Below are 288358 nucleotides of genomic sequence, written 5' to 3' on the forward strand. Positions count from 1 at the left end.
AATGATGGAAGGTGTCATGATGGTGGAATGCATGCAGAAGGAAGAAAAAACATCTAGGAAAAGGAAGTCAAAGAGCAATTCGGGTGTCATGCTCACTTTTATAACAACTTGCTCTCATTGGAAATCCATAAGAGCTGCTTTATCCCCTTCCAAATTCAGAGCCCCCAGAGACATACCCCTCCCATTGAGCCATACCTTACACGTCCCATCAACTTCACATCACCACACCAGGACTACGTCTTGAACTCATAAACCTTCAGGGGACATCCCACATCCAAATCAAATTAGTATATAACCTCTTCTTTATAACTAAACAGATATTCACACACAGAAAAATGACTTTTTTGGATCAAAAATTTTTCCCCATTTTGGGTGTGCAATGTTATGCCACTTGACCAGTTTTCAACAGTTTCCTCATATATAATACATGCACATGGGTTATCTATGAATAAACAGTAAAATTCTAAATAAAAGCTAACTTGAAAACTTCAAAATTCAGGTAGTTTTTTCAGTAGGTACTGTTTATTTGTGGCATAACCTAAAGGCATGATTTGATGTTCAATAAACATAAGTCTCAGAATCAACTGCTGCTTGCACTGCTACCACCATTGCTACTGCCTCTGATTCTGTTATTGCTAGCCTGAGGTCACCTGGAGGTCTTTTTTCTAGATGCTGCTGCCACAGAAGAAATGGCTATCCTGGATGCAACTGAAGCCTACACTGATGCTGACCCCAGAGATCGTCCGGTGCAGTTGCAGCTACTGCTGCAGCCACTGCTACTGCTGACCTGCTGCCTGCTGCCTGCTGCCAACAACCACCACTACCGTTGCTACCATGGCATAGAGGACTGCTTCAGGGGAGACTCCAGGTTTGGTTGAACATGGCTGCACCCATTTGGGGACACCAGCCAGGGCTTGGGGCCCAGGTGCAGGCAGGTTTACCACCACAAGAGCCTCTGTCTAGGGACTCCAGCTGGGACCTCCACATCCAGTATAGGAGCCTGGGGTCTTCCTGCTGAGAGTGCTGATGGCCTTTGTCTTGCTGCTGCCTCTCGAGGTTGCTCCTTTGCATGAGTGTATCATTAGTGGTCTCTCTGCAAAGAGGAGCAGCATTGAGATCTTAGGACTGCAGTGTCATTGAGCCTGAGGTATCTGAAGCCTAGATCAGTGAGATAGAGTCTGGGTGTGCCAGGGGGTGATCTGGGTTTGATGATCCTGAGAGATGTCAGAGACAGGGCTGAGAAAATATTAAACACTGACAGAGAGAGTTTGACTTTTCTGCAAGATTTATTTTATTTTGTTTTATTTTTGGTTCACTAATCTCTCTACCATATTTGGAACAGAATGTTTTTTGATGCATCAGTGTGTGGAGGACAATGATATATGAATGGTGTTTTGCATTTTTGTTGTATTCTTATATTTTTAATTTTTTTCTCTTTGTATTCTTTCTCTCTCTTGTCTATTTTCTTGGATTTTCTCTCCAACTTTTCTCCAACTAACAGTCAATCTCTGTCAGCTCCTCTTCCACTCTTCCTGTGAATTTTTACTTCTAGGTTCTCTCTTCCTCCCTAGTGAATACTGCATACTATGCTTTTCTCTCATCCAGCATTTGAAATTGTAAATCATTTTAACAAATATTCTGTTTGCACTATAGATAGTTATTAAGCTCATCATTTTGGTTTAATGAGAGAGCAGTAGATGCCTTAGTGGGAGCTACTAGGTTTAAGGCTATATATTGTGTACACTGGGTACTGTTGATCGTGGTCTCACCAGAAAAGGCAAAGTGCTAGAAACCTTTAGGGACATTATAGGTCTACAGGGTAGAATTTATGCTGCCTTAAATCCATACTTTTAGATGAGAAAACACACCAACAACATGAAAAAAAAACAAGGAAATAAAGCACCCCCCCCAAAAAAAAGAAACCAAGATGCTTCAACCACAGAAGCCACTGATAACTCAGTAGAAGAAATTTCTAAGAAGGAGTTCAGATTGTATATAGTTAAATTGATCTGAGAAGTAAAGAATAGTATAAGAAGTGAAATCAAAGAAAAAAATACAAGAAGTGAAAGACCACTTTAATTAAGAGTTGGAGATCGTGAAAAAAAAAACAAGCAAAAATCCTCAAAATGAAGGAATCAGTAAACCAAATTATGAATTCAATAGAAAGCATCACTAACAGACTAGACCACTTGGAAGAGAGAACCTCAGACAATGAAGACAAAATATATAATCTTGAAAGTAGAATTGAACATATGGAGAAGATGATAAAAAACCATGAACAGAACATCCAAGAATTATGGGATAACATGAAAAGACCAAATTTAAGCATTATCAGAATAGATGAAGGAGCAGAGATACAAACTAAAGAAATAAAATAGAAAATTAAATACATGGGCTGAGGCTGGGGCTCAGTGGTGGAGTGCTCGCCCAGCATGCGTGAAGCCCTGGGTTTGATCCTCAACACCACATTAAAAATAAATAAATAAACAAATAAAATAAAGAAAAAGAATCAAATACAAGAGGCTTGCAGGACCCCAAATGCACAAAATTACAGCAAACCCACACCAAGCCACATTATAATGAGAATGACTAACAGAGAATAAAGATAAAATATAAAAGGCTGTGAGAGAAAAATCAAATTACCTATAGGGGGAAACCAGTTAGGTTCTCAACTGATTTCTCAATGCAGACCCTTAAAGCTAGGAGGTCCTGGAATAATATATTTCAAGCTCTAAAAGAAAACAGATGCCAATCAAGAATTCTATATCCAGCAAAATTAAGTTTCAGATTTAAAGATGAGATTAAAACATTCCATGATAAACAAAAATTAAAAGAATTCACAACTAGAAAGCCTACACTACACAGCATTTTCAACAAAATATTCCATGAGGATAAAGTTAAAAAAAAAATTGAAAACCAGAAAAGGGAAGATCTACACTAAAGGGACATTCAACCAAATGAGAAGCTAAGACAAATCAAAAACCAGAAAAATATCAAAATGACATCGAATACAAATCACATCTCAATAATAACCTTGAATATTAATGGCCTAAACTCACCAATCAAAAGACATAGACTGGCAGATTGGATTAAAAAGCAAGACCCAAGAATATGCTGTCTTCAAGAGACTCACCTGATGGGCAAAGACATTCACAGGCTGAAGGTGAAAGGATGGGGAAACACTTATCACTCATATGGATCGTGTAAACAAGCAGGGGTTTCCATTCTCATTTCAGATAAAGTAGACTTCAAACCAAAGTTAATCAGAAGAGACAAAGAAGGACATTTCATGCTTCTTAAGGGAAGTATATATAAGCAGAACATAACAAATATAAATATTTATGCCCCAAACAATGGAGCATTTATATACATCAAACAAACCCTTCTCAATTTCAAGAGTCGAATAGACCACAATACAATAATACTAGGTGACTTTAACACACCTCTCTCACTACTGGGCAGATCTTCTAAACAAAAATGAAATAAGGTAAATATAGAACTAAATAAAACAATCAATAATTTAGACTTTACAGACATATATAGAATATTTCATCCACCAATGAGCAAATACACTTTCTTTTCAGCAGCACATGGCTCCTTCTCTAAAATAGACCATTTATGCTACAAAGCAACTCTTAGTAACTACAAAAAAAAAAAAAACCAGAGATAATTCCCTGCATTCTATCAGACCACAATGGAATGAAATTAGAAATCAATGGTAAAATAAAAAATAGAAGCCACTGTAGCAAATGGAGACTAAATAATAGACAATTGAATGATGAATGGATAGTAGAAGAAATCAAGGATAAAATAAAAAAAATTCTTAGAGGTCAATGAAAACACTGATACAACATATCAAAATCTCTGGGACACTATGAAGGCAGTACTAAGAGGAAAGTTTATTGCATTAAGTTCACTCATTAAAAGAATAAAAAACAGATAAATGACCTAACACTACATCTCAAAGCCCTAGAAAAAGAAGAACAAAATAAACACCCAAAACAGTAGAAGACAGGAAATGATTAAAATCAGAATTGAAATCAATGAAACTAAAGCAAAATAAACAATTGAAAAAATTGGCAAAACAAAAAGTTTATTTATTGAAAAAAAATAAATAAGATAAACCCATGGCCATGATAATGAGGAAAAAAAGAGAAAAAACTCAAATTTTATTAAAATACTAATGAAGGAGGAAATATCACAACAGACATGTCTGAAATACAGAAGATAATTAGAAACTATTTTGAAAATTTATACTCTAATAAAATAGAAAATATTGAAGATATTGACAGATATATGACCTACCCAAACTGAATGAGAATGTCATACATGATTTAAACACATCAATTTCAAGTAATGAAATAGAAAATGCCATCAAAAGCCTACCAACCAAGAAAAGCCCAGGCCCAGATTGATTCTCGGCTAAGTTCTACAAGACTTTCAAAGAAGAATTAACACCAATACTCCTCAAAGTTTTTCATGAAATAGAAAAGGAAGGAACCCTTCCAAACTCATTCTATGAGGCCAATATCACCCTGATAACAAAACCAGACAAAGACACATCAAGGAAAGAAAACTTCATACCAAGATCTCAGATGAAAATAGATGTGAAAATTCTCAATCAAATTCTGGCAAATCACATAAAAACATATTTAAAAAATAGTGCACCATAATCAAGTGGGATTCATTCCAGGGACTCAGTGTTGGTTCAACATACGGAAATCAATGAACGTAATTCATCATATTAATAGACTTAAAAACAAGAATCTTATGATTATCTCAATAGATGCAGAAAAAGTATTTGACAAAATACAGCAAACCTTCATGTTCAAAACACTAGAAAAACTGGGGATAGTAGGAACATATCTCAACATTGTAAAAGCTATATATGCTAAACCCAAGGCCAGTATCATTCTAAATTGAGAAAAATTGGAAGCATTTCCCACTAAAAACTGGAACAAGACAAGGATGTCCTCTTTCACCACTTCTATTCAACATTATCCTTGAAACTCTATCCAGATCAATTAGAAAAAAGAAATAAATTAAAGGGATACAAATAGGTAAATAACTCAAGCTATCACTATTTGCTTATGACATGATTCTATACCTAGAAGATCCAAAAGATTCCACGAGAAAACTTCTAGAACTAATAAATGAATTCAGCAAAGTAGCAGGATATAAAATCAACACTCACAAATCAAATACATTCCTATACATCAACAGCAATGTGTCCACTGAAAGAGAAATGAGGAAAACTACTCTATTCACAATAGCCTCAGAATAATAAAATACCTGGGAATCGATCTAACAAAAGAGGTGAAAGACCTCTACAATAAAAACTACAGAACACTAAAGAAAGAAATTGAAGAAGACCTCAGAAGATGGAAAGATCTCCCATGCTCCTGGATAGGCAGAATTAACATTGTCAAAATGGCCATAATACCAAAAGCTTTATAGAGATTTAATGCAATTCCTATTAAAATCCCAATGACATTCTTTATAGAAATATAAAAAAGCAATCATGAAATTTATTTGGAAAAATAAGAGACCCTAAATAGCTAAAGCAATTCTTAGCAAGAAAAGTAAAGCAGGAGGCATCACACTAGCAGACCTTAAACTATACTACAGAGCAATAGTAACAAAAACAGCATGGTATTGGCACCAAAATAGACTTGTAGAGACAAACCCACATAAATATGGTTATCTTATACTAGACAAGGGTGCCAAAAACATTCACTGGAGAAAAGATAGGCTATTCAACAAACTGAAAATTCATATGTAGCAAAATGAAATTAAACTTCTATCTCTCACCCTGCACAAAAATCAAGTCAAAGTGGATCAAATACTTAGGCACTAGAACAGAGACCCTGAAGCTAATAGAAGAAAAAAGAGGCTTAAATCTTCACTATATCAGCCTAGGATATGACTTCCTTAACAAGACTCCTAAAGTGCAAGAAGTAAAATCAACAATCAATAAATGGCATGGATTCAAATTAAAAAGCTTCTTCTCAGCAAAGGAAACAATCAATAACGTGAGGAGAGAGCCTATAGATTGGAGGAAAATCTTTACCACATGCACCTCCAATAAAGCATTGATCTCTAGGATACATAAAAAACTCAAAAAACTTAACACCAAAAAAACGAAATAACCCAATCAATAAATGGGCTAAGGAACCGAACAGACACTTCACAGAAGAAGAAATACAATCAATCAACACATATTTTAAAAAGTTTTCAACATCTCTAGCAATTATAGAAATGCAAATCAAAACTACTCTAGGATTTCATCTCTCTCCTGTCAGAATGGCAATCATCAAGAATACAGGCAACAATAAATGTTGGCAAGAACATGGTAAAAAATGTACACTCATACATTGCTAGTGGGACTGCAAATTGGTCCAACCACTATGGAAAGCAGTATGGAGATTCCTCAGAAAGCCTGGAATAGAACCACCATTTGACCCAGGTCTCTGACTCCTTGGTTTATACCCAAAGGACTTAAAAATCAACATATTATTTTGAGGCAGCCACATCAATGTTTACAGCAGCTCAATTCACAACAGCTAGACTATGGAACCAACCTAGGTGTCCCTCAATAGATAAATGGATAAAGAAAATGTGATGTATACACTCCATGGAATATTACTCAGCTTTAAAGAAGAGTAAAATTAAGGCATTTGCCAGTAAATGTTTGGAGTTGGAGAATATGCTAAGCAAAATGAGCCAATCCACAAAACAAAAGACGGAATATTTTCTCTAATATGTGGATACTAATTCACAATAAGGTAGGGGGAACTAGGGAAGAATAGCGTTACCTTAGATTAGGTAGAGGGAAGTGTTTGATGGGAGGGAAGGAGAGGAGATGTGAGAACAGGAAAGACAGTAGAATGAAACAGACATTATTTCTTTATGTATATATGTGACTACATGACCAATATGATTCTGCCACATGTACACTCAGAAAAGTGAGAAATTATATTTCATCTATGTATGATATATCAAAGTGCATAAATGTATTCTACTGTCATGTATAACTAATTAAAAACAAATAAAAAATTTAAAAAATATATGTTTCCCTCCCCCCCCCACACAGCCTGGCAGTTTACCTTGAAATGACCATTGTTATCAGTACCCTGTTTGTCTTTGAAGATATTCTATGTATGTACAAGCATATCTGTAAGTAAGTTCTAATTATTAATTTAATTAAAAGATTTCTGGTTTCTACATGGAAATAAAACTCAAACATTTTCAATAGTTAATAGAACTTTTATTTAGAACTTCTAAAGTATTTTTTCCCTTTTTAATCAAGTACTATATAACATGCTACACGCTACATAATATGCTACCTAATTTTCTAATAGGGTTGATGACCACAAACAAGCTGGTTTGTGATCAATCAGGAAAATGTTTCCATAATTAGTGTTCTCCAAAACTTTTGACACATGCTAATGATTAACTCCAGAGATGCATCTATCTCTGTCAAACTGTACTGATAGTAAAAATGGTCAACACTTTCTTCCTTTTCCTCATTGGTGAATGTATGTAGTAACTACTCCAGGGATGAGAAACTACACACCCATGATGATGAGTGTAGGGAAAATTTTAAACCACATCTTTACATGGTCACCTAGACTAAAAGTCAACTTGTAGCCTTTAAAGGTGACTCAGGCTTCTATTGTTTTGATTTTATGTATTATTTTCCTGTATGGATAGAGTAAGCTTTGCATCTATGGTCACTGTCACAATGAACAGCTAAAATATATTAAGCCCCAATTGTGTGCAGGTTACTATACTAGCATCTTCAGTCAGAAAATTAATTATTCTGAGTTGGTAGGTGCGATTTGGTAAGATGAAAAATACATTGTTAGACTTTTTTCAATTTGTAAGTAAGCAAAAATCTACATTTTCTGCCTAGTAAGCTTAAAATATATAAATCCCAGCATAATCATAGTTAGGAATTTGTATTTAAGAAATCAGTATGGCTGGGCATGTTATTAAATACCTATGCTACAGATACTGAGGAGGCTGAGGCAGGAGGATTCCAAGTTTGAGGCCACTCTGGATATCTAGTGAAACCCTGTCTCAAAATAACAAATGAAAAGGATTGGGGATGGAGCTCAGTGGTAACATGCCTCTAATTGCAAAACCCAGTATAGAAGAAGGAGGAAGAGGAGGAGGAGGAGGAGGAGGAGGAGGAGGAGGAGGAGGAGGAGGAGGAAGAGGAGAAGGAAAAGGAGGAAGAGGAGGAGGAGGAGGAGGAGGAGGAAGAGGAGAAGAAGAAATAATAATAATCAATATTTACATGAAAATTTTCAGTGGTGGGGTGAGAACTTCCTATGTATACCCAATGCAGGTGGTATTAGTTTTCTATTGCTGATGCAACAAATAATCACAACTTTGGTGGCTTAAATAACACCAATTTATTGTATTATAGTTTTGTAGTTTAATCATCAGAGTTGCATTATTTTCTGGAGAAGAATTCATTTCTTTGCCCTTTTCAGTTTTTGGATGTAGCCATATTTCTTGGCTTGTGGCCCACTTCCTCCACCTTCTAAGTAAGCAATTTTGCATCTTCCTGATCCAACTTGTTTAGTCACTTCTTCCGACCATAGCCAGGAAGGACTTTTAAGAACTCTTGTGATTAGACTGGGTCCAGATGATTCAGAATAATACAGAGACTCCAGAATAATGTTCCTACCTTAAAGTTCTTAATTTAATCACATCTGAAATCTTCTTTTCCATGTAAAGTTACATAGTTGCAGGTTCTGGGGATTAGGTGATGGACATTTTAGAGGGTGCATTCATTATTCTGCCTACTACAGAAATCAAGAGAAAAGGATCCCAAGAGAAGTGGGATCCTTTTTTGCTATACTGTGTTAGAAAAATTATTGGGAGAATCCCCAAATGGAGCCTATCATTTCTGGCCCCAGCCAAGAAATAATTTTTTACTTCTTATAGAAACAACATGCTAGCATGTTGTGACCATCTTTCAGAAGAAAGGCAAGCTAGGGTTACTTAGTTTTTTCCTGTCTCACTGAGTAACATTTACTTACCCTTTTGCTTGTGTACTCAGAAAATAATAACTCTGATTTGAGGAAATCACCTCTGAGCCAAATATGAATAACCATAGCCCAGGAACACAGATGCAAATTACCTGGAACAACATGGTTCTTCCACGAAAGAAGTTGTATGAGATGTTATAATGGGTTATTGATTAGATAGACTACAAAGAGGTGGGTAAATCTCTTCTATAGCATCCAGAAGTTATTTTTAATGAGGTGAGGAAGTCTCTTACAGGATTCAGATGTTATCACATTTTTAGCTTTAGACTTGGTGGAAGCCAGAGATCTACCAAATTTAGAGGGCATTCCAAAAGTTGTATCTAGTAGTTTCAAGAATGCTAGATTAGATACAGAGGTTGATAGTAAATGGTTATTAAAGATAGACAAAGATAATTTTGACTCTTTTTAAAAAATTCTAATTTGTTATACATGACAGCAGAATGCATTTCAATTAATCATACACATATAGAGCCCAATTTTTCATTTCTCTGGTTGAGCACAAAGTAGAGTCACACCATTCATGTCTTCATACATGTACTTAGGGTAATGATGTCCATCTCATTTCACCATCTTTCCTACCCCCCCTACCCCTACCTTTCCCCTCCCTCCCCTTTGCCCTATCTAAAATTCCTCCATTTCTTTCATGCTTCCCCCCCTATTCCCTTTATGGAGCAGCATCCTCATATCAGAGAAAACATTTGGCATTTGGTTTTGGGGGATTGGCTTACTTCATTTAGCATAATATTCTCCAACTGTATTCATTTATCTGCAAATTCCATAATTTTATTCTCTTAATGCTAAGTAATATTCCACTGTGTATATATACCACAGTTTCTTTATCCATTCATCTACTGAAGGTAATCTAGGTTTTGCTATTGTGAATTGTGCTGCTGTAAACATTGATGTGGCTGTGTCCCTGTAATATGCTGTTTTTAAGTCCTTTGGGTATAAATCGAGGAGTGGGATAGCTGGGTCAAATGGTAGTTCCATTCTAAGTTTTCCAAGGAATATCCATACTGCTTTCCAGATTGTTTGCACCAATTTTCAGTCCAACCAGCAATGTATGAGTGTGAACTGGCTCTTTTTTATTGGTATATTATAATTATACATAATAGTGGGTGCTGGACGCCATCCATGAAATTTGCATGAACTCAGTCAGCATGGAAGCCAATGGGTAGGAAAGTCTGATGTCTGGGAACTCCCAGAAACACTCTTGCTGGTTTGAGACCACCCAATACATGTGAATACCCATCCAGCTCTCCCAAAGCTTCCACACAGCACTGAGATGTGGTGACTTGCTGGAGCCACATAGCTATACAGCCATTCAGAGATGGGTGTAGCTTGCCAAGATGCCAATCAACCTGTTGACTACAAGAAACCATAAAGCAAGACTCCTCTGCTGAAACCTTATCCCTGCTTTTTATGCACTCTCCCTTAAATAAAGAACCAGAGCCATTTTTTAGCTGTTGGGTTTTAGTTCTTACCAGGACTGGGGGACCTATCAGGAGCTCTGCTTTCTCTTTATCTAATTTCTGGCTCTGTCTCTTATTCTTATATTTTTTATTATTTAGTTGCTGATAGATCTTTTTTTTTTAATTTATATGTGGTGATGAGAATCGAACCCAGTGCCTCACACATGCTAGGCAAGTGCACTACCGTTGAGTCACAGCCACAGCCCCCTGTCTCTTCTTCTTCTTCTTTTTTTTTAATTTGCCATCTTTTAAAAAATATTTATTTCTTTTACCTGTACACCTTTGTTTTCACTTATTTGCTTTTACGTGGTCCTGAGGATTGAACTCAGGGCCTAAGAGGCGCTAGGTGAGCACTCTACTGCTGAGCCACAACCCCAGGCCTGTCTCTTATTCTTTGCTAATTATTTGAGACTTTAATTTTCTCAGGTGGCTCATCACCTCCTGTGCAAGAAACTGCCCTGGTGGGGTGCTGGTCGCCCTTCAATATGTGTGATTCATTTTGACATTTATTTTTTATTTAAAGCCTTTAGTTTGAGATATGATTGAAAGAGCTTACATGTACACATGGAAAAACACAGACATGATCATGATTGCGTGAAGACAATCTAATCAGTAAACTTCAATGCCTGATAGCTAATGCTGAAGCTGAAGTTCTAGGAGTATAACATACTACAGGGCTGAAAGGAACAGATAACTAGTATTCCTCTCCTTCTTCACCCTCTCCTACAACTGAATCCACACCAACTTCCTCATAATTTTTATCTAGGGAAGCCATATCCTCACAGGCCTCAGAAAACTCTCCTTCCTCCATCCCCTTACCCACAAACCAGTGAACAAAGGTGTGATTGGCATACATCAAGTCAAACTTGTAATCTCAGTAAGCCCAGGCCTCAGCAATGGTTGTAGTGTTACTCAACATGCACACAGCTTGCTGTAACTTGGCCAGTTCTTGGACCAATTCACAGTGCCAACCTTGAATCCAGCGGGGCACCAATTCACAAATTAGATGTTGCACTTGATTTTCATGGTGCCAATGGCAGCACTGACATCTTTGGGGACCATATCATCATGTACAACAGGCAGTAAGTCAGGTATTTGCCATGTGAGGGTCATATTTTACCATCTGGTTGGTTAGCTCAAGGCAAGCATTCGTGATTTCTGCTACAAAAAGCTGTTCATGGTAGACTTTCTCAGCAGAGATGACAGGGGCATATGTGGCCAGAGGGAAGTGGATGTGGGGATAGGGCACCAGATTGGCTTGGAATTCTGTTAGGTCAACATTCAGGGCCTCATCAAATCTGAGGGAAGCAGTGATAGATGATACAATCTGGCTAATAAGGTGGTTAAGGTTAGTGTGAGTTGGGCGCTCAATGTCAAGGTTTCTGCGACAGATGTCATAGATGGCCTCATTGTCTACCATGAAGCCATAATTAGAGTACTCCAGGATAGTGTAGGTGGTGAGAATGGAGCTTTAGGGCTCAACTAAAGCCTAGAGGGTTGGGTAAATGGAGAACTCCAGCTTAGACTTCTTGCTATAATCAAAAGAGAGACATTACATTAGCAGGGAGGTAAATCCAGAACCAGTTCCCCCACTAAAGCTCTGGAAAACCAAAGCCCTGAAGACCCTTGCACTGGTCAGTCAGTTTATGAATTTGGTCCAAGACAAGGTCAACAATCTCCTTGCCAATGGTGTAGTGGCCTCAGGCATAGTTTTTGACAACATCTTCCTTGCCTGTGATGAGCTGCTCAGGGTGGAAGAGCTGCTCAGGGTGGAAGAGCTGACTGATGATAGGTCCCGGTATGAATTTCATCAATGATCTTGGGTTCTAGGTCTACAAACACTGCCTTGGGCACATGCTTGCCAGTGCCCATCTTGCTAAAGAAGGTATTGAATGAATCATCACCTCCCCCAATGGTCTTGTATTTAGCATTTGGCCATCAAGCTGAGTGCCATGTTCCAGGCAGTAGAGCTCCCAGCAGGTGTTCCCAATCTGGACACCAGCCTGGCGTACATGTATGGAGATGCACTCATGCATGGTGGCTATGGCTTAGGAAGCAAAGACAACAGGAGCAGACACTGGGTCCTGGTTATTGTCCTCAGAAGCTAAGAGCCAAGGTAAGTAATACACTCTCCTCGTGACATTTTTGTACATGCACATAATTTGTTTAATCTCATTCTATAATCACAGAGAGACTTTATATCAGCAGGGAGGTAAACCCAGAATCTCTGCTGAGATCAAACAGTCTACAGGCTCTTGAGTATAAATGTGGTTTCTTTGGAGAACTTCTGTTCATAGCTGAAATCCCTTTATTCATGAAACCTGTTTTTAATTCAGGAACACTGGTAAAAATATTTTTTCTATATAAGGGAAAAACAAACTGTTTTTCCTCTTCCGTCTTTCACAACACTTTTGTGCACAAAAATTGTAGATTTTCCCCCTCATCCTATTTTAGTCAGTTTTCTGTCACTGTGACAGATACCTGATATAATCAACTTATAAGGAGGAAAGGTTTATTTTGGCTTAGTTTTGAAGCTTTCAGTTCATCTTGTCCCTGTTGCTTTGGACCTGTGTGACAGAGTGCATTATTGTGGAAGTTCAAGGTAGTAGAGGCCTGTTCACCTCATGGCAGCAAAAAGAGGAGGTGCTGGGATCCCATTGTCCCCACCCCAATGACCTAATTTCCTTCCACTAGGTCCCTCCTCCTAAAGGTTCCACTACCTCCCAATAGTACTACAAATTGGCAACCAAGCCTGTAACACATGGACTTCTAGGGGATGCTTGTCTAATACAAGAAATTCCCTCCTTCTTGGAAGACATCAAGTAGATATCTTACAATCTAACTCAATTCTAGCAATCTTTACCTGGAGATAACCTTTAATCCCAAGGTTAAGAGCTTAGACCTGCAGACTGCCCACACATCAGATGCTAATCACAAATCCAGGTTGTTACATATGCTTCTGACTGGCTGGCCATAAATCAGCAGTTCCCATACCTGCTTTTCAGGTTTGATAATTTGCTAAAGCACTCAGGGAGGGCTTTGCTCGCTATTACTCATTTGTTGCTCTTCAGGAACAGCCAGATGGAAGAGATGCATAGGGCAAGGTGTAGGGGAAGGAGTGTGGAGCTTCTGTGTCTTCTCCACAGCTTTCCTGCCAATACCTCTGTGTATTCAGCAACAAGGGAGCTCTTTGCACCTGTCCTTTGAATTTTTATGAAAATTTCATTACATTGACTGTTGATTATCTACTCAACCTTAAGCTTCTCTCTAGCAACAAAGGTGTGTGTGCAAAGGGTTGAAAGTTCCAACCCTCTAATCACCTAGTTGGTTTCCCTGGAAACTAGGACTCCTTAGTTGGTTACCAATCATCTCATTAGTACTCAAAAAGAAACATATCACTTCTGAGATTCCAAAAGGGTTAGGAGCTCTGTGGTGGGAAACTAGATGAAGCCCAAATATATATTTCTTGTTATATTAGAATATCACAATTACTTGTATTTTTCATACATTTCTTCATATTTTTACCAGTGTTCCTGAATTAAAGCTTGTTGAGTCAGCCTTCAGTAGGGTCAAGAGAAGACATACTGTTGAGAAATTACTGAGTTAGATCCTTTAGAAAACCGAAGATTCTCATTCATAGAAGGAAGGCTGAAAGCATTAAGACAATGCCTAGATATTTGGGGGACATTGTGTATATGATCATTTGTCTTAAAAAGAAAAAAATATCCAGCCTGGTTTATAGATAGGTTTGTACAATGCTGGTGCCATATTTCCTATTCGAGGAAGTCAGGGAAGGAGGTATTTAGATGGACTTCTCTGAATGAGCACAGGATTAGAAAATATATGTGTTCATATGAAAGTGCACTGAAGGGCATCCACGGCAGGAAGTTCTCAACAATCAGGTAGACAAAAGGATGCCCTCTGAGGTTGCTGGTCTTTCCCTAGCCACTTCAGTGATTGTTCAATGGACCCATGCATACCTGGTGTGTTTGTGGCAGGGATGGAGGTATACATAAGCTCAACAACAAAGACTTACTGTTACTAAGGCTGTCTCAGCTAATATTGCTGCTGAGTGCCTAATCTGCCAACATTAAGTTCCCTTGGGCAAGCTTCTGCAGTAAGTGACTATGTAGCCATGGTGCTAGTAGCTTGCACCCCATCAGGCAGCTTTATAATAAAATGTCTCCAGTGAGATACCTCCTGGTGAACAGCTGTCCCCTGCGCCCTAGCAGGTGAATCTCCAGAAATTTCCAGAGGACATTTTTTTCCAGCAAGTTCCATTGGCACAGCACCACAGCAACTTGTCTGCCAAACAGTGAATCATTAGTTGTGCTTCTCCAAGGTCTGAATCAGAAGAGACTTGGAGACTGATACAGATAGAGAACAAATAAGCCTGTTCATTGATTTGATTGTCATGTTGAAATTTCCATCCATTGTGATAAGAATCAATGTCTGGTCTAATCTTAAGAGGACAAAGTTATCCCCAAAGGTGAAATACATAAAGATAGAAAATAATGTTTTTTTTCAGGAATCCAGAAAAATTTACTTTTTATGTTAAAAACCCCAAACTGAATATACTAAGATAATTCTGGATAACTTTTCTTTATAGTTTGAAAAATCTAATTTTTTCATATTTGCATAAAATGTTATATTAAAAGTCACTGTCCAGGGGCTGGGGTTGTGACTCAGCAGTAGAGCACTCGCCTAGCATATTCGAGGCCCTGGGTTCAATCCTCAGCACCACATATAAGTAAATAAATAAATAAAGGTATTGTGTCCGCCTACAAGTAAAAAAAAAAAAATTTAAAAAGTCATTATCCACAAGATTGATTGTGACAGAAGAGATTAATGTGTAAATGAGACTTTCTAATACTTGCCTTTGGTTTCAGGTTAATGCAGTCCTTTGCTGTCTCTGTTCTGTAATTGTTTTAAAGCCTGAAAAACAAAGATTAACATTCATAAGTGCTTTATGATTTACAACCTGCTTTACATATTCTATAGTTTTAATTCCCTTAACAGCTTCCCGAGTTAATTATGACAATTTAGATAATGCAAATTTTTAATTTTTTCTTGTGAAAATATATGTTCATTGCAGAAAATTTAACATTGAGAAATAAAAATAAACTTTAAATGACCTATAATCCCACCATCAAATAATAACTATTTTTAAAATTTTACTTTTGTTTTTTCAATCTGTTTTTAAAGATTCATGCTTTTATAGCTGGGTGAGGTGGCACATGCCTGTAAACTCAGAGGCCTGGGAGGCTGAGGCAGGAGGATCTTGAGTTCAAGAAAAGCAAGTTCAACAAAAGCAAGGTGTTAAGCTACTCAGTGAAACTCTGTCTCTAAATAAGATAAAAAGTAGGGCTGGGATGTGGCTCAGTGGCCAAGTGCTCCTGAGTTCAATCCACCCCAACCCCATCATGCTTTTATAAAAACTGAATCATTTGCATGAGATCTGCTAATTTACCTAACAATATATCATTAATATGTTTTTATGGCATTTATGCATTCCTCTTAACAGTGTTCTCAATCTTTTTACATTAAGACCTCATAAAGAATCTTATGGGATGGGCATGGTGGTGCACACCTGTAATCCCAGCAACTCCGGAAGACAGATCAGAATAATTGCAAGTTCAAGTCCAGCCTGGATATTTTAGTTAGACCCTATTTCAAAAGAAAAAAATAAAAAAGGATTGGGGATTAGCTCAGTGGTAGAGTTCTACTGGGTTCAATTCTCCCAACAAATTCAAATAAACAAACAAAACTAATGAGCAGGGCATGGTGAGTATTCTTAGCTTTTTTGCTGCAGTGACTAAATGATCTCACCAGAAAAATGGTAGAGGAGGAAAATATTTATTTGAAGGCTCATGGTTTCAGAGGTCTTGGTCCATAGAAGGACAGCTCTATTCCTTGGGGCTCAAGGGCTGAAAATCATGCAGAAGAGTATGGAGAGGAAAGTGGCTTACATGGCACTCAGGAAGCAGAAAGAGAGAGGTCTCTACTTGCCAGATTCAAATATATACCCCAAAGCCATGCCCCCAATGAAGCACTTCCTCTAGCTACCACTCAGTTAATCCCATCAGAGATTAATGAACTGATTAGGTTAAGGATATAGCCCAATCATTTTTTCCTCCAAACCTTCTTGCATTGTCTAACATGTGAGATTTTGGGGGACACCTCACATCCAAACAATGACTTTTGTGTGCATGCTCAACTATTCCAAGACTGACACAGGAGGACCACTTGTGCTCATGATTCAGGACTAGCCTGGACAACATAGTGAGATCCTATAAAATAAAACAACAAAAACAAAAGTTTCTGATGAAAGCACCCTTCCCTATGCTCCAGAAGCAGCCTGGAGGCCAAATTTCTAAATGAGTGAATAGATGAGGATATAGTATTTGTTCGATTTGAAGCTTATATAATTTGGGAGGAGGGCCTCTTTTATTTATCATTTTCAATTTTTTTTGTTAAGTTGTATGCTAATTTTATGTATGTATGTATGGATGGATGGATGCATGCATGCATGCTGGGATTCAAATCCAGGGCCTTGTGCATGCTAGGCAAGTGCTCTGCCTCTGAGCTATATCCTCAACCCCTTAGGAACATTAAGAATGCAAAATATAGAAAAGTGGCAACACCTATCCAACACTTTGGCTCGAGGTGGTATTTTTCATAGAAGAGGGAATATTATTTTTTCCTCAGAGAATTCTGTTTATAAATGTATATGTTCATTGTATCAATTTCTTTTAAAACTACAAGTGGATCATACAATCAATAGAGTTCAGTACCTTGTGTTTTCTCAATGAATATTATACAGTGAATCATCCCCCCCCCCGTTATTTTGCTGCAGCCAGACTGTGGCAATGAGCTGGGTAGACTGATTTGTGGAATCCTAGTTTAACTAATATCATCATATGGTCAAACTCTGATTTCCATCAGATGATCTTTTTTATCTATATTTTTTATGCTCTCAGGAATTGAGCCTGTGGTCTCATGTACACTCCACTGAGCCACATCCCCCCAAAATTATACTTATATTTATAATAAGGGTGGTCAAATAAGTTGTTTAAAACAGTGGAAAGAGTGACCAACAGGGATTCATTCTATGTTTTATATGGTTCAAAGTGAGGAGATGATCTAAATGTAACTTTAGAAATCATAGTTTATTGCCACACAAGAAGGATTTTTTCCTTTTAGGTTAATATTGTTTAAAGAGGGGCAAAATCAGAACACACCTCACAGAGAATACGCTTGATATATAATATATATTAACCACATAATGAGTGAATTCCAAGTTATTAGAACTCAATCATTAATTGCTTAATTAGGATGGAAGTAGGCCTCTGTGGAAAGTAAAGTCAAATTAAAGAGTGAGGTGAGTCTTTGTAACAGTGTTCTGGGGGAGAGATGGCATTTATTATAGTGGGGAGGACTCCTTGCTTCTAGAGAATTGTGCTGGAGGGTGAGGCTTTAGGGGTTGGCTGGGAGGCTAACAGATAATGACCCCATCATAGCCTGAGCTAGTGTTTTTGGAGAAGTTGCTGAGAGTGTAAACTCTGCCTGAGCTCTTAACATGTCTGCCAAACTCTTGAGTTTATATGTATTTTGAATTTTAGTAGTTGAGGTCAGTAACTCATATGTGGGGCCTGATAAGGTGTGAAGTCATATTCTTCAGGGAAGGGGTGTTGTTCCAAGTTCTTATTGTAGCAAAACCTATCACTCACTAGCAAACTATGTGTTATAGAATCATTTCAAGGATAACACGATTCTGGGCTAGCCATGTGGGCTAATTTCCTGGGTTTGTATCCTGATCATCAAATCATATTAATAGTGCTTTGCTAAAGTGAAATTCAAATTATACAAACACAAACATCTACATTTCTGTCCTTCTATACTGCAGACTGATTCATTTAGAACATGTTCTTTAAATATTTCATGTATATTAAGTATATTTAATTTTTATAAAATGTTTAATAATCTTAGGTAATTAGGTGTTTTTAGATTAGATGGTTTGGGATGGTGTTTTGAATTTATTTTAAATACTGTAATGTACCTTTTGGTGCTCATAGTCAGGGAAACTAAACATTTACAAAATGGGTCTCTTGTTTATTTGAGTAAGGATATCTACCGATAACAAACTGAAAGAAGCACTCTTACACCTTAAATTACTTTTAAATCACCTTCACACCTGTTTAATTTAAACAAGAATGAAAAACAAAGCTCTCTCACAGCTGTTTCCTTTTCTACCTGTAATAATTTTACATTCCTTACCAGCTACCATGAATAGCAGTTAACATGATCTATGCACTCTAAAAAAAATTAATGTGTTTCTTTTTCTTTCTTTTCCTTCTTGCAGTATTAGGGATTGAACCCAGGTCCTCCATTATGCTAGGGAACTGTACAATTTAGATACATTCTAGCTCTTTTTAAATTTTGAGACAGCGTCTAGCTAAATTGCCCATGCTGGCCTACAGCATAGGATCCTTCTTGCAAGCCTCCTGCTTCAGCCTCAGAGTAGCTGGGATTACAGGGATGTGCCACCACACCCGGCCCTAAAAAGGTAAATGATGTCAGTAGTTACTAATAAGAAATTACAGTATATTTTAGTCAAAACACAATAATGTATCAGTAATTTATCTGACACACTACTGTGACTCAAATAATATTCTTTTCACTGGTTAACTTAGCAGTACCGTTTTCATGACTATAAGTAAGCACATTACAAACAAACAAAAAAAATCAGTATATTTTGTTCGCTGCAGCATTAAACATCTAATTATTGAGGTTTGGCTACAAGATGCAATTCCGTTGTTTTCTGGGAGCATAGGTGGCTAACTGAATATCCCTCCTCGTCTCTTACTATGGACTCTCCTGGGGTCAGAAAAGGTCTTATGCACTTTAACCACTGTCCCCAGGATCTGAAGACATTTGGGTATTGGGGCGGGTTGAGAACCATTTGTCAGTGCTGCTAAAGACTTCCTAAGAGAGTGGACAATTGATGGTAAAGAGGTGGGGGGGCAGGTTATTTCCGGGAAAAAGCCTGGTGGATTGTCCGGAAAGAAAGGGTGATTTGAAGAACATGGAGAGCCGCCAGCCGGTCTGTTCGGTTCGGTTGGGCGGTGGCCTGGCTCCGCGCGTGGCTGCAGGGAACAAAAACCGCTAGCTCGCCGCTCAACTCGCACCCATCCCTTCCCTCCTTCCAGCCGGGCGCGCTCCCGGACTCCCGCGGCCCCGCCCCTCCGTAGCCCGCCCATCCCGCTCACGCGCCCCGCCCGAGTTGGCTGGTCGGAGCGTCCGGTGGGCGGGGCGCCGCGCTGACGTTGCCCGGGATGCGGACAGGTTCCGCCGCCGCCTCCGCCGCCTCCGCCTCTTCTGCCACCGGGGTTTGTATGAAAACACCGGGCGGCGGGCGGCGAAGGATCCGCCGCGCGCCCAGCGAGCAGCCGCCGGTACTGACGGCGCGGAGCCGGGTGCCGAGCCTGGAGCGGCGGCTCTGCGCAGTCCCCGCCAGCGCCCCAGCTTGAGCCGGTGAGCGTCCCCGCCGCTGTCCGCTCCTCCGCAGTCTCCGGGCCGCGGGAGTGGCGGGCCGCGGCGTCCTGGGGTTTGGGGTGCGACTTCGAGTCCCTTAGCCCCTCACTTGACAGGTTGTGTAACGCGTGTCTTTCTTGCGGGGCGGGGAGTTGGACTAGATCTTCAGGGAAACCCTTGATGGGTTGGAGCTTTGCCTGGCGTTTGGAAAACGCTACGCCTTATCCCCGCCCCTTGGACACCCGGCCACCTTAGTCCTTATTCCCGGCATAGGGGTCCTCCTCTCTAGCCAAGCGCCGGTAGCCGCGTGGAGTGCCGTCGAAGGGCGGTGGGGCTGGCGGCTGGGGGCTTGTGGCTTGCGCCTTGTCTCGGGCCCGCGCCGGCGTGAGCCAGCCGCCTGTGCTTCGGAAACCCTACGGTACCCGGCGGAGAGCCAGCAAGGAGGGGTTTGTGCATTGGCGATGGTAGTGTTTGCTTCCACGAGCTGGATGGTTCGCGCTGAAGTGTATTCTGTGTTTACAACTTGTCCGCTTGTGGGGTTGATTGGAACCAGAATCAGATCACCTTAGATGACAGTGCAGAGTTGCAGATTCTCGGTTGTTGGTGTTCAAGGACTCCTGTACCCAAATGCAAAGGCTCCCTTGGCTTTACCTTTGTTTTTCTCACAAGCTTTTTATGAGCACCAGGACAGTTTGAATTGTGGGTTCCTTTTCTGGGCGTTTACCCACTGTAGAATGAGTTTTAACACATCATTGTGTAATCAATGTGAATGTTGATGATCTAAAATTCATTTCCCGTTTTAATATAGCCTGCTTAAGTGCGTGCCCAAAGATAACACTTAACGGAAATTTTCTTTGGCAACATGCTAGTAATTCTTTGTGGGTATTGAAAAAAACATCCACACAGAATTTTTTCTTAAGGTGCTCAAAATTGTATTGGTGTTTAATTCTAATGTATGACAGTTTTAGTTAGAAAGGACTTTCATAATGTTGATCACTCATTTTCACTTACTTTTTCTTTGTGTAAATCGAATTATCACTTTCTTTGTTACTGTCTGAATTATTCTTACAAATTCTTTTTTTTCTCAGAAAAACAGAAAGTTATTTTTATAATTGTGTTGTGGAATGTTTTCAGTTCAGCATACCAAAAAAGAAGTGATTTATTTAAGGCACTTTAAATGGTACATATTTTAAAACATGTGCCAAATGTTAAAACCAAACAGCTCTGGAACATAAGAATTTCCTATGTAGAATTACTGTTAGTTGGTGGTGTGTAATCAGCTCCCTGCTTCTCGTCCTGAAGTCTCAGTTCTGTGACTTGTTCAGTTTCCCATTCTACTTCTCTTGAGTCAAATTCTACAATAAATTTATTTATAATAGCCTCAATGTGCTGCCTTGAATTGGTTCATCACATGTTTAAAACTGCATTCTCACTTGAACTCTGAAATGAAGGGGGTAGGCTTAAAGCTGTTCTTATGTTTGGCCATGCAAAACATTAAATCTGTTATTATAATTTAAACTTGTAGAAGTAATTTTTATAAAGTTTCCTAATTGTCTTGAATCAAGGCTTTAATTCTTCTAAGTCTGGCTAGACTGCTATGAAGTAATGATTTACCTCCATTAGTGAAAGGAGGTCCAAGACTTGTGAAATTTTGTAGTTTATGTTCTATATTAAAACTCCTCCACAGTGTTCAACTTCAGAATCTCCTCTTGCTTGAAGTCCCCCAGTACCTGCATACTGAACAGTATACATGAATAATAATGGATAAACCTGTCTTCTGAAGTTAGGAGCTTTCATTAAGGAGGGGGTGTTAATGTAAACAACAAAAATTGTGTAGGGTGGGCACTGAATTTTAAACTTCACATGTTATTCTTGGTTACTGTGTTGTTCTGTAGTTTGGTGGCTAGGGATTTGGGCCTCTGCCAGTTTGGCTGGGTTTGAGTCCTGATTTTGCTTTAGGCAAGTTGTTTATCATTTTTGTGCTTCAATTTTCTCAACTCTGAAAGTGGGGATAGCAGTGATATATACCCTTAAATGATCTTGCATATTAAAAGTTAACACATGTAAAATGATTAGTCCACACAGTGCTGAATAATAATATTGTTACTGCTTTTCTCAGTCTTCCAAGAGATCTAGTAGACTGAAAAAAGATTTCAGGCTGGGCGCTGCACCCTGTAATCCCAGTGACTCAGGAGGCTGAGACTGGAGGACATTAGTTCAAAGCCAGCCTCAGCAATTTAGCCAGGCCCTAAGCAATTTAGTGAGACCCTGTGTCAAAGTGTAAAATAAGAAAGGGCTGGGAATGTGGCATGGTGGTTAAGCACCCCTGGGTTCAATTCCTGGTACTCCAAAAAAAAAAAAAAAAAAAAAAAGATTTCAGGCTGACAGGCAATATTAGTGCAGATTAATTCTGTTATGATCAATTTATTCCTTTTATTCCTTTGGGCTGAGAGCTTAGTCTCACTGTCCTGCCTTTGAAACATGTAAGTCAGTTTTAAATAAAACAGCTACAACAAGAGCGAGGTGTGATAGGATATTGCTGGAGAGTTTCTGAAATATCCTTGTCTGTTTCTTCTGACAGAACTTTGGATTGTCTCCCTCATGTTGGTGTTGGCTACTATTTTAATCACTTGTTTTTGAGCTGTTGTTGGTGTTTCTTTGACATGTGCTGTTATCAAAAGTACTATCAAAATTTTAATGTATATATGTGTTTATGTAATATACAAAATAACTTATCTAAATATTCTTCTTTTTATTTTCTTCTTTAATGATGTTGCATAGAGTGAAGTTTTGATTTGATATTATCTTCCTTTTCAACTTTCATGCAGTTTTCCTAGGAAGTTTTTCCTCTTGCTAATGATTTTACGTGCTAGTTCTTAGTTTGTGTGGATCTGATACAAATGGAGTGTCTCTTATTCACCATGATTGGGGCCAGATGTTTCAAAATTTTGTTTTGGATTTTGGAATATTTGCATATACTTAATGAGATATTTTTGGGATTATACCCAAATCTAATCAGGACATTCATTTATATTTCATATATACTTTATATACATATTCTGAAGATAATTTTAAATAATATTTTTAGTGTGCCTCATTTTGACTGCAATTTGTTAAATGGGGTCAGGTGTCAATTTTCCACTTGGGAGTTAAAATTATAAATTTTTATTTTTTGGATTAGGGGTACTCAACCTGTATTAATATTCTATTCTTACATGTTTTCAAACTTTTGGTTTTTGGACTCTCACATGCTTAAAAAGTTGCTGAGAAACCTCAGAAAGTTATCTGTGGATTACACCTCTACACAGTGTAAGAAGAGTGGTATTGTTTTACATTTTTGTAAATGTTTTGAGATTTTCTTTTCTTTTTGTAGTGCTAGGGAGTAAACCCAAGGCCTGTCATAAGCTAGGCAAGTTCTCTACCACTGAGCTACACCCCCAGCTTCATTTCTTATGAATTGTTAATATCTAGTTTAATGCAAGCAGCTCAATTATTGCATTTTTTCTGCATTTACTCTATTGCAGTATACTTTGTTTAGATTGATATACATGTATGTAGTGCTCCAGCCTCATATAGTTAATAGTTGGAAAGGGAGGAATATTTTAATTGTCTTTTCAGATAATTGTGGATAGTTTTGTTTGGCATTCCATGAAAACTCGACAAATGGCACTTTCTTAGGGTTGGTTGAAATGTGGAAGTTGAAGTCATATCATTAAATTTTTTCATACTCTGTTAGATTAAAATCCATTAATTTGAATTCTGAATTGACTAGTGCTTGAATTTATGCTTGAATTTATAACATCATTCCTTGACCATTTGTAAATATTGGTTCAGTGATTACCCATGCCTAACTTTGTAACATCATTCCTTGGTCATTTGTAAATAATGGTTCAGTGAGTTATACACATCTTCCAAATATTGATATATTTCATTATACAATACCAAAGAAAACTCACATTTGTAAATATCACTGTCATTTCATCAGAAACAGATTGCTGGGAAGCTGTCTACATTGAGATGTGATTGTGGGCATGAGTTTTCCCAAGTTCTGATTTTTTTCTAGAATGCTCAAGTTTTATCATTGGCAAGCAAGTATGATTTGCCATTTGTTTTCTTGAAGTGACAGTTTCACTTTATGTATGAGAAATCCTTTTCCAGAATACCCAAATTTTGGTAACAGTAACCTTTTAGTTTCCACATTTATTTATTGATGGCAATCATAATCTTTTAGAATTTTTTTTTCAAAATGGTGTTTCATGAAAAAAAAGTCTAAATTTAAACTTGCAATTCAGTTTTAGAACTGCATTGCCATGAAACATCCATTAACCATTATAATTATGAGGCAGAAATGTTTTGTGCATACTTCTTCTTTTAACATACAGAATAGTAAGAGTTGTACCTTCAAGGGCTTGGATTTAATAAAATTAACAATTTATTGATTATTCAAGAATATTCATAAGTGAAAGTAGATTTCTCTCTTCCTGTAAAAATATATCATATAAATATTTATTTTTTAGTTGTAATTGGACACAATATCTTTATTTATTTATTTTTATTTGGTGCTGAGAATCGAACCCAGGGCCTCCCATGTGCTAGGTGATTGCTCTATCGCTGAGCCACAATCCCATTCCATCTTCCTGGTGTTTGAGGGTGAAAAATATAATGATTAATATTATAGTTGGTGACACTCTAAGACTGTCAGGACATGGATGACCCTGCGGTTTAAATCATAATGAGGATTTCTGCAAAACTTTGATTAGGATGGGCAATTTCTGGTCTTTTTTTGCTTTAAGACTTTGAATCATGATAAACGCTTTATTAAGAAAAAACATTAAATAGAGTAAAGGGTTATTTACAGAAGGTTGAGAGGTTTCTAAATGGTTTTAGTCAGCTGTTGATGCAAAGGGATTATAGTTAGTTATCTGAAATGGCATTATCTAAAGACAAAAATTAGATTTGGTAGTACATTACTACCAAAATGTGATTTTAAATCACATCTTTTGGGGAGTTTAAGTATTTGTATTAAGTGTTTGTGAAGGCACAATGTAAAAAAGGTTGACTCATATTCACCTCATAAAGCTAAAGAAAGCTAGTTGGCTTCTCTTTAATGTCTGTTAATTTCTCACTTAATTCATGGTGAGGACAAACCATTCTAAAGAGTTGTGCCAGCACTTGCTCTCTTTGCCTTTTGTGTCTTTCCTTATGGGAAAAACGATTTAATATTATGAAAATTATAAGGTACAGATTACATTGGGAAGAAAAACTGTAATAAGGTCAGTAAAAGATGTTGGCATAAAATAACAACTCTGCTTTAAAGGAAGCAAAGAATAGTTTCTTCTGAGTCAAATATAAGTGATCATGGCCTGAGAACATGGATTCAAGTTACCCTGAATCTCGTGTTCCTCCATGAAAGAGGTTACATGAGTTATAGTCACAGAACAAAAGAAAGTCATAAATCAGTATATTTACGTTACATTTGGTGGGAGCATCAGGTAAGCAGACTACAGCAAGGTGGAGAAATTGCTTCTATAGGTTTCAGATTTATCTTAATACATTCTTAGCATTAGGTTTGGTGGAGGCTAGAGATCTTCTGCTAAGCTTAGTGATGCCTTCAGAGAAGTTTAGGTCACATACAAAAGTGAAGGTAATTGGCCAACTAAAATAAGATTTGTGACCTACAACATTCCATCTCTAAACAGTCAGGATGTTCTATCAGCCAAGGTCAACCAGTCTGCAGAATATTTAATATAGATAGCACTTCTTCAAAGAACTTCAGTTTTTAGAGAGTTATGGTAGTACAATGTTAAAAATCTGAACACTACATGTAATAGAGTTTAATGAACTAAAAAGAATATTGTTATTTTTTTGAGATGGGGGGTGGTGAGTCTCCTGATATCTCCCAGGCTGTCCTTGAACTTGATATCCTCCTGCTTCACCTTCCCAAGTAGTGAGGATTACAGGTGCCACTGTGGCCAGCCCAAAAGAATAAGTTTAAAGAGTTTTATTTTTGGCAGCAACTGTTTAAAGTTCTTAATTTACGGCAGGCATACTTTCTGGATTTGTTGCAGCCAGCACCACTATTTTTATCACCAGAACTTTTCTCATCTTCCTAAACTGAAACTGTACCCATTAAGTAATAACTCCCTCTTTCCCCCCATTTTTCATCCTCTGGCAAGCACCATTCTTCTGTCTCAATGAATTTGATAATACTTTGGTAATTAGTATCAGTGTAGTTATATAACATTTATCTTCTTGTGATTGGGTTGATTGGTTTAACACAATGTCTTCAAAGTTCATCCATGCTGTATTATCTGTTAGAAATTTCTTTCCTTTTTAAGGCTGAATAATATTCCATTGTATATTATAGGAACAGATACTTGGGTTTCTTCTACCATTTTCTAAGAACAAAGGTGTAAAAATATAATTTTGAGACCTTGCTTTCAGTTCTTTTGAATATATATATTCAGAAGTGGAATTTGGGTCATATGATAATTTTATTTTCAATTTTTTAAAGAGCTGCTCTACTGTTTTCCATATATGTCTACATTAACAATTATTACTTTCTGTTTTTTTTTCTCCTTCCTATTTTGGTAGTAGTTATCCTACTAGTGTGGAGTGATGTGTTATTGATTTTGATTTGATTTATTTTGTTGCATGGTTTGCTAGTCTTTTGTTGAGAATTTTTGCATCAGTAACATAAGGAATATTGGTTTGTGATTTTTCTTGTGATGTCTTTGTTTGACTTTGGTATTAGGGCAATATTGACTTTATACAATAAGTTAGGAAGTGTTCCTTCATTTTCACTTTTTTGGAAGTTATTGTGAAGAACTGATGTTCTTTAAATACTTGGTAGAATTTGCCAGTGAAGTCATCAGGTCCAGATCTTTGCTTTATCAGGAGATTTTTTCAGTCTTCTTAACTGGTTTGGAGTCTGTTCATATTTCTTTTTGTTTGTGACTGAATCTTGATAGGTTTTGTGTTTCTGGGATTTTGTTCATTTTCTTTAGGTTATCCAGTTTGTTGGCATACAATTATTCATAGTACTTTCTTATAAGAATTTTTTTTCTGTAGAATTCATAGTGCTATTTTCACCTACATTTCTGATTTTAATAATTTGAGTTTTTTCCCTTAATCTTGATAAGGATTTGCTGATTTATTAGTTGTTTTAAAGAACCAACTTTTGGTTGATTTTCTTTGTTATCATAGTCTGTCTTTATTTTTGCCCTAGTCTTTATTTCCTTTTGTTCCACTAGCTTTGGGTTTAGTTTTTTTCGCCTAGTTCTTAATATGTGAAATTAGGTTGTTGATTTGAGATCTTTCTTCTTTTTTAAGTAATTGTTTTTAGTTAGAAATATTCCCTCTGATTTTGCTGTTTTCTGTATTTTGGTATGTGATAATTTCTCTTACGTTCGTCTTTAAGTATTTTCTAATTTCCCATGTGATTTCTTCTGACCCAGTGGTTTAATTTCCACAAATTCATGAATTTTCTAGTTTTCTTTTTCTTATTGACTGCTTTTTGTTTTGGGGTCATAGAAGATTGTTTGTTTGTATGATAAATATTGTTGAATAATGCCTGTAGTCTAAAGGGAAGGGAAATAACATTGTCAGCAGTTAAATCTCTCAACCTTTTAAAATTTAAGATCTGTTTTCTCTGATACTAATACTGACATTCCTGCCCTCTTTTGATTACTATTCTCATTAATTTGGTTTTCTGTTTTACTTTAAACTCATTTGTATCTTAGGCTCTGAATTCAGTCTTTTGCAGACAGTATAAAGTTGGATCATTTAAAAATTATCTGTTCTGTCAATCTCTGTCTTGATTGGCAGATTTCATTTATACTTAAAGTAATTGATAAGGAGGGATTTATTTCTGTTGTTTTACTCCTTTTTCTCTACATACTTTATTGACTTCTTTTTCTTCTTGTTTTTCCTAGTATGCTGTATATTTTGATTTTTATTGGGATATTAATGAGAGCTGGCTTTAGGCTATGGTACTTAAAAAATTCATTCGTTTAAGATCACTGTCATATGTTAAAAGCAAAGAAAATGTTTGTTTCAAGATAAGAATTTTGATCTCATCTATCATCTATATATAGACTTAGAAAATTTGGCTTTTTAAGTCTAAAAATAGTTGAAATCTGGGTTGGGGGAAGAATTATTTTAAATAAATTATTTAACTAAATTGAGGAATAATTAGATTCTTATCCCTAAACAATAAGATCCTATTTTTAAAATTTTTTAAAATATTTTTTTTAGTTGCAGTTGGACACAATACCTTTATTTTATTTATTGTTATGTGGTGCTAAGAATCCAACCCAGAGTCTCGAACATGCTGGGCAAGTGCTGTAACTCTGAGCCACAACCTAAGCCCCAGATCCCATTTATTTGTAGTAAAATTATCATATGTCAAAATAAATTATATCTTTTATATATCTCTGCACATCTTTTTTTGTGGATTATTGTTTGAACTGTCTAGTCTTGTTTGGTTTTATTGAGGATGTATGATCATGAAAGGTGTAAGATGTAAGTTTTTTAATAGGTTTACTCTTTTTCATAAAATTAATGTCAGTAATATAGGTGAAGTTAATTTGCCTGTTTTCATACTGGGTCCAAGCATTCATAACATAATCATTGAGTGTTATAGGAGTAAGCTAACTAGATAAAAGTATACCTTAATATAATTTAGACAAGTTTAATATAAACCATCTCCAACTGGGTGTGGTTGCACATATCTGTAATCTCAGAGACTCTGGAGGTTGAGACAGGAGGATAGCAGGTTTGAGGCTAGCTTCAGCAACTTAGCAGGACCTAAGCAACTTAGTGACCCTGTCTGGAAAAAAAAATTAGGGGGTGCTGGTGCTCGGAGTGTGGCTCAGTAGTACTTGTGCCTGAGTTCAATCCGTAATACCCAAAACAAAACAAATGAAAACATAAGCTATCTCCAATATGTGTGTTTCAGACTTAATTTAGATGCTAGGCTGAGGTAGCAATTTGTCAGTTGCTGGGTATGTTATTCTTCCTTCTTTCCTTTAGATTACAGTTATTGTTTATTTTTCACAGTTTCTCACTTTTTCTTCAATGATGTTGCCAATGGTATGACATCTTCTTTGAGACATTTGTTATTAAGTAATTAGGATTTGCAGTTTTCTATTAAATTGACCTGGTCAGTGTGGAGGACTAGCAGCTCTCTTTGAATGTGATCTCCAAATAATTTCCTTCAAACATTTAGAGAAACTGACAAAAGATGTTTCCTTTTCAGTGTACTTTTTCTATCCTCCCTGGGTGGAACCAGCTACATAAATCCTTAACTACATTGTTTTCATCAGTTGACCACACTCACTTCAACAATAACCATTCTAATATTTAACTGTAAAGGTTATCATTGTATGTTAGAGTAATATTTCACAAAAGTTTTCAAACAGTGGAAACTTTTTGTCTTGACATCTTTCAGGGAGATCCATTTGTAAACAAAAGAGAGTAAAATAGTAGAGTTGTTCTGGTGGAATGCAAACTCGACCAAGTTGTGTAAGCAAGAAAAGTCAAAAGGGAATTATCTTTCCTGAGATTGTATTTAAAAGATTTAGATTGAATTTTCCAGTGTGAGCTGTGTGTATGTCTTTTTGTTTTTTCCCTTCCTTCCTTTTTTTCCCCCAGTAGTTTTCTGACTACTGAAAAAATTTAGAGCAGGCAGAATCCCTTGAACCCAGGAGTTCAAGGCCAACTGGGCAACATAACAAGACTTCATCTCTTAAAAAAAACAAAACAAAACATAACACCCACATATAGTCTAAAAGCATGCATATTTGAAGTATTTATATATTTAGAATGTACAACTTTAGCTTTATTTAAGGTGTCAGTTTATTTTCTGGCTTTTAAATCAGCAGAATGAAAATTAGGACCTCTTGAGTGAATGGAATTCTAATGGTGTGTGTGCATATGCACCTATTCTTTGGCTGATTAGCTTAATTTCAGAATTAAGGCAGTGAGGATAGCGTCAATTTTTAGATTCCTGTGTGCTCTTAAAATAATTCTCATTGAGACCAAAGATCAAAATAATCTCCAAAATTCAGAAGATCTAAAATTTATGCTATTTTTACGCTAGACTCATCAAAATTGCTTGCTTTTTCCTTAGATGTAGGCTAGCTAAAGCAGGTTGATATTGCTTTTGTGATTTTTTTGAAAAGGTCAAATTACCACATTTAATTCCAGTATATAAATTCCACCTTTAAGTATATAAAAGTCAACCCTACTCACTAGGAAAGTGTGTACTATGGGTCATTATGTGACGTTACCAATGTTTCAGTGCAGCTTTTTAACGTTGTTGGCTAAATAACTCAAGAATACATTTCTAAAAGCCCAGGTGACTGTGGTTTTTGCTTTTATGAAAGAGTATCTCCAATATGTGTGTTTCAGACTTAATTTAGATGCTAGGCTGAGGTAGTAATTTTAGAATTAGAATTCTAAATTCTAATTATTTATATAACACATAATTTATACGTAACCTTAGAATTCTAAGGTTACGTATAAATAATATGAACCAACCAATTAAAACAGGTACTGAGGTAGCATAAGTCCCTAACCTTAATATAGGGAAATAGGTACTGAGGTAGCATAAAGTCCCTAACCTTAATTTAGGAATGATTGAATTGTGAAAGTTTCTGTATACACTGTTTTGAAAAAAAGATTTCATTGAGTTTGACTTATATACCATATAATTTACCTGTACTAAATATGCTTTTAGTATATTCATAGAATTATGTGACCATCACCTCAGTCAAATTTAGGACTTTTTTATTACCCTGAAAATAAACCATGCACCTCTTAGGTCCTACCTTTCAATCTCCATGTCTCCCCTAGTCCTAGGCAACTACTCATTCTGTTTCTATAGATTTATCTATTCTAGATATTTCATATAAATTGAATAATGATATGACCTTTTGTGTCTTGCCTTTTCTTTAAAATATGTTTTGAAGTTTCCTTTAGGTAGTTTGTATCAATACTTCATTTATTTATATCACTTAATAATAATAGTATATGCCATGTTTTATTTATCCATTCATTGGTGGATGTACATTTGGATTGTTTCTTCTTTTTGGCTATTGTGAATAATGATATTATTAGCATTCAGATGTTTCTATGTGGACATAAGTTAAAAATTTTGGGGGATGTATACTTGGGATGAATAGCTGAGTCATATGATCACTGTATGTTTAGCTTTTTTTCAGGCACTGCTGGATTGTTTTCAAAGCAGCTATACTGTTTTACATTTCTGTTAGCAAAGTATAAGGGCTTGCTAACACTTGTTATTATCTGTTGTTTCTTATACAACTGTTCTAGTAGTTGTAAAGTGGTATCTGAACTTTTATCAGTGGAGGGTATTAGAAAAGAGAGGTTAGGTGTAACAGGAATGGTATTAAAGTATTTAAAAGGTTGACCTAAGGATATAACTGTTTGTGGTGTATCTTTGGCAGTGTGTGATTAATGTTACTTCATAAATTTTAAAAAAAGTCAATATCACAGCTTTATCTCATTTCTGAGGCTAGTGTTCTGCTACCCTCTACCCTCTTTCCAAATCTTTTATTTGAAAAGGAAACAGAAGATTCAGTTATAGAGAAAGAATTCACTCTACCTTCAAAACAGGATTTATAAAAGATTTAAAATCAGAATACTATAGAGATGTGGCCATATCAATGTTTATAACAGCACAATTCACAGTAGCCAAGCTTTGGAACCATCTGTGGTATGCCCTTCAGCAAACAAATAGATAATGAAACTGTGATATATATACACAATGGAGTATTACTCAGCCACAAAGAATGAAATTTTGTCATTTGTTGGTAAATAGATGGAGCTGGAAACTATCAGGCTAAATAAAATAAGTCAGACCCAGAAAGTCAAGAGGTTGAATGCTTTATTTGTAGAAGCTAGTCTAAAGTAAAGAAATTTAAAAAAGAAAAAAGAGAGAAAAGTAATGGGGGAAGGTATGGAATTCCATCAAAAGAGGAAAGATCACTGGAGTAGAGTAAGGGGATTGAGGGAGAGGGAGGAGGGATTGGTAAGGAAAAAAACGTTGGGTTCCGAATCTGACCTATGTATGTGTATATATGAAATATTACTACATTTAATTTGTAATATATATAAATATACTACAGTGAGTCCCACCATTATGTATATCCATAAGATAACTAATTTTTTAAAAACTAAGTAAACAACAGAAAGATCAGTAGAGAAGAGGAAGGGAACAGGAGGAAGGAAGAGGGAAGGGTAAGGGGACGTACTGGGATTGAATTAGAGCAAATTATATTCCATGCATTTAGCATTTATAATTATGTCAGAATGAATTCTAAGGTTATGTATAAATAATATGAACCAACCAGTTAAAATTCCTAGAGGAATTATGAATGGCTACTAAATAGTTTAAAACATTGTTAGGATGTACTAATCTGGCTTCAATCAGGGAGCAGAAGCCACACAGTAATTTAACAGGGAAATAATATAATGAATTATTGACTATAACAGGGGATTCGATAAAAGAGAGATGTATGAGTGACCAGTAAAGATAATTATAAAGGCTGTAGGAATAGCAGTTATAAGGAGCAGTGACATAATGACTCCCCCTCTCCCTCCCCAGCTTGAGGTAGGGTTCTTTTCTACTTGTAAGACCTAGTCTTCATTGGGAAGGGCCAAAATTGAGGCTAATAGCTATGGTGAGTTTCCAGTGGAATTTGTTATTTGCCCTTCAGGGTCCCAGGGAATGCTGTTCATGGGGCGGTGTCTTTTCAGAGGCACTCTGCTACAAAATGACTGGGTGAAGCTGTGTGTGCTGTAGGAGCCTGATGGTGGAGTGCCTTCCCAGGTGCAGAAATAGGCACCTGGAGAAGGCTTGCATGTTTGCAGCAGGAAGCAGGAAGTTAAATCCCTTTCCCTGCAATGTTTTTCTAGTGCCCTCTACTGAAAAACCTTAAGGTCCTGCTAGCTGGCAAAGAAAAAATATTTAAAGAGCACAAATCTATTTTTGCGGGGCTGACATAAAGGAATTATTTGGAGATGAATGGCAATAAGTCAATGTCTGGCACAGTTAATAAGTGGCTTATAGAATTATTGGAAGATTTGAAGAAAGAGATTCTATGTTGAACTTTAAGCATCGAATCCCAAAACCTTAGCATAGAATCAGGAAGCTAATGAAGCAACAACTTCTAGTTGTGAAATTGTGTGTAAAGCTTTTTTTTTTCCTTTTTCTGTAACTACACTGTTTTAAATTTAGGAAACTGTTGGGGTCAGGAGGCTATGGTGATTAGGAAGCTCTGATGTGGACCACATTGGATCAGTTATGGTCTACACCAGCTCTGCCTATTACTGGCTAGACCAGTCTCCTTTTGACTGGTAGAATCATGAAATAATGTGCTGGCCTCTTGTCTTTTTGGAATTGGCTGATCCTAATGGGTATGAGGTTATATCATGATAGTTTGCATTTCTCTGATAAGTGATGTTGAATACCATTTTAAAAAAACTTAAAAATTTTTGTAGTTGTAGATGGACAGACTGCCTTTATTTAACTTAGTTTATTTTTATGTGGTGCTGAGGGTTGATCCTAGTGTCTCATGCATGCTAGGCAAGTGCTTTGTCACTGAACTTAAAAAACTTTGAAAAAATATTTTTAGTTGCAGATGGACACATACCTTTATTTTATTTGTTTATTCTTCTGTGGTGCTAAGGATTGAAACCAGGTCTCATATGTGCCAGGCAAGCGCTCTACCACTAAGCTATGACCCCAGCCCTTGAAAAGTTTTTTATAAACCTGTTGAACATTTTCTGTCTTTGGAGAAGTGTCTATTCAGGTCTTGTGCCAATTTTTAAAAATTATGTTGTTACCTTTTTTTTTTTTGGCTGTTAAGTTGTGTGACTTCCTTATTTACTTTATGTATTTACCCTCTATGATTGGTAAGTATTTTCTCCCAATCTATAGATTGCCTTTTCATTTTTGATTGTTTACTTTGCTGTGTGCAAATTTTAAAATTTGATGTATACCAATTTATTTTCTTTTGTTACCTGTTTTTGGTATCCTATCTAGAAAATCATTGCTAAAACCTGTGTTGAGAAACTTTTTTCCTGTGTTTTCCTCTAGGAGTTTTGTGATTTCAGATCTTATTTGTAGATCTTTAATTTATTTAGCCTAATGTCTTCAAAATTCATCTGTGTTGTAGATGAACTTTAGGTCTTTTTAATGTTGAATGATATTCCATTCTAATTATATACCTTTTTTGTTTGTCGATTCATCTGTGCATCAGTTGTTGGACACTTGGGTTGTTTCTACCTTTTTGGTATTGTGTGTAATGTTGCTTTGAGCATTGGTGTAAGGTATCTGTTTTCATCCCTGTGTTCATTTACTTTCAGAATACTTAGGAGTAGAATTGCTGGGTGTAAAAACAATTCAATTTAAAAATGGGTAAAGAATTTGGACATTTCTTCAAAGATATACAAATGGCCAATAAGCACATGAAAAAATGCTTAACAGTATTTATTAGTCACTAGGGAAATGCAAATCAGAATCATATTGCCTCACATCTTCTAGAATGGGTAAAATCATAAAATAACTAGTGTTGATAATAAGTGGAGAAATTGGAATCCTTTTACTTTGCTGATGGAAGTGTAAAATGGATCAATCATGGTGAATGTGAACCCATTGATAAATAGTATACATGGTAAAAATGGACTTTTAAAAATGTGTCTTTTGTTGCACTGGTGCAGTGAAATGATTCACAAAATACAATTCTTCATGACCAGAATTGTCCGTTGGCTTTCTCCTCCAAAATTGCCACTTTGAATTATTGGGTATTGTAAAGTATTGATGTTAACATTTAAGATGTAAAGGCATAACAGGGCAGTGCAACTAAATGAGAATCATACACACATATACCCACACACAAAAGTTTGCATGATATAGTTCCTTGTACTTTTATTTGATTTTGGAATATTTGTATAGACATTATTTGTTGAACATAGATAATCTGAAAATTCAGAATTCTGCAATACCCCCAAATCTGAAATTCTGGTATTCAGAAAGTTTGGATTTTTGGATTTCAAATGTTCAACTTGTAGGAAAGCATGAGAATCAGACGGTAACAAGAGTTGCAAAGCATAAACATTTTTTTCATTAGAATTAAAATTTCCTCCAGTTTTCTGTTACAGTTGTAGAGTTTATTTGCTTTTTAAAAAAGCAGTTGGTATTGTATAAGGGAGGTCAAGGGAGGAAATTTGAGAGGGAGAGACTGTGATTCATCAGGCTACCATTGCCCTCCTATTACAATTAGCCTTGGTTTTTTTTGCTCAATTTTTGATAGAGATCAAGAAAAGGCAAAGTATAGCTCATTTTGGTGTTACCTGCTCATTGAAGATTCTTTTGCTAAGAGGCAAGCAACAACATTGAATAAGGCTTTTGTGGGACTTGTGTTCTAGCACAAGGAAGATAGGCAAGGGACAGCATTCCTAGACTGGTTCCCTAAGGTCATGATGAGTACAGCTTATGTATACAAAAAGGCAGGCTTATTCAAGTACACAGTCAGCTATCACACGATTCCAGGATTTCTGCACATCTTGTCAATTCTTTGTTCTCAGTCCTGGGGCTTGCATTTGACAGGTGGTCTGCTTTCTGTGCGTGACATACAAAAGATGGTAGAGGTGCTTACTCCTGCCACCCCAGAAAGGCTATATTTTCAGTCATATTCAGGCATATTGCACTTGCAGGGGTTTGCGGGAACACTTTGGGGAGTAGTTAGCAGCTGCTGAACCTGGTTGGTATAGAGGATGGTAGAAACAATTTTTGGAAGATGGCTTGTAAGGAACTCAGAGCCCTGCCTTTTCTGTCTCACTCCTATGCAATGCAACCTCCAGTTATGAAGCCTACCTTTTCCAGTGGGCATAGTCCTACTGTGCACTATTCCCTGTGGTTGGTTTCTAACAAAACTGTTACTTCCTGTGGATACTGCCATTGCTTGGTGCACAAAAATTAATTTTTTTCTTTTTTAAATGAAGATGCCAGCTAGGTTGAAAAACCTTAGACTAAACTCTAGGATTTCTGTATACACACACTGTTGTAGACAAATACACAAGACTACATATGTGTTTGCCAATGGAGTCAGGCAGCCTTTGTCTGACTTTCTGTCTTCTAAATCTCTCATAAATTGGTAGACTTAAATCATCTGAAACTGTATTGCACAGTTTCTGGCAAATGTCCCCCCCCACCTTTAATACTGGAAGATACTATATTAAGGTAGATATTGAATGCCAGTGTACCATATCAGCCATGTTATTTGATTTTAAAAGTGAAGATTTTCTTGATTTTTTTTTTTGTGTGAAAAAACTTTCTTAAAGGAAAACTTTAAAAGCATTTGTCATTCAAAAATTTAATTAGCACCTACAATATGTTGGCACTGTTCTAAGGCACTTGAGAGGAATTTAGTGAGCAAAAACAGATCTGTGCTCTAATATGGCTTAAATTCTGGGGAAGAGAGATAACAATATATATTGCTAAGTACTCTAGCTTACAGGATGATTAAAAAGAGTCAAGTAGTAATCAATGAACTACCAGATATTAAATCATATCTAGTATGGATATGATGGATATATCAAGATTTGGATTTCTACTACATTTTTCTTAAAATCTTCAGGAAATAAAGAAGTTGATTGTAGTTGTTTTTGTAGCCTTTGGGGGTGATAAACTGCTAAAGTTTCTGGGGTGAGTTAGATGACAAATTGATATATGTGGTATGATGGCAAGTATATTGTACATTGTAAATTTATAAAAAGAAATTGTTCTCTTAAAATTGGGTTTGACACATGTTCATATATAACCAGTCAATAATAACAATTTTACATATTGTTATTAAAATATGGAATATTTGGCTATTAAAACAAAATTCTATAAGGTAGCTTATAAACAAAATATTTTTTTTTTCCTGCCACAGTTCTGGAGGCTGGGTAGTCCATGATAAAGGCACTAATAGATTCTGTATCTGGTGGGGGTCTATTTCCTGCTTCATGGATTTCTCCCTCCCACTTTGTTCTCAAATGGTAGGTGGAAAGTGCAAGCAAGATCTCAGGAATTTGTTTTATAAGTACAATACCTTTTCTGAGAGCTGTACCCTGATGATCTAATTACCTCCCAAAGGCTCTTTTCCCTCATGCTTTTGGTTAAGATGTCAATATATGTATTTTGTTTTTGGAGGGGGGAGTGAGGACACTGGTATTCAGACCTTACCAAAAATTTTCAGCTAGTTTTGAATCTTCCCACACTAGAAGGCAATAACTTCTCTGGAAGAAGACAAAGTAGGCAAGAGATGATGGGTATATGAAAGTCTAGTGGTGGTTTACAATATTAAATAGGATGCTTTGGATAGGCCCTATTGAAAAGGTGATATTTGAGCAGGGAAGTGATAGGAGTTGGTCATTGGGCTGTCTGATAGAAGAACATTCCAGGCTAAAGGAATAGGTTGAGCAAAGGCACTAAGGTGAGAGTGAGTCTGGCATATTGGAGGAAAGCCAGGAAGCCTGTCCATAGAATGAATGAGTGGAGTTGTAGGAAGCATGAGGTCTGGGAGGTATGGGGTGCCCACTGAAATAGCATTATAGGGCTTTGAGCAGAGTAATGACAAGATTTCCACCTAAGAATTTTAAAAGGATCACATAGAATGTTTTGTTGAAAATAAACCATAGGGTACCAAAGGTAGAAGGGAGACTAATGAAAACTGTGGCGGGGCCGTGCTTGTATGTAGTGAGTGATCAGATTTTGGATATATGAAAGTAAAATGATCAAGACTTCATGATGGATTGGGTATGGGTTATAAAACAGGAGACAAGGATGAAGCCAAGGTTTTGAGCAGTTTAACAAATGCAGAATTGTCTTTTAATCAGATGAAGGAAGCTAGGGTATGGTACACTTTGAAGGGAATATTGAGATCAGTGATTTGTTATGTGTGTGATATTATTAGAGATCAAGTGCATATGTTTGAGAGCAGTCATAAAACTAGATGTGTAAGTAAGAGACTGTGATTAGAAGAGGTAAGATAGAACCGACTCCTGGTTTTTCTAGGAAAGGCAACTTATAAATTTCTAGTGAGGTAGGCAGAAAACAGTAAGGCCCAATGAAGAAAATATTTCAATGGAGAGGGCATGGTATCAAATGCTGCTGAAAGGATAGTAAGATGACTAGTAAATGACAGTTGGATTTAGTGACTATATATAGGTCATTGTTACTAATAAGAGCAGTGTTGATGAAGTGGAGAGGGGAAAGCCTGATTGAAATGTGTATAAGAGAGAACAAAAAGAGGAGGACTTGACAATGTGTAAAGAATTTGCTGCTTTCAGGAGGAAAGGGATAGTAGCTAGATTGAAGAATGGGAGCATGAGAGGTTTTCCCCCCATAATACCCAGAAATAACAGCATGATTTTATGATTATAGAAGTGACCCAATAAAGGGGAAAAGGTAGATTATACCTAAATTCCATTGTCAGTTATTATAATTACTCCTTGGCAAACACATTCAGCTTCTTTGCCCTTTCTCACTTTGTCATACTTGTTTGGCAAAGCTACAAACTTGGTGAAATCCAGCACTTATGTTTCTAAGTACCTGCTCTTTTTGTTACTCCATCCTGAAATTAACACAGACTTTCACAACAGAAAGTTTTTCTTTTCCTGAAGTGTTTTGGCTTCAGGCTTCAGCAATAAAAAGCAGAGTATAAGCACTACACTGGCTTTGTTCTAGGGTGTAAGGCTCAGTGCTGGCCTTTTCCTGTAATAATTTTAAGTTTCAGAAAACAGGATTCTTTAAGGTGATCAGTTCCAAGATTATTTGTCAGAGTCAGATGCCTGCTTATTGATCATTTTCCATGATGGTGGGGCATGGAGAGATTGAGGAGGTAGGATGATATTCTCAGCAGTCAGTTTTGGCATTTCTGAGTCTCCAGGTTCTTAGTTTCCTGGGTTCTTCTGGGCAGAGTTCTCATTACCCCTTTCCCCTTAGATTCCTTTCTTGTTGCTGTGGCCTTGAACATAACTTTTTTTCTTTACTATCTTTTTAATCCAATTTCAGGAAGGAGAGGAGAGTAATGCCCGTGGTTAAGCATTTTATTATGAACTGCAAGTTTGAATCATTTAACTGTTGAAATACAGTTGACTATGATAGAATTTAGAATTCTTGTATCTTCTCAATTTAGAGAATAATTTGAAATCTGATTTTTTGTTATGTTTTGTTTTCCTTTAAATGCAGCATTACTAAATATTGTATAAAAGTGATTAATTTATTAGATTCACAGTGATTTTTTTTCATTTTCTAGTAATGCCACAAAATTCTGCTTCAGTAAGCATTGGTGTATAAAATTAAACATTTAGGATATTTTAAGGTGAATAGTTGCAATGTAAATCTGAAAAGTTATAAAAATTGTGTGAATCAAGATATAAGATTATTTAAAGTCAATAATGAATGCTTGCCAAAGATGAAAACTATTGAAAATGTGCAGTAAGTATATTAAATAAGATAATATTAGAGAAGTTTTTTTACTCTGTCTAAACAAGTTATTATTAATTTAAAAAGTTTTCTTATAAAGAGATAACCACACATATTTACCAGCTTAGGGCTACTTTTTGAATAGTGGCCAATAAGTATACTAGTCATAGGATGCTGTGATTGGTTTGAGGACTTTAAGGAGGAATTTTGAAAGAATGATGATTTGAACTGTCTCAAAAGGAATCTTTAAAAAGAAGTAAGACAGAGGGAGGCAGGGGAAAAACAAAACAAACAAAAATAAACAACTATAGTGGAATATTACATCTCTTTGTAAATGATGTGTGCAGTTAAATGTGCTGGCATGGAATTTCATAATGGTGTCTACTTACATTGCTGCTGGGAAAAAATGTTTTTATTGTCACTACCAAAGTGGCATGAAATAACACATCCATTCTCTAAGTAATATCTCCTCCTTCTTATAATTTTACTGGGACATTGGAACTAGAATTAAAGCAACCCCCCCCCCCCAAAAAGGAATCTTTACACTGTGATCATAAACAGTTATGCTTGGTTTCTCCTTTCTTCTTTTTTTTTTTTTTGGTACTAGGGATTGAACCCAGGGATACTAAATCACTAAGCTATGTCCCCAGCTTAGTGTCTCCCTAAATTGGTGAGGCTGACCTTGAACTTGCAATCCTCCTGTCTTAGCTCCTGGGAGCCTACACCACTGCACCCAATGGTTTCTGCTTTTTTTGTGGCTCCATGATTTGGATTATGTTTTCCTCATTGATTTTTAGATATTTTAGTAGTCACACATTGTACCCTGAAGTGATCTGACCAGAATCACTCATTCTCTTTTGATTTTCAGTGTTAGATTGTCCATAGTGTAATTTTTCAGTTATATGGCTTTTATGACATCTAATGTATGGAAAACATATTTAATATCATTTAACATTTTTCTTGTAGATTATCTGCAATGGTGAAATGAAGTAACTCAAGATGAGCAAGTTGAAAGTGATACCCGAGAAAAGGTACTGTAGTTTTGAATCTTAGTATGTTTAAATTACAGAACTAATACACAACACAATTACTTGAAACCAAATACTTCATAAAATATTCAAGTAGTAGTATATTATTTTTGTATTTTATTGATATTCTTTAGTTGAAGTACGATTCAGCAAACAACCAATGGGTCAAATCTGGCCCACCTTCAGTTTTTGTATGGTCGATGGTCTAAGAATAGTTTTTACATTTTTAAATGGTTAAAAAATTAAAAAAAATAATAGTATTTTGGGACATGAAATTATAGGAAAATTGATTTTCAGTGTATATAAAGTTTTATTGGAACACAGCTCTACCCTTTTATTAACATTGTCTGCGGCTTCTTTTGTACTGTGATTGCCAAGTTGAGTAGTTTTGACATACTATAGCCCACAATGCCTAAAATATGTGCTGAGTGGCCCATTATAGAAAAAGTTTAACTGACCTCTGAGTTAAAGTACATTATATTCTTTCTGTTGGACATGTTTCTTTCAGTTAAAAGTTAGTGAAATGTGATTGATTCTGTATTGGAATTTTCTTAAAAAAATTTTTGTTTTTAGTTATAGATGGACACAATATCTTTGTTTATTTTTTATGTGGTGCTGAGGATTGAACCCAATGCCTCACGCCTGCAAGGCAAGCAATCAACCACTGAGCCACAACCCTAGCCCTGTATTGGAATTTTCTTATTATACAGTTTTGAATGGAATTGCTTACCTCTGTTATTGTCTTAGTTTTCTCTTCTGTGAAATTATTTTAATGATAATGCTATTTTTTAAAAGTACCTTTATTTATTTAATTTTATGTGGTGCTGAGGCTCAAACCCAGTGCCTCGAATATGCTAGGTGAGCGCTCTACCACTGAGCCCCAACCCCAGTCCCTGATAGTGCTATTTTAATTTTGTGAAGATTAACTAGTACCTGACTGGTTCAGTCAATTATGGTCTATTAATATTGATAATAAAATTTCCTGCTTTATTAGTAGTGTTGTATTTTATGTTTACATATCTGCAACTTTGCATTTATGGGTATTCTTTAATTCTGAGTAGTATACATGCAGTTTATTTAGATAAGTTATGTTCCTTAAATTGCTAGGTTTTCTATTTATTAACTATGTAAGATGTAAGATATCATAGCAAATTATGTTGTTCATATTCTTGTATAGTTTCTTGTATAATTTCTATAGGAAAGAAACTAGGCATTTTGTGTGTGGGGTGTGGGATGTGTGTGTGTGTGTGTGTGTGTGTGTGTGTTTTCAAAAGGAATACCAGCCTTTTTCAATTGGGTTAAATAAGTAAGATATTTCTACTGATAGCTAAACTATCTACTAGAACATAGTAAAAATGTAAAGTCACTTGAAAGTTTGAAAACCTCTGTCTCCTAAGTTCAGTTTTTCCCCCCTCATGAAATGATATTCACTGGATATTTATTGTTATTTTTGTTGTTGTTTTAGGCTGTCTAAATTGGGATCACTATAAATGATCTTCATCTAAAGGAAATTATAATTTCTGGTAATACTTGTCATATTGCTCTGTGAAGAAAGCTGAATGCAATAAGGTGAATTATAATAGAAAGGGGTCAAAATCTTTCTTCTCCCATTTTATAGTATAGTTGGCCCTCTGTAGCCACTATACTGCATCTGTATATTCAATTAACTGTGGATTAAAAATATTTGAAAAATAAATTGTGTCTGTACTGAACTTGTACAGACTTTTTTCTTGTTATTCCTCAAATAATACAGTTAAACAGCTATTTACATAGCATTTACATTGCATTAGGTATTATATGTAATCTAGAGATGATTTAAGATATACCAGAGGATGCAAATCTTGTGCAGTTTTACTTAAGACAGTTGAATATCCATGGGTCTTAGTATCTGCAGGGATCCTGGAACTCTCCCTCTCCTCCCTGCCCCCAGGCATGAGGGAGGATTGTATAGTATATTGAGACTATTTGAGGATTTATATAAATATCTTCCATAGCTCTGAATACAGGAATTGTTCTGAATTATTTTTCATTCATCAAACTTGATCAAAGCCATACCAGTTTCCACAGAAAATTTATTGTGTATATTTATTTCCATGTCTCCAGAGGCTTTCTATTGATACTTTCATTTTTCTTTTGTCCCTTTTTCAATCTATTTCTCCATCATGAGTTAGCTATTCAATACTTTTATCTAACTTGGTAATAAATCTGTGAGAGTAGAAAAGAAACACAAATGTAACGCTTAATACGATGCTTTGAAGAAAATGGAAGTTGAGTGTATTCTTAAAAAGATCCCTATTCTTTGTTTACACAAAGCTCATAAACTTATTAAAGAACAAATGCAGTATGGTGACTTATTCACTTCATGGTGAAGTATTAAATTATGAGGTACATAAAATTAGAAAATAAGGTACTCATAAGTAGGTGTTTATTGTGTAATACAGACTTAAAGAGGCAAGCCTGAGTTGAAACTTTCTTTATAGAAAATCTGGAGAAGTGGTGGAATATTCAGACTTGTTTAATTTAAACAAAGTTTGCTGTTGGATTCATTTGATTTGTAAATTTAAAGACCATATTGGCTGGGGGATGGGGTTGTAGAGGACGTGCCACGCCCTGGGTTTGATCCTCAGCACCAATAAAAATAAATAAATAAAGATACTGTGTCCAACTATAACTAAAAAATAAATATGTTTTTAAAAAAGACCATATTGGCTGGGTGTGGTGGCATGTACTTGTAATCCCAGTGGCTTTGGAGGATGAGACAGGAAGATTGCAAGTTCAAAGCCAGCCTCAGCAACTTAGGCCTGGAGCAACTTTGTGAGACCGTATCTCAATATAAAATACAAAAAAAGGTTTAGGATGTGGTTCAGTGGTTAAGTGCCTCTTGGTTCAATCCCTAGTACCGGGGGCGGGGAGCCATATTAGTAGTCGTTAATTTAAATTAAATAAGCAAAACTTGTAAAATACAAGAAGTACAGGTTTTCTGTACACACCAATCTTCATTGTCATGGTCATGCTTAAATCTTATCACCAGAAAAATCCTCATTCAGAATACTGATTCAGTTTCTTCCACAACTGCAATCTTTTATTTTTTCAGTTTCTCTGCTAAAATATCTATACTGCAGGATTTTCACCTATCTTAGAGCTGTAATCTGTGGATTTTATTTCTCTCATTCATCTCCTTCTGTCTTATCTGCTGTAGAATCTAATGTCCACTTTTACAGGTACCTGAAATGTTTCACCTCAGTTTGTATTTTTCCATTACCCTCACCTGACAAAGTCCTTACCCTGGATAACCTTAATTGAGCAGCCAAACGAAATTTGAGGATGAACAAGCTTTTTGGCAGGTATCATTAAAATTATTGATCAACTTGAACCAAGCCCTAATAGTCTTATTACTGTGCTTTGGAAAGTGTGTTTCCCCAGTTTTTGTACTAATTTATACTTTATATCCTTCAAACCTTTGAAATTCTCAAGTGTATCACATATATATCCTGAGCAAATGACCTTTTCTCATATATCCTAGAGATAATACAATGCTTTATCTTCACATTTCTTGCATTGTACTTATATACTTATTGTATTTATTTATATACTTGCATTGTATTTATTTGATCTCATTCTCTGCTTAATCCACCTGTTATTTACTATTCCAGAGAATGTGCCCCTTTTCTTGTTAAAAAGCAATACTGTTATCTGTGTTCTAACTCTTTTTACTTTTTCTTTTTGGTGTCAAAGATTGAACCTAGAGACAGTTTACCGTTGAACCACATCTCCAGCCCTTTTTATTTTATTTTTTAAAAATTTTGAGATGAGTGGCTGGAGTTGTGGCTCAGTGGTGGAGCGCTTGCTTAGCATGAGTGAGGCACTGGGTTCAGTCCTCAGCACCACATAAAAATAAATAAAGTAAAGGCATTGTGTTCATATGCAAGAAAAAAATATCTAAAAAAATTTTTTTAGATGATTTCACTAAGGGCCTTGCTAAGTTGCTGAGTTTTGCCTTGAACTTGTGATCCTCCTGCTTCAGCCTCCTGAATTGCTGGGATTATAGGCATGTGCCACCATGCCTGGCTTAAATCTGTTAACTCTTTTTTTTTTTTTTAAATGTAGTGCTGAGGATTGAGTCCAATGCCTCACACATGCTAGATAAGTGCTCTATCACTCAGCTACAGGCCCAGCTCCGAATCTGTTAACTCTTATTTCGTACCATTTTAACGTAATCTGGGCTTTGCAATATTTAGATTCTGTGCTTTTGTTACTATCTGATTTACCTGATTTCTTTAAAAGCCAGGAATTATGGGATAGTCTATAAATACAATCTAAATCTCCTTTAGTACTCCCCTAGACTCCTTTTTAGAGTTTACTCTGTTCACTTCACTGTTATTTCTTATTTGGCCATTTATAATTTCAAAAAGTTTTGTTGATGTATAATCAACATACTGCTGTATACATAAATTTAGTATATACAGTTTAATACATTTTATCTTTACACACTTTGACATATATTACATATGACCTATGTTATATACCTGTGAAACCATCTTCTCAATCAATATAATAATCAGCATATCCAGATGTTTTCTGGTGTTCTTTTGTATTCCTTCACTTTCAGCCTCTCTCTCACTCGAGGCAGTCACTCATCTGCTCTCTGTCACTACAGGGTTTTTGCTTTTCTAGAATTTTAATTTTTTTCCCCCTGGTTCTGAGGGTTGAACCCAGGGCCTTGTACTCTACCATTGAGCTATATTCCTAGTCCTACTTTTCTAGAATTTTAAATACACGAAGCCACACAGTATATCTTTTGTGGGGGTTGTTGGGTTAGAAGGTGGTAGTGTGAATCTGGCTTCTTTTACTTAGTACAATTGTAGTTCAGATTCATCTCTCTTTAGATTCATGTTGGTTGTAGTGTTTATCATTAATAGTTGTTTTGATTATTGAGTAGTGTTTCCATTGTATGATACACTCATTCATTTATTTAGTAACTGTGTTATTTCTATATTTTGGTTATCATAGATAAAGCCGTTATAAGTATTTATTTATGTATTTGTATGGATATATGCTTTCTTTTTTCTTGGATAAGTAATGGAATGGCTGAATCATATGGTAGGTCTGTACTTTATTTTTAGGAAACTGCCAAAACCTGTTTTCAGAAAGATTGTACAATATAATACTTCCTCCAGCAATAGATGAGAGTTTTAGATCCTCTGTTTTCTCACCAGCACGTAATTATGGTTGTTCTTTTTAGCTTGTACCTATTTTAATCCAGGTATGGAGATCTCACTGTGATTTTAATTTTCATTTCCCTAATGATTTATGATGTTGAACATCTTTTCATGCACTTATTTATATTTAATATATTTTGTTTTGTGACAAATATTTTGAAATCTTCCCATTAATTTTTTTTATTATAGAGTAAGTTCTTTATGTATTTGGGATACAAGTCCTCAGTCAGGTATTTGAATTGCAAACATTGTCATTCAATCTGTTGCTTATCTTTTTCGTATTGAAAACAGTATCTTAAAGATTCAAAGTTATTAGTTTAGATGATGTGCTTATTGTTTTTTTTCATGGACTTTGTATCTGGGAAATATTTGCTTAACCTATTCATACCAATGTTTTCTATTAACAATTAGTTTTAGGTTTACATTTAAGTCTATACAACCATCCTGATTTGGTTTTTATATATGGTATAAAGTATGGATAGAATTTTTTTTCTCCATATAGATATCCTATTGTTCCAGCACCATTTTTCAAAAGACTTTCTTTTCTCCACTGAATTGCCTCTGCACCTTTTTCAAAAATAAGTTTTTCATGTATATGTTAGGGCTCTTGTTTTGTCCCATTGATTTAGTTGTCAGTATTAGTGTCAGTATCACACAGCCTTAGTAACTGTAGTTTTAGAATGAATCTTGAAATCAGATGGTCTTGGTCTTTCATTATATTTTTTTTAAAGTTTGATGAAATGAAAGTTTTACATTTACATATGAATTTAGCATCAGTTTTTGACAGTTTCTGAAAAATCAGCATGCTGGGATTTTTACTGGGATTGCCTTGACTCTGTAGATTAGTTTGGGTAAAATTGACATTTTAATAATATTGAATCTTCTCACCCTGAGACATGGGATATCTTTTTATAATTTATGATCTTTTTTTGATTTTGGTAGTATAGTTTTCAGTGCACTTTCTTTCTTTCAGTTTGTCAAATTTATCCCTATTTCATTTTTTTCACGTTATTGTTAATCTTTGTTTCCAAATGTTATTTGTATATGGAAATATACTTGATCTCTGTGTGTTATTCTTGTGTACTACGACCTTGCTGTATGCTCTATTAATTCAGATATCTTTTTTTTTGGTGAATTTCTGGAGGTTGTAACAGTCATGCTATTTGTGAACAAAGTCTGTTTTATGTCATCCTTACCAACTTGAATGTCTGTTTTTTGTTTTTATTCTCTTATCACATTGACCAGATCCCTCAGTACAATATGGAATGGAAGTGGTGAAATTAGACATTCTTGTCTTCTCATCTTAGAAGAAAAAACATTCATTCTTTTTACCTTTAAGCATTATGTTAGCTTTAGGTTTCTGTAGAAGTTTTTTTTTTTTTTTTAATTAGTTGAAGTAATTCCCACCTATTTCTAGTTTGCTAAGCTTTTATCTAAAATCAATGTTGAATTTTGTGAAATGGTTTTTCATCTGTTGAGATTATTGTAAGGTTTTTCATTTTGTTAATAGGTAAATTATATTGAATATTTTCATGTTAAACCAACCTTTCATTCCTGTAATGTTCATAAACTTCCTTGTTATATTATTGTTCTTTTTCTATATCGTTATATTGTTTTGCTGAAAGGTTGTTTTTGAATGTTTGCATCTGTGTTCATGGAGCTTATTGATATGCTGATTTCTTGTAATATTTTTGTTTGATTTTTGTATTAGGGTGATGCTGGCCTCATAGAATATTAGAACAGTGAAATAAATATTCCTTCCTTTTCAATTTTTTTGGAAGAGTTGCATAAATTTGGTATTAATTTCTTGTTTAAAGTATTTGGTAATAATCATTAGTGAAGCCATCTTGGCTTGGAATTGTTTTTTGAAACAATTCACTTTCTCTTGCTCGTCTATTAATTTATATTTGACTAGTTAATGAATGGTGTTTTAAAAAATTTTATTTTATTTCCTTCATAGGTGTTATTAAGCTCCTTATTAGCTAGGACTCTGTTTTATGTTAGTGGTTTCTGTAGCATTTATACTATATAGCAAGTATACTTACCACATTATCTTTATTTGATATGTTACTTCCTGTGTAATATAAAAACCTTCTCTCTCCTCCTTCCTAACCTTTGGCACATTTTTATATATGCTTTTACATATGCTATGAACCCTCAAAATAACTTTGTTTACAGTCAGTTATGTTTTAAAGAAGTTTAATATGCCACTGTGTTTATCATTTTTTTTCTTAAGAGAATTTTATTATCTTTTTTTTTTGTCTTCTTCCTTCTCTCCTCCCCTTTAGTATCTTCAATTACTTATGTATTTGGTTCATTGAAAATATCCTAGAGCTTATTGGTCTTTTAATTTTTTCCCCCTGAATTCCCTTTGCACATGTTTTGGATAATTTATATTGCTGTGTCTTTAAGTTTACTTATCTTTTCTTCTGGAACTCATACAATGTATATTTCATTGTAATTTGAGTTGGGTCTTTTTTATATTTTCTGAGTGACTTTGTTGCACAGTTATAAAAGAGTTAAAACCCTTTTCAATATCCTTGTCTGTTAATTTTACTGTGTATGTCAGTTTTTTGTATATTTTGGTTGATTGTTCTTATTATAAATTGTACTTCCTGTTTCTGTGTATGCCTGGTAGTTTTTTATTGTGTATTTTACTTTGTGTCATCCTGAACATTTTTGTGTTCCTTAAATATTCTTGTACCATATTCTAGAATGTGGTTAAGTTACTTGGAAACCAGTCGGAATCTTTTTTTTTTTTTAAGTTTTTTTTTTTTTAGTTGTAGATGGACTCAATATCTTTAGTTTATTTATTTTTATGTGGTCCCGAGGATCAAACCCAGTGCCTCTTACATGCAAGGCAAGCGCTCTACCGCTGAGCCCCAGCCCCAGCCTCACCAGTTGGAATCTTTTGAGTCTTACTTTTAGTATTTGTTAGCTGTGACTAGAGCTATTCTCAGTCAATGACTAAATATTTACTCACTATTAAGACAAGATTCCTATGTGTACTCTACCCAGTGCCCTATTGATCATGAGATTTTCCATTTTGAGCATTGGGAACAGGCACAATTCCCTGTCTTGTGTAAGTACTTGGCAGCATTATCTCCAGTCCTTTCAGGTGTTTCTTTTTTTTTCTTTTCTTTCTTTTTTTTTTTTTTTTTTTTTTTTTTTAGCCTTGAGTAGTTTCCTCACACTTAGGTGCTTATCTGTACTCAGTTGTATATTTAAGGGAGGCCCTCTGCAGAACTCTGGAGTTTGTGTTCTGTGAATCTCACTCTTTCTCAAAAGTTTCTCTTTCAAATTTTAGACACCTTGATCTTCCTGGACTTTTAGCTTTGTCTTTTCAGTTCAAGGAGTCTTTGTTTTTTTTCTTTCAACATTGCCTGGAATACTCAAGGTTATACATTGGGGTAATTGTTTGGGTTCACTTCATTTATTTCTGTCTTTCCATCTTGACATATGGAGGTTTGAAGTTACCTTTAGTTGGTAATCCAATGGATTTCTTTTTGGGAGGCTTCTGCCTTATTTAACCTCTAAGGAGCACTTTGACATTTGTTTTGAATATTTTCCTCTTCTATTTGACATTCTTCAGTTGGTTTCTGTGGTACTAGTGTCTCTTGTGTTTCTTCTTACTTCATTTAGCCACTGCTTCTAAATCTATTTGTGGGACCTTTTTCTCTGTAGAAACTCTTTAAGTATTCCTGAGGGCTCAATCCTAAACTTCTTTTCAACCTATATACTTTTCTGAAGCAATTTCATCTGAATCCTGTTGATTTATATCTCACCTATTGTGGAGATCAACTCCTCTATGCCTGGATGTCTATTAAGCATTGGTACTTGGAAGTCTCACAGTGCTCTCCCAACATAGTGTGTTGCCCAGACTGAAACTTTGTACATCTTTTCATCTTTCAGTGTTAGTCTTTCTTGGTTAATGGTATTCCAGCTGTGCAAAAATGCAAGTGTCATACTTGGCATTCTTTGTTAGCACTCCACATTCAGGTTGTTCGTAAATCCTGTTGGTTTTATGCCTATCACTAAAAGTTTATCACTAATCTGTGTTTTTCTATATCCTCTGTCACTTCCTTGACCAGGCTTACCTTATTCCTTCCTTAATTTACCAAAATAGTCTCCTCACCTATTCCTTTGCTTCTACTTTGTCTCATCTGTTATCGTTTACATGACCTAGAAGACATTTAAAAATTGTATGTCTAAACTTCCTGTTTGAACATTACTGAACAATTGTGTTTTTTCCATCCCTTATTAGAAATTATAAAAAAATGCACAAACTCCAGGAGAACTAAATGACCCCATGCTTTTGAAATTTCAGTAATGGCAAAATTAGAGGGAACATTACTTGCAAACTCAGCAATATGTATAAAGGGCTGTGAAATGCAGCAGAAACGACTTGGAATAGAGTCTACACAGAGAGAGGAATCAGCGGGCTCAGAATAGCAGATCTCAGAAAGTTCCAGTAAAAATATACTTGTTGAAGGGTTAGGGTAGGCTCTGAATTGTTTTGTAATGGTTTTACAGTGCATTAGAGCTGGGTTGTATAGGGTTGAAAGCACAATCTTTCTTGGATCTGGATTGGTTCATAGAAGCAGATCAAACAGGTGATTTGTTATATAAGTAAATAGTATTTATCTAAGGCAGTCTGTCTCTGTGGTTTGTGGCAGCAAAGGACAGAGAGCCACTGAATTGTGAGACATAATTAGTCTGGGTTACTGCTCTTACCTTCCTCTACTTCCTTTTTGCAGGAATTTGTACGTTACTGATCAAGGAAACTTTGGTTCATTCAATGAGTAATCAAAATGTACCATTAAAAAAAGGGGGGAAAGTGGGAGGGTTAACATCTCACAGAGGGGTCCAAGTAACATTCTTATGAATCAGGTGAAAATTCTCATGGAATTATTCTACTGCAGATGAAAATAAAAACAAAATAACCCTGATGGTTCATTTCACTTTGTGATGAATTTCATGAAGCGGAGGAGAAACTGCGAGAGATAACATTAACATTCAGCAGGAAGAGATGAAATGTGAATAGGCAGTATAAGAAAAAAGATAAAATTATCACAGAAAGAATGGTTAAATTAGGAGAAGCACAAAGTTTAATATAAAAGCATAGCAAAAGACATTAGTAATGGAGAAAGTAAACACAATTTAATGGAGATCTAAAAAGAGATTAGAGAAAAAATGTTAGACATGGAAAACTGGCAAGAGAAATTCACTATATTTGTAATTGTAATTTCCAGTGAAGAAAACTGAAACAATAGAATAGGCTATGTATTGTTTTTGGAAACATTTCAATACTACTTTTGATTAGGTAGTGGGAAGGAGGGGAATAATGACTTGAAACACACAGGATTTGTCAGGAGAAACTGACTAGAGTAGTCAACACCAATACATATTCTAGAAAAGTTTGAACCTTAAAGATAGTCTTTTGGGAAGCAGAGTAAAAAGATCAAATCATTTGGGGCTGGAGTTGTAGCTCAGTGGTAGAGTGCTTGCCTAGCATGAGAGAGCCATTGGGTTCAATCCTCAGCACCACAAAATAAATAAATAAAATAAAGTTATTGTGTCCATCTACAACTGAAAAAAAAAGTCAGCTCAAAAGCTCATTATTAAAAAAACATCAAATTATTTATATGGTAGAAAAAGAATTAGACTGCTTCTAACAATAAAGCATGGCCACTTAAAAATTAGAACCTTCTTAAACAATATTAGTTGAAAAGGAAATAGAAATTGAAATTATCAAATATCTTGAATATGGTAGTGAAAGCATTGGACATCAATTTTTGGTAACAGATAAAGCACTTCCAAAAAGAGTTGACATTTTTTCCTTCCTTAATTGGCCTCTTGGTAAAGATAGATAAAAGGTAATAGTATGCCTTTCAGAATATGCCGATCACTGTTGTTCCAGTTTTAGGTGTATTTATAGTGTCAAAATGGAAAGTGGATTATCTTTTCCCTATTTGTAGAGTAATCTATTTCTATCTATTTTTTGTCAAATGCTCCAGTGTCTTTACATTGTGTTTTGTTAAGGGTGTTATCTTTTTAAAATTGTAATCATTTGCACATATTGTATAAATTAATGGGCTTCACTGTGTAATTTCCATTGCTACATGTTTCATGTTTTGATCTTGTCCCTCCTCTCTGCTACTCTAACCTTCCCTCCCCTCACTTTAAGGGTGTTGCCTTGATGTGTACTATTTTATTACTCTCACGATTATAGTTGATTTAATTATGTATCAACATTTACTTTGGTTCAGAGAAAAAAATGTAGTGTGTTTAATATAGGATTGTATTGGTTTAGGAATAGGCTAAGCTGGTATATTAGAGACCCTAGGATATAGTAGCTAAATTTATTCAAATTTATTGGTCTTATTTAACGTAGAGGTGGTGGTTGAAAAACTGGTACAGTGGCTTTGCTTTCCTCAATATGTGACTTCTGTCTCTGGGTCCAAGGCATTTTCTTTAGTTCTCACCATCTTATATCCAGTTGGATTGGGAAAAGGATTTACATCCTATTCTAAGGGGCAAAACCTGGAAAGCTGCATATCTCATATCTGCTTACATTACTGGTTAGAACTTTGATACTTGCCACACCTACTGTGCTAATATAGAGACTGGTCATAGGTATTCTAGTTCTCTTCCTTTTGGGCACATGAAGAATTGTATTTTCTTTGAGGTTCATTTGTGACTGTGTGACTTGCTTAGTTAGTGAGACAGAAGTTGAAGTGTTATTTTATAATTTCTTGATGAGAATTAAAAGAGTTAGTATACCACTTGACAATTCCCTCTGTTTTTCTGTTTCCCTCTATTTCTGTCTCTTTGACTGAACCTGTAATATGAGCAAGAATTACATTTTTGTTGTGTAGACTAAACCAAGTAGATTGTAGAGTTGTTTGTTTTGTCAGTGTGATGTAGGCCAAGGGTTCTGAAAATGTCCTTGTGGACATCAAGCATATGAGATCACACAGGTTTCATAATAATACTGAAAGTTTTTCTACTCTGAGACTCTCATGAGTATAAACTGGAGTTTTCCAGAGACTGCATTATGTGTGCTTTTCTATCAGATTGAGCACAGGAGTAGATAGGAGAATCTGTCTTCTCTTGAGTTCGACACTAAAAGGAGTTTGTGATACTGTAAAATAATGCTATTCTCTATAGTTTTTGTTTTGGGAAACATAGATCTTTCATAAAAATGTGTTATGTGATGAATTTATTATTTTAACTGAATTAATGAATAGCTATTAAAATTTTTATCAATTTTAATTTGTAATTTATACATACACACATATTCATATATATACACATATACATACACACATATTCATATATATACACACATATACATACACACATATAAAACTTACATAAGATGGAGGAAAAGTTGTGTGCTTGGTATTTGGAGAGAAACGGTAAAAATGCCATTAAAGCAAGAATAATAATTCTAAATGAGGAGCAAATGTTCCTGAAAAATAATGTGTAGTTTGAAAATAAAGTCATTAATTTCTATGACTCCTATTTAAGTCTAAAATTTAATATATTTTAATGGAGTTTTTTGCCATCATTTTTTAAATCTTGTTTGTCTTTATTACCTCTATTCATTTTACATTTACTCCTTTATCCCCATTGTACTGGGGATTGAACCCTGGTGTACTCTACCAATGAACTACACATCCCACTTTAAATTGTATAAAAAGGGTTTTGCCAAGTTGCTAAGGATGGCCTCAAATTTGGGATCCTTTTGCCTCCGCCTTCTAAGTATGTGGGATTACAGATGTCTGCCACCACACCTGGCTCATTATATATTTTAAGGTGATAAAGGTAATACAATTTATTTATAAAGTGAAGATGCATTTTATATCCCATGCCCTCTGCTTGGAAAATATTTATTGCAAAGATAATGTCTTTGGGACTTTAGTAATATCTGAGAGAATTTTTATTTTCAGGAAAATAGCTCTAAGACAATGTAAACTCAATGAGATCACTATGATGAAAAACATATTTAAGTGATAATGCCCCTAAATATTTGACGTTAACTTGATTTTATGTGTTTCACATTGTTCATTTTCAATTTCATGATTTTCTCTCTATACCATGAATAACATTGACGATTATAAATGAAACCTCCCAAAGTAACCATCAGCCTTATTTTGATTAATCTAAAAATAGTGTAAGGCAATCATAATGTTACTAATGTTAATAGGTAATGTTACTCAAATTTAAAATGTATCTGAAATTGCTCATTCTATACCTGTTTTTCTTCTATCTTGGTCTTACTGCTTTTAGATTTTCCAAAGCCTAACATCAGACAAGAGACAGAGCTGCCCTCTGGTGTTCACTCCCTGACTCTCAACTTTAGTGAAAACAGTCTTGAAATTTTAGAGATAAGTTGCGCGGGGGGGGGGGGGTATAGTTTGTTTAATTTTCATTTTATAGGTGAGAAAAATAGAAATAGAGTGGTAAAAGGATTTAGCTAGGTTCTTTTTCTATTTTTTGCCTACTTAAAAAAAAATCAGCCATAGCTGTGTGAGGTGCCACATGCCAATACCTCAGAAGGCTGAGGTAGGTGGATTTCAAGTTAAAAGCCAGCCTCAGCAACTTAGTGAGGCCCTAAGCAACATAGCGAGACCCTGCCTCAAAATAAACAAATATAAAGAATGGGGGATATACCTCAGTGGTGCTATATCCCTGGGTTCAATTCATGGTACCAAAAGAAAAAAAATTTCATCCATCCATCTTTCTGTCCATCATTTGGAAGAACATAATCCTCACAAAAGAATTGTTTACATGCAGATATTTTTTAATGGTGTAATTTATTTTAAACTTTTCAAGGATACTGACAGAACAAATTCTTAATTTGAAAAGGATTAAGACCTGTGTTATGTTCAGAATGTTTATGTAATTTATTTTAAACTTCTCAGGGATACTGACAGAACAAATTCTTAACTTGAAATGGATTAAGACCTATTTTATGTTCAGTTTTATGCTCAGTATGAATTGTTTTATTTTGAGTTTGAATAATAAATATTTTATTAGCTAGAAAAGTAATAACTGATGAACTTTTCAAAAAATAATTGGAGAAAACAAAATTTTGAGTTATCAATTTTCAGAATTTCTGTGAATGCATATTTTTCCCAACTCTGGGTTACAGAAATTTGTAAAAACAAAACAAAACAAAACAAAGAAAAAAGAGGAAAAAATTATTTGTTATGTATACACAAGTTTTGGTGTCTTAAATACCTTTTATCACCAAAACGAATTAGGGCTTTTTAGAGAAAGAATTGATTTTAGATCGGGAACACAAGATTTTCAAGATAATCCTAAAACAGACATTCTCAAACTTCTTGAGAATCCTTTTTTTTTAATTCTTAAACTAATGATGACTCTAAATCTTTGTTATATGTGAGTTATTTTACCATATTTCCAGTTAAAACTGATTAAGTTAAAATATTTATCAAGGAGCTAGGGTTATAGCTCAGTGGTACAGTGCTTGCCTAGCACGTGTGAGGCACTGGGTTGGATCCGTAACAGACAAACAAACAAATAAATAAATAAATGTGTTGCGTCCTGTGGGGAGCCATCTGTGAAATGTGTGTGAACTAAAATGATATGGAAGCCATTGGATAGGAAAGTCTGGTATCAGGAACTCCCAGCAGCAACCCTGCTGGTTTGAGAATGCCTAGTTCATGTGACTTCTTATCTAGCTCCAACACAAGTTCAGCACAGCACTGTAGGTGGACATGTCCCAAGAACAGAACAGTCTGCTTATCCTCACCCTGTCCTGTTTTTTTGTGAAGAAGCTCCTATTGATCCCTTTTGATCTGTACCGCTAAAAATAACACCCCTCTGGTCAGCTTAGCCTGTCGCTGCCCCCGCCTCTGAAAGCCTATTTCTGGGCTCTTGTGTGTATTTCATGGTACTATTTTCCTAGCTTTTATTTCACAACCAGCCCATTCTTTTGATGGCAACCTTAGGGTGTGAGGAAGAACTGCATCTGGAACAGGGACCTGTCCCAGCAATCCAAAAGAGGAAGAGTACAGGTGGGTACTTGGTTCCCTCTCCTTTCCCTCCAGTTCTCCCCTGTATCTCTCTCTGGATTAGCTTATTGAGAGAAAGAAGAGAAAGGAATCTTTTTTTATAGCATGATACATTAAGCTTGGGGAACTCTCTCTCTACAGAGAGGGAAATTTACTTAGCTATTCTCAAAACTATCATTAAGCAAAGGGGAAAATCTGTGAAGCAGCCCAACTTGCTCAGTTCCTAGAGGCGATCAGGGAAGGTTTCTGAGGAAGACTCGCTTGATTTACATACTGGGGAAAAACTTGTCAGGGAGCTGCAGGCTGGTTGTATTTCAGCTAATGTGCACAATTGAGAATGTAGAAAGAATTTGGACAGTAATACAATATTTTAGTCTGTTTATATTCAGACTAAAATATTGGACTGAGGTCCTTGGGAGATTTAATCACATTCCTTAGAAACACAGTTAAAAGTCTTAGACTTAGTGGACAGGCCTGCCGGAAGACAGAAGACCTAAGGGCAGAGCTAAAGCATGTTCCATTCATAGTGATGAAAGGCAGGGAAACAACCCAGAGGCAGAGTATGCTTTGTTAGATACAGATATAGGAATATGAGGGAGAGATTGCTCTGCAGCACTCTGATGGAGACTCTCAGTCTGAAGACGAGGATGAACTGGTAGCAGACCTCAGTAATTTATATTACAATGGTCCTGCTTCAATGATCCATCCTGTCCCTCCAGGAGGACTAAAAATTAAGGTCCCTGATGCTGCAGCAGGGCCTTTGCCAGAGTAGCTGGGGAGGATTTAACAGGATTCAAATTATATATAATTTTTGAGCAATTAGATCCGCAAAATCCAAACCAAAGTGTACGAATCCATGCATATATTCTTTTTAAACCATTTAAAGAATATAAATTTGCATGTTCTATGTATGGCCAGAACTTGCCTTTCCTTCCAAGCTTGATAGAATCAGTGTGTAATGAGGCCCTGCCGCTTAAGGATTGGATTACCCTTGCAAAAGCTTGGCTTTCAGGAGGTGAGTATTTGCTGTGGAAATCTAGATGGGTGGAATTTTGCACCAAGCAGGCAGAGACTAACAGAATGCATGGAATACATATCACATTAGAAATATTGACTGGAAGGAAGATGGCGGCGAAGGGAGTGCATCACCCCAGTGCGCCGCGTCACTGAGCGGGAGAAAGACGAGGTGAAACGGCTGAAGGCTATCTTGTTGAGAATTTCCAGTGAAATTGAGGTGCTCCAGAATCTAGTGGACGGATTTCCATCGCGCGTGGTTTGGCCACGGGAGCTCGGTCGCGGGCGATTTCTCCGCACGGAGGGTCACACTGCCTGATCGGCGGAACGCCTCGCAGCTGGAGTCTGCGGTGCGCTGGGAAGCTGCGAGGTGCCGGAGCGGGGGTGCAGCAATGCGGATTCTGGGGACTCCCGCCAGTGGTACAATGGCCGCGCTTAGTGCTGAATTCCGGCTTTGAGACAGAGGAGAGAAGCGGTCCAGTTCGGTTCCCAACACCGGTCGGACCACGGAGGAGGACAGCAGCCGCCATCTTGGAGAAATGATGTAATCATCCCTGTTTTCTACTCATCTCAGCTCATTCAGCTACGGAACAGGTGATTTCAGGCTGGTATTTGCCTGCGTCTCGCAGACAGATTTCTCAGGCTCTGGACTGGAGAACCTGTGGAGAATACTCCTGGGGGCTCATTCCTGGCAAGGCGTGCGCCCGGCTTTGAGCGGCCGGATTATGGTTCCTGGGGCTGCCTTGGCCCAGGGTTGGGGAACTTGCGGAGACTGCGTGTGGAGGCCAGCTCCAAGTGGAGCATGCGCTGAGCTCGGGGCGGCTGGGTTCTGACTCCCGGAATAGTTTTGGCCCGGGGCTGGGGAGCCTGTGGGGACTGCGTTTTTGAGCCTGCGCCCAGCGGAGCGTGCACCGAGTTCGGAGAGCTTGGAGCGGCCAGGCTCTGGCTCTCGGAGCTGCTTTGGCCTGGGGCTGGGGAACCCGCGGGGGTCACTCCTTGGAGCCAGCTCCCAGCTGAGCGTGCGTCGGGATCGGAGAGGCCGGGTTCTGGCTCCTGAAGCTGCTTTGGCCCAGGCCTGGGGAACCTGCAGTGACTGCTTCTCGGACCGGGCCCTGCTGGGTGCTGTGGAGGCCCGGGGGGGGGCAGTGTGGAGCTGCCGCCTGCGCTTAGTGCAGGCCAAGTGACCTGCTGGCGTGGTATCATGAAACCCCAACTGCAGCTGGGGCCGAAGAGAGAGTAGCCGCCCACGCCTAGAATAGGACCAGCGACCCGACAGCCCAGTAGCCAAGTAACTCCATTTGGAGTAGGGGCTGTGTAGAGCCGCCATCTGAGCCTGCAAGGTAGGCAGACCTGTGACCCACTGGCAGGATAGGCCTGGTAGCCTGCCAGCGTGGTGGACACGTAGCACCGAGGCAGTCACGTCACACTGGTTGGAGTGGGGGTGGAGCAGGGCCGCCGCCCGTGTCTGGAGGGGGCTCAGCGACCCGTTGGAGAGGCAGTCAGGTACCCCCATTGGTAGTGGGGGCTGTGCAGAACTGCTGCCCGAGCCCGCAGGGTGGGCAGACCTGCGACCCACCGGCGGAACAGGCCTAGAGGCCTGCCAGCGTGCTAGACACGTCACACCAATTGGAGTGGGGACCGAGCAGAGCTGCCGACCACATCCAGATCAGGACCAATGACCCGAGGGCATGGTAGTTACGTCACCAAAATTGGAGTGGGGGCAGAGCAGAGCCGCCACCCGCGCTCGCAGGGGGGGCATACCTGCGACCGACCAGCGTGATAGACAGACCACCCACATTAGAGGAGGAGCACAGCCACTACCTGCCCTGCAAGGGAGACTTCCCAACTATACAAGAGCAATATAAATAAATAGGGGGTAAATTTCAAAAACACAACAGTTTCACTAAGCAGAAATAAACGCGAGCAGTATGAAAAGACAAGGAAAGAAAGGACCACAAGCAATGCAGGTCAACTCAACTTTAGAAGAGGTAATAGTTGCAACAGATGGAATGTCAGATAAAGAGTTCAGGATATACATGCTTCAAATGATCTGGAGTCTCAAGGAAGACATGAGACAGCAAAATCAGACAATGAAAGATCACAATGACAAGGAACTACATAAACAAATCCAGGAAGTAAAAGATCAATTTCACAGGGAGATAGAGGTAATAAAAAACAAACAAATAGAAATCCTAGAAATGCGGGAAGCAATAAACCAACTTAAAAACTCAATTGAGAATACTACCAGCAGAGTAGATCACTTAGAAGATAGAACATCAGACAATGAAGACAAAGTATTTCAACTTGAAAAGAACATGGACAGCTCAGCAAGTCTGCTAAGAAACCATGAGCAGAACATCCAAGAATTATGGGATAATATTAAAAGACCAAACTTAAGAGTCATTGGGATACAGGAAGGCACAGAGCTCCAAACCAAAGGAATAAACAATCTATTCAGTGAAATCATACGAGAAAACTTCCTAGACGTGAAGAATGAGATAGAATCCCAAATCCTAGAAGCCTATAGGACGCCGAATGTTCAAAATCATAAGAGATCCACACCTAGACACATTATAATGAAGATATCCAACATACAGAATAAGGAGAGAATTTTAAGAGCTACAAGAGAAAGGAACCAGATTACATTTAGTGGTAAACCAATCAGGATAACAGCTGATCTCTCAACACAGACTCTGAAAGCTAGAAGATCCTGGAATAACATATTTCAAACACTGAAAGAAAATGGGTTCCAACCAAGAATCGTGTATCCGGTGAAATTAAGCTTCAGGATGGAAGATGAAATTAAAACCTTCCACGATAAACAAAAGTTAAAAGAATTCACAGCTAGAAAACCATCTCTTCAAAAAATCCTTGGCAAAACATTACAGGAAGAGGAAATGGAAAATAACATTGAAAACCAACAGTGGGAGGTAGGACAGTAAAGGGGGGAAAGTAATAAAAGAGGAAAACAAATCAGGTTTAGTAACATTGATAAACAAATATGGCTGGAAGAACAAACCATATCTCAATAATAACCCTAAATGTTAATGGCTTAAACTCACCAATTAAGAGACACAGGCTAGTTGAATGGATCACAAAACAGGACCCAACAATATGCTGCCTACAGGAGACACACCTGATAGGAAAAGATATGCATAGACTGAAGGTGAAAGGTTGGGAAAAATCATACCACTCACAAATGAGAAACAAGCAGGAGTGTCCATACTCATATCTAATAAAATAGATTTCAAGCCAAAGTTAATCAAAAGGGATAAAGAAGGACACTTCATACTGCTCAAGGGAACCATACACCAACAAGACATAACAGTCATAAATATATATGCCCCAAATAATGGTGCACCTATGTTCATCAAGCAAACTCTCTCAAGTTCAAGAGTCTAATAGACCACCATACAATAATCATGGGAGACTTCAACACACCTCTCTCACCACTGGACAGATCTTCCAAACAAAAGTTTAATAAGGAAACTTTAGAACTCAATAACACAATTAACAACCTAGACTTAATTGACATATATAGACTATACCACCCAACATCAAGTAGTTACACTTTCTTCTCAGCAGCACATGGAACCTTCTCAAAAATAGATCATATATTATGTCATAGGGCAACTCTTAGACAATATAAAGGGGTAGAGATAATACCATGCATCTTATCTGATCATAATGGAATGAAACTGAAAATCAATGATAAAAGAAGGAAGGAAAAATCATGCATCACTTGGAGAATGAACAATAGGTTACTGAATGATCAATAGGTTTTAGAAGACATCAAGGAGGAAATTAAAAACTTCTTAGAGTTAAATGAAAACACAGACACAACATATCAGAATCTATGGGACACATTGAAAGCAGTTCTAAGAGGAAAATTCATTGCTTGGAGTTCATTCCTTAAAAAAAGAAAAAACGAACAAATAAACGATCTCATACTTCATCTCAAAATCGTAGAAAAAGAAGAGCAAAACAACAGCAAAAGAAGTAGAAGGCAAGAAATAATTAAAATCAGAGCTGAAATTAATGAAATGGAAACAAAAGAAACAATTGAAAAAATTGACAAAACTAAAAGTTGGTTCTTTGAAGAAATAAATAAAATCGACAGACCCTTAGCCATGCTAACAAAGAGAAGAAGAGAGAGAACCCAAATTACTAGCATATGGGATGAAAAAGGCAATATCACAACAGACACTTCAGAAATACAGAAGATAATCAGAAATTATTTTGAATCCTTATACTCCAATAAAATAGAAGATAGTGAGGGCATAGATAAATTACTTAAGTCTTATGATCTGCCCAGATTGAGTCAGGAGGATATAGACAACCTAAACAGACCAGTAACAATAGAGGAAATAGAAGAAACCATCAAAAGACTACCAACTAAGAAAAGCCCAGGACCGGATGGGTATACAGCAGAGTTTTATAAAACCTTTAAAGAGGAACTAACACCAATACTTTTCAAGCTATTTCAGGAAATAGAAAAAGAGGGAGAACTTCCAAATTCATTCTATGAGGCCAACATCACCCTGATGCCTAAACCAGACAAAGACACTTCAAAGAAAGAAAACTACAGACCAATATCTCTAAAGAACCTAGATGCAAAAATCCTCAATAAAATTCTGGCGAATCAGATTCAAAAACATATCAAAAAAATTATACACCATGATCAAGTAGGATTCATCCCTGGGATGCAAGGCTGATTCAATATACGGAAATCAATAAATGTTATTCACCACATCAATAGACTTAAAAATAAGAACCATATGATCATCTCGATAGATGCAGAAAAAACATTCAAATAAGTACAGCATCCCTTTATGTTCAAAATTCTAGAAAAATTAGGGATAACAGGATCATACCTCAACATTGTAAAAGCAATCTATGATAAGCCACAGGCCAGCATCATTCTGAATGGAGAAAAATTGAAGGCATTCCCTCTAAGATCTGGTACAAGACAGGGATGCCCTCTCTCACCACTTCTGTTCAACATAGTCCTCGAAACACTGGCTAGAGCAATTAGACAGACGAAAGAAATTAAAGGCATAAAAATAGGAAAAGGAGAACTTAAATTATCACTATTTGCAGATGACATGATTCTATACCTAGCAGACCCAAAAGGGTCTACAAAGAAAGTATTAGAGCTAATAAATGAATTCAGCAAAGTGGCAGGATATAAGATCAACACGCATAAATCAAATGCATTCCTGTATATCAGTGACAAATCCTCTGAAACGGAAATGAGGACAACTACTCCATTCACAATATCCCCCCCAAAAATAAAATATTTGGGAAAAGTATTTCACAAAAGAGGTGAAAGACTTATACAATGAAAACTACAGAACCCTAAAGAGAGATATAGAAGAAGACCTTAGAAGATGGAAAAATATACCCCGTTCATGGATAGGCAGAACTAACATCATCAAAATGGTGATATTACCAAAAGTTCTCCATAAGTTCAATGCAATGCCAATTAAAATCCCAACAGCATTTCTTGTAGAAATAGATAAAACAATCATGAAATTCATATGGAATAATAAAAGACCCAGAATAAAAAAAAACAATCCTAAGCAGGAAGTGTGAATCAGTCGGTATAGTGATACCAGACTTCAAACTACACTAAAAGCAATAGTAACAAAAACAGCATGGTACTGGTACCAAAACAGGCAGGTGGACCAATGGTACAGAATAGAGGACACAGTAACCAATCCACAAAACTACAACTATCTTATATTTGATAAAGGGGCTAAAAGCATGCAATGGAGGAAGGATAGCATCTTCAACAAATGGTGCTGGGAAAACTGGAAATCCATTTGCATCAAAATGAATCTGAATCCCTTTCTCTTGCCATGCACAAAAGTTAACTCAAAATGGATCAAGGAGCTTGATATTAAATCAGAGACATGGCGTCTGATAGAAGAAAGTGTCGGCTATGATCTACATACTGTGGGGTCGGGCTCCAAATTCCTCAATAGGACACCCATAGCCCAAGAGTTAACAACTAGACTCAACAAATGGGACTTACTCAAACTAAAAAGTTTTTTGTCAGCAAAAGAAACAATAAGAGAGATAAACAGGGAGCCTACATCCTGGGAACAAATCTTTACTCCACACACTTCAGATAGAGCCCTAATATCCAGAGTATACAAAGAACTAAAAAAATTAGACAATAAGATAACAAATAACCCAATTAATAAATGGGCCAAGGACCTGAACAGAGACTTCTCAGAGGAGGACATACAATCAATCAATAAGTACATGAAAAAATTCTCACCATCGCTAGCAGTCAGAAATGCAAATCAAAACCACCCTAAGATACCATCTCACTCCAGTAAGATTGGCAGTCATCATGAAGTCCAACAACAACAAGTGCTGGAGAGGATGCGGGGAAAAGGGTACACTTGTTCGTTGTTGGTGGGACTGCAAACTGGTGCAGCCAATTTGGAAAGCAGTATGGAGATTTCTTGGAAAACTGGGAATGGAACCACCATTTGACCCAGCTATTCCCCTTCTTGATCTATTCCCTAAAGACCTAATAAGAGCATGCTATAGGGACACTGCTATATCAATGTTCATAGCAGCACAATTCATGATAGCAAGATTGTGGAACCAACCTAGATGCCCTTCAATAGATGAACGGATAAAAAAATGTGACATTTATACACAATGGAGTATTACTCTGCATTAAAAAATGACAAAATCATAGAATTTGGAGGGAAATGGATGGCATTAGAGCAGATTATGCTAAGTGAAGTTAGCCAATCTTTAAAAAACAAATGCCAAATAACTCCTTTGATATAAGGGGAGTAACCAAGGACAGGGTAGGGACGAAGAGCTTGAGAAGAAGATTAACATTAAACAGGGATGAGAGGTGGGAGGGAAAGGGAGTGAGAAGGGAAATCGCATGGAAATAGAAGGTGATCCTCAGGGTTATACAAAATTACATATAAGAGGAAAGGAGGGGTAAGACAAGATAATACAAATGATTTACAGTGGAGGGGGTAGAGAGAGAGGAGGGGAGGGGAGGGGAGGGGAGGGCGGATAGTAGAGAATAGGATAGAGAGCAGAATACATCAGACACTAGAATGGCAATATGTAAATCAATGGAAGGGTAACTGATGCGATACAGCAATCTGTATACGGGGTAAAATTGGGAGTTCATAACCCACTTGAATCAAACTGTGAAATATGATATATTAAGAACTGTGTAAGGTTTTGAACGACCAACAATAAAAAAAAAAAGAAATATTGACTGGGATGGGACCATTCACTGAGTTGGAGCAACAATTAAATTATGATTTACAAACTTATACTCAGATAAGTGTGTGTGCAAGAAGGACATCGAGAAAATTACCTACTAAGGGAGGGAAAACCTTAGATTTCAGCCAGATCTGGTAGGGATGGGAAGAGAATTACTCGGACTTTGTAACGCCTTTATATCAAGCTTTGAGCTGTATGATTGTTGATCCAGATGCCTCTGAGATCTTAGTTTAAAAACTGGTGTTTGAAAATGCTAATAAAGTTTGCTAATACTGCAAATAGGGAATGATATGAGATTATATCAGTCTCTATTAGTTTATCAACTGGCATGCATACTCCCAAGGCCTAACCATGGAGGTCACCTTGAAACAAGTTGTACAATTTCCTTTAAGGGAGGCTGTTTCTAAAATACAGTGCTTTAATTGTGGCAAAGTGGTACACATGGTTGAGATTGCAGATGATCCCAAGGACAAAGGAATGTACCAGGTGTTTGCCTGTAGTGCCAATAAGGTCATAGTTGGGTGCGGGAATGCCATGCCCAGAATGTCCTAAATAGAACCTCGATACTGCTGCTTATGCAGTAGGGGAACTGGAGGTGGGGCCAGTCCTGCCCTGCCAAATAATGAGGATATCACTGTTTGCTCTGGAGCAATTTTTTACTGTGGGTCAATAGTTGCTCACTGTAGCCCAGCCTCCTCCTATTCAGGCCCAGTCTCCTGATAACACTGGGACATTTTCTGCTTGGGAACAAGAAATCTGGGCCTCCGTCCCACCTCAAGATTCATACTCACTGCGGATATGGGTCTGCAAATGATTCCTATGTGAATTTATGGACCTCTACTGCCAAATACAATATGTTTAATATTGGGTAGAAGTATTTAACTCAAAAAGGAACTCAAGTACTACTGTTCTTGATATAAATTTTAATGGAGAAATTAAGGTTGTTGCTCAAATCCAGAGAACACCATAGTGGAATTGTTTTTTGCTTTGTCATTCTGTAGGGGAAGCTTTATTCGAGACCTTGGACTCTGTGAAGTTCATACTTCATAGTCCATAGATGGAGCATACTGGGCTCAGTTAATTAAGCAAGAGTGCCCTCTATTGGAGTGTAAAATTAATTACAAAATTTTCAAGGGCATTATAGATACTGGAACTGATGTTCTGTGAATTCCAGTAAATTCTGGCCTTGAGATTGAGCTTTAGACACAACATCTGCTGATTTAGAAGGCATTGTTGGACAGCGCTCTCAACTTGCTCAGAGTGCTCAACATCTCCTGTGGGAAGATAAAGATGGTGACTCTTTTTACCTTATGCCCTGGATACCTTGCAAGTAAATTAATTGGGACAAGATATTTTGAGGAGCTTTGGAGTTTTGTTAATAATTCTAATTCCATGGTGACATCTTAGATGCTTAATCAAGGATCTATCCCTACTAAAGGATTAGAAAGGAATCAACAAGAAAGATTTTCACCTATACCTTAGTTTTCTCAATAAAGACTATATGGATTACCTAATACATCTAGTCAGCCTTCTTAATGGGGGCATTGATCTGTTTCCTGTCCCAGAAAATGGCAGAAAAAATTAATTGGCTGTCTGATGATCCTGTCTGGGTTGATCAATGGCCCCTTACAGGGGAAAAGCTTCAAGTAGCCCACAATTTAGTTCAAGAACAGCTTCAAGCTGGGCATATTGAGCCTACTCCTAGCCCTTCAAACACTCCAATCTTTGTGGTAAGGAAAAAATCTGGCAAATTGAACTGTGGAACTAATGGGGGCTTTACAGTCTGAACTTCCTTTTCCTATAGCTATCTCGCTTGATGATCAATTAACAGTAATAGATTTAAAAGATTGTTTTTACACTATGCTGTTACATCCAAATGATTGTAAGAGATTTTCTTTTAGTATCATAGCTATAAATTTCAAATTTTCCGGAAGGTATTGCCTGAAGGTGTGGGCAATAGCCTCACGTTATGACAGACCTTTGTAGCTTAAGCCATTGCTCCAGTACAAGAACAATTCACTGATGCATATATAATCCATTATATGGATGATATTCTTTTGGCTCCTGGTAGTTCACATGTGCTTTGAAAAATTTTTGCTCAATAAGAAACTTCACTTATTGCAGGGGTTCATGCCTAGTACCTGAGAAGGTAGAAAAAGCTTATCCTTTTCAATATATAGGCAGTTTAATCGAAGGATGCATGATTCTTCCACAAAATCTACAGATCAGAGTTGATGGTTTACATACTCTTAGTGACTTTCAGAAATTACTGGGTGATATTAATAGGCTGCAGCCAAGTTTAAAATTTTCCACTGCAGATTTGAGTTTTTTATTTCAAATTTTACAGGGAAATCCTTCTCCTGCTTCTTAGCAACCTACAGCAGAGGCAGGGGCTGCCTTAACAAAGGTTGAAACTGCCATTGAGACTGCACAACTTACTAGAATTCATCCATGAGAATCTATTTGTTTATTAACATTTCCTACTATTCATACCCCTATAGGAATAATATGGCAGTCATTGGGAGTTATTGAATGGCTTCATCTAGCTCACTTGCCTCAAAAATCTTTGACTCCATTTCATAGTTTTATTGCTTAGTTATTAAAGGTAGAACATGAGTCTTAAAAATGATTGGATCAGAGCCTTCTATTAATGTAACCCCCTTTTCTACCTAATAGCATAATTGGCTCTGGCAGTCTCCCAATATTTGGCAAATAACTTTTTATTTTTTTTAATTTTTTTTAATTTTTGGTCGTTCAAAACCTTACACAGTTCTTAATACATCATATTTCACAGTTTGATTCAAGCGGGTTATGAACTCCCAACTTTACCCCGTATACAGATTGCTGTATCACATCAGTTACCCTTCCATTGATTGACATATTGCCTTTCTAGTGTCTGATGTATTCTGCTGTCAGTCCTATTCTCTACTATCCCCCCTCCCCTCCCCTCCCCTCCCCTTTTCTCTCTCTACCCCTTCTACTGTAAATCATTTCTTCCATTTGTATTATCTTGTCTTACCCCTCCATTACATAGTTCTTGATATATTTCACATTTTGATTCAAGTGGGTTATGCACTCCCATTTTACCCCTTATACAGCTTGCAGAATCACATCATTTACACTTCCATTGCTTTACATATTGCCATCCTAGTGTCTGTTGTATTCTGCTGCCTTTCCTATCCTCTACTATCCCCCCTCCCCTCCCCTCCCCTCTTCTCTCTCTTCCCCCCCTACTGTAATTCATTCCTCCCCCTTGTATTATTTTTCCCTTTCCCCTCACTTCCTCTTGTATGTAATTTTGTATAACCCTGAGGGTCTCGTTCCATTTCCATGCAATTTCCCTTCTCTCTCCCTTTCCCTCCCACCTCTCAACCCTGTTTAATGATGGTCTTCTTCTCGTGCTCTTCTTCCCTAGTCTGTTCTTAATTACTCTCCTTATATCAAAGAAGACATTTGGCATTTGTTTTTTAGGGCTTGGCTAGCTTCGCTTAGCATAATCTGCTCTAATGCCATCCATTTCCCTCCAAATTTTATGATTTTGTCATTTCTTAATGCAGAGTAATACTCCATTGTGTATAAATGCCACATTTTTTTTTATCCATTCGTCTATTGAAGGGCATCTAGGTTGGTTCCACAGTCTTGTTATTGTGAATTGTGCTGCTATGAACATCGATGTAGCAGTGTCCCTGTAGCATGCTCTTTTTAGGTCTTTAGGGAATAGACCGAGAAGGGGGATAGCTGGGTCAAATGGTGGTTCCATTCCCAGCTTTCCAAGAAATCTCCATACTGCTTTCCAAATTGGCTGCACCAATTTGCAGTCCCACCAACAATGTACAAGTGTACCCTTTTCCCCACATCCTCGCCAGCACTTATTGTTGTTTGACTTCGTAATGGCTGCCAATCTTACTGGAGTGAGATGGTATCTTAGGGTGGTTTTGATTTGCATTTCTCTGACTGCTAGAGATGGTGAGCATTTTTTCATGTACTTGTTGATTGATTGTATGTCCTCCTCTGAGAAGTGTCTGTTCAAGTCCTTGGCCCATTTGTTGATGGGATTATTTGTTATCTTATTGTCTAATTTTCTGAGTTCTTTATATACTCTGGATATTAGGGCTCTATCTGAAGTGTGAGGAGTAAAGATTTGTTCCCATGATGTAGGCTCCCTATTTACCTCTCTTATTGTTTCTTTTGCTGAGAAAAAACTTTTTAGTTTGAGTAAGTCCCATTTGTTGATTCTAGATGTTAACTCTTGTGCTATGGGTGTCCTATTGAGGAATTTGGAGCCCGACCCCACAGCATGTAGGTCGTAGCCAACTTTCTCTTCTATCAGATGCCGTGTCTCTGATTTGATATCAAGCTCCTTGATCCATTTTGAGTTAACTTTTGTGCATGGCGAGAGAAAGGGATTCAATTTCATTTTGTTGCATATGGATTTCCAGCTTTCCCAGCACCATTTGTTGAAGATGCTATCCTTCCTCCATTGCATGCTTTTACCCCCTTTATCAAATATAAGAAAGTTGTAGTTTTGTGGGTTGGTTTCTGTGTCCTCTATTCTGTACCATTGGTCCACCCGCCTGTTTTGGTACCAGTACCATGCTGTTTTTGTTACTATTGCTCTGTAGTATAGTTTGAAATCTGGAATCGCTATACCACCTGATTCACACTTCCTGCTTAGTATTGTTTTTGCTATTGTGGGTCTTTTATTCTTCCATATGAATTTCTTGATTGCTTTCTCTATTTCTACAAAAAACGCCGTTGGGATTTTGATTGGCATTGCATTAAACCTATAGAGAACTTTTGGTAATATCGCCATTTTGATGATGTTAGTTCTGCCTATCCATGAACAGGGTATATTTTTCCATCTTCTAAGGTCTTCTTCAATTTCTCTCTTTAGGGTTCTGTAATTTTCGTTGTATAAGTCTTTCACCTCTTTTGTTAGGTTGATTCCCAAGTATTTTATTCTTTTTGAGGATATTGTGAACGGAGTGGTTGTCCTTGTTTCCATTTCAGAGGATTTGTCGCTGATATACAGGAATGCCTTTGATTTATGCGTGTTGATTTTATAACCTGCCACTTTGCTGAATTCATTTATTAGCTCTAACAGTTTCTTTGTAGACCCTATTGGGTCTGTTAGGTATAGAATCATGCCATCTGCAAATAGTGATAATTTAAGTTCTTCTTTTCCTATTTTTATGCCTTTAATTTCTTTCGTCTGTCTAATTGCTCTGGCCTGTGTTTCGAGAACTATGTTGAACAGAAGTGGTGAGAGAGGGCATCCCTGTCTTGTTCCAGATTTTAGAGGGAATGCCTTCAATTTTTCTCCATTCAGAATGATGCTAGCCTGAGGCTTAGCATAAATTGCCTTTACAATGTTGAGGTATGTTCCTGTTATCCCTAGTTTTTTGAGAGTTTTGAACATAAACGGATGCTGTACTTTGTCGAATGCTTTTTCCGCATCTATCGAGATGATCATATGGTTCTTATTTTTAAGTCTGTTGATGTGGTGAATAACATTTATTGATTTCTGTATATTGAACCAGCCTTGCATACCAGGGATGAATCCTACTTGATCTTGGTGCACAATTTTTTTGATATGTTTTTGTATCCGATTTGCCAGAATTTTATTGAGGATTTTTGCATCTAGGTTCATTAGAGATATTGGTCTGTAGTTTTCTTTCTTTGAAGTGTCTTTGTCTGGTTTCGGAATCAGGGTGATGTTGGCCTCGTAGAATGAATTTGGAAGTTCTCCCTCTTTTTCTATTTCCTGAAATAGCTTGAAAAGTATTGGTATTAGTTCCTCTTTAAAGGTTTTGTAAAACTCTGCTGTATACCCATCCGGTCCTGGGCTTTTCTTAGATGGTAATCTTTTGATGGTTTCTTCTATTTCCTCAATTGATATTGGTCTGTTTAGGTTGTCTATATCCTCCTGACTCAATCTGGGCAGATTATATGACTTAAGAAATTTATCGATGCCTTCACTATCTTCTATTTTATTGGAGTATAAGGATTCAAAATAATTTCTGATTATCTTCTGTATTTCTGAAGTGTCTGTCGTGATCTTGCCTTTTTCATCCCTTATGCTATTAATTTGAGTTCTCTCTCTTCTTCTCTTCGCTAGCATGGCTAAGGGTCTGTCAATTTTATTTATCTTTTCAAAGAACCAACTTTTCGTTTTGTCAATTTTTTCAGTTGTTTCTTTTGTTTCGATTTCATTAATTTCAGCTCTGATTTTAATTATTTCTTGCTTTCTACTTCTTTTGCTGTTGTTTTGCTCTTCTTTTTCTAGGATTTTGAGATGAAGTATGAGATCATTTATTTGTTGGTTTTTTCTTTTTTTAAGGAATGAACTCCAAGCAATGAATTTTCCTCTTAGAACTGCTTTCAATGTGTCCCATAGATTCCGATATGTTGTGTCTGTGTTTTCATTAAACTCTAAGAATTTTTTAATTTCCTCCTTGATGTCTTCTAAAACCCATTGATCATTCAGTAACCTATTGTTCATTCTCCAAGTGATGCATGATTTTTCCTTGCTTCTTTTATCGTTGATTTTTAGTTTCATTCCATTATGATCAGATAAGATGCGTGGTATTATATCCGCTCCTTTATATTGTCTAAGAGTTGCCCTGTGACATAATATATGATCTATTTTTGAGAAGGATCCATGTGCTGCTGAGAAAAAAGTGTAGCTGCTTGATGTTGGGTGGTATATTCTATATATGTCAATTAAGTCTAGGTTGTTAATTGTGTTATTGAGTTCTATAGTTTCCTTATTAAACTTTTGTTTGGAAGATCTGTCCAGTGGTGAGAGAGGTGTGTTGAAGTCTCCCATGATTATTGTAGGGTGGTCTATTAGACTCTTGAACTTGAGAAGAGTTTGCTTGATGAACACAGCAGCACCGTTGTTTGGGGCATATATATTTATGACTGTTATGTCTCGTTTGTGTATGGTTCCCTTGAGCAGTATGTAGTGTCCTTCTTTATCCCTTTTGATTAACTTTGGTTTGAAATCTATTTTATTTGATATGAGTATGGGCACTCCTGCTTGTTTCCGCAGTCCATATGAGTGATATGATTTTTCCCAACCTTTCACCTTCAGTCTATGTATATCCTTTCCTATCAAATGCGTCTCCTGTAGGCAGCATATTGTTGGGTCTTGTTTTGTGATCCATTCAACTAGCCTGTGTCTCTTAATTGGTGAGTTTAAGCCATTAACATTTAGGGTTATTATTGAGATATGGTTTGTTCTTCCAGCCATATTTGTTTATTAATGCTGCTAAACCTGATTTATTTTCCTCTTTGATTATTTTCCCCCCTTTACTCTCCTACCTCCCACTGTTGGTTTTCATTGTTGTTTTCCATTTCCTCTTCCTGTAGTGTTTTTCCAAGGATTTTTTGAAGAGATTGTTTTCTAGCTGTGAATTCTTTTAACTTTTGTTTATCACGGAATGTTTTAATTTCATCTTCCATCCTGAAGCTTAATTTCGCCGGATACACGATTCTTGGTTGCAACCCATTTTCTTTTAGCGTTTGAAATATGTTATTCCAGGATCTTCTAGCTTTTAGAGTCTGTGTTGAGAGATCAGCTGTTATCCTGATTGGTTTACCCCTAAATGTAATCTGCTTCCTTTCTTTTGTAGCTTTTAAAATTCTCTCCTTATTCTGTATGTTGGACATATTCATTATAATGTGTCTAGGTGTGGATCTCTTATGATTTTGCACATTCGGCGTCCTGTAGGCTTCTAGGATTTGGGGTTCTGTCTCATTCTTCAAGTCTGGGAAGTTTTCTCATATGATTTCACTGAATAAATTATTTATTCCTTTGGTTTGGAGCTCTGTGCCTTCCTGTATCCCAATGACTCTTAAGTTTGGTCTTTTGATATTATCCCATATTTCTTGGATGTTCTGCTCATGTTTTCTTAGCAGACTTGCTGAGCTGTCTATGTTCTTTTCAAGTTGAAATACTCTGTCTTCATTGTCTGATGTTCTATCTTCTAAGTGATCCACTCTGCTGGTAGTATTCTCAATTGAGTTTTTAAGTTGGTTTATTGCTTCCCGCATTTCTAGGATTTCTATTTGTTTGTTTTTTATTACCTCTATCTCCCTGTGAAATTGATCTTTTACTTCCTGGATTTGTTTATGTAGTTCCTTGTCAATGTGATCTTTCATTGTCTGATTTTGCTGTCTCATGTCTTCCTTGAGACTCCAGATCATCTGAAGCCTGTATATCCTGACCTCTCTGTCTGACATTGCATCTGTTGCACCTATTACCTCTTCTAGAGTTGAGTTGACCTGCATTGCCTGTGGTCCTTTCTTTCCTTGTCTTTTCATAATGCTGGCGTTTCTTTCTGCTTGGTGAAACTGTTGTGTTTTTGAAATTTTCCCTCTATTTATATATATTGCTCTTATATAATTGAAAAGTGTCCCTTGCAGGACAGGTGGTGGCTGTGATCCTACACCAATTGGTGCTATCCGTCTACCACGCTGGCGGGCCCTAGGTCTGCTCTGCTGGCCGGTCCAAGGTCCGCCTACCCAGCAGGCGCAAGGGGCACCTCTGTCTCTCTGCAGGTTGCTGGGCCTATGGGTCCTCGGTATGCCTACCTTGCAGGCACTGGGGGTGGGGCCGGCTCCGGCCCGCAACAAGCCGCTGGGCCTGATCTGCCGGTGGTCACAGTCCCGCCTACCTTGCAGGCACTGGGGGAGGGGACGGGCCTGCCCCACAGAAGGCCACTGGTGGGTCGCAGGACCGCGTTCCCTGCAGGTGCGTGTGTCAGCTCTGTCTCTCCGCAGGTTGCTGGGCCTGACCTGCCCGTGGGTCGCCGGTTCTCCTACCTTGCAGGCACTGGGGGTGGGGCCGGCTCCGGCCCGCAACAAGCCGCTGGGCCTGATCCCCAGGTGGTCACAGTCCTGCCTACCTTGCAGGCACTGGGGGAGGGGATGGTCCTGCCCCTCAGCAGGCCTCTAGGCCTGATCTGCCGGTGGTCACAGTCCCGCCTGCCTTGCAGGCACTGGGGGAGGGGACGGGCCTGCCCCTCGCCAGGCCGCTGGACCTGTCTTGCTGGTGGGTCGCAGGACCGCATTCCCTGCAGGCTCGTGTGTCAGCTCTGTCTCTCGGCAGGTTGCTGTGCCTGACCTGCCCGTGGGTCGCCGGTTCTCCTACCTTGCAGGCACTGGGGGTGGGGCCGGCTCCGGCCCGCAACAAGCCGCTGGGCCTGATCTGCAGGTGGTCACAGTCCCGCCTACCTTGCAGGCACTGGGGGAGGGGACGGTCCTGCCCCTCAGCAGGCCTCTAGGCCTGATCTGCTGGTGGTCACAGTCCCGCCTACCTTGCAGGCACTGGGGGAGAGGACGGTCCTGCCCCTCAGCAGGCCGCTAGGCCTGATCTGCTGGTGGTCACAGTCCCGCCTACCTTGCAGGCACTGGGGGAGGGGACGGGCCTGCCCCACAGAAGGCCGCTGGTGGGTCGCAGGACCGCGTTCCCTGCAGGCGCGTGTGTCAGCTCTGTCTCTCCGCAGATTGCTGGGCCTGACCTGCCCGTGGGTCGCTGGTTCTCCTACCTTGCAGGCACTGGGGGTGGGGCCGGCTCCGGTCAACAAGCCGCTGGGCCTGATCTGCCTGTGGTCACCTGGCGAATAACTTTTGCTAATTTTCTTGGTTAAGTAGAAAGTCATTATTCTCATGATAAGGTTGTCAATTTGCTCTTGTAACTTCATTTATTCTTCCAAAAATTGTACATGCTCAACCAATTGCCAGAGCAATGACAGTATTTATTGTGATGGCTCAAGTTTAGGAAAAGCAAGTTTCTGTAGCCATGCTCATACTGAGATAATACAGACATCATATACTTACGTCCAGTGAGCAGAGCTGCAAGCTCTCATTTGTGCTTTACTTGACTTTACTAGTAAGCTAATTAATATTTATAGTGATAGTGCATACGTGGTTAGAGATGATAAATGTATTAAAACAGCTACTGTTGGAAATATACCATCAAAAGAGTTATTCCATTTGCTCCATACTTTATATAAGACAATTGAAACACATCAATGTCCTTGTTTCATTGGTCATATCAAAATACATTCTGATCTTCCATGTCCTTTGGCATCAGGTAATGATAAGATTGGTAAACTTTTTGCTTTGCTCATCAAATGTCTTTGTATGACTGTACATAAGCTTCACATTCTTTACATCATCAGAATGCTTCTAGTTTACATAAAAATTCATATTACTAGGGAACGAGCTCATCAAATTATTCGCCAATGTGCACAATATGTCATACATATTCCATCTTTACCAACTGAGGTTATTCCCTGTGGTTTATGACCAAAACTGTTATGGCAGGTGCACGTAATTCATATCCCTCAGTTTGGCAAAAATTATTTATTTTCATGATATGGTTGTTCAATTTGCTCTTGTAACTTCATTTATTCTTCTAAAAATTGTATATGCTCAACCAATTGACAGAGCAATGACAGTATTTACTGATGGCTCAAGTTTAGGAAAAGCAGGTTCCATGTTATTGTTGATACTTATTCTCAATTTATCCTTGCCACTGCCTCTGTAAAAGAGAATGCTCAACATGTTATTTCTCATGGCCTAGCTGTTTTTGCAGTATTAGGCTGTCCTTTAAAGATTAAGGCTGATAATGCTCCAGTTTATACTACTACTTCTTTTCAAGGGTTTTGCCACCAATTTTGTGTTGATCCTAAAAGAGGCATTCCTTGTAATCCTCAAGGTCAAGTCTTTATAGAATGAACTCATTTATCTATTAAGCTACATTTACAAAAACAAAAGGGGGAAATGAGACTCACAAAATAACCTTAATCATGCTTTGTTTGTTCTAAATTTTTAAAATTGTGATTCTGAAGGTCACACTGCTGCTGAGAGACACATGTCTTCCTCTGGTTAGGTCTGTTGGGCCTAGTTTGGTGGAAAGCTTTACAAACAGGACTGTGGAAAGGACCAGATCCAGTGATAATGTGGGGTACAGGTCATGCTTGTGCTTTCCCAGAAGGTGCATTTTGTCCTATTTGGGTCCCTGAATGTGCCATTAGACATGGAGGACCTGGAGCCAAAATTCAGACCACTAAAGATCGATCCAGAAATGACAGCTCTGACCCCAGCAGGAATAGGAAGCTATCAAGGAGGAATAGGACAAGGAAGGCCCTAAGGAATCAAAGGTCCAAACTGCCATGGTGAAAACAGTTGAAGAATGTGATGCAAGAGGCTGAACAGATGGTTCAACAAGGAGATATTAAGTCTCCAACCACAATGTTTGTTATCATGCAAGCTCTATTGAGCTGTCAGGTAAGTGGGGTCCATGAAGAAACTTACTGGACCCATTTCCAAAATCTATCTTTAGTGTATCCAGCTGTGAGGACTAGAGAATCCATTCCAGTATTTACTAATGATATTCATACGATGGGCAATTTTACAGATACTCATATTCCATCTATCTATGTAACTGGATTTAATTATACTGGCTATAGTGGGCAACCACCTATATGTTTGTCCCATGATAAACGAGGAAAATGCAGCATATGGGGCACCTAGATCAGCCAGTTTGTACTGGCCCATGGGACTTAAGATTGTATGTCTGGACAGTCATTTCCACAGAACATCCACCAGTATCTTACTGCCTTATCATTTTGCAATAGAATTTGGCACCTTTCCTAAATGGATGGAATATGCAAGTGTTTTGCAAGTACAACATAAAGTTTCTAGAAATAGTGGGTATATTTTGTATTGGTCTCCAAGAATTGATAAAAAGACAATGTAAGGGTGCCATGACGCCTGGAAGTTTCCTTGGTAATATTCTAACCTTCAGTGAAGGTGGTATCCAAAAAGATCTCTGGTGTTTAGTTGCAGCCTCAGATTTTTTACATTGTACAGATGACCTCTGCCTGACTTTGTAGGTAGGAATTGCAAAGAGAGTTCCTGCTTTGGCCTGTGAGCATGTGTTCAATCTCCTTCCTTATGCCTAAATTGCTAGAAATGTAAGAGTTAAGAAAAAAGGTGATAAATATTTTATAGCCTGTAAAAGATGTGATCTAACGATTTAATAGAGGGAGAGGAACGTTAATCCTTCAGCAACCCTCTTTGTCTTATTCCCAGCCAACATTTCAGAATCGTGGTACACTGATGCTGGTGTTCAAGTTTTACAACAAATACACACTCAGTTAACTGGACCAAGATGAGCTCTTGGTCTTATAATTCTTGGAGTGGCTGTTTTACTCTCCTTTATAGCCTCTATTGTAACAGCTTCGGTGGCTATATTTCAAAACATTCAACATGCATATTTTCTTAATAATTCGATTCAAGATATTTCCAAAGCCCTTCATAATCAGATAAATATTGATAAGAATATTGAAACTAAATTGAACACGTTGGAAGTTACTGTCATAAATATCGGTAATGAGCTTTCTGGTCTCAAGTTTAAACAAAGGCTTAAATGCCATGCTGACTCTAAATATATCTGTTACTGTGGCCAAATAATCTAATGCTTCCCAAAGGGATTGGGGAAGGTTAAATATCATCTGATGGATATTTGGCATATCAATAATAATAGCCTGGGTCTTTTGGAGTTACATCATCACATCCAGGATATTCAGAAAATCAAAATTGATCTTATGGACCCTGCATCAATAGTTGATCAAATACTTTATGAATTGAATGGCTTTAATCTGGAAATGTTGAAGCATTCTGCATGGTATATTATTGGAATGATGTTTGCTACTAATTCTTTTTTGTATCATGATAATAGGTTGTTGTATCTTCACAACTAGGGTCTGGGACACAAATTAGGAGCCATCCGTGAACTGTGCACAAACTAAAATGATGTGGAAGCCATTAGGCAGGAAAGTCTTGTATCAAAGTACTCCCAGCAGCAACCCTACTGGTTTGATAATGCCTGGTTCATGTGACTTCCTATCTAGCTTCATCACAAGTTTAGCACAACACTGGAGATAGGCATGATCCGTTAAGAACTAAACAACCTGCTTACCCCCACCCCTATCCTGTTTTTAGTGAAGAAGCTCTTATTGATCCCTTTTGATCTGTATTGCTATAAATAAAGGAGTCAGGGGCTCCTTTTGTTAAAGCTGTACCCCTCTGGTCTGCATAGCCTGCCCCCACTCTGAAAGCTTATTTATAGTCTCTAGTGTTTATTTCATGGTACTTTTTCCTAGCTTTTATTTTACAGCCAGCCCATCCCTTTTATGGGAACTCTTTCCCTCGCACACGTGGGATGTGAGAGTGTCTATCTACAACTAAAAAAAAAAAAAAAAAAGAAATTTATTAAGGAATCCAGCTCTTTCTTGTCTCATTGTAGAACTGCACAGCTGTCAATCTAGTTCAAACTTCTGGGGCAGCTGGTATGTACTAGGCTGATACTCGTCTGCCATCTACTTTTCCAATTAGTACAACCACCTTGGTAAGCAGTGTGGAGATTACTCAAAAGATTATCAATGAAAACACTGGATGACCTAGCTTTTCTACTCCTTGGTGTCTATCCAGAATATTTAAAATCAGATGATATAGTGATACATGCATACCAATGTTTATAGTAGCACAGTTCACAATTGACAAGTTATGGAACCAACCTAGGTTTCTGTCAACAGATGAATGGATAAAAATGTTGTGATATATCTGTCTATATTTATACATATATACATACACATAGTGGAGTTTTATCAGTTGTAAAGAAGAATGAAATTATGTCATTTGTTGGTAAGTGGATGGAAGTGGGGAAAATTGTGCCAAGTGAAATAAGGCAGACCCAGGAAGTCACAAGTTGAATATTTTATCTCATATGTGGAAGCTAGAGAGAAAGAAGGAATAAAAGGGGATCTCATGAAAATAGAAAGGGGAAGAATATAGTAAAGGAAGGGGACCCATGGGGAAAGGAGGAGGGACGAGAAAGGGAAGGAAATGTAGAATTGACCAAGTTATACTATGTACATATATGAATATATCACAGTAAATAAATCTTCTAATATAATACATCAATTAAAAAAGCAATAAATAGACGAATATAGGAAGGGGATTGGGGAAAGGATGATGAGAAGAAAAGGGGAATACTAGGGATTAAAATGGAGCAAATTATGTTGTATGCATTTATGAATAGGTCAAAATGAAACCCATTATTATGTATGACTGAAATATACTAATAAAACCAAAATAATTGATTCATTTAAAAACAACCACAATAACCTCATTATATAATATTTAACATTTTTATTAAAATAATCATTTTCCCAGATAAAAATATTTAGTAAGGGCTGGGGATGTGGCTCAAGCGGTAGCGCGCTCGTCTAGCATGCGTGCGGCCCGGGTTCGATCCTCAGCACCACATACCAACAAAGATGTTGTGTCCGCCGAGAACTAAAAAATAAATATTAAAAAAAAATATTTAGTAAGAAGAGTGCATACTTTATTTAACTTTTGCAAATCTCTTTAATAACTGGCTTAATGGAAGACAATTAAATTCTTTTTTCTGCTTCTGATCTCTGTTATGTCATACACAGAAGACAAGTTATACATATACATTGTGTATTTGCACATGGTATTCTTGATGATATGTGTGAAGAAAAAATATCTGCACTTAAATATATATGTAATTAGTAAAGGGAGGAGAGCTTTAATTAGCCTTTTCAGATTATTATTTATGGCAGAGGAAAATTCAATTGTGTGTTCAATATTTGGAGAAAGTAAAATGTGATTAAAACAAGACTAATAGTTACTAATAAGGAACAAATAGTTTTGAATATAATGACTTTGGAAATAAAGCCATATAGCCATATAGAAATGGAAATTGTATTAAAACTTATAATTAGTAGTTTTTAAAAGTTTAGTTTCAATATGGAATCTGAAATCACACTTGTCACCTTTTGTACTCTTTTAGATTAAAGCCCATTGGTCTTTTTTGCACTTTGAATGGTTTTTTTATTCACATCTGAAGTTGTAACATTCATTGATCATTTGGAACATACTGATTCAGTGAATTATGCAGATCTTATAAATGTTTTACATTTAAAAATATAATATTAAAAAATTGTTAGCATCATCATTGATTTTATCAGAAAATTCTTTAAATATTGGAAAGCTGTTGAGGTCATGATGGTAAACCAATATTTTCCAAACTTTTGATTTTTTTCTCAGTAAGGCAAGTTTTGTCATTTGCAACAAGCCTGTTGTTTACTTGACATATTAGACTTGCTTTGATTATTTTCACAAAAATGCCTGACATAAATATCTGTCTGAATAGTCATTGGTTGTCCACTGCTTTTTGAAGTAAAAATGATGTTTCTGTGAAAAAAGTGGCTAGTTCAAATTCCAGTATAATCGTACAAACGTTCTCTCCTAAGATATCCATCATTAATGTGCACCTGAAATGTTTTAAGCGTATCGAGAATATTTAGATGTATACTAATCGTTGGAACTGTCATTTTATTTTTTTTAGCTACAAGTGCATGGTGGTAAAGAATACAGTGATCATTAAGGAGTATAGTTTGGTGTCATTATCTTTATTTGTGCTGAAGTGTCAGCTTTTCATTCACCATTGCCTTTTTTACAATCACTACAAAGGTCAATTCAGTTCCAAAGTTAAGCAGTGCTGTAGAATTTTGTGACAATAAATATTGACCTGGTAGGTTTGTGAAAGGGTCTCAGGTACCCTTAGGTTTTTGTAAACCATTGTATGAGAAAGAATTTCTGAGCAATGTAGAACCTTGTCAGATGAGAAAGCCAGTATACTGTCAAATGATTATAATTGTATCAAAAGAACTTACCAGCCAATTTGAAGAGCTCCTATTGATCAAAGATGGGACTATTTGATCATTAGTAACTGTAGTGGACAAAATATGTCAAATATGTTTAAATCCATGAGTTCTTGTCATTACATAAACCAGAATACTTTATTGGTCACTTACGGAGGATTTTAGGACATGAACTCATTCTTCTGATATTGATAAATTTAAAAATTTGGCATTTATTTTGCTTTCATTTGATGAACTATACTTGTGGCTAACCAAATGTGGGACTGAATATTTATGAAATTGTTCATAATTCTCCTTATGGAATTACCCCAGTTAACAAATGAAGAAGGGAAGGAATGGAATGGTAGAATTATTTCTATTTTTCAGCCTTTAATTAAGTGATGGATCTCAGTAGTGGTGATCAGTTGCTGCTTATATTAACATAAGCAGACACTATTTGCCTCCATGAAAGGCTATGATACCATTTCTACATAGTTCTGGTTAGCTGTCGCGACCCCTTGCCCGCAAGGAAGACGCAACTCGGGAATCTTCTTTCAGCGGTTTATTCAGGCCCTTGATATTTCTTCTACTCCTCCCTCGGATGCCCCTCCCAGCCTTAATATAGCATCTCAAGCCCCAATGCGTAGCTGCCACGTGGAAATTTCTCATAGGGTGCTGAAAAGCCATGCACCAACTCTCCCAAATAAGGAGTTGTTTGTCACATACCACAGCGGAGCCAGCGCCATCTTGTAATGGCGACCATAATCTGCATAAGCGGCAGAGGCGGCTCACCACAGTTCCCCCTTTCTGTTTTCTTAAAACAATACAGGCGAGAGTAGAGGTCCTATCCCACTGTGCAGAATGGCTGCATAGTATGGCTCAGTCCTAAGGAGGGCCCTTCCCCAGATCTGACTCCATATCAGCCGACGCCTTTTTTCGTGGGGCGGGGCGTGGACGCGTCAAACCCGCACGCAATAGGACATGCTCTCCTTGAGGTCCCGGTCCACTGCAGGATCACTCAAGTGCAGTGCCTTGCCTCGCATCCTGTATCGTGACGATGGTGAACAAAAGGGGGTAGCTGGGACTACCTCTGTAGGACAACCACAATTAAGTTGGCGACACCCTGAGAGAAAGGCACGGGCTTTAAAGCCATAGCTAAAGACCAGTGTGGAAACCCTTCTGCGTGCAATGGCCTGCAGAGTGCAAGGGCTTTCCAGCACTAGAAGAAAGACAAAAGAAGGACATGTCGAACCCAGTGCAATGTTAGAATAACTTGGGGTGCAACGACCATATCAAAGACACTAGTGTGGAAACCCATCTGCGTGCAATGGTAGCAAGACCGGCAGAGTGCAAGGGCTTTCCAACACTAAAAGAATAACGAGGAAAGACATGTCAATCCTAGTGCAATGTTATAATAACTTGGGGTGCAATGACCATGTCAAAGATTTACTGTTTAAGATGCGCAAGCCAGACTTGAGGTGAGTTGCCATTTTCTAAAGCTGCAAGAGCTTGTATGATCATAGCCTTATCGTGAGCACTGCGGGCCTTGAGGCGACAGAGAAACCACAAACAGAGGAACATACCGAAGCAACACATTGCACCAAAAATGCCTACTCCCACCCACTCTTTAAAAAAGGAAAAGGCAGAAGATATCCAATCAGTGAATTGACCCAAAGTCACGGGATCAACACGGGTACTATTCAAGACAGCTATCTGAGTCAGTTGAGACTGGATCATGTCTTCCGCCGCCATGGACCAATTCCCGGCCAAATAGTCACCGATGATGGGGGAAGCATTCCTGGAATCATTAAATCATGAACCGGCATTGGCATTGGGCCATGCCCGTGCCACTGCCCACCATTGCATTGGTGTCGTCTGTGCCATCGGCACCAGCACCAGAGCCAGAGCACTTAGCAGAATGAAGATCCTCATCACAGGATTGCTGTGGTATCTCTTGTTGCTGGTTGGTTGATGTCAAGACTCTTCTTGTCAGGCGTTCAGGGACCCACAACGGTTCCGTGCGATCCTGGGGAAAAACACATACAGATCCTCGTGCCCATGTCAGCACGGGGTCAGGGCCGTTCCATTGGCCCGTAAGAACATCCTTCCACTTAACATCGCCAATCACAGAGGGCTGAGGGGACACATGTCTATCGGCCGCAGAGCGACCATGAATATCCAAATTCAAAAAATTAATGGTAAAGAGAGCTAAGGACAGGCGTTCTTTAGGAGTGTGCTCAGCTCCTATTCCCCCTTTTTGTTTTTGCAAAGTTTCCTTTAAGGTGCGATGAGCACGCTCAACAATGCCTTGTCCTTGAGGATTATAAGGTAGACCATGAGTAAGGTGTACTCCCATAGTAGAACAAAAAGATGTAAATTGCCTGCCAGTATAAGCAGGTCCATTATCAGTCTTAAGGGATGCAGGTGCACCCCATGCTGCCCATGCCTCTAGGCAATGAGTAACAGCATTCCGTGCCTTTTCTCCCGATAAAGCAGAAGCATAAATAATTCCAGAGCACGTATCAACAGAAACATGTACATACTTGAGGTTACCAAAGTCAGGTATGTGTGTCACATCCATTTGCCAGACAACCAATGGCTTTAACCCCTGTGGGTTCACTCCATAAGTAGGGGGATGAAGAAACGTGACACAATGGGGACATTGTAATACTATTTGACGAGCATCCGCTCTTGAAATGGAAAAACGCCTGTACAGCGTCAATGCATTAACATGGAAATTCTAGTGAAACAATTTAGCCCCCTCTAAGGAGGAGGCCAAGCAGATCAACTGACCTCTAGTGGCTGAGTCCACACAGGCATTACCCTGTGATAACGGACCAGGAAGAGAGGTGTAAGCCCGGATGTGCATTGGATAAAAAGGAACAGTGCGGCTACAGATAAGCTGTTGAAGCTGATCAAAGTAAGCAGATACATTATGGGCATCACTAATAGCTCCCACGGCCTCCAGGAGTTTTAGTGCTTGTACCACATAGATGGAGTCCGAAATGAGATTAAAAGGAAAAGAACACTGCTTAAAAACCTCAATAACAATTTGTAGTTCTACCCATTGTGGATTTCCAGGAGCAAATTGACGCTGGACAGGGGGAGAATCATTAATTACATAAGCTCCCATTCCAGACTTGGAACCATCAATAAAGATGTTAACAGCCCCCGGAATTGGACTGGATGAAGTTACTTTAGGGAAAATGATGGGATGTTCCTGAACAAAATGGAGTAATGGATGAGAAGGGTAATGATTATCAATATTTCCTTGAAACGAGCAACATAGAATAGCCCAGTTGTCTAGATTAGCATACAAAACATTAATTTGAGCTTTAGTGTAGGGTATAATAAGAGAAGAAGGTGATTTTCCGAAAAATTGAATGCTTTGTTGAATCCCTTTAAGTGCCAACACTGCAACAGCATCAGGATAATATTCTAAGGATTTTCCCGGGGATACATGTGGGTGGATCCATAGTAAAGGCCCATCTTGCCACAGTACTCCAGTAGGCTGCCGCATAGTGGCAAGTACACATAACTGGAAAGGTTTATCACTCTGGAGCCTGCATAGAGTAGCATGCTGTATGGCTTCTTCTACTTTTATAAGGGCCGCTCTAGCTTCTTTAGTGAGGCTACGAGGGGAAGCAAGATCTGGATCACGCTTAAGAGTAGTATACAAAGGCTGGAGCACAATATTAGGAATATGTAAATATCCTCTTATCCAATTAATATCTCCCAGCAGTTTTTGAAAATCATTTAGAGTGCGGAGATCCTGAGTTCTTATGGTGATTTTTTGTGGTTTTAATTTGTCATACCCAATTGTCGCTCCCAAATACTTAATAGAATCCCCCGTTTGAACCGTTTCAGGTGCAATATGCAGTCCATATTGAGCTAACAGCTTTACTAGTTCTTTATAGGCCTCATGAACTGTCTGCTCTAATTTAGCGGCCAATAATACATCATCCATATAATGAATGATCTTGATGGAGGAATACTTTTGTCTGAGAGGTGCAAGTGCCTTCCCCACGTACATCTGACACATCATAGGACTATTAGCCATTTTCTGTGGTAACACCACCCACTCAAACCTTTGATCTGGTTCCTCGTGGTTACACGAGGGAAGGGTGAAGGCAAAACGTTGTGAGTCTTTAGAATGCAAAGGAATAGAAAAGAAACAGTCTTTAATGTCAATAGCAATAATATGCCAGCCCTGAGGAACAGAGGAGAGCAGAGGCAGCCCTCTTTGAATGGGCCCCATAAGTTGCATTTGAGAATTAACTGCTCGTAGATCATGCAGTAGGCGCCACTTCTCTGATTTCTTCTTAATGACAAATATGGGAGTATTCCATGGAGAAGTAGAAGGTTGCATGTGACCCAAGTCAAGTTGTTCTTTAACTAAATCATGGGCTGCTGCCAATTTAGCCGAGGGAAGAGGCCACTGAGGCACCCAAACAGGCTCCTCGATGAGCCATGTTATAGGTATTTGAGCCCCAGTGGCCCCTAGGAAAAACCCAGACCAAATCTGTTAAGCTTTTGATGACCTTGCACAGAATGCCTACGCCCCTGTAGGTGTTTTCCTAGTCCTAGACCTGGCCTATACCCCATATTTTGCATAATTTGTTGAGACACTGGGGAATAGTCATTACTAAGAGTGAACCCCATGTCTTTCATCAAATCACGGCCCCATAAAGAAATAGGTAGATCAAGTACATAAGGCTGAAAGGTACCATTGTGTCCTTCCGGGTCCTTCCAAGAAAGATGTCTACAGCTGATTTGAGGAGCTTGGGCATATCCAAGTCCTCTTAGGGATTGATCAGAAGTCTGCACTGGCCATCCCTTAGACCAGTCCTTAAGGGCTATGATACTACGGTCTGCTCCTGTATCCAGCAATCCCACAATAGATTTACCTTCTATGCTTAATTCCAAAGTGGGGCGATTGCTCATATCCAGTGACAAATAGGCACAATTCCCTCCGGTGGTACCAATCTCACTTCCCGTCCGTGACCTTGAGTCAGCAGGGAAGTGGCTATGTAAACTAGGCAAAATTAGCAATTGAGCAATTCGATCCCCTGGGGAGATAGACACAATGCCCCTTGGAGCTTCCACCATAACCTTTACTGCCCCTACAGCATCAGGGCTTATGACTCTGGGGAAAACATGAAGACCTTGTAAGATAGAGGATGCACGTCCAATTAGCAAACCTACAGTGCCAGGTGGTAAAGGCCCTTTGAACTCAGTTTCCACCAATTGGACTCCCATCTTAGGTGTTAATACGAGTCTGGAGGTGGAACAGAGGTCCAATCCCGCGGCACCTGTAGTGGCTCTCCGCGTCTCATGGGATGGCGTAGAGATGGCCATGTCTCGGGTTCGGGTGTGACATTCTCCACTGCCCCATATATTTGTGGGCCCTGGGGTCGGGGGCCCCGTCGGCCGTTTTTTGGCCCAGCTGAAATAGGCTGTCCATGGATGTCCCTCACTGATCTACACTCTTTTGCCCAATGCTTCCCCTTTTTGCATTTTGGACACAGCCCCGGTTGACGAGGGCCATTGGAAGGGCCACCGTGAGGAGGTCCAGTAAAATTGCCTTTTTTGGGACATTCACGTTTGAAATGACCGGGTTGACCACAATGGAAGCATGTTCCAGCACCAGGACCGCCCCCTTTTGCAATCTGAAGGACAGCAGCTGCAAGATCTGCATTAGTTAAAGGTCCTCCAATCTCTCTACACACCTTCATCCATGCTTCTATGCCCTTGTTTTTATAAGGAGTGATTGCTGCTTTACATTCCTTGGTGCATTGCTCAAAGACCAATTGCTTGATAAGGGGCATGGCTCTATCAGGATCCCCAAAAATCTTTCCGGCGGCATCCACCATCCTTGCTACAAAATCTGAAAAGGGTTCTGTAGGGCCTTGTATAATCTTGGTCAAATTACCAGACACCTCTCCTCTATTTGGAAGTGACTTCCATGCCCGAATGCAAATATTATTGATCTGTTCATATACCTCAGGAGGATACCCCGTTTGTTGGTTAGCAAACCTGCCCTGCCCCAGAAGCATATCTTTGTCCCAGGCCGGACGGCCTGCTGCATGATTCTGGGCAGCTTGTTCTACAGCTCCCTCTAGCATAAATGCTCTCCAGTCCAAATATTTGCCTGGAGAAACACAAGCCCGAACAAGGCTAGCCCAATCAGAGGGAGTCATGCAGTATCTAGACAGACTCTCCACCTGAGTTAGTGTGAAGGCGGCATCCACCCCATAAGTGCGCACGGACTCCGCCAGGGTCTTCACAATTTTGAAATCTAAGGGTTCATGGAATCTTCCCCTATTGTCATCCTGAAAAACTGGATAAGCAAGACCCATCTCAGCGTTAACAGCCCTCCATATTTGGGCATGGAAAGCTCTCCCCGAAACACCCCCACCGTACGGCGGTGGATCCGGAGGATCATTTTTCCTGAGCCCCTGTTTATTTCTGTTCTCTTCTCCTATATCTACACTCTCTAGCTGACGAGACAGCCTCCCAAGCTCTTCCTCCTCATCCTCTTTTTCCTCTGACCCACTTTCGCATGGGGGTGTACGCAGCGTACTGAGATCTGGATACAATCGTCTCCTCCCCTGTTTCACGTCCCGCACTCTCCCATCCTCCTGAGATATCTCACTTTTTGTTGTTGCCGTTTCTGATTTCTCCTCATGTAATTGCTCTAGAACTTCCTGTCCTTTAGTAAGTGCTTCCTGACATCTGCCATCTGTAAGGCAATTACGGACCATCTTCCAAAGGGGTATCACCCCACCCTCTAATATGCCCTGCTCAGAAGCAAAGTCAAGATCTTTGCCTAATTTATCCCAACTAGGTATAGTAAGGCTGCCCGAAAATGCAAACCACGGTGCAGCAATATCTGCCTTCTGTAAAAATCTCTGTAAAGTACTACGCTTTACTTCTAGTCCCTTGGAACGTAACAGGCCATCTAGGGCCAGGAGAAGCGGACTTGAAGATGCAGCACCCATGACACAACAAAAGAAGCACAAAAAACAAACAAAAGAAGCACAAAAAACAAAAGCGAAAGTACACATTGCAGCTGCAATAAAATATAACGCTCTCTCTTTATTTGGAGAGGAGCAAATACCTTTTTCCCGCTCTCTTTCTTTACAGAGGAGCTGCCCCGCTTTGATCGCGGATCCCACTTACCTGAGACTAACTGGTGCACCACCCCTGACCTCTGAAAGTTCTGGTTCCCGGGTTTCGGCACCACTTGTCGCGACCCCTTGCTCGCAAGGAAGACGCAACTTGAGAATCTTCTTTCAGCGGTTTATTCAGGCCCTTGATATTTCTTCTACTCCTCCCTCGGATGCCCCTCCCAGCCTTAATATAGCATCTCAAGTCCCAATGCGAAGCTGCCACATGGGACTTTCTCATAGGGTGCTGAAAAGCCATGCACCAACTTTCCCAAATAAGGAGTTGTTTGTCACAAACCACAGCGGAGCCAGCGCCATCTTGTAATGGCGACCATAATCTGCATAAGCGGCAGAGGCGGCTCACCACAGTTAGCAAATATAAAGACCTGGAAGTTGAGGAAAATTTTGCTGTATTCAAGTAACTGATAGAAGCCCACTGTGACTGCATCCTAGGGAGAGAGGGGAATATTGTAGGGAATAAAGTCTGAGAGGTAGGTAGGGACCAAGTGTTACAGGGCCTGTGGGTCTTGAAGTCTGTTGGGAAGCCATTGAAAGATTTTTATTTGGAAAGAAATTTGATTATATTTGTATTTGCATAAATCTACGTGTGATAAAATGGCATAGAACTCCTGCCAATGTCAATTTTCTGATTCTGATACTGTCCTATAGTTATATATAATGTGATCATCGAGGAAACTGGGTAAATTATATAGATCAATTCTAGTAGTTTTGCAACTTCCATGAATCCAGTTATTTCAAAATAAAAAGTTAAAAATAATCACTGTTAAGAAATGGATTATTTGACATCAAGAAGGGAAGCTGACTAATTAGGGTGTTGTGAGAGATGACTATACATTAATAATTACATATATTTATATAGGGGGGTGGAGAGAGGGAGAAGTGAGTGGATTTTAGATCTTTTAGAGATAGAGCTTATATTGAGTTGGAGTAAGGAGAAAGGGAGTCTAGGTATTTATTACTTATTTAGGTAGGAGGAATTGAACTCAGGAGCACTTAACCACTGAGCCACACTCCCAGCCCTTTTTTGTATTTTATTTAGAGACAGGGTCTTGCTGAATTGCTTAGAACCTCGCTAAATTGCTGAGCCTGGCTTTGAATTCATGATCCTCTTGCCTTAGCCTCCAGAGCAGTTGGAATTAGAGGTGTGCGCCACCGCACCCTGCTAGATGTTTATTTTAAGCAACTGATGGTTGCATGTGCATTTAGAAAAGTTTAGAAGAGGAGAAGATTAGAAGAGGAAGGAGGAAAGAGTAGTTTTCCACCTAAATAGGAATGATTAGGTTGCATACACTCCGAGGTTGAGGCTGCAGTTGAATGCAGGAACCAATCAGCATATAGATGGTAATTATAGTTATGGCCTTAGATGAAGTCACTGAGAGCAAAAGTGTAGAGAGGGTAAATGAAAATGAGCTGGGGGCAGTGCTGTAGGGGGGGAGACTTCAATGTCTAGAGGTGCTGAGGAAAATTGAAAAGAAATTGTGATAGGAAGAAAATCAGGTAGAGGCAGGAGTCATTTAAGTCCAGAGAATGAAGTGTTTGACAGAAAGTGGGATATCTAGTCAGGGTGGTGCTGAGATATTGAATAGGATGAGGATGGAAGAGACCACAGGAGTCTTTTGGGAAACCTGGGAGTGCAGAAGGAAAACTAGTAGTTTGTAATGTGAACAAAATGAGAGGAAATGGAGAGAGTAAATACAGACATCTCTTTCAAGGAGTATCAGAAATGGAATAGCTAGCAGAAGCTCCTAGATCATATTTGTGTACTGATTGGTATGATCCAGTTGTAAGGGAGAGATAGATAATAATAATTGAAGGAGCAAATACTTGGAGAATTTGTTTTGAGAATTTGAAGAAGGCCTGGGTTTAAGTGTACAAAGCCAAAGACCTTTATAAGACCAAATGTTCACCCCCCAGCTCTGACTTAATCTCTCACTGCTGTTCTTCTTTAAGTCTGCTTCAGCAACACAGGCCACCTCATTATTCATTGAATATGTCAGTCATGTTCCTAACTGGGTCTTAGTGTTTGTGATTTCTTCTTTGTCTTGGTATGTCATGGCTGATGTTCTTTCTTCTTTCAGCCTTTCCTTAAATATTACTTTCCAAGTAAGGTCTTCCCAGACTACTGTGTTCAAAATTGGACCTCTCCCCCTGTGCCTTTTGTTCCCCTAAAACAAATTTTTCTCCAGAACACTTTCTAACACCTGAAATACTATGTAACTTAAAAATTTATTTATGTAACTTGCCTCTTTTTAAAAATAGTCTTTTCATTTTACATGGACACAATATCTTTATTTTGATTTTTATGTGGTGCTGAGGATTGAACCCAGTGCCTATATGTGGGAGGCAAGCACTCTTCCACTGAGCCACAACCCCAGCCCTATAACTTGTCTTTTATTATTAGAAAGTTCCTCTATAAGAGGCAGAAATTTTTATTATGTTGGCAACATTTTAGAACAGGACATTGTGTACAAATGTTTGCTTAATGAGTGGGAACAGAGAAGAATATAGGTAGAGAATTACATAGGTATAAGGATTTGGTGGTGAAAGATGAACATGTTTTTATTTGATTTTATAATAGGATGAAAGTAAAGTGGGGTGGGTGGAGGGATTCTGAGTTTTGAGAAGAGCAGAGAAAATATAGTAATTTTGGCAAGTGGAAAGGTGAACTTTTATTGTGTGATAAGATTCTTGGTCAGATTGAATGCACATTTGTGATTTGTAGATTTCTGAGGTAGAATTTTTCTCATTTAATTCAGAATTTTAACAATATTAAGATATGAGTAAGGAAATGTGACACGTAAATACTTAAAGTTTTTAGAACAGCTTTTTTAAAAAAAGAAACACCGATCTGTATAATGTTGAAATTACAGTTGATGTAGCTTATGCTTTAATGTAATATTCTTTTTAGCCTTACCAATAATTCTCGGATTGTGGGGCTCCTGGCTCAGCTGGAGAAAATCAATACTGAATCTACAGAATCAGATACTGCCAGATATGTTACATCAAAAATTCTTCATTTGGCTCAAAGTCAAGGTAAGACATAATTTTTTTTTGTTTTAGAATGCCATTTTAATTCTTTGAAACTAGATGCTAAGAGTATTCAAATTTCTAATAAATGAATGATTTAAAAAATGAACTATTTTTCTCAGATTGATTCAGAGTAGCAAACTGAAAAACTTTATAGGAAATTCATTTTCAACACATTGTTTCTAATAGTGATTACCATGGTACTTAGTTATGATTGTTGCTCTCTGCCCCCGTTTTCAGATAAATAGCACCAGCACTACTTGTAGAATATTGACCCTAAAAGATGTTAAGTAGCATAGGGTGTTGGTTATTTGTGTAGTCCCCATTTTCAACTTCAAGCTCTGCCATTCAGTGACTAAGATTCTTGAGGAAGTTGTTGAATCTCTAGGACTTTGTTTCACCAACTCTGAAATAGAGATAACAACTATCATGGGCTTGTCTTGAGACTTTTTTATGAGAAGCATCTAAAAAGAAATGTTCAGTAGGCATCACATTTATATTTATGAGGCAAATATTACTAAATTAATATAAAAATCTTGACAGAATACAAATGTTGATATTGTGCTTAGAAATAGGAAAAATTTCAAATAAAAACAGTAAATTAAGTGCATACATTTAAATAAGATTATCATTGTTAAGGAATATTATTTCAGTAATGTAAAATCACTTAATATTAATATTGGGAAATATCAACACAACATTATTTGAATCAGTCAAATAAAATCCATCTAATTGTTTATTTTATTTTATTTTACAAATTTTAAAATTGATTTTTAAAAAATAAATGATATTGGAATGCATTACAATTCTTATTATACATATATAACATAATTTTTCATATCTCTGGTTGTATATAAAGTATGTTCACACCAATTAGTGTCTTCATACATGTATTTTGGATAATGATGTCCATCACATTCCACTGTCCTTGCTAACCCCCTGCCCCCTCCCTTCCCCTTCCATCCCTCTGTCCTATCTAGGGTTCATCTATTCCTCCCATTGCTCCCCCTCCCTACCCCGCTATGAATCAGCCTCCTTATATCAGAGAAAACATTCGACATTTGTTTTTTTGGGATTGGCTAACTTCACTTAGCATTGTCTTCTCTAAAGCCATCCATTTACCTGCAAATGCCATGATTTTATTTTCTTTTATTGCTGAGTAATATTCTATTGTGTATGCCACATTTTTTTTTTATCCATTCATCTCCTGAAGTGCATCTAGGTTGGTTCCACAGTTTAGCTATTGTGAATTGTGCTGTTATAAACATTGATGGCTATGTCTCTGTAGTATGCTGGTCTTTCAGTATAGACCAAGGAGAGGGATAGCTGGGTCCAATGGTGGTTTCATTCCAAGTTTTCCAAGGAATCTCCATACTGCTTTCCATATTGGCTGCACCAATTTGCAGTCCCACTAGAATGTATGAATATACCTATTCCCACACATTCTCACCAACACTTATTGTTGTTTGTCTTCGTAATAGCTGCCATTCTGACTGGAGTGAGATGATATCTTAGAGTACTTTTGATTTGCATTTCTCTAATTGCTAGAGATGATAAACATTTTTTCATATATTTGTTGATTGATTATATATCCTACTCTGAGAAGTGTCTGTTCATTGGGTTATTTATTTATTTTTTGTGCTTAGCTTTTTGATTTTCTTATATACCCTAGAGATTAGTGCTCTATCTGATGTGTGAGGGATAAAAATTTGCTCCCAAGATATAGGCTCTCTATTCACCTCAAAGATTGTTTCTTTTGCTGAGAAGAAACTTTTTAGTTTGAGTGCAGCCCATTTATTGATTCTTGGTTTTAATTCTTGGGCTATAGGAATCTTATCATTGTTAAGTTAAATATTCTAGTCTATGAATTAAGAGTGGTATTGAAATCTCCATCTATTATTGTTGAACTGTGTAATTATCTTTTTTGTTCTGATGGTTTTTATTTATTCATTTGAAGGCTGTGTTGTGAGGTATATACACTTATGGTTGTTTATCTTCCTGATGCTTTGCCTTTTTTATAATATGAAACATTCCTTTTTGTTTTAAGTAATATTTAGTCTGTTTTGTCTGATAGTATAGCCACTCCTGCTGTCTTAAGATTAATCTTTTTATATTGTATTTTTATCCATTTCTTTTACTTTGAAATTGTGTTTTTTTTTTGATTTTTTCAATCATTAAAAAATGTGAAACTATTTTTATTTTTTATTTTTTTTTTTTCGAGAAAATCTTACAGTATTTAATATAATTGAATTGAATTTAATAAAATATATGATATTTCAGGTTACAGTGACTTAGAATGAATATGTTAAACTCAGCTAACATTGATGATTAACTGATATTTGGGAATTACAGAAATTTCTTTTTTTTTTTATTTTTTTTTATTTATTTTTATTTATTTTTTTATTGTTGGTCGTTCAAAACCTTACACAGTTCTTAATACATCATATTTCACAGTTTGATTCAAGCGGGTTATGAACTCCCAACTTTACCCCGTATACAGATTGCTGTATCACATCAGTTACCCTTCCATTGATTGACATATTGCCTTTCTAGTGTCTGATGTATTCTGCTGTCAGTCCTATTCTCTACTATCCCCCCTCCCCTCCCCTCCCCTCCCCTTTTCTCTCTACCCCTTCTACTGTAAATCATTTCTTCCATTTGTATTATCTTGTCTTACCCCTCCATTACATAGTTCTTGATATATCATATTTCACATTTTGATTCAAGTGGGTTATACACTCCCATATTGCCCCTTATACAGCTTGCAGAATCACATCAGTTTCACTTCCATTGCTTTACATATTGCCATCCTAGTGTCTGTTGTATTCTGCTGCCTTTCCTATCCTCTACTATCCCCCCTCCCCTCCCCTCCCTTCCCCTCCCCTCTTCTCTCTCTACCCCCACTACTGCAATTCATTCCTCCCCCTTGTATTATTTTTCCCTTTCCCCTCACTTCCTCTTGTATGTAATTTTGTATAAACCTAAGGGTCTCGTTCCATTTCCATGCTATTTCCCATCTCTCTCCCTTTCCCTCCCACCTCTCAACCCTGTTTAATGAAATTGTGTTTTTTAATCTTTTTTTTTTTTTTGGTGGTACTGAGGGGGGATTGAACCCAGGGCCTTGTGCATGCTAGGCAAGCACTTTACCAACTAAGCTATAACCCTGAATCTTTTTTTTTTTTTGCAATATTTATTTTTTAGTTGTAGTTGGATACAATATATTTATTTATTTTTATGTGGTATTGAGGATCGAACCCAGGGCCTCACCCATGCTAGGTGAGTGCTCTACCGCTGAGCTACAACCCCACCCCTGAATCTGTGTTTCTTGAAGATAACATATTGTATCTTGCTTTTTTCTTTTTTTAGTCTAGTCTGTTTAGTGCTTCCAATTTAATGTACTTTTTGATAAGATAGAATTTACATCTGACTTTTAAAATTTGTTTTCTAAATGTTTCATGTCTTTTACATCTGTTTTATTTTTTATGGCCTTCTTTTTTGTGTGTGTGCTTTGTCAACTTTTGACAATTTTAGTTTTCAGTGTTTCCTGTAGGGATTAAAATATAGGCATCTTTTAACATTGTAGTTTAGTGTATTTAATTCTAGGAAATTTACAACTTTCTTCCAATAAGACTCCATTTTTTTCTCATTTCTTTTTGCTATTATTGTTGTATGTGTTATATCTATACATGTTAGAAATCCAACAATATGATTGCTTACACAATCTTATGCTAAAAAGTTAGGAAAAGAAATTCTTCTGGCACTGTTTTTACTCTTATGTTGAAGTACAGAATGCAGTTTATAGGATTCATTTCTGCATGGGGGTTTGTGTGGGGCATGGGACACATGGAATCCAAGCTAGGTATGGAGCAGACTGATATTATGATTTCTTGATATATAAGTTGATGAACTTGAAGTTTGAATGAAGGTGACAGGGATTATATAATTGTTACAAAGAAAAGAGAAATTTGGCATGTTAGGAGGTTATAATCTGAAAGTGAGAGGTAACACATTAGTGGTGGAACATTTTGAGATCCTGAGAATGGCCATTGAGAGGTTTGGTAAGTTGGAGCACAGGGATGGATTTTTGTTGTTAAGAATTAGGATTTGAATGTATAATCCTTGTTAACATTGACATCTTCCAAGATCATAGTGGAGGAGTAGAGTAGAAAATTCTTAGAGTGAGACCTAGTTTTCATTTAGTGTGAAGCATAAGCAACAGTAATAACATAAGCAAAATTAATACCAGAGTTAGAGGCTTCATTGTGTTATTTTTAAAGGAAGTGAGCACTACACAGGGAAGGTGAACATGTAATGGCTTGTTTTTCATGGGCTCTCTATCCTCTGAATATTCTACATGATATTAGTATTTTAAAATAATTTAGCTTTATTAAATCAGTAGTCTTAATTTAAAATATTACTTACATCAAGGATACATTGGCTCTTTGAAACTATTTCTTTCGGAAGTTAAACTTTTTTTGTTAGAGGCAGCTGGAATGAGGAACGAGTGAAGGATAGATTAAGTTGACAGGATAGTGTAGTTTTTTTTTAAAAGGAGAAATTTAGTTAACATTAATGAGCTTTACTTCTTTTTATAGGTGAGAAAATTTGTCAGTCTTTTACACATCAGAAATATGGCAGTAGAGAGCAAAAATGAACAGTGTTTTTAGATCTTATCACTTATGAGAATTTCTAATTTGAAAGATGAAAGATTTCTATGAGTTCAACAAAGTGCACTTCCTGGACCTGAGATGATACATAAATATGACATTGAATTTCCAGCACATTTATTTTATGGGTAGTTATTAGTAGGTACAATAAGTAACAGTTTACCATAACCTCTAGGTAGTATGTTTCTCCCTCTTTTTAATAACTCCTAATTTAGAGTAATATAATTTTCAAATAGATATCTGACTTAAGAAATTGAACAGGATTTGCTCTTGGCAAACGTATGATGTCTAAGACTTATTAGTTTGAATTTGTCTCCCGCAACTATGTTGTTATTTCCTCTTATCTGAGCCTTGGTTCTCATTTTTCTGCTTTTAAACTCCCTAGACTACCGCCATGTGGAACATTGAATTTAGTCCTTTGAAGTTTATTGTGGAATGTGTACTATTGAGAGTGGATTGCTTGTTTTCTATTTAAAAAAAAAATTGTGTGTGTGTGTGTGTGTGTGTGTGTGTGTGTGTGTGTGTGTGTGTATGTGTATGTGTGTGTATTTGTATTTGGAGACAGTATCTTTATTTCATCCATTTTGTATGGTGTTGAGAATCAAACCCAGCGCCTCGCACATGCTAGGAAATCACTCTACCTCTGAGCCCCGGTCCTAGCCCCAGCCCCAAGTTTGTGTTCTATTTTTAAAATCTCAAAATACGAAGTGAATGGCAGTGGCCCATATATAAAAGAATTTCTGGCATTAGTATTCAGGTGTTAAAAATATTGGGGACTTGTTAAAAGAATGATTCCTGTGACTTAAATTGAGAAGCACATTAAATTGTGTTCAGAAACATCTGAGTCACTTCGTCTATTCACTAATTTGTTCATTTATTTTGTACATAATTGTTCTCTGTTCTCAAAGGAGAAATTTTTGGTCCACGAAAAGAGTAATTTGTCACCCCCAGGGAGTTAAAATGAGGCATGTAAGTGATAATGTGGGTAAAATACATGGAATAGTAAATGTTAGTTCCTTTCTTAAATGTTGGCCTGTGATTTACTGTCCTTCTCTTGTTAATCAAAGGAGAATTGAAAAGATCTAGGAACTTGTAAATAATAGAAATATTTACACATTTCCCCCGAATCCCAGAGAAAGGAAAGATGATTTGGGTGATTTCATCTCCAGATTCTTACAGGAGTTGTTCTTCCTTAATTTTGGTTATTTTTGTGTGATTCAAAATTTGAAACAGTATTAATACAATAAAAATATTTCAAAATGGTACTAGGTCTCTGAATTTTACTCATTTTGATTAATTATCTTCTAACTATCTTTTAATCTGTATTATGTTTCTGGCTTTTAAATTTTTCATGGATTGATAAGGACACTCTTAGAAAGATCATGGTAGTAACTGAAAAGAAATGAAGGGAAGGTCTTTTTTAACTGAAATCTTGAAGTCTCCACTGAGCAGAATTAGCAACTTCAGAGAGAGGAACATGTAGGAGCCAGTATAGAATGTTTACTGAACCAATGGAGGATTATTGATTCTATACTAGCTATATTAATAAAACTTTATATATTTAATTACCCATTCATATTAAAAACTTATTTTCTACTTTTTAGAAAAAACAAGGAGAGAAATGACAGCCAAAGGTTCTACAGGAATGGAAGTTCTGCTGTCAACATTAGAGGTAAATCACTAACAGCCTTTAATTGTACAATTACTTCTAAGAAACAATACTGAATGTAAAAGGCTACACACACACACACACACACACACACACACAGATATACAAATACTAATCATAAATGTTTTTCTGTCTTAAGAGAGCTGGGGGATGTGGTGCAGTGATAGAGCACTTGTCTAGAATGCTTTCACGCCTCACCAAATGAAACATTAGCTGGAAATGAAACTTCAGTTTAAAATAAATGATAAACATTGGAAAGTCTAATTTATTCCATTATTCTATTATTCTATTGCTATGCATTCATGATTTGTTTTACTCTTATTTATTGGTTGAGTAACTATGTTATATTTATGATACTTAAATTTCTATGCCAGCGTAAAATTTTTGGGTAAAATCAGAGAATGTATTCAGATCAGGATATTATATTTTATTCAGTACAGTGTTAAACACAAGAAATAAGTTTATGTTCTTCCATAGGAAATCTTAACCATACAAGAATATTGATTTTCCTTAAATTGATCTGCTAGTTTAGAGCAGTCTCATACGATTTTGTCCAAATGAGTTGGGGTCAAGAATAAGTAGAAATAGAAAGGCCATTCCTGGAAAGAAGAGAAATGAGAAAGGACTATTCCTACCAAATAAATATCAAAAAATATTATAAAGTTTAGTAACTAAAATAATTTAGGAATTCTATACAAGTACTAGGTAGGTAGCAGTGTAACAGAATAGAAAATCCAAAAATAAATTTAAAATGCTCATGAGAATTTAGTACTGTTTGATAAAGGTGGCATTTCAGATCACGGATGAATACAGGGGTTGCTTAACAAACAGAGCCTGGGGCAAATTTGATAGCCATCTGGGAAAGCATGATGTTGGATTCTTACTTCCACAAAGCAAAGATGTAGGCATTGAAAATAAAATCATATACTGGAGGAAGAAATGGGAGAAATTAAAAAGTATTCTTATAACAAGGAAGTTTTCTAAGTATAAAAAGTGGGAGTCATAAAAGAAAAGCTTGCTACATTAATTTAACTACATTAACAAGTGTATGAAAAAAACTCTATAATAGATAGTTGGAAAATACAGAAAAACTCGTTGAACTCATGTAATTTCTTCAACATAAGGAACTATAAATCAGTAAGGGAAAAAAGTTCATAACCAGTAGAAAATCATCTGAAGGTTATGATTGGATAGTTCTCAGAAAAAGAAAGATAAATGTCAGTAGAGATTAAGCATCACTTTTAATAAAAGTAACCAGAGTACCATGTTTAAGCATTTTTATTTATTAGATTGGTTGTCTGGGCTTTACAAAATAGTACTCTCCTTCTATATTGCTGATGAGAGTGTAAATTATTCCAAGGAGGGCAATTTGGTAATATCTTCGACTCAGAAATTCTAGAAATTTATTTCACATACAGAAATTTATTTTCATCACGTATAAACATATTTGCTTAGTTATTTGCTATAAATTTTAAATAGTAAAATACTAAAAACACCTGAGTAATGCAAAAAAAAGTACATGTATAATGGCATAATTTGGCTTGAACAACTTTATATGCAGAGTTCTGAAAAATTGTGCTGTAAATGGGTAATAATGAGTGTAATGCATTCCACTATTGTATGTAAAAAAATAAAAATAAAGGCCAGGAAAAAAAAATAAAAATACCTGAATATCCCATGGGTAGGTGACTGGTTACATAACAAATGGTATAACCATATAATGGAATTTATTGTTCAGCCTTTAAAAAGAAAAATGAAGAAGCTCTATTTATTGATATGAAAATTGCCAAGGTTCCAAATAATATCTATAGGACAATACCATTTGGAAAAATAAATATGTCTGCACATGTGTGCATACTTGAATCTCTTTTATGAGCATATTATTTTAGGGAGAACTCATAAGAAATTGATAATATTTATTTCTTAAGACAGGAGCTAGGTGACTGAGTAGTCATCATATATATATTATAATGCCTTTTTAATTTTAGTCCATTTTTTTTCTCCTTCTCTCCTTTTTTCCTCTTTCCCTTATTCTCTTCTTTCTTTCCTTCACTGGGGCAGAACCCAGATCCTTTCAGTTTTGAGGCAAAAACTGTACCATTGAGCTATATCTTAGCAGTTCTTTTACTTTTATTATCTGGTAGATCTGTTTTGGTAGAAATATAGGAATTTAAATTACAAATTAATTTCTTTTGTAATAATGTCGATACTAAGAAAATGATAGCTATAAATATATTTGTAAAAGTTCTGAGAGGCAAAAAGAAAACTGAATAAGAGAATAGTGGAAACCTGAATACATTTGTTCCTAGACAAATTGAGAAGGTCATTTATAAAATATAGATAGTTTCCAAGAGGTACGAGAAGTTTGAGCTTCACATATTTACCATGTTTAATATTATTTTTAGATGTTGATGGACCTTATTTTATTCATCTATTTATATGCAGTGCTGAGAATCAAACCCAGTGCCTCACACATGCTAGGCAAGCGCTCTACCACTGAGCCACAACCCCAGCCCCTGTTTACCATTTTTAATAAAGCCAATCAACTATCTATTTCAGAACACTAAAGATCTTCAAACTACGCTAAATATCTTGAGCATTCTTGTTGAGCTGGTTTCAGCTGGTAAGTTTTTGTTTCTTTGGTATTATTTCTGTTTGTAAATAGTGATCTGCCATGTATCATGTGTACTTTGAATTTTTTATACTCATATAGAAGGTATTCTAAGTATTGGGATTGGAAATTGAAATATCATACTCCTTTGCTGTTTTGTTTGGATATATTCAAATATCCCTCAAATTACTCCTGCAACAAAAGTTTAGAGTTTTAAACTTAGAATTTTGGTATTACTCGTGTTCACTCTTTGTGGGCTACTTTCTGATTAGATAAATGAGATAACACAAAATATGATTTTGATAGTATTTGCTTGATTTTAGGAATCAGCACTTTAATGTCTGCAATACTGACCAATTGTGATACATACTGGAGAAGATATGCTGTTAAAATATGCTGTTAAATTTTTTTTTTTTTAAATTTAGGTGGAGGTCGAAGAGCAAGTTTCTTAGTCACCAAAGGTGGTTCACAAATATTGTTACAATTACTTACAAATGCCAGCAAAGATTCTCCCCCACATGAGGAGTTAATGGTGCAGATTCATTCTGTTCTTGCAAAGATTGGACCAAAAGGTAAGGGTTTCCCTTGTATGATTACTGAGTCTAGAACTATCTTTGTATCATCAATTCTTTTTTTTTTTACATTTATTTTTTTAGTTATAGGTGGGCACAATATCTTTATATATATATTTTTTTATTTTTATGTGGGGCTGAGGATCGAACCCAGTGCCTCATGCATGCACTCTCCCTCTGAGCCACAATCCCAGCCCCATATCATCAATTCTTTATACCTGAAGTTGCTTAATTTTTTTTAAAATCTGTTTTATTAGTGCATCATAGTTTTATGTAATTTTCAAGTTCATTTTGACATATTTATAAATGCATATAAAATAGTTTGCCCCACTTCAGTCTCCTGACCTCCCTACCCTGTGACCTCCCCTCCCTCTGCCATCCCCTTTCTCTTGATACTCATATAGAGGGTATTTTGACTCTATTGGTTTTCTATTAATTTATTTTAATTGGTACATTATAGTTGTACATAAAAATGGAAATTATTGTGATATATTCATATAGGCACATAGTATAATCAGGTCAGTTTTAAACTCGGTTTCTCCCCTTTTCCATTCCTCCTCCCTCCATCTTGATTCCTTCCTCTACAGAGAGGTAAACAATCATTGCTTTTCATTCATGTCATAATTTTATTGCATTGTTAGAATTCTCCCCTTATAGAGACCAAAATAGACATGGAAAATTATGAGACCAATTATTACAATAGTAGGACATATCAATTTAAAAAAATATAGATTGATAAAAATGGATGTAGACAAAGAAGAAAATCAATTTAGGTTAGGTTAACAGAGGAAGGTGTTGTTTGAATAAAGGCTAAATTTATAGTTGTATATCTGCACAGAGATTAAAATGACTCCCTTAACTCTTCAATTGTGCTTTAAGAGTTTTGGCATTGCTTTTTGGCTTGCATATGGGTATTAAATTTCAAGTGTCTGGTTAAAAATGCTTGTCCCTGGGTTCAAAACCCAGTACCTGCCCCCCCCCCCAAATTATGTGTCTACATAGTTTATGTATTTATGTGTATTTCAAGTATATCTTTGTGTATTGTGCAAATGTTTAAATAGAACTTTAAGCATGTGTTGCTCTTAAAGAACTCAACCTTCAGGTGACTTTAATTCCTATGTATATTTTGGGACATTAGGACTCAAATATATGTTAAGTTTGTTAACAAATATGTTATTGGTATCTTTTTTTTAACCTGATTTTGAGTTTTAAGGACTCCCTTTTGGGATTTTTGTGTGAAGTAAAAATGGAAAATAAAATAAGAAAACCTGTTGATTGATGAATATTGTTGTTTCATGCATCATTTCTAATTATAAACAATTTATCTTTCTTATACTTTTTGTGAAATTTAAGTTATGTTTTTTTTTAAAAAGAGAGTGAGAGAGGGAGAGAGAAAGAGAGAGAATTTTAATATTTATTTTTTAGTTATCGGCGGACACAACATCTTTGTATGTGGTGTTGAGAATTGAACCCGGGCCGCACGCATGCCAGGCGAGCGCGCTACCGCTTGAGCCACATCCCCAGCCCCATGTTTTTTTTGTTTTTTTTAAATATACTGGGTTTTGAATTCAGGGGTTCTCAACCACTGAGCCATATCCCCAGCCCTATTTTGTATTTTATTTAGAGACAGGGTCTTACTGAGTAGCTTAGTGCCTTGCTTTTGCTGAGGCTGGCTTTGAACTCATGATCCCCCTGTCTCAACCTCCAGAGGTGCTGGGATTACAGGCATGTGCCATTGCATCTGGCTAAGTTAATGTCCCATTCAAATTGAAGGTCATCCTTATTTTTTCCTACATATTTTAAGTTTCCATTTTTCTTTATTTGTCTTAGTTTTCTAATTTTATGTTATTCAGAGATTTGTACAGTCATTTCTTGAGTGATTTTCATTTTTTTATTTCTTGTAAAATGAGAGTAATATTCCTTTAACAACGTTTAATTCTTTTAGACTTAAAATTTCTGCTGCTCACAGCATATCTCTTTTTCTTGGACCTTCTTGCTTCTTTTGTTTAAATCTTAATATTATTAAATTCTTGTTTTAAAATTTTTTAAAATACTTTTTTAGTTGTTGAAAGACCTTTATTTATTTATACATGGTGTTGAGAATTGAATCCAGTGCCTCACACACGCCAGGCAAGTGTGTAGTTACCGCTGAGCCACAGCCCCAGACCACGTGTTCTTTAAATTTTTAAAAATCTTTTTAATCTCTTGATGAAAATACTAATTAAGAACAGTGCTTTCCAAACACAAAGTAATGATAGGAGTTAGTAATGTTAACTATCCTGATTTGGTCAGTTTATAGTATATACTCGTATTTAAGTATCATACTATAACCCATAAATATGTACAATTATGTGCCAATCAAAAATTTTAAAAATGTTAAGAGATAGAAATTTTAACCACCATGGTTTGATCATTACATATTGATGCATGTATTGAATTATTAGTGTGCCTCATAAATTTGTACCACTAAAAATAATAATAAAAAAGAACTTCTCTTTGTTTTTTATGTTGAGTTATATTCCTTAGACATTGATTTGATAGTATTAGTTACATAAGCTATTCATTTTTCCCCTAATTTATATTCTTTCATAAGTAGGAAAAGGATACTGCCCATATTAAATTAGTAATATTGGAATGGACATTTAGATTCTCTATACTTCCTCTTAACTATGTGATGGTATTCTGATAAACTTGTTGAATTAGACCGACTTGCTTGTGTAAAGGGTCAGTTAGATTCTTTTTTGACAACCTAAGTGTTGGGCTATTCCAGCCTCTGTCCTTTTGCCCTATCTTTTGCTTGCCCCTCACATTCTTTTAAGCAAGCTTCAAAAGTATTTTAAAAATCATAGAGTATTTAAAAAATCATACAAGAAATGATTATGACTTTATAGGTCAACTTCATATTTGGTGATATGAATTCATAATTTAAATTAAAAATGTCATTGCTTTATGATTTCATTTTATTCAAAAGTAAATGTGAATAACTTTTTTTTAAACAGATAAAAAATTTGGAGTGAAAGCTAGAATTAATGGGGCTCTGAATATAACTCTGAGTTTGGTCAAACAGAATTTGCAGAATCATCGCTTGGTTCTACCTTGTCTTCAGCTTTTACGAGTGTATTCTGCCAATTGTGAGTATTTCAGAGTGACTTTTAGTTAACTCAGGTGTTGTGAAGTTAAACAAAATGAAAATGTTTTTATTTTTATTTTTATTATTGGTTGTTCAAAACATTACATAGCTCTTGACATATCATATTTCATACATTTGATTCAAGTGGGTTATGAACTCCCATTTTTACCCTGTATACAGATTGCAGATGTCTCAAATTCATGGGAAAGAGAAGATTTAATATCTTGTCTTGTTTTAGCTCTTTTAAGTTTAATTCAACAGAAGTATTTTGGGTTAAGAAGGCAAGTCTTGAGAATTCTCACTTACCCCCTTAATTTGTAAAGGACTAGAGGGTGGTGAATAGGTTGCTGTGGGAAAAGTTGTGGAAAAATATGAGGGTATTGCAGCTTGAAAAACCGTATACCTCTTGGGATTTTCACAGATGAGAAGAAAGCTGAAAGGAAAGGTGGGGTCACTTATCTTTAGTAGTAGGGAAGTGGCAGAACTGAAAAACCATAGTACTGGGGCCTCTGAAAAATATATTGAGGAGAGAGATCGACTCAGATAAAATGTTTCCCTAAGCACACATGCTCACTTAGGTATACGTGCATTTCCTTTTTATTCTCTGACTGTGAAATTGGAGTGTTTAGTGAAAGAACCTAAAATTTGAATTGTAGGGTATGTATTATTGCAGAATATCTTTGTAAAATAATGAGGAAGTGTGTGTGTGTGTGTGTGTGTGTGTGTGTGTGTGTGTGTGTACACATGTACATAAACTCATATAAACCTAAGTTAAGTGTGAGTATGTGTATATATCTGTGCTTTGACAATATGGTGTGCTTAAAGGAAAATATCTTTGAACACTTAAGTAATGAACACCTGTATAATTAAAAAGAACATAAGGAAGTGAATGAACTAGTTATCTAACTAGAGAAGAGCAGAGAAATAATATTGAGAGTAGAGGAATGAGATAGCAAAAAAAAAATAAAAGACAACATTAGAAAATAGAAAAATATTGATTTAAAAATGAAAATTGAATTAGATTAAAAACAAAATGGCTAAATCACCAAATATAATCAAGGAAATAGAAAGCACAACCATAAAATTAGAAAGGATAACGAAGTAACAAACTAAGAGGAAATTTTTATCATTTTACAAAATGTTAAGAGGTACATTTTTGGTGGTGTTTTATTGAATTAGCCGCTGACTAGCATAGTTCATCTAAAATTTTAAAAAATATATGTATTCAGAATTGAAAATGTTGAGCAGGGTGATGTAACCCAAATAGCTTATAACTCACAATTTAATTAAGTAGCTATTTGTTTATGGTTTCTCTCATTCTCCCAACACCATGCTTTGTCAAGGCAGAGACTATTTACTATTGTCTCTCAATCCCCATGTTGACCAAATTGATTGAAGAAACAAATAGAGCAACTGGAGTTTTTTTTTTTTTTATTGGTTGTTCAAAACCTTACAAAGCTCATGACATATCATCTTCCATACATTTGATTCAAGTGGGTTATGAACTCCCATTTTTTATCCCAAATACAAGTTGCAGATTTTTTTTTTTTTTTTTTTTTTTTTTTTTTTTTTTTTTTTGCTGAGGCTGGCTTTGAACTTGAGATTCTCCTGCCTTAGACTTGTGAGCTGCTGGGATTACATGCGTGTGCTACTGCATCCAGCTGGAGTCTTTTTTTTATAATATATATATATTTTTTGGTCTGTAATTTGTTTCAGAATTTCCTTGCAACTTCCCATAAAACAAAAGAGGGGAAAAAAAAGAACATCTTCCCTTAAGCATTTAATTAAGGTGGACTTAAACTAAGAGTGACTTGAGTTCACATTAATTAAACACTTTGTATATATATATTTTTGGCTATGTATCAGTAAGTGTACATATTTTCAGTTACTGAAGTTTTTAAATCATTTTGTATCTTTTTCTCTCCCTTTCAGCTGTGAATTCAGTATCTTTAGGGAAAAATGGAGTTGTGGAACTGATGTTCAAAATCATCGGACCATTTAGTAAGAAGAATTCAGGTCTTATGAAGTGAGTAAATGTTTTGAATGTAAACAGAGTTATATCCTTTGTTATTCTGGGCCTCATTATTTTGAAGTGTACAGGTTGAATTAAGTTATAATGTTTATAGAAATTTAGACTTTGAACAGTCTTAGTTTCTATAAGATGAAATAAGATAATTTATAGAATATTCATTCATTCAGAAACATTTATTGAGTGCCTACTATATTCCTCACCCAATTTTGCAGTCTTTTAATGACTAGTTCCTTAATTCTCATGAAAATCTGAATATTTCTTAAATTTATATATTTCTATTTCTCTTTTGTGTCGTTTTTGTGATATGTATCTTAAGATATATTTTATTTATGTGTTGTGTATATTTTTATTCACTTATCCTTTTAACCTCAGAAAATGAAAGCAATTTGCAATTATTTGTTTATATTTAGAATTTTCCTAAGCCTAGAGGTCATTCTTTAAAAACTTTTTTATTATGTAATTTTTCAAACATACATAACAGAGTTTTTACTATTAGACTAATTAAATTAATTACATTAATTACTTATTGTGTTCAGCAGTTATAAACATTGTACCATTTTTGTTTTGTTTGTTTCTTCTCCATACTTTTTGTTTGTTTTTCCTGGGGTACTTTTAAGCAAATTCTAGATATTTTCTCTGGGATGATTTTCTCTGAATATTATTGTTTTTCTCTTAAATACTTAAGTGTATAATTCTAAAAGAAGACTTAAAAATAGCTATTAATACTCTAATGACATTCAACAAAATTATTAAATCCTTCAAATAATTTGAAATCTAGCCTGTGTTCTTTAGTTATCTCAAAATTGCCCTTCCACAATTGGTTTATTGGAATCAGAATCCAAACAAGGTATACACATTATTACTTTTTGTATTTAGGAAGTTTCCAAGTTTATTCGAAAGTAGAGATAATAATATAATGAACTCTGCATGCACCTGTCACCAAATTTCCACAGCAATTAATATCCTGCCATTTGTATTTCTGTTTTATTTTTTTCTGCTCGTATTTTTTCCTGGAATATTTTAAAATAAATATCCACCATTACATTTCACCTGTAAATTCTTTAGTGTGATCATTATCAGATATAGACATTTTTTGTGTCTCACCAAAATGTCATTTGTGTACCTACCAAAATTAATAATACTTTCTTTGTATCATCTCATATTTTCTGATTATCAAAGGAATGCCCTTTTTACAGTTGGCTTGTTCAAATCAAGGTCCAGATGAGGTCTCTGATTGACATGTCTCATAAACTTTTAAAATCAGTAAAATTCCCCCCATTTTTTGATTCTATTTGTTGAAGGACTTGTGTGATATTTCTTTAGAATGTTCCACATTCTGGATTAGGGTGACTATGCTGGGGTCATTTAACAAACAGGTATGTTCCTTGAATTTTCTGTATACTGGCAGAGCTAGTAACATGATTGTATTTACTTTGGTTTTAATCAAAATATTTCAGAAGTGGTGCAGGGTACCTTGTTTTGTGTAATGTAAGGTAATTAGTTGGGGCAATCCATTCATTGGAATGTTCCCATATACTTGTCACTTAATAATTTTTCACTTATGCATTACCTGGATCTGTTATTTTATTAGGGGTTATAAAACATTGATTTTCTAATTTTCTCATTTTTCCTATATTTATTAACTGCAAATCTCTTATAAAGGAGAGCTTGTCCACATGAACTGTTTGGTTAAATTTTATTCTAAAACAAAGGGTTCAGGACATTTCTAGTTTTTTTTTTTAAAAAAACATTTTTTAATAAAGCTCAGCATATTTTAAAATATCTTGGATCCTTCTTTGCTCATAATAAATATTATTTGGTGGGGTGACTCAACATTACTTAGGCAAAGATTATACATAGTCCTGGAATATGTGATGAAATGTAACAAGATGAAATGTTTGTATCACAGTAAAAACCAATTTAGGATCAATGTAGTGTAGTAGTGACTTAAGAGTGGGCTCTGAGGGCAGGCAGACCTGGATTTTCATATAGCTCTCTCACTGGCTCCATGATGTGGTGTAAGTTACTTAACCTATGTATCCCCCTTTCTAGTCTGTGGAGTGGTAATAATATTAGTGATTAGGATTTAATGAGATGATTCTGATAACTAGCGTAGTGCTTATATTAATGTAATATATTTTAAGTACGCAATGTAGTAATGTGACTGAGAATGAGTCCTAACTAGTACTAAATATACATGTATTTGTATGTATGTTTGTGTGTGTATATATAGGAGCTACTGGGGGTTGAACCTAGGGCTTCATACATGCTAGTCAAGCATTCTGCCTACCATTGAGCTACATCTTCAGCCCTGTTTTTAATTCACATATATTCCTTAATCTGTAAATAATTTCATTTTAAAAAAGAAAAACTAATTTTAACTTTTTCTTCTAAAAGAATAAACAGTTTAGTGACCAAATATCTCCATCTTGATCTCTTTGTCATTTTTAGTAATTTGAGGGTCTCTTCCCTTAATTAACTTAGAAAACTCAGTAATTTAGAGCTTTCTATAGTGGTTCTTCCTCTGTTTAAATAGTACCCCATGCTAAAAGAAGATTTGAGAGATTTATGTTGGAAGGATGATGTTTTCCTTTAGGATTTCTTTCCTTTCTAATTTTAGGGTTCAGATTTAAAGCTGTTAATCCAAAATGAAGCTGTTAAGGAAGTTATTGTAACTCTGTCTTTTTTTTTTTTTTTTTTTTTAGTTTCTCCATCTTGATGGTCATTGTTAGGATTGATCCTCAAAGAAAAGTAGATTAACTTTAGTAACTGGATTTAAGCTTTTCTTTCTCCACTGCTCTTAAATGAATAAACCATAGACTATACTCTTCAAGTTATGTTTGATTGTGTTGTTCTTTCCCAAAAAGATTGGGAAAATTTATGAGGAAGTATAAATTGTTGAAACTGAGAAACTTTTATCAATTTAACATAATACATACTACATTTCAACAAATTAATATTTTAAAATTCTCTGGTAACTTTTATAAATTCATGCTGGCTTATAAATGTCAGAATTTCAGAAACTTTTTTGTATTGAAGTTTAATATATTTAAAATATTTTTGGGGGGTAAAAATTTAAAGATGAGTTTTCACCAGGCTTCATAAGTTTTTTTTTTTTTTAAATGTAATGGAATAGTTGAATAAGCTTGATGGGCTCTAGAGTCAGAAAAAACAGTTTATGTTTCAACTTGCCAGTGTGAGGAATGAACATCAAAAATTACCATGTTATAAGAATGTTTTAGGATTAAAAGCTATGAGAAATACTATTATTTGACTCAAGCATGTTGTAAACAACTGCCAGCCAACAGAAAGACTCTCTGAAAGTACTGTAATATTTTCATAGTTTTGAATAAAGAATTAGCCGTAGGTGGGAAAATCCTATGGGTTTATTGTAAGCAATTACATACAGCATAATGTTTTAGTTTCCTAGGGCTATTATATCAGAGTATCGCAAACTTGGTGGCTTAAAACTACAGAAATTTGTTGCCTAACCGTTTTAGAGGCGGTAGTTCAAAAGAAAATTCTCAGAAGGGTCATGCTTCTTCTGAAACCTATAGGGGAGAATCTTTACTAACTTCTTTCTTGCTTTTCTTTTCTTTTTGTATTTGTTGTACTGGAGATTGAACCTGGGGGTTCTCTACTACTGAGCTACACATCTCAGCCCTTTTTACTTTATTTTGAGACAGAGGCTGTCTCAGTTGCCCAGTTCTCAAACTTGAGAACTCAGCCTCCCCAGTAGCTGGGATCACAGGTGTGTGCCACCCCTCCATGCTCTTCCTACCTTTTGATGGTTTGCATTGATCTTTTGCATTCCTAGTAGGCAGTTGCAACATTTCAGTTTTTGCCGTCATCATTACATGCTGATGTTCTCCCTTTATGAATGTCTTCTCATTGTCTTCTCTCTTATTAGGACAGCATTAATGTTGTTTTAAAGGCCCACTTCCTCCAGTATAGCTTCATCTCCTCCAGTATGGCCTCATCCTAACTAATTCTATCTTCAGTGATGGTGTTTTCAAATAAGTTCCACCTATAGTAGTGACTAATTATTAGTTAATTGTAAATATTTAATGGTAGGTATTATTTCTGATCTTTCACTATGTTCTATGTTAACTATGTTTCTTCTACATAGTTCTCTAAAATGTCTTTCTCTTACTTTAGGTGGATTGGGATAGTCTGTGTTGTAAAACTGTTTGTTAAAAGACTGCTTATATTAAATGGCAAGAGATAAACAGTGATATCTGTTACTTACTGTAGAGAACACATGTGTAATTCAGTGAGCCTGAAGACTTTATAAATAGGATTAATCAGCAGATAGTTTAGTGCTTTGTGGAGTAAATGTTTTCTCTTGACTTTTTTACCTTTTTTTAATAAAAGGAATTTATATCATATATTAATTAAAGTGCCATAGGAAGAGAGATTTACTTAATTCTCATATTAGATCTGATTGTTGGAAATACCTTTCTTACATAAATTGTATATATTCATAGTATACAGTTGATAAGAATTGTCATATTTGGGGTTGACTAAGTCTTTAGGCTCAACAGGCAGTGCTGAGGGCCCTTGATACTTTAGGGGCCCATGAAGATGTTTTAATTTCTTTGAAGTCATAAGAAAAAAAGTGGACTTTTATACAGAAAATGATTTAATCTGTTATTACTAACACATCTTTATATCAACACAGTTTTAAAATATAAATTTTAAATATATATATATTTTATGGTGGAAGGGCCCATGAAAGCAAAGAAGTGACTAGAGCCCATAAAAATCATGATGTTGTCTCAAATATAACTAATTCCTTGAAGCTATCACCATAGTTGAAGATGTTCAACATAATGATTATCCATTGCTCCCTAAAGCTTTACTGTTCCTCTCAGTAATTGCTCTCATGCTCCTTCCTCTTGGCCTGGGTTTAACCAGAGGATGTTTTCTGTCACTAAAGATTAATTTGCATTTTCAGGGATTTTGTATACTTGATTTTTTTTGGGTGGAGGATTGGCTTCTTTAATGCATCACAATTGTATTTGCGTTTATATTGTTATATAACATTTATTCCTTTAAGTCATTGTGTAGTATTCATAGTTGTATAGATATATCATAATTTCTTTGTGTATTTGCCTCTTGATAGACGTTTGAGTTATTCAGATTTTCGACTTAATAGCCATGAATGTTTATTCACAAAACTTTGTATGGCCTTTTAAAAAATTTTTTTTCTTTTGGGTAAATCCTTAGGTGTAAGAGTGTCTGGATCAAATGGTAGCAGGATAAACTGTTTTTCCTCAGTTGACATGTTAAATTTTTTCTCTAGTTATTTGAACACATGGTGTGCAGTGATAGTAAGTATTTTGATATTTTTGCCCATTTATGTTAGTTATAGGTCAGTTTCATTTGGTTTATTTTTCTTTGTCATGGGTTTTAATTCCCTTCTTTTTTCGAGCCTTATCATTTTGAAAGGGGGCTAGACATTGTGAATTTCACCTTTCTGGGTGCTGAGTGTTTTCACATTTTTGTAAATAGTCTTCAGGTTTGTTCTTGGATGCAGTTAAGTTTCACAGGAAGAGTTTGATCTTTTGCTAGGTGGGGAGTGAGTACTATCGAGTCTAGGACTGGTTATTCTTCCCTAGTGAGGCAAACTCTTGAGTCTTATATCACATATCCTACAAATTATGAGAGCTTCCAGTCTGGTTATGGGAACAGGTGCTGTTCTAGTCCTGTGTGAATATTAGACACTGTTCTCCAGTCTTTTGGGATGGCCTTTTCCCCAGCTTTGTGGTTAATTCACACACATATACTGATCTTGTTGCTTTTCTAATATTCAAACAGAAATCTCTGAAAAATCTCTGGACTTCTCTTTCTGTTCAAGTTTCTTTTCCCCCATGATCTGCCCTGTGCACTGATTTAGTCTTCTAAGCTATGACTTTCGAATGTGGTGAGCTGGGGCAATTGTAGGACCTACCTCTTGTTTTTATCCCCTATGGATTTCTGTCCTTCATTGCTTGATGCTTGATATATTTTAAATAGTTCTTTTATTCTGTCCTTTTTAAAAAAGTCACATCTCAGATGAGAGGGTAGATTTGGCTCCTGTTATTCCATTTTATCTGGAAGTAAAAGTTCAAGCTGTTTTTTAACAAAATATTTTTTAGTTATCCATGGATACGGTATCTTTATTCTGTTTATTTACTTTTATGTGGTGCTGAGGATCCAACCCAGTGCCTCACAGATGGGGGACAAGTGCTCTACTGCTGAGCCACACCCTGTCGTCCTTTTTTTTAAAAAAATGATAATTATCAACACACATTAATCATATAAATTAATGGGTTTCATGCTAGTATTTCTACATGTGCATATATTATGTGTTAATCATGTCCATCCACTCTTCCCTGTGGCCCCTTCACAGTTTCTAATAATTCCCCTATCTTTTTTTTAATTTTCAGGTTGTCTGTATCTCTCATTGTTTCTACATATGAGAGAAAACATAACAATACTTGTCTATGTTTGGCTTATTTTGCTAAATATATTGTCCTCTGGTTCCATCCATTTTTCTGGGAATGATAGGATTTCATTCTTCTTCATGAGTTAGTAATACTCCACTGTGTATACATACCATATTTTCTTTATCCATTCATCTGTTGATAGGCAAGGCATCTTGGCTTTATTTCTCACCTGTTGTGAGAAGTGTTGTAAGAAACATGGGTATGGAGGTATCTCTTTTTGTATGCTGACCTTATTTCCTTTAGATGTAATACTCAGGAGTGTTATAGCTGAATCATATGGTGAGGTTTTTTTTGGTTGTTTTTTGTTTTTTTATGAACCTCTGTACTGTTTTACTTGGTGGCCATACTAGTTTAATTCTCACCAACTGTGTGCAAGATTTTATTTTTTTCCTATATTCTTGCTAGTTTTTTTTTCTTTTGGTAATAGCAACTCTAATTGGAATGAGATGGGATCTTATTGTACTTTTGATTTGCATTTTTCCTGATGGCTAATGATATTGAACATTTTTTCATATATTTATTGGCCATTTATATTTCTTCTTTGAAAAGTGTCCAGATTGCCATTTTTTTATTAGATTGCTTGGTTTTTTTTTGTTGGTCACTTTTTGTGTATTAAAATATATTTTGGATATTAATTCTTTGTCAGAAAAATAGCTGTCAGATTTTCTCCCAGTCTGTAGGTGTCTTTTCACTGTGTTGACTATTTCCTTAGCTATGTAGAAGCTTTTTAACTTGATGGAATCCCATTCGCCTTCTCTTTTTATCTTGTATTTTTGGAATTGTATTCAGGAAGTTATTGTCTGTGCTAGTATCTTGAGTTGTTTTTGCTGTTTTTCTCTAGTAGAGTTTTAAGTCCCACACTAAGGTCTTTGATCTACTTTGAGTTGATTTTTGTACAAGATGAGAGATATGGATCATGTTTCAGCTACATGGAGATATCCAGTTTTCCAGCACTATTTATGAAGCTGTCTTTTCTTCAGTAGGCTGTTTTTGGCACCTTTCTGAAGAATCAGTTAGCTAAAGACGTGTGGATTAATTTCTGGGCATTCTGTTTTGTTCCGTTGGCCTGTGGATCTGATTTTATGCCAGTTTTGTTATTATGGCTCTGAAGTATGCCTTGAAATCAGTTTGTCACTTTTCACTATGATGTTGGAGAGTGTGGTATTGAAGTCCCTGTTACTGTATTGAGTGGGGCCTTTCTCTTTCTTTATTTCTAGTAGTATTTGTTTTATAATATTGGGCTCTTAAACATTTAGAACATATAGATTTTAGTTTTTATATCTCAATCATCACGTTTATAGACCTTTTTTTTCCTGTGTGGTCTGTCCTGTGTTTGTGAAGTTCCGATATATGAAAAAAATTTCTTATCACACTTGTCACATTTGTAGGGCTTCTCAGCTATGTGGTTTTTATGATGCATTTGGTTCTGTTCTCTCAGAAAAAATCCCTACACAGAAAGCACTTGGAGGTCATTTTCCTATTGGTATCATGATTTGGAGGGATAATTTCCTTGCAACCACTATAGTTAGAGGATTCATAATATCTTATTTGGCCATTTTGGCAATCTATTTCATTCTTCCTCTAATGGACAAGTTTAAGGTCCAAACAAGAAACTTTGCTGCTTATCAGTCGATAGAAGGTTTCTTCTTGGATAATGTTCTTCATTCAGTGTTATTGTTGTTTATAAAGTGACATTTACTTTCACATAAATTCCATAACTTTAATATAGAACTTTTTTTTAGATCCTGATTGTCAACATTTCAGAGGGCTACCAATGTGCAAGCCTTTGTGTTTTTAAGTCCCTTGAATCTTCTTCTTGCAGAGTAATCTTGTACTTCTCACTTCTACAAAAAGGACTGCACAGTATGTCCCCAGTCTTTGAAGGTGAGATGGCACTGATTGGTTGTGAACCTGCACAGCTTCCCCTTGAGTCAGAATGTCATTCTGTCTTCTACACAACTGACAGGAAGCCTTTCTAGCAAGCACACTCTTTGTTTGGCTCCAGGTATGGCAAGGTATGCCTCTGGGAATTCCCCAGAGGTAGCACGCCAGTCTTCTTTTGATTCTGAAGAAGCAGTTCTCTTGTCTTCCAGATTGATGTGTCTCTTGGATTTGCAGGTTACAGTAACAGGAGTCAAAATCCACAAATCATTCCAGAAGAGGCAGAGGCAGGGTCCAGAGTGGCGGCAGGGCTGCAGAAGCCTTAAAACTCTAAGTGAAGCCCTAGCGCTTCTTATGGTCAAGTAATGGAGGTGTCCAGTGGCAGCTGCCTTCTATGCTGGGTGATGAGTCTTCCTCATCACCTGAATAGGTAGCTACTTCCAAGACAGAAGGTGCTCCCTCAGTGCCCTGGCTTGCCCTGGTAGGACCATAGCCTAGCCAACCATGATCATCACTGCCCTGTGTATGGGCCTTGGGCCCTTACCGTGGCCCCCAGGAGACTGTGTGAATCTGGGAAGCTGCCTGAAGGACCACAGGTGAAGTGGGTTGGAGGTGTGTGGAGTCCAGCCTTGTTCACTTTGTGGGTCTGGTTGCCTTAAAGGGAGGCCTTTCTGATTTTGTAATTCCTTTCTCAATAAATACCTTATAGTATTCAATTTCCATACCATTAAGTTTTTATTTGGCTCTAGGCATGTCATATTTTAATTTTTTTAAATTTTCCGTGTTCATTGTCAATTCTGTAGACCAGAACTGTTTGAAGAATTAAAGAACCTACAATGCTATCTGGCATTTTTCAGGTTTTACTGAATGTCATTTTCTTTTCCATTTTAGTTTTTATAAAGAACAGGTTCATTTCGAAGATCTATTTAGTTCTATATTTAATTTTGACTCATTTTAATATCACTCTCCATCCTTATTCTGATAGTTTTAAACACTCTTTTGTGCATTTTATTGCACAACTATAAAATATGACAGCTCCTTACTGATGATTTGTTCAATGCAATGAAAATTCAACACATAATTTCAGAATGTTCATTTACTTTTAACTCACCATTACCAACATTTCACATTGTTTTGAGAAAATTATAGGTATAAATTTATGATATTTTAAAAAATTTTTACTCTACAAATATTATTATAAATAAAGGTTCACGTTTGCTTTATTTGTGTCAAACTAAAGTGTAACTATTAAGAACTTCCTTTTACTGGTCTTTTGCTGAGTATTTACTTGGTATGTAGTCATGGATGATTGTTTCAGGTATTACTGTGAACCAATGTCCATCTTAAATCTTCTGATTCATTAGCTCTTTACCTTTTCCTGCATTTGGTCATGCTGCCTCTATTTTATCACTAACGTATGCAACTTTTACTTTATTGCCTCGTTTTTGGTTTTAATCTCCTGAGTAGTTTTTTAATAGGTACATATTTTATTACATTATGTAGATTGTAAAATTACCTGTTGAAGAGATGAGCTTGTTTTTAAATTTTATACCCATGAAGAACTTGGTACTGTGGGTGTCTAGTAGGCATTCAACAAATGCTTAATTGTGAGTGAAATGCTTAGTTAAGTTTGATAGCATACATATTTTTAATATAAATTAACTGTAGTTGTTGATTTCTCACTTAAAGGTACTATAGTTTATAGCCTTGCATTTTAAAAATTATTGAAATTGTCATTTTTTCAGTAATTTATTTTTAAAAAACAACTTGAATTACAGGTTTTCCACAGTGATATATATTTTTATAGCTGATTAATGGCAGCTGATTTCACTGTGAGTATTTATGTTCAAAAATATAATATATGTATATTCAATTTTTAGGACTATTCCTTTGTCTTCTCTGTGGATATAAGAATTTTTGAGATAATAGTTACTTTCTTTGGTGCCTCATGGCTGACAGACATTAAGGGCTCATTCTTCTTTTCCAAACTTCTCAGTTCCAAAATGTTTTACACTTGTTGTATTACTTAAATATGAGGATGATAGCTTGATAGAATTGAAACACTTTAATGTCAGAAAGTTAAGAAATTATCTATAGAATTTTGCAGTTATGAAATTAATCTGTTGAAACTTGTTTTTCTTTTACTACTTTTACAAGCCAGGGCCAATGATTCTTGATAGTATGGTTTCTTTGTGAATTTTCTCAGGGTCAGTGATACATATCATTCATGTAACTTCTGACATAAAGACTTAGACAATGTTAATTTTCTTCTTTTTCTTTCTTAAAAATTTTTGGTACTTTTACTGTTTCAGTCTTCTTCATATCTAATTTGAAGCGGAAGGGAAAATGAATATGGAGAAACACCATATGTAATTGATGCTCTTAACAAGAATAAGTTTGGAATAGATTAATAGAATTACTTATCTGAGAAGATTGTATGAATTTACTATTGTAGATTAATTTTACTAGTTTTGTTGTTGTTTGTGTTTTCTTGTTGTGTTGACAGGGTTGCTTTAGACACTCTTGCTGCATTGCTAAAATCAAGTAAGTTTTTAAATACTAGAAATACTAGATACTATTTTCCTGAGCATTCTATTTACTATGTTAAAGAAACTGGAAATGTAGATTTAGTTTAGTTTTAAAGCTGATTTTTAATATTCTATTGTTGAAATTGATTTCATCTTCTAGTGCAGTTGATATATATTACTAATGCTATATGTTTTTTGAGTTATAATTTGTTCAGTACATTTGTGTAATTAAGCACATTGATTTCCTATTTCTAAGGTATTTATATAAACATGAAGCTATATTAGTAGAGTAAAATAAATAAATATCATTTATCAAAAGAGTAAAACTAACATGATATTGAGAATTTTTATTATGAGAAATATAACTTTTACTATGAGTTGTACTCTTTATATAGCACATGATTTTAACCTAGAGCCTTTTAATACAAAATTTTATTTCTTGCACAAATTCAAATTGATAACATTTAAAAAGTGGCTGTTAATGTAGATGTATAGCCTAAAAAATTTATTTAGAAAATAAATTACTTTATCTTAACAATTAAGGCATTAGAGTAGAATGTGTCTTATGATGCTTTTGGAGAATAATCATTTTTCCCCCCTCTACATTTTTTTTCAGTATCTATTTTAAATTTCATATTCAGGGCTGGGGATATAGCCTGGTGGTAGAGCACTTTCCTGGCATGTACAAGACCCTGGGTTCAATCCCCAGTTCACTGCCCCCACCCCTCAAATCCCCCATTGTTAGTCTTATGGATGATTGATTGAATAAATTAACATTTGAGTCTTAACATTTAACCTGTTGATGGAGTTCCCTTCTCCCTCCTCCTAAGATAGGCATTTATTCAAGATCTTTCAAGGATGAGACCTACTTGCCCTTAAATCTGAATTGTTAGAATTGTTTTTTTAAATACTAGCAAATAATTATTTAAAATCTGATATTTAGTAAAGTAATGTCTTATTAAATTTCAGAAATCACCATAGTATTTATACACCTGAGTTTTCACTTAACAAATTTACTCTTGAAATGAAACACACGATACTCATGTAGGTTGACTCTGTAGCTTTATTTTCATGTGATATGGTAAACTTTAAACCAAGATCACATATATGAATTTACTGATTATTTGTCACCTTGCTTTGTTGTCTCTGATTTTGTAATTCAAATTGTATAAAGAGTAAATCTGATTTGAAATGGATTAGAATAGCTATTTAAAAGTTTATTAAAGCATACTAATTTTCTGAATCATTGATAACAGAGTTATTAATTCTGAGTCAGTGCAAACTAAAACTCTCAGAAGTTTCAAATATTTTGTAGAAATTGGTTAACCTAAGATGATTGAAGTCTGATGTTTTTCAGTTTTAAATAATAGTCTTCCTTTTATACCCTCTCTTCTTTTTAAAGAAGAATGCTGGGTAGACATACTTGTTTAGTCTATCAGGATAAAAAAAGTAATTGATAAGTGGTTTATATTTAATGTAGTTTGAAATTATATATGACATTAAATAAGATGAAATTTAATAATACAAAATAATATTTAGTAGCACATTACATTTATTTAAATGGACCATTGCATTTTGGAGCATTTTTACTTATTTATATTTTTAAAAATTCCTTTTTTTGTCTGTGGGGCAACAATAATTTACTTTAAAAGAATAAATTTGACTACTGAAATAAATGTGGATAGATAGTTCAGTTATCAGTGCTGGTAAACTTAAATTTTCTTTTAATTAGAGATGAGGAAATAGGCCAATAGTGAGTTGTGTGCCCTGAACACATGAATAAAAATCCCTGTATAATCTGTTTTAATTGTGCTCAGTGCAGACTGTAGGTGGCTCTGTTAATTTCCTTTAAGGATCACCTCAGTACATTTTTGAATTGTAGTTAAGTTTCTTATTTGATCTTTCATAAAGAATTTAAACATTTTTCATGAAGACCATTTGGACTATTGGGAATTCCCACAAAAACACATAGTTTGTAATAGTTACAGTGATCATAGTAGCTTTTAGCAAAATCGTGTTTACAGCTAGTAAAGGCTTGTAAATTTCAGTTGGTATAAACAAAGTATATATTCATTTAAATATATGAAATGTTTGTTGGTCAAAACAATTGAACTGCAGGCACAGTGGAGCATTCCTGTAATCCAAGCAGCTCAGGAGGCTGAGGCAGGAGAATCTCAAATTCAAGGACTGCCTCAGCAACTTATTGAGAGAGACCCTGAGCAGCAACTCTGTGAGACCCCATCTCTAAATAAAATACAAAATAGAGCTGGGGATGTGGCTCCGTGGTTGAGTGTCCCCGAGTTCAATCCCTGGTACCCAAAACAAAACAAAAATCCAATTGAATGGATTTTGTAAATAGCCACAGCCTTAGTAAATTAGCAATTTTTACAATAGGGATTTAAAAGCTTTCACATATGAAAGAGGTGTTTCTTCCCTTGATGAGTTTCTTCCTTCTTTAATAACAGAATGTAGTTCTGAAAGGGAATTAGTATGTTTATCTCAGTTTTGGCTTACTTGGACAATAGAAAATTCTTTCTGGCAACTCAAATCATTATCTTCTTCATGTCCAGGCCATAGATCAGAAGTCATTTTGTGGGTGAAATTGAGATTAAGAAGAGACTAGAGGGCTGGTGATTTAGCTTAGTGGTAGAGTGCTTACCTAGCATGCACTAGGCCCTGGGTTCAATCCCCAGCACTGCAAAAAAGAGAGGGGGGAAAAAAAAGAAATCAGAATTTCATTATAGTTAAACAACATGAGATGGAACAATATTCAAAGTTGTAACCTTTATTATCTACTCTCCAAAGTAACACTGGGTGGCTCAATATGTTGCTATGATATAATTTCTTTGCTTCTATCTTAGTAAAATGCACTCTTTTGGTTAATAATTTTAAATATTAATACTTTAAAAATAATAAAATTAGGTTGAATTTGTGGATTCATTTCTGTTAATTATATCCCAATCAAATTGATCATTTACAGAAAACCTTTAATGTAGTTCTCATTATATTCAAAATTTAATTCCTCGAATGACTATTTTCTAATCATGTAATGCTCCTTCCCTTTCATTTACTGCAAAGTTGTTTAAGTATTTTTAACTTAGTATTGTTATGGCATGGATGTTTATATAATTGTGGGATAACTAGAGCAATTAATTTCAGTGGAAACAAAGTTTGTATAGGAATTACATTTTAATGGTGGTAATTTCATTGGGAATACCAATTTTGTGACAGAAGTTAATAAAAGTGATAACAGCATTTAACAAAATAATATTCACAGCTAGTAAGTTAAAAGCTTATACATTTCATTTGGTTTATTGTCAGTATATTCATAAGTTTTAAAATATAGGAAGTTTTTTTGGTTTAAAAAGATGTAAACATAATTTAATGAAGAATTTTGGTATTTAGAAATCATTAAATAATATATGGGCAGGAAAATTTCTGGAAAACGTAATGCTTTCTGGAACTTGTCATATTTAATTTCTTAGAAAAACATATTTAAATATGTAGTTGCCTTTCATCACAGTTGAGGTTATACTTTTAATTTGATTTATTCCAGTACTTTCTCTTGTCATTTAAAAAATATTCTTTCTCAATTTCTTTTGTTAAAGAAACAAATGCCAGGAGAGCTGTAGACAGAGGATATGTCCAAGTGCTTTTAACAATTTATGTAGATTGGCATCGCCATGATAATCGGCATAGAAACATGCTCATTCGGAAAGGAATTTTACAGAGCTTAAAAAGTGTTACAAACATCAAGTTGGGAAGAAAAGCATTTATTGATGCCAATGGGATGAAAATTCTGTATAACACTTCACAAGTGAGTTATTTTCTTACTATTACTCTACTTATGTTCTAGTGATATGGTTTGGTTCTTAAGAAAATTAATTTGCAAATACTCAGAAAAGGTATATGATATATATTTATATTTAAAAAATATCAAAACCAAAAGGCACAATCATTTCTCACATATGAACTCAGACTGAATTTGAGAAGGTAGTCAGTGCACATCTCTGCAATGTGATATTTTGTCCCCAAAAGATTAAAGGAAGATGTATAAAACCACCTACTGGATTCCATATAACTTTCTAGAATGTGTAGTCAGCTGTAATAACTCAGTTTATGTAGATCCTATACAGCTCTTAGGGCAATTCTGTTGTTTTTGAGTATTCTGCTTATTTTCCTGCTGGGAAGTAAGAATAAGAATAAATAGAGAAGCTACTGTAGGGAAACCTGGAGTTCTAGTTCTGCCAGCCATCTTCAGCATTAAACATTTTTGATAGTATATTTAGTGAGATGTTTTCTAGCATCTGTAGAAGACTCAGGTATGGGCTATAGGAATGTTGTAATGCAACCCTCTTGTTTTTGGAAGTTCATAAATTTGTCCTTTAGAAAATGCCAGATAGTTATCCTGGTTGTGCTGTCTTGGCTTTTACTCATGATAAATCATCTTTCTACATGACAATAGTTAAAAATGTCCAAACACATGTTTTATGTTTACCCTTAGTATTTTTTAGAGCAATCATATATATATACCTGTTTTTACTCTTCCTAGTCCAGACTATGATGGATATTTGATATTATGAGGAAGAGTTAGGTGACTTAATATTTTTGGGCCTTAATTTCTCATTTGTTTTGACAGATCAAATGTGAAACTGTGTATTGAAAATTTTACTATGTATCAAAAGTGCCATCTGAATGTCAGCTGTTAACTAATAATAATATAATATGACATAATTGAAATCCCCTATGTCTTTACCCTTCTCAAAATTTAAGAGTGATTTTCTGGCAGCAAATCACTCTTAAATTTTTAAATTAGTATATTTAGGCTGTTCTTGCGTAAGCTGAATAGCCAACTTATGAGAGGTGCATTGTATGAAAATTGATATAGTTCTGAGAGCATTTCAGGCAAATGCATGTTTGCTTATATTTCTTACTTTCTTAATATTTTTCCCCCTTTTCATGTCCCCTAAATAATTTATTTATAGTACTATGGTGACTTTCAGTATCAAAAATGGTACTGACTTCTGCATAGTTAAGATGTTTAGGGAAAAGTTCTACTAAATTTGCCCTACGTGATATTCCTGTTTATAAATAGACACAGTAAACTGTGAACAGTAAAGCTGTTTTACAATTATCCTGTGTTGTAATATTGGTTTTTGTGATGTTTGTCTCTAGAAAATTTTTAACGTTAATTTTCTTTTTCTGGAATAAAGTACAATTGGTTTTGCTACTCACCAAAGATATATTGTCTTTTTTTTTTTTTAAACAGGAATGTTTGGCAGTCAGGACTCTTGATCCTCTTGTCAACACCTCCAGTCTTATAATGAGGAAGTGTTTCCCCAAAAATCGCCTGCCACTCCCAACGATTAAGAGTTCTTTCCATTTCCAGTTGCCAGTTATTCCTGTTACTGGACCTGTGGCACAGTTGTACAGTTTACCACCTGAAGGTAGGACCACAGGTCTCCCATTGGAGCGGTGTGTCTGTTGATAGTTTTTCTTTATTTGTGCCTAATTATTTGGCAAAGAGGGTTTTAATGAACCTGATAAACCTTTACATATTATTTTAGTTAATAAATATTTCTTTAATATGAGAAATTGAACTCTACTAATTTAGGGAAATAGCATAGGATGTTTTACATATATGTAAATGTCCATTATGGGAAACTTTAAATATCACTTAAGAACATTAGTTGATACTTTATATAAATTCTCAAAATATAAGTTAAGAACATTAAACGTTTTGGTAATTATGTTTAGGTTTACATTTGTTGCACATTAGTGAACTTTTTTTTTAAGTTAGAAAAAAACTGAATCCCCCAAATTGTTATAGTTTATGCTCAATGAAAACTTGCACATAACTTGTCTGCAAGAAAGTTTGACTCATTTCTTTCAATGTTACATTATAAGGATGTAGTATAATTTATCTAACTAGTTTCTTACTAAAAGATATTTGTTTCCTATATTTCACTTTTTCATATTAACAAGATACAGATATTTTAGAAGTGAGTAATCAGAATTTTGATGTATATTCCCTGGTTTTAATTTTTTGATTAAACTACAGTAATTAATGTTATTAATTATTGGTAATGCTATAAGAATTCCATTGCATGTTTGGAATAGAAGATCTCATGCACTCTAAGCTGTATGATATTTGATATTTCATATTTGGGTTATAAACCCAAAGGAAAATACTATATAAAGGAAATATTAGAAAAGTTTTGGATAAAAATTAAAAACATAATTTGTCTCAGAAGCTAAACTGTATTTTCCTTTCTCACTGTCCAAGAAATAATTTTTCCTGTTTACAGTAGGCTTTACTGAATTCAGTCCCGTAACTTTTTCCTAAGATGTTCTTTGTTCCCTCTCTTTCTCCAAATGTCAGTTCTTGTTTATTCATGATTGACTGTTGTTAGGGTATAGGTATAAATAGACCCAGGTTACCATATGCAATATAAATACACATTTTTTTGTTATTTCAGAAAAGAATTTGAGACAATTTGATACTGTTAAAGTAGCCCAATAGCATATTACACAAATAATTATCATAAAAATTTTTATAACACAGTCTTTGCCTGAAAGTTTACATATTAAGTCTTACAATACAAGAACATTGGGAGTCAGCATATTCGTTTTTTTTTTAGATGAGGAAACTAAGATACAAATAACTTATGTGACTGCTTAAGATCAAATAGCCAGTAAGTTGGGTAGCCAGGTTTTGAATACAGGAATTCTGTCCCCAGATCCCCTTTGCTATGCTACCTCAAGTTAGAAAGTTTTTTTTTTTTTCTCCTTCAAATGTGTATGAAGAAGATTGCCTATAACCTAGGCAGTAGACCTCTGTTGTACTAGGTCATCAAAGGATGTTTTTAATTATTTCCTATGGTGGTTTTCTCATGTGTATGTGGAAAATGGGAATGAAAAAAAAGAAGGGTGAGGACAATTTTCTTTTTAAAGAATAGGACCTGTGATTTGTATTTTTGCATCATTCACCCTTGGCCAAAAATCATTCATATGAATGACTGTAAATACTGCATTGGAGGCTGGAATCCCTGTTGCAGAGGTTCTGTTAGTAAAAGAAAGGAAAGGAGAGCAGATTCTAAAGGGATAGTGAATAATCTTTACTATATATAGCACATTGTAAATGGAAGTCAAAAGAATTTGGGGAGATATCTTTAAACAAATATTTTCTGTATTGTTTACAAGCACTGATGCTTACATGAGAAACCTCAAAGTACTCTTGCTGTTTTTCCCTTGTCTTCCCCACATCCATGGACCTTGTTTTTCTTTTTCTTTTTTTTACATTCTATTCTTTGAGTTCTTCTTTAATGTGTATTCTTCCTTCATTCCTATTATTGTTAATATTGTTTTAGTTAGGTTTTGTCTTCCCTTCTATTAATTGGCCTTGCTCCACTCATATGCTCCCTCTCTCACACCTTCCAGAATGATCATTTGAAAATGCAAGTTGAATTAAACCATTTTCCTCTTGAAAATCCTCAGTGCTTATATTTTGTAGGTTAAAAAAAATCTAAACTATGGTCTACATTATTATAATCTTCATTTTCTTATTCTTACTTGCCTTTTAGTACTTTCCTAATCAGATAGTGCATGCTAATCCTACTCGTTATATTCCAAAGATATCATCTTATTTCCTTATTCTAGAATTATTATTTCTTCTTCTTAAAACCATACATACCCACCTTTATATTTACTTAGAAATCTGTTATACTTACTTTGAGTTACTGCTTAAGTACCACCTGTTCTGTGAAGTGATCAATCCCTTAGCTTTAAGCAGTTTGCGGTTAGTTATTACATCTTTGTTTTCCCATAGAATTTTGAATTTTATGCCTTCAGTAACATTTTTCTTCTTTATTTATAATTACTTCTTTGCTCTTTCTGCTCTCAAGCCTCATGAGCTCCCTGAGGGTAGAGATTATATTAACACATCTCTAAAAATATTTCTTACATACAACATAGTATTTGGCACATAGTTATTGAAATAAACAGGAGGGTAATTATAAAAGGATGAAGTGTGTCATTGAAATTTATCCTAAATAGGAAACAGGATGTTTCATTCAGGATACTGTAAGATAAGACATTTACTATTTTTCTTTAAACTGAGAACATTAATAAAAAAACTAATTTATTCTTGTAATATTTGCTAAATTTAAAAGCACTTTCACATACTATCTCATAGGTTTTTTCAATAGTTGGTTGAGCCTTAGTGACTTTTTTAGTAAGAAATCTCATTTATTTTTATTATTGAAATACTTCATGTATATAACATTCTGCTTTGAATGTGCATATTGTAGAATGCTTACTTATAGCACATTTTGTATCACAGTGGATGACGTAGTAGATGAAAGTGATGACAACGATGATATTGATTTAGAAGCTGAAAGTGAGATGGAAAATGAAGATGACCTAGATCAAAATTTTAAGGTTAGTAAATTTTTATTAGTCACCTTTGTAAATTATATACTTTAGTTGTAAAACAAAGGTTTGGGAAAAACACACACACACACACACACACACACACACGCACACATAATGGTAGACCAATTTGTTTTAATCCATATTGTTTTGTTATAACTTATAATGAACACTAAGTAATTGAAAAACTAAGGCTGCTTTAAATCCACTGATCTGAAACAGACCCTAAAGAAAATTTTTTCACTGTTTTTGACCAGAAAGATTTTATTTAACCCTCTTACTTAGATTTTGAAACTTAAGGAAATCTAAGGAAAGGTTAAGATCTAAAGTTTGAGACTCTATTTTGCAAACTTATTTCAAAATGCATTACTCTTCATCAACAGTCTGGGATATAAAAATAGTAGGAAAGTATAATCTAAAACTGATGCATTTTTGTTAGAATTTGTGTTTACTTAACGATTCTTAGGTTTTAGTTAATTGCAAAAGATAGGAACTATTTCCTGAATTGAGAAAATGTGAAATTATTGTCATATTACAAGAGATGTAGGTAAAATAAGCAGGTGGGTATCAGAATTTTATGGCACTTCTGAAAGCTTAGAAACTGCTCTGTGTTATTTAATGGTAAAGAGGGCTACTATAACATCTGTAGAAAAATGGTCTCTTTAATTTTTAAACTGTTTGGCTTATTGCGTAGTATGATTTTCTGGCGAGGGAGGCTTAGACTCCTGCCTGCTTAGGCTTTTTCTTTTTAGATCTTGAAATATTGCATTAAAAATGGGGCATACTAAGTAAGTATTCGACACTCCTGAATTAAAGATACTGAAAATTTCTATTGTAATAGCAAATATAGAATATAGAACCAGTTTTATCAATTTCATTGTAGAACCAGATGTGATCACCAAGGCATGCTTTGGCAGAATTATCAAATTAGCCAAGTCAATGTCTGCATCTGACCTCAAGAAGGAAAATAGTTCAGGCTTTGATGGTCAAGGCATTTGGGGGAACCACATTTTTGGCTCTGAACCTGATATAAGAGAAAGAACTATTAGAATCCCAGTTAGAATTTAAATTCTCTCTATAAAAATGTGCCTTAGATAAGATGAGCTATATAAAATGTAATCTGGATTCTTTGGAAAGTGAGTATTTGGGGGAAGTAAAATTTCCTAGCTTAATACCACATTTTCCAGAATAACTTTTAAAATATTGCCTCTTAATAGGAGTCTTTCTTACATATTTTCACATCTATTAAAAACAAAATATGTTCAGTATAATTCATATTTCATGTCTCAGAGTTCTTATTTCAAATATCTGTTATCAGAGATATAAAGACAGAAATTGGTGAGGAATAAAACTCAATAGGAATTATAACAGCAACTGAGTTTGCTTCTGGAAAATTGTAGACATATACACACAAATAACACACTTAAAATATTTTTTTACTATTTGCGAGTATGTTGCATGTATCATTGATCTTGGTGTTTTTTTCATAAATACATCAATATAACCATATATAGTTAACAGATTCATAAGTTTACAGGGACACTTGTCTAATCTGTCATCTGTATTACATTTTGTCACTTGTCCTGTCTACTTAGTCACCTTTAATTTGCATAGATTTCTTTGCTTGTGACATTGATATTTTTGAAAACTAGAGTTGTTGACTTACAACTAGGGTGTCAGTGATTGGTAAAATTTTCCCTACTTTACCTTAACACACCAGTTATAATAAAAATAGTAGTAATATTTACTGAACACTCTACCCTTGCTAGTCAAAGGTCTTTACATATGTTAACCTTGAAATCCTCATAACAGTATAGAAAACAGAGGCCCTGAGACATTATCAGTCTAACTTCTAAGAGATAGAGCCAGGATTCAGAAAGTAGTCTGTGGAATGCTGGCTCTTTACTACTGCTGTATAAGTCTACTAAAATATTACTTTTCTTCAAGGGCTACAGAATTGTTGGCTTTTTGAGACTGCTGAGCTGTATTAATTTCCTTTCTTCCCTTTTCTTTTGCTGCCTTTTACTTTTTTGGCTGTTAACACTGGAAATTTCCTCATTTTTCCTATTTTTACCTGAATCTTATAACTTCTTTTGTGCTTCTGTTGAACTGCTACATTGTAGTGGTTATAATATTTATTTGTATTCTCTTGTGATTGTAGTCTCAGATTTCTTTCTTCATCATGATTCTATTTTGTTTGTCCCAGATTTTACAGTCTGGAGTGTTTATAGAAACCTGGAGATTCTAGAAGACATCTCCAGATAGGCACAGACTTCTTCAGTACATTCTTTGTTCCTTTCTTAACTTTGGAAAATTTTAAGGAGTAGTAGCAGGCCGGTTTGTTTTTGATGAGCCTATCAGTAGCTCTTCTGTTTTTTCCTCAAACTCAAATAGAAAATTTCCTGCTATTGAGCTTTCAGAGTAATAGTTTTCTTTCCTCACTATACTTATTTTATTATAGTAATTTTCATTTTTTATATTAGACAGCTACTATACAAAGGAAGGCTCTATTTTCACAAAATAACTTTAAATATTGAATGAGTGTGTTCAGAGAAAAACTACCTTTGTTAATTATTTTATTTTGGAATCATTATCTGTCTTATTAGATGTTAATCAAAGAAATAATTACATTATTGGTTCATAAATGCATAACAGATGAAATGACATTCATGTAGTAATAATTATACAGTGATGATATACTAACAATATTATTTAAATAAAATCAATTTTTATTATTTATGGCAATGAGAAAAATCTCATTCATTGTTATGTAAATAACCTCTAAATCCATGATATGAAATAACAAGAAATATACAGTATATTTTTCCTTTTAAATTACTAGTTATGTGTAAATATAGTCAGAAACGTATATAAGGATTGAAATGTATTAAATTAAGTTTATTGTAATACTAAAAAGTAATTTATTTTGGTACTAAGATAAATAGAAAATTAAAAATAGTATGAACTGAAAAGTAATACGTGGTCTTATTATATCTCTCTTTAGTGATCTGTGGAGGTAATGATGATTTTGTATTTGTAAGGGGTGAGTTGTTAGAAAATAGCTTTCTACCTTGAAAAACAGTGAATAGCAACACTGAGTTTTTCTAAGGGAACTTTATTTACCAGAGAGTTTTAAAGTGGGTGATAATTCTTAGTTGATATTGAGGCAGTACATCTTACTTACTTAGCTGTGTATGGTGTTTGTTTTCAGATCACTTTGACAAATTTTGCACTCTGGTTACCTCTTTGTAAGATGTGTAACTTTTAGCAAGCTCCTTAACTTTTCTTAATGTCATTTTCCTTCTCAGTTAAATGGAGCTAATGATACTACTTCATTAGTGTTTTTTATATATGTAGATTAAATTAGATAATATGTATAAAATACTTAGTGTAGTGCTTCATGTATTTTCAGTGTTTAATAAATGTTAGCTATTTTGATTATTGCCACCTTCATTATATATACATGTTTTTCAATTTCGTTTTCCTAAGTTTTTAAAAAATATTTTGTTAAATTTACTTTTTAGTGTAGAAGGACACAGTAACATTATTTATTTTTATGTGGTGCTGACGATTGAACCCAGTGCCACACATGTCTGAGGCAAGTGCTCTACCACTGAGCTGTAGCCCCAGCTCCTCATTTTCCTAAGTTTTATTAACCTTTAATAAGTCCAACATGAGGGCAGTTAGGGAGATTGAGGAGAACAAACTTAATCTTGGTCTTATTAACACAGGTATTTGTCTTGAGAAGTCCAAGTATCCTGTTATATTAGAATAACCATGACCAAAATTAAGCAAAATTCAACAATAAAAAAAGAGTAAGCAAATTTGAATTTGAGATAAAGTCAATACAATCTTTTTCAATGGTATTCTAAATTACATGTAATTAATAATTTGTAACATTTAAATCTGAAGTGTATTCTGTAATTTTTGTATTTTTTAAAACTGTTGACATGCTATTTTAATTATTTCAGAATGATGATATTGAAACAGATATCAACAAATTAAAACCCCAGCAAGTACCAGGACGAACAATAGAAGAACTAAAAATGTATGAACACCTCTTCCCTGAACTTGTTGATGATTTTCAGGTACAAACAGAAAATTTGAATGTTCATTGATTTTTAACAAAAAAATTTTTCCCCTCTTTCTCAGGCATATAGTCACTGTTTTTCATTTACAAAAATGTAAGTAAGGGGCTGGGGTTGTGGTTCAGTGATAGAGTGCTTGTCTAGCATGCACGAGGCACTGGGTTCGATCCTCAGTACCACATGAATGTAAAATAAAGATTTTGTATCTAAAAACTAAAACTATTGTGTCCACCGAGAACTGGAAGTAGTATTGCTTTTCTGAGTGATATTGGATAATTAATGTCAACATTCCATGCTGCAAAATTGCTTATCTTCAAAATGAGTAGAGGTGGATTCTAGTTTTACAATTCATTCTTACTTTGATGCATCTCTCCCCTTCTTTTTTTTTTGTACCAGGTATTCAACCCAAGGGTGCTTAACCACTGAGCCTCATCCCTAGTCCTTTTAATTTTTTTATTTTGAAAGAGGGTCCTGCTTAGGGCCTTGCTAAATTGCTGAGGCTGGCATTGAACTCGAAATCCTCCTGCCTCAGCCTCCTGAGCCACTGGGATTACATGCGCATGCCACTGTACCCAGCTGGTGCATCACATTTTTTATTTTTTAAGAATCCCCCCTCTTTTAAAATTTTATTTTATTTTATTTTTTTGTAGTTGTAGATGGATAGAATGCCTTTGTTTTATTTTATTTTTTTGCTCTGTTGCTGACATGTGGTTCCTTAGATAAGTCTTTGAAATGGTTCAGGATCTTAAAATAAGTTTGAACCAGATAATCTCTAAGATTTGATTAGCGCTTTTTATGAACTTATTGCTCCCTAAATTCCATACTTAATTCCCAGTTGCTTAAAGAAGGCTTTAATGTGAGGCTTTAATGTGAGGGGAAAAAACAAAAGAACAAGAAATATCTATTTACATTTCACTGTTCTAAAGTTCTAATTGCTCAGGTTTCTCTTTTCGAAAGAACTTACGAGCCTTGGGTACAGCAGTAATAGATGAGGCACTACCCCTCTCCCCTTGTCCCCAGTGTTTGAGATTTCCTGTAGATTTGAAGTGCTTTGGAAGCTACTTTGAAATTAGGAATAAGAGAAGGAGGTAAGGAATCAGGGAGGTCCACCCTAACCCATGCAAGGAAAGGAAATAAAACAAAACAAAAGAAAAAGAGAGAAGGAGGCAGAAAGATGCATTTGGGAAAGGGTATGGAGTAATTTTCTTCCATTCAACCAATAGCAATTATCTGTCTGCTCTTTTTAATGTGTTCATGTCTAGCTAACAATCGCTTTAAAGTAAAACCCCAGAGATAACAAATACTGCTAAATCAAGGCATAAAACATATCTTTTAAGGAGGGCATTTGGGAGGGCATTGATTATTATGTGAAGAAATCACATATTATGTGTACATAATGTGATCGTAAGTCAATGTGGGAATAGAGAAGTGTAATTTTATAATGGGTGTCAAGACCACTATTTTGGTTTTCGTTCTTTCATAAGGTACTTCTTTCTTTTAGATCATGCTGCATGTCTACCTTTAGATTCCCTGTTTCCTAATAATTTATTATCCAGAATAAGCTAGTCTTGAAGGTATTCAACATAGCAACTTTTGAACAGCTGGCTACCTCCTTCTGTAGTTTTCCTGTTCTTTAAGCAGGTATTCACTTTTGGTCTGACTAGATGTGGTCATATTGTAAAGACAGGCCTAAGTTTAAGAGGTATGTAAAGTCCCCTAAGTTAGTTCTTTTTACTGTGTGTAGCCAAAAGAAGGTATTTCAAGTAGTATACATTTAATAATTCATTGTATATTTTCCTAGTAAATTTTATATAAAATAGTTAAAATATTTCTATAATGCATAGAAAATAGCACATTGTCTTGTATTGTGTAATTGGAAAATTATTTCTAAAATAGTTGTGTTAGCATTTGATTACCTTTCTCATTTTTAAGTTTCAGAGGAACGTACTCTTTCAGTATGTTAGTCTCTAGTATTTGAAATGTATATTTGAATAATAGGCAGCAATATTAAGGGATGTACTGCCAAGTGTTAAAAAGATTGGTTGATTCCAGAGAATAAGTGTTTGAAAAAATTTTATTCAGCCATTCTTATATCAATTTCTGGCAGATTATAAGATGTTATACATAAATGAAGTTAATTTGGATTATGACTTTTCCTACTCTGATTTGCCTATTGCTTTCAACATCACCCATTGAAGCTTAAAATGATTTATGTTTGAATCCTGAGCACCACCCATTTTGTTTCCAGATGTGTAAGTCTACCACACAATGGCTAGAGGAGACAAAATGGATGGTATTTGAAGGCAGCATATATTATTATTAAAGTTAATTATCAGCAGACTTTTAGGGGACCTTACTGTCCTTTTAAAGTTGTAGTCATTTCTAAAGTAATTGTTTTAGTACTTGATTATCTAATTTTTTAGTTTTAGAGGAACGTGCTCTTTCATTACATTATTAATCTGTTTTTTTTGAAGTGTATATTTTAATAATAGGCAGCCACATTTAAGGGAATTAGGTTGACAATTGTAGTTTTATTTGCTCTAGTTTCTCCATGGCAGAATATTGGAAGTATCAAAATTCTTCATTTTCACTGCAGAATTTTTAAATTTATGTGTGGTAGCATAATGGCATTATCCATATAAATTGTTATATTTTTATCTCCCCCCCCCTTTTAAGTTTTGTTTTAAATTTTTCCCATGAAAGTTATCATGGAAAAGTTTAAAGAGTCAGATTATTTGCCACAGTTAATCCTCTTTTGTTTTAGTCAGAGTTCTCTAGAGGAACAGAATCAATAGGAAGTATAATTATAAAAAGAGGATTTATTAGGTTGACTTATGTGACCAGAAGCTGGATAGTCCATAGTGGCTTTCCAGGCTGGAGAGCTAGAAGAACCAGTAACTGCACAGTCCAAGAGGCTGAAGCCCCACAACAAGAGGGATCAATGGTGCTACCCTAGGCCAAGACCAAAGCCTTCTGGAGAATCAGTGGCAGAGTCCGCTTTGGAAGAGTGAAGAAGCGAAAGTCTGATATCCTCAGATCATCACAGCAGCAATCAAGAACCCATTCAAGAATTGAGCATCTGCTGCTGCTTCCTTATTTTTCCAACTTCTATTTCATCCGTGCTGTCATCCTACTAGATGTTGCTGTACATGCTTAGGGAGGGTCTTCATTTCGTTTGGCTATCCCCCATACCAATCATTCCTAGACACACCGTTACTAATACATACATAGCCTCTTCTTAATCATAGGCTTCTCTTAATATAATCAAGTTGACAATTCAAATTAACCATTATGTATTTCAATGCACTAGTTCCTGTAATCATTTTTAGAATTTTTAAAAAATGACCCTTTCTCTAAATATATTTATAACATTTCATATGTTGATTTGTTCTGTTTTCATTCATTAGTTTTTTTTTCAGTGTCACCTTAATAGATATTTATTGACTTTCAGCCTCTCTTCTTTTCATACATAAGAACATAAATACATACATATTTATGTTATAAATATCCATATAATTATTTTTCTGACAGCATCTTATAAACATTCATTTGTAAGCACTCTCCCACTGAGCTACATCCCCAGCCCTCATTATCTTTGTTTTGAAACTTGATTTCCAGTATGTTTTTTTTCTTTGATTCTCTGGTAATTTCAAAGTTGGCTTTTATAAATTTTATTTTTTATTGGTTCTTTTTAATTATATATACATAATAGTAGAATCCATTTTATTATAATTTATCATTTTTATTGATTACTAGCATATTGTAGTAGAGTAAGAGAACACACCATAATATTTTGCAACCTTTGAGTTTCGAAGGCTTTGTTACTATTTCTAGATGCCTAGAAGGAATTGTTTTACAGTTGTTAGGCACATTTGTATATTTACTCATTATGACAGGATTGTTAATTGTGTTGAAAAGTGTCTTTTCTATATTTATGAAGTTTTATCCTTATTCTATCAATTACTGTGAAAATTTCCTTATTCAATCAATTACTATTAAAAATTTCTTATAGTGATTGTGAATATATTTTTCTTTGCAAGTTTGTTAGTTTATATATATATATATATATATATATATATATATATATTGAGGCTTATTGTGCATAAATGTAAATGAGGGGCTGGAGTTGTGGCTCAGTGGTAGAGTGCTTGTGTTGCATGTGTAGGGCACTGGAATTGATCCTCAGCATCACATAAATGATTAAAATAAAGGTGTTGTGCCCATCTACAACTAAAAAATAAAAAAGTTTTAAAAAAATAATGTAAATGAGTTTTCTTCCCTTTGGAATGAAACTTGTTATCATTTGTTATCAATATAAAGTTATTTTCTTTATCTGTAAGACTTTAACAAATGTTTTTTAAAATGTTAATGTAGTTACATTAATTAACTTTAGTTATTTCCCTAGTGTCTTTTCAAATCTTATTTTTAGCTTTTTATTTTCCTTTGCTGTATATATTTTAAGGAGCATATAGTTTAGTTGGATTATTAAAATTGAATCTGTATTTTGTCATTTAACTGGAGCATTTAGATCATTTATCTATAATTATTCTGATATTGGGGTTTAATTTAGAAGATCTTATTTTTGTATTTTTGTTTTTTTCTTTTTCTTGCCTTCATTTGGGTTACTTTTTCTTCTTCCAGTTTTTCTCATCTACTCATTTGAACCTAAAAAACCTTGTTTTTTTATTATTTTAATCAACTTCTGGGAGGGTGTATAATTTATGTAGAATAAACTGCATCCCTTTAAAGCCCAAGCGTGAGTACTAACATATATGCAAAAATTCTAGTTACTCTTGACATTCTAACATACTCACTAAAGCTTAAGTTCTCAGCATCTTTTTGATTTCTCCTTCAGTGATAAAAGGAAACAATCATTTCCTAAAATATTTTGTTTTTGAAAGAAGAGCTTTTAAAAACCATGTGATAATAATGCTCTTTAAAATATTTAGTGTATCCCCACTTTTAACATTTTTATATCTTCTTTTTCCTCAGAACTTCTGTCTGGGATTATTTTCCTTTTACCTGAAATATGTGTTTTAGTGGCTTGTTCTCTGTCCTTGCTCTCGCTATGTCTTGCTGTGTATCATGTAGTCTGAAAGTATTTTATCCTCTTGAAAGTTAGTCTCTACCCACCTCACCACCACCTGCCCCCTGGCAGCTTAAAAAAAACAAAACTTTATTGAAATATGCAATCAATTACATATATCTAAGATCAGTGAGTTTTGAGAAGTTTATGTACATCTGTGACAACCTGTCCTAGTTGAGATACAGAATTATTTTTATCTCCCCAGAAAGTCTCCTTGAGCTCCTTTGTAGTCTCCTCATAGCCTGCTTATTTCCTACCCAGGTAACTACTGTTCTGCTGTGTCACTGGTTAATTTTTGCTCATTTTAGAACTTTTTATAAATGGAATCCCCATAGTACTTAACTATTTTGTGTAAGGCTGCTTTTACTCAGTTTTTTTTTATATTTACCCTTATTATAGCATAATATGAATGGTTCTTTCCTTATTGCTCAGTAGTATTTCATTGGGTAAATTCAGTATAATTTCATTAGTCAGTGATTGATGAGTGTTGGATTGTTTATAGTTTGGGTCTATTTTGAATAAAGTTGATACTAACATTCGTGTACAAATTTTTTTGTGGATATATACCTTAATTCCTCTTGGGATAAAACCTATGAGAGAAATTGCTGGGTAGTATGTGTAATAAATGTGTGTTTTCTCTTAAGAAACTATTTATGTGGCTTTTCACATAATATTTTGGCTTTAGTGCTTTGCAGTTTCCCAAATGTTGACTAAGCGTGGATTTTCTTTTTAAAAATCTTGTTTGGAAAAAAATCCTGTTTGAGATTCATTGTGTTTGGATTATATCAGTTGTTTTCTCATAGAATTTGGAAAAAACTCTTCATTCTCTTCTTTAGATACTACCTTTTGCTCTGATGCTCTTTCTTCTCTTTTTCTACAATTCTAATCTAATGGAAGACCTATTTATTCTCTTCCATGGGTCTTTACTTCTTTTTCATGTTTTCCTTCTCTTGGTTTCTTTATGCTGCATTTAGGTAATTTCATCAGAACTGTCTGCCAGTTTGTTAATTTCCTAATTATTTTTTTGGCTTATCTAATCTGTTATAAAAAATATCCACTAACATTTCATTTGTTTTTGATTTTTTAGAAGGTTGTTAAAGATGTTTTATCAGTCTTTAATTTTTTGTTTCGTATATTTTATTTCCTTAAACATAGTAAGTATAATCCTTTCTTAGTCTTTGTAATTTTGGTGTTCAAAGTTCTTATAGGTCTTTTTTATTTCTCTTTCTCAATTAGTATATGTAGTTTTTTTTAAAAAAAATAGAATAACTACGAACTATTTATTTTCTTAATGATTTTGTTTGTGGAAATTATGTGGAAACTCTAGAAGTGTTATGTTGTTGTTGCTTTTGACAGGCACAGTTCTAGATTAAATTCTTCCTTGAGGGTTTTTGGACCACCCAGATAATGTGACTTGAAGCTGTAAATTTGTGTGATGTGATGGCAGGCTTTTGGTATCAGTTTGTGAGTAGTGTTGTTTTTCACCATCTTGGTGTTAAGGCTTAAAACATTGGGTTTTCCTTGCTACTGTCTGTTTGGGGCTGAGGGTATTTCTAGGATCTATATTTTGAAGTATTAGATCTTTGGGTTTGTCTTTTTGGAAGGATGATTTTCTTTTGGACTCTCCACCTTTCTAGTTCTGGGTTTATCTTCTGATCTTCATTCTTGTTGAGATGGGAAAAGCTATATCCACAGTTAACTGGGTTAGAAATTTTTTTCAGAGTGAAAGCTAGCTTCCATCTTTACCTCGCTCCTTATGTTTTGGCCTTAAGTGGATTTCTTATCCACTTACTGACATACTTAAAATATCATGCAACAATTATAAAAGTTTTTGTGGGTGGATACTGACCATAATATTTCTTACAAGTGTTTTTTAATGTAAATTTACTACCCCTTCTTTATGCCTCCATTGTCTGCTTGGATTATATATATAGTACAGGGACTGACATAAATCATATTTGAATCCTTAGTTTTTGTATAGTAGGCATTCAAGGAATTGATCACAAATGAAAAGATCTGGTTTTGACTACATTAGTGTATTTAAAGAAGTTAACTCAAATTAAAAGATTAATTGTAAATATAGAAAAACGTTTGCAAAAATGAGTTAGCTAAATATGTGTAAATATAATGTGAAATTTTACATAGCAAAACAAGAAAGATACTGTATTATAGAAACAAACTAGTTTTGAAGAATTGCTGCTGTTAGTAGATGCATGTAAAATTATTTCTTTTCTAATAGTTAAAGAAATATAAGTTAAAAAAGCAGTAAAATAATATTCTTTATCAGTTTAGAAAACTTAAAAAAATCTATAGTACCTGATATTGTCAAGGTACAGAGCAGTTGAAATTAGGTACTCTCATACATAGTTGCTGGGAATATGTTAATACAAATAAATTTTGAATGTATCTGGAAGTTTACAGTAAGCATTAAAATTGAATATAATGTGTGACCCTGTACTTCCAAGTGCTTAGGAAATCATCTTAAATCAAAAACATTTTGCAAAATGATTTTCATTTGTGGAGTCCTTTATAATAGCAATATTTTTGAAAATGGTTTAACTATACACCTTAACTATGTTTGTTTAAATAATTCTTTGTTCTATTAAAGGATTACGTACTCAGCAGTAAGGCAGTGATTAAATTATTTATGGTATATTTCCTTGATGGAATCTTGCTTGGATATCAAAATGCATCCTTTTTTTTTTTTTTTTTTAGTACCAGGGATTGAACTCAGGGGTACCTGACCACTGAGCCACATCCCCAGATCTGTTTTGTATTTTATGTAGAGACAGGGTCTCAGTGTGTTCCTCAGCGCCTCACTTTTTGCTGAGGTTGGCTTTGAACTTGCAGTCCTCCTGTCTCAGCCTCCCGAGCATCTAGGATTCAGGTGTACGCCACCATGCTCAGTGAGCATCCTTTCTAAAATGTAGCTTCCAAGGGTTGGGGTTGTGGCTCAGTGGTGGAGCGTTTGCCTAGCATGTGTGAGGCCCTGGATTCCATCCTCAACATCACATAAAATGAATGAATGAATGAATGAAAAATAAAGATATTGTGTCTAACTACAACTAAAAAATAAATATTTTTTAAAAATTTAGCTTCCAGGACCCTTTTCCTTCCTGCTTTTCTTCTTTGCAGAATTGACTCTTCCTCTTCCATCTTTTTTTCTGGCCCATCTTTATCTTCCCAGCCTCCAAGATTAAACTACTCCAAGGCTCAGTTCTTTATTCTCTTCTCTGTTTCTCTTCATTGAGGATTTCTGGTTAAATTACTTGTAATAATATCTGTATGCTAAGGACTCTGACATTTATTTATTCTGCATAGAATTTTTGTCTGAATTTTAGACTGATATTCAGCTGCATACTTTACATCATCTGTTATGTGGATAGGTCATACTTTGCATGTCTGGAAGTTAATTCCTGATTCATGCTTTTCCATTTGTTCTTGAAAATATTCTTGCATAATCTGTGACCTCTCTCTGTGCCTGCTACCCCATATCTGTTCTATCAGTATAGTAATTGGTTCTGCAATATGTTGAGAATTCATCTTCTCTTGGCCAAATTCCCTGGATTACTACAACAGATTCTTTTTAGACTCTTGCTTCTACTTTCTCTTCCTCAGACAATTCTTAGAGGAGCATCGGAGCAATGGTTCTCTCTCTCTCCTTTTTTTGGTTCTGAGGATTGAACTGAGGGGTGCTTAACCACTGAGCCACATCCTCAGCCCCCCTTTTTTAAATTATTTTTTTTATTTTGAGACAGGGTATCACTAAGTTGCTCAGGGCCTTGCTAAGTTTCTGAGACTGGCTTTGATCTTGGGATCTTCCTGCCTCAACCTCCTGAGCTGCTTGGATTACATGACCAGAGCAGTGGTTTTCAGTGGCCTCTCAGGGGACATTTAACAATGTTAGGAGACATTCTTGGCTTTTAAATTTGGTAATCAGAGGGAATACTACTGGAATCTAGTTGTAGATATAAAGGATGCTGCTAAATACCCTGTAGTGTATAAGACCCTTGTCCCCTGAAATATAAAACCAAACAAACAAAAAAAAAAGAATGATTTGGTCCAAAATATCTACTGATGTGCCTAAGAAACCCTGCACCAGGGTTTTATTTTTAAGACACAAGTCATGTCATGGCACTCATCCCTCCCATTTAGATAAAACCAAAATTATTAACTTGTATGGCTCTATGGTACCTGGCTTGCTTTGGCCTCTTGAAATTCACCTTTCTGTTATGTTCTGTTCCTTCCATACCAATTTTCCTGTCTTTGAATACCCCAGGCATTCACCCATTCTGGGGCCTGTGCTCTGGCAGGAATGCACCCTGTGTGTGGCACCCTCAACTTCGAAAGTCTTTTGCTTATATCTCATCTTCTCAATAAGCCCTAGCCAGTGACATTTAGAATCGCTACCTACCTCTCCTGCCTGTGGTACTTCTGATCCTCATTATATTTTTCCCCTACTCCTTTCTATAGAACTTTACACCCTTTTAGTGTTCTAGAAAATATACTCATGTTATGTATATTACTGGTCATGAGTCCTTTCCTTTCCATTCCTATAAGAATAAAAGTTGTCAAGAGAAGAATTTTTCTATTTTAAACTGATGTGTCTTAAATGTCTGAAACAATGCTTGGCACAAAACAGATACTCTATAAATATTGCACCAAACAGATACTTTGTAACATTTGTTGAACTAACAATGGTTTAGTTGTGTTTCCCCAGTAGGACTTTGGATAACTTTAATGTCTTTATGCTTTTCTAAAATACCCATATTTTTGTGGAAAGAGTAAAATCTGTTAAAAATTTTGTTGTGGTTAAATATTTTGTCTTTTGTTAGTAAAATTAAAACATTTTGTTTTATCCATCTTTGAAATTTTCAAATGTTAAGTTTCTGAGGCAGCATATAAAATGAATATGATCTTACTTTTGTTAATGTATTTTAATATTGACCGATGACAGATTAAACATTTTTTTCTTATTTTTAAAGGACTATGATTTAATCTCCAAAGAACCAAAGCCTTTTGTATTTGAGGGAAAATTACGTGGCCCAATTGTTGTTCCCACGGCTGGAGAGGATGCATCTGGGAGTCCAGCTAATTTTAAAAAGGGACCTGTAATGAAGGAAAAAGTATCTCCTAAAGGAGAGGAAGATAAGCAACCTGCCTTTATGGATGTAGCAAAAGAAGATATTAAAGCTGATGACAGAACATTACAACAGCAACTAGGTGATCAAAATAGAACTATTTTACCAACCCATGGCTTAAACAATGATATTGTGAAAGCATTGGACCGAATCACATTGCAGAATATTCCTTCTCAAACAGCCCCAGGTTTGACAGCAGAAGTTAAGAAGGACTGTAGTCTCCCTCTTGCTGTTCTCACATGCACTAAAGCATGTCCACACATGGCTACCTGTGGAAATGTTCTTTTCGAGGGTCGGACAGTTCAGCTAGGGAAGCTTTGCTGTACTGGGGTTGAAACTGAAGATGATGAAGATACCGAGTCTAATTCATCGGTGGAACAAGCATCAGTTGAAGTACCTGATGGACCTACACTCCATGACCCAGACCTTTATATTGAGGTTGTGAAAAACACAAAGTCTGTCCCAGAATATTCAGAGGTGGCTTATCCTGATTACTTTGGTCACATTCCACCTCCATTCAAAGAGCCTATTTTAGAAAGGCCTTATGGTGTACAAAGGTGAGTTGCAGATCTCTTACTCCTCGTAAGTAAAACCATTTTTAAAATATGAAATATAATAATTATATTTAGGAAACAAATTAGTCTGAATAAAAGTTACCATAATTTTTATTCTACTTTGGACATTTGCATTGTTTTGAAATTATCCATCTTTGAATAAATGTTACCTTAGCAGTATTTATTTAGTAGTTGATCATTTGAACTTGACTTAGATATTAATTAGTAATAGGCTGTAAATACATGTACTCATATGTAACAACAAATCCCATCATTATGTACAACTATAATGCAACAATAAAAGAATGTGAAAAAATAGGCTATAAATAAAGCAATGTGAACAGTATTATTTTGTAGTAAAATTTGAAATGTTAATTTTTTATATATAATGTAAAAATTTGAGATTAACCAAGCAGTTAGTAAAGTTATTAAATATTGCCAAGTAATATTAGATATTACAAAAACTATTAATAGATATTACAAATGGAGAATAACTTTTTTGGTGTGTCCAGACTATATTTAGTGATCATGGCTAATGCTTTATGATGATGGATTCTCAGTATCTAAAATAATTTGGATGCTCTTATTATGAGTATAGTATTTAATGGAAAGAGAAGACCTTACTGTGGTTATTTGATTTCCTTAGATTAAAAGCTTCTTTAAGGCAACAACTACATCTTATTTATTTTTATCTGTAACACCTAGTATAATTCATTATTTTTACTTGGCAACTTAGTGTATTTAGTGCAACTATTTGGCTACTTGGTCCACAGGTATGGAATATACCACATCAATCATACAGCATCAAAACAGGAACCTTTCTTCACTGGAAAAGGTACTTCAGAGTGGGCCAGGCTGTGGTGTCTTCTGAATCACAGCCAGCACCATTTAGAGGCAGCTGACCTTGTAGTGTACTGTAAAAAGCATAGGTGAAGCTCTCAGTCCAAGGAAATACTCTGCAAGGATAAGTCAGTCTTTTAGGATGCACTTAGCTAGACACTTTTGCACAGTTCTATATCCCCAATAGAAAGAATATGTGGGTCTGGGAACCAGGAGGGGAGAGCTGGGCCATATTTTACTAGAGCTCCTAGTGTCCCACTGGGAGAATTTGTGCTTTCTGTCCCTGCACCTCTGGGCTCTGCAGGATTAGAAGTCCAGTCCCCATGGTAGTTGCAGTCTTAATTGAAAGAGACACAGCAAGGGTACAATGTAACAACAAGCTGTGGTTACTGAATGGAGATTCTAGCTTCCTTCTGGCTAGGACCAGGAGGTGGGAAAAGATTTTGCCATCTTTACAGAAGTTATTAACTCAGAATTGACTCAAGGAAGTAGGGTTGCTTTTACACGATGGCAATAAGGTGAATATGTGTGGAACTCAGGCCACCCACTTGCTACTCCCTTGTCTAGTTTAACTGAGAATGGACATGTCACTGTCCTAAGGGTGAAAGGATTTATTCATGCTGGGAATTATTATGTCTTATCTACAGCCCTTTCTTCTCTTAATATTTATGATGATTTCTCTCAATTTTTCCTGAAACATTGACCTTGGAATTGCTCTGCAAGTTGAATCAACAGATTAGAGTCTAACTTTTTTTTTTTTTTGGTATATTAGACCACCTTTTTTATTGCGTGTGTACAGTGTGATATACCACTGGATTTGTCGAATGTTCAAACCAAAACTTTTAAGATATATTTTTGATACTGGGAGGCAAACAGCATGATAAAAGATCAAGAGATCAATGAGAGTTGGCATATGTGTTTTACAGATAGGTGTGTTGGTATATAAGTTACAGAGCAAAGGAGATTAGGCTCAAACAAGAGCCCAGAAACTTAATCATTTTAAACTCTGTTATCTGTGTTTGCTTTAAGAAAATTGGCAGTGAGAAAAATGGGGTTGGGCTCCAATACACCTTTGAGGGTTGGGTGGCCATGGTGCCCTACAAATTTCAAAGATTTCTTTCTATATAGATAAAATTTCCCACTAATTTTCACAACTTTCTTGGAAATGTTTTCTGCCTTCTGATTTGTTGCTACAGAAATGAATCATAAATTCTAAAGCAATCTAAAACCTTTTGTCTTTTAGTCTGTCAACATCATGCGTTTTGTGTAATGGTGACTATTACCAGGTTTGACTGATCTGTATGTACTATGGTGCAAAGAACATCTTTTATCATATTTGTCATAATTCTATTGTTACATATTTGTCAGTTTTTTTGGCTATCAAATACTTGATAAGAGGCAGGAATATAATCATATTTCAATATGGAGTTGCAGTCCTGAGAGTGATCACATTGATGGGTATGAAGTTTCATATTTAAATGAAAATAATATGATTCTGTTTATATTATTTAGATGTATAGGATTTATATTAGATGTATTATGTGTTTACATTAGACATGTATCATTTATATGATTCTGTTTATATTATTTAGATGTGTAGGATTTTCTCCAATAAATGTTAGTTACTTTAGCTATAACTACTACAAAAAATAAAATGTTTTCACTTAAAAAATGTTTATAAGTTATAGACAAGAGTCGTTGGTATTTGAAACTTATTGCCTCTTCTCTCCTCTGCAAATGTCCCAAGTGTTCATGTGGAAATTGTGAAGAATGTAGTCTCATTGCTCAAAGTTGTATATCTTCTCTTGCCTTTTCAATTTTTTACCCAATATTGCTGAGAAATAAGTAGAAAACTTTCCAGAATTATTTGTTCCTTCAAGTTAAATTAGTTTGAGGCTGAGAACAAGTGCATATAGCAAAAATACTTGGATTAGATTTAATGAATGCAGTAAAACTGGCGTGGTGAGGGACACCTTGTCAGGGCAGAATGCTCTCTGAAAAGCAAGTTCTAAATGTAGTTCACCCTTTGACTCTCTGCGCTGCGTGCATGTGCGCGCATGTGCGCGCATGCGCGTGGGTGTCTTAGCAAGTAGTTTTATTTCTCTAGAGATCAGTTTTCTTGACTGAAGAAAAAGGAAGTAGAGAGTTAGTGTTTTTCAAATTTGAGTCATTAACTATTAATAACTAATAGAAAATAGCAGTGTTCACATATGGTACAACTAAGTTATAATCTTTTATGTCCTCTTTCTCTTTGTAGGATTATAATTTCTTCTTCTTCTTTCTTCTTTCTTCTTTTTTCTTTCTTCTTTCTTCTTCCTTCTTCTTTTTCTTTCTTCTTTCTTCTTCTTTCTTTCTTCCTTCTTTCTTCTTCCTTTTTTTTTTTTTTTTGGTAGTACCAGCTACTGAACCCAGGACCTCAGTGCATGTTAGGCAAGCATTCTACTACTACTTGGGTTATGATTTTTTAAGTGTATTTCTTGTTGGCCAAAATCAAAAAAGTTTGATAGTCATCCACTTGGATTAGAATTGGAAACTATAGCCCATGTGCCAAATCTGGTCTGCTACCCATTTTTTTCTCTCACAAGCTAAAAATGTTTTTTTTTTCCACCTTTAAATCATTAAAACAGTTCAGAGAAAAATTGGTAATTTATGACATGAAAATTATACAAAATTTATATAAACAAAGGTTTTGTTTTGGAACACAGCCATGTCTATTATGTTTTTGGTTGCTATTTTTGAGCTACAATAGTAGAATTGAATGGTTGTGAAAGAGACCAGCAAAGCCCAAAATGTTTACTATCTGGCTCTTTACAGGAAAGGTTTGCTGAACCTAGTAGCTAGATGGTCTAAGACTGTGGTTTTGTATACAATAAAGAACCTAATATGGGCCAGGTAACTGGTATTTCAAAGCACTCTGAAATGCTTGTCTTTTGAAATACATTGACGAAGTCACTTCCAGTTTGCTTAACTTACTTGCCCAGTCTTCTGCAACTTATTTTTTGAGCAAATGATGAGCATTTTGTGACTTTTTTTGCCATTCCTTGGTCCGTGTTTGAGTGCGGTAGGTAGCATTGTGAATGAGCAGTACTGAAATTAATGAAGATTTACTGTTTTATTATTTTTAGAGGCATCAGACTGCTTTAAGGTATTCAATGAAAATAGCTTTAATGTTTTAAATTTCTATTGTGTGGTTCTTTTCCTTGTATGCACCACTAAATTTTTTAAAAGAAGGTTTAGTATAAAATGAATAAAACTTCTCAATCTGCCTCATTTGAAAGGAAAATATCTGATGTAAGATCCTTATCTCTGTAGATAATGCATTAAAATTTGTTTATTATAAACATATACTAATGATAATATTTAAGTCCTAGTTTTGGTTTAAGTTGCATTTAAAAATTGTAGTTAAATTCATCTCATATTTTAGTGTATGCTTAACATTATTGGTGCTTTTTTCCTGTTTTTGTATTTCATGAAACCAGGACATAACAAAATAAAAGAAGAAAGGTCACTTTTTGTCCTGTGCCCCAAAGGTGACCAGTATTTTGATTTCTTTCCATTATTTTTCATCTGTATCAAATTTGGCTAAAATCTAGAAGTTTAACAGCACATTTTATTGCTGAGGCTTTGGAAAAATAGGTTCTTTCATACGTTGAGGGTGAGACTGTCAATGATAATAACTCCTGTGGAGGGCATTCTGACAGGGTCTGTCACAATTAGCACTATAGTTTTCTTTGACACATTAATCCGATATCTAGGAATTTATGAGATATACTCAAGTGCTCATCAATCAAAGTTAAATAAATTATGATATATCTGGTGAATTCTGTTCAATGGTTGGATGACAAAAACCACTCTGTGCATTGATGGAATGAGCTGTAAGATGTATTATTAAATGAAATAAGCAAGGAGTTTATTTTTATGACATTAAAAACAAAGAGGGAAAGGCACTCTGAATTAGTAAAAGGCACTCTATATATAAAGTAAAATCTAGAAGGAAAGTAAAAAAGTATTTACCTAATTGGGTGAGTGGAGGAAATGGATTGTGTCAAAAAAGGAGCCTTTTCTTTCATGCTTTTATGTCATATTTAAAATTTTTTAGAATATTAGTATATCACACATATATACCACAATTTTTCATATCTCTATATAAAATATGTTGACACCCACTTTGTGATACATGTGTAATAAGAATTGTAATGCATTCTGCTGTCATTTTTTTAAATCAATAAAAAAATTCAGTATATTACCTACTCAGAAAGTTTAAATTAAAAAGTAGGTGAAGAATTGTAGGAAAATAATATAAGGAAAACAAAATTCTAGATTTGTTCATGTTAAGTATAAAATAGCTTTGGGAGAAGCATGAGTACTTCTGGAATTCAGGAAGCTGTAGAAGTATATTGGTAGGAGCAAAAGCAGCAGATGGGTTTAGTGAATGATTTTTATGGGTCAGGCACAGAATTAAGTAGTAGGCATTTTATATGCTGTGTATATATGCATATAAAGTGTGCCACTTAGTATTGTAACAGCTCTATGAAGGAGGTGCTGTTATTTCTCTATTTTACAAAAGAATAAGTTGAAGTTCAGGATTTTTGAGTAGTTTATCTGCTTGGCAGAGCCAAGAGTCAAACCCAGGTCTAGATCATGAATCTGTTTTGTTAATCACTGTGTGTATGTGTGTGTGTGTTTGTGTGTGTGTGTGTGTGTGTGATGTATCTTGATTAAACACACATGTAGATAAGTCATACTATCTTGTGAAGAAGATTATCTTGGATTTTCTTTATAGAAGATATGGATAATAATATGGATCCTCAGAGAACCCCATTAAGTATATAATTAACATCATTTCCTATAATTTCCTTACATAAATACAGCAATAAGGTTCATTAATTTTTGTGTGGCTTTGTGGTTGAAAAACCTAACAGTCTTTTGTGGGTAGCTGCATATAGTGTGATCATTTGAGTATGGACTGAACGGGCTGCACATTTTACAGACTGCCCTGCATAAGTTATTTTCTTGAGCCAAGCCTTTGATAAATGTTGAATGTCACTAATTTTGAGGCAATACTTAAAATATACATGTTTTATTTTGTCTGGAGAGCCATATATTTTAATAGGCAAATGTGTAAAGGAACGATTAATGTTCTTTTATGAAATCTAGTTACACAAATACATATCTGAATAAAAAATGATTTTCCCTCTTCCATTCAAGTATTCATTTTAGATCAGGTCTAATATAAATGGCAATTAATGGTTCCCCAAAATACAATGTCAGGTTGAAAAACAGTGGTCTTGTACAACTTGCACATGATTTGGTTTAATGTGGGCTTTTTTTTTTTAAATTTAAAACTGATTACCAACATTGGAACCTTTAGAAGATTTTACATAAAAGGCCAAATTCCTGGTATTTCTTGGAAAAAAAATTAGGTGCAATGGACATCACCTGTTTCCCACTTGACAATTTTTTTTTTTTTTTGGTGGTACTGGAGATTGAACCCACCGATTGAATACTGTACCTCTGAGCTACATTCTCAGCCCATTTTATTTTATTTTGAGACATGATCTTGGGATTACAGGTTTGTGCCACCTCACCAGACAGGCCTGTACTTTCTGAACTTGTTTCATGTGGAATATAGCTATAGAACTGAGCTGTTGTAAGCATCCTTTCAGTATCATTTTCCTAAATAAAACAACCCCAAACTTTTGTAAGTATTTACTTTTGCTCATTGGTGGTCTATATCAACCTTTTTAAATTAAATAAATGAATGTCTTTAGTTATTCATCCATACTGGAACACTTAAAATTTTACATGTGTGATATATTTGAGTGTATGTAGAACTTTCTCTGTTGAAGGTCTGGAAGATCTAATATAAACTCTGAATTTGTTTATCACTATGATAGCTTTCTAAAAAGTCTGTTTCTTTAGAAAGAGTTAGGTATTTTAAAGTTATGACATTAAAGTTAAATTTAAGAATTTATAGCTTAATTTTTGATACTAGATTTTTTTAACTTGATAGACTAGTTTGTCATTTATGTTATTTTAATAGAATAAACTTAAAATAAATTATGCTCGTTTAGTAATTAAGAATTGTTGGCATTGTACTTTCTTATTTTTTGGTGTCATTCTTATATGTATAACTGTTATACATTTTAATATTTTTCCAATAATATGTTTCATTCTTTACAGGTTCTAGGAATTTGAGGTTATGCTCTAATCACAGAGCGGTGTCTTTGTGCAGGAGGCTAGTTTCAGGTTTGCCTGAAGTTAAAGGAGACTTTAAGTATGCAGTATATTCTTGAGGTTTTATTATAATTTTTTTGGCAAACTTTATTATTCTGCTCCGATGAATCTATAAATCACTGTTCTAATTTTCATTACCTATCTTTAGCTGAAATGAACAAAGTTGAAATTTAAATCAGTTTATATAGTTTGACTTTCTCCTTAAGAACAAGCTATGCTATGAACAGTAGCAGTGTGTTAACATTAGCAGGACTTTGGTTGGCCTACCTGAGTTCTAGCATCTGGCTTCAGGATCCAAATATGTTGTTTTGGCTGCAGTTTGGTGCCACCTGGTCAGGTGACTTAAATATTGATGGGGAAGATTGTGAGTTGTGAGTGGCTTAGTCTTCTAGGACAGTGGCAGGGCTTTTAGAAATTTTCCAGTTAGTTAGTGTTTGTTTTGCTATACTGATTCAGAAGGATATGAAGCTCTGAGTATCCTGGGAACACAAGGACCACTTTCACTCCCTGACACAGGTGTATTCCTTTCTTCCACCTTCCTTTCTCACCACAGAAATGAGGGGGGATTCTGTAAAAAGTACAAACTGACTATTAACTGAATTTTGGCCAAATTCCCAGCTAGGTGGGTTTTAAAAAATCTTACGTAATTTGATTTTTCAAATTAACCACTTCTAACACTGCTGCTATTGTGTATACAAAATCATGTGCCTAATGGTTTAGCAAATCCCTACCTTCCCTCTCTGCCCAACCCTTCTTTTTATTTATTTATGTATGTATGTATGTATGTTGTGTGTGGGTGTGTGTGTGCATGTAAGATTAAACCAGTGTCACTGTACCACAGAACTATATCCCTAACCCTTTTTATGTTTTTTTTTTTTTTTTAATTGTGAGAAAGGGTCTCACTATTTTGCCCAGGCTGATATTGAACTTGTGATCCTCCTGCCTCAGCCTTTGGAATTGCTGGAATTATAGGTGTGCACCACTGTATCCAGCTAATTCACGCTAATTCTAATAGACATTCTTGGTTTCCTTCCTTCCTTCCCATTTTTTTCTCCCCTCTCTTCATTTCTTTTTCTTCTTTTCCTTCCTTTCCTCCCTCCTCCTCTCTCTCCTCTCCCACTATTGGACTTTATCATTTTACACCTTTTTCATCCAAAACTTATTTTGGAGAAGGTTGTGCATTGGCATATATAATAGTGAATTTTGATCAAACTTCTCTTTTATGATTTCAGGACAAAAATTGCCCAAGATATTGAGAGGCTAATACATCAAACCGATATCATAGATCGAGTGGTATATGACTTAGATAACCCAAAGTAAGTCTGATTTTAAAAACCTTATTTTTGTTTTTATAGTAAAAATTTACCATTATTTCTAAAAGATAAAAAAAAAAGTACAGTTAATTTCTACCTTGCTGTGTTTTCATCCTTTGACAAGGATAAAATAATTATGGTAAATTATGCTTATTTACTTGAATTGAATATATCACAAGCTTTTATTTGTTTGAGTGGATTTTAAGGCCAGAAACTAATTTTTTGTTGTTGTTGTTTGTTTTTTTGATTTTGTTGCACCAGGAATTGAACCCAAGGGCGCTTAACCACTGAGGCACAACTCCAGCCATTTTTTATATTTCATTTAGAGACAGGTTCTTCCTAACTTGCTTAGGGCCTTACTAAGTTGCTGAGGCTGCTTTGAACTTGGGGTCCTTTGCCTCAGCCTTCCAAACTGTTTGCATTACAGGCATGTGCTGCCCTGCTGGCCTGCCCAGCCTAATGCTGTTTTTTTTTTTTTTTTTTTTTTTTTTTAATAAAATTACCTCCACTTAAAAGAATGGAGATTTCATGTGAAATACTGACTTGTCCAGCAATATTGAACCTTCATTTCCTAAGCACAACAAATTATCATCTCCTTAAGAATGAAGCATGTGCTTGCTAATTTTCACCAGTTCCTACCACTTGCTCCATCTTATTATCTCTTACAGTTTACAGACAGTTTCAGTTATTTAAGTTACCTGACTTAGCTTTGAAGCCATTTATTTGTGATCCTTGGCATGTCAGTTATTTATTACTTAGGATTCTCACTGATATCACCTTTTTGGATTTAAGAATAAATAAATCAATGAAAATTACAAATGTTGACTGTGAATATTATTCAGTCATTTGTTCAGTTAGCCTTTGGTGGGTTTCTCCTTTCCCTGATTATTCTAAGGGAAATTTCACATTTTACTGATAATATTTGGAGGAGATAAGCACTTTTTACAAAGATTTTTGGTAGAGAGGTGAAAGTAAAAGCTATATCCAAAGCTAATGACCAGATTTAAAATAATATTCTTACAATGAGAAAGAGATATCTATTTTATTAAAAATCACTGAGTTATTTCAGTTTTCATAGTTCTGTATTGGAGAAACTGGGCAGACATGATAAAAATAGAAATTCAAGAACCCTAAGTTTGGCATACTGGTATTACTTTTAACTGAAATGACTTTGGAAAAAAAAATCATTGAGCTTCTTAGAGTTTTAGTTTTCCCCTATTCCAATGTAATTTCCAGAGAGCAGAAATTTTTATTCAATCAGGGAACCAAATAAACAACTAAAACAATTATCTGAAACCTAGCAGGTGCTCAATAAATAATTGCTAAAATAATGAACATGTAAAAGGAGGATAATACCTGTCACTTTTGGGGGCTAATTAAATAACTGTTGTCTAGATTGAAGGTAATGTTTTCTCCAGTGAACTGCATGGTTTATTAGCATTATTGCTACTCATGTAGGTTGTATGCAGTTTTAAAAACAAGGTTTTTTTCTATCTACTAATCAGTATTTTAGAAATGATTTTTTTCCAGTGAGTTAAAAGTTTCATTATATTAGAAATTGTAAGAACAGGTTTCTTGTTGTAATTATAGTTTTTTGGGGTCTATAAATGTCAAAGTATGTACTTCCCTGTGTTATAGCCTTTGCTTTAAAAATGAAAAGGGATTCAAGGTGGCAAAAGTGATAACACTTTTAATCTGAGTGTAGTTTTATTTGTTTTTTGATCATCTGCTTAAATGCAATATATTTTAGTACACTTTTTAAAAATATTTGTCTAGTTACACCATTCCAGAAGAAGGAGACATTTTGAAGTTTAACTCCAAATTTGAATCTGGGAATCTTCGCAAAGTAATCCAAATAAGAAAGTAAGTTACTTAAAATAATCTCATTCTTTATATGCACAGATATTTTCCTAATTTTCATCAGATGTGTTTACCTTCTATTTTCAGAAATGAATATGATCTGATTCTGAACTCAGATATAAACAGCAATCATTATCATCAGTGGTTTTACTTTGAAGTCAGTGGAATGCGGCCAGGTGTTGCTTATAGGTTTAACATCATTAACTGTGAAAAGTCCAACAGTCAGTTTAATTATGGTAAGACAGTTTTCTTTCTCAATTGAGAGAGCATGCAGGCATCCTATTTGTAGTACAGAAGTTAAACAACAACAACAGAAAATCACTGACTTTTAAAGACATTTTAATGTCTTGTTTTTTGAAATTCTCAAATATTCAGAATCTGTTTTATGAAATTTGATATAGGTACAGTTTTGATTTGTTGGTGAAAATCATGGTATGTAGGAAAGCTGTTTAAAATTTATGGATATGGTTGATTTTATCCAAGTTGAATAAAGGCAAAGATTTATTGTGTGTGTACCAATGACTCCATAAGTTTGTGTGATTTTCTTTAGCCCATTAATTTGGTATGTTACCGTGATTGATTTTAAAATATAGAATCAGACTTTAAATCTGTGGAATAAGCCCTAGAGTTGGTGTGTAAAAGTGCTAATATTCTGTTAACAATATGTATTTATACTTGAGATGGATACAGATTTATGGTATTTCCTCTTGCCCTTCCCTTCCTCTTCCTCCTCTTCTTCCATCTCAATCTCCATCTCCATTTACTTTAAGTATTGTGATAATACTGACTTGGTAAAACTTGGGAATCGTCCTTTCCTTGGAAGCATTTGTGTAGAATTGGTGTTAATTCTTAAATGTTTCCTTAGTGAAACTACTGAAGATTTCCATATATGATAGTCTTTTTAATTGTAAATTTAATACCTTTAATAATTTTAGGGCTATTCAAATTATCTTTTTCATTTTGAATGGGTTGTGGTAATTTGCTAGGAATTGGTCTGTTTCTTCTGTGTTGTCAAATGAGTTGTAGTATTCTCATTGTCATTTTGATATCTTCAGGGTCTGTAGTGATAACCCCTATTTTGCTCCCATTAATGATAATTTGTGCTTTCTTTTGTTGTTGTTGTTGTTGTTGTTGTCAGTCTAGCTAGAGGTTTATTGATATTATTTACTTTTTCCAAGAGCCAGTTTTTTGTTTCATTGGTTTTCTCTACTGCTCTCTCATTAGATATTAAAAAAACCAAAACCAAACAAAAAACCAAACTCGAGTGCTGTACCAAGTATATAGACTCATTTAAGGTTTTTGTGTTTAGTACTTTAATAACTACAAAACTAAGGGTTATTTGGCATCTGATCTTACATTATGTCTGTGGAGGTACTATAAATGTATAAACTTACATCAGCAATTTAAAATTGAAACATCAAGTTTTAAGTATTTATTCTGATAGTAGCAGTTTGTTAGATAGGATAAAAGATTTTTTTATGGCATACAAAAATATTTACAATGGAGGTTGAGGAGAAAAGTGTTATTTGTGATTAGTTAATAAAATCTTAGAGGTTTTATTCATTATAAAGATTGAAAAGCTTTTGACAACTGAGGTGTGAGATGCTGTATTATCTGGATCAAATAATTTAAGTTATTAAAAGTATGACTATGATGATGCTCTTTAAAGCTTTAGGAGGTTCCCAATTGTGATTATTTATCTGAAAAACAGGAACTAATACCATAGTCTAGAATTTATATATATGAGATAAAAGCTTTAGACAGTCATTTATTTATTGCAATAATTATAGGAAGATTGGATACAATAATACCTAGTTTAGTTATAAATACTTTTCAAATATTTTTTAGTTACCTAGTTTTTAAATGAGTTTTTTAAGAATGTCTATTTTTAGTAAAGCAGGAATAGTAATATGAATATTGTTGGTGTTGTAGATTTCACATTTTTATTTTTGTGATTTTATTATATAGCTACTAATCATTGCATGTAATGTTTCTTACAAACATTTGTTGACTTTAAGCCTTAATATAACTTTAAATCTTAAGTGAGACTCACTCTAATATTATGAAAATAAGAAATATAGTATTTTCCTTATTAAACTTACAAATATAAGTAAACAATGTTTTTAGAGGAGAAAAGAATAATTAATTAAATGTAATTTTATTTGCATTAGGAGTAAAATATTAACACATGTATTCCTGATATGATAGTCAATATAACTTTCAAATAGTGTTGTAGGTGGGTGCCTTTTTACTAACTACTTTTATTTTTACCCTTTAAAAGTAATACTTTTGTAACATTTAAACTAATATACTCGTTAAAATTTTAAGTTGAAAGTATATATTTGAAAATAAAAGTATACACTTGGAATAGTTCTCCTCCTTAAAAAAATGCCTATGCATACATGTGGTAGATAAAATAATCTCTTCCGTTAGTGTCATTTAAATTGTAAAATGAATTAAATTCTATAACTAAAACTAACTCAAAGCAGTAGGCCAGATGGCTGCTTTATTTTTAAATTTCCTCTCCTCCTTCTCCTTTCTCCTTTGGATATTCTTGTATGTATATCACACTTGCCAAACTCACTTTGTAGAGAATTTGGAAAACAGAATGGTGTTAAGAAGAAAATTAAAACCACTGACAATGCATTGTCCAGAGATAATCAATTTAGCCTTTGTTGTTTTATTCCAGCCTTTTTATAATACTGTATATGATTTCTGTATAAATATAGTTATATATTTATTTTTAAAATGAGGTTGCCATTTCATATTCTATATTTTAATCCAATGTTATTTTGTATTTATTTTTTGTCATTGAATATTCCTCTGAGTTTTAATAGACATTCTATAGAGATATTATACTTGAGCCTTTCTTTTTCATTGAACTTAAGTTATTTATGGTTAATTTTTATTGCTGAAATGACCACTGTACTTATATGCTTGTATATGCAGCCCTTTTAAAAATATTTTAATTATTTAGTACAGATTTATAGAAGTGGAATTTCTTTATCTGTGTGCCAGCTATAGCATAGCCTTTTTAAAATTATAGAACACTAGTTCTTTGATTTGGTAAATTAAACAAATTTTGAGAAGAAACTGTAGGAAGGAAGGAGGGGAAAAATCCATAAAAACCATTGTTTAACATTTGTTATCTGTCCTTAAAAGTTTTGCTTTCACATAACTTTAAAATTAAATTTTTCCCTTTTCTGGAGTTGGGATTGAGTGTGGAAACTCATTTGACTACTGCATATATATTTATTACCACACAATAATTTGTAAAACAATGTAGTTATATACTTATTTTATTTGTTCCTTATTCAACACAATATTACTCAGCAACTTTATTAGTAATATCTGAGTAATATTGTGTTGAATAAGGAACAATAAATTATTTAATTACAAGTTGATGAAGATTTAAATCTTATTTAACATTTCAAAATTATAAGCTATTTTGAAATAGGTATCCTTAATTATTTAATTTCATATATGTTTCTTTTTATTGCTTTGCTTTGAATTCCTAGAAGTAGAATATCTCAAAAAAGAATGAATATATAGTGCTGAATACTAGGGAAATTGGGTACTATAGTGCTAGTTGAAGTATTAAATTATTTCAGCCTTTTTGAAGTACATTTGATAGTATATTTTCAGTGTTAATATTTAACTTTATATATCTGAATTTATTTGGGCATTTCCTGTGAATTGGGATTTAAACTTAATCCTATTCTTAGTGGTAAAGTTGCTGAATTTTTTTTTTTTTTTGATACCCATGATTGAACCCAGGGACACTTAACCACTGAGCCACATCTGCAGCTCTTTTAAAAATATTTTAATTTAGAGACAGGGTCTCACTGAGTTGCTTAGGGCCTTGCTAAGTTGCTGAGGCTGGCTTTGAACTCAGGGTCCTCTTGCTTCAGTTTCCCGAGCTGCCGCAATTACAGGCATGCTCCACTGTGCACAACTGAATGTATTCTTTCAGTAAAGAGTTTTAAAATTTTGGTGAGGAATTTATTGTTTTTCAGACATTTTACATTTATAACTCATTTGCAACTGTGTGTCTGACCTGCTTGTAAGAAGGGTGAAAAATAACATCTAGATGACATTTGTCATTACTCTCTTAATAAAAATAGATTAGATAATATATTACCATAATTTACTTATAGTTCCTCACTTTTTGAATTTGAGTTGGGTTGTTCTGATCTCTTGGTCATATTATATGTCCCTGTTGGTTTGAAATATCAGAGAACTCATAAGGCATGGCCCTAACCATATATTAGCATTTGTTTAGAGATTGTTGCTTTACTTATCACTTTGTTTTTAAATTATTTTGACTTTATAATATAGTATAACATTCTGTAGTTTCTTAAGAAAATTTAAAACCCTTTTCTACCCTATTTTTTTCAGAACAGTGTATTATACACAATAAATACCAAAAAACCCCATTTGGTTAAATTTATAGAATTTGGGGGAGAAAGAATTTTTTATATTAAGTATTTCCATGTTCTTACATGGTATGTTGTTTTGTTTATTCAAGTTTTTATGCCCTCATCTAAGTATTTTATATTTTTAAAATAAGTTTCATACATTTTTACCTTTATTCTTAATATTTTAGTTCTTTTCTGTTATGACTAAGTATTTCTATTTTAGATTTGTTATTACTTGTAATTAAGAAAGTTAATGACTTTTATATATTGAAAATCAAACTTTACTGAACTTTTTATTCTCATAGTTTCTCATTGATAACATATTTTATTGATAGGTATCTGGAATTTCTTGTATTCAGTATGTTATTTATCTTTCATTATTTCATTGTTTTCAGTTATAACTTTAAGAATGTTTAAAATAAAAAGGAAACACTGCATATTCTTGTTTATTTTGACTTAAACAGTAATGGCACCCCTGTTTACATTAAGCATGCTAGCACTGTTTCAGACATATATTCTTTCTGAGACTTTTTCCCGTACTAGATCTTAACAAGAGGTTTTTTTTTTTTGTTGTTGTTGTTGTTTTTAAGGTTTATCAATGTAATTTAACTATGTAATGCTATGTAGAGCCTGTTGGTGTGTTGTATATTTTGATAATGTTTCTATTATTAAGCCATCTGCTTAATAATTCTGGGATAAGTCCACTTGGCCACGTAAATTGATCTCTTGATAAATAACTATTCATGATTTGTTAGTATTTTGTTTAAAGGTTTTACATCATTGATCATAAGTTAGGCAAGTCACTTTCTTTTTGGAGGGCTATCTTTGTCCAGTTTCAGAAGCAGGCTGATGCTAACTTGGAACACTTCAAAGAAGAGACTTTTATTTTCCCAGGCTATGTTCTAGAGCAATTTAGATAACATTAATGTTTTTGTGAATTTGGAAAGAAGATGCCTCTAAAATTGATATTTGCACTTCTTTGGGTGAAAAAGTTACCTCTGTATAACTTTTCAAGTTTTCCATTACTCAGTATAGTTTGATTTTATATGATTTTTTAAAAAATGGAGACAGTATTGATAAAATTTTTTTCTTATTTGAGCAACATTTAGATTTTCGAAACTCAGTAGCAGAAATTTGTGATACCTACAATATTTATATTTGTTTCCTTGCTTGTTCTTTTTCCTCTTTTTTTGTCCTTACAATGTAATTTGTTTTGTTTTATAATTTTAAAAAATCTGGCTGTTGGTTTATTCCTTTAGAAGTTTTTTGTTGTTGTTGTTTATTTTCTCCCATTATCTTCATGCAGGTCAGTTTTTTTCCTCTAATTTCTATATTTTTGTATGATGAACAAAGCATTTGGAGTTTTTAATTTGCTCTTGAGTACAACTTGATTCTGTTGTATCCTGCTCAAATTTTAATATTAAGATCTTAATTTTATTTTTAAAAATTGTTTCTAATTATGTGTAGCTTAGGGGTCCTTTTTGACCCAAGAATATTTAGCAACAGGTTTATTATACTTTTACTTTGTTGAATTGTTTCAGTTAAAACTTCTTACTTTCAAATATTAATCTGTTTTGTTTGCAGGTGTGTAGAATTTATGATTTTGTTGTTTGACTTGTTTTTTGATGATTTCAATGTGTTTAAAATTCTTATATTGCTATACTTGTATTTTTCTTTTGCCTTCTTTTTCTTTTTAAGCTTCTTTATTTGTTGTTCTTCAAGGGACTTCAAGCATAGTGAAGTGTAGCCTCAGAATCCAAAATATAACATACAAAAAGAAAAAAATCAAAAATAGATTATACATTGAATTTTTCTCAGTCTTGCTCCATCTGCCTTAAGTTTAGTAGAAATTCATCCTGGATTCTGACAAGAAGTTGTCTGTTGTGAGTTTTCTTTTTATTTCTAAGTATTTGTAAATATTTAACTAGGAATTTAGTACAAACTAAGGAGCTTTTTCAGTAGATGTAATTTTTTTACCAAACTTTGTCCTTAGATTTGATAGATTAATTCCACATAAAGCAAATGTTGGTTCATCTTAACATTAGCAGGATTAGAAGAAGAAAGGGGCCAGTATTTTGGCAAACTAGAATTCCACATTGTAAACATTTATAGCTAGAAGTATAGTTAATATTATGATCATCAGATCCATGTTTTACTTTGTTTCAGGGATGGTGCTGATGACTGATTAAAGATTATTTGAACGGGAGGTATTTGTTTAATTATTTTGCTGAAATGAATAAGTAGAATTAATTAGGAAAATAGCTTATATCTGTTTATTTTTTTGTTTGTTTAGGACTTGTTTGGGGGAGCATTTAGTGTTGGATACTAGAAAATGTGATCACTGCTTTTTTCCTTAGTTGCTTTTCCTTGACATCTTTTAGGTGATATTAATTATTTAGTTTTCTTACAAATGAGTGGCCTTGAATTTAAGAAGTTTTGCAATATGTATATTTCTTACTCTGTTCCTAATTATAAAGAAAATGCTATTTGAGAATTTATGTCACAATTTATGTCTATAAACCATCCTCCCTCTACCCTCTATTGAGAGGGATTTGCTGAAGTCACCACTAGATGGCAGTCTTGCATTTTAGTAATGTGGAGTGTTTTTGTTTTTTTTTTTTTAAATTAGCAAGCTTCTTTTTGACTTTCTGTCTCTGTTTCTCCCAGATACAATGAGGATTTTTAATTATCTTACATATATTGAACATGTTTGGAAGCAGGCAACAGTGGAGAATTTTGGAATACATGCTGCAGTGTTTCTGTCCCCCATCCCCATATTAGTTTTTTCCATACCTTAGAATTGAACTGATCTATTCCTTGACTGAGAAATTCTTCCCTGACTCCCTAAGTTGGGTTAATTCACTAACAAAGGCTCCTTATAATTTATTTTTCTTTTGGGGGGCTCATTACAGTTTTGTGGCTGATTAATATTTTCCTTGCAACCCTTCTGCCCCCGACTCGTGTAAATTCCTTGAGTTAGGAAACATGGTGTTGACTGTCCAAATTCATAGGATAGCAGTTAGATATTCAGTAAATGTTAAATGATTGAGGCAATGGATGGATGAACTATGAAGAAAATCTTCTTAGGAACAGAAAATGAGAATGCACAAATTATATGTCAAAAAGACCCCAATTCAATTTATGATCATTAACTATTTCTAAATATTTTACTTGAAATAATTTCAAACTTAAATAAAAGGTGTATTCTTATCCAGATGTTGAGCTTGTGAAATGGTGCCCTACCACTCTGGAATATTTTGGGTAAAAATGTAAGTTTTTATATAACTATATTATAGCTATCAAGATCAGGAATTTATCACTGATATGAGAATCTCGTCTAATCCTTGGATCCCCCTCTTTAATGTCATTATTTTTCTCAATAATAAGATTCAATACCAGATCATATCTTCAGTCTTTCAGTGCTTCTGTATATTATTATTATTTTTTTTGTTGTTGTTCAGTTATCTGTTTGGTACTGAGAATTGTTATTTTGTTATTTTTTTTTATTGGTTGTTCAAAACATTACAAAGCTCATGACATATCATCTTCCATACATTTGATTCAAGTAGGTTATGAACTCCCATTTTTTACCCCAAATACGAGTTGCAGAATCACATCGGTTACACATCCACATTTTTACATAATACCATATTAATGACTGTTGTATTCTGCTACCTTTCCTATCCCCTACTATCCCCCCTCCCCTTCCCTCTCATCTTCCCTCTCTACCCCATCTGCTGTTGTTTAATTCTCTCCCTTGTTTTTTTTCCCCTTTCCCCTCACAAACTCTTATATGTAATTTTGTGTAACAATGAGGGTCTCCTTCCATTTCCATACAGTTTCCCTTCTCTCTCCCTTTCTCCCACCCCACTCGTCTCTGTTTAATGTTAATTTTTGAAGTCTGCTATCAACAGTGAATTGAAGTCTAATGTCAGTAGTATGTTTCTATCTATTTCTCTTTATATTTCCTGTAGGAAATATAGGAGGTTGGTATTATCCAGTGCATAGATATTAAGCATCATATTTTCATTATGAATTATGACTTTTTATTAAAAAGTCCCTTTCTTGACTCTTTCTTAAAAATAGTTTTAGCTTGAAATTTACCTTGATCTAAGGATTTTTTTAAACAATAAAAACATTTTTTTTTAGTTGTAGATGAGCACAATGCCTTTATTTTGTTTGTTTGTTTGCTTATTTATTATTTATTTTTTATTTATGTGGTGCTGGGGATCGAACCCAGTGCCTCACATGTGCAAGGCAAGTATTCCACCACTGAGCCACACCACCAGTTACTTGATCTAAGGATTTTAACCCCTACTTTATTGTTGCTATTTGGCTACTATATCTTTGCCTATTTCTTTACTTATAGCTAACTTAAACTTTGTTATATTCTATCTTCTAGTAATGCTGAAGAACTGGTTTATGTGTGGTTTATTTGTGCTACTTGTTGAATTTATCTATTAGTTGGTGAGGATGTATGGAAAGATTGATTTTAGGTCGCTACTGTTATCCTCCAGTCCATGAATTCAATCTTCCTATTTTTAGTGTAAATCTCTGTTGTAGAATTAGTTATATTAGAAGCTTGCACTTTCTTTCTGTAGAGTCACTCAGTCCAAATAATATATGGAGCTTGTGATAGATGCCTTCAGACTTGTTCAAGATGCATTTTGAACTTTAACACACTCATCTGTTAAGTGAGAGTGTTAACTTTAATACCAAAATTTTATGAGTCTATGATTCTTCAACACCAAAAGAGTCTTATGATTCCTAGTACATTGATGATTAGGGCCTAATACCAGGTCTTCCATAAAAATTTGGCCTTTATTTGGATATTATTAGAGGCCAGGGCTGTTGAATGTTACTGTGACAATTTAATGTTTTGATGTCTATAGTCAAGTGACTGACCAATTTTAGTATATTTGTTTTGTGTACAAAAAGATTTATTATTTGGCTAATGAATAAATCATTACTCAAATACATAGCCTTTTTATGTCAGGTTGAGTAGATTATAGTTTATTAAATTTGAGTTACCTCATTTGATGATTCTTGCTGGTCAGCCTGTTTTGTCCAAATGGTTTTTATTAGTCAGAACTTTTACGAGTATTTAAAATTGTCGCTTAAAAAGTAATATGAGAATACATTGTCTTTTATAAAATTGGAACACTTTAGAAAAATCTAAAGTACCCTCTGACCTTAACTGAATATTTTTCTACCTTAATATAGTTAACTTCTATAATGAGTCTTATGTGTCAGAAGAGATTGAAACTTCAGATTGATACTACTGAGTCCCAGTTAGGGATAAGGAAGCCAGATGCATTTTATATATACCAATGAAATTGCTGATTTAATGTTTAAGAGATAATCTTAATGTGTTTTCACTTGTAAAGAGTGGGTTTACCTAAAAGGAAAAAAAATAATAACATCAGCTAGTATTCATTGAATATTTACTATGTGCTAGGCCTTGATCTAAATGCTAACACATGTGATACTCTTAATTTACACAAAAGCAATGATAATACTACAAAACAGATAGTAGGGACATAACGTGTTTGATAATCTGTCCAAGATCATGCATGTAGTATAAGGAGATGTTAGAATCATACCCTTTGTAGTCTGGTTAAAGATTGCATGCCCTTAATCATGATGTTATTCTGTATAAGAAAAAGTAGGACTCAACTTCTCATTTGTGGTACTGGAAACTAGAAGATAGCCAGTGTCTTTTGCAAAATCTGTCATTCATTTGTCATTGCCAACAAACTACCTGAACCTTCTTTGAGGAAAATCAAGAGTACAGAGATATCAAAATAACAAGACTTAGAATTTATAAAATGTTTTTTCTAAAAAAGTTTGCTTAAAGGGGTAATATGGGGGAAGTGAAACTTAGCTTACCCTGCTTTGGTGGCTTAGTTGTTTAATGTAGTCTGAGAAAAATATCAACTAATCAGAATTATAAGGATAGGAACTAAAATAGAAAAGCATAATAGAAAGCTCCCATTTTAAGAAAGAAGAAAAGGAAACATGGAGAAATGTACCCACACTGGTAAAAATAAGGTTACTTAAGAAAAAGAAGAACATTTGATAAATAATAGAAATAAAATAAGATGGAAGGAATAAGTTATGTTGAAAGCTCCACTCTTTAGTGATGTGTGTAAGTATGTGTTCAGTGAGAAAAGTTGAAGGATGGGCAAAGATAAACTAGACATATGTAAACAGAATAGTCAAATGCAGTAAATTAATGTCAAAGAAAAATTCAAGATAAAAAATACTGAGTAGGTCATAGATGGGTATTACACATTTAAAAGTTGCAGTCCTTGAAGATACTATAACCCTTTATTCAACATAGTTGTAACTGGTACTTACAGAAGGACCCCAAAGTGCCAAGAAATACATCATTAGAAGACATTTATGAGAATTAAAAATGTTTCTTTCAGAAATTAACATACCAAGAAGACAAAAAATAAGCAAGAATATAAAGAATTTAAATAATGCAGTAAAAAAACCTGATTTTTAAAATTTATTGAAATCCTGTTTTTGAGAATGTATTTGATGATTTCATAGCCGGATGGCTATGAAATGTAATTTAAGAAAGAAAAAGGTATGAGTTATAAGAAATGGTAGAACTAATTTGTATGTCCAATGAAAAGAAATAACAAGATGAAAGCTAAAGGAGCATTCTTCAAAAGCATACTATTCAAATTAGAATTGAAAGTTAGTGGTATCTTGGAATTATGCTTAAAAATAGTGGAATGGATTCTTAGAAATGGTTTTATATAATATGATTGAAAACCTGGAAACTATTAGAGATGTAGGAGAAAAAGATCTGTGACTCTTATCCCATGAAAGGATTAAACAATAGAAAAACTATACAAAAAAAGCCATGCTTCAAATGTGAAAAAGATGAAAATGCCATAGGAATTGGAGTGCTTGTTGAAGTATATGAACAAATCCACTTAACTGAACCCTCTGGAAACAGGATGTGTTTGGGGAGCATATACCTTGACTTTGCCATGATCTCTATTTACAGAATCTTAGTGGAATAAAATACTGTTGTTTATCAACTTTTACGTTTGCTTTAGAACCACAAGAAATTATGTTCTTTTTTTGTGTGTGTGTTGCTTAGAGCATTATAGTTACACAAAATAGTTGGGTTCATTTGGACAAAATCATACATACATGGAATTTCATTTTAATCTTCATTCCCCCTTTCCCCCTTTCTCTTCCCCTCCCTCCCCATATTCTCCTTCCTGGCTATACCCAGATGATCTTCCTTTTGCTTTTTTGCTTCCTTTTCCTTTTCCTTTCCCTGTTACATTTTTATATGCATATAATGTGATTTTGTTAAATTCATTCTAAATTTCCTTCCCTTTCCCATTCTTCCTCTCTCCCTTTCTCATTTCTTCCTTCTGCTCCACTGATCTTTCTGTATTTGATAGTCTCCCATCCCCACCTTCTTTCCCTTGTTTTGTTTTAGCTTCCACATATGAGAGAAAACATTAAACCTTAATTTTCTGAGTCTGGCTTATTTCACTTAGTATAATATTCTCTATATTTCCATACATTTACCATCAAATGCCATTAGTTCATTCTTATTGTGACTGAGTAAAACTCCACTGTGTAAATATATCACATTTTCTTGATCCATTCTTCTGTAGATGAGCATCCAGGCTGATTCCATAATTTGGCTATTGTGAATTGTGCTACTATAGACATTGAGGTGGCTGTATTGCAGTTGTATGTTGATTTTAGTTCTTTTGAATAATTACTAAGGAGTGTGTTAGCTGATTCTAAGTTTTTTGAGGAATCTCTATACTGCTTTCCAGTGTGGTTGTACTAATTTGCAGTCTCATCAACTATATGAGTGTAACTTTTCTTCACATCCTCACCAGCATTAATTATTATTATTTGAGTTCTTGATAATTGCCATTCTGACTAGAGTGAGATTAAATTTTAGCATAGTTTTGATTTACATTTCTCTAATTTCTATGTTGAAAAATTTCCATATATTTGCTGACCACGTGTGTGTGTGTGTGTGTGTGTGTGTGTGTGTGTGTTTTGAGAAATATCTGCTTAGTTCTTTTGCCTCTTTATTGATTGGGTTATTTGTTTTTTTGGTGTTAAGTTTTTTGATTTCTTTATATATTCCGGATATTAATTGCCTGTCAGAGGAGCATCTGACAAAAAGTGTGTGTGTGTGTGTGTGTGTTTTGAGAAATATCTGCTTAGTTCTTTTGCCTCTTTATTGATTGGGTTATTTGTTTTTTTGGTATTAAGTTTTTTGATTTCTTTATATATTCCGGATATTAATTGCCTGTCAGAGGAGCATCTGACAAAAATTTTCTCTCATTCTGTAGGCTCTCTCTCCACACTCTTGTTTCCTTTGCTACACAGAAGCTTTTTAATTTGATGGTATCCTACTTTTTGGTTCTTGGTTTTATTTCTTGAGCTTTAGGGGTTGTTGAAGAAGCTTGTTGAAGAAGTCAGTTCCTGCACCTAATGTGATGGAATGTTGACTCCATGTTTTCTTCTAGCAGTTGTAAGGTTTCTGGTCTAATTCCTAAGTCTTTGATCCATTTTAGTTTGAGTGAGAGATAGGTATCTTATTTCATTCTTCTACATGTGGATATCCAGCACCATTTGTTAAAAGGCTATGTTTTCTCCAACATATATTTTTTATACCTTTGTCAAGTATCAGTTGGATATAAATATATAGGTTTGTCTCTGTGTCTTCTCTTCGATTGGTCTTCATGTATATTTTGATGCCAGTACCATGCTGTTTTTGTTATTGTGGCTCTGTAGGTATAATTTGAGATTGGGTATTTTGATGCCTCCTGAATTGCCCAGGATTTCCTTGGCTGTTCTGGTTCTAGGTCTCTTATTCTTACAAATAAATTTAAGGATTTATTATTATTTTAGTTTTGTGAAGAATGTCCTTGGTATTTTGATAGGGATTTCACTGAATCTATATATTTATTTTGATAGTATGGCCAGTGTAATGATATTAATTCTGCCTATCTAAGAACATGGAAGTTTTTTCATCTATAAGAAGTTATATTCTTTATGTTCATAAAACATTTAAAAACACTGTTAGGGGCTGGGGCTGTGGTTCAGTGGTAGAGTGCTTGCTTTGCACATGTGAGGCACTAGATTTGATCTTCAGCACCACATAAAAATAATTAAAGATATTAAAAATATACATATACAAAACAAACACTGTTAGGTATGTTGTTACAGAGAAAACATTGATGATTTCAAAAAATATTCATCATAAGTCAAAATATTGATAGAATCAAAAAAGCTGAATCAAAAATTGGTACTTGGAAATGTTGTAGTCTCAAATAAACAAACAACAAACCCCCAAAAGAAATTTAAAACTTATATAACAGATAATCTACAACTGTACTTTTCAATGTGGTAGCTAACACCAACAAATTTATATTTGAATTAATTAAAATAATTCAGTTTCTGTGACGTGAGGCTCATTTCCAGTGCTTAACAGCCACCCATGGCTAGTGGTGCCACATTGTTCAGTGCAGATACACAACATTTCAGTCCTAGCAGGAAGTTTCTTTGGTCAGCTCTGATCTAGAAAGTAGAGCATAAGAAAACACTTCAGACTTAAGGTACATAGCTAAGCTAATATTTAAAGAAAAAAGGAAATATTGGTATTATATAAAATAAAAGATTTAAAAATATAAAGAAATTAGGAAAAGAAGACAAAAAGGGAGTAAGGGAAAAATTGGTAAAAATAAATGCTGAAAATAATGAAATAAAAAACACAGAAATATACTAAAAGTTATTAGGAAATTATTTGGTAGTAGGAAAAAGATTCTGAACAAGCTATAGCCAATGAAAGTGAAATTAAGAATACATTTATTGCCATCTTGAGATTCCAGCTGAATAATATTGACCCCTTAAAAACTAATGTTTTTTATTTGTGCTAGTCAATGATGGAAACTTTTAAATTCATGTATCTGAAGCTTGTGTAGTCTTTTAAAATTTTTTTCATTTGTTCTTTTTATATGTACATAACAATAAAGTATATGTTGACATTATACATATATGGAGTTTAATTTCCCTTCTTGTAGTTGTACATGCTGTGAAATTACACTGGTCGTGTAGGAAAGGTATATCTGATTAATTCAACTGTCTATTTTTTTAAAAAAATTTTGTTTTAATTAGTTATATATGACAGTAGAATGCATTTGTGTACTTTGATATATCATACATAGATGGGATATAATTTCTCATTTATCTGAGTGTACATGTGGTGGAATCATATTAGTCATGTAGTCACATATATACATAAAGTAATAATGTCTGTTTCATTCTACTGTCTTTCCTATTCCCATATCCCTCCCCTCCCATCAATCACTTTCCTCTACCTAATCTAAGGTAACGCTATTCTTCCCTAGTGCCGCCCCCTCTCCCCCCGCCTTATTGTGAATTAGTATCTGCATATTAGAGAAAACATTTGGTCTTTGGTTTTGTGGGATTGGCTTATTTTGCTTAGCATGATATTCTCTAACTCCAAACATTTACTGGCAAATGACATAATTTTACTCTTCTTTAAAGCTGAGTAATATTTCATTGAGTGTATACATCACATTTTCTTTATCCATTTATCTATTGAGGGACACCTAGGTTGGTTCCATAGTCTAGCTGTTGTGAATTAAGCTGCTGTAAACATTGATGTGGCTGCCTCACTGTAGTGTGCTGATTTTAAGTCCTTTGGGTATAAACCAAGGTGTTGAATAGCTGGGTCAAATGGTGGTTCTATTCCAAGTTTTCTGAGGAATCTGCATACTGTTTTTCATAGTGGTTGCACCAATTTACAGTCCCACCAGCAATGTAGGAGTGTACCTTTTTCACCAGATCCTCACCAACATTTATTGTTGCCTGTATTCTTGATGATTGTCATTCTGACAGGAGTGAGATGAAATCCTGAGTAGTTTTGATTTGCATTTCTCTAATTGCTAGAGATGTTGAACACTTTTTCATATATTTGTTGATCGAGTGTATTTCTGTTCAGTTCCTTAGCCCATTTATTGATTGGGTTATTTGTTTTTTGGTATTGAGTTTTTTATATATCCTAGAGATCAATGATTTAGTGGAGGTGCATGTGGTAAAGATTTTCTCCCAATTCCTTAGGCTCTCTCCTCACATTATTGATTGTTTCCTTTGCTGAGAAGAAGCCTTTTAATTTGAATTCACGTCATTTATTGATTCTTGATTTTACTTCTTGTGCTTTAGGAGTCTTGTTAAGGAAGTCAGATCCTAGGCTGGTGTGGTGAAGATTTGAGCCTATTTTTTCTTCTATTAGCCACAGGGTCTGTTCTAGTGCCTAAATCTTTGATCCACTTTGAGTTGATTTTTGTGCAGGGTGAGAGATAGAGGTTTAATTTCATTTTGCTACATATGGATTTCCAGTTTTGCTGGCACCATTTGTTGAATAGGCTATCTTTTCTCTAGTGAATGTTTTTGGCACCCTTGTCTAGTATGACATAACCGTATTTATGTGGGTTTGTCTCTGTGTCCTCTATTCTGTACCATTGGTTTACATCTTTATTTTGGTGCTAAAACCATGCAATTTTTGTTACTATAGCTCTGAAGTATAGTTTAAGGTCTGGTATTGTGATGCCTCATGCTTCACATTTCTTCCTAAGGATTGCTTTAGCTATTCTGGGTCTCTTACTTTTCCAAATAAATTTCATGATTGCTTTTTCTATTTCTATAAGAATGTCATTGGGATTTTAATAGGAATTGCATTAAATCTGTATAATGCTTTTAGTAGTATGGCCACTTTGACAATGTTAATTCTGCCTATCTAGGAGCATGGGAGATCTTTCCATCTTCTGAGGTGTTCTTCAGTTTCTTTCTTAGTGTTCTGTAGTTTTCATTGTAGAGGTCTTTCACCTCTTTTGTTAGATCAATTCCTAGGTTTTTTTTTTTTTTGAGGCTATTGTGAATACAGTAGTTTTCCTAATCTCTCTTTCAGTGGATTCATTGCTGATGTATAGAAATGCATTTGATTATGAGTGTTAATTTTATATCCTGCCATTTTGCTGAATTCATTTATTATTTCTAGAAGTTTTCTGGTGGAATTTTTTGGATATTCTAGATATAGCATCATGTCATCAACAAATAGTGATAATCTGAGTTCTTCTTTACCTATTTGTATCACTTTAATTTCTTTCTTTTGTCTAATTGCTCTGGGGAGAGTTTCAAGGATGATTTTTGAATGAAAGTGGTGAAAGAGGATATCCTTGTCTTGTTCCAGTTTTTAGTGGGAATGCTTCCAATTTTTCTCAATGTAGAATGATACTGACCTTGAGTTTAGCATATATATCTTTTACAATGTTGAGGTATGTTTCTGCTATCCTTAGTTTTTCTATTGTTTTGAACATGAAGGTGTGCAGTATTTTGTCAAATGCTTTTTCTGCATCTGTTGAGATGATCATATGATTCTTGTTTTTAAGTCTATTAATATGGTGAATTATGTTTATTGATTTTCATATGTTGAACCAACCCTGCATCCCTGGGATGAATCTCACTTGATTGTGGTGCACTTTTATATGCAATTTCCCAGTATTAAGAATTTTTTCACCTATGTTCATGAGCAATACTGTTCATAAGTTTTCTTTTTTTGATGTGTCTTTGTCTGGTTTTTGTGTCAGGTGATGCTAGCTTCATAGAATGAGTTTGGAAGAGTTCCCTCCTTTTTTGTTTCATGGAATAATTTGAGGATTATTGGTGTTAGTTTCTCTTTGAAGATATAGTTTAACTCAGCTGAGAATCCATCTGGTCCTGGGCTTTTCATTGTTGTCAGGTTTTTGATGGCATCTTCTATTGCATTGCTTGAAACTTATCTGTTTAAATTTTATATGTACTCCTGATTCAGTTGGGTAGGTCATATGTCTCTAGAAATTTGTCGATGTGTTTGTGATTTTCTATTTTATTGGAGTATAAGTTTGCATATAGTTTGTAATTATTGTCTGTATTTTAGTATTGTCTTTCTTGATATTTCCTTTTTATCACAAATTTTAGTAATTTGAGTTTTCTCTTCTGTTTCTCTCATTGGATTGGCTAAGGGTTTATCAATTTTACTTATTTTTTCAAAGAACCAAATTTTTTGGTCTATTTTTTGAATTGTTTTTTTTTTTGTTTCAATTTCATTGATTTGTGGTCTGATTTTAATTTTTTCCTGTGTTTTACTGGTGTTGATTTGTTCTTTTTGTAGGACTTTGAGATGTAATGTTAGGTCATTTATTTGTTGATTTTCTATTCTTTTAATGAATGAGCTCAATGCAATGAACTTTCCTCTTAGCACTGCCTTCATAGTGTCAGAGATTTTGATATGTTACACTAGTGTTCTCATTTACCTCTAAGTATTTTTTAAATTTCATCCCTGATTTCTTCTGCTATCCATTCATCATTCAGTATCATATTATTTAGTCTTCAGGTGTTGGAGTAGCTTCATTATTAACTTTATTATTGATTTCTAATTTCATTCCATTATGATCTGATAGGATGCAAGGTATTATCTCTCTTTTTATATTTGCTAAAAGTTGTTTTGTGACTTAACATATCTGTTTTATAGAGGGATCCATGTGCTGCTGAGAAGAAAATGTATTCAGTCATTGATGGATGAAGTATCCTGTCTGTGAAGTCTAAATAATTAATTGTATTTTTTAAATTCTATAGCTTCTTTATTTAGTTTTTATTTGGAGGGTCTATCCAGTGGTAAGAAAGATGTATTAAAGTCAACCAGTATTATTATGTTGTGGTCTATTTGTTTCTTGAAATTAAGACGGATTTATTTGATGTACATAGATGCTCCATTTGGGGGGACATAAATATTTGTCTTTGCCTGAGGTGAATCTTTTGCTAATCCACGTCTTTTGATTGATGAGTTTAGGCCATTTACATTCAATGTTATGATTGAGAAATGATGCTTAATAATCCCTGTCATTTTGATTTATTTCTGGTTTTTAATCTGAATTATTTTCTACTTTGATTGGCTATTCCTTTAGTGTAGTTCCTCCCTTTGTTGGTTTTCACTTTTATTTTTATTTCTTTTTCATGAAATATTTTATTGAGCATGTTTTATAGTGCATGCTTTCTGTTTGTGAATTCTTTTAAGTTTTGTTGATCATGGAAGGTCTGTATTTTATCATAAAATCTGAAGCATAAGTTTGCTGGGTGTACATATCTTGGCTTGCATTCATTTTTTTCAGACTTTGGTGTATATTATTTCAAGACCTCCTAACTTTGGAGGTCTGGGTTGAGAAAGCAGTTGACATCTGGATTGGTTTCTTTCTAAATCTGACCTTTTGTTTTTTTTTTCCTCTGGTAGCCTTTAAAATTCTATCCTTATTCTGTATGTTAGGCATTTTTATAATGTGCCTTGGTATGGTCTATTGTAATTTTTATATTTGGGGTCTTGTAAGCCTTCTGTATCTGATTTTTCATTTTGTTATTCAGGTTTAGCAATATTTCTGATATCATTTCATTGAAAAGATTGTATGATTCCTTTGGTTTTTATCTCTAAGCCTTCATTTATCCCAATAAATCTTAAATTTGGTTTCTCCAGGTTATTCCACATTTCTTGGACATTCAGTCCTCTAACATCTTTTCTCCATGGTGAACTTTATTTTCAAGATTATATATTTTTGTCTTCATTCCTAAAACTCTGTCTTCCACATGTTGCAGTTTGTTCATGATACTTTCCATTGAATTTTTAATTTGGTTTATTGATTCCTTCATTTTGAGGATTTCTGCATAATGTTATTTTTGAATCTCTGTGATCTTTCACTTCCTGTATTTTTTCTCTGATTTCATTCCTTATATCCCTTTTACTTCACAGATCAGTTTAACTATGTACACTGTAAACTCCTACTCTGACCTTTCTTTCATTGTGGTGTCAATGGATTCAGTATTGGAGTATCTTAGTTTGGGGATTTGTTTTTTTCCCTTGCTTTTTCATGTGTCTACCCATCTAACAATATGGACCTGAGGCATACTGCTACCTGAGGCATACAATCTACCCTATGGACTTATAGTATCCCTGAAGGTTTCCTGTAACTCACCATTTTGGGGAGACATATAACAACAACAACCAAATAGTTCCTGTTATGATGTCTACAATGTTAGTTGTCACACGACACAGAAATGATTTTTATCAGTTATTGCTTACAGTAAAAACTGTAAGTTTGCAAAAGGGTTTCCAATTTTGAATAGTGTACAGGAAGAAAGCAGAAGTGATGTAGAATGTGTTGATTATGAGGGAGGAGGAGAGAAGATAGGAGTAGATTATTAAAGGGAGGGTGAAAGAACAATAGAGATTGGCTGTTAGCAGAAAAAAAAAGAGAGAACGAGAATAGAGGCAACCAGCTAAGTCAGAGAAAATTATATATAAAGTAAAAATTTTAGGAATTGAAAACAAAAATAATAGAAAACAAAACTGAAAAACATCCTGGTTCTCAGAAAATGATCCATGAAAAAATAACTGGCTTCAGAAATGCTAGAAATAAGGGGAAAAAACCAAACATGAATATTTATAAATGTTCATGAACCATTAAGTTCACAAACAGAGAAAAGAAAAAAGAAAAAGATCTCATTGACAAGTTAAATAATTGTTTCTGCTGGAGTTGAAAAGAATCTCAGCTTCCCTTCTGAGCTATGGTAGGTGAAGTTATCTGGAGTTTGATGGTTACTCCACCCTCAGGGTGGGGTTGCTGGAATGAGAGAGGTAGTCCTAGAGGCAGAACTCATGGAGACAGGGTTTAGGCCTAGTTATGTTCCAGGATCTTTGCTGAATGCCATTTAGTTTGGTGATTTTAAATCAGTGCAACTCCAGGGCCCCACAATTGCTAATCCATGCTGGAAGACTGCACCCCATGGGTCTCCCTTGAGTTCCATTCATGTAGTGGAAGAGCCTATACTTACTCCACTCTGTCACCTGTAGACCCTACATTTACTGGTCTCATGCTCAGTCTCAAATCTCTCCCGCCCCTGCCCTTTTGAATTCCTGGCTAGGGCCTCTGCTAGTGGGCCTGAAAACAGATTGGAAAGATGGTGGAGGGATGGGTGGGTTTCTACAACCAGTAGTCCCCTGTGTAAACCTCTATCTACATTTGATTTTCTTCTGGTCACTTAGTTGCACTCTGTGTTGTGCAGTGTGGACATATTGGGCCAAACTCAGTTTTTCCAGGAATTGGCTCCCCTAGCTGCCAGCCCTCCCATTAAAGCTGCAAAATGGTACCTTCTTCTGTCTTCCGAGGGCAGTCAGGAGAGATGCAGCTCCTTTCCAGCACAAGGATATTGTATAGCATAGCAGATCTTTCATTTTAATTTGGCTATGTCTTTGATCTCTAGACTTTCCATGCACAGACATGCCTCAGGCCTCCTAAAAATGTGGGTTCCTTTAATTCCCTGTCTTTCTATTTTGGTTACAGAGGGACTGCTCTGGTTGGTGTCTCTGGCTGTGGCAGTGGTAGTGGAATTGGGGATTTATTCCTTATTATATCCAACCTATTAAGTCTCTGATCTGCTTTGACTGTCCAGCCTTAAATTCCAGTAATCCCCCTCCACTTTTATTTTTGATCACCCATTTTGCTGAGAAGCTGCCTATCTGCTTTCTTGGTTTTATACCATAGAACAGCCAGAAAAAGTAACTTTCTCTCTTCTACCATCTTGAAAACCTCCCTGTTTGTGTGGTTTGATACCAGTACTTAGTAAAGGTAATTTCAGAAAAGATCAGCTTAGAAATCTAGGTGTAAAATTCTAAATATTAGTGAATGTAATTGCTTTATATTAAAAGAATACCATTTTCTTGGAATGTAAAGATGCTTCACAATAGAAATCCTACAAATGTAAAGTATTGCATCAACAATTTAAACGAGGAAAGACAAGTGGTTCTTCAGTAGACGCCAAAAAGGCATTTAATAAAATAATTAAAACTCTTAAAATGTAGGGCTGGGGTTGTGGCTCAGTGGTAGAGCACTCGCCTGGCATGGGCAAGGAACTGGGTTCGATCCTCAGCACCACATAAAATTAATAAATAAAATATTGTGTCCAACTGTAACTAAAAAAAAATAAAAATTAGAAACCTTTAAAATGTAATAAGAATTCTGATGAAATTGCTTATATCAGGGTATATAGTAATAGCACTTGCCACCACCTAGTGTTGTTCTGAGGATTTAATGGGTATTTTAATGTATGTGAAAACTGAGCAGAAGTTGGCATATAGAAATTACTCAATGTTTACTGTATTTACAAGGCATGATAAAATTGGCAAAAGAAAGGCAAAAGAATTGGCAAAAAACATTTTGATTAAAATGTTTGTTTTAAAATGAGTTAATAAATAAATAAATAAAATCTTTGATTAAGAGTTGTTTGTTCTTGCTACTGTTTTGTAGCAAGAACTTAGTGAGAGCCTATCTCAAAATAAAAACTAAAAAATAGATTGGAGATATGCCAAAAAAAAAAAAAGTACCAGAGATTGAACACAGGGGCACATCTCCAGCCTATTTTTTAATTTTTATTTTGAGATAGGCTCTCACTAAGTTGCTGAGGCTGGCCACAAACTTGTGATCCTCGCTCAGCCTCCCCAAGTTGCTGGGACTACAGGGGTATCACTGTGCCCATCTGTCATCATTTCCTGAGGTCTGTTTCTTTAAATGTAATAAAAGTAGAAAGTAAAATAATATAAATACCTAAGAGGAATTATATTTTGAAATTACACATGATACGATTATTTATATCCAGAAAATCAAGGAGACTACTAAAAAACCTGTTAAAATTAGTGTATGTTTTAGTTAATATAATGTAAGACAAATTTTAGAAAATAAATAGTTCTTTATTGTTGAAATAGAAAAATAAGAGTCAACAAAATATTTATGTATCCAGAAAATGATTATATCCCTAAATTTGAATTTGAGGGAAGTCAAACCAGATCTCAATAAAAATTTTCAGCCTTCCTAAAATTAACATATGAATTTAATCAATACCAGTTAGAAACCTAGCACATCATCTTAGGAAACTAAAATAAGATGATCCTAAAGTTTACGTGGAAAGACATTTATAAGAATATTCAAGAAAAATATACTTAATTCTGTTTTTATTACAGTGTCTGCATTACAGACACATGTTTATATTGTGAAGGGTGGGGGAAACAATATGCCATTTTGTTGGCCTTTTGTTTTTTTAAAGTGGGGAAAAAACTCAAAAAGCCTTAATTAACTTTAGTGTAAATTGGAATGTACAGGGAGATTATACACTATTTCTTTATATATATTTTTAGCTGTTTTACTCATTAAAAGAAATAGGTTTTAAGGAATATGTTATCATTAATTGATAGAAAATTTAGTAGAAAAGATTTAATGGCTTTCATTCAAAAGTTGTAGTTCCATTTTAAACTAAAAAAAAGAGTAATATTAGATTTTTAAAAAAATTTCTTGGATTTTTAAAAATACATATTAAAAACAACATAATTTATTTCAGATTTCCTGTAGTCAGAAGTTCTGAAAATAATTCTCTTTCTCTTTTAAAAATATTTTCTTCCTCTGTCTCTCAAAGGTATGCAACCACTCATGTATTCAGTTCAGGAAGCATTAAATGCCAGACCATGGTGGATTCGTATGGGTACCGACATTTGTTACTATAAGTAAGTATTCTAAGAACAGAATACCAGCTTACAAAAGGATGTTTCTTGGAATTATGATGCTATGCTTTATTAAACTTCATTCAATAAAACTAAAGTTAGAATTTATAAGTAATAATAGTTTTTTTTGGTCCTGTGATTTCAAATACAATTCTTATCTTTTTGCTTCCCATACTAACACACAAATATTTATCTTATTTTAATTTCTAAAATATTTTAACCAGAGTTGTCTTTCGCAATTGACATTGACAGTTAATTTTTTAAAATATTTTTTTAGTTGTCAATGGACCTATTTTTAAAAAAAAATTATTTATATACGGTCCTGAGAATCTAACCCAGTGCCTCACACATGCTAGGCAAGCGCTGTGCCACTGACAGAACTCCAGCCCCGGCGCAGTTCGTCTTTGATGCATAGAGGTGATCTACTTCAGTGAGCTAGAATAAGTGCTAGATATCATTTACTATATCTGTAGAATAATTGGATTATCCTTCATCTCCACTTTTAAATAATCTATTGCTTTCCATTTTACTCTATTTTTTATGTAATGTTTCCAGATAACTTCTACTTTTGAATCCAGCTGGTATCCTGCTTCTCTGCTATTAATCTCAATCTAGAAATTTCTGTATAGTAGATTTTGACTTAGCATTATATTTAAGTAGCATTAATATCCCATCTTTTAAGAATATTTTTAGCTTTGTCTGTTAGATGTTGACAGTTTTTAAAATTAAACTATTTTAATGATTTATGACATGGCTTTGGATAAACCTATATCTTAAATGCTTTTACTTGCTGGGAAAGAAATGTTTCGTGGGCTTCGTCTCAAGAAGGCTCCCCACTCCTACAGTTATTAGCAAAATAAGTAGTACATAAGATTGGAACAGAAATAAAGGTAAAATGTAATTTATTTACATTTGAATACATCTCATATTTGTATATTTCTCATAAAGTTGGAGTTAAGCAGTCATGACTTGGTAGTGTGCTTGGCTATATTTTGGCAGAATGATTTATAGACTGTTAAAGGGTAAAACAGTGTCAGAAAAAATATTTCTTTCATGCTTCTCTACTTTTGCATAATAGAAATCATCAACCATTGAGTGCTTTTTCATATTGCAGAATGAGTGATCATAGCATGACAAGTTGTTCTAGTCTATATAAGGAGTTATGTCAAAGTTGTTTAGTTTAATTTTTGTTTTTTTCTCTTGGCTGCTCCAAGTTAACTGATGATCAGTTTAATTCCACAAGCATTTATTAGCCACTTCATATGTAGCAGACATTGTTTTAGTTGTTTTCATGAAACCTGAGATTCAGATAGTAGAAATTAAAGTGTACTTTTGCATTGTGTCTTAATTTTTTGTGTTAGCTAAGTCCTTTGATGCTTGTCTGTCTTATCTGTAGAATGAAATAAAAGTACCTTCCACTAATATATAAGCTAATATATAAGCTAATGTATGGTGTGCTGGTTTATATAATCATTCTGCTAGAGAGCTGTTATGTGGTGATTTCTAGTTATATGTTAAGCTTTCATGGGAGAAGAGTTGAAAGTCTTTTGCATGTTCCTTAATCCTTAGTATGTTGATATTGGGTATCTGTTCAGGACACAGTGATTAAGTTAATGAAATCTATTTCAGTTTGAAAGTCCCTCCAATATATATGTGCATGAATAACCTAGAGGCCCTGGGTTTTCAGAAGGACTTTTTAGAAATTAAGTTCATAGAATATCTTTAATTGTAAAGTCAGCAATATTTGAAGTCTTTAAAACTCCAAGTTACTTAACAATGTTTTATTATGGAATCTTCAAATATTTATAAAAGCATGGAATTAATGGGATAATGAATGCCCCATGTGTGCATTGTCCAGTTTCAGTAGTTATCAATACATTGTAGGTTTTGTTTTAGTCAATTTTTTTTAAACACAGTACCTTTATTTTATTAATTTTTTAAATATGGTGCTGAGGATCGAACCTAGTGTCTCACACATGCTTGGCAAATGCTTTTCCACTAAGCTCCAACCCCAGCCCCAACAGTGAATTTCAAAAGCAATTTCCAGATATCATATTTTATCCAGAAATAGTTACATATATATCTCTAAAATACAAAGATCTTTTTTTAAAAAAATATTTTTTAATGTTGATAGACCTTTATTTTATTTATTTATATGTTGTGCTAAGAATCGAACCCAGTGACTCACACATGCCAGGCAAGTGCACTACTGCTGAGCCATAGTCCCAGCCCCAAAACAAAGATCTTTTAAGACAGTCAAACCACAATGTCATTTTCACACCTCAGAAAAATTAAGTAAAACACTTAATATGATGAAATATTCCAATGTTCAAACTTCACCAGTTGCCTTATAAATATTATTTTGCAGTTGGCTTGTTTCAATTAGAATTCAACCAAAGATTACATATTACATTTTTTAAGTGTAAAAGAAGTTAAACATGATTTATTTCTGCTACCAAGGAACCAAAGGAATTAACAGTTATCAGAATAAAACACAAAATCATCGAATACCTGCGAAAAGTGGCTTATGTCAGCTGATATCTGCTGATATTTCCCTTGCTAAACACACATCACATATGATTGTTTTCTTCTTACCTGGGATTAAGCCCAGGGGAGCTTAACCACTGAGCTATATTCCCAGTCCTTTTTTATATTTAGAGAAGATTCTCAGTAAGTTATTGAGGTTGGCTTTGAATTTGTGATCCTCCTACCTCAGCTTCCCAATCTGCTGGGATTACAGACATGCACTACTGTCCCTGGCATCACATTTGATTTTTGTTGAAGTATCCTTGTAGTCCTTTTTAGTTTACAGGATTCTCTTTTCTTTTTTGTAAATCTCTAATTCATTTGTTAAAGAAACTGGAGTATTTATTATGCAGAGTTTACCATAGTTGGATTTTACTGAGTACATCTATGGTATTAACAAATACCTCATCAATTTCTTATAAATTGGCAGTTAGACTTATCAGCTTAATCAATTTCAGGTTTGATATTTGGCAAGAATACCTCGTAGGTGGTTGGTGAGTTTCTATTGCATCACGTTAGGAAACAGCATCTTCTTTGATTATTTTTTCTTTTGTAATCTTAAGATTGATTAGTCAGTTCAGATATTGGACCTGTTCCATCCACCACGAAGGTATCCATCAGCCTTTCATTTAATAGTTGCAGTTGGTGATGATCATTGGCAGATTCAGATATGTGTTTGGTTGTTATAGAATGGGGTTCTAAAATTTTACTAATGTATTAGTTTCATTTAACCAGTTAATTGGGAAGTGATAAGTAATGTTGTTGACTAATAACATTTTGCTGCTTTGTTAGTACTAAGTCTACATAGAATATTTAAATTAAACTTTTTATAGACTGGGGTTTTTCTTTTTTCCCTGAAGTTCTATTTAATAAATTAGAAAGGAAAATCAGAACTTTTATGTGGATGAAATAAACCTGTTTTATGCTTTTTAATGGCAGAAATCATTTCTCAAGAAGTTCAGTTGCTGCAGGTGGACAAAAGGGAAAATCCTACTATACAATTACATTCACTGTCAATTTTCCACATAAAGATGATGTTTGCTACTTTGCTTATCACTATCCATATACGTATTCAACTTTACAGGTGAGAATTCAAAATTGTTATTCTGACTATTATTGCATATATAAGTTATGTATCAGATAATTGAAGAAAAGTTGCTTTTAATGAAATACCTTAACAAAGTTTAGTGTTGAAGGTGTTAGAATTTATTGAAAATGTTAAAGAAGGATAATATAAATGTGATCCGATCTTACTGAAAAACATATGAGGAAAGTTTAATAAATTTTTTGCTTCCTATCATTTGTATATTTCTATAGTTCTATATGCTAAGATTCCCAATTTACAAATTTACAAAACATATGAGGAAAGTTTAATAAATTTTTTGCTTCCTATCATTTGTATATTTCTATAGTTCTATAGTTCTATAAGCTAAGATTCCCAATTTACAAATTTTAACTAGGTGAGATTTCCACTTTATTTAACCAGAACATTGAATCTCCTAGAAAACAGAATAGTAGAAAAATGTGGACACAATTTGAATTTTTCTGTAGCAAAAGATTTCATTTTGGAATCCTAGATCCAGACTCCTTAGAATATGGGGTATAAGCATTGTTTTGTGGGACTTTTAATTCAAATAATTAAATGACCAACTATAGTAGAGTTATTCTCAGAACAGAATATTAGCCTTAATGGTCAAGGATTGTGATAGTGTGATCATTTTACCAAAAAAGAAATTGGAGCAATAGGATTAGGAACAAACTTCCAAGTTATTAGCAGAAAGTGAAAAATGTGGTCTATAGAAGAGGTGTCAGACTGAGAATACAAAATGAGCCTCACAGTATATTCATAAAGGTTACAACCTACAACAAAGGTATAATGTTCAGGAATCTGTGCTGAATAATATAGTATCAGAACATATACTTCATGGCCTAGTTGTATTTTTGGGTAATTCATCCTAGGAAAACAATTATGAATGTATTTTTAAAAATGTATCTTTGGGACATTTTTATTTACCTGGTTATATATTTTTTATTTTTTTATTAATCTTGCCTTTTTAATGTACTCTGAATTCTTATTTTGTTTAATCCTACTACCATGATCTTTCCAGACATTATTATTGTTCTTCACCTGGACTTCTGCCAGCTTCTTCCTACTAGTGGTTCTAGGATTCACTTTTACCTTCTTTTTTCTTCCTTGGTCTCTTCCACACTGTGGCCAGAGGGCTGGCTCTTTTATGGCAAATCTCATTTTATAATCCTGTATTTAAAACTCCAGCCCTGTGTGAGTCTAAAGTTCTTACATGATTTCATTTATTTTTCACTTGTTTGCCATTTCCACATACTGTTTGAATTGTTGTTTAATAATTATTTTAAAATAGGCTTTAAAATATATTCTCACTTAAGTTATTAGCCATGGAATTGCAATTTTAATGTGCTAGACATTTTTTTCTAATTCACAGTAAAATACATACTTATTAAACTTTTAAAAAGGGTATCTGTGTATCACTACCTGTATACACAGGTAGTGTGTATACCATGCTTTGGGAAAGGTCTTCCAGCCCTTCATTCTGTTATCAGCTTCTCTATTTCTCAATCTTGTTCCTCTGTTCTAACTATAATGAATCTTTTGGAGTTCTTTGAAGTATTCTTATTCTGCCTTATCTTATGGTATTCCTATTTATTTTCCTTTTGCCTGCATTCTTCGTTTCTGACCCCTTCAATCATCCTTTGGATCTCATTTTAAGTGTAACCTTCTCTAAAAGACCTTTCCTCACTGCCCAGAGTAGGCTAGGCTTCCTCTCCTTATTATAGGCTCTCATAGTAATAGAATCCAGTTATTCATTATTGTATCCCCAATGTGTCCCACATACTTTTTGGCAAACAGTGACTGCTTGAATCAGTAGTGATTATGCAAATGCACATAGGCAAGATGTGAGAACTAAGTATCTAAAATAAGGGATTGGACAATATATTTTTCTGAGGTGATACAATATTCATAATTACAAACCTGTGTATACGTATAAATGATTTAGTGGCAAAATCAAATTGCAAAAAGTCATATGTACTTATGTTTTTGGTTATATATTCTGCATTTACTAGTAGTAATCTGGGTGACAGAGTTGTGGGTGTTCTAAACATTTTCTGTGGTACTCTGTTTCTTGCAGACATTTTGTAATGAGTCTGTATTAATCTTGAAATCAGGAAAATGTTTAAAAAAGTGTGCTACATGATTTATATTCTCTACCTTTAAGATTGCTATAATAGGTCTGCAGTCACTTATAATTCTAAAATTCAGAAAGTTTTGAAAGCCAAAGACTTTTCATAATTCAGATTGCCAAAGCCTGATCTGAACTTTTTGTGAGCTTATTTAGACTACTGATTCTACTTAAGATCTTTTCATAGGTTTTGCTACAGAAATAATAATGTTTCTAAAAGCTGATGCCCCTGACCTAACTCTGCTAGTATACCCTCTGTACTGCCTTTCTTGAATTCCTCAAATACTAATGTTGAACTACATCTGGCCTTGAGGGTTTTGGATAAGAATTGGATTTGCTTCTATTTATATGGCAATCTGGATGTATTATTTCTACACATCATAGGAAGTTTTAAAATGATTATATACTTTGCTTTTAAATTTTTATCAAGATGCATCTTCAAAAATTGGAATCAGCACACAATCCTCAGCAAATCTATTTTCGAAAAGATGTGTTATGTGAAACCTTGTCTGGAAACAGCTGTCCCTTGGTGACTATAACGGCAATGCCAGAGTCTAATTATTATGAACATATCTGTCAATTCAGTAAGTCTCTCTTCTTCACTTAAATTATTACTTATTCTCACATATTTTTTGTTGTACATATTTTTTATGTACAACAATAATAATACAAAGAACAGGCATCAGAATACTTGAATTCTAATCTGTTCTTGCTACTGCTTACCCATTTGCCTACCTCTGTGCCTTAGTTTCCTTGTCTTAAAAGTGAGGGAGCTGCCTGAGACAATCTCCAAGGTTCCTTTTGAAGCTAATATTTTTTAGTTCTTATCCTTAGAAATCAAACTCAAGATAAAATACAGTAATTTTAAGAGTTCAGGTAGAAATGTGATCAATTTAAATTAAATTGAAAAATTGATAACTAATTTTATTTATTAATAAAATAATAAACAGCCAGAAACTTATTAAGGTTTTGTTAGCTGGGACTGTACTGGCACTATTTTTCTTTGCCATTTTTATTTTTAAAAATGCCTCACAAATTTAGATGTGGTAGGAAAAATAAGTTCTTCTAATTTTGATAAGAAGATTAAAGTATTTTCAGGAAAGAGTTTTTTACATATGAAATTATGAATAATGAACTGAGTGATTATTTTTAGACATATATTAAAATATATAGTGAAAAAAATTTATTTTGGTAAATCTGAGCAGATTTTTTCCCCTGTGCTTATGATAATGGGGATATGATTATATTTTCCTTCTATACCCCATGATATTTGAAAAATAATTTCATATTTTAAATTTTCTCAATTACTTATTCTTTGCAAAATCAAAATCAAATTTACATTAAAGAACTAATTTTTATATGTTAGGTTAATCATTAGGAAGTAAATAAGTTGTTCAAATACTATTTATTGTTTTATGTTTATATTACAAGCTCCTTCAAGACATGGTTTATATATTTTTTTATTTGTTTTCTCTATAGGGCCTAGTGCAGTGCTTACATATGCTACATACAGAGTGAATTCTACCATGAATTTATATTAGAATTCACAGTTCAGAGAGACATTGTTGAAGTCCAAAAGTGAAATGTAATACACTCTTTTTGTACCTGTTCATTGTAATTTGAGATTTTATGTGTACTTTAGGAAATCGTCCTTATGTTTTCTTATCTGCTCGGGTACATCCTGGAGAAACTAATGCAAGTTGGGTTATGAAAGGAACATTGGAATATCTCATGAGTAATAACCCTACTGCTCAGAGCTTGCGAGAATCCTATATTTTTAAAATTGTTCCTATGCTAAATCCAGATGGTGTCATCAATGGAAAGTAAGTTAAGCAATAGTTACAGATTTTTTTTATAAATTATTATAGATGTCCTTTATAATTGTGTCCAGGTTAATTCAGAAGACATATCTAGTGATTTTTCTAGAACAAAGAAATTTTTGGTGGGGAATTTATCTAAGATAAATCTTCTAAGTGAAAATATATTTTATATGCTAGCAGTAGTATGATATTTTAAGAATTCTATATCCAAGAGAATATGATGTCATAAAATCTCTGTCTTTGCTTGAATTGTTTTAGAAAAATCACAGTGTTAGGGTAGGCAAAGATTTTTAACACATACTTCTCATTCTCTTTTTATTTGTTAATAGTATGATTTTAGGTTGTTCCAAGATTACGAATCTTTTGGGGTCTCTTTCCATGATATGGAATGTGAGCCTGTTTGCTTTTTCTGATAGAAGGAGGTATAGTTTCTGATAGAAGGAATTCTTTAGACTGACATTATTAGAAAATAATTACTTTTTAATTGAAGGTAGTTTATAGACAGTTCATTAAATTTATTCTGGCAATTTGACAAGGTTTTTGTAGTGCTTTTAAAAGGTGGAGTCTAGTCCAACAGTCATGAACATTTCCAAAGATGTGGATAACATATCTTATGTATTGAGTAAGTACAAGTGGCAAGGGTATTTTTTATATTTTAGGAAGTTATTGAACTTTTTTAAAATAAAATTTCTTTTTTAGTTAATAGTTATGGAACTAAAATAACTCAAAAACATATTGGCCAGCTAGAATTCTATGTACCTTTCTTTTATCACTTTCTGATTTTTTTGCTTTAGTTTTTGTTTAATGGCTTCAATACTTAGTATTTATGAATAAGTGACAGTGTATTTACATTGTTACAAGAATATTACTTCTTATTTACTTGTCTTTCTCAGGAGAGCCTAAATAGCAGAGAATAATGAATGCAGTCAAGATATAGAATGTTAGTATAGCCTGTGGTTATTTTGTAGTCAGAATGGAAAATGACCATTAATAAATTTTATAAAGTGTGGAATAAAGCACCAGAATTGAGAATTATTTTTTCTATAGCTTGCATGTTTTGAGTATAAATTAAAAAGCCTATCATAGTTAAATATATGTGACCCAAGTTCTTGCATATGACAAGTGCTCAATAAATGTTTACTTTTAATGTAAACTGAATGTAATATGTTTTCAGTCAAGCCTACCATCTATATCTACTCAAAACACTAGAATAAAGGCATAAAATTAAATTAGAAATGTACATAAGGGTTATTGGGTATCAGTTTTTTATATCTTTGTGTTTACATATAGTCACCGCTGTTCTTTAAGTGGAGAGGATTTGAATAGACAGTGGCAAAGTCCAAATCCAGATTTACATCCTACAATTTACCATGCTAAGGGTCTGCTACAATACCTGGCAGCAGTGAAACGTTTACCACTGGTAAGTGGCAATGCTTGTTTTTACTTTGTATAGTCAAAAAATGTTTTTATTGATTAATGACTTAACATTATAAAATAATGCAGATTATTTTCTGGTTATTTTTTATTTTATTATTGTGTAATAATTTTGGTATCAAATAGTGTACTGAATTCATTTTCTTATTTTATCAAGTTGATTATTTATAATTTCTATAGGCCTTTTACTGTTTTTTTAATGTATATTGGTAACTCTTGGTTTTAAGTTTTAAATATTGAACTTCATTGTTTAAACAATAATAAAGTGACCAATTATGTCTTTCAAATTTCAAACTAGTGGAAGCTAATATTGAGTTCTTTGATCATCTCTGAAATGCTGGAGTGTACATGTGGGAAATGTGGCAGGCATGGTGTGAGACCATTCTGGGCTTCATATACATGTTCCTTCTGTTTTTACCAGTTTTTGATTTTTGTTTTATTAGTGTTAAAATTATTTAATCTTCCTTTGGGAAATACAGAAAAACTTTGTTGAGGGATATAATTAACATATGAATCTTATCACTTATTTTGCATTTTAAAAATAATTCTCTTAAAAATTAAATTGACACCTTTTAAAGTAATCTTTTTCATGAGAGCATTGTCATATTTTAGCAAATCTTTAAGACCATGGTGAATGTAGATATAGATTTGAACTATAATTGAATTTGTTACTTCTTAAATGGTGAGTGGTAGATTCAGAAGAAAAGAACTTCTGACTTGGTGTGAAATCTTCAAGTGATTGGGCAGTGTTGGAGTTAAGCAAAGGTCCTTTCTAGAACTAGATGTTCTTTTTTATTAAATGGTGGTTCTGTTAAAATAGACCAAGAAATATGGAGATGTCCCTTAGCTTGATATTAACTAACTTTACTTGAAGATATGTGGATTTGAAGATTAAAGAATTAAATAATAAATAATTAAAAGATTAAAGATTAAGTAATTTTAAAAATCTGTTATCTTTTCAAGGTTTATTGTGATTATCATGGCCATTCTCGAAAGAAGAATGTATTTATGTATGGATGCAGCATCAAAGAGACAGTATGGCATACCAATGATAATGCCTCTTCATGTGATGTTGTAGAAGATATGGGATACAGGGTAATTACAGATGATTAATGAATTTTTGAGTTTTAAACATGTAAACTACAGAAAATAATTTTACGTATGAACTGCTCAGATTCAATAAATATTGACATCATACTGTTTTTGTTTCAGATTCTTCATTTTAAAAGTTTTTATTTTCACACATAGATTTTTCATCTATTTGGAATTTTTTAATATGAGATACAGGGACCTAATCTTTTTGCCCAGGGATACCAGTTATCTCAGTACCATTTACTAGATAGTACATCCTTCCCCTGTGAATTTGATGAAGCCATCTATTATATATCTTGTTTTTACATGTGTGGGTGTGTTGTGAGGCTCTCACCTACTATAGTCATTCTTGTTTCTTTCTCTTTGTATGCCACATTTTAATTATGGTAAACTTATAATTAATATTGATATCTGATAGGACAAAGTCTCTTATTTAAAAGTGTCTTTGGCTCTTTTGTCTATTTTTCTTCCTTAATGAATTCTACGATCAGTTTGTGAACAAACTTTGATGAGATTTGGGTCAGCATTTTCCTGAATCTAAATTAGGCAGGAGAGAATTATTATTATGATAATGTACAGCATTGCTATCTATGACATTGCCTATCTTTTTCTTTCTTTTATATTTTTAAATAAATATGTAAAATTCCTCCACATAAGAGTGATATTTCTGTTAGATTTTTTTCCAAATACTTAAATACATTTTGTTGCAGCTGGGAATGAGATTTTTATTTTTCTCTTGCATTTCTCCTAGTTCCCAATTGACAATTCATGTGCATAGGAAAGCTATAAATCTTTTATAAATCTTCTATAAAAAGATTACATATCAGAATGACATTGAGTTTCTTAATAGCAACATTAGAAGCAAAATCTCTGTGGAGCAAAACTTTCAGTTCTCAGCTAGATTTCCAACCTATAAATTTTATAATATAACCTGTCAATAAATGTAAAAGTAAAAAAGTATTCTCAGATATTGAAAAGTCTCAGAAATTTGCCTTACAAATAATTTTTCTCTAAAAGACACTATAAGATATTCTTGCCAGAATCAAGGAGTATTCTGAGAAAGAAGGTGGTTAAATTCAAGAGAAAGACAAGGCCCAGAATAAAGGTGTTTTGGGAGCCTCAGTATATATCTGAAATGCCCGATGTGCCTAGCATTCAACAACTGCCACTGCTGCACTATCTTCACAGAGTTTAGAGCCTAAATAGGTTAAGCCACATTAAGTGATTAGATTAACAGAGTTTAAGGATATAAAGGAGAAATAAGGAATATGTAATGCAGACCCAGATAAACCATGGGTGAAAGTGAGAGGCCACGAGGGGAGAAAGCTAGACCAAAGAGCACATACAGTGTTTCCATGTGTGGGTCTCTTGGAACATCAGCACCGTCTTCCCACTTCTTGCTTATTATCATACTTGCTTATTTGTCATACACCTCTCATAGGAATTATTACTTAGTCCCCTAAAATGAAATTAGACCTTACATGCACAAGATTATATTTCCTTTATAACCCTAAAGAACTGTAATTTGGTCTGGCACAGGCCACCATATGCCAGGCCTGCACCACACACACCTGCCATCCAGTCTGAGGCAGGAGGATCTGCAAGCTTGAAGCTAGCCTCAGCTACTTTGCCAGTCCCTAAGCAACTTTGCAAGACCATGTCTCAAATTTTTTAAAAATGAAAAGGTCTGGGGGGGTGTCCAAAAAAATTGTAATTTAAAATTTGGTATGATATTATTTGGTTAGTGTGTTTCTCTTTATGCAACATGATAAGCTTCATATGCCTGGCAGTTCTGTCTGATTTGTTCACTTTTGGGAACACAGTAACTATGTAGCACAAATCTTTATTCATCTCAACCATTCAGTATATTTGTTTGATGAGTTGGTGGATGACAGGCAGACATGACCTGGGGAGATAAATACAAGTTATCTTTGGTCTTGTTTTTTTAAAATTTTTTATTAATTCTTTTCTCCAGTTTTCTTTGTTTGGTTAAATATCTGGAATTTTTTATGAAAGGAGACATAAAATGCTGCTGCAGGTTAGGTAAAATACATAAATCAGTTTTTCCCTTAAGTAATTTGTCAAGATGTTACCTGGCATTTCAGACACTACCACTCCAAATAGTTTTATGACCAAATATGTCTGGTGTTCACATTTGACACAGTTTATATTATTGTTTCTTATCTTCAAGACTCCTAAGATGCTTTACATGTTAGTGAGCATCTTACATTTGCAAGGTTGTTGAGGGGAGTGTGAGTGTGAGTGTGTGTGTGTGTGTGTGTGTGTGTGTGTGTGTGTGTGTGTGTGTGGTACGTAGGAGAGAAAAAGTAGAATATTTCACACAATTCCATCATCATGTGTGTTATTTCTACTTGATGCTGTAACAAAATAAACCAGAAGTGTGGGCTTAAAACAGATTTACTTACAGTTCTGTAGTTCTGATGCAGGTCTTTACTGGATTAAAATCAATGTGTCAGCAGGACTGCATTGGTTCTTGGAATCTATAGGGTAGAATCATAACTACCCCCCAGGCAAACAGCTCCCTGTGTTCCTAGTGTCATCATCTAGAAGGAATCAATTCAATGATCTCTTGCTTCCATTGTCACATCATCTTTTCTCCCTCCTCCTGCCTTCCTCTTTTCCCTAAGGAGGGCCCTTGTGATGACCTTGGGTCCACTGAGATTATCTATAATGTCTCACCTCAAAATCTTTAACTTCATCACATCTGTACAGACCTTTTGCCATGTAAAGTAACATATTTTCAGGTTCTAAAGATTGAGATGTGGACATTTTTGATGGGCCATTAATTATTCTGACTACCGTACTATGGAACTCTTTTTTTGCTGATATTTTCATGGATTAATGCACATAAAAACTATCTTTGTTTTTGATGATAAATTATTGCACTTCCTTGTCCTTTTAGTACAGTATGTAAATATTTTAGAGAAATATTTTCGGGAAAAATTCCAAAAATTATGACATATAAATAGAGGACACTTGACAAAATAACTGATCACTACTTTACGAAAGTATCAAGATCATGAAGGATACAGAAAGATTAAGGAATAATCTCAGGTTCAGGAGAAATAATGGCTAAATGCAATGTGAAATTATGGATAGGATCCTGTAACACTAGGCATTAGAAAAACTGAAGAAATTGAATAAGACCTATCATTTAGGTAACAGTATTGAATCAACTTTAATTTTTTGTTCTGATATTCTACTATAGTTAATACATTAACATTAAGGATTGTAAAGGAAATATAATTTTTTTTTGTAATGTTTTTTGCAACTTTTAAGTTTAAAATTAGTCCAAAATAAAAAGTTTAAAAAACAAAATTTTATTATTGTACTATGGTATTCACCTTATTGGAAGAAAATATGTAATTAGCTTTAATAAAGTAATATTGGCTTTCAAAGAACTTTCTGATATTTTTAAATATTATAGATAATTTTAGACCATTAATCCTGAATGAGATGACTTAGGAAGAACCTTTACTTTTTTTGGTTGACTGAATGTATCCAATACTTAATAGGAATTAGGTAAATATTTGTTGAATTAATTATATGTACAAACATTAACAACTTTATTGCCTTATTTGAACTGTACTTATAGTAGCTTTTAGTGTAGTGTCATGAGTTTTTTTTTTCTCATGTAGGTAGAGATTATCATTGTAATTGTACAATTGAGTCAACTAAGGCTTCTAGTTCAGTTGACATCTTGAGGCCTTGGTGAAAAAGTTGTTTGCCTTCGGTTGGAAGTGAGATACCCTGCTTCAAGTCCTCTGTTTTTTGTTTCATCACAGTCTCTCCTATCATAATGATGCCTACACCCCATCTATTTTCAAAAAACATTAGAGTGACATACCACTGTGCTTTGAAGAACTTGAAAGCTCATTTTCTTTTTGGTGCTCTCTCCCTTCTTCCCCCTCCCCAAATAAAGTGATTAGAATGTTGTAAAAATGGGAACACTTCATACACACACACACACACACACACACACAAATAAAGTAGCTAGTGAAAGTTATCATCTTTCATTTTCTTAACACTAGTCCCTTTTTCCATGTGTGTTATAGAACTTGCCTCTAAACACATTCCTCCATGAAATTATGTACATACAGTATAGGGAGTCTTTGTTCTTTTATGCAGCATATAACAACTTGCTTTTTCATAAGATAATGCTTGTTTACTGTCTTTCCTGGTCATCTTATCAGGATCTATCTGTTAAAAATTACACAATATTTTCATTGTGCATTTTTGTTTTTATTGTACTGGCACACCCAGTTGTATTTGTTCAGTAGTCTCCTGTTGGTCATTTGACTAGTACTGCCAAATTTTCCTTCATCAGGATTATATAAATTAGCAATCCAAAATACTATGAGTGATAGTGTTTTTTCTTCACATCCTTACTGTATTGTACCATCTTTATATAAGTACATTTACAAAAGAAGTTGAGTATCATGTTTGACTCTCTTTTTAAAAAAGAGAGCATTCTTGGGTTTTGCATTTGTGATCTAATTATTATTGTTTTTAAAATAAGAATTCTTTATGTATTAGAGATTTATTTTCTAATTCATTATGATGTTTGGTAATTTAAAATTTTAATCATATTTGTCGATTTTTTAATGAAGCATGACTTCAGATTGTTTTTCCTCAGTTGAGTATCCATTTGTGTCAATATTTAATAGATGATCACTAGTAATAATTTTTTAATACTTTTACTTTTAATTCTGAACTAGAATTACACTAGAGCTTTATCTGTTCCAACATTAGTATCACAATTTATCTTACTTTACATATGCAATCTAGATTGATATATGTTGGATTGTTCCTCCATTATAGCCTTTTAAAATATTTTTTGAAAATTTCCCAAGGTATACTTCCATATTTACACTTTCAGTTAACCTGAGAACAATTTTAGGTCATAAAATATTTTGGAGTATTTTGATTGTGATTATCTTGTATTTATTGATTTACTTTAGGGATGATTGATATTTGCAGTGTTAAATCTGTCTTTCATGGCTAAATATTCTTCACATTTTAAAAATGTTTTCATTATATTTTTAATCATGGTTTTCTTAAATGATTATATTCTGTTTACTGGTTGCTGTTCTAAGTGTGATCATTTCTTCCATATGTTTGCTAACTGGCTACTATTTGATTAGAGCAGCAGGAAATTCTAAATTAGTAAGAGAACTGTGTTGGATGTTGCTATAGCAAGAAGATCCACATGGTCCTGATGTTATCACTGTGGTTTCATCAAACTTTTTTAAAAAGAAAAATGTAAAATTAAAGTAACCTTTTGATTTATTTTATTATTATTTTTATTTTTTACAGACTTTGCCTAAGATACTGAGCCATATTGCCCCAGCATTTTGTATGAGCAGCTGTAGCTTTGTAGTGGAAAAATCTAAAGAATCCACAGCACGTGTTGTGGTTTGGCGGGAAATAGGAGTACAGAGAAGCTACACCATGGAAAGTACTTTATGTGGCTGTGATCAGGGAAAATATAAGGTAAAATGTTTTATTTGGACTCTTAGCCATAAAAAAAAATTGAAGACTCTCTTTTATATATACTCTCATGGTTTTCAAGTACAGTGCATTTGTCTTATGGTGTTATATGTAATTTGTGATAATGGAATTGAATCACATGCAACCTCAACAGGTGTTTTCTGTTTTTGGGGTTTTTTTTAAACTAAATAGCTTGCTTGGGATCTTTAAAATACTCTTGAGTCTATTTACATTCATAATTTTTAAGAAAAGGCATTGGAATATGTACTAAAATTCTGATTACTAATTTATAAGGAGCTATAAGTGTAGTACATTATTTATGAAAATTTTCTATTGTTTTAATTGACTGGATGTAAGTGTATTTTTGTGCATTTAAAATCAACGCATTATACTTAAAAAGCAACTAGTTTATTATATTTAGATTGTTTTAATTTTTAAATTTAATTTTAATTTTTAATTTAACTTTTAAATGCATATCCCTTCACTAAATTCTTTTCTTAAAAGACTGTTCTCCTTGCTCTATAGGCTTTTATTGGAGATAACCAAAGTTTAAATTTTACTTTGGAAATTAAAGGCATAAAAAATATTAGGTGATTTAGGATTTTTTGTTTTAAAAATTAAGGACTTCAGATTGAATGAATTGAACCTCAGATAAGCAGTAAGCAAATTTGAATATTTATTTTTCTTTGGTTTTTATTAACTTTTGTCATACAGGTATCTATAAGGTAATGTTGAAACATACTGGAGCTTTGATTTTAACACTATGGTATTTCAACACTGGCAATCAAAGAAGTAGATTATGATAAATACTAGCAAGATTGTTATAGTTTCACACATGATCTACAAAGTAACATTAATCTTAAAATGTCCATCCATGTTTTTTCTCCCAAATAATTTGCGTCATAGTAAGTGAAAATAGACATTCAAGTAATGATTTTTAGGAAAGTTTCCTATGTGATCTAAGAATAATTTTGCATTTTAAAAACACACAACAATATTATATTATAGTTCTATATCAAATTTTATTAATGTAGTTATAAATTCTTTATAATTTCATCAAAGTACAATTAGAAAAGAGAAAACTTTCTAATTATGTGTGTAATATTACTTTATTTCTAGGGTTTACAGATTGGTACTAGAGAATTGGAAGAGATGGGAGCAAAATTTTGTGTTGGTCTGCTGCGTTTAAAAAGACTGACATCCCCATTGGAGTATAATCTGCCTTCCAGCTTGCTTGACTTTGAAAATGACTTAATTGAATCAAGCTGCAAAGTAACTAGGTAGGACACACTCATTTTATTTTTTTTTTATTGCATTATAATATACTATTGAGCTTCATTAGAATAGTTAAGCATAGGAATAAAATAGAGATTTGGCTAGCCAAAAGCATATCTAATATTTTTCTAAACCGGGATAATATTTTTTTAATGTTGATATTTGAATAATATTTTAATGAAATACCTTTTTTTGAATGATATTTGTAGTGATCTTAACAATTTACTTTTAGTCCCAAGATAATCAATGGAGAAATATTTCACTTAGTTAATATTTAAATTAAGAGCACTTAGAGTCAGAGTTCATATTTCAAAGGAATTTTTATTTTGTTGATATCTATATATATTAGAAATAGCTAAATTAACCTTGCCTTTGAAAATTTATTTACATCTGCTAAATATTCTTTAAAATAGGTAATCTTTTTCTCTTAAAATTTAGCATGAAATTTGATCAAGTGTGAGCTCAGAAATAATTAAATATTATAATTCATAACCATAATGCCAGGGCTTAGCATTTAATAGTTTGGTGTATATGTGTAAAATAGTCCCATTTTATAGAACCTTTGTGGTTTTTGTTGTTAGCTATTAAACTGTTATTAGATATGTTAAGTTTTTGAGATGTGCTGTTACATATATCATTGAAGCAGTTTTATGTGCAATCACACCATTATTTGGACTCCATTCTTTATAAATGTGATCTTTTAGACAGCTGATCACCTGCAGTTCTCTATTTCTCAGAGTACTTGCTGGACACTGATGGAAATGAATGAAAAGATGTCAGTTCTTACTGATATTTAGAAGCCTTCTTTTAAGCTTTAATTCATGTATTATAAATAACCTACAATCAGTTCATGGACTTATTATAGTTGCTTTAGATATCCTGAAATATTATTTATGATTATTAATACCTTACAGCTGTGGTTATTAGCTCCTCTGCCAATTTTAGCCTTTAAAAGGAGTAGAACACATATTTTGAAAAGCACTTATTTTGAAGAAATGTACTGCTACACATTCTGCTATGTCACATTTTTAACATTTTGATAATTGTATTTCAATATAATTTGTTTCCTCTGAAATCATATTCATTTTATTTTATATATTTCAAAGTACTATTGTGAAAATGACTTCATAGGCCTTATCATAACTTTCCAAGGTTTCTGTGGCATAGAAAAGGTTAAGAACTCATAGTTCTCATCACTGTATGCATATAAAAATACAAACATAATAATAGGCAATTCTAAATTAAGACAGTTTTCCCCCTTGAAATTCTACTCTAGCCGTTTCTCCTGTTTATTGATTTATCTCATTAAGCAACCAGTCACTTCTTCCTCCGTGCTGGTGCTGTCATTTCTTCTATCTTAGATGAATTTTATACATACTTCTGATTTTTCCTTGACTTCTGTATCTTGATACTTTTGAGGTATACAGGTCCACAATCTCAGTTTTTCTACATCTCCTCATATTGTTACTAAGTTTATACATCTTTGGCAAGAATATGGTGGTTACTGTTTCTTCTCATTGCATTCAGCTCTAGTATGCAGTTTTAATTTGTTCTTTAACTCACTGTGTTCCCTTTTGATCACTTAAGATGGTATCTGCCAAATTTCTCCATTACAAAATTAGTTTTTCCTCCTTTCTAATTAATAAGTATTTTAATGGGGATGCATTTTGCATTTGTTGGTATTCATTTCTTAAATATACATTGAACTTTGAATTTATTCATTTTTAAATGGATATATATATATTAGACAATGATTTATATTCTGATTCAGTGAGTTTTAATCAGTTACTATTGTTTTTTATATTGATGCTCAATTACCTCAGTTTGGTCCCTTCAGGAAACTTCTATGTTTTTTCATATGTCCCCATCATTCTTTGAGGATTTCCTTACTGCCACACAGGATTTCCAGGCTCATCTTTTATATGTACTTTGTCCCAAGGTTGGGATTAGTCATTTCTTCAAGACTCCCTCATTATTTTTGGTATAAAATGGTATTTATATGAAAGTCTAGGTACTAGTTGTATTTATTCCTTTTTTTGGTGTTACCACTTTAAATTCTCTAAGTGGATAGTGCTATTGAATATATTTAAGTATTACGTATGTGAATGTGTATACACGTATGTATATTTATACATTCACACATAAAAACAGACAAAATCTGAAAACCCTGATTTCATAGTGATACTTTCAATTTTAATCCTACACCCAAATATTTAATTTAGTCTTCAAATTTCAAATTTCTAACTCCCTTCTTTAACCACTTTCATTAGCTTTAATAATTTTAAAATTTGACCAGTCTACCTGTGTATAATGTATCTCCCATCTTTTCCATTCTCTCTTGGATGCCTTCCTCATGCCTCCAGGCTCCAACATTCCAAAAAGAGGAGCTTTTTAAAAATAATTTTTGTAATCTCAATGTCTAGCATGTAGTAGCTATTCATAAGCTGATTACATTCTGCTGATGAGCCCTTACATTCAAGTACTTATTGCAGAGTTCCTGTGGGCAGAGTGTTGAGCCATACTTGCAAAGAGAGTAGAATAAATGGGAAATCAGCACTTACTTCTGAGGGAGCGGTTGGTATACTGGAAGAGGCACAGTTACATGTGTGAAGTGATATGATGTTGGTTATGAAAGATTATGAAAAATAGTTAAAAATAATAGTTAAAAATAGTATCTACATTTTGAGAAGGAAGAGTTGCTGAATGAATTTAAAATGACCTGAATTCATCTGAAAGTTCTGAATTTATCTGAAATTCAGATAAGTTTTAGGCTTTGGCTTGAAAAGTAATAGATGAGGTTTGGTAAAGAAATATTCCATGAATATGAAGGAGACAAAATTAGCAATGAGAAATAGACTAAATTAGGCAATGTTGAACTTAGAAGAGCTATAGTAAGAAAGCATCTAGGGAAAAGTATTCACTTATGTGCTAATGAATGTGGGTTTTGTAGACAAAAATGGTAATTGTGTATGTTTTTAAGCAGGGAATTATAATGGGTACATTCTGTATGTAACATTTATTAAAATGTTTAGAAGCTTATTATAGCCTGATATTTCTGTGGGGGAGGCACCACGTAATGTAGTGCTTTGAGGGGAATGCAACTGCAGAGCTTTCTGGAGCTCTCCTTTATGATGGATAGTTTTAGGATCATAGGACACACACTGCTAAAGTCCAGTTATTCATTGCGCTTCTTGGTAAATGTTCATTTAAGCTGCTTGGTAAATTTTCTTTTATTGTTAACTTTGTTTTGTTTTGGGTTTTTAAAAATTTGTTCTAATTGGTTATACATGACATTAGAATGCACTTTGACACATCATGCATAAATGGAGTATAACTTCTCATTCTTCTGGTTGTACATGAAGTAGTATCACACTGGTCATGTAATCATACACAGGATACTAATATCTGATTCATTCTACTGTCTTTCCTACCACCACACCTCCTCCCCTCCTCACACTCCCCACAGCCTAATCCAAAGTACCTCTATTTTTCCCTAGCTTCCCTGCCTTATTATGAATTAGAATTTGCATATCAGAGACAACTTTTGGCCTTTGGTTTTGAGGATTGGCTTATTTTACTCAGCATAATATTCTCTAGCTCTAACCATTTACCTGCAAATGCCATAATTTCATTCTTCTTTAATGCTGAGTGATATTTCATTGTGTATATATACCACATTTTCTTTATCCATTCACCTGTTGAAGGGCATCTAGAATAGTTTCATAATTTGGCTGTTGGAAATTGAGCTACTATAAACATTGGTATGACTGCATTACTGTAGTATGCGGATTTTAGGTCCTTTGGGTATAAACCAAGGAATGGGATAGCTGAGTCAAATGGTGGTTCTATTCCAAGCTTTCTGAGGAAACTCCATACTGCTTCCCACCAGCAATGTATGAGTGTACCTTTCTTCAGAGGTCCTTGCAAACATTTGTTTTGCTTGTATTCTTGATAATCTGACTGGAGTGAGATGAAATCTTAGAGTAGTTTTGATTTGCATTGCTCTAATTGCTGGAGATGTTGAACTTTTTTTTTCATATATTTGTTGATCAATTGCATTTCTTCTTCTGTGACTTGTCTGTTCAGTTCCTTAGCCCATTTATTGGTTGGGTTATTTGTTTTCTGGTGTTAAGGTTTTTGAGTTCTTTATACATCCAGGAGATTAGTGCTGTATCTGAGGTGAGTATGGTAAAGATTTTCTTCCATTCTGTAGGCTCTGTCTTCATGTTATTGATTGTTTCCTTTGCTGAGAAGCAGCTTTTTAGTTTGATATTGCCTCATTTATTGGTTCTTGATTTCATTTCTTGTGCTTTAGGAGCCTTGTTATGGAATTTGGTTTCTGAGCTGACATGATAAAGATTTGGGCCTACTTTTTCTTCTGTTAGGCGCAGGGTCTCTGTTATAGTGCCTAAGTCTTTGACTCACTTTGAGTTGAGTTTTGTGCAGGGTGAGAAATAGGGGTTTACTTTCATTGTTACAGATGGATTTCCTGTTTTCCCAACACCATTTGTTGAAGAGGCTATCTTTTCTCCAGTGAATGTTTTTGGTACCTTTGTCTAGAATGAGATAACTGTATTTATTGGCTATGTGACTTCTATTCTGTACCACTGGTCTACATGTCCGTTTTGGTACCTCTATCATGCCATTTTTGTTACTATGGTTCTGGGGTATAAGATCATGTGTTATTATGCCTCCTGCTTTACTTTTCTTGCTAAGAATTGCTTTGGCTATTTTTAAGTCTCTTCTTTTTTCCAAGTGAATTTCATGATGGCCTTTTCTATTTCTATGAAGAATGTCATTGGGATTTTAAGAGGAATTGCATTAAATCTGTGTAATGCTTTTGGTAGTATGGTCATCTTGGCAATGTTAATTCTGCCTATCCAGGAGCATGGGAGATCTTTCCATCTTCTAAGGTTGTCTTCAGTCGCTTTCTTGAGTGCTCTATAGTTTTTATTGTAGAGGTCGTGATTCACCTCTATTTTTTAGATTGATTACACCAATTTTTTTTTGAGGCTATCGTGAGTGGGGTAGTTTTCCTAATTTTTCTTTCAATGGATTCATCACTGATGTATAGGAATGCGTTTGATTTATGGGTATTAATTATATATCCTGCTACTTTGCTGAATTCATGTATTCGTTCTGGAAGTTTTCCCTGGAAATTTTTTGGATCTTCTAAATATAGAATTATGTTGTAGACAAATAGTGATAGTTTGTGTTCTTCATTTCCTATTTGTATTCCTTTAATTTCTTTTATATCTCTAACTGCTTTGGCTAGAATAGAAGTGGTAAAGGGCATCCTTGTCTTGTTCCAGTTTTTAAAGGGAATGCTTTTGACTTTTTTCCATTTAGAATGATGTTGGCCTTGGGTTTAGCATACATAGCTTTTACAGCATTGTAAAGGTATATTTACATTGAGCTATATTCCTACCATCCCTAGTTTTTCTAGTGTTTTGTACATGAAGCAGTACTGTATTTTGTCAAATGTTTCTTCTGCATCTATTAAGATGATCATATGATTCTTGTCTCTAAGTCTATTTATGTGATGAATTATGTTTATTTATTTCCATATTTTGAACAAACCTTGGATCCCTGGGATGAACCCCACTTGATTGTGGTACACTATCTTCTTTTCTGGGGGAGGGCAGTACCGTGGATTGAACTCAGGGGCACAAAACCACTGAGCCACATCCCCAGCCCTATTTTGTGTTTTATAGAGAGACAGAGTCTCACTGAGTTGCTTAGCGCCTCATAGTTGCTGAGGCTGACTTTGAATTTGGAATCTTCCTGCCTTAGCTTCCTGAGCAGCTGGGATTATAGGCATGCACCACTGTGCCTGGCAATCTTTTACGTATGTTTTTGTATGTGATTTGCCAAAGTTTTATTGAGAATTTTTGTATCTATGTTCATTAGGGATATTGGTCTGAAGTTTTCTTTCCTTGATGTGTCTTTGTCTGGTTTTGTTATCAGGGTGATCCCAGCCTTATAGAATGAGTTTGGAAGGGTTCCTACCTTTTCTATTTCATGGAGTAGTTTGAGGAGTATTGGTGTTAATTCTTCTTTGAAGGTCTTGTGGAACTTGGCTGAGAATCTGTCTGGTTCTGGGCTTTTCTTAATGGGTAGGCTTTTGATGACGTCTTCTATATCATTGCTTGAGATTCATCTATTTATATTGTGTATGTCTTCCTGATTCAGTTTGGGTAGGTCATATATCTCTAGAAATTTGTTGATATCTTTGAGATTTTATATTTTATTGGAGTAAAAATTTTATATTTTTGGAGTAAAAATTTTCAAAATAATGTCATATTATCTATTTTACTAGTGTCCATGTGATATTTCCTTTTCATCATGAACTTATTTGATTCAGTAATTTCAGGTTTCACTCTCTCTTCTACATATAGAGAGTTTTCTTTCTATATATATAAAGTGTGGCTAAGGATTTATTAATTTTATTTATCTTTTCAAAGAACCAACTTTTTTGGTCTATTTTTTGAATTGTTCTTTTGTTTCAATTCCATTGATTTCAGCTCTGATTTTTATTATTCCCTGTCTTCTACTGTTTTGGTGTTGATTTATTCTTCTTTTTCTAGGGTTTTGAGATGTAATGTTAGGTCATTTATTTGTTGACTTTCTATTCTTTTAATGAATGAGCTCAATGCAATGAACTTTCCTTTTAGCACTGCCTTCATAGTGTCCCAGAGATTTTGATATGTTGTATTGGTGTTCTCATTTACTTCTAAGTATTTTTTAAATTTTATCCCTGATTTCTCCTACTATCCATTTGTCATTTAATAGTATATTATTTAGTCTTCAGGTGTTGGAGTAGCTCCTATTATTAATTTTATCATTGATTTATAATTTCATTCAATTATGGTCTGATAGAACACAGGCAGTATCTCTGGTTTTGTTTTGTTTTTTGTATTTGCTACATGTTATTTTGTGGCAGAAGATATGATCTGTTTTAGAGAAGGATCCATGTGCTGCTGAGAAGAAAGCATGTTTGCTTGTTGATGGATGAAATATTCCATATCTGTCCTTTTAGTCCAAATTATTGATTGTATTATTTAGTTCTATAGTTTTTTTTTGTTGTTGTTGTTGTTTAGTTTTGTTTGGAAGTTCTATTCACTGGTAATAGAGTTGTGTTAAAGTCACTAGTATTACTGTGTTGTGGTCTATTTGATTCTTGAAATTGATAAGGGTTTGTTTGACATATGTAGATGCTCCATTGTTTGGATCATTTATATTTATGATTGTTATGTCTTCTTGATGTATGATTTCCTTAAGCAGTATGACATATCTTCTTTATCCCTTCTGAATAACTTTGGTTTGAAGTCCACTTTGCATGATATGAGGATGGAAACTCTTGCTTGTTCATGCAGTCCATGTGTGTGATATTTTTACCCATCCTTTCACCTTCAGTCTGTGGATGTCTTTTCTTATGAGTCTCTTAGATAGGGCTTATTGTCGGATCTTATTTTTTAATCCAGTCTGCTGGTCCATGTCTATTGACTGATAAGTTTAGGCCATTAACATTCAGGGTTATTAGTGAGTTATGATTTATTATTTATATTCCTGTTCATTTGGATTTATTTCTGATTTTTAATTTAACTTAGTTTCACCTTTGATTAGCTATTCCTCTAGTTTCTCCCTTTGCTGGTTTTCATTTTTTTTTTTTGATTTCTTCCTCATGGAATATTTTGCTGAGAATATTCTTTGTGTAGTACAAGCTTTCTAGTTGTGAATTCTTTTAACTTTTGTTTATCATAGAAGGTTTTTATTTCATTTTCATATTTGAAGCTTAATTCTGCTAGATATAAAATTATGGGTTGACATCCATTTTCTTTCAGAGCTTGATATATGTTATTACTGGACATCCAGCTTTGAGGGTTCTTGATTGAGAAATCAGCTGAGGTCTGGATTGGTTCCCCCCTAAGTGTAGTCTTTTCTAGCAGCCTTTAAAATTCTATCCTTATTCTGTTCTAGGCATTTTCATTATAATGTACCGTGGTGAGGGTCATTGTAACTTTGTACATTTGGGGTCCTATAAGCCCCTTGTATTTGATTTTCCATTTCATTCTTCAGGTTTGGGAATATTTCTTATATCATTTCATTGAAAAGAGTGTGCATTGCTTTGGTTTATATCCTTTGCCTTTCTCTATCCTGATAAATCTCAAATTTGGTCTTTTCATATTATAATTCTTGGAAGTTTTGTTCATGGTTTTTTACCATCTTGCTTGTGTGGTCAACTTTGTTTTCAAGAGTATATGTTTTTTTTTTCATTGCCTGAGGGTCTGTTTTCCAAGTGGTCTAGTCTTCTGGTGATACTTTCCATTGAATTTTTAATTTGGTTTTTTGATACCCTCATTTTGAGGATTTCTGCTCATATTCTCTCTCTCTCTCTCTTTTGAAGTGATCTTTCACTTCCTGAAATTTCTGTCTGCTTTCACTCCTTAAATCATCATTTATATCATGGATTCAGTTTAACTATGTACATTCTGAACTCCTTCTCTCGATATTTCTTCTACTATGTTGTCAGTGGATTCTATTATTGGAGCATTGGGGTTTGTTTGGGTAACTTTGTTCCCTTGTTTTTTCATGTTGTTTGTGTGTCTTCCATCTAGCAATATGGATCTGAGGCAGTACGGTTTCTATCCTGTAAACTTAGAGTGTCCTTGAAGGTTTCCAATACCTCGAATTTAAGAGGGAGATGAATATTAACAGCACCCAATTCAAATAATATACAGCCTTAAACCACGTAACTCCTATTAAGATGTCAGGCACTTCTCTCCCAGGAGATCCTGAGGGCTGAGCTCAAGGACCTATACGTCCATCATAGAGAGCTGTTCTATATCAGTTGGATCAGGACCAAGTGTTGACAGCTGTGGAGTGGCTATGTGGCTGTAAGTGATTGGCCAGATTGGTGGCTAGGGAGAGAAGTTGGGAGACTGGGGACCCTGGAGCCAGAGGGCCCTGCTGGGTGCTGGACTGATGCCAGTCCTGGAGCTACTGGGGGATCAGCATATGTTAGAGTGGGGAGATAGTCAGTAATCAGTCTGTTGTTAGGGCATGGTGAGTGCTCACACTAGTGGGTCCCAGGAACCTGGTAGGTGCCAGACTGGCTGACAGAGCAAACTGAGAATAAGATCCCCTTATGCCCTTCTCCAATCATCTGAGCCACTATAACCAGCCCTGTCTCTCCCTACATGCCTCAGGACTCACGTAGTTGGGAAGAGCCCAGTTCTCTCCTGCCTCTTCAGCAAGATGGTGACTATCAGTACACCTAGCAGGAAGACCCCAGGTGCAACCAAACCTGCAGGCACCCCTGACTGGTGTCCCAAGATGGAGGCAGCCGTGTTTGGAGATGGGGCAGCATACTTTGTTTTGTTTTAGTCAATTTCCATGTACTACAGTTAAAGTAAGGAGGAGGAAGGAGGGAAGTTCTGGTTATGGGCTGAAGATAAAACTAGCCAGCTTCAGAAAGTCAGATGGGATCACTGATGTATACCTATTACTTATTAAATCTGCTTCCTCCATTCACATATAGGCTGGTAAAGCTTTTTCTGTTTTAGTTACTGCCATTTATGATTTTATCCCATTTCATAATAATTGATTATTTATTTCACTATCCTTTTGGTTGCTTCTTGGAAACCTTTCAGAAATAATTAAATTTTTTTGTCATTGTTTATACTGGTAAATGTGGGTAGGAAATTTTATATACTTCTCTTTTTCTCCTTGTTTTTCTCTGCATTGATGATAGCTAATAACAATTATCTTGGAAATAAAAGCCATAGCAAATATAACATAGGTCACTTATATTTATTTGTTGAAAGGGTAGTAGAAAAGGGGGTGGGATATTATCATAAATTTCCTGTGGCACATTTCTTCTCCATCTTATTCTTTGCTTTTTATCTTTCACTTTCTCCTGATCCCTCTTGCTCTTCATAGGTAATATTCATTTCTGTGACTTCAAATTTTGTTTGTATATTCACAACTCCCAGAACCTCTGGAAAGCAGAAGTTCTAGGACTGCGTATCCAGCTTTCAACTTGATTATGTACCTCTAGGCATAAAATAAACTTGTTTAAAACTCAACTTGTGATTTCTTCTCCCCTACTTCAGCCCAAACAAGTACATTTATCCTTAGCTGCCTCTTTCCATCCAGTGGCTAAAGTCATATTTTTGGCATAATCCCCCTATGAATTTACTTTTAATCCAATCTATCCATCATCCAAAACTTTCTGACTCCTCTTCCAAAATATTTCTCAATCCTTTTTATTTTTCTCCACCATCTCTATTGTGACACTAGTTGAAGGAACAATCTTTTTCTAGGACTTCTTCAACAACCTCCTGATTAATCTTGTTCCCTGTTCTATTTGCATCCCTCAGCCTCTGTGTGTGTGGTCATCATTCTCTTGCTTAGAAACCTTCAGTTGTGTTCCAGCTGCTATTGGAGTCTCTGAGATCCAGCATTCCTCCCCTCTTTTAAGCTTGTCCTATTCTCATTGTATTTTTACAATTATAATTGTACTGTCTGTTTTCTAATCTTTGGAATAATGCTTTTGAACTTTTAAACTATGGTAAAGGATCAATTTTTATTTCCAGTTTGTTCTTGATTGATACTTGAATTAAAATGGAAAAATTAAGTACTAAAAAAATGGAATAGAGGACCCTGAAGAATACAGATATGTTCTAATTTCTCATTATGATATTTGCCAGACATATAATTCATACATCAAATTGTTATGAAGGTTTCTGAATGCTTCATTTTGATTTTTGTATTTGGTTCACCATAGACCAGTAACAAAGACCACACCTCAAGAACTATTGTTCTATAGTTAATCTCTTTGTTATCCCAGGGCTTTTGCCTTTGCTCTTTCTTCTATCAAAATGTCCATGCCTCCTCTTCTTTTAAGACATAATCCTTATCCTCAGTGCTGTTGAATTTAGTGTGCTGTATTTAGGAGTGGATTTATTTTTATTTTTATTTTTTGTAAAATGGACAACATGCCTTTATTTTATTTATTTTTTGTATGCAGTGCTAAGGATCCAACCCAGTGCCTCACACATGCCAGGCATGTGCTCTGCTGCTGAGCCCTAACCCCAGCACCAGGAGTGGATTTACTTTTAATATATCTTCCTTGACACTAAGATTGCACTTTTAATTTTAGACACTTCAATTCTGAAAAATTCTCAGCAACTTTTCTCTTTGAAATTTTCTTCTTTACCTTTTATTCTGTTCTTCAGAATCCCATAGTGAGTTTCTCAGTCTGTCCTCCACACATCTCCTAAGTAATTTTTCCTATTCCCTGTCTCAGCTGCAATTTAGGTGTATTGTAGTCTTTAGTAGCATTTTATAATTCACTCTTCATTTGTTTCTAGACTAGTCATGGGAGAGTTTTACTTTAATGACTCCATATGTCACATCTAATTGACTCTTTTTTGTTTCTGTTTTTATTTCACAATTTCTTGTTTATTTTTATAACTGTTATTCTTTCCTTCTTTGAAGATCCTAATCACATTCAAAGTTGTTTAGATTGTGCTATTTATTTGTCTTGTGTTGGTAAGTTCATCCACTGTTTCCCATGAGCCTTGTAGTTTGCTAGCTCATTTTGAATGATTATTCCCTTCCTGGTCTTGTGTAATCTCTTTGCTTATCCTCTTAATGGTTTTGTGATTAATTCTTCCTGATCATTGCCGGACTCTAGTCTAAGCCTGTCTTACCCAGTCCACCCCGCCCCTGCCCTGATATATAAGAATTTAATCACCAAGTTTTGTTTACAGGTTTTAATTTTATCAATGTTTTCAATTTAATGCCAAATTATATACCATTTTTCATTTCTAATAATAAGTAATTGAATTTTCCTTTTTATCAAACATGAAATTTCTTTATATATATTTTAGTTTTTGGCGGACACAACATCTTTGTTTTTTTTTTTGTATGTGGTGCTGAGGATTGAACCTCCGGCCGCACACATGCCAGGAGAGCGCCCTACCACTTGAGCCACATCCCCAACCCCTCAAACATGAAGTTTCTTATTAGAACATTATAGTTCTACATAGTAGTTGAGTTCAGCTCGACAAAATCATACGTGCATGGAATTCAATTTTAGTTAAAGTTCTTGCCTTTTCCTTTCCCTCCTTTCTATCCCAATGCTCCTTCCTCTGCTCTGATTTTCCTTTCATCTGTTTATTTTTTATTGGTTCTTTCTATTTATACATAAGGTGAAATTCCCTAAGGTACATTTATATATGCATATAGCTTGATTTTTAAAAATTCATTCTGCATTCCTCCCTCTTCCCATCTCGCCTCTCTTCCTCTTATTCTCCTTCTACTCTACTGAATAAGGGCCTGAAAACATACTTTTCTATACCAACTTTGAAGAGAAGTTTTTCACCTGGCTAACACCTATTTGGCCTCAGGGACCACATGTATATGCTTCAGCCCTGTGAAATATGCTAGTCATGGTGCCTAAAACCAGTCCCATATTGAGTTGAATACTGGTAGATAACTATATAAAATTTAAAAATTCAATTGGATTAAATTTCTGGAGGTTTGTAGGAAGGCGGTGTTGTCTTACAGGGCCTCATGTACCAGTATAAGGATGTTAGGTTTTAATCCCTTAGACCAATTGGTAGTTTGAAGCCACTGTCAAATATACTAAGCAATGGTTTTAGCCTGGAAATAGTGGATGAATTTAATTGAAGCTGGGAAGGCAGAGACAATAAAACTCTCAAGGAAGCTGTTTGTAATCATTTATGTTTGAGAGAAGGATGAGAGTTCTAGAAAGAATAAGGGACAGTAATTGAGGAGATAGTACTGGGTATTATTGGAAATGTCTTATGAGTGAATTTAGAATCAGAAGCAGGTGAAGCCACATCCCCCAGTGTAAGTCGATCAGATAAATCATAGTAAGGTGGCTTCTCTGTCCTTTGCTCTTTATTGTCTTCTTCTGGATCCCTTCTTTATCATTGTTGATTAACTGTTTCCTGGTGTTAATGTGAAACTGAGGTATCAATTTTTTAATGTTAATTTGACCCTTCTATAATATTTCTTTTCCTTTTTTTAGAAAAAAAAATTGGTGCATTATAATCATACATTCATTATGCCATATTTGAACATGCACACAACATAATTTGATCAATTTCAATCACCAGTACCTTCCTTTTCCCTTCCTTCCTCCCTCCCCTGATCTACTTGCTCTTCGCTAGTGCTGTCTCTTCTATTATTAGTAGTAATAATATTAGATTGTAATTATATATTAAAGCAGGATTCATTGTGGTGTATTCATACATGGATGTAGCATACTTTAGTAGATTTCATTCCCCAGTACTTTACTTCCCTGTTCCCTCCCCACTGCCCTCCATCTCCATCCCTGCCTCTACTCTATTGGTATCTCTTCTATTTTTGTGAGATCTCCCATTTTATTCCCTGCCCCCAGCTTCTGCATATGAGAAAGCTTTTTTACTATTTCAAGCTAATCTTCCTCTGCCAGAAGTGTGCTGTTTTAAAAATATAATACTTTGAGCATTTAAATTTTACAGGTATATTTTATGCAGTCTCACCACACATTTACTCCATCCCTCTCTCTTTTCTTACTATATTTTTGGTTTTACCTGGGGTCATAGTTTTCCTTCTCAAGGAACACCAAGTTGTCAACTTCATTTTTGAGGGACAGTTTTGCTGGTAGAGAATCTAGATGACATTTACTGTTTAAGCACATTGAGGGTGTCATTCTGTTTACTTCTATCTTCCACCATTGAAGTGTCAAGTTAGCCATGTGTGGTTGTGACTGTTACTAAGGTTCTAGGCCTCTGCCTGATTCTAAGGGCCCCAACAGACTAGATTCAGCCACCCATCACTTGGAGAACCCAATCAGAGAGAGAAGGTGATGTGAAGAAAGGAAGGAATTTATTATTCAGCCAGGCCACACTGAAGTGAAACATGAGGACTAGCATCCTAAATTCTGTCTTGGGGTACTAACAAGAGCTCCAGGATCATATAGGGAAGAATTGGGGCAGGTTGCAAGAGGTATGTTTAAGAGGTCTTGTTCAAACTGTGGTCCAGTTGATCATTATCTCACGTCTGATTCTCTGAGGTTCTGCTGATGCTGACGAATATTTTGGAGGGGTCATTATTTTTTATTTTAGTGGGCATATTATAATTATACATAATAGGATTCATTATGCCATATTTTTTACATGCACATGGCATAATATGATCAATCTCATGACTTAGTACTGCCCCTTTTCCTCCTCTCCGATCTCCTCTCATCCCCTTGCCTTATTACTCTACTGGTCACCCTTCTATTGTTATTTTTGTATTTGAGTTAGTCTATTACATACAAGGATAGGATCCATTGTGGACATATATGGAGATAGCACGATCTGGTAGATGTCATTCCTCAGTGCTTCCCCGTGTCCTCCCCTCCTCCCTTTCTTCCTCTTGATCCCTTTCTTCTGTTGATCTCCTTTCTGTTTTCCTGAGAACCTTTTTTATCCCCCCCCCACTTTTTTTTTTGTTTTCCTAGTTTCCACATGAGAGAATATTTCCTTTTCTTTCTGAGTCTGGCTTATTTCATTACTTGAGGGAGAAATCAGTCCCTGTTATGAAATGATTGCTCCCTCTTAGGGAGCAGTTCTGGGTTCCCCTCATGGGGTATAAACATGCATGTTCTTCTGTTCCTGGAATGTGGAATAAACTGGGAAGGACTCAGAACAAGTCAGAGGAACAAAAACGGAGTTAGGACAATGGCTGGGTCCTCCTTTCATGGCCCCTTTTGATCTGTATTTTAAAGACTAAGTTACTTTTATGAATCTCTCTTGGTGTTCAGTAATTAGGATTTGAAAATAGATATGATTTTCTTTTTATTTTGCTTGGGATTCACAAGGTTTTTTAAATTTGTGGCTTCATGTCTTCTCTCAGTTTTGGGAAATTCATCCTTTCTTCAAATCTTTTTCTGTCCCATCTCTCTTTTTCTGGGACTCCATTTACATTTAAGTTAGTCCTCTTCACTATATTCCCTGTCTATTCTTTTTTTTTTTAAAGAGAGAGAGAGAGAGAGAGAGAGAGAGAGAGAGAATTTTAATATTTATTTTTTAGTTTTCAGCAGACACAACATCTTTGTTTTTATGTGGTGCTGAGGATTGAACCTGGGCCGCACACATGCCAGGCGAACACACTACTGCTTGAGCCACATCCCCAGCCCTGTGTCTATTCTTTAATGAATATATTGTTATTCATTTGTCTCTCTGTGCTTCCTTATGGATATTTTTTCTAATCCAATTTACCCATTCTTTCTTTTTTTCATTTTTTATTTGTTTTAATTAGTTACACATGACAGTACAATGACCTTGACATATCAAACATTTGAATCAGATGGGATATAATATCTCATTTTTCTGAGTATACAGGTTGCAGAATCACATTGGTCATGCATTCACATATATACACACAGTAATGGGAGGGGAGGGGAGGGGGTTGGGAAGATAGGAAGGATAGTAGAATGAAACAGACATTATTATTGCCCATTCTTTCTTTAACTGGGTTCTAGCACATGTTAAATTCTATTTCTCTCCCTTTCTGCCTTTCTTGTGTACTGGTCCTGGAGCATGCTAAGCATAATATACTTGGCATTAGTTATACTTTTTGTTAATTCTTTTTTAAAAATCTAATTTGCTGTATTTGTTAAAGTTAGAAAATATTTCTAATAAGTTATATGAAATTACTATAGATTTGTGGACCAGTTATCATCATAATATTCCTTGGATAAAAGCTCTTGTCCTGTCTGCAAGCATTATAAGAGAGATTGAGTAGAAATTATTGGTTAAAATAAGTACAAGTATACTAATTACAATATACCATTAACACCAGAATGAAGTACTAACCCCTGTTATAGATACTTTCTTTATGTGAAGCTGGTGTTTGTTTATTTATGTACAGGAACTGTTTCTTCTGAGAAAATTAAGTTAGTATAGATTACTTATGCCCAAATGTTAACAGCAATGTCTAATACTTAGCTATATAATAAAGTTTACTGGTATTATTGTACCTTATTTTTAACGTGGTTTACTACTTACACAAATCTTAAAAAGAAAGATCCTCCTTTTCAGTGACTGTGGTATGCATACATGAATTGAGTTTGCGTTCCTGAGAATCCATTATTGCAAATACTTAGAAATATTTTCTAGGCAAATAAATTATGCCATGTAATTGAAAACCATATCACCACTGCTGATTTGTTATATTGCTTATAACTAAAAGTGAACCATTTATGTTTGTACTAAGGAGATGAAATAGTGTTGTATTCACAAGTACAGAGAAGATTAAAATCATCCAGGGAAGTAAGTTTGGGACTGATATAACCCTTGGATATCCCAGATCAGATTTTATTATAGTAAATACTTGAGGCCTATCATAAGAGAAGTAAATGTTTTTTTATAATTGAGATACACATAAATATTAAGTTAGATTCCTACTCTCTAAGACTTAGCTATGTAGGTAATTTGATCATCATATACATTTACAGTACATTACAGATATTTGTGTTATATTACAGTACATTACAGATACTTATATTACAGTACATTACAGATACTTGTGTTATATTTTCCGTATCCTCTTGGAAGAATGAAGTTAGTTCTCTCATTTAAGTATCTATTTAAAACTTAAGAATATGGTGCATTAGAATTAGGAAGCATACATATTCCGTAAATGTGTTCATATTTGAAAGGAATGCATAATCTTATTGCTAATTGTAGCAGTTCATGTATTTCAGATAATCCAGTTTGTTATCTGTTGTTCAGATTTTGCATATCATTGTTGATTTTTTTTTTTTGGTCTACTTGTTTTGCCAAGTAATCAGAGGAGTGTTTTCAGGTTTCTCCTATGAGCTTAGATGTATCTACTTTTCCTTTTAGTTCTATTGAATTTTGCTATTTATTTTGGCATTATATGGTAGTCACATAGAACTTTTGAATTGTTATGCTACTCTTGGGGATTGATTCCTTTATCATTATGAACTGTCTCTTCCTTTGGTTGTTTGCTTTTTGTACTACTTTGTTATCCATTAGCATAGCTACCCTACTTTTCTGGTTAGTATTTGCATGATTAGTCTTTTTCCATTCTTATTGTCTCAACTTTCCTGTGTCCCTATATTTAAGATGTGAATCATGTTTGCAGCATCTAATTATGTGGTTTATAATCCAGTCTGTCCTCATTGTCTTATAAATGGCATATTTACTCCATTTTCATTTAATGTATTACCGATACAATTGAGTTTGTAACTTTATTTTCTTTCTGTTGTTCTCATCTGTTTTTTTTTTCCTTCTTGTTCTCCTTGAGGTTAATTAAATATATTTTTTATTATTCTAGTTTTGTCTTTCTATAAACTTGTTCCGTTTTCTTTTACTATTTCTCTATTGGTACCCTAGAGATTACAATACAAATTCTTACTTTATGAAAATATAAACTAAATTGTTACTTTTGCATCTTCACAGACAATCCTAGGACTTGAAAATACATTAATTCTACTTACCTTCCCATCTTTTATTGTTATTGTCATGTATTTTAATTGAACAACATACATTTTAAATTTCATTGCATTTATTTTTGGCAGTCACCCTTCATATAAGATTTATTTCCCCACTGATCTTCATTCCTGCCTCTAGTTTTGTGTTTCAGTTTATGATGGATAATCTTTCTTTCATCAAAAACTTTTTGATTTCTCTTTTTGTGTATGTCTGCTAGCAATAAATTATTTCAGTTCTTATTTATTTGGAAATCTTATTTCAGTTTCACTTCTAAAAACTATCTTCAGTATAGGATTCTAGTTTGGTTCTCCTCCTTCTCCTTGTTCTTCTTCCTTCTGCTCCTTTTCTTCCTTTTCCTCTTCATCTTTCTTTCCCTCTCTTCCATCCTCTAACCACCCATGCCATGTTACTGCATTTTATTTCTTACTTCATTGAAAATAATGTTTTTTCTTTGGATATGTTTGGATTTTCTTCTCTCTGGTTTTTAGCATTTTTTCTAAGACTGAGGGTTTCTTTTCTTTGTATTTTCCAACTTGGGACTTTTAGTTCCTCTTAAACCTATAGCTTGAGTGTTTCTTTGTTTTTGGAGAATCTCCAGCCATTTGCTTTCTAAATGTCATGTCTTCCACATTCTTTCCCCTTTGCATGTTTAGTTTATGTAGATATGCAACTTAAATTTCTGATACTTTTTGCTTTCTTTGGCTTGGTGTGAAGTTTTCTACTCACCAATTGCTTTGCTTCACTAGTTCTCTTTTCATTTCTGTTTAAAGTCTTAGACTTAATTAGAGTTCTTTTCAGTTACACATTTTCCAGTTCTAAGCTTTTCAGGTAATTTCCATTTATCTATATATTTATTTATTTATTTTGGTACCAGGTATTGAACCCAAGGGAGCTTTATCCCTGAACTACATCCCCAGTCTTTTTTATTTTATTTTATTTATTTTTTATTTCAAGATAGAATCTCACTAAGTTTCTGGGCATCTTAGTAAGTTGCTGAGGCTGGCTTCAAACTTACTATCCTCCTGCCTCAGCCTCCTAGGTTGCTGATATTATAGGTGTTCACCATTGGGCCTGGCTCAGGTGATTCTTTTTTTGAATAGAAAGTAGAAGGTAAAATTCTTTTTCTATTTATTTTCTTGGATGTACTAATAAAATATTTTAGAGTTTATATCTGATAACTTCTGTACTGGATCACCTGTGGGTCAGTTTCTGTTGGATTTTTCTCCTGGTTCTGTTTCTTAATTTGTCTGGTAATATTTGCTCAAATGTTAAGTGTTTAGTATAAAATTTCACAGAGGCGTTTAGGAATCTTCCTTTAGGGAGAATCTGTTCTATTCTCTGATTGGTGTTAGATTAGGGCTGTTCACCCCAATCTGGTGAGCCACTGACCTGGCTTGAGATTAGGTTGCAAAATGTATGAAACTTAGTTAACCCTTGGTTCACTTCTCCCTGCTTCCTAGGTCACAGCCTTCCTGAGGTCCCAGTTGAAAGCCAAGGACTCCTCCTCTTCTCAGCACCACAAGATTGCCAAAAAATTTCTGTGGCTTGTTTTTGTTTTACTAGTTTTGCTCTTTTCTGCTTTTTGCTGCTTTTTAGCCTCTTGCACTGTGTAGTTTTAAGATTTTGTCAAATGCCTCTGGTGAAAACTGTTGAGTGTTGGGGTCACATCTCTGCACTTCCCTTCTTTCAGGAAACTTGGCAACTCTGAACTGCAATTTTTGCCTGCAATCCTTTGAACTTGATGAAAGCTCTGATGACTTCTCTGCCTCTAGCAGCTGCCCTTGCTTGGCCTTGGTTTCCACAAGACTTTGCCCCATGCACCTTTTCTTTTTGCTGACTTTGCTTTGTATCCTTTTACTGTAATGTTATAAATGTGAATGTACTGTATGCTAAGGCTCCCCAGCCAATCATTAAACCTGGGGTGGTCTCAGGACTCCTTGAAAACATGTGCATTCTGAATATCTGTTAAGGTTGATTATCTCAGACCTTCTAGTGTTCTACAGAGAATGATCAAAGCCTGATGGTATTATGATCCTTTTATATATGTATGTGACTGAGGCTCAGAGAGATGAACTTTCCCAAAGTCATCTATATAGTAATTCCTGACAGAACTTGGAATTGGACCCAGCTCTAACTCTAAAATTCTCCTGTTCTTTCATTATATTTTACATCCTCCAAGTGAATAATAAACACTACCATAATGTATAGGTTAGTTTTTGAAACTCTAGTACATTGTTGTTTAATTTAACTGTTTAACACTATTATGTGTAGGGAATGTTTTTAGATGCATAGCGAAAGTAAGTTGTAGTTTAGTGATTTAATTACTGTTTCCTAGATTCAGGTTAGTTACTTTTTTTTCACACATAAATAGCAATAAGCAAATTTCTTTCCTTTTTTTCTATATATTCTTTTGTTAGATACTCTATACACTAGCTGTGTGTGTGTATGTATGTATGCTATACCCACTTTTAGGCAATAGAATATTTTTCTTTTTGGGCGATGGTTTCAGAAATTCTCCCCCATGATATCTTTATTGTATTTTATTAAAACACATAGGTTACTCTCAAAGTCATATTAAGATCAAAAGGTTAAAGGAGAATTATGAATTTAAAAGGTAGAAAGAGTATTTATAGTTCTGATAGCTTTGGTGAGACCATTTTCTGGGCTTTTTCGGAATTAAAAAAGGCTGATTTACTTTTTCTTTAGCGAGGTAGATTTTCTTACTATCAGCATTTTATACTTATACAGTTTAATGGTTTGTAAATACTTTCACTTTTTTTACCTTTCTGAAGCTAGAGGACTTTGTGAGAAAGATGGGGCTGATACTGTTATCTCTGCTTTACACCTAAGAAAACACATTTTGGAGAAAGTGACTTGCTCAAGGTCACTGAATAGCTGGCTAGTAGAAGCAGTAGAGGCACAACTCAGAATTTCAGGCTCCATGTGCAGCATTTTGTTTCTGCCATGCAAGAATAGGTAAGGGAACTGAAGGTCTGTTCTGGTGTCTCAAATGGAAGATCAGCTCTGCTAGAAGTAGGCTGTACATGTTTGAGAATGATGGTGAATTTTTTAGATTTAATTTTGTGTGGTGCCTAGTAGTTTAACACAAGGGAAGCCAGACAACTTTCTGAATCTGCACAAAACAGATTCAGATTCTCCTTGGAAATCAGTTGTAATTATAACTCTTTTTGCATGACAGTGACACTTATCTAAAGTAGAGAATTTCAATGCATTCATCCTGTGTGAAGGCTAGTTGGGTGAAAGTTTGGATATATTTCTTGAAATAGCATGTGGTGATTTGTTTTTGAAATCAAATTTTAGCTTATTGCCTTTTAGAATGAAATGTTTCTTATAGAGTTGTTTTTTGGCTTTGTCACCTTTACCATAAGAATTAAAATCCAAAATAGAAGAATGTTAGAACAAATGATGGAAGGCAGCTGAAGCAAAGCAGTGCAAAAGAGTGAACTTATGTGAAGAAAATGAGGACAACAAGGAAGTAGTGGTGGAAAAAGGAGAAGTTGAAATTATTTATGAAAAAATGAAATGTTATGATTGGTCTTGTGATTTAAATTTTTTTCACTAAAATAAAATTAGAGGGATTGGGTGATATAAAAATGATGATCTTGTCAACTTCATTGCTTTTCATAAAGAGCTCAGCAAAGATTTTTTGAGGTGTCTGAAAGCTGAAGGGAGGTACTACTCAGGTAAATCACAGTTCCCAACCTTAGTATTAAGAACATAGACATACAAGTGGGTGGTTTCAACCATATGCCATAAGTGGTCAGATGGAAGTTTTTGTAGGATACAAAGAAATATAGAGGAAATGGCACTAATCCCAGGATGGAGCATTAAGGAACAACATCAGAGGATGAGGCTAAACCGTGTTTTAAAAGAAATATGAGTGGATAGGAGGAGGTAACTGGGAAGTACACCCTTTATAGAGGAAACAGCGTCATCAAAGGCATTAATATAAAGTGTGGGGCAAGGAGTGCCCAGACTGAGTAGCTGATTTCCTTATGGAGAATTTTTGTTTGTATGAGTTGGGGAATAGCTCAGTGGGGAGAACCATGAATGTTTAACATACTGCATTTGCATTACATGTGTGAGGTAGCCAGGTATATATATTTAGCAAGTCCATACATGTACAGGAGAAGTTCAGTGGTAAAATCCAAGTTAGAAATTTGGATTTGAAAATGATCAAAGTAAAAATTAAAAATGAATGAGCTCAACTCATAGATGACATGCACATAGGAAGAGCCATTAACCAAAAGCATTGCTATAAATACCCATTTTTGAGGAATGCATAGATGATGAGGAGTATATGTTCACCACTGAGAAGCATCAGAGAGGAATGAAGCACGCCAGATAGAAGGGTGTCAGAATTGTCACTACAGTTAAGTATTGTGGAGAGAGCTAATAAAAATGGGCTAGAAAATGGCAATTGGAATAGCATTATGAAGACTGCTTTCTGTGAAGTGCTGGGAATTGTAGTCTTCTGCCTTTCCCTTTCCCCTGTTTTAGTGTCTTCTAGTTCCATATACCTGACTTTACTGATATCTCTCCTCTTGTCGTCTGTCCCCGGCCCCTCCACCTCTCTCTGCATCTTACTGATGTTGCTGGGGCCCCACTGGTGGCCCCATAACAGTTGCTGGAGGGACTCAGTGTACTTCAGCTGTGGTATAGACCTTCATGAAGCTGAGGCTATGGGCATGATTTTGTTAGGGCATGGAAAGACAGGAGTCAGTGTGGATTGCAGGAATGGAACAAGAGCAGTGGATTGGTTTTATACACTTATAAGAAGGAGTGATGCCATGGATGGAGTTCATGTTAAAGGAGACAAGGAAGTTTGTACTAGAGAGTATTTATGTTACTTCTTTTGATTTTCCAGTACCTTGCCTTCCAGGTTGTGCTTCTTTGTCTTAAAAGTGCATATCAGCATCTTAAATCAACATTGCTTCAGGTTTCCTTTCTTTTTAGGAACTTATTTGACTCAAACATGGGCATTGCTGTTGCTCCTAAATCATGCCTTTCTCGTTATTTTCTCATTGACTTACAGTTTAGAAAAGAGTAAGCTTTTTCTTTAAATACTTTCTTTAGTTCATATTGGTTAACTTCCTGGTACTCAGCTTCCCATATGGAACTAGATCCTTTCTCTGACCCCAGTGCAATTTCTAAGCTCCCCGAACTAACCTGTTTTCCAGTGGGAGGCAAATAGAGCTGGCATTCTGCTGTCCATAGATGTCTTGAATAACCCTTGCCTACCCTCCCTGCCACCCACTGTGGATTTTTGTCTTCCTGTCTGTTGGGAGATGCTGGTCTTTGTGCCTCATCTCTCTGGAGCCAGCCTCTATAGTTCTGGTTGCTTTCTCCAGTCCCTGTACCAACGCATGTCTTTTAGGAACTTTTTCTCTTCTTTGAATTTCCATTATCATTTTTTTCTTGCTAGGACAGCCTCCAGCAAGAAGATAAGTAACTATATGGCAAGAGAAGATACAATTTTCTTTTTCCTTCTCCTTTTCTTCAGCTTTTCCATCTGTTCTTAGACTCATCTGGGACCACTGTGAGACTGTAAAATCACCAAGGTCAAGGAGTAGGAATGAATTTTTGTATATTAAAGAAAGATGAAAACCAGTTCTTTTAAAAGGCAAATAATCTTGTAATTTTTATAGTTCCCTAACTAAAAACTGAAATTGTTCATGTGTTAGGTATGTTATGAAGTCTTACCCAATCTTCCAAGTCAGTCAACTTCATTCATCAGAACTTCTCTCACACAGAAAAGCTCTGAACTTTTAAGAGGAAGTTTGCTATATATTAGATCAAGGTGGTTTTGTAATTCATTTTCTTCATTTAAAAAATTGTGGCATATATACACAATGGAATATTACTCAGCAATAATAGAGAATAAAATTATGGCATTTGCAGATAAATGGATGGAGTTAGAGAAGATAATGCTAAGTGAAGTTATCTAATCCCCCCCAAAAGAAACAAATGCCTAATGTTTTCTCTGATATAAGGAGGCTGATTCATAGTGGGGTAGGGAGCAGGGAGCATGGGAGGAATAGGCAAACTCTACAGAGGGCAGAGGGGTGGGACAGGAAGGGAGAAGGGGGTATGGGGTTAGAAATGATGGTGGAATGTGATGGGCATTATTATACAAAGTACACATATAAAGATACGAATTGGTGTGAATATACTTTGTATACAACCAGAGATATGAAAAATTGTACTCTATATGTGTAATAAGAATTGTAATGTATTCCATTGTCATATAAATAAAAAATTAATAAAAAATAAATAAAATAAAGCAATATAAAGTCTTAAAAATATTTTTTAGTTGTAGTTGGACACAACATTTTTATTTTATTTATTTTTAATGTGGTGCTGAGGCTTGAACCCAGAACCCCACATGTGTTGGGAGAGCGCAATACCACTGAGTCACAACTGCAACCCCTCCTTTTTAGTTTTTTAACTAGCAAGATTAAAGCTCATTAAAAGGAAAAGGTATTCTTGCCAGATGCATTTTGCTTTCTTCTTTCAGTAAATTAGAACCATTTAATCAATTAGCATTCACTTCTCACCTTAACTTCCAGACACCCAAACTGAATTTAATACTCAGTTGTAGGAATTCTCTAATTTTAAGTGTCTAATGACATCTGCTTCTCTGTTCATTTGAACAGATTATTTTCTTTTTCATTGTCTGATTTCATGGTTTTTAATTCAGCAATCAGAAATACTTTTTGGAAGTATGTAAACAAACACATCTTCATGAAATTTAGGTAGCTTTGGTCACTACCTAATGGGCTTTGACCTGTTTCTGTGTTTTCTCTGGTGTGTGTGTGTGTGTGTGTGTGTGTGTGTGTGTAAAATCTTACAAATGGGGAGAAATTTGAATAATGTGATTTTTTTTTCAGAAGTAAAGAGTTTGTTACAGAAGCTTTGGAAAGGTTGTCTTAATCCCAAACAACCTACCTAATGAAATATTTAAAGGCACTTAGTGCTTGCAAGCAAATTCTTATTCTGTATCCCTAGAGAAAGTAATTAATCTGGCTATAGTGTCCTCCTTCCACTCCCCTCCATCCCCTTTCTTTCTGATTCATGGGATTCTTCTTTTAAATTATTACATTATAATTATTGTTATATTGTATGCATGTACAAATATGTAACAACAAATCCCATCATTATCTACAAGTGTAATGTACCAGTAAAAAAGTAGGGCTGGGCATGGTGATGTACCTGTGATTCCATGACTGGGGAGGCTAGGGCAGGAAGATTACAAGTTCAAGACCAGCCTCAGCAACTTAGTGAGGTTCTAAGCAACTTAGTGAGACCCTATCTCAAGATAAAAAATAAAAAGGGCTTAGGATATGATTCAGTGGTAAAGCACCCTAGGTTTAATCTCTACTACCCCCTTTTTAAAAAGTGGGAAAAAAGATAAATAAATTATAGACAAAAAAAAATAAAACTGGGCATGTAGCTCAGTTGGTAAAGTGCTTGCTTTGCATGTACAAGGTCTTGGGTTCAATCTCACCAAAAAAAATATGTGCGTGTGTGTGTCTGTGTGTGTGTGTGTATGTGTATGCGTGTGTACACATAGTGGTGAGATTCACCGTTACATGTTCATGCATGCACATAATTTAACAATGTAATTTGTTCTCACTAGTTTTTCACTTTTATTCTCAGTCTGAAAATTGTGGGGATGGGTATATGGGCCAGTTTATGGCAGTTATCACTTTGTAGACTTAAATATTTTAGTGCATTATTCACAGAACCAATTAGGTAACCATAGTTTCTTATAAGGCTGATTGAAATTATATATTGCCTGATTTACAGTGATTAAAATAGAACTTTAAAAATGAATCTTAATACCCTGCAAATCAATGAAATCTTTCAAGGAAGTGACCTAATGAGAGTCCACTATTCTTTTTTGTAGCTATCTAATGGTAAAATGTATATTAATACTATTGTAATATCATTAAAAGTTAGCATTTCACCCCTTATTTTCTTTTTCTTTTTTTTTTTTTAAATTAGAGCTTTATAGTTATACATAGTACTTGGGATCATCCCAACAAACCATATATGTATGGAAATCAACTTCAGTTCGTGATACCCACCTTTTCCCTCCCTCTCTTCTCCCATTTTCCTTCCTCTATACTCCTGACTTCCTTTTGCTTGTCTATTAATTTGTATTTGATTGGTTCTTTATATTATCCTATTCTTCCTTCCCCCTTTCCTTTATTTTACTCTAGCTTCTGCAAATAAGAGAAAACATTCAACCTTTGAATTTCTGAGTTTGGCTTATTTCACTTAGCATGTTATTCTCCATTTCCTTCTATTTACCAGCAAATGCCATAATTTCATTCCTTTTTATGGCTGAGTGGGACTACACACACACACACACACACACACACACACACACACACACACACACACTGGTATATATATTGTGATATATATACTCCATAGTTTCTTAATCCATTATTGACAAGCTTTGGATTGATTCCATAATTTAGCTCTTGTGAATTAGCTCTTGTGCTGCTATAAACTATATCACTGTATTATGCCAATTTTTGATCTTTTGGAAAAATACCAAGGAGTGTCACCCCTAATTTTCAGTATAAGCTTTCAACTATTACAAATCACTCAACTTGTTCATTTAGATAAAAGTTTTTTAAAGTTAATGCAAACTGTTTGTATCATATTGGAATCAAAGATAATGCAGTATGGTAAAATAACCTTTTATTAGAATCTTAAAACTCAAGAAGTCTTACATTTTCTGTATGTTTTGGCTACAGCCCTACCACTTATGTTTTGGATGAAGATGAACCTCGATTCCTTGAAGAAGTTGATTACAGTGCAGAAAGTAATGATGAGTTAGATATTGAATTGGCTGAAAATGCAGGAGATTATGAACCTTCTGCTCAAGAAGAAGTTCTTTCTGACTCTGAATTATCAAGAACATATCTACCTTGAACCCTTTGCCATATCTTGTTAACTGCAAAGAAGAAATGAAATATCTTGGTTTTTATTACACAGGAAATTTGAGGGAAATGAGTTTATAGAGAGCTGACTCAAAAAGAAAACCAAAAAAACAAGAAGTAACTTGGGCCTGTTTGGTTTCAAGACAATAAATATGTTATTAATTCATGATAAAATTGGCACTTTGTTTTATTTTAGATATCAATGCACTTTATACAGCATTGAATTATCAAATAATGGATTTACTTTAAAAAAAAAAACCCTGAGTATCATTGCATGAATTTTTATCTCCTCATGGTTATAACCTGCATCAAAATGGATAATTTTGAAGTGTGTCAGAATTTAAAATCTGAATTCTAGAGTTGTTGAAAACTAATATATATGTACTTGGATTTCCATGCGTGTGTTTGTGTAGAAATGGGTAGATATTGAAGATAAAACTGTTCTTCAGAATCATGCTGTTGGATTGTGACTGAAATAATCCAGAATTTGCCTTGAAACCATTACATTCTACATTTACTAAATTAAACAAATAAAAATTATATTAAATGTTGCATTTATTTCGTCATCCTTTTTAACCAGCTTAGATTATTTGATGTGTAGAACTTTGTGAGAGTATTATAAAAATCCAGTACCTGAACACAGTGATAAAACGGTTTTTTTTTAAGCCTAAAGATTTTGGTATTATGGATATACCTGTACCTATCATAAAAGATATATTTAAACAGCTCTTTTCTCTAAAATTGTGTATCATGGATGCACTTAAAATTTTTCACTGCAGTCAATTAAGAAGAGTAAAATCAGTTTGGATAAAATCTGATGTTAAATGTACATTGTTTATTTAGCATCTTGTGAGCTGTGCTATGTTATTAGATTTATTGATGTGAATTTATTTAGGGCATGCTGCTACTAACAACAGAGTCCAAGATGACTGCAGTGAATCTTGTAGTGATGTTTTCCTGAGTTTTAGCCCTCCTGCTGCAGGAATGACTTGTCTTCAAATAAAATAAAATGAACCCAGTGATTTTTGAATAAGTGCTTTAAGAACTAAGTTTCTGTTGTAACAGTACAAATCCTCCATAATAACTGTATCAATTAATTCTTGCCATAATTCAGGTCTTAGTTTTAGTACATATGTTCCTTGCTTAATCTTAGATTAGAATGTTTTTAACATTAAAATGGAAAAGAAATTATAAAAGTGTATTTCAAATTTATGCATTTTCTAAATCAATTGTTTTTTTTTTTTTTTTTGTACTGTTTAGGATATTTCATCCACAGTGCAGATTCTCTTTGATGTCTTGGGAGCCATGTTTAAAAACATAGTGTGAGGCAATTGAAAAGAGATTTTTTTTTCCTCTAAATAGTGTACTTCTTATTAATCTCAGAAAATGAAGATTAAATAGACTGTGAAGTTGAACCAATCCTATTAGTGTGGTAGTCTAATTTAGGAAAGATCAGGATAATTTAGCAAGGTAAAGCATTATTTATTTATCACTTATTTATAATTATAAATATTTTATCTTTATATATAAAAAATTACATATTTTATTATAATTATACTGTTACCAGAGAATAGATTATGCAACCATAATCCATGTATGAATTTTTCTTGACAAAAGTTTTAAAGAATTAGGAATTTAAAAAAAAAACAAGATAGTCAAAGCAACCGTAGTTACCATAATGTGCAGAATGACTCAAATTTTCAATTTATTATTTTAGCATTGTAAAAACCCCTTATGTGTACAGTTAGTAATTTTATATTGGCAAAGTACATCTTTTATTATAGTTACAAACCTGAACATTTTATTACATATTCACAAGGTTGAAGAGAAAGTCTTTATAGTTAGGAAATGTTTTATTCATAACCATAAGAAAGTAAAAAGTAATATAAAATTGTAACTTTCCTTATTAAAGGTATAATTAAGTTTCATTGGCTATTACTAGTTAAAATTGCCCTAATTTTTATCTTTGAGACTCCTTTATTTATTTGTTTGTTTATTTTATGAATTTCCAAAGAAGTTTGAGATGCTTTCACTACTGCAGTCCTGAAAAATCAGTCCCATACAGCAATGATGAGGTCTGATAAAATGAACCTATTTTTTATTTTATTTATTTTTGGTACTGGGGATTGAACTCAGGGGCACTTGATCACTGAGCCATATCCCCAATTCTATTTTGTATTTTATTTAGAGACCGGGTCTCACCGAGTTGCTTAGTGCCTCACTTTTGCTGAGACTGGCTTTCAGCTTGTCATCTTCTTGTCTCAGCCTCCTGAGCTGCTGGGATTACAGGCAGGTGTGTGTCACTGCCCCGGCCAGAAATTGAACCTTTTGAAGAGAGTTTAGATGTATTTAATTTACCTTGCATTTGGGACTTTGAATTTCTTTTCTTTTCTTTTTTTTTTTTTTTCTTGCTACTGGGGATTGAATCCAGGGGCACTTTACCACTTTACCTCTGAGCTACATCCTCAGCCCTTTTTCCCATTTTGAGACAGGGTCTTGCTAAGTTGCTGAGGCTGGCCTCAAACTTGACGATTCTCCTGCCTCAGCCTCCCAAGTCACTGGGATTACAGGCATGCACTGCACTCCACTGAATTTCTTAAATGTAGTTTATATCTAATCCAGTGGTTCTCAAGCTGTGGTGTTCATCAGAAGAGGACTTCTCAAAACACAGATTGCTGATGGTATAGATCTGGAATAGGGCCCAAGAGTTCTGCATTCCTTATAAATTGCCAGGTGGCAATGCTGCAGGACCACATTTTGAAAATCACTAGCATACTCTGATGTACTCTTTTAGCATCATCATTTCCTAAGCATCATAGGCCCTGATCTTTACTGCACAGAAGTCTAATTAGGTCACAGGGTCACTCAGACAGAACTAGATGTGAGCCCAGCTCTCTGATAGCTTGGCCCCATGTTCTTTCCACAAAAGGAGATGCTATTCTGTGCCTTTCCCCAGGGAGTGAGGACTGTTAAAAGTTTAAGGATCTTTCCTGAATTTGTGAAATGTGTTTAGGCAAGGGAGAGGGCAAAATCCTATGGCTCACCTTGGCTTTTTATTATGGTCACAGTCTTGTTTGAATACAGGAAGTATAATTAGTCTCTGCTACTTTTGCTAGTTTTTGTGTGGTATTTGGAAACATTGGTCTGAATATTATTACAAATAAATTACCTGGAGTTATGCTTCAGGTGGAATGCTAACAGCAATGATTATGATATTTGTCAATTTCACATATCCAAATTAATATAATGGTATAGACACTGAAATGGATAATACAATAAATGTACTAATGGAATTGTTTTTGTGCATGAACCAGAAATAAATGACAGTAATGAAAAAATAAATGTATCCTTATAAATTTTATTGCTTTCCTATGCATACTTTAATTGTTACAAAATATTAATTGAAAATGAATGAGTTTTTTTCCCTATTTTGGAAGGTTTCATAACATATGTAAACTGTAGTTCTTTCCATTAGGAAAACCTGTTTTAATTAAGACACTATTCTACTTTATACAATAGAATGTTACTATTAACATAAATAGTTCTCTTATTATATTCAAATTCCTGCAACATAAAAGAAAATCTAGAAGAAAGTTTTATTTTCTTTATGCAAATGAAGTTTTGTCCTTAAAATGTTCCATGCCAGTTGATTTCCTTTAGTAATGGCAGTTAGCACTTTTACTTACCTGTACTGGTGGAAGGTGATCATTAGTAGTGCCTTATGATCCTTCCTTCCTCCCACTCCATTGCAGATCCTTTCTGATTTCCAGGATTCCTCTAGCAAATCTTACCATTTTCCCTGAATCTGACTGGTTATTAGAGGCGTTTGAGTAAAAAAAAAAAAAAAAAATTCAATTTGAGGCTGCTAACAATGTAGTGCTAAGTTGCTGAGGCTGGCAACTTATGTATATGTATTTTATAATAGGAGTATCCAGTTTATGCCTATCTTTGCCAGTCTTTATTTCTCCCTCATAAAGAACTATGCAAAGCAAAGCAAAAGTGCCTAAGTCCAAGTGAATGACCCTCTTCTGTGGTATTTCCGGCTAGTCAGAGGTATTCTGCAGCCTGGGATGTGGGCACCATTTCTTGAGTACTACAGTGATCCTTGTTGATATTCATTTGTATTTGTATATGTACATATTCACACACTCCAATGAAGTGGCAATGGCTTTGTGGTACCTCTCTATTTGTAAACCCAGATAAGTTTGAAGGAAAGAAGAAATTTAGCTTCAAATGTTCAGAAAGTTTTACCTGTATAATAACAAATGTAGGACATTCCTTTCAAAGCTATCATTGGTAAAGTGGCAAGGGATTATGAGGCGAGCAATGGCAAAAATCTAGTCAGGGTAATTATGATGCATGATCTTCCAAATTTTGGTGGTGTACTTTGAAACATAAAAATATTTTTGACAAATGGTAAATATGAAGAAATTATAAAATGCAAAGGTGCTTGTTATTGAAAATTAAAATAGGCTGGAAGTTCTATACCTTAGAAAATAGATTGAATTCTCTATGGCTTTTTTCTGGCTGAGGGGATAAAGTAGGAAATTTTAGACTGTTTAATGCTAAATATTTACTAAAGTCAAATTATATATTCTATTTATAGGATCATGACTTTTTACTTTTATACTTTCCCATTGGTACTTCATATCATCTGTATGATTTCTTTTTCCTCTGTTTTCCTTACATTTATTCTTAGAAATGTTTGACATTCATGTTTTTTTCTTTCTTTCAGAATATAGGGCAATTGAAATAGTGATTGAATTTACAATTTCATATAAAAAGATAAATTTTAAAATCTGAAAATATCCATTTGTTACCATTTATGATAAATATAGATACTTAAAACATAGATACCATTTATGATAAGTATATGTATTTATAATAGAAAGGAGTATCCAGTTTATGCTTACCTTTGCCAGTCTTTATTTCTCCCTCATAAAGAACCATTCAAAGCAAAGCAAAACAAAACAAAACTAAACCATTGTTACTCTCACATAAAATCCAAATCTCTTACAGGATGGATTGGATGCCTAGGTGGTTTCCTCCGGAACACCCAAACTTCTCTTTGGTTAACCAGTGTTCCAGATCAGTGTGTTCTTGCCCTTTACCTTTGGGATAATGCACACAACCTGAATGGTACCATCTGGCACATTCCATCTGCTGACTACAGAGATTGGGTTGGGGTGGGTAAGTTGGCTAAGCCAATCCAAGCAGAATTAACGTCAGGGCTTTGAATGGCAATGCTAACAGGATCCTTTCTTGTAATTAAGGTTAAAGTTGCAGGCAGCCACAGTGCATCCAGGAGATAAGATGCCTGAGATGAACCAATATTGAAGGAACAGAGCTAAGACATTGAAAAAAAAACTGGATCCTTTTATCATTTCAGCCCCACATCAAGCTGTACATGAAACTTCAGGTTGTGTCAGTTCTGTGGACTTGTTTACTCACCTTCATTGTTGAAGCTCTCTGAAAAGAATTTTCTGTTACTGTGGTACGAAGTACATAGATGTCTGAAACCTGTCTGAAAAGCCAGCAACTTGGGTCCATTCCAGAAGCAATGACTCACCCAAAGCACATGTCCTCAGAGAAGTTAAAAGGAAGGGTTGAGTTCTTTTACCCAAAATAACACTCGAGCAGGCACAATAGATTTTTGCCTCAAACACATCAGACAAACTCAGTTTTCTTTTTTGTCTGCCAGAAAAAAATTATCTGGGCCTGAAAAGAGCCACATTATTGTCCATGATACTCTGAACTTGGGGACTATTTCCTCCAGTGATGATATTTATCATTAGTTCAGAGATAATGTCCCAAGAGCAAACTTTTTAGCATCTTGAAATTTCTCTCTAGTAGTTATGAAGGGCATAAATGTGAGTATTGAAGTTGAGCTCCTCTTTAATGGTACATCATGGTAAGATGGACTAGGGAAGAAGCTGAGAAGAATCAGAGATCCCTTTGCTGAGTGGAACATAATTGGACAAACATGCAAAGATAGAAGTTGGATATCTCTAGCCTCAGCATGGGTAACAGAGTGAAACTTAGCATTATTCATTTACCATTTCAAATCTATTAACATCCAATTTTGGAACTGCAAATTCATGCCTTTGTCACCCATACATAGATATAGGATTCATAGATAATTATCATTTGAATGGCCCTTTAAGGAGTTTAAGGGTAACATTTTTTCCCTAAAACGTTCCTTGGTATAGCATCATACAAACACTATTAGCAGATATGATTAGGCTTTCCACTTTGTACATGAGGAAACTGAGGTTCAGAGAGGCCAGGTGACTACCTGGACTTGCTAATATAAAGTGGGGTGGGCTTTGTCCTTTGGGGATAACCATGAACTTCTTCTCACATTCTGGTAGCCAGTGGCCTGTGTTTTCTCTTTAAAGGGAATCAGGCCTGTCAGCCTTGTGTCAGTAGTTTAACCATATTGGAAAACCATGTCACTGTTTATCACCACATGCCATAGGGGTCCTTAGAAAAGTGGGAAGAACTAACACTGACAAAATATCTGGCATGGAGTAAGCACTCTCCTGGTGCTTTGTGAGCATATCTCAAAGGAAACAATTTTATTTTTTAGCCCATGAAATGATTCTCATATTTTCCAAATCACTCTTTTATGGATGGTTGTGATGAAGGCTGTACATCCAATTTTTGTTTCTAACCAACTTTTTTTTTAAAGAGGCCTTTGAGTCTTTTATTTTGTTTAACAAAATAGGTAATGTTTTAGTTACAAGCTTTTTCCATCTATCTTTTCTGATTTCTCCTAAGTCTTGGAAAAGCTGCCTTTATTTCTGATGGTGAGGGGAAAGAATTTTGCCCAATATATTTAAAGTACATTTTGTCTGGAAGACTTGTCTAAAGTTTTGCTTCATTTTCTTTAAAAGATTTATGTTTTTACTGAAAAGATAATTTATTTTGTAGATACATTACCACTGTAAGTGGGAGGGCCAAGATATAAGTTTTAGAAATAAGTCCACAATATTCTATTTTTCCATATGCAATCTTTGTTAGAGGGTAAATCACCTTTTTGCAAACGCACACAAAAAAGAATATGATCAAAACACTCCAACTTTCTGTTAGAGTTACAGGCAAAACTTATATGGAGAAACTGTTATTTATTGGTGGATTAGGCTCAGCTTGTATCACCTTCAATTTTCATAATTCTCTCAGTCTAAGCACAGTAGCAAGTACTACTCTCTTTCTAAAGAGAGTAATTGCCACTCCAACCATCTTACTGGGTACTGGTCATGCCTGCCTTGTGGAAGATACCTGTTGTAAGTATTCTTAGGATGTGTGTGCCAAATGCACATGTACAGGCATCCTAAACAGTACCAAGAGGTCAGAGACTACCTGCCTTTACTTCTAGTGAATTTTTTTTAATATTTATTTTTTAGTTTTAGGTGGACACAACATCTTTATATTTATATGGTGCTGAGGATCGAAGCCAGTGCCTCATGCATGCTAGGTGAGCACTCTACCACTGAGCCACAACCCCAGCCTACTTCTAATGAATTTTATAGGGGAAGTTTCACTGTCTCTTTACAGATAAGTCCATCATAATTACAAAACCTTTTAGTAAGGCCACTGGAAAGCATGCCAATATGTCCAGTACTAGGAGTAAATAAAAGAATGATCTTTTCTCCCTTTGATGATGATAAAGGGTAACATTTTCAGAGTGTCTAGTCTTATGTATACTTATATATGTACTGCATCTATATATGCCTACTAATCCTCACAATAATCTTATGATAGTTATTATTACCCCCAATTTGCAAATGCAAAATTTAGCTAATGTCATACAGCTAGTAAATGATGTCAAAATCAGTTGGTTGTAGAAAGCAGCTACTAAAAACTAACATGGGGTTTTTTACAAAAGATTCTACAGGATGTGACCAGGGAGAAGATTTAATATCCAGTATGTTTCAAGGATGGGCTTACAGACATGGGACCACCATTTTGCCAACCACCAAGGAACAGGTGTTATGAAACAATAGAATGTATACCTTTAAGTCCAACCCTGAAGACAGGAAATTATCAGGATGGCCTCTGTTCCATCATGTTTATCTTATCAAGGTTGCCCATCATATGCCTCCTTGTAGGAAAGAAGGATGTTCAACCACTATGTGATCTATTTCCCCAGTCATACCCACCATAAACTCTTGTTGTTAAAGCAAAAACAGAGAAAAAGAAGTGCCCTATTATCTAGATTTGGATAAAGAGAACATGGTTTTGGGGAAAATGTTCAAGGACTGAGAAAGAGCCAATATATGGTTCTAAAACAATTATCTCCCATGCTATTTTTTTTTGTAAGTCTAGTGGTTCTATATGATGAAAAACACTTCGCCAGTAAAATTGTAATGTGAGTATACTCCTGGAGGAGGTACCCCAAGTTAAGCACGTCCTGTTGCACCTGCCTGGGAATGCACTAGAAAGTTAGTGCAAAGGGGCTCATGTGGAGACCAGCCTTAGACACTAATGAGTAATATACCTGGTCCATCCACAGTGACAGGTTCCTGATATGGAGCAGGAGGTAGCCCGTGCCCAGAGAATTGAAGTTTTAGGTTGAATACAAATGTCATCTTGAATGATGAAACTTATTTTTACAGAATTAGGGAAGTAGAAAGTTGAATAGTACCATTTTACAGGTCCACATGGGAAGACAAACCAAACTATCTTTAGTTCTTTGCTATGGTAATATTCGAATAGTTCCCAGCAGGGCCTGCACCTGTAATCCCTGTGGCTGGGGAGCGGAGACAGGAGCATTGGGAGCTCAAAACCAGCCTCAGCAATTTAGAGAGGCACTAAGCAACTCAGTGAGATCCTGTCTCTAATTAAAACACACACACACACACACACACACACACACACACACACAAACACACACAAAAAAAAATAGGGCTAGGGATATGGCACAGGGTCGGGTGCCCCTGAATTCAGTCCCCTGTAAATGGCCTCCCACCCTCCAAGAAAATAGTTCCCAGCAGGTGTTCATAAGTACATGTGGAACACCCAGAGGTGTAAGTTCACCATAATTTTTTCAAATGATGCCTGTGTGTTTAACCACACCACTTATCAGCATTACTAGTGAATCTTCACATCCACAGTAGGTTTGCTTCATTGTCCCAGACTGGGAATCTTGGTTGGATTCCTATTAACTATGGATTTGGACTTTGTTCAAAGGGACAGAGGATGCCCTTTTATAGGTGTTCTTTTCTAACATGAGATTAGTCTGCGTTTGGTTGGGAGTTAATATTCATTTTATTAAATCATCAAACATTACTGTCATAGCCTATGAGGTTATAGAGACCCAAATGAATAGCAACAACCTATTGGCTGCAGGAAAACGGTACAATTCATAAGTTTGTTCTATTCCCAATTACATTTATAACAAAGAGAGGGAAGAGAAGGTAAGAGATGTTCCTCAGCCTTTATATCTTGCTAAAAAGTGCCTGGAAATTGCCTCTTCATTTTAGGTCAAAAATAATCTCAAGATTTAATGGACATTGGAGACACTTCAGTTAGTGTCTCCAGTAGAAGGACAAACTCAAGAGACCCTTGTACATTCATCTTTTCAGTCCTTATCAGACTCATGCCTTTATTTTGTGGTCTTCATTGGTAAAACTGGGCCCAAACATCCCTGAGAAAACATGTGTTTCCCTTCTTCAGGGATATCATCAGGAGGGGAGCAGGCCCTGCATGGCCTTCAGAAATCTCTCATATTGTCATTAAGTTGAGCCTGGTTTATTTTACTTTATTTTTTGGCAGTGTCTCTACCACTGAGCTACATCCCCAGCCCCTTTAATTTTTATTTTGAGACAAAGTCTCACTAAGTTGCCCAGGCTGGCCTTGAGTTTGTGATCCTCCTCCCTCAGCATCCCCAGAGCTGAGATTAGGGACATGTGTCATTGGGCCCAGATCTAGAGCCTAATTTAAATAATCTATGGGGACAGCCTTGAAAAGGAAAAGTTGCCTATGACATAAGAGCACAAGATGTGAGATTTGTGCATAATGAACATTTTGATGCCTTAAAAAACCAAAACAAATGAATAAACAAACAGGAAGCATGGCTTATTTGAAAGAGCTTGGCTGTTGGGTTTTTCGGACCTGAATTTATCTCCTGCTCCCCTGTGATTTACCCAGCTGGATGGCCTTGGGCAAGCCACCTGGGTATTCCTAAGCCTGAATTTCCACATCTGTAAGATAGCAACAATGCTGATTTGGCTTTATTGTGTGGATTCAATTACATCTGTAGGATAATAGGCACAACATTCAGCACAAAATAATAGCTCAATAAAATGGCAGAGCTCCATGGGTGGTGGTCCATTTGGCTCAGTTTCGTTTATTTTACTTAATATTTTAGAATTGCTTTGTCTCTCTCTAGGAGTTTTAGTGCTTGAAGGAGCCTCATAGGTCATTAAGTCCCATTATCTTTTCAGATGAAGAAATTCAGTCAAAGAGAGGTTAAGTGACTTGGGGAGGTCACCCACCTTTCTGGGTCTGGCCTTAAGGTCCCCTTCCCCATTGGGTCATTTCTGACGTGTGTGCTCTGCTGGACATCCCTTTATGCTCTGCAGAGCTGACTCTAATTTCAGGCTTGTTTCATATTCTGTTGACAATTATGTGCCCATCATGTCATTTATAGCTTCGACTTTATAACTTTGGGAAGCACCTTAAAATATAATTGCAAACACCCCATCTGTCCAAATGTGTACTCCCTTTTCCTAATAATGAGGCTTTTAAGTGGTGTTACAGGAGAACAGCAAGATGATAGCTCATGTGAAATGAGAAATCAGAGCAAATGGGATTTTTGGTAATGGAGTTTTCAATGACACTAGTTATCTCACTACTGGTCTGCGGTCATATTGGTACATTGTATATTTCAAAAAGTACAAAGTGTCAAGTCATTGTTCAATTACTGGTTCAGATTTTTATTCTTTTGCAAAATTGTACTAAATTCCTCAGGACAGATTTTCTCCTCAAACTTTATCTTTGATGCTCCTGTTCTTTGTTTAGAAGTTATAGGTCTATCCGAAAATGAAAAGATTTTCTTTCCTACTACTGACATGATCTGATTGTTCTACTCTGGGAATGAAAATAGTAGCTGCCTTTAGGTTTGAGAAATGTAGAATATCTGCCTATTAGGTTGGCAGCTCTTAATTCTGAGCATTCATTCACTTATAAGTCACCAAGTAGGGAAAAGTAATATAAAAGGTTAGGAAGACATGGTCCTTATTTCAGAGAACTCAGAATCCCAAGGAGGAGGTAGTTGTACTTTCAGTAAATGAAATTATGCAACATAGCAGCACATCATGTGCCTGGAGAAAGACAGAGTGCCAGTGGCACAGAGGGATGACTAGTCCTATCATGGGCCTGGGGAATTATAGCAAGTGGGGAAGGGGGTTGGCAGCTAAGGAGTGGGCGACATGGGAACAGAGGAAGGAGGTTAGAGATTCCAGGCAGAGGGAACAAGATGAGCAGGGGGCTGGAGTTTGGTAGGTGAAGAGAATTGAGTGGAATTTGTTCACAAATGGACTTGAAAGCTGTGCCAGGGGGCTATATCCATAGGCCCATGGGGGACTATGGATGGGTCTTAAGCAAGTAGGTAATAGGATTAGATTTAGATTTTAGAAAGAAAAATAATGAATTGTAAGGGTATAAAGCTCTGATTTCATTTCAACTTGCCTTCCAACTGCCTTCATTGCGGATGAGTTTGTACCTGACCCCATCTCCTTCAAGGCCCTTAGCTATCCCTGGCCAGCAAGCCTACTTAGTTGTTTTCAGAGGAGATTGGGCACGTTCAGGATGGTATGGCCATAGACCACTTAGTTGTTTTCAGAAACAGGACTCACCCTTTCAATGGGAAGTTAATTGGAATTGTTCAGTTTCTTTTTGGGCTCAGAAGGGAAAGGGCCAACCACAACTATATGGATAACCAAAGTTACTATTGATTCTACCCTAGGACATCATGTTCTTGAATTTAACAAGCATATAACACATTATGGACCTTTAAATTTCAACTAAGGATTCTAGGCTAAACCAGTATTTTCACAGATTAACAGTTCTCTTGAGCCTAGCAGTCTTAGATAAATGGACAAATCATTTTTTTTCTCACCAAAATTGCAAACAAATTCCCAGTTAATAAAATTTGCTGGTTTGTTGCTTCCTAAGCAGAGTTGGTTAGGGAAGTGGAGAGAACTGAATGGAGACCCAGCTAATCCTTAGTCAAACATGGGCAAATAGTGCATGTCCTTGGAATTCAACTTCTTAATCTATGAAAAGTCAGCTTTTCATCTCTGTGACTGAAATACTCAACAAGAACAACTTAGAGGAGAAAACATTTATTCTGGCTCATGGTTTTAGAGGTTCAATACATGGTGGACCAACTCCATTGCTCTGGGCCCAAGGTGAGGCAGGACATCATGGCAAAAAAGCATGATGGAGGAAAGCTGCTCACCTCTTGTGGCCAGGAAGCAGAGAAACAGAGGAGAGGGACTGCAGGGAGAATGAACCCTCCCAGGGCATGACCCAATGACCCACTTTCTCCAACCATGCCCCGCTTACCACCCAGTCCATTAGAACTAGGATGGACTTATTTGATTACAGCTCTCCTGACCCAATAATTTCACCTCTGAATATTCCTGCATTAACACAGAAGACTTTGGAGGATCCAAACCATAACATTCTGCCTCTGCCTGCCCCCAAATCATGTCCATATACAATGCAAAATGCATTAGTCCATCTGTAAGAGTCCCATAGTCTTAACATTTTCAGCATTGTCCAAAAGTCTATGTCCAAAGTTTCGTCTGAGACTCAAGGGAAACTCTTGGCTATGAGCTCCTATAAAAATCAGAAGAAAGTTACCTGTATATACAGTAACACAAAGTACACATTCCCATTCCAAAGGGAGGAATTGGAGTGCAGAGAGAAGGAATGGAGCCAAAACAGACCAAAACCCAGCCAGGAAAATTGGTCCCATAACTCTGCATATAGTATCTAGGACACATGGTGGTGAGATGTACTTTCAAAAGGACTTGGGCAGTTCTGCCCCTTTGGCCTTGCTGGTTGTATCCTGGCTTTCTCTGTAGCCAGCATTTTTTTTTTCAGCAGACAGTTCACATTACTGTCATCTTTTCATTCCTTGGGTCTCCATTCCAACTTTGGCTTCACCTTAACAGCCTCCACACATCACCCTCTCAGCCCACAGAAATTCCAACCCTGCTACACTTTGCTTGGCTTCCCAAACCTTCCTTTGGAATCTCAGTGGAAGCCTCCATGACCTTTAACTCATCCTGCATTCCTGCAGAAACAGCACCACATGGATGACACCAAGATCTGCTGCCAGCTCATTTAATACCTGGGCCCCTGGGATCCTGGTTGCAGTGGCTGCTGAGTGCCTGGGTTACAGAGTATAGTGAAACAACATCCTAGCCTGCCCCCTGTGCAAGCATGGTGTCCCTAGGATTTTTTTTTTTCTCAAAGGAATTTCCCCTGTGGTCTTGTTTTCTACTATCTCTGTGCAAAGTAATTAGCATCTCTTTAGTAGTCATAATCTCTTCAACAACCACACTTTCCTTGGCTGCAGTTTTATGTGCACTTTTCTGGTCAGACTCTAGGTTTTAGCAATTTTTCAGCCCTGCTTTTTACTCCTGATTCTCACAGTAATCCTGGCTAAAATTTGCCAGAAAAATCCATGCCATTTCCTGAATGCTGTGCTGCCATGGAATTTCCTCCACCATATTAAATAGTTCATCTTATTTATTTATTTAGGTGCTACCAGGTCCTTTTGCATGTGAGGCAAGCACTCTACCAACTGAGCTATATCCCCAACTCCAGTTCATCATTAAATTCAGTCTCACACAAAGTCTCAGGACACTGGCAAAATTCTTTGCTGGAATTTAGCATGAAAGGCTTTGTTATGGTTTGGATATGAGGTATCTCAGCCAAGCTCCTGTGTTAATATAGGAATATTCGGGGTAAAATGATTAAATCACAAGAGTTGTAACCTAATCCCTTGAATGGACTGACTGGGTGGTAACCTTAGGTAGGTAGGGCGTGGCTACAGGAGATGAGGTGAGTCACTGGGGGCACTCCCTGGAAGAGTGGTCCTTCCCTGTGGCTATTTACCTCCTTCTCCTTCTCTGCTTCCTGGCTGCCATAAAGTGAGCAGCTTTCCTCCACCAGTTATGATGTTCTGTCTCAACTTGGGCCCAGAGTAATGGACTTGGCTCTCTATGGACTGACGCCTCTGAAATAATGGGGTCCAAATAAACATTTCCTTCTCTAAGCTGTTCTTGTCAGGTATTCTGGTCACAGTGATGCAAAGTTGACCTACACAGGCTGTTAGTCCAATTCCCAATGCAGTCCTCACTTCCTTCTGAAACCTCATAAGCAGTCTCTAGTGTCAGCATTTGGGTCTTCTGAACTCCCACAAAAATTGCCCACTAAGCTTTGCTTACCACATTTTATAGCTTCTCCAGGTTGCATATCCAAACTTTTCCAAACTTCTGCCAACCAACTCCTAAGGTTTTTGAACCACATGGTCAGGTTAGTCATAGTAATGACCCACTTCTGGTACAGTTTCTGTGTTAGTCAAATTTTGCTGTGACCAAAATACCCCAAAAGAACAATTTAGAGGAGGAAAGTTTACTTTGGCTTACAGTTTCAGTGGTTTTGTCCATGGTGGGATGGCTCCTTTGCTTTGGGCCCAAGATGAGGCAGGACATCATGACAAAGGGTATGGTGGAGGAAAGCTGCTCAGCTCATGGCAGCTGGGGAGCAGAGTTGGAGAGGAAAGGGGTTCAGTTAAGATGCCCCCTCCCAGGGCATGCTCCCGGTGGCCTGTCTCCTCCAGTCATGTCCCACGTACTATAGTTACCTCCTATTAGTCCATTCAAACTAGGATGGCCCCATTAGGTTATAGTTCTTGTCATCTAATTATTTCATCTCTACATATCCCTGCATTAACACAGGAGCTCTGGGGGAACACCTCATATTCAAACCACATAGTCTGTAAAGTAATAGTTTTGAATAGAAAGTTTCCGAAATCCTTCAGGTCTGTCATTTAGTGATTTAGCCCAACTTTTCCTGTTAAACTGTATATGAGATTTCTCTGAGTTTTGTTTCTTGTATAAATGGAAGATATTTTTGGCAATGTAAGTATGAGCTTCATTTTTTTTAGTGAATGAAATCCAGTTATTTTTTTCAATTTCAGCATTATTTGTGGCACAATTGATACTTCCTACCCACTACTTCCAACAGAATGTTGTACATCTGATAGATATTTTGAAATTAAGTATAATTCAAGAGACTGGAGGGACTTATGCTTAAAGGTGGGGGATTGAATGTATATATTAATTCCACTGACTTCCAATATCTCACTGAAATGAGACTCGTGAGATTATTTTAAAATTCTATTTTGTTTTGAAATAACAGATTTAAAGGTAGTTGTTCCCCCACCCCCCTCCACGCTTTCATATCCTTCATCTGGTTACTCTCATGGTAACATCTTGCATATTTAATATACAGTATCAAAACCAGGAAAATGACATTGGTACAATCCATAGAACTTTGTTCCTGGTGAGTAGAACTGTCTCTACTTCCTGGCTGTCATGTTCTGAGCTGCTTTTCTTTTATTTTAATATTTATGTTTTAGTTGTAATTGGACACAATACCTTTATTTTACTTATTTATTTTTCTGTGGTGCTGAAGAGTGAACCCAGGGCCTCACACGTGCTAGGCCAGTGCTCTACTGCTGAGCCACAGCCCCAGTCCTTATCTGCTTTTCTTGACCACACCCTTCCACCATGATGTTCTGCCTCATCTTGGGCCCAGAGCTGTGGAGTTGGCCAACCATGAACAGAACCTATGAAACTATGAGCCCAAGTAAACTTTTCCTCCTTTAAATTGTTCTTGTCAGGTCTTTTGGTCTAAGTAATGCAAAAGCTGATAAAAGCGGAGGGAGAGTGAGTATAATAAAAAACCAGGCCCTTATTTTGTCTTGCCCACCTCTGGGGACTGTGCAGTGGGTAAGGCTTCCTTGTGTCAGCTTCTAATAATATCCCACAGGAAATCTGCCTTCTTTCTCCCTTCTCTTCTCCTTCCTGTACCCCCTGGAGCTTTGCCACCCCTTAGCTAGAGTGAGGAATCCTTTGGAGACAATTAGACTTGATGATGGGTGTGTAAAGGAGATAAAGAGAAATCAAGATCAATCTTTTTGACTTGAAAGTTTATTAATTGCTGTGAGAAATCTGAGGTAGGAGTTTGTGGAAATGTAAAAAGGTAAAACTAAAAACAAGAAGTGGTGTGTGTGTGGATGTATATCACTAACTGGGAGAGGGAGATCCAAGAATGTTAAGCACTAGCTTTGTTTATCTTCCCAAGTAGATCCTGGCTTCCTTTAAGATGCTTCAACGCCCATGTCCATGGCCTCTGATCATTTGGTAGAAGCCCAGCTCCTTGCCAGCGCTGGGACGTAGATGGGAAGGGCTGTTGTCTTTTTTATAGTGTGTGCTATGTGCCAACTCTGTTAGGAACTATGCTCAGTGCCATAGAGATGGCAGCAAATAAGAAGTGGTCCCTACCCTGAAGAGATGAGTCTAATGGGATGAATAAACAATCACAGTAGAATTAAACAAGTGCATTTTAGAGGCATGCATCCAGGAGCTCTGGGATCATCTGATTCTGCCTTGAGGAACTGGACAGCACTTCACAGAGAGGTGATGTTTGAACCACATCTAATTTTTGTGTGTGTGTCTATGTGCACACCATGTGTAAAGCAGTTTAGAGTTACAAAGCATTTCCAAATATATCACCTCTTTAAATCGTAATAACAACCCTCCAAGTGATGTAATATCCTCCCTGTTTTACAACGGAGGAAAGTGAGTCTTTGGCAGATCTGAATGATGTGTGCGGGTGATAGTCATTGTATTTATCAGAACCACAACTCCAGCCTACACTGTTGAATAGCAAGTTCAGAACTATCTAAATGGCAGAGGTGCTACAATTTAGATATCCCTCAAATTAAAAGAGTATAGGGGAAGCAAAAATCTGTACTAAAATCGATTGGATCTCCATCTATGCAAGAAGAAAAATAAACTAAAATTTTTTAGTAAATAGGAAGAGTGTGGTGAACAGAGCTCTAAAGATGTTCCAAAGATTCCTGTCCCTGGTCATTCCTTAAAATACTAACCTAGGTACTGCTCTGAGGGAACTTTGCAGATTGATTCAAGGTTACTAATCAAATTTCCTTAAAATAGATTATCCTGGATTACCTTACATGGGGCCAGTGTAATCACTAAACCCTTAAAATGCAGAAGCCTGAGAAAGATGACACAGAAAGCAAAATTCTGAAGATGAAGGAGGTAGGCCAGGAGCCACAGAACGCAGGTATCTGTAAGAAACTGACACTAGATGCTTGCGGTGTGGATCAGTGGTAGAGCTCTTGCCTACCCAAGATGAGGAAGAACATCATGGTCACAGGACAGGGAAGAAGAAAGTTGCTCACCTCCTGGGGGCCAGGAAGCAGAGAGAGGGAGCAGGGAAGGGACTTCAGGCTAGATGAACCCTTCCAGGGCATGCCCCCAGTGACCCACCTCCTCTAGCCATGCCCCACATGCCTACAGTTACTGCCCAGTCAGTCCATTCTTGTTCAAGGCCCCGAGTTCCACAGCACTCTGTTCTCTGCAACACACACACACACACACACACACACACACACACACACACACACACACGCATACACTGGAAGTGACTTGGGTTAACAGCTGCCAGCAAGAGAAGGGGGACTTTGGTCCTATATAGAAGTGAATTCTGCCAACAACTTGAATGAACTTGCAAGTGGGTTCAACTTCAGAGCCTCCAGAAAGGGGTTCAGCCATGCCACCTTGATTTTGGCCCTGTGAGATTACACAGAGAACCAACTAAACCACACTGTGCCCAGATACCCAACTTGAAAACTTCAGAATAATAAACTAGGGTTGTTTTCACCTACTAAGTTTGTAGTTATTTTTAGGGCTGCAATGGAAAACTAATACAGAGTAGGAACCTGGTGAAAAAGAGGAGAGAAAATGATCAAATGGCAGCCTCCAAGGCTACCGTGAGATGAGTTCCACACATAACTGGTGAGACTGTGACACGACTGCTTTAGTAGAAAGAACCCCCTCTCACGGTGCTTGAGTTAAACTTTCTCATGCTTGGCTTCAGCCTCAAGGTGATGCTTTTTGCTTTTTTGGCAAGCATGTAGAACGTTTATTTAATTCCCTTCCAAGTTATGAGAGTATGAAGATGGGGAAAATATACTTTGTTCATTAAGTTGTTTAGAATGAGTTGAATTTTAAGGCTTTCTAGGTACTTAAAACTCAGTGTGGAATAATAGTTTCATAACAGATGAGCTCATTGGACAGCCCAGTGCTGTCCTTTATGACAACCAGGTGGTCTGGGGAGTTGCCTAACAGAGTTGGGCCCCAATAACTCAGCAAGTATTGGTGTCTAGATTTGCATGGAGCTATTTGCCATATATGAATGTTCTTAGAAAAGAACTACATAACTTCATAGCACTCAGAGTTGTATATTCTTCCTTCCCTTCATTTTTGAATCCATTACAACGTGCCATTTTCTTGGAGTGGTTTTGTCCATCTTCACTTTTTAATGCTCGTTAGTCAGCTTTGCATTGCTCTGACCAAAATAACAGACAAGAACAACTTAGAGGAGGGAAAATTTATTTGGGTTCACGGTCTCATAAGTCTCAGTCCACTGATAGCCAAATCCCTTGATCTAGGCCCAAGATGAGAAAGAACATCATGGTCACAGGGCAGGGCAGAAGGAAGTTGCTCCCGTCATGGTGGCTAGAAAACAGAGATAAGGAGCCAGGAAGGAGCTGCAGGCAAAATGAACCCTTCCAGGGCATGCCCCCAGCGACCCATCTCCTCTAGCCAAGCCCTACATGCCTACAGTTACTACCCAGTCAGTCCATTCAAATTAGGATTGATTGACTAGGTTACAGTTCTAACAATCTAATCACTTTACCTCTGAACATTCCTCCATTGACTCAATAGCTTTGAAGGGACTCCTCATATGTAAACCCTAATGGCTGGGAATGTGGGATTTTCCGCCTCTTTTCTCCAAATGTGGTCTGACTTGTGCCTCTAATGGATATGGGATTACTGGTGAACAAAGCTTGAGCCTATGAACTCTGTAGGAAAGATGAGGCAGAGGTGTTTCCATGGGCCCAGGGAGGGGTCCTGTGGCAGACGGCTGGGCTTGAGAAGATTTTCCAGTGTTCTATTTGAGTGTGGCCCAGTGGGTGGACCAGCTTTCCTACAGGGTAATGGGATGTATTCTGGTGGCACAAACTGAGGGCACTAGAAGGACTGAAAGGATCTGTGCCATGTAGAGGATCACATAGGATACGCTGAAGGATTCAGATGCACACCTTCTGAAATATCAACCCCAGAGGGCACCCACAGCTTCCACTGTCAATAGGAAATCTTACAGCCAGGGCCAAATCTTGTCTCTCACTCTTAGGCCAAGAAGTAGAGGCATTCATCAGGATGAAGACTATGTTGCAACCCAATGGAGGAAAGAAACACTATTCAATCCCATCTCCTGTCTCCTCACTCCAACATCCAAGAGGAGCATGATCCCCAAAAGGAGGACTCTGAGGTGGACTGTGACCCCTCCATTCAGGGTGTCTGTCTTTGAAGCTAGAGCTGGAGGAGGGAGATGAAGCTTAGGTTGGATTTGAGGTTAAATCTATAGTATGAGCACAAAATGTCATCAAAGGAAGGAAAGGGGCAATTTGGTGTAGCAGTATTGGAGAAAAAAAAAAACTGCACCAAAAGAAAACTGCTTCATCCCTATTCTCCATAAAGTTAAGAGATGCTCTAATGATAGGTATATCAGAAAGATTGTACTGGTCTCAGTGGACCCTGTAGGTTCAGGGTGAAAGTGTGAGGGTTGATGGATTCAGACCCAGTATAAGAAAATGACTAGAGGTGGAATAAGATGACCCAGGAAGGGCGAGTCCCGGGTCTCTGGAAGGATAAAGGCAGTGTTGGGAAGCTGGAGCAGACAGGCATTCCTTACCAGGAGTTCAAATCTGGGGCTCCTCTTCTGGGTTCTTTGGGAGAAGTGAGTGTGAGAAGGCAGCTGGTGATTCTCTACAGGGGTGCTTCCTCTTGATGGATCACCAGTCCATGGAGGGTGGACATCCTGAATTGGATCTCCAGTTGCCTTTACCCAGAATCTGGGGGAACTTCTTCTGTGAATCACCACTTCCTTCTGGCTACGCCTGATGATGCTCAGAGAAAGTTAACCAAGCTGGCATATTGGGTCTGACCAAGGACTCTGAAGGGACATTCAGGAGTGATGGCTGCCCAGAGGATATATGCCTTCAACCCTTGGGTTTATACTTTGGTGGACCTTCAGGCCCTGTCCCTGCTCTGGTAAGAGGGCCAACCACTACTCTTCATATTTGGTCTTGTCCTCTCTCCTATGGATCCAGGTTGGACACAGACATCCTAAGGAGGAAAGGGCCTGGGTGTGGAGTCATTGCCAGGGATAGCCAGCAGGTGACTGTGAGACTTAGTCATGGAAGTCCATGCCCTGCTTACTATTAATCTGAGTTTATGGGGAGCCTACTGATCTTGGCTAAGACATTGCAGTATAATCAAGAGGCTCTAAACTGTGAACCTCAAAGACATAGGTCAGTTCCCAGTCCTCCTTAGTTCACTTTGTATTGATAGAACAAAATTCCCAAGACTGGGTTCTTAGTAAAGATGTCTATTTGGCTAAAAATTCTGGTGGCTGGAAGGACCAAACAGTATGGTGCAGGTATCGGTCTCCTGGTAAGAGCTCCTGATTATATATCACAACACGGTGGAGAAGTGGAAAGGGAAATGGCACAGAAGGGGCATGTGTATGAGCAAGGAAACTGGAGGCTAGGGAGGGATCAGGCTTGCTGTTTTTAAAACAACCCACTCTAATGGGAAAAGATCCGCTCCTGCCAGACCTGACCCACTCCTGAGAAACAGCATTGTCCATTCATGAGGGTGGAACCTCTAGGACCTTCCACCAGGCCCTACTGCTGCATTGGAGACCAATGCTCCAGCACATGAACATTGTGAGACAAACAACATCCAAACCAGGCCCCGTCCCTGGGCTTCCATTGTGTCTTGGCTCCACTAGACATCTCACATATCTCTCAGCAAACTGCTCTGCACATATTAAGTGATAGCAGAGGGAAAGCCCTTGGTAAGGCCCTAAAGGTGGAGGAGTCCTACTACCTCATCTTTACAGATCCTAGAGAGGTCACCTACGTGAGTCTTTCTTGAGCAGAACATGCAGTCCATCCAGATGAGAAAGCACTTAGAATAGGGTAGCTTCCTAAATTCTGCCTCATCAGGCATGCCCCTGATCTACCTGCATTAAGAGAGAGAAAATGGGGGTCTTGTGCTGAGTTTGCAACGGCTGTACCATGTAGGAGCCATGTGTGTGTTTTGTTTAAGTTCAACAAGTCTATGGGTCCTGCGGAGCATCAGTCATGCCTTCAGAACAGCTTGTCAGCATGTCTCATGTCACAAAGTGATTCTTCAAAGTGGTAAACACACACACAATCCATATTGTGTTTTAAAAAGACAATGGTTCAAAGGCTTTGTGGACTATTTTTAACCTGGAAATCTGGAAGGAAAATGATGTCACATTCTGGGAAAATTGTCCAGATATTCCAGTCCACCACAGTGGAAAAATTCGTTTTATTTGTTTCTGAGTTGAGATCTTTTTTTTTTTTAAGTGAGTTTAAAATTCCTTATTCCAAAAAGCTTTGCAGCTCAAACTGTGTCCAGAGCAGCTTTGTCTCCTGTGGTTTGTCAAAAAGATATGAAAGGTCCTACCAATCAGAAGCTTGGATCACTGTGGATGAGCAATTGGTAGGGGAAAGGGGTCCTTCTGATAGCAAATTGGGCTTTGTGTTACAGAAGAGCAGAAAGCTGGTCATGTTAAAGTTGTGAAAAGAAAAAAAAGGAATCATATTAGAATTATCTCCCTCTGCTGTGGATAGTGAATGAATTACTAAACTTCTCTATGGTCTATCATCTCATCAATAAAATAAATCAGTTGCTAATGATACTTGAAGTAGAACTGAAATTAGTGCCAGTTCTTCTCATGTGATACCTACCTCAACAGATTATGGGTGTTGATCAGATAATGAATGAAAACAATTATTAGTGCATCACATATATATATTAGGTATTAAACAAATATTAATCCTTTCCCTTTTTTTGACTTTGCTTTTTTCCATGACCATATCTGATTTTTCCCTAATTTTTATTAGTGAACAAATGTGACAAAGATTCCCCAAACTAATCTGACCTGCTGCCTTTAAATGAGAAAAAGCACAGAGCAAAAAGCAGTTCATAGGAATATGTGGTAAAGAAAGAAAAGAGTATAGCTGAGATTTTTTTTCCTATTACCATTGGAAGGGGATCTCATTTCTTTTCAGAAAATAGGGACATTACATGTGGATGAGTGAGAGGATGATGTAGTCAATGCACTTGCTGGAGACTCTGGGAATTTGGTTTTTCCATTTGGGGTTGTAAATAATCTGGTGGAGTTATGTCAAACATTTTTTGCCTGATATTCCCAGAAAAATCCAGGTCTGTGTTTGGAATTTAGATTTCTGATAAAGAGTGTCTTAGTCTGTCTGTGCTGCTATACAAAATACCACAGACTGATAATTAACAATAGAAATTTATTTTTAATGGTTCTGGATCCTGAGAAGTCCAAGATCATGGTGCCATCCAGATTGGTGTCTGGTGAGGGCTGCTCTTTGCTTCCAAAGGTGAGACCTGTTGCTGAATTCTCAGGAAGGGAGAATACTGTGTCCTGACATGGAGGGAGGAACAGATGAGGAGGAGGTCTCCCTAAATACATGTGGTTAGGGTGCTAATATCATTCATAAAGTCATAGCCCTATAACTTAATTGGCTCCCAAGATCACAAATATTAAAGATTGTTGCACTGGGGAGTCAGCTTCAATGTGATATCTGGAGGGGCACCATCATTTAAACCACAGCAAAGGGCTACCTGGGAAATTCTGAGGAGTCTATTGACCTCTTGGTGAGAATTGTGTTCTTTAATATCTTATTTAACTTTTGCTCCTTTGTCTGTTTTTTTTTTCTGACAGGGAGGTGGAGACAGTTAATTATCACTTTAGGGGAAAATTGTGCTTTCCTATGAAACTCCCAGGGCAAGGAGAAGGGAGAGGCAAGATGTTATTCCCAGAGTGGGAAACAGAAAGCCATATCCTTCAGGTTCATTCAAATGGAGTATTGGGTCATCTTTGGGTAGAGGTAGAGGGGTAGAGGTAAGTTCCATATTATGCAAAATCTGGAGACGGACTCAGCTTTTCTTCCTGTTCTGCTCACTGCTCATGCAGCATCTATAGCCCAGTAACTTTTTTTTTTTAATGAAAGAAAGAGTCTCAAAAATGGCCAATCCATGATCATAGTACCCAGGGACAGTTGGTTCAGTCTAAGTGCTCTCTGGGTATGTGTTAATAAACTGTCTCCACCTCCCCATTAGAAACAAAAGAGTGTCCTCATCTTACAAGGATAAGGCTCTTGTCTACTCTTGGAATTTGTATTCAATCTGCTTGCTTCATCTGCTAGTCAAGCTTTAGTCTAGGGTGTTTGGTTTAGGGAAGTGGGCACAGGCACTACTGAATGATGGCTAAGCAGGCTCCAGTGAGCTCTGGGAGAGCTGGGCAAAGGGAACTCAGAGGATGGCCTCTCACTTGAACTTGAGTATAAGGGAAGTCTTTCTGGAGGAATCTATGTTTAATCTGGTGACATAGGAGAAGAATACTGGGCTCTGAAGCCTGAGAAGAGCATCTTAAGCAGTAGGAACAGTATGTGCAAAAAAGCTGGAGAGGGACAGGCTCAGATGTTGGAGCAGCTCCAGATGCTCAATCTGGCTCATGCAAAATGTGTGGATGAAGGAGATGCTTGGAGAGTTAAGCAGAGGCCTTTTATCAGACCTGGCTGTACTTGCTGGGCTGATAACTCTCTTGTCCGCTCCTGTCCATTGAAGCTCCTGCTCAGGATGAAGTTGGGAATCTGGAAGCAGGTGACACATGCATAGATGGTGGGGGAGCTCTCTCCTCTCCTCAGTCCTTCTGCTGTAAGAGATGGAAGAAGGAGGTAAGCATTTGCATTTTTTCCACTTAATAGCCTTCCTTCCCTTTTTCCTTATATACAGAATCTGGTTTATTTGGGCAGTTGGTGTGATGCTCGTCGGCCCAAATAAAAAGCTCCATTTCCAATCTGCCTTGCAGTGAGTAGTGGCCATATGTCCCAATTCTGGCCAAAGAGATGTAAGTAGAACTTATTGAGAAACTTCTGGAAAGTTTGCAAATGAGTGTAGATTCACTTGGCATGTGTTCTTTGCCCTCTGCCCACCTTTTGACAGGTCTGGGGTGGGGCCCAAGCATTTGCGTTTTTCCCAAGTTCTCCACTGCTGCTGATGGTTTGAGGACCACACTATGAGAACCACTGTTCTGAGGTCCACCAGAAGAGCAGTTGTCCTGAGGAATGAGTTGGAAAATGATGTGTGAATGGTTTGAGGTTCTTTCCAGTCCCCGGAGCAACCTAAGGATTTCCGGGAGGGAGGAGTATGGCTTGAATCATTGGAATCGTGACTGGAAGCACAGAGGGAATTGGATGCCACCACTGATTGTCACCATTGGAATAAACAGCGCATGTCTTGTTTTCTTCAGGAAGGACGGGGACGTGACCAGATAAGAGTGTCCTCTCTGATGGCATGTCCACACACAGTTCCCACACATTTCCTGCGTCTGCCTGCCTGACGCCTGTTCTCCATCACTGTCCAGCCAGCCCCTGCCTGTTCTGAGTCTGTGGCCTGGACCATACAAATGGTTCTCCATCCCAGGCATGTTTAATCCATCATAACTTGGTTGTTACGATACACAGTGTTTATTTTTCTTCATAAAAAGATGCAAGCTGTGAGCCTCCAAATGCTGGCAGCTCAAAATATTCCATTTGTTTGTGGAGAGACAGACTGGATGGCACAATTTCAATCAAACTATGAAATGTAGCGTGGCATGCCTGGAGAGCAGGATCATAGCAGTATGTACCCTCATTGTAGGGAAGCTGAGGACTGCACACATGGTTAACTCCTCAAGCCCTGGAAGGAGGTCTGGTGGCCCTGTCCTGTCAGTCCGGGCTAAGTGGGAGCATTAACTCTGTCACTAGCCATTTCTTCTCTTCCAGGGCACAGGCAGGGCCACCTGTTGAGTCCCCACTAATTTGCTCTGGGTGAGAAGGGTTGTATCCTTTTAGTTACCAAAAGGAAATGGACTTTTATTTTTCTAATACAAATGTAATAAATGGTCATTTAAAAAATTTCAGAAAAACATGAACTAGAGAACAAACAAATAAAAAAAAAGTCCCTTACAAGAGCTGTAGTTTCTCCTTATTTACTTCTGTCTGTCTGTCTTTGACAGTTTTTCAACTGTGGGCATCTCTCCAAGTTAACATGTATAGATCTATATCCTTAAGGTTTTTTTTTTCTTTATAATTGACACAAAATGATTTTACATATTTTATGGGGTGTGGTGTGATAATTTAATGCACATATACAATGTGTAACGATAAAATCGGGGTATCTACAATGTCCATCTCCTTAAACACTTATATTTCTTTGTGTTAAAAGTTTGAACTCAGGCTGAAACTGTAGCTCAGTGGTAGTCTTGCACGTGTGAGGCACTGGGTTCGATCCTCAGCACCACATAAAAATAAATAAATAAATAAGAATATTGTGTCCATCTACAACTAAAAAAAAATTTAAAAAGTTTGAACTCCTTTCTTCTTCATCAAATTATCACCTTATTATAATATTATTCCACCCCATGACTAGATCAGCCCCTATTGAAGGACAGTTCCTCCCTTTCTTCCTCTTTCTCTCTTTCTCTTTCACTGTGCTGCTTCAAATAACTTTAGGCATATGTCTTAACCTCTTCACTTTCTTATTTGCTTAGTGGGCTTTTAGCAGTGAAACTGCCAGGGAAACAATTTGACCAACCTTCCCAAACTCCTATCCCCAAGTTCTGTTGCAAATGACACCCACCCCCATAATGTAAGACACAGTCTTTGGCCTCACAACTTATTATCACCCCAGTGTACAGATCTTCATCACTTCCTGGGCCCATTTTCTTTTAGATTTCTGAATGGTTAGCATAATCTTAACATGGAAAAATTTTATCTCATAAAGGTTTTATTTTTTCTTATTAACATAATTGTAGTTATAGGAAGTATTTTATTTCACTGTTTCCTTACTTCAGTTTTTTTTTATTATGAAAATGTCCAAACCTTGAAAAAAGTTGAATATAATGAATACCTACTCACATACCCTTCATTTAGATTCATTTTTTTTCTTTCTTTCTTTTTTTTTTTTTTTTTTGGTACTGAAGATGGAACCCAAGATCTCAACATTTCAGAGACAAGCTCTACCACTGAGCTACATCCCAGCTCCAGATTCAATTATTTATGTTTTCCTCTATAGGACTTAGCCATCCTGAGCTAAACAAGTATGTATTTAAATTCTTCTAACAACCACAATACTATTATCACACCTAGGAAAAACTATTATTAATTTTATCTCTTAATGCCTAGTTTATAGTCAGACTAATCCAGTAAATGCAATGCATGATTCCAGTTCAACAACTACTGAACAGTATTCAGTGACATTATTCTAAGGTTTCAATCTGTGTTTGTGCATCAGAATCACCTTAAACTATACTTTAGATAGGTACTGGGGATTAATGTAAAACATTTTTAAGGAAATCAAGATAGAAGAGTTATTCTGGGAGATCATAGGTCCCAGGCCTCTATGGAAGTAGAAGGTTGAGGTCTAGGATCAAGGAATGAAGTTTAATGGCAAAATGGGGTCAAAGCAGGAGTCATTTTTTTTTTTAAGGACTTACCAGGTCAGGAAAGATGGATGAGGAGAGACATTTGTCACAAGTGTTTGTGAGTGAGGTCCCTGGCCCTTTCTCTATGCCCACCATTTACTAGGGTCATGTGGATAGTCAAGGGTCTCTTCCTGGGGCTGAGAAACTGTTGGTCCTTGCTGAGCCAAATCTGCTTCATCTCTGAAGGAGAAAAAAGGAAGACTTTGTTATCTTCAGGAGCCTAAGAAAGCAAAGGAAATTAGAAGTTTTCCTTCAAGTTAGAAAATTTGTCCAGCAATGAGATACAAAGAGGACTCTGGGACAAGGGCAGTGACCGAGCAAAATGAAGACAGGGTGGTAGCTTCAGAGGTGGCATGGTGCTGCTGCTAGAGTGAGCCCAGCACAAAGACAGCACATGGTAAACTAACATTTCAGAAAATGTGATTTCTGTATTTGGGGCTGGAGACAGTGGCCAAGATGGCTCTCAAGTCTCATAGGGCTCCCAACCCCCACAAGGGAACCATAGTACATTTCCCATCAGCAAGGACTGGGCAGGCTGATCTGCTCCCTGTGCCCTATAGCCAGCATTTGCTTAGCTTAGTCGAGTTTCTGATGCCCTTTGGGGAAAACGATGGAGGTTTAAAGTCTGAGGTTACCCAAATGCCTCACTGTCAGGAGAGTTCACTTCATTTAGAATTTGGAACCAGCACAGTTTTCAACAGGACGCTTAATGAACTGGGGCCTGCATAATAGGCCATAAACTTTTTGGCCTGCTTAACCGAGTATCACCTCTCTTGTACTGACTGCAATAATGTGTTTTATTTTCCCACTTTTTATTGGCTTCCAGCTAAAGGCCAGGCTACAGGAGCCCCTGTGGCCTTCCTTATGGGAGCAGTGGAAAGCATGGCCTCACATTTGCTTTCTCAGCCCTGCAAATGTCTGCGATTCCCATTCCAGTGGCAGAACAGAACCATGCAAAATGAGATCGCAACAGCAACAATGGTCCGATGTCTTCCATCTAAGAAATGCAATTGTTTCTCCTTTTGAATTTGTGTTTATTGGAATTATGTAAGCAAGTAGGGTGTTCTTAATAAGACTAGTGATGCCAAACTAAGAGTCAACCCCCCAAATCACATAAAATTTATTGAAAAGTGGGGAACACACAACAGGGAGATCTCTGAGGTGTGCCTGAGACTTTATTTCCTAAGTGTGCCTTCCTTTTGGAATATCTTTGCATTAGGTTGGAATCACTAGCAATTTGTTGATTGGAGGCTAAAATTTGGTGTTTCCAGCAGATAGGAAAGAAAGGTAAAGGTATGCACATTCAGCATCAGGGACTCAGGGGATCAGACTTGGTGTGGCTAATTCTGAAACTGTTGAACGCCTCAGTTATCTCAAATCCTCTATTTTCTCTGACTTTGAACACCCCACTTCAGAATTGGGACTCCATCAGTACAAATAAGCTCTTAAAAACCAGAATATTGCAGTTTTTACTGCATTTATTGGGATGGTGAACACAAATTCCATACTCCCCCCTTAGAACTACATTATGAGTTTTATGTTTAACCGTAATTAAAGGAAAAACCATGAATAAGGGGCATCTGTAAAATATATCTACTCTAGCCAGGCTATGGAAGAAAACTGTGGTTATTTCTCAAGTTTTTCCAAGAATTGCTTTATGGACAAATTCTGTTTTCCCATATTTGGAATATACAAAAACTAAAGGATGGAAAACTAAAGTGCTTCAGTGCCATCTCTAGACTACCAGAAACTGTGAGCATGGAAACCATCTATACATCTACTCATCCATCCATCTATTTGGTTTTTCTTTCTACTTCTTTTAAATGCCTAGTATTTTAGCCATGTTTCCAGATTCCATAGACTAGATAATCTAACATCTGTCTGCATTCACATGCTGCTCACATCTTGTTCTGTACAACCCAACAGCATTCCTGAGCCACCTTGCCTTGGCCTCCTGCCTCCCTGTTGTCTTCTCCAGGGGTTGTGCTTTTCAAGTACAGACCCTCATCTATTTCCCCTATTATATTCTCATAGTTGGAGATACTATTCCCTTGCCCTAATTACCTCAAGGCCAGTGCCAGAAACTAGGACTAACTCAATGCTCCAGAACCTGCTAGAATTACTCAGACTAGCAATCCTAAATCTGTTTACCCTGCTTCACCTGTTCCTTCCTACAGAAATAGTAAATGATCTTGCCCACACTTCCCCTTCCTCCCTCTGCTTGCTGACAGAGGCTGATGCTTCCCGTGTGGCCCTTATAGTGTGGCATGCCCTCTCCTTTTGGCAATTATATCAAAATGTCTATTCCATAGCAATCTTCTCCCAATCTGTTGCCCTCACTATACCTGAATAATATTTAAATCTATTATAGAACTTGTTATGTACTAGGCCCTGTGCTAGGCACTGAGATGTCATAGGAGAAGAAAACGAAGTCCCTGCCCTGAGGACCTCTCTAGTTTGGATGAAAACACTGATAAGCAAACATGTTCACAACCGGGGTTTGCTGGGAAACACTCCTTTAGAGATTGTGCTGTAAACATCAAGGAAAGAGTACTGGAGAGGATGGCTTTAGGTTGGGCCTTGAAAGCTAAGAAGGGAAAAGAACCTAGCAGAGGCACTGAGCTGGAGGGGTGTGGTGGTGCTAAGAAGGGGCAGGTGGTTCAAGGTGACCAGATTGCAGGGAGGGGAAGGATAGATGAATATGGGAATGCTCAGAGTGGTGATGGATGGCAGAAAACCTCAAATGCCATGCAGAAGATCCGATCGTTAATCTCTGGGTGATGAGGAGTTTCTGAAGGCTTCTAAGCTGAAGACATGATCACGTTTAGACTCTTGACTACTGTGGCAGTAAAGAGCCTTGAAAGAACATTTAGGATCTGGCGCGGAGATGTGAAGAGCCTGTGAAGTGGTTAGTGGAGGTGGAGAAGATCTAAGAATGTGTGGAGACAGCTATAATGACTAAATAGGGGGACTCCTGTGTGTCTCTGCACGGGTGACAAATACTGGTGATGCTGTTAAGTCAAAGAGGTATGAAGAGCCAAACTGAATGGAAAGGACAGGGGAGGAGAAAGGTGAAACTGTATGCTTGTAGAACCTTCCAGGGAAGACAAAGATAGGAGTGCTCTGTGGGCGTGGTAGGTATACTTCCTGCAAGTTCCTAGAAGGGAACAAGATGACCTGAGAGAAAGCTAAGGACAGGCACCTGGGGAGCCTCAGTGTGCTGGTGTGATGATGACACTCCTTTCTGATGTCCCCAGCCTCTTGGATTTCCTCTTAGTCTCCCTGGGCTCCTTTTCTCTGTTACTGCAGGATGCATTGTTGATGCACGTGTGCCTGGTCATGTGTGCATTCTCTCTCTCTGTCTCTCCCCCCTTTCTTTCTTTCTCTCTCTCTCATGCATGCCTCTTTGTGTGGCGTTCACCTGAGGAAGCCGGGAGGCTGAGTTAAGAAGGAACGGAGAAGGCATTGGATATTTGATGACACAAGGAAATGGAATAGGATGGAAATGTGGGCTTGGCTTTGACAAGCAGGAAGGAAATTGTGTCAAATGCTTCTGACTCTCTTTCCACCCTATTCCCTCTCCCTGCAAGGAGACACTGGAGAAAGAAGAGCATATAAGAGGTCTCATCAGTCAGCACCCGATATACAGAAATGTGTACACGGGGTAGGTAGGTCAAAGCTCAAGATTTGCTTATCAAAAAATGAAACAGAAAACTTTCCTGGAAATTCTTGTGGAATTTCTAGTTTCAGCTCTGTATTTGAAACTTCTGCATCTACAATGTAAAACCAGATGAAGTTGCAGTATCTTTGCTTCTTCCTGGTTTTCTGAGGCTAGGAGGCAGAGTCACACACAAAAGGCTTTGCAGATGGTAAGGGTGTACTGAGAACTGGGGCAGAGGAGCAGTTTAGAGGGAATATTAGGACTGGACATTTCTTTTTCCTCTATGAATCAAGAGGCTAGTGGGAATCCAAAGGGTCAGGTAGCAGCAGGGTGCAGCATGTTGAGGGCCCTAAAGAAGAGGGGATGGCATGCTGCAGAATCAAAGGCAAGGGAGTCTCCTGCAGGAAGGCACCACGTTGGGTAGGGCAGGGGCTGGGGTGGGGGTGGGGGTGAGAGTGGGGGTGGGGGGCCTGTCCTCCTGGAGGAGACTGTGTGGTGGGGAGTCAGGTAGGCTCACCCCTGGCTTTAAGGACAAAGGGGACCAGAGGGAGTGCTCCAATAACGGACTCAGAGCTTCATGGGGGCAGGGGAGAGTGTCTGGAATAGCTTTCTAGAGAAGTGACAAAGGAGGTGGAGAGACCACCAAACTGAGGAAGAAGAGGACTGCTTCTTTGGTTGCAAATATGGCTAGCAGAAACGTCAACCCCCTCCCTACCCTAGCAGAAAAATAAACCCCAGAGTTGGGGGTGGAGGGTGCCTGCTGCTTTTTCTCCATCTTGGAGCGTGGCAGTCCTCGGCAGCGGCTGAACAGCGATGAGCATGTTTCTAATTATCACGTCGCGCCTTTGATCTGTTTTAATTATTTGTTTCCCCTTGCAAACACAAACTTGACTCACTGTGCCGGGCTTGGCCAGCTGCTCCACTTGGAGGTGCTCGGCAGTGGGCCATGAATGGTTCCCAAATGAGATACCAATGCCCTGGTTTCCATTCAGCCCGCCAGCACCGAGCTCCTACTAAGTGCAAAGCGAGGGCACACAGGAACTGGTAGGATCTCTATTTACCCACAATGCTCTGACTCTCTCTCTCTCTGCTCCTCCCTCCTCCAGGACTCTGGGAGAAGACAGAAGAGAATATGAGAAAAATTCTCATCTGGCAGAATCCAATATGCACAAATATGCACTTCTGGTAGGTGGGTCAAAGCCAGGGACTTCCTAATTAAAAAACAAAAACCAAAACAAACAACAACAACAACAAAAACAACAACAAAACTTGGGTTGGTCTTGCAGGATTTAGGGTTTCAGCTCTGCATTTGAAACTTCTGCATCTAAAATGTAAAACCTTAAGCAATAAGGAAATGACAGTACAGTGTGTTTTACCCCATAGGTTTACTGAAGTTTGGAAGCAGAAGCATACCCTAAAAGATTTTTAAATATATATAGGCTTATGAATTTTAAGAATTAATTATTATTATTTTTGGTGCTGGGAATTGAACCCAGGGCCTCATGCATGCTAAGCCCCCAAGATTGTGAATTTTAGAATTAGAAAATACTTTATTGATGCACATTTTACCTATTTTATAATTCATCCATTTCCAGCATACATTTTTTTTGTAAAGTAAACTTACTAAGTTATGTGCCCATTCCCATAAATCAATTTTGGAACATTTCTATCTCTCTGCTAAGATCTCATTTATATTTTCTGTTATTTCTCATTCCTCCTTCCCTCCCGCAAACCCCAGGCAACCACCAACTTACTTTGTCTCTGTAGATCTGTGTTTTCTGAACATTGTGCATAAAGGGGTCCTATAATATGCAGACTCTTGAGTCTGTTTCTTCTATTTAGCAAAACATTTGAGGTCTACCCATGTCTTACAATGTACCTATAATCCATGTCCTTTATGACTGAATAGTATTCTGCTGCATGAATATGCTATGTTTTAAAACATATTCACCAGTTAATGGAGATTTGAGTTGTTTCTGGTTGGGATTATTAGGATTAATGCCACTTTGGCCATTTCTGTGTAAATCTTTGCTGGGTGAAAGACTTAATATTTGGAATAAAAAGAACTACCTTGATTCTCAGTTACCCAGAATGCTAAGAAAAACATTGTGAAGGCCAGAGGGTTCTTTTTCATATTTTTATTAGTATATTACAATGGTAGGATGTGTTATTACCTATTCATATATCAGGCCAGGGATTTATATGCAGAGTACATATTGGTGCCGTAAGGTGAGTGCTAAAGAAAAAACACTGAGCTTTAGTCTTTAAAGAAACTCAACAAATCCCTGGATATGATGTTGCTGGTAAGCTGATGTTAAGCTGGTTGGCAATTTCTGAATATCTTTAGGTACTGTCTGATCAGTCTGGATCCTTAAATAGGCAAGTGATGAAAATCCAACTCAACCAGTTTTCAACAAAAGAACAATAATTTAAAAAGGGAATCTATTGGTTCTCATAATGAAATGCCCATGGAATAAATCTAGCTTTAAGTATGGCTTGATCCAGAAGTGCAAATGATAATATCGTCAGTTCTTGGTTTCTTCCTACCTTGTATATTAATTTATAGATTCCAAATGATGATGAGTTGGCTGGAAGCCCCTTTTCTTGAGTTCAAGTTCAAGTTTACTTGACAAATGTCCACTTCTATCAGCTTCAGAGAAAGTCTCATTATATTTGTGCATGGTTAGGAAAGAGACCTGCAATGGGGAGGACTGTCATACAAAAAAATCAAATCAACAATTGGTTCTAATTTCTGGGAGTCTGCTAGCTTTGACTCACTAAAGCAGATTGGCTCCATATCAGAAGATCCTTTAGAGCCTTTTGTCCCAACTCTTTTCTTAAACTGTGAATCCCATAATATGGCCAGACATAATAGAATCTATTCAAATCCCTTATTATTGCAGGTGGGAAAACTGAGGCTAAGATATCAAATGACTCGCTAAAGGTTATACAAAGTGTTTTTGGCAAAGACTTGAATTCTGGCCTTCAGATACTCAGTCCAAGTATTTAAAATTTTCCATTTTGTTACTTTCTTGTGCAAAGCAGGTACATATAATATGTTTATTGGCTATCTGTAAATTTGGCTGCATGTATAGGGGCTAATTTTGGTTTGATGCAAGAAAGACAGGATCAGAAATATAGAACTGTCCTACCAAAAATTATATTTCAATATAATATAACTAAATATAAATTCAATTTGCAACTCTCTATCTTATTCTTTATTGTCTTGAGAATGGAACCAAAAAGGGGAAGGGGTTTACCTGAGGATAAATTAGGATAATTTGAGTGAATTTGGATAAAAGGGAAAAACAGGTCTATTTTCATGGGGTTTGATGAGAGAATGAAACTTTCTTTGCCATATATGCGTGATTGTTCCCATTTGTGGTAGACACCAGTTATCCTACTAAGGTCCTCAGATGTGTTATTTAACAACATAATGTTTTTGTTATTGTCCAACTTTTAGAAAACTGAGGGTGAAAGATTTAAGTAATTTGCTGAGGTTACAAAACCAGCAAGTGACAGATTTTGTCTTTGATCTCATCGTTTTCAAAGCCTTAATGGACTAGAATTTGTAAGCTTTCAGGAAAGGAAAGGGTACAAGGCAGTCACCTGAGAAGAAAGCACATCTGAACATTTTCAGGGCTCAGAATAGGGTCTATGTCTTTCTCCTGCAAATGGGTGAGACTAGAAGTGTCCCTCTGTAAGCAGTCACTTGGTGGGTGACTCACTGTGGTGAATGGGTCTACTGGTCCTTATCTGAGGGATCCTATCATGTGAGGTGAGAAAGGACCTCAGCATAAGAATGTTGTTTGTGGACCTGAGTATCATGCTGGGGACTTGGCATTTAGGTCAGTGAGCAACTGGACTGTGCCCTAGACTGGGTGGTGAACCCAGGGGAAGTTCCTGCTGGCTCAGTTGGGGCTGCACTTGTCTTACAGCATCTATATGGCCCTCCAAGTGTAACCAAGTCCATTCCTGAGCTTTTTGATGTTGTTTCACTGTGGTTTTTGCTCCTCTGGATTTTCCCCACAAGCATGTCTGATCCCAGCTCTTAGATGATGCAGGAGAAAGGATTTGCTCATCTCCATAGGGAAGAGTCTATGGAAGCAGAATCTGGCCTGGCTTCGTGGTCCCAGGAGGAGGCCAATCCTTCTTGATGTGCCTTTGACCTGTGGTAATGTGATTCTGTCTCCTGTGGGCTGGAGTCTTTTCCTCCCTCATTTGACCTCATGGTTGAATAGAGTGGGAAGTGGGCTTTGCTACCTGGGACTTTTCTTTCCCTGTTGACCATCTTTGGACTGAGGAATGGTGAGGCTGTCTACATGTGTCTTCTGTAGAGGTGGCAGACTTTGTGAAGAGTCACATAGTGAATATTTAAGATTTGTGGGTGTTATGGTTTAGATACTATGTATCCCCCCAAAGCTCATGAGTGACAATGTAAGAAAACTTAGAGGTGAAGTGATTGGGTTATGAAAGCCTTAACCTAATCAGTGAATTAATCCACTGATAGGGATTAATTGGGTTGTAACTGTAGGCAGATAGGGTGTGGCTAAAGGAGGTAGGTCACTGGGGGTATGCATTTGGGGTTCATATTTTATCTCTGGTGAGTGGCGCTCTCTGTGCTTCCTTGTTGCAATGTCCTCAGATGCTTTCCTCTGCCACACCCTTCTGCCATGATGTCCTCTCTCACCCTGGGCCCAGTGCAATGAAGCTGACTGTGTGTGAAATGAGGTGTTTGAAATAGTGAGCCCTAAATAATTTTTTTCTCCTCTGTGTTGTTTTGGCCAGGTCTTTTTGGTCATAGCAGTGAAAAAGCTGACTAAAACAGTAGACCATATGATCTCTGAGTCACACTACTCAGCTCCGCCATTGCTGTGTGTAAGCAACCACAGACAATCTGCAATAAATGAGTGTGGTCAAGTTTCAGCCAAACTTGACCCTAACGGGGGATGGGCTAGAGTTAATGCCCTGGGCATTGGCAAGAAGATGGAAGAGTCCGTTTTGATCACCATTGCCAAGATGGAAAAGATATGCCAGCCTGACCTGGGACTCTATGGGACCTTGCCGCAGAATTTACACTGCCAAGAGCTCTGAGTGCCAATCCTGCTCTATGCAGCCTCACAGGCAGTGTCTGCCTGGCATGGGTGTTAGAGGAATCTAGTTTTCAGAGCATCATATTTAAGGAACCATGGATGGGAATATGAGCCTGGACAATATAAATGACAGAGTCAGCAGATCCATTTCTTTCCCCAGGGCTTGCCAGATGGGCTGGGCCAGGGCTGGGGAAGTGATCAAAGGCTGATAAACATTCTAGAGAGAGCCACGTTTTTTCTGGTTGACATGTCCCTCACATGTGTTGTTTGAGTTATGCTGGCCTTTCATGTGCACCCTGGAAAAACCTATGTGGTTTGAGTGTACAATAGGTCAGGGCAACCCCAGACAGAGGGAACACGGGGGTGTGGTCCATGCACCTTGGTGATCAGGAGGAGCCAGGGAAAGTCAGACACCTAGGGAACAAGAGAAAAGCCAGCAGGTGCCTGAGGTGACATCTTCAGTGTGGTATGTGAACAGAACAGGAAGAACTTCCTTTTGGCTGGAATGCTGACTTCATGGAGGTGGTAGTGTTTGTGGTGGGCCTAAAGGATGGGTCAGGTTTAGGAGAAAGTGAGGGTATGTTTGACTATCAGCCAGTGATTCTAGCAACCATTGGTTTAGTTTGGTTCTAAGGTTCTGGGAAGGCTGTATTTTCCAAAGATGATTCCAATGATCTCTCTTCTCTTCATCAAAGGGGAGATGGATACCTCTCCTTTTAAACTGTGTGACTTGTATGTTGCCACTAGCATGCAGTGGGTGTAATACACAGGACTTCCAAGCTTAGGCCACACCAGGGGTGCTGGGTCTGCCTCATGAGTGGCACACTCATGCATGGAATGGAGAGCCCCCATGGGAGGTGTTTGGCCACACTGAGCCTTCCCTGAATATGCCAGGTGGTGGGGAAACCACACAGAGGAGTGGCCACACAGAGGCACTCTGGTGGCAGTCTTGGCCTTCCTCTCAAACCCAGGCTTGGCAGTCCAGTGACTCCTGCCTCCTAATACTAAGCCACCCAGACACTGTGACTCCCCACAGAGGACCCTGACATGGTGGAACAGAGATAAGCTGTCCCCTTGTGCTCCTGCCTGACTCTGCCCCACAGAACTCATGGCATATCACAGGATTTCTGCTCTGTTCCACTGAAATTAGGGTGGGTTGGTCCATGAACTCTGTGAGCCTATGTGAAGAGTGCAGAAGAGTTGATTGGCATAGATCCTCAATGACCTTGAAGGTGGGTTCCACAGCATGGAACTTATGAACACACAGTGAGAACCCACTGGAGGGCTGCCAGAGGTATTGGCTTACTTCAGGTCATGCTTTCAGAAGAGACATCTATTGCAGAATCCAGGGCCGAGTGGTGAATGGTGACTAAGCAGAGCCATGGAACTGTTGAAGGGCGTGTTGGTGACTTTAGATGAGAAGCAATCTCAAGTGAGCTACAGCTACAGGATCTGGATGAAATGCTGCTGCAGAAGAACAGACAGAGTCTCCCCCTCACCTTCCCAGTTCCCAGTCCCAACCCCAGATCATGGAGAGCACATACACAGTCTTCTTTATTGTTTTATTTAAAAAATGTTATTATTTTTTATTGGTCATTATAATTATATAGGAGTGGGTTTCATTTTGGCACATTTGTACATTCATGAAACATAATTTCACCAATTCATTTCTCATTACTTCTCCTTTTTCTCCCCTACTCCCTTCTTCTGATTCCCTTTTGCTACTCTACTGGTCTCCTTTCTCATATTATTTTTTTAGGTAAGGTGTTATAATTATATATAAAAGTGTTATTCATTTTGGTATATTTGTACACAGCATAATTTGGTCACTTCACTCCCTAATACTTCCCCATTTCCTCCTTCCTCCCTCTCAGTCCCCTTCTTTCACTTTATAGGTGTTCGTTGGAACCTGGCTGGAATGGTCCTGTAAAAGCAGGACTTTCTGCTCCCATTGTGCCTGTGGTTTCTCACAGATCATCGAGTCATATTTGGGTGGCAGGATGGAGCACCCAGGAGGAGCTGAGTTGTTAAAAACGATGGTCTTTGGACTTTGATACATGAAGAATATAAGGACCAAAGCTGGGACAGATCTGCGAAGACAGGCAGGCTGATTGATCTGTTATTATAGCTTACCTTTGTGAGCTGTCACTGGGAATTTGTTTCAGAGGAATATAGTCTTGTTGTGAATATGTAATTTCATGGGGATTCTGCCTTTTTGACCATGTCAGAGAAGAACTTCATTGCTCAGACGCTTGAAGGGCTTAACTGATAAATGAGTCTTTCCTGAGTGGATATTATGAAGCCAAGAGCATTGGGTCACATGAAGGAACTAGGTTGTTGAGAAAGAGAGAGAACAGGACAGAGGAAGTGAGCCTGGGAGTTGAAGTTCAAGTTCACAGTCCTTAAGCCTCCTTAAGTCTTTTGTTTGCCGGTGTCTAGAGCTATTCAGCTAGTACAACCCGTGGTGCCCATTGTTATGGCCACTGTTGGTTCTGTTGGCTGTCAACTCCAACTTGTTGGGTATTTATACTGATTGGTTGAATGGCCATTTTGGTTGGCTGGGCAGCTGTTCTGATTGGCAGTTTTGGAGTGCAATCAGGAGGCTAGACCTTAGCAACAGGAATAGTTAATTCCTGGATCCCAGTTATGGAAGCACACAACACCTGACAGCCAGCCCAATCCTGTCTCCTCCTGGGGCAGAAAGATGGCATGAATTTTAGGTCCTGACATCCTACCTGTGAAACCTGTGGGCTCTCTATAACCCTTCTTTCATTTTTAGAAACTCTCTCTTTTTTCTCTCTTTTGTGGTCCTCAAGGGCATTAATTCCTCTGTTTTCTCTTAGCATAATTCCTGTGATAGACTGTGGTACCCTACCTATGTTCTTTTAGCCCATATCATTCCCAAGTCCATCAGAAGCCTGATTCTTTCTTTTTTCTTTTTTTAAGGTTTTTAATATATTCATTGAAAACCTAATGATTTTTAATACATTCACAGAACTTTGCAACCATTACATTATCATTACCCCAAGGAAATCCTGTACCCATTAGCAGCTCTTCTCCTTCTCTCCCAGTCAGAAGCCTGCTTCTATTGTAAAGGCATGTGACTCTTTGCCTTCCTCCTGCCATTGTCATGCCGTTGGCTTGCTCACAGGGCAGGCTGAAGTATGGGGGCAGTTAATGTCCCTCAACCAATGCTGGGTCTCTGGGCTGGGATGGTCTTCACCATTTCTAAGCAGGCTTACACACCCATTGCACCCATTGGTAATCTGCCAGCTCCCTCTAGTGTTTTTTTTTCCTTCCTCCTTCAAGGTCCCCACCCCATATGGTGCTTCCTGACCTTACCTCCCAAATAAGCCCTGTGCACTGGCATGTTTGTCTGTAGGGCTGTTTTGGAGAATCCCCAGTTCAAACACCCTCTGAAGGAAATAAAAGACAAATTGTGTGCCTGTTTGCCCTTCTCTGAAATAAGAGACCAAGAAAGGGCTTGGCTGCTTTTTTTTGTTCTCCAAAGATAAAAACACAGTGAAAAAAAACCCCAAACAAATAGTGCAATAAATAACCTTGTCCCAAATGTTATCTCAGAATCTCTAACGAAAGATTCTAACTAGAGGTTAAAAAAAATTCACCCTTCCCCAGTGCTAGCAACACTCCTCTGTGGTCACAAATTTATCTCATTTTTAAAAACATTCTTTCTTCTCAGTCCCTTGAGTTCTTGGACAGAGACTCTTTCAAGCTCTGCTTTCCCTCCTGATCAGATGACATTAAAACAAGATCTAAGCATCTGCTGTGAGCATACCTTGGCAGGTGCCTCTGCCCCCCAGTGTGGACCCCTCTCTGGTTAACATGCCTTTGACCCTGTGGGAAATAGTCCAACACAGAGCAAATGACGGGCTCTGTGGGGAGTGCTGCTCCCTGCTTTGTGGAATCTGCTTTTGATGGAGACAAAGGAGCTTGTCTTTAATTCAGTTCCCCTCCCTGTTCCTTTGAAGTCAGAACTAGAAGCAGTAAGGGTGGGAAAAAAATAGGACTCCAAGGTTAGGAAAAACATGTAGATCTAAGCCTTTCCCCAATGACTAATTTGGAAACCCTTTAGAAAAATGGAATCCAACTATTTAGTAGATATCTAGTATGATTTTCTTTGGATCCTTCTTTTGGGGCAACATGTCATGTCAAGAATATAGGAGCTGGAAATGCAAAGGTGGTTCTTGAGGGCAGGGATAAGCAGACACTCTGGAGGGACAGTAGTATATGTGCAGAGCTCATTCTTTGCCCAGCTCATTCTTAAAGGCATCCCTGGCATTTGTTAAAGGAGATTTCTTCAAAGTTTTGCTCACTATTCTATTCCTTCCACTGATTCATATGTAAGCCCTCCCCACCCCGATTCCAAGGGACATTGAGAATGAATACATCTCTCCTCACCTATCCCTCCCTTTCCTTCCCTTCTCTCTTTTTTCCCCTCCTCTACTCTTCCTCCTTTCCTTTCCCATTTTTCCTCTCTATTATTTTGCCAGGATTGCCATAACAAATGCTCCAGACCAAGTGGCTTAGACAACAGGAATTTATTTTCTTACAGTTCTGGAGACTATAAGTCCATGAACTGGGAGTTAGTAAATTCAGTTTCTGGGGAGGACTCTCTTCCTGGTTTACAGCAATCTATTTGCTGTGTCCTATATGGCCTTACCTGTGTTCCCAAATAATCTTGGTATAACTTTGTCTGGATTTCTTCTTCTTTTCTTTTTGGGACCAGGGGTTGTATCCAGGGGTGTTTAAACACTGAGCCACATTCCCAGCCCTTTTTTAAAAAAATTTGTTTTTAAAATTTTGAGAAAGGGTATTACTAAGTTGCTTAGGGCCTTGCTAAGTTGCTGTGTCTGGCCTTGAACTTGTGTTCCTTCTGCCTCAGCTTCCTGAGCCTCTGGGATTACAGGCATGTTCCACTGTGCTTGCTGAATTTCTTCTTATAAATGCACTAGTCAGATTGTATTAGGATATACCCAAATGGCTTCATGTTGTCTAAATAGCTTCTTTAAAGGCCCTGAGGTACTAGGCATTAGGACTTCAATATATGAATTTTGGTTGGGTGGAGGGGAGTAGATACAATTCAGTCCATAGAATCCTCCTCTCCACTCTGTTTTTATTTTTTCATTAGTGCATTAGGAGTACACATAATAGTGTAGTTTATATATACATGTAACACAATTTACTCTATTTCATTCCCCAGTATTTTTCTTTTCTCTCCTTTCTTCCCTTCCCCTGGTTTCCTTCGCCTACTCTATTGGTCTTCCTTTTATTTATTTATTTTTTCAACTGATGCCTTATACGCAAAAGTAGGATTCATTGTGATATATATTCTTATGTGGACTTAGCATAATTTGGTCAATTTTATTCCATAGTACTTCCTCTTTTCTCTCCTCCTTTTTCCCTCTTGATCCCCTTCCTGGACTCTAATGCTGTCTCTTCTATTTTTCATGAGATCCCCCTTTTTAAATTCCTAACCTCTCTAGTTTATGCATATGCCTCTTTTCCACTTCTGTCCCCAGAAATATTCTTGCTTAATCAAGTTACATGGATTCAAATCTTGGTTTTACCATTTATTTATTTATTTTTTAATATCTGTATTTTAGTTATAGGTGGACACAATATCTTTATTTTATTTTTATGTGGTGCTGAGGATCAAACCCAGTGCCTCATGCATGCTAGACGAGTGCTCTACCTCTGAGCCACAACCCCAGCTCCTGATTTTACCATTTATAAGCTAAATGATCTGGGGAGTTTGCCAGACCTCTTTGAAGGTTCAGTGATATTATTTGTAAAATGGGAATATGCAGAACTTCATGGTTGAGGATGAAAGGGGATGACTTATGTGGCATGCGGCACGTGAGAGCCACACATGAAATGTTAATTCCCCCAACACCCTTTTTCCTTTGTGTTGTCTCTTGCTTCTGTGTAATTTGTCTGAAAAATTACCTCCCAAATCCTTTAAATACTTGATTCTTTAAGAATTGATGTAGTTTCCACCAGAATCCAAATTTTATCGAATAAAAATACATTTAATTTTATGATTTTAGTTTCAGTTTTCAAAAATAATCTCTTAATCATCATTTACTGTGTAATTTTGCTTCTCTTCAAGTGGATTCACTTCAGTGGCTTTTTCTAGCACTACTTGCACTTGGATAGCATGAACCCTCTGTTTCAGGTATGTTATTCAGAGGGTGGGTGTGACCGAAAGTTTTAAACAAGATCAGCAGAGTGAGTAGACCCTCTATGGAAGAGGGTAGACAGAGAGAGATGAGTGTGACTTTTATTTTTGATTGAGCACTTTTCTGAACTGTTTGGTTATTTTTATTTCATTGTATTTTGTTTTGCTGAGAACATATCCTGCATTTAAAATTTAATTGTTTTCTTATTTGATAAATAGATTCTCAGTTGTGTAATTGGTAAAAGTGACCATGACTTGAGGTCTAATGTGGGTCCCCTGACATGAATGTCTGGCGGATGCCATTGGTGCCCCATCCATATCCTCCAACGCTATTCCCAGCTATGCCCTGCACATTCTGGCAACTTCCTACCGTGAACACCTGTGACAGTACCTGAGCCATCTCTCACTGCTAGGCCCATGTATGTGGCAGGCCTGATGTGCAGAGAGTTGGTGCCTCTGGGAACAGTCCTTGGCCATGATGGGGGCTTGGAAGGTAAAGATTCCTGCTTCTACTCTTTGGGTACCAACTCTGAAGTGTGTTCAACAGCATCTCACAGAGGTGTCTGGCATGTGAGAGGTGCACATGAAGTGTCTTCCTGCCTTCTTTCCCTTCCTTTCTCACTTCCCCACTCTACTACCGGCTACCTAGAATCACCTCCCAGACTAACTTCTGGCATTTGGGTCCTTGTCTTGGTGTCTGTTTTCAAGGCATGCAACCCACATTAAATTCTAGTGCGCGTGTCAGGAGGATTAACTCTCTTTTTCCTGTGAGCAGGAGGGTGGGCAGGGGAAGTCAAAACCTCTAGAGGCAAGTGTGCTGCTGAGGGAGGGGAGAGGGGCAAGGAAGTTTGGGTCCCATCCATCCAAACTCACAGTGAGGCAGGTTGGTATACTTTCCTGCTCTGTCTATAGGGGCTGGCAGAATGCTTTTCTATGTTCTTCACTCCTTCATTGGAGAAGGCCAGTAAAATAACAGTTCCATGAGGGAAGGTCTAGGAAATCAAGTCCCCTTCCATTCTTTTCAGTCCTGTGCACCCAAATGCAGCTGATAGTGCCCTGAAACGCAGCAGCCTATGCTGGGAGACCCTGGGTCAGGATGCAATACTGAGCAGTTTGGGTTTAGTCCTTCAGAAAGTGAATCTATAGCAGGACTGAGAACAGGCTAGCAAACCTGCCTTCCAAATCAGGTTACATTCTTGGTGGAAAATTACGTTGCTTCTCTTTTTGCAAATCCTTTCTCAAACATGTGAAGAAAGGCTAAAACATCAATCCAGCTACTCTTACCTTGTTTCTGCAGGGCAGCATGGATTTTGGATATAAATAGATATTGCTTGTGACTACTTTAACCAATCAAATACAGTTTTCAGGTCCAGTCCTTAAAAGATGGCACATTTCCATTCTCCTTCTTGAAACAGTCTCTGGTGCTTTGAGGTGGCTAGCTTAGTCCAACCCAAGTCCCCAACACATAAAATTGTGAAATTTAATAACATTGTTGTTTAAATCACTAAACTTTGGGCTACTTTACAATAGATAACTGAAATCAGCATTTTGGATCAGAGCCATGACATTTAGAATCCACTCTTATTAATATTCTTTGAACCAATGTTCTGTGAAGCAAGAAATATATTTGGAATTCTAATTTCTTTAAATGTAATTTTTCATCATTATACTCCACAGTAAAAATTCTATAGGCTTTCCATCATTAAATGAATATAAATAGGCTTTCTGTCATTAAATGAATAAAAATAAAAATTCTTAATTTCTCATATAGTGGATTGATCACATTACTCATCTTAAATTTTCATGCCTCTTGGGATCCGTGCTCCTTGGCACTATCCTCTTACAATGGCTCTGAACTTAGCTGTGTATAGTGGGCTGAACCCCCACCCTGCAATTTCTAGGTTGAAGACCTAACTCCCAGTACTTCAGAATGTGTCTGTCTCAGGAGAAATGGTCTTTAAAGGGGTAATTATGTTAAAAATGAGGTCCTTAGGGTGGGTCCTAATCCAATGTGACTGGTGTCCTTCTAGAAGAGGAACACAGATCCATGGAGGGATGACCATGTGGAGAGAGAAGATGGTCATCTATAAGCCACAGAGAGAGGCCTCAGGAAAAATCAGTCCTGCTCACACCTTGATCATGGCCTTCCAGTCTTAGAACTGTGAGTAATAATTTTCTCTTTTTGAAGGCACCTGGGCTGTGGTACTCTGTTCTGGCAGCCGTAGCCAACTAGCATGTCAATTGCTCTAGCAAACTTTGTGCAAGCAAATAATTGAAGAAGTGCTAGCGAATTTCTACTTCTTCTAGAGGACACCTGCATTCCTTGCCTGTGGCTTCTCTTTCCATATTCAGAGTACATCACTGCAACCTGTTTCTGTCCTTACATCTCCTTTTCTGACTCTGTTCCTTCTGCCTCCCTCTTCTGAGGACCGATGTGATTACATTGGGTCCACCTGAGGAGTCCAGGGTAGTGTTCCCACATCAAGATCCTCAATTGAATCACACCTGCTAAATCCCTTTTGCTGGGTATAGTAACATATCCACAGGCTCCAGGAGTTAGTACTTGCATGTCTTTGGGGACCACAGTTCCCTAAGGTAGTGTTGCTCTGTCCCTCATCTGAAAATTCTCCAGATCAGACAAAAATGCCTACTGTTGTACTTGACAAGCAGGCTCAGATAAATCTGGAAGTCTGTATCCACTACTAGATCAGGAGCTCCACAAGAAAAGCTATTTTGTGTATTGTTCATTTTTAAGTGCATAGACTTAGCATAGACCTGGTACAGGAGTTCTGAAAAGATTTGTATGTAAAAAAAAAAAAGATTTGTATGTGCTTAATTCACATGTAACCTATGCATAATTGTATAGAAGTGTTTGTGTTATCTGTAAATAGATGTACATAGGCACACATAGAATATTTTTGTAGTGTTTTTGTTATGGCATGAATGATATTTGTTATGGTTTAGATATGTGGTGTCCCCAAAAATCTCATGTGTGAGACAATACAAGAAGATTTAGAGGTGAAATAATTGTGTTTTAAGAGCCTTAACTCTATCAGTGAATTAATCCCCTGGTATGGATTAACTGATTGTAACTGAAAGTGGGGGCAGGGTCTGTGTGTGGCTGGAGGAGGTGGGTCTTTGAGGGTGTGCCTTTGGGGTTTATATTTCGTTGTGATGAGCGGGGAGCTCTCTCTCTCTCTGCTTCCTGGGGGCCATGTCTTGCCTGGCTTTCTTCTGTCACATTATTCCACCATGATGTTCTGCCTCACTTTGAGCCCCAAGAATGGAGCTGGCTATCTATGGACAGACTTCTGAAACTATGAGCCCTAAAATAAACTTTTCCTCCTTTAAAATTGTTCATCAGGTCTTTTTGTCACTGCAGAGAAAAAGCTGACTAAAACAATGCTGATATTTTCAGTTACCAAAAGAAGTCAAAGGTGACTCTGTCCTGAAGCACGTGTCTCACACTTCTAAGCTTTCCTTCTTCCATTCTCCATCTTACTGTAGGTCAGATAGTACAACTGCACTTTGTGAACACTAACATTCCACAGCATTCCCAGGGAGGGACTGAGTGTTTCATCCTCTTTGTTGGAACGATGGTAAATGAATGCAGAGGCAGCTGAAAGGCTGGGCAAGTTGTGGAGATGTCAATAAAGTACAGGTGCTGACCACCCAGGCCAGCATTTGTTCCATGGGATGGTAGTGATGTGGGCTCAGTATGGTGCTTAGGTGGACATATCACCACCAACCCCTTCTCATGTGCCTTGCTGCTTTGGAAGGCATCATTTTTTTTTTGCACTGGAAAATTTCCATGCTTGGTCTGCATTCAAAAGGAGAAGAAGGATGAAATTCAATGAAAAAATTGTTTCTGGCATTGCAGAGAGATGGGTGTGTGTGTGTGTGTGTGTGTGTGTGTGTGTGTGTGTGTGTGTATTTAACTAGCAAAAAAAGAAAAGACAGTTTTCCTTCCTCATAGATAGCAGAAGAACATCTGGCAATTTCAAAAAGAAACCTTTCTTTTGCTAAATTCTCCTCGGAGAAAACTGCATCTTTACAATTTGAGAAAAGGAAGTACTGGTGTTACTTAAACTTCTCAGGCCAAATGCCCAGTGACTTTATGAGCATCTCAACACATCATGGACTTTAATATAATTGTGGTGGGCTTCATAGAAACAGTGATCAGGATGTGGAAGGAGACCAGCCCAGTTTCATTAGTTTCAGAGTCATTCAAATGAGGCAAAAGCTTAGAGAAACCAGCTGGTCCTGGAAGTGAGGGTTGAGGTCACTCCAAAACTCCTCCTGGTCTCTTCACCATTGGAGAACTTTCCCACATTGGAAATTCCTCATCAGCCACTGCACTTCTGAGAAGAAGGCACAGTTGAATGGTGTTTGCAACTCAGTGGCATTCTGGGACATTGGAATAGAGGTCTGCTTTCACCTCAAAAAGTCCTAATGAAGGTTTTACATTGTAGACTAGGCAGGAATTATGGTTCTGACTTTTCTAAATGAGGAAATCTCTCTGTCACTCTTCTCTGTACAGTAGTTTTACTTTCCATGGTTTTAATTACCCACAGTCATCTGTGGTCCAAAAACATTAAATGGAGAACTCTAGAAATAAGTAATTTATAAATTTTAAAGTATGTGCTATTCTGAGTAGTATGATAAGATCTCTGGTCATCATTGTTTTGTCCGACATTTTCACACTATATTAGCTACCCGCCTGTTAGTCATTTAGTTGCTTTGTAAGTTATAGGATTGATGGTCATGGTATCGTCAGGCTTGGGTTCAAGTAACTCTTATTTAACTTAATGGTGACCCTAAAGTGCAAGAGCAGCAAGGCTGACAATTTGAATATGCCAAAGAGAAGCTGCAAAGTACTTCTTTTAGGTAAAAAAAGTGAAAGTTCTTGACTTAATAAGGAAAAATTTTATACTGAGTTTGCTAAGATCTACATAAGGATAAATCTTCTATTTGTGAAATTGTGAAGAAGGAAAAAGAAATATGTGCTAGTTTTTCTGTCATACTTCAAGCTGCAGATTATGACCAATGCTTAGTTAAGATGGAAAAAATATTAAACTTTATCAAAGGTATGTATAGGAAAAATGTAGTATGTATAAGGTTTAGTACTATTGGGGAGTACAGAATGTGTCTGCTGTGAATAAGAGGAATTGCTACTGTACTCACTTCTTAGTTGATCCACTCCAAGAAACAAAAGGCTTCTAAGTCCTCCTGCCTACTTCTTATATTCATTTGGATATCTAACTACTATCTCACACTTACCATAGCTAAAATTGAGTTATCCCAACCTGTTTTCCCTAGGTTTCCTCACTTCAGTTAATATCACCACCATCAAGTAAAACCAAAACTCACTTATGATTCTTCTTTCCTACCCTAATATTTTCTCAAGAGTTCATTTTCAGTTCTTTTGGATAAATGCCCAGAATCGAGATGGCTGAATCATGTGGTAAGTTCTATTTTTAATTTTTTGAGGAGTCTCTATACAGTTTTCCATAGCAGCTATACCATTTTTGCATTTCTTACCAATAGTGCACAAGGGTTCCAATTTCTCCGCATCAACATTTTTTATCTTTTTATTTTTTTAAGTTTTCTTTTTTAGTGCATTATAGTTATACATAATAGGGGGATTCATTCCGACATATTCATAACTGTGGTATAACATGTTTTTCTCTATTTAAATTCCCAGTACTACCCCTTTACTCTCCTCCTCCCTCCTTCCCCTTCCTCTACTCTCTTAATCTTTAATAACTAAAGATAAGATCTCATTGTGGTTTTTGAGTTGCATTTTTCCTGATCACTAGCAATATTGAACATTGTTTTCTTGTACTCATTGGTCATTTGTATGTCTTCTTGAGAAAAAATATCCAGTCACATGCCTAGCACATTTTTAAATTTAGTGTTTTGTTTTATTATTGCATTATTATCATATGTTTTATTATTGCTTCCTTATACATTATAACAATGTCTTATCAGGTTTTATATAATTTATATATAAAAAATAATACCCTATCCATTATTTTTTCCTATTCTGAGGATCACTTTTTCACTCTGTTGGTTACTTTCTCACTTTTTTATTTTGTTTTTAGTGTTATATTCATGAAATCATTATCAAGATTGATATCACAAAGCTTTCTCCCATGTTTTCTTCTTTAGTTTTGGGTCTTATTTTATATTTTTAAATTCATTTTGAGTTAATCTTTGTTATGGAGTAAGGTGTGTGTGTGGTCCAATTTCACTGGACATTCAGTTTTCCCAGTACTATTTGTTAAAGAGACTCTCCTTTCTACATTGTATAATCTTGACACTCTAATCAAAGATTAGTGATCTTTCGTGGTTCTGTAGAAATGTTTTTTCCTTTGTGTGTGTGTGTGTGTGTGTGAGTATGTGGTGCTGCGGATTGAACCCAGGGCCTTGTACATGCAAGGCAAGCACTCTACCAACTGAGCTCCCCAGCTCTTTTTTTTTTTTTTTTTTAATTTCTGTAAAAATGCCATTGGGATTTTGACAGGGATTGCATTGAATCTGCAGATTGCTTTGGATAGTATGGATATTTTAACAATGTTAAGTCTTGATGAACACAGGGTTTTGTTCCATTTGTTTGTGTTTTCTTTAGTTTCTTTCATCGATGTTTACTAGTTTTTAATGCAAGTATTTTGTCTGTTTTGTTAAATCTAGTCCTAAGAATTTTATTCTTTTTGATTTTATTTTGAATGGGATTGTTTTCTTAGTTTCCTTTTTAACTAGTTAACTGATAATATATAGACACTCAACTGACTTTTGTATGTTGGTTTTGTATCTGGCAACTTTACTGAAATATTTATTAGTGCTAAAAGTTTTTTTTAAAAGAGTCTTCATTTCTATATGAATATAGAAATTTGGGTCTTATTTGAATATAGCCCTTTCTGCTCTGCCACTGGAACTTATTTTTTAAATGGACACATTTCTTTCTCTTCTTCTCTCCCTGCTCCTCCCTAATCTCTCCCTCTCCCAAATCTCAGGGGAAACAGGGTTACCTTTCTTCCCTGTGTAGCCATAGTTATCTGTCCTTGAGTACATACCCACCACAAGAACAAGGTAATCCAGACTCTGGGGATGGTACCAGAAGATCTTGGAAATGACTGTCTCCCAAATAAACAAGTGAATTACAACTCCAACAGAGAGTATATGGAATGTAGCCTTTGAATCACCTCTTTAAAAGCCGAACCCCTGTCCCAGTCCAGCTGATGGGGAGAATCATAGCCTTTGAGACAGGAATCCCCTGTGTTTCTCCTTTGTTAGCAAAGCAATAAACCTTTTTCCTTTTTCTTAAAAAAATTGGCATTTATTTTTCTTCTCAGTTTGTTGAGTTTTATCACAAAGTATTGATTAATGTCAAATACTTTTTTCTGCCTGTATTGAGATGATCATGTAATTTTATCATTATTCTGTTAATGTGGTGTATCAGATTAGTTGATTTTTCATATTGTGAATCACCCATGCATCCTAGGGAAAGATTTCACTTAGTCATGGTGCATGATCTCTCTGCAGTTGGATTTCCTTTGCTAGTGTTATCTTGAGGATTCTTGTGATCTTTGTTCTTGAATTTCTTCTCTTATGGCATTTTTGTTTGGCTTTGGTATCAGGTTAATGCTGGTCTCATAAAATGGATTTCGAAGTTGTTTTGATCAGCTTCCTTTTGGTCACTGTATCAAAACATCCAACAAGAACAACTTCGAGGAGGAAAAGTTGAGGTTCCAGTTTCAGAGGTCTCAGTCTGTAGGTGGTTCATTTCATTGGCTCTGGGCCCAAAATGAGGCAGTACCACATGGGGGAAGAAGGTACCACGAGAGGAATGCTGTTCAGTTCATGTTGGGGTCTGGAAGCAGAGAGGTAAGGAGAGAGGGGGGGTGGAGAGAGGGAGAGAGAGAGGAAGGAAGAGGCTATAGAAAAGATGCATGCTTCCAGGGCACATCCTCAGTGACCCCTCTCTGGCCATGCCCCACAAGCTTGCAGTTACCGTAAGTCAGTCCATGCAAACTAGCATGTACTGACTCAGTCACAACTCTCCAAATCTAATCATTTTACTTTTGAATATTTCTGCAGAAACATGGGTGCTTTGGAGGGACACCTCATATCCAAATCATAACAGAAGTATTCTCTCTTCTTCAGTTATTTGGAAGAAGTTGAGAAAGATTGCTGTGAATTCTTTAAATGTTTGGTAGAATTCACTAATGAAACCATCTGTTTTGGGCTTTTTTTGGTGGGAAGTTTTGTTTTGGGGGTTTGTTTTATTTTAAATGGTTATATACGACAGCAGAATGCATTACAATTCATATTACACTTATAAAGCACAATTTTCATATCTCTGATTGTATACAAAGTAGAGTCACACCATTCGTGTCTTCATGCAAGTACTTAGGGTCTTTCCTATCCCCCATGCCCCCTCCCATCCCTTCCTTCCCCTTTACCCTATCTAGAGTTTATCTAACCCTCCCATGCTCCATGCCCCCCAAATCAAAGTTTTTGATTACTAATTCAATCTTCATACTGGTTTTAGTCCTATTCAGACTTTCTGTTTCTTCATGGTTTAATCTTCGTAGCTCATATGTTTCTAGGAACTTATCTATTTCTTCTAGGTTACAGTTTGTGGTGTATACTTTTCATACTGTCTCTCATGATTCTTTTTATTTCTGTGGTGTTAGTTGTAATGTCTACTCTTTCATTTCTGGTTTTATTTATTTATATTCTTTTTTTCCTAATTAGTTAACAGCTTGTCAATTTTGTTTGTCTTTTCAGAAAACCAACTTTTGGATGCTCATCATTTTTATTGTTTTTTCTGTTTTCTATTTTGTTTGTTTTTGATCTATTCTTCGTTGTTTCTTGCTTTCTGCTTACATTGGTCTGTCTTTTCTTCTTTTTTCTAGCTCCTTGAGTTGTAAAATTAGATTTTTCTATTTGAGGTCTTTCTTCTTTTTTGATGCAGACATTTATTATAATAAACTTTCATCATAGTACTGCTTTTGCCATATTCCATAACTTTTGTTATGTTGTATTTTTGTTTTCATTTGTCTTGAGGAATTTTCTAATTTCCTTCTTGATTTCTTCATTAGCCCAGTGGTTGTTTAATAGTGTTTTGTTTAGTTTCCACATATTTGTGAATTTTTCAATTTTCCTTGTGCTATAGTTTTCTAGTTTCCTCTATTGTGCTTAGTAGAGATACTTGGTATAATTTCAGTCTTCTTACATGTGTTAGGACTTGTTTTATGACCTAACATGTGATCCATCTTGGAGAAACTTCCAGGTGAGCTGAAGAAGAAACTGTATTCCACTATTGTAGGGTGAAAGGTTCTGTATGTCCATAGCATTGTTCAAGTCTGATTTTTTTAATTGATCTTCTGTCTTGAAGTTCTATTCATTATTGAAAGTGAAGTATTGAAGTCTCCTGCTATTATTGTTATCTGTATCTCCTTTCAGTTCTGTGTTTGCTTTATATAGTTAGATGCTCTAATATGGAGTGTGTAAGTATTTATAATTATTCTATTTTCTTGATGGGTTGATTCTTTTATCATTATGTAGTGTCCTTTATTTGTGGGCAGTTTTTGTTACTTCAAGTCTGTTTTGTCTGATATTAACCTCTGCTTCCTATTGTTTATCACTTGTATGGAATATCTTTTTCCATCACTCCACTTACAGACTATTTGTGTCCTTAGACACAAAGTACATTTCTGTGGACAGCATGTAGTTGTATTTTTAAAAAATAATTTAGCCACTATGACTTTTGATCATGAAATTTAATCCATTTAAATTTAAATCATTATTGATAAGGACAGGCTTACTATTGCCAGTTTGCTATCTGTTTTCTGTTAGTTTTGTAGTTCTTTTGTTTTCAAATTAGTTTCTGGATTTCTCACAAAAGAAATTTGTCTGTGAGTTGTTGCTTAATTGGGGAAATAAAGTCCAGGGCTTTCTACTCTGCCATCTCGCTGATTTTACCCAGTGAATTTACCATTCTGTTCTTTTTCCTAGAATTTTCCACTCTGAGTTCCTTGCAGGGACAGATCTGGGTCTCATTTCAAATATGAACTCCTTGGATCTTCTGGCCATCCAGTTCCAGGACTTCAGTCATCATTTTCCCTTATTTGCCATAAGGAGGCTCTTTAACTAAGATTTAAATCAGTATCATGAGCAGGGGCATTTGTCTGTTTATCTCTGCATTTCCAGAATCTAGCATGGTGCTTGCACATAAAAGTTGCTCCATTAATATCTGTTGAAAGACTAATTAAGAGAGGCCACTCCTTTTTTTGGTATGTATGTCACATTGCAGTCTGTTGAGACTTCTTAATTGTGGCCAGAGTGTGGATGAGTAAGAGATGGAAACAGGAGTCTCTCTGGAGAGCTATGTTTGAAGAAACATTGTAGGTGAATCTTTTTGTTGTTATTACTGGGGATTGAACCCAAGGGTGCTTAACTACTAAGCCACATTCCCAACTCCTTTTATTTTTTTATTTTATCTTATCTCATTATGTTGCTTAGGGCCTTACTGAGGGCCTTGCTGAGTCTGGCTTTAAACTTGTAATCCTTCTGCCTCAGCCTCCTGAACTGCTGGCATTATAGGCGTGCATCACCATGTCCAGCATAAAGATGAAAGATATGAGTTTAAATGCTCTACTTCTGATTCCTTGCATGAGGCATTTATTTCTTCTTAGCTACAGTTTTCTCATCTGCCCTGGGGAGTTAGTAATTCTTTATTTTAGCTAGTTTCTGTTTAGATTAAATGGGATCACATATACCACAATTCTGAGTGTACAACAGATGGTCTTAGTGCATTTTCTCTCTCCTGCTTAGCATGTCTGATCAGAACACAAAGCTAATCTGATAAGAGCATCATGGATTTAATGTCATCATCTGTGTTTAAGTTATCTCAAAGTGCATGTCACATAATACCAGATTTAAATAATAATAGCACATGTAATTATGGTAACAAATTCTTTTCATATGTAGGATGTCAGCAAAGGAACATGGATGTTGGATGAGATAAGGGTTTATCAGAGAAAAGAGAGAAGCTATTACTTCAGCTGGTCTAAATATAGGAATCAGAGGAAGGAGGTTTCATTGTCCTATTTTACAGCTGAGAAAACTGAGACTAAGGATTATTGAATATGCACATTTTGCACGAATTCACAATAACCAAGATATGAAATCAACCTAGGTGTTCATTGTCAGATGAATGAATAAAGAAAATATAGTACACAAATATGCACAAAGTAATATAATTCAGTCACAGGAAGAATGAAATCCTGTCTTATATGGCAACATGTATGGAACTGGAGACATGTTGAAGAAAAGTCAGGCAAATATGGTATTTTCTCACTTACATATGGAAGTTTAGAAAGTTGGTCTCACATGTTTTAGTCAGCTTTTTGACTGTTGTGACCAAAAGAACTGACAAGAACAATTAGAGGAGGAAAAGCTTATTTTGGGGCTCATGGTTTCAGAGGACTCAGTCCATAGATGTCTGATTCCCTTATTGTAGGCCCAAGATGAAACAGAAAAAACATGGTGGAATAGGGTGGTGAAGGAAAGTGGCTCAGGACGTAGCCACCAGGAAGCAGAGAGAGCTCTCTTCACCACAACAAAATATAAACCCCAAAGGCATGCCCCCAATGACAAATCTCCCCCAGCCACATTCTGCCTGCCTATGGCTACCACTCACTTAATCCCTATCAGTGGATTGTCATATAGCTTTTGGGGGACACTGTATATCTAAACCACAACATCACAGAAGTAGAGAATAAAAGTGTGGTTACCAGAGGCTGGGAAAGTGAGAAGGGAAGATAGAGAGTGGCTGGTTACTAGATACAGGTGTACAGTTGGGTAGGAGGAATAACCTCTAATGTTCCGTAGACCAGTAGGGTAAATATGGTTGATGACAACTGAACATTGCAAAATACTAGGAGAGAGATTTTAAATGTTCCCCCACGCAAAGAAATTATAAATGTTTCAGCTGATGACAGTTGTCTCGATCAGATCAGTACACATTGTATACATGTATTGAGGTGTGCCTCATAGATATGTACAATTATTATGTGTCAGTTAAAAATAAAAGAGACTTAAAAATAATATGCATATTTTAGGGCTTATGCTGCTTGCTTCATTTACTTTTAAAGAATTTGTTCTGATTTAATTACCACCAGTAGTGAATCTCATTATATCCTTGCAGGATAATTTTTTTTTTTCTGGAGAAGGTGCAGGATTAACATGTTTTTTATTAGATATATATGAAGATTTAACACCCTCACAGACATACCCAGAAATCATGTTTAATCTGGGCACCCTGTGACTAGTCAAGTTGAAACATGAAGTTAATCATCATAATAAGTAAAACTAGACAGGTATACCCCCAAGCTTTCCCAGATGATCTTGCCACTTTGAGGCATCTGTCTATCTAGACAGTGTGATAGGTTTGGGGTTGATTTCAGCTGCAGCCTGCCATCAAACCTTTTGGTGGTTGTCCTCTATCACAAAGCAGTTCACACTGCTTTGCAGATACCTTGCTTCAATTTTAAAGTGATACAAGCAGAGAAAGGAGTCAGCGGCTCTAGCAGGCTCAGCATATCCTATCTTTCCCCCTCCTATCCTCTCACTTTAGCACACAGAAAAGTGTACTGGTCAGCTTTAGAGGAACACTTACACGTTCTTTTCTGCTTCTACACAGGGCATTGGATTTAGCAGTGCATTTGGTTGCTTGCTCGCATTGAAGTCACATGGCAATGTATTGTTTCTCCCTTGAACCCATCATAAAGGGGTTGGTTGCTAGATGTGGCATAAGAGGAACATGTTGAAACTGTCCATATTTTCCTTCTTACTGGCCACAGAAGATATCTTTTTGTAATAGAGCTGGTGTTCAACATTTTCTCTTGTTTGTTGTCTTAGTCTATTTTCTCCTGCTGTAACATGATATCTGAGACTGGGTAGTTCATAAAGGAGAGAAGTTTTTAAGTTTATTTTGGTTCATGGCTCTGGAGGCTGGGAACTCTGAGGGCACAGGGGCCACATCTGAAGGGAGCATCGTAACATGGTGAGAGGTGAAAAGGGCAAGGGAACAAGTGCAACCCAATCTTGCAGAGAACCCACTTCTGTGAGAAAGGCATTTATCCCTCTTAACTAGCTAATTGCCTTTTTAAATTTTAAACAAAAAAATCAGGATCCTTCTGTGCTGCCCAGGGTGGCCCCAAATTCCTGGGCTCAAGTGACTCTCCTACTTCAGGCTCCAATGCAGCTGGGACTACAGTCATGTGTATCCATCTTTCTAATCTCCCTTTAAAGGTCCCACCTCCCACCACTCCCGCAATGGCAAATTTCAACTTGGGTTTTTGTAGGGGACAAAACATATTCACATGACCACAATTGATAACTTCTTAACTGTTCTTGAATCACTCTACTTTTGACCTGTTGTGTGTTTCCCAACAGTTCTTGGATTGCCTTTCCATTCTTAAATCATTTTTAGTTCAGCGGTTGGTTTCACCAAAGAAAGTGTGTTGCAGAAAGTATATTGCCTGCCACCACCATCCCCTTTAATAAATTCTTTGAAAATGCTTTTAGTGCAATCACCTATAGAATCCCAAAGTGGATCTTCAAAAATGTACTTCTCTCTTTTTTATTAATTCAAAAATCTCTCTCCTGGGCTTTCTACAAAGGTGGTTTCCACATAATAATCTGTGCTTATGACCCAGTGCCCCCAAGGTCACAACGCTGGCCATCACAGTGGGCAGTGGTGACTTCAGAGATCATGTAAATGGGAGTCCCACATGGGGTGCATGGCGTGGCTTTCTCACTGCTAAGCCAGAATTACCTTTAGGTTGAAGTTCAGTTTATTGTTAGCATCAATAAAGCTGCTTTGAACCATTGTGTTTTCCAGTTTCAGCTCTGTATGGGCTTTATTGTGAGGAGACACTAGAGCTAATGTGAGGCTTTGGATGACCCATGTTGACTCATTCTCTCAATGTGCTCTCTCCCATTCAGAATTCTTCCAATTCTCCCTCCTCATAAAGCTCCATCACAAAGGGCTGTCATTTAGGTATCTCAAACACTGCCTGCAGTTGTACAATGTGTTCATGTTTTGTACTTTTTAGGAGGCTCACCTTCTGTCCAAGTAATTTCATAGTGAAACCTCTAGTCTTGTCTTGATTTGTCTACACTGTGTTTCCTTGTCTGAAATATTCTGGGACCATTTCAATGTTCCTTGCACCAGTCTTCTTCCAAAGGTACAGATATCTGTAGAGCAGTTCCCTCATCCATCTTTTCAGAAAAGATTTTTCTTCTGTAAAGTTTCCCCAAAACATTGTTGAGATATTTTTCTTTCTGAAGTTGAGGCTTTTGAGGGTTCTTCTGTGAGAAAGGAAAATGTTTCTTTGATAGTTGTGAGGACAGCAAAGTAGCCGACAAAGTTCCACAGCATGTATATTAAGTTAGAGGTGGGTTTAAGGGCTGAGATGTCAACTTTTGCTGAAAATAGAATCTTTGTTATTTACTGATCTATCCCAGAGACAATGACTCTGCTGGAATTTTTTCTTCTTTTTTTGCTCTCTGGCAAAAGTCTAAATTCAGAACCAGCAATGCTTAATGTGTCTTACGTTTCTTCCATCACTCAAACAAGAGAAACACTTGTTCTTTAAAAAAAAAACCAAACACTTAGATTTCCTTATAACATACCCGATGCCTCATACATGCACAACCTTCTCCATTATCAACCCCTCCCCAACCAGAGTGGGACATTTATTAGAATTGATGGATTTGAATTGACACATAATTTTCACCCAGAGTCCATGTTAACATTAGGATTCACTGTTGTAGCTGTATACTCCATGGGTTTTGAAATCTCTCTCTCTCTCTCTCTCTCTCTCTCTCTCTCTCTCTCTCTCTCTCTCATCATACAGAATAGATTTACTGTCCTAATATGCCCCTGTGCTCTGCCTATTCACCCTTCCCTCTCTCTAACCCCTGACAACCCTTGATTGTTCTGTCTCCATAGTTTTGCCCTTTCCAGAATATCACAGAGTTGGAATTATACCATACACATCCTTTTTTAGATTGGATTCTTTCACTTAGTAACATGCATTTAAGTTTTGCTCTATGTTTTTTTAAAAATTATTATTATTATTTAGTACTGGGGATTTTACCCGGGTTGCTTACCCACTGAGCTACATCCCAGGCCTTCTAAAAAATATTTTATTTAGAGACAGGGTCTCACCTAGTTGCTTAGGGCCTCACTAAGTTGCTGAGGCTGGCTTTGAACTTGTGTTCCTCCTGCCTCAGCCTCCCAAGGTGCTGGGATTACAGGTGTGCACCACCATAGCCAGCTGCTCGATGTCTTTAGTGGTTTGATAGCTCATTTCTTTTTAGTATTGAAGAATATTCTGGTGTCTGGATGTACTAGTTTATTTATCATAAACCCTTATTTTACAAGAGCATACACAACTCCTCTTTTTTTTTCTTTTTCCTGAGAATTAGCAAGACTTGGAGCATTTTGTGGTTTTCTAACCAAGCCAATTTCAATCAGTTGCTTTCAAGGCAACTTTGAAAAGACAGGTTCAATCAGAGAAGCAGTACCATTAGTATGTATACATGTACATGACTTGCAGTTGTGGCTGCTGTCTTTGTAGCTGATGCTGTAGCTTCAGTCTGATTGGACAAGAGGTGGTTGGGAAAAGTGGAGGTGACCAAGGGGTGACCAAGGACAGGCTTGAGCCCTCAAGTAGAAGCGAGATCCCATGAGGACAGCCTGGAACCTGTTAGTTCTCATTGACTTTTATCTTGGTGGCATGAGCACTTCATTCTGAATCAACACACACACCTGGCCCAGGAGTCAGAGGAGCTGAAGGAGGATGCAGAGGAAGAGGGCACAGTGGCAGGCTCCCATGGATGTGAGCCAGCAGGCAAGCAGTAAGAAATGTGAGTCACAACATGGTGGCTGATTCACCTTCACCCTCCAGATCTCCCACAAGTCTCTCTTGTTGCAGGTCCTAAGAGGAAACACACAGGAAGAGAATTCTAGGATGTATGGGTCAGCCTTGCCACATGGACACATTACAGAGTCAAAATACCTATGTGAATTTGCTTCTCAGATTTTGTGTAGACAGGCCTATGGTTACAGTCTTAGGGAGAGACAGATAGGGGTCCCTACGAGGCCCCTTTGAGTCTGCCACCCTCTCATTGAATGCAGCCATTTGGGGTGTCCTGGTTTTCTGTAAGAGAAGGGTTTCCTGGTTTCCTCTCTAATTTTCAGTGACTCAAGGCCTAGTATCTTGTTTCCTGGCACATGGCTGTGAACTTCTGGAGCTCTGGGTTTCTAGTATCAGCATTTTCTCCCACTCCAGTGTAGCTCAGCTCTCTGCACTCACAGAGAATGTAATGTGGGATGGAGGGAAAAGAAAGTGATTGACAGATAAAATAATTGCTGATGGGGTATATATCAGGAAGGAATTGAATAAAGGCTGAGTTAGCAAACCAGGAATATATAAATATTTAAAGATATATGGTAATATGTACAAAGATATATGGTAATATATACAAAGATAAGATATATATATATACACACACACACAAAGATATGTATATATATATATATATATATGCACACACATATACACGCAATCTTTCCCTTGTGTGTGTGTGTGTGTGTGTGTGCGTGTGTGTGTGTATGTTTCGTGTACTCCCTCCTTCGTTTCTTCCTTCCAATGAAAGTAATGGAGTTGAAGAAAGCACACAGAAGAGGTAATGGGTGAGGTAGTTTAGAAGAATAGATTAGGTCACCCTTGCCTTGATGTCAGGATTGTAACAAGTCTGAGTCTTAACCCCTTAGACTGGCAGAAAGATCAGTCTTTTAAACCTGAAGCCACTTCTCTGATTTCTCAGAATCACCCATCATGTTGCCTGCCTCCTGATTTTCTAAGAATTACATTTACGAGTGGATCAGGCCTTCTATCAGGCTCTGATACTGGTTGTCAAGGATGTTTGCTGCGGTAGCCTCCACCAGCTGGTGTAACCAAGGATTAGCAGGCCCAGAAGTATGGAATGAAAAAATTGTGACTTGAGTCCCAGCTATGTTCTGGTACAGTAAGAGGATAAGGTGCTTTGTGGGTCCATTCAGTCTTTTAAAAGGTGTCCCAGTATGCTCCAAGGCAAGGTGGCCCAGGGCCCCAGGGTACTGATATACAGGGATAAAGCTCATACCTTCGCCACCACAGCTGCTCTACTGGATTGCCTCGGGTTCATGGGAGTGGAATTCCCAGCACACTCTTCTTCCTGGTGATTTTCTTATCTTTGTCCCTGTGATTGGGAGAGTGGGAGGCTGGGCTCATACTGGGGTTGGAATGTCCCGGCAGTGCTGCTGCTCCCTTGACCTTTCTCAGTAGCCACATTTTGGTGGTGCTTGCAGATGTCTGTATCCTGAACAGACTAGGTCTCCTCAGACTAGGTCTCCTCAGTCTCTATGTTATGCTCAAGGGAAAGTGGACCAATTCTCAAAGATTTCAGCACAATAGGTTGAATGCCTATTATTTTCTATAAATGGTACATTCTTATAATTAAAAATTAATGTGATATTTAAAATTACAGAAAGAAGGCAATAAATTACACTAAATGCACATATCCTAAAAAGCATCTGCTAATATTTTTGGAACATTAAAATAGACAGATTTATATGCATCTATATATGAGAACATATACAAACACAGAAATAATTTCAGAAAATAGGGATCATACCATATGTAGTGTTTTTTTAAGAAAAAAAATTATTAAGCCATTGTTTGAAATCATTAGAAAAGGAAGCTAAGGTAAAATTGAAGGAGATACTAAACTTCAGATAAATGTTTCTTCATCACAAGAGAGTGTTGCTGTTCTTAAAATATTATTGTGAAATTTTTTACTCATGCAAAATAATATTACACTGAAAATTATGTTCCCTCTACTACCCGGCTAGAAAGATGACTGTTTCAGTTGCTTAAGTTCACCCTGGATGCCTGGTTCTAGGCCTCCTGGGTGGGAACACATTTTCACATCAATGGTTTGCATACCTATGTCCTATGTCCTCATCAAAGTGCCTCCACTGGAGCCCCAGAACCTTCAGTTTACATAGTGAACTGCTTCTCTGGGTTAGAGGGCCCCACCTGTACCTTAAAAAAATCATCCTTGGTGGTCTCAGCAACCACCCTGGGTTGCTGTTGCAGCAGATTTTGTGCAATTTTAGAAGAGTCAATCGTAAGGTTTTAGCACCCTAAACGGCTGCTTCTCCAGGCTCTTGTTGCTGTCTTGGGATTATTCTGAGGTTCTGAATAGCAAACCTCACTATTTTGGGATGTTCCTTTCTGTTGACTTTGGGTCGATGGGTTCCTCAGATCTGTTGAGTTTGGCATCAACTGCTTCCCTTCTGCTTTATCTCTAAATTTATCACTATCAGGGCTTCTGGTGGCACTGCTCTGGCTTATGGGAATTGTGGATTTATTTTAATAATTTGCATTTCTTTTATTATTTAAGTAGAATATGGTAGGGAGAAAAGGTAAATATCTATATTCATTTGGTCATCTTGAATGGCAAGACTCATCATACTGATCAAGAATATGTATCTGTTCTATATAATATATATGGTATTTATCTATAATAAAAGAAAGAATGAGAAGAAAAACAAGCATTATTTAAAAAGTTGTGATTCATATAACCATTCTGGAAAACTTTCTGGAAATTCCTAAAGAAATTGAAAATAGAGCTACCATACAACCTAACCATCCCTCTTGTGTGTATATAACAAAGGAGATGAAATTACCAACTTATAAAAAAGGTCTTTATTTCTATGTTCATTGCAGCATTATTCAAAATAGCAAAGATATGGAAATAACCTAAATGTGCATTAACAAGTGGATTTTTCATGAATAGTATGAATATTATTCAGCCTTAAAAAAAAGCAGGAGATCCTGTCATTTGCCATTTGGACCTGATGGGGGTTATATTAAGTGAAATAAAGCCAGACATGGAAAGGAAAACACTGCATGATTTCACTTGTATATGATATGCATGTGTACATGCACACACACGTGCACACACACACACACACACACACCTCAAAATTACAGAAATAGACAATAAAGCAGCAGTAGTTACTGTGGGGGGAATAAAATAGGCAGATGTAGGTCAGTATGAAGAGTGGTGTCAGAGAATGGGAGAGCAGTATCTGAGTGGGGTCTCTGATGACCTTATGGCTGTGGCATGCTTGGTGCCTGGGAAAGTTTCTGTGCAAAGGTGCAGGATGTCTAGCTGCTGTGATAATGCCCTCCATGAGGAGGTTCTGTGCTAGAGTCTTATCAGCCTTGACCTGAATCTCAGGCACATAACTCCTGGAAATAGAGGAAGTTTCTTGCTAGACAACTACAATGTTTCACTGGCTCAACTGCTCCTGCACCTGCCCAATGGACTTTATTGAGAGCTACACAAAGCTTCTAACATTGCACATTTCAACTGTAGAATGCAACTATGAGAAAGCGGCATGATGTTGCTAGCCCTGTAACTTTCCTGAATGCAAAGAATAAGGCATAATGTTTGCATAGTCTTTAACCTGATAATGAGGCATATATAAATAAAGATTGCTGGTGTAATTCTTTAGACCTGGTTTTCCACCAGAGAGCAACGTTCTAACCAACTTTAACTTCAAAAACATCTATACACGTGTGATTCTTTACTTTTCTTATTTCCCTTGCTGGAACTCGCTAGATTGGCCACATTGAACGTGGCAGGTCAAAGGATAAAAAATAGCAAAAACATAAGATGAATAACTTTAGATATCTAATATATAACAGGACTCAACTTAATAAAATTATAAAACTTTTAAGTAGATTTATACTGCTCTAGTCACAAAAGTAACCATGTGATGTGATAGATATGTTAATCTGCATTGCTATAGGAACCATGTCATCATGGTTACTATATCATCATGTATCCCATAACATCATGTTATAAACCTCAAATATACAAAAAAATTAATTTAAAAAATTACTGGAAGATTCTGACTTTCTATTGGTGGTCCATTTTATATTTATTAATCATGCCTCTGACTCTGCATCTTAAATGCATTTACTAAATTGTTACCACTATCTTTGTGTTTTCAGGTGAAGTGCAAGGATGCCAATTGGCATATGATGATACAAGGCTAGAAAGAAGTCCATAGTGCATGGCGGGGGGTAGGGGTGGTGGTTCAGAGGATGATTCTATTTGGACTGGGGATCTGCTGTGTGTTTTATAATAATCCTGGGTGACTGCATTCATTTTAATCCATTAAGTACCAAATTTTCAATTCTGTGACTGTCAACACAACGAAATTAACAGAGGTACATTAATTGGTTGGAAATCTTAATCTAGGGCATACACACACACACAAACACACACATTTAAATATATTTTCACATATATGGGAATGTATATTACCAAATATTCTAATCATTCACCTATTACCTTTCTAAAAACATTTATTTCAAAAGTAATCATAATTTTTATATTCATTGCTAAATTTAAATTTTTAGAGGGGCCCAGGCCTGGACCCTTGGACTCAACAGCTTAATGTTGTTTGGGGCAATCTAGGGAACTGAGTTTCAGTCTTGGAGCTCGGGTATTGGATATTTTCTCTGCACTTCCTCCTCTACTCTGTCCTTTTCTTATCACTATGATGATGACATGGCTGAACCACTGGCTTTCCAGCTTCTACTTGGCCTTAGCCAATGAGAAGGAGGGAGGACAAGCTGCTCATTCTCTTGCTTGTTTCTCTCTATGGGCTTCCTCCATCGTGCCCTTGGATGGATGATCACAATTCCTCTCACCTGACATTCTTCTTTCTGGTCAGTTTTCACTCCTTCCCCTCCTCTCTGAGTCCCCAGTGCCTAGTTTCAATGACACTAGCCTGAGGATTGCAGAATTCTTGTGGTTTCTCTATGTAGTTGTAAATAGTCCTTTTACTTAATATTTCTTGAATTATCCTAGTTTGAGTGTTGTCTTTCCTGCTGGAACCCTGACTGGTATAGACTCTATGAAAATTTATCATTAGTTAAGCACTATATTATGAAAATAATTTGAATTCTAAGGTGACTAGATAAAGTATGCATTTTTACAGTTAAGTGTGTGCAGTTTTGACTTAATTTTAATTTAATTTTTTTGTGGTCCTGGGGATTGAACTCAGAGGGCACTCTATCACTTAGTCACATCACAATCCTTTTTATTTTGAAATAGGGTCTTCTTAAGTTGTCCATACTGGATTTCAACTTGCAATCTTCTTGCCTCATCCTCCGGAGTCACTGAGCAGTGCACCATTGCACCTGGTACAGTGTTGATTTTCACTCACTCTGATTCTTATCAACCATGTGACCTCAGACAGTTAAGCACAGCCTTGAGACAGATAGGCATTGCATTTTCAATTCTGGGCAGAGATTCCTTACCTACTTTATTCCTAAATTATCCCTAGTGTATAATGTAATTGAACACACTTTGGGACACATAAAAAAACCCTCTCTCCTTCTACTTTAGCTGGTTAACAGAGAACCCAGGAGTCTTTTCAGGGAGGGACACAGATTTCTGGTGTCCAACAATTTCGGCCAATTCTGCTGCATGACAGTTGAGTCTGAGAAAAGCTCAGATTAATGGGAATTTAACTTAAGGGATCCACTTGCCCTTTCCTGTTGTAAATTAAGCTATGGCAGAATTGTACAACCTGGATTCTACTGACAGATGCTGAAGTTCTTAAGGGTGAGAATTTTAGTTGATATTAGAACTCTTACTATGTCACTGGTGTCTGAAAACTAGGAATGTCTAATTAGAGCTTGTTGATAAAAAGTGTAGAATGTGATAGGTCTAGGGAGCCCAGGAAGCCATTTCTTCATTCCTCTGCCTTGTGGTGTGCTTACAGTGAAGTCACAGATACCTCTTCAGTGGGAGCGAGGAGGGATTTCTAAAGTTCATTATGCATTTTAAATCTTTGTCATGGAATGCTATGTAATTGTAGATTAGGTTATTTTTAATGGGACATAAATAAGATAAAAGGCCAAATCCCTATCATAACCCTTTTGAATATGAAGTTATCCCAACCTTCTCTAGTTTCTTCCTCCTTGTGTTTTGGGACCACATTATACTATTTTTTTTTTCAAAATTTCACCAGACTCAAACCCAAGAGACTTAAAAATGATGAAATAGACTAAAGCCATTTTAATTTGTATTCACCTGGATTAAAGACAGTGTTTCCTAGAACTATTTTGTCTTAGAGTTGAGCACATTCAAGAATCAAAATGACTCAGAAGCTAGTCACTGGGTTGCCTCCTTGAAGGCACCGTATTTCCCCTTAGTTGTGTTAGGGGAGACAGATGAAGGGAAGGGATTCAGTGAAGATAAATCTTTTAATCCAGCCCAGGATTAGGGGTTTTAGAAAGTAATCCAGAGAACTGGTGGCATCAAGCCATGTGTGCAGGCAACGGGGATTGCATTTGAGAGTCAGGGGCCCATTTGTTCAATTTCCCACAAAGGAGAAAGGAAAAAGCTGGGTATAAAGAGAATGAAGTGTGTTTTATTCTGCAGATGTATATCAACCAATCCTTTGAGTAAACAAAAATAGGAAAGAGCAGAAGAAAAATAGGTAAGACTTTCCTGTTTATCAACTGAGCTAAATCAGGAGCTTTGAGCTGAACAGATCTTTGTTTCTGAGTGAAAAGATAAAGAAAACTCAGGTTGTGATATTCTGGACCCTGGTTGAGTCAAGGGCTTGAAAAGGCTCTGGATAGGTGTGGCACATATCAGTTCCAAAGCAGCAGAGTACATTTTGGGTGGGTTCCTAGTGGTGGATCCAGAAGCCTGTGGGTGAGAATTTGTCTTGGCAGTCCCAGGACCTCAGGTAGCTGGTGCAGAGTTCTCTCACTAAAAAAGCTGAATTGCTGTCTGTGTCTATACTGAGGTGGAAAGCAGTGTGTTTTATTAGCCACAAGCTCTGGATTTACATTGGCTTTGAGTAGGATTCTGGGTAGGAAATAAAACCCTAAGGATCTAGGTGTCTGCTAAAACTTAGGCTTTTGCTCTGTAAAGAAGAGGAGAATTTTTTTTTTTTTGAGGGGAGAGATGTTCTTAAACAGCAAGGCTAAAGAAAGAAAAGGAAGAGAAAGAGAAAGGGAAAGAGAAGGGTTAGCAAAATAGAATACATTGAGATTGGAGTCTACAAGGCTGGGACAGTTAATAGACACTTTAGGAAAGATGATGCCCAAATCAAGAATTATGTAAGAAACAAATTGTACATCTAGGGAGTGTAAATCCTTTGTAGGTATGAATATTTACACTTGCATATTTATTATGACATTTATCCACCAGATGTCAGCAAAGTGTCTCATTCTAACAAGATAAGTATATGACAATTTTCCAACAGATACAAGTATCTTGAGGAAGGAGTGTTTTTTTTTTTTTTAAATCTGCACAAAGGAGCAGTATGAACTTGCAGAGCTATGACATTTGGCCTTCTTTCACTTATTATTTAAAATACTTTACATTTATAATGAAGGAAGGAAATAAAGGAGGAGAAAGGAAGGAAGGCAGGCAAAACACTCCCAAGTTCCTTACCTTTTGTGAGCCATCATACCCCAAATCTACAGTAGAACACAACTTTTATTGCACTCAAACGAGTCAATCTATTATAACAGCTTTGTCTATTGTTCACTTACAACATATACCGTGGTTAACTTTGGGTATTTATGCTATGTGTTCTGTAATTACCTATGTTCATGGTTGTATCCTAGAAGCCTATAAACCTCATTTAAAGTCAATAATCTATATTTTTGTTTAAATTATGCATACATATATCTAAAAGTTAAATATTGCTCTTAGACTTAAAATGAAAAACAGCAGTCACCTACCCCACCCTGCCCTGTTCTCTCATCTCCATTCCTTGGATAGCACTTTCAACTCACTTACCTGTTATTTTCCTGCTGTTTGTCTGTCTGCCTATTGACCTCTCTTTCTTTCTGTCTATCTATCCATCCATCCATCTCATTGTTGTCATCATCATCATTATCATCACATCATGCCATCATCATCTCCATATTTCTAATAATTTGTTTCAATATCTATTTCTGATTTGTCAATTTCAGATTATTCGTCATCTCCCTATTTAAGTGATTGAGAATATTAGCCAGGATAAGTAATGCTAGCTGATCTAATAAACAACTTCCCTATTGTGACAGCTTATCACAATAAGAGTTTATTTCTTTCTCCACACAGGTCACTGGAGAAGGTTGCCAAGCAAGAGTTTCTCCTTCACACATTCAGAGTTTCATCTCCTTCCATGTTTTGACACCACCATCTTAAAATGCACCCTCTAAGTCTTGCCTGGAAGAGGAAAAGAGAATAGAAAATAAAATGCGGATGTCATAGACCAGGCCAAAAAATGGCGCATTGTCCCTTCTTCTACATTTTTTTTTTAGAATGTAATCACTAGAGACTGAGGAGGTGAGACATGTACTTTTCCTGTGTGCCCAAAGAGGAAAACAAAGTTTGGTGTATGTTATGGTTTAGGTGTGAGGTATTCCCCAAAGGCTCATGTGTGAGACAATGCAAGAAGGTTCAGAGGAGCAATGATTGGGTTATGACAGCCTTCTCACAATCAGAGTATTAATCCCCTGGTGGGATTAACTGAGCAGTAAGGAAGGCAGGTAGAATGTGCCTAGAAGAAGTGGGTCATTGGGAACGTGGCTTTGGGGCATATATTTTGTATCAGGCAAGTGGAGTCTTTCTCTGCTTTCTAATCATCATATGAGCTGCTTCCCTCCACCATTCTCTTTTTCTGTGATGTTCTGCCTCATCTCATGCCTCGAGGAATGGAGCTGGCTGCCTATGGACTGAGACCTCTGAAACCCTGGGCCCCCAAATAAACTTTTCCTCCTCTATAATACGTTTGTTTTGTCAGGTCTTTTGGTCACTAACACAGTGTGCATGGAACAAATATTTTATCTGCTAGCAGGAGTTCATAACTCCATCTGTCCCCTTTCTATTTTGTCCTCTAATAACCTACCGAGTTTTAGGTTAAACCAATATTTAGTGTTTACCTCTAAATGATATTGTTTGCTGCTGATCCATTGCTTGTACACTGAATTCTAGTTTTGATAATTTGTTTTTGTATTTTATTTTTTAACCTATCTAAAATTCTTGTTTTTCAGTACTCGGGATTAAACCCAGGTTTTTGTGCTTGCTAGGCAAGTACTCTAGCATTGAGCTACATCCCCAATTTGAGCGAGTCTTGACGAAGGTGAATCTGAGCAACACTCAAAGGAGGAGTGTATGTGTTCCCGTCACTGGTTCTGGTCAATGGTCACTCAGCTATCTTGTCGTGGAGGGTAGAGATGCGGAATCAAAACACAGACTCCAGGAGCTGGTGAGAGAACTGGCTGGAGACCCACCTCAAGTTGGCATCCAGTAACTCAGTTTATTTTTGGAATGCACATAACTGTTATAGGGTTCAAGTAGGGCATGCCCCGTCGATCATACATAAGCAAGACAATATCCATAAGCCAATCATCTTGTCTAATGTAACCTTAGCACTGTGAGAAAACTCTAAATATTTTGGTCGTGGTGGAAAGCAATCTGGAAGGGTCTTTGGCCTTTACTGAGTCAGGGGTTTCATGTCCTGAAGCCCCTGACTCTCAGTTTCCTGGCCGGGTAGTTTTTGGCAACAGTAACCACAAGTGTTGAGTATGTGGTTTCACCCCATCCTGTAGGCCTGAATGAATGTGGATATTTCAAGCACTTCCAAGCTGCTCATAGCTGCTAGCTGGGACTGAAAGTTATTCCAACAGAGGAGAGTGAGAGCAATCCTTGATAGTACTGGACCAAAGGGATGTTTATTTAGAAGGAATAGCCAGTGCAAAGGCCCTGAGGTGGAGGCAGCCTATTGAGGCATAGTGAAGAGGTCTGTGGGGATGGAGAGCAGTGGAGGAGGGAAGAAAAACAGAGGATGGGTTCAATGGAGGGGAAGCAGGTGGTATGAGGTCCTGCAGGCCATAGTAAGAACTTGAGCTTTTGATTAGAGAGTTCCTGAGCTCAGGGTGACAGAATGGGACTAAGGATTTGACAGGATGCCATTGGCTGCTGCCTACAGCAGGAATTGAAGCAGAGAGAGTAGTTAGGAAGGTAGGACAAGAATCCAGATAGGAGATGGTGTGACTTGATGGAAAAGTGGCATGGTGAGAGGTGGCTCCATGTACATGGTAGAGGCAAAACCAATTATTCTGGAGTTTCCAGAATAATTGGTTGTGAGTATAAGAGAAAGAGAGAATTTGAGGATGACCTCAAAGTTTTTGACCTCAGCAACTGGAAGGATGAAGTTGTCACCAGTGAGATGGGAAGGGAGTGGAGGAAAAAGTTTTGTGGGAAGATCAGGAGTTCAGGTAGGGATGTGTTAAGTTCCCAATGTCTGTTTGACACCTGAGTGATGCTGTCAAGAGAAGCAGTTGGATGTGAATTTGGAGTTCTGGATAGAGGACTAGGGTGGAGAGATAAAGGCAGAAGTTTTGAACATAGGGATGGCATTTGAGGCACAGGACTGGATGAGAGCCCCAAGGTTGAGTGTGTAGATAGAGGGGCAAAGACACGCAGGACTGAGGTCTGGGGAGGAGGAGAAACCTGCTAAGGAGACACACAGTTAGTGTTGACCTCTAAATGACTATCAAGATATTGTTTGCTGCTGAGCCATTGCTTGAACATTAATCCCCTCACAGTGCCTTGTTGGAGAAGCAGAAAGGCACACGTGCATCCAGCGGAGGGAGCCATAGGATACATTGTGTCAAGTAAGGCAAGACAGAGGTTGACTATAGGATTTAGCTCATGGATGCTGTTGGTAACCATGCTAAGATTGTGGGGTGAAAAACTTGCTTAGAGAAAGCTTGAAAGAGAGGGGTATGAAAGAAATAGCAACAACAGGGTAAAAGATGGTTTTGCAGAGGAGATTTTTTTTTTCCTGATTTCTTCAGATTTTTCATGGAGGGTCAGGATGAAGGTAAGTGGAAAAGGGCACATTTAAACTTGCTGTATCTCTTCTTTTTGAAAAAAAAAAATCTTTTATAGTAATTTTGGAGGAATTCCAGGAAGGAGCACAGATGTTCAACCTGCCCTTCCTTCTTCCCTTTTTCCATTCTTTCCTCCATAGAACTGGGAGTCAAACCCAGGGCTTCCTTCGCATATGCTAGGCAAGCGCCTATCTCTGAGCTACAACCCCTAGCCCAACAACTTTCCACATTTGACTGGAAGTCCAATTATCAACCTCTTACAATTTCCGTCCTGCTCTCCATTGCAGAGCCTGAACAAGTAGATGCTTTATTATTTGCTCAGCAGTAGTGAATTTTCTCTGTGGCATGGTCAGTTTTTCTGAGACTGCTTATTTGTTTCTTTCATAGCACCTTCAGAAAATTGAGAAGGCTCAAGTTTAGCATGTTGAAGACAAGGCTGTATCCTTTCTTGTGAAAAGTTTTTTTTTGCTTGAGGATTGGCCATGTTGGCAGAATGTGCCCTGTTGACCCATATCTTTGCAGGACCCAGAGGGAGGTGAAGGAATTAGGTAAGCAGTGGTTTCCATGGTTTCAGGGGTGTGTCCAACAGTGTCCCCTGCAGGTCAGAACCTGGCCACTGGGCTCTGTAGTTTTCTGCGGCAGATGAAAGTGATGTACCTCATTGAGGCATTGAGCAGCAGCGCTGAATAAGTGTTCTCTCAGATGACCTGATTGAAGTGGACTGAAGTGTCACTCACATGGCTGCTTTTGAATTTAGACTGAAAGCCCTTACCTGACCGTCTAACAGATTCAGAGGGCATAAGAAGCTGGTTTTTACTGTAAAAGAGAATGAACCTCCACTTGGTGAGCTTGTGAGATTTACTTAACACAAGAAACTGTATTGAGGCTTGTTTAAACCCAACAGCTCCTCTTCCAGCATTGTTACCCCCATTTTACGATAAAGTCAGTGAGGCACAGAAAAGCCTAGTGGCTTGCCAGGGTTAGACTGTTGGAAGAGAGAAGCAGGATTTACACTGAGGTACACTGGTTCTAGAGATGAAGCTTCTAATCTCTGTGCTGCTAACTCTGAGTCTTTATTTTTACATCTGTCAGATGGGAACATAAGCCTGTATCACACAGGATCACAGGGTTAAATGAGATAAAGTAAATAAAGCACACGGTGTACCACAAGACCTCCACAAGAGGTATTTTTCAGCTTTCATACAGATAGGAGGCAAAGAAAAAATCCACTTTATGGTCAAATACATCTGGGAAATTCTAGGCTAGACAAAGTATCTTCCCTGTAGGATTTCTAAGAGCCTTTGGTTGTTAAATATATTGTCAATCTTCAATAAGTGAGTGTAATATTTCTTAAGCTTGCTTCATCACAGAAGTACTTTGTCATAGGGTGTTTCCCACATTTCTAGAAATACTGGAATAATGTAAAACATAAAATTTTGTGCAAATGATGGTACATCATAAACATTAGTTATTCAGCCATTCATGTAAGATTTAAAGAACTAACTAAACTTTCTCTTAACTAGAGGACTTTCCCCCAGAATTTCTGCCTACCAGCTACGGTAGGGAAAGACATTATTTTAAATTAATGGCACAATTCTTCCTGAGCATTCCTCTTTGCTCATAATCATGTCTCAGTTCAAGTGTCCTTACTGTAAAATATAAGACTCACATACTAGCATAGCTCATCTCATCATATGTTTTCATTACAAAATTGCTTTCATTTGTCTCCTATCTTAGATACTTACAGTGAGAAAAACTTGCCTCTATAGAAAATATGAATAGACACAAGTAAAGACTCCAAAAGTGTCAGGATAGGTATTATGAAGATAGTGTTTTTTTTTTAAGAGATAGGGAGCCTATCAGATAACTGGGTGATTAATTATGTCTCAAAGTGTACCCAGTTTAATTATCCAATATTATTAGACGAGGAATATGGTCTGTCCTGCTTTCTTATAAGGTTGTCAGAAGAAGCATTCAGTGACAAGTATGGTCAGACATCCACGTCTAGGGGTTTTGCATCTGCAGTTTCAACTAACCATGGCTCAAAAATGGTTGAAAAAAATTGCATCTGCACTGGACACATATACTTTTTCTTGTGTCATTATTCCCTAAATAGTGTAGTTAAACAACTACTTCTGTAGCATTTTCTTTGTATCAGGTGTTCTAAATAATTTAGAGATGAGTTAAAGTATGTGGGAGGAGTCAGGTGCAGTGGCATGGGCCTGTACTGGAGGCTAAGGCAGGAAGACTCCTTGGGTTCAGGAGTTCAAGACCAGCCTGTGCAACACAGTGAGACCATATTTCAAAACACACACACACACACACACACACACACACACACACACACACACACGGTATTCAGGAGATGTGATAGGTAATATTTACATATTTCACATGTTATAAAATGGACTGTAGCATCATGGGTTTTTGGTATTCTCAGATGAGCCCTGGAACCAATACCCTGTGGATACTGAGGGATGGATACTGTGCTGATGAGCTGCTTTCGAGAACGATTTCCAGCACTGCTTTGTACTACCTCTGGGTTCTCAACAGAAAAGTTCCGAGTTAAAACTGTAGACATCAACTTGTTGAACTAAACCCTGTTCACAAGATGATTTATTTTGGGTCTAAAGTGCTACTTTAAACTTTGAATCTTTAACCAATTATATTTTTATGTGTGGTCTTATATATATGTTAGTATGGAAGTACAACATTAATCTGTAAAAAATGAATATTTGTGCAATTAAAATAATTGGGCAACTTTTCGGTCCAACTTTTATGACTTTGCCCATTTGTGTGAAATTTCATAACTTGAGTTTTTTTCCTTTTTCTTTTTCTCTTGGTGTGGTGCTGGGGACAGAATCTTCATGCACACCAGGCAACCACTCTATCACTGAGCTATATCCCCAGCCCTAACTTGAGAGTTTTTAATGCACAAATGTTTTATATAAAAGTTTTTTAATGACTTGATTGCATTTTGGATGTAGATTGTTTTAAATCCAAGTTGCCCTCCGGTGTGTAGGTAGGTTTCTCAGCCCTGCCACTAAATGTCCCCAGATTGTTACAATGCTTGGTGTTATTCTTTTTTCTCTCTTTTCCTTCACTCTTACATGACCTGTTTTTCTTTTTTCTTTTAAAAGTTTTCTGAGTTGTAGGTGGACACAATACCTTTATTTTATTTATGTGGTGCTGAGGATCAAACCCCGGGCCTCACACATGCGAGACAAGAGCTTTACTGCCGAGCCCCAGCCCCAGCCCCCATGACCTGTTTTTCTCTTGGACTGCTTTGTTCTGCCTGTCTCCATGGGTACTTTTAATTTATTTTGGGGAAGGAAACTAGAGAGCAGGTGTAAGAGGACAGCTCTGAAACACACTCTTAGGACTCCTAGTGGTGCTCACAGTGGTGAGCACCAGGACTCTGGGGCAGGGCCTCAGGCACCAACTCAGAGTCTTATGCCTTCTGAGCTTCTTTTTAAAATTAAATTTTTGCCCTCTGGATAATTAACAGCAATAATCACAAACAAAATAAAACAGTGCTTTCTAAGAATTACAAAAGACAAACATGCCCACTTTAGAGAATTTGGAAAACACAGAAGGTACAAAAAAGCTCATTTAAAAAATTACAATTCCAGAGCTCAATATAACCCCTG

General features: G+C 36.1%; 1 protein-coding gene, 1 long non-coding RNA gene and 1 pseudogene across 7 annotated transcripts; 2 read left to right on the forward strand and 1 right to left on the reverse strand.

Annotated features, from left to right (window-relative positions):
* Positions 1–11228: 11228 nt before the first annotated feature.
* LOC101969820 (tubulin alpha-1B chain-like) lies at positions 11229–12570 on the reverse strand (annotated as a pseudogene).
* A 7272-nt stretch (positions 12571–19842) lies between these two features.
* Positions 19843–216253, forward strand: Agtpbp1 (ATP/GTP binding carboxypeptidase 1). Of its 6 annotated transcripts, none has more exons than XM_078047392.1 (26): positions 19843–20068; positions 40536–40600; positions 89996–90120; positions 96386–96453; positions 99010–99073; positions 99487–99633; positions 102633–102764; positions 104696–104789; positions 115674–115711; positions 119304–119512; positions 120965–121142; positions 124037–124134; positions 128097–128213; positions 138285–138997; positions 147304–147387; positions 149161–149247; positions 149332–149480; positions 172239–172326; positions 175789–175933; positions 178495–178648; positions 179707–179887; positions 181175–181304; positions 182282–182413; positions 187748–187924; positions 189041–189201; positions 208412–210232. In XM_078047392.1, exons 2-26 carry the CDS (start codon positions 40569–40571, stop codon positions 208455–208457), a joined length of 3549 nt encoding a protein of 1182 aa, XP_077903518.1. In that variant the 5' UTR covers positions 19843–20068; positions 40536–40568; the 3' UTR covers positions 208458–210232. The 6 variants fall into 6 exon arrangements, with proteins under 6 accessions (XP_077903518.1, XP_077903519.1, XP_077903517.1 ...); XM_078047393.1 differs by lacking the exon at positions 208412–210232 and adding an exon at positions 208182–208358; XM_078047391.1 differs by lacking the exon at positions 208412–210232 and adding an exon at positions 215514–216253 and having other exon boundaries at positions 19844–20068.
* A 63754-nt stretch (positions 216254–280007) lies between these two features.
* On the forward strand, positions 280008–287041 carry LOC120889771 (uncharacterized). Its single transcript, XR_005733877.2, has 4 exons — positions 280008–280303; positions 281929–282156; positions 282864–283078; positions 285096–287041. It is a non-coding gene; the product is annotated as an uncharacterized LOC120889771 (long non-coding RNA).
* Positions 287042–288358: the final 1317 nt, after the last annotated feature.

This window comes from Ictidomys tridecemlineatus, chromosome 4 (genome assembly GCF_052094955.1).
Source record: "Ictidomys tridecemlineatus isolate mIctTri1 chromosome 4, mIctTri1.hap1, whole genome shotgun sequence".
NCBI classification, from domain to species: domain Eukaryota; kingdom Metazoa; phylum Chordata; class Mammalia; order Rodentia; family Sciuridae; genus Ictidomys; species Ictidomys tridecemlineatus.

Bases quoted from the DNA above. Each gene is read 5' to 3' on its own strand.
- Agtpbp1 (XM_078047391.1), top strand. From the start codon at position 40,569: ATGAGCAAGTTGAAAGTGATACCCGAGAAAAG. The intron at 149,248-149,331 runs GTAAGTTACTTA...TTCTATTTTCAG, and splicing joins AAAGTAATCCAAATAAGAAA to AAATGAATATGATCTGATTC. The intron at 179,888-181,174 runs GTAAGTTAAGCA...GTTTACATATAG, and splicing joins GATGGTGTCATCAATGGAAA to TCACCGCTGTTCTTTAAGTG.